This window comes from Petromyzon marinus, chromosome 39 (assembly GCF_048934315.1).
Source record: "Petromyzon marinus isolate PM22_M1 ecotype Great Lakes invasive population chromosome 39, UKy_Petmar_22M1.pri1.0, whole genome shotgun sequence".
NCBI lineage: Eukaryota > Metazoa > Chordata > Hyperoartia > Petromyzontiformes > Petromyzontidae > Petromyzon > Petromyzon marinus.
Window position 1 is genome coordinate 8,294,620 of NC_133705.1, and position 266,746 is coordinate 8,561,365.

At 51.7% G+C, this 266,746-nt stretch overlaps 2 protein-coding genes and 1 long non-coding RNA gene across 10 annotated transcripts; 1 reads left to right on the forward strand and 2 right to left on the reverse strand.

The window, feature by feature from the left end:
* The first annotated feature begins 13,354 nt into the window (after positions 1 to 13,354).
* On the forward strand, positions 13,355 to 42,995 carry DHRS3 (dehydrogenase/reductase 3). The gene is made up of 6 exons (XM_032968319.2): positions 13,355 to 13,856; positions 32,441 to 32,584; positions 33,406 to 33,525; positions 34,555 to 34,793; positions 35,721 to 35,846; positions 38,129 to 42,995. Exons 1-6 carry the CDS (start codon positions 13,644 to 13,646, stop codon positions 38,211 to 38,213), a joined length of 927 nt encoding a protein of 308 aa, XP_032824210.1. The 5' UTR covers positions 13,355 to 13,643; the 3' UTR covers positions 38,214 to 42,995.
* A 17,121-nt stretch (positions 42,996 to 60,116) lies between these two features.
* LOC116950522 (uncharacterized) lies at positions 60,117 to 62,071 on the reverse strand. The gene is made up of 2 exons (XR_004404037.2): positions 61,023 to 62,071; positions 60,117 to 60,986 (listed from the first exon to the last, which is right to left on the reverse strand). It is a non-coding gene; the product is annotated as an uncharacterized LOC116950522 (long non-coding RNA).
* A 46,753-nt stretch (positions 62,072 to 108,824) lies between these two features.
* Positions 108,825 to 241,898, reverse strand: KCNAB2 (potassium voltage-gated channel subfamily A regulatory beta subunit 2). Of its 8 annotated transcripts, XM_076072904.1 has the most exons (17): positions 241,708 to 241,898; positions 223,475 to 223,758; positions 220,460 to 220,495; positions 159,106 to 159,149; positions 152,308 to 152,345; positions 151,622 to 151,701; positions 142,687 to 142,731; positions 140,379 to 140,423; positions 139,636 to 139,679; positions 137,830 to 137,916; positions 136,186 to 136,221; positions 124,976 to 125,061; positions 124,037 to 124,157; positions 122,285 to 122,379; positions 120,143 to 120,263; positions 119,352 to 119,440; positions 108,825 to 119,126 (listed from the first exon to the last, which is right to left on the reverse strand). In XM_076072904.1, exons 2-17 carry the CDS (start codon positions 223,549 to 223,551, stop codon positions 119,037 to 119,039), a joined length of 1,134 nt encoding a protein of 377 aa, XP_075929019.1. In that variant the 5' UTR covers positions 223,552 to 223,758; positions 241,708 to 241,898; the 3' UTR covers positions 108,825 to 119,036. The 8 variants fall into 8 exon arrangements, with proteins under 8 accessions (XP_075929019.1, XP_075929021.1, XP_075929020.1 ...); XM_076072906.1 differs by lacking the exon at positions 220,460 to 220,495 and having other exon boundaries at positions 241,708 to 241,892; XM_076072905.1 differs by lacking the exon at positions 136,186 to 136,221 and having other exon boundaries at positions 241,708 to 241,889.
* Positions 241,899 to 266,746: the final 24,848 nt, after the last annotated feature.

The following is a 266,746-nucleotide window of genomic DNA, read 5'->3' on the forward strand; positions in this document are numbered from 1 at the left end:
TCACTCACCACGCACTCACCACTCACTCACCTCGCACTCACCACTCACTCCCTGCACACTCATCACACACTCACCACTCACCCACCACTCACTCCCCACTCACTCACCACTCACTCACCACTCACACTCCACGCACTCTCCACTCACTCACCACTCACTCTCCACTCACTCACCACTCACTCACCACTCACTCACCACTCACTCATCACTCACTCCCCACGCACTCACCACTCACTCACCTCGCACTCACCACTCACTCCCTGCACACTCATCACACACTCCCCACTCACTCACTACTCACTCACCACTCACACTCCACGCACTCTCCACTCACCACTCACTCTCCACTCACTGACCACTCACTCTCCACTCACTCACCACGCACTCTCCACTCACTCACCACGCACTCACCACTCACTCTCCACTCACTCACCACTCACTCTCCACTCACTCACCACTCACTCACCACGCACTCTCCACTCACTCACCACGCACTCTCCACGCACTCACCACTCACTCACCACTCACTCTCCACTCACTCACCACTCACTCTCCACTCACTCACCACATACCACTCACTCCCCACTCACTCACCACGCACTCACCACTCACTCTCAACTCACTCATCACTCACTCTCCACGCACTCACCACTCACTCCCTGCACAGTCCCCACTCACTCACCACGCACTCACCACTCACTCACCCCACACTCTCCACTCACTCACCCCACACTCTCCACTCACTCACCACTCACTCCCCACGCACTCACCACTCACTCACCACTCACTCTCCACTCACTCAGAACTCACTCCCCACTCACTCACCACGCACTCACCACTCACTCTCCACTCACTCACCACGCACTCATCACTCACTCATCACTCACTCTCGACGCACTCACCACTCACTCCCTGCACACTCACCACTCACTCACCACGCACTCACTCACCCCACACTCTCCACTCACTCACCCCACACTCTCCACTCACTCACCACTCACTCACCACGCACTCACCACTCACTCACCCCACACTCTCCACTCACTCACCACTCACTCCCTGCACACTCATCACTCACTCACCCCACACTCCCCACACGATTCGAGCTCACAGTGGGGAGGCTCAATACAGCTTAACGCGTACGGAACATTTACAGAGTAATATGGCGCTGGCGGTAGCCCTAGGTAGCCCTTAATCCGAGTGTTAGCCCGACCTCTAGCCCTGACTCCTACCCACAGCCCTCATCCCTTAACCTGATGCTACGCATTACGTTTCGACCTAGCCCCCTAATGCTGTACCTAATCCAAACCCTAGACTTAGCCCCTGGCCTGAGTGCTAACTCTAGCCGATAGCCCCGACTGTAGCTGCTAGTTCCTACATTAATTTTATCCCTACTGCAAGGTGGAGTGCTAGTTCTCGTCCTAGCTCTAGGCCTTGCCCAAACGCTGGCTCGAACGCCAGCCCGAGTTCTAATTGTATCCTTAACTCTAACCCGAACCCTAAAGACATAGCCTTAACCATGGCCCTCCCGATCTACAAACTTAGCCCTAACCGTAGTCATATAATTAACCCTAACCCTATAGACATAGCCTTAACGCCAACCCTACCTAGCTCTAAAGCTAGCCCTGACCCTAGCCATAACCCTAACCCTATAGACATAGCCTTAACCATGGCCCTCCCGAGCTACAAACCTAGCCCTAACCGTAGTCATATAATTAATCCTAACCCTGTAGACATAGCCTTAGCCCGCAACCCTACCTCTAACCCGCGCCCAAACTGTAGTGATAGCCTTAACTCGAACCCAAGCTATAGCCATAGCCTAAACCCCAAGTCCTAGTAGTGATCTGTTTAGTTTAGTCAATCCCATTGGCCTGAATGGAACCTTCTCATAGCATGTGCATGGAGCGCAATTTGTGTAAACCGTCAATCATGAGTCCTCACCTGGTGTCGTGTTTGTATTTGTAGGGTTAACAAAACAAGAGGGAAAATAATCGGTTCTTGACTCAAATTATTGAATGACGTTTCATCGGACGGCTGGAGGGGCAGTGAATCGATACAGGCCTGATATCATGACAAAGATCCCCCGTATAGCCTTAAAAGGCTGTTGGGGCAAGTGCTGTTTGCCGGCACGGCACACAAGTGGGTGGGTGGCCGGCACCACGCCCGACCGCCTCTGTCTCAGCAGTGGCGATGTTTACACACCGCAACCGGGTATTATTTTGAGGCTGAGTCGACCTAGGGGAGGCCCAGCATCCCGGTTTAAATATTACTCGCCACTGATGTTGGCCGTGGCGGGGAATCGAACCCATGCGACCAGGTGCATAGAGCGCAACACGTGACCTTTATACATTGCCCTTATCGAAGTATAATAATAATAGGGTTGACCCTTTCTGGCAGTAGAACAGGGTGGTGGACATGCAAACGAAAACATACTCTGGTGGTATGTGATGCATTGTCTTTGGGGCCGTCCATAAATGACGTCACGCGATTTTGGACGATTTTTGACACGCCCCCCCCCCCCCCCCACTAGTCACACGGCGTCACAAAAAGTCAGACCCCCCCCCTCAAATATGACGTCACAAAGCTCTGACCCCCCCCCCCAAATAAAACAAGCTTCAAATCGCTTTAAACTATTGCCATTGTAGTGCGTATTTAATGTGGCGCTGCACTCTGATGTTGTAGGAGAAAACATTTATTAAAACGTCTATTTAATTAAGTAGAACGTGTTGTCTATATTTATTTAAAGTTGCGCATTTTGATGTGACGTCACATTTCTCAAACCCCCCCCCCTCGTCACACATCGTCACAAATGTCTGACCCCTCCCCCCTCTAGGTGCGTGACGTCATTTATGGACAGCCCCTTTGGCCTCTCACCTGGTTTTAAGTAACGGCGATTTGTGCCCTAAAACAGCAAACACCTCTCTACATATGGGCCAATACCGCTGTGTGGGCTTAAGAAGAAAACAAAAAATGGACAAAAAGCGACGTTTCGGGCAATGGCCCTGCTCCATAGCGTGTGAATAGAGAGGTCAGAGACAGAGCGGCTGTAGCATGCAGTCTCCATGTCTTATTGTCCACTCCGCCTCTCATTTGTGCTATGAAGGAGGGGTCATTGCCCGAAACGTCGCCTATTTATATATTTATATATTAGTCCCCTTTTTTCGGACCAGACAAGTGTTGTCGATTAATACGTTAGTTGTGTGTGTTTGTGTGTGTGGGGGGGGGGTTAGCAAGTAACAGGGAGTGCTTGTTCCATAAGCGGGCTTAACCCACGAAGCTGTGGAGGATGTTGGGCGCATTTCAAGGGGGAGAGGGAGCGAGGGAGACGTCGCTGGGACAGATGAACGACTCGGGGCCCTAAAGACGCCAGAGAGAGAAAGAGAGAGAAAAAAAGAAGCCCTCTTACACGAGACTTAGCGATGCCCTTTAACATCGTCGGCTTTCGCGACCGAATGTCATTAATTATAAATGTTTCTATATATTTTGTTGGCTGCTTAGATTTAGGCGATCTAACCCCCACCGCACCACCGCACCGCCCCCGAAAAAGAAAAACCGAAACCTTTATTAGCGAGGCTTTACCGGGCCAACGCATAATTATTTAATTAAACACATCATTATTTTGCGTGAATTCAATCAAAGGGCTTCTTTCACTGGGTGAGTACGTGGGAGGTGCGGGCGGAGGTGGGTGGTGGGGGGGGCTGTGTGTGTGTGTGTGCCGACGACACAATTAGCAACTAGGTCCGGTGGTAGAAGAATTGAGAGATTAAGGGAAGAACGCTCCAATCCCGGCCTCCTTGACCATACCTCGCCAGCCTGGGCCGTGCCTCCCTCCCCTCCCCCCCCCGCACTACGCTCGCTGTCAAAAGCGCGGAGCTCCCCCCCCCCCACCTCCAGCGCCTGAACCGCCCTTTGAACCGCAAGTGACAAGTTCGAGTCCAGCCCCACGAAACCACGGCGCATGCACGGGCGGGGGTTTGTCTCGTTTGTTTCGTTTTTGACTTGGGGGGTGGGGGGTGGGGGTTATTGTTGCTGTTGTTATTGTTGTCGTCAACACGGCGGTGATGCTTTTGATGTATAGATATGTACAAGCTTGACTTTGCCGACAGAGACGCTGCGTGTTTTGCTTGGACTGAATCAGTAGCTGCTCAATATGCGCACTCCCGTGGCGCCTATCAATATAAAACTACATTTTGCTGTGGTTTTCACACCTGATGATGATTGCTTGTGTTGCAGCCAAAACGTCGTGAGAATTGTATTGTTTTATACGTTTTTGTTATTGTTTTATTGTTTCCCTTCTACGTGACATTACCGAAAGAACCAAGAATGTAAAGCTTTCGTGACTGCAAGGATTCATCTTCTTGGGTTCTTTCGGTAAAGTCACGTAGAATGAGTATAAAAAAATAAATTAATAAAATAACACAATAAAATTCTCACGACGTTTCGGCCACAACACAAGTGGCCTACTTCAGGTGAAAGGAACAGACCTGTCGGGACGACAGAGCTTCAATGAACGCTGTTAAGATTCGTAGCGTCTTTTAAGCTGGTTTAGAGAAGTGAGGCACCTTGACAAAGGGGTTTACATATCAAACAGGAGAATTTAGCATTGAAATAGCTGAGCGATTAGCTTGTGACTGGGCATAGAAATAGCTATGTTAAATTCGTGAGAATTGTATTGTGTTATTTTATTAATTTATTATTTTATTCTCATTCTACGTGACTTTACCGAAAGAACCAAAGAAGGTAGTTTACGAATCTCTAATAAGACGTCGTAGGCCTTCGCGACCGATGTCATCAATAATACAGTTGTTTTGGGGTTAGATCGCGTAAATATATAGTTGACGGAAGTACAAGATCCAAGGGCTCGCATAATGCGCATGCATAATGTACGTTGATTCATTAACCCCCCCCCCCCCACACTTTAAGCAAGAAGAACACACAAGCGTGGTCACCACATCTACGCCTCTATTTAAGGAACTAAACAGGTGGACTTCTCCACAAGTCTTTGCTGTCGCCTGATGAAGCTAGTTGTAGTTACTGGCGAAACGTCGTACTCAGATTGCGAATGTCGTGGCTTGGCTTTCCCACACACTGTACTAGTAAAGAATTGGCACGTTCTGTTTACGTGACAAACCTTACTAATTGGCTGTGTCGGGTGGTGGCGGGTTTAACGACACATTTAGATGTGCGCGATCTAACAAACAAAAAAAGACCTGTATTATGTATCTCTAGTAAGTCCGTGCGGGTCTCTGAGTATGTATGGGTCTCCATGGACCTCTGTGTATCTCTATGAGTATCTGTGGGTTTTTATATGAAAAAAAAAGTTTATTTATACAGAGACTGATATGTGGAGACATATTTTTACTCTTAGTTTAGTGTTGTATAAATCGATCGCGGCGTCTCTCTCACAATCGCGGAGGAATCCACGGGTAAAACGGACGGCGGCAGCAGCCGGATTCTGTCGGGCATCAACATGTGTCCCAGCTCTGCAGTCCTTTACATATTAAGATAGGTTCAGCCAGTTAGACACGGAGACCCGTGTATAAGTGTTCATACACAGGTCTCCCAGTGCCGGATTCTCCTAGCAGCACAAGTAGCTACACATGCTACGGGCCCCGCACTTTCAAGGGCCCCGCGCTATATGCTTTCAAGCTATCAATTCCGGTTCAGTGATTCTGCACTTGCTCTATTACTATAGTACTATACTGCCTTCAACTTTTATGAACGACTGGGTGTTTAAGGTTAGCGATTTGTCGTATTATCTGGCTGTATAGCAAATGAAAAAAATACAATTACTTTACTGTGTAAGTGAAACATTTCGTGTTTTGATATAAATATTATTTATTAATTTCGGACCTCTTTATAACAACATCATGCTTCAGGCCCCGCACTAGCTTCGTCCGGCACTGAGGTCTCCGTGGGTATCTGCGTCTCATTGGGTGTCTATGAGTCTCCGGGTCTCTGAGTCTCAAATGAGTCTGCGTGGGTCTCCATGGATCTCTGTGGAAAGATGATCGTTACGTCATCCATAATTATGAGGATCCCAGGGGCGGAGCCAGGATTTCAGGCCGCGGTGACATTCAACAAATGTTAATTTCAAGAATGATTAGAGAGTCAGGTTGTTGAACTAGACGCCATCGGTTGGCGACACACTCTGACAATGCAGTTGTACGGAGTCCGCCAGATCGAGTGTCGTACACTTATACTCAGAATGTCACCCCCTGTCACCCCCCTGGCTCCGCCCCTGGAGGATCCTATAACCTTTGACCTAGGTCAGATAAAAAAAACTGTTCAACATTTTGAACGCGCTGATCGTACTGCGTTTTACATTTTTTCGAGACTCTCTTCCCGTTCCTAAATTGTATTCAACAATTCCAAACTGCAGCATTTCAGAGTTCTGGAATTACTTATGTAAAATCTAGATCAACGTGTCTAACATGTGACGATTGGACACAATGGAGTCTTTGTGGGGGGGGGGGGGGGGGCTTTAAACCGCTTACATTTTAGAGGCTTTTTTTTCACGAGCAAACGTGAAATATCTGAAATATTTCGAGAATTATAAAAGCACTGTCTGCGGCATGAGGCTAGCACATTGCATGGCAGTGTCGGTTGCGGCTGGCGGTAGCAGAGGCTTGTTGGGTGGGGTAAGGGGGGGGGGCGTGTTGTGCATTCGTTTCAGATGTGGGGCGAGAGTCACGGTGTCGTACATTGATAGGCGTGAGTGGCAACAGATGTAGATGTCAAAGACAAAGATCCCCCCGTGTAGCCTCGACAGACTGTTGGGGAAAGTGCCATCAGCGAGCAGCACCTGTGACGGCACACGATGGGGTTGGGTGGCCAGCACCACGCTCGACCAACCGCCTTTGTCTCCTTAGTGGCGATATTTATCAACCGCACCAGGTATTCTTTTGAGGCTGAGTCGACCTAGGGGAGGCCCAGCAGCAGTTCAAATATTCGCCACTGTTATTGAATGTAGAAGTAGATATCACACACACGCGCGCGCGTGAGTTCAGACGATATTTGACGGACACACTGACTGGGCAATAATAGTCATACCGATTTATTTTTAGGCACTAGTTAAAGTTTGTTTGAATGAATGTGATTCTCGGATCGTTTCCTTTTGCCGGAGGGAATTTAGTTTGCCAGTAGGGCATGGTGGGTCGCCCCGCGTGTATTCCCCACGGAAGTAATTCTCGAATTTGGCCAGATTTAGAACATGACGGCGGCACATGTGACCTCACTTAATATATAAGTGAGATAGTTTAAAAGCGGTAACCAAAACAGAGTGATTTAGATGACAAGGGCAGTGCAAGGGCCGTTGAATGAGTGACCTAACAGAGGGCACGTGGGGGAAGGGGGGGTGGTCTCACGAAAGGGCTATAGGGGAGGGACGGGATGGAGTGGAGGGGCGAAAGGAGAGAAGAGGAAGGGAATGGGCGATGGAGAAGAGGTGGTGAGATTTTTAGAGAGGAACGGAAGGAGCTTAAGGAGGTGGGGGGGCCCTCGTGGCTTACTCTTGCGAATTACGTCATGGGGGTTCTTTAGAAGTCCACTGTGACGCAGACGGTGCGTATCATTATTTGCGTTGATTACGGCCGAAGTATTAACCAGGGCGGCCGCTGGAAGAAAACTCGAACCGCGAACCTTTGCGACACGCGGCTCAACGCCCCACTCGCTGGGCCGCGTCGCCGCATACCGAGGAGCACGCACGATACAGATATTCAACTCGCGCTTAGGTAACTCACACTGAGAGGCAAAACACAGCGGCAGACAACACCACACGTTTACACTCAGACACACACACACAAGTACTGTACACACACGTATAAAGTATACACGGGATATATCAGACACTCATTGGCAAAGTACGAACACACACGCGGACACACTGACAGAAGACACGTGGTTACTCACACGCGCGAATAAAACAAACTCGAGTCGAGACTAAGTCGATATACAACACTGACACGCTTGTCACACACAGAAGGCGCGTGTTTGCACACAAAGTGATATACGCACGCACGCACACGGAGACAACCCCCTTATCTACTGACAAAGACCCCCCATTTAGCGTGTAACAGACTGTTTGGGGAGAGGTGGCGAGAAACGACGAGTGCCTGGCACGGCATCCACGTGGCTGGTGTTGGAGGCCACTCTGCAGCCATCTACCCACGCACGATCCTGCGATGATGCAACGATCCACCCAACACCCAGCACGCGAGCGAAATGATCGCTCCATCTCCTCGGTGGACTGACCCCCCAACCTCTCTCTCTGATGAATTCCATCCCTTGGCAGCCAATGCCATGATCCTTGACCATTTCGTGATCGACCTCCAACTAGACGTGACGTGTCCTGCCCAAATCCAGCTTATTGTTTTTTTTTACGACTGTACCGTATGAGGGTTCAATCTTGATTTGAAGCTTTCGTGACTGCAGGAATCCATACTCTTTGGTTCTTTCGGTAAAGTCCACGTAGGTATAAAATAAAATAAATCACGACGTTTCGGGCACAACACAAGCGTCCGTCATCAGATGAGGGTTATTTCATTAATCGGGCGTTATATTCTAAAAAAGCCATTGCCGCGTGGAGAGGGCCTGGTGCGTATGGGCGCTGACGGCTGTCTGATGCCGTCCCGCTGAGCCACGTGACCAATGGAGAGAGTGGGGTGGGGGGTAGGGTACGGGTTGGATCGGCCACTGAACGGCACGGACGAGAGGGAAGGGTTCATTTGTAGCTTGCAAACGATTGTGGCTCCTTTCTCTTATAATTCCTCCATCCCCCCCCACAAAACACCCAACACTGCAGCGCTACACCTGGGGGTTGGGTGGGGGGGGGTAGACCTTGCTACGGCACTAAACGGAATGTTCGAAAACACGGCGAGTGGCCTCACTCGTAACAAATGATAAATTACGAGCATTGTTCAAGGCGGAGCGAATTAAATAAAGTGTAACGCGAGAACAGTAAGAGGTAAGGGGACAAAGTTTGACTCAGACAATGGAGCGCGCGCGCACACAGCACACAAAGGCGGAGATAAGCCCGACAGAATCCGATAAGATACAGAGATTAGCATTGTGCGATAACATCACAGACAAGGGTCTCTCTTGTCACGTACACGCGCCTGTGTTAACGCGCGTGTGTGTGTGTGTCCGTGTCGGGAGCGGTAGTGTAGTGGTTAGCGCGCTGCGCTGTGAACCCGGCGAACCCGAGTTCAGATTCCCGCTCACGGCTAACACCGGTGACGATTATTTTAACCGGTTCAGGCCCTCCCCTAGGTCGACTCAGCCTCAAATGAGTACTTAGTGTGTAAACATCGTCACTAGGGAGACAAAGGCGGTCGGGCATGGTGCTGGCCACCCACCCCCTCGTGTGCCGTGCCGGCCTTCATAGGTGCTCGCTAACAGCACTTGCCCCAACAGTCTGTTCAGGCTATATGGAGGATTTTTGTTTGGTATTTGGGTATGTGTATCTGTGTGTATATGAGTATGTGTATCTGTATGTGTATCATCTGTGTGTATATGGGCGTGGTGTTGGCCGTTCCAGCCTTCAACGGTGGCCGCGAACAGCACTTGCTCCAAAAGACTGTTTAAGGCTGTAATATATGGCTACCTGTGTATATGACTATGCGAGTGAATATCGGTATGTGTGTGTGTGGTGTGTGTGTGTTCAACCGTGCAGAGGAGAGGAGGAGTGGGGCGAGGTTTATTTATTCATTTTTTTATTACGCTTCTGGTTTCCAGGATTTACAACGTTACCAGACACTCACACGTGTGCGTGTTTGGCGACACACCACGTGTCACCCCCATCGCAGCATCGCGGGCAGGAAAACAGCGAAAATCATCATCGCCAGCAGCAACAGCAGCAACAACAGTCAGCAAAGAGTCGAGTGGAAGAGCATCAGCTACCCACATCATCATCAACAACAACAAAAATCAGCGGTGCCAACGTAGCTGACAAGTACACAGCAAGACGAGAAAAAAATCTCCATCAACAGCAGTGGCAGGAGAGGCAGAAACAGGAACAAGCAAAGGAATCAGCACCATTTGGGGGGGGGGGGGGTCCCGGGGAGGTGTTAGGCGAGGTGGTGGGGGGGGGCCTCGGGTTATTAGGGGGAGGGGGGCATTTGGGATAGAAACTCACAAAACAAAGACACATACACACAGACACAGCTGGTAGAGAGAGAGACACACACACACGCAGAGACGTACATACACGCGCGCGCGCACAGCTGGAATAGAAAGTCGTACGCGGACGCAGCTGGAAAAGTCACACACAGATACACACACACAGATACACGCACACAGATACACACACATACATACACACACAGATACACACACACATACACACACAGATACACACACACGCATACATACACACAGATACACACACACATAGATACACACACAGATACACACACAGATACACACACATACATACACACACAGATACACACACACACATACACACACAGATACACACACACGCATACATACACACACAGATACACACACACATAGATACACACACACAGATACACACACACGCATACATACACACACAGATACACACACACGCATACACACACAGATACACACACACGCATACACACACAGATACACACACACGCATATATACACACACACAGATACACACACACGCATACATACACATAGATACACACACACGCATATATACACACAGATACACACACACGCATACATACACACAGATACACACACACACGCATATATACACACACAGATACACACACACATAGATACACACACAGATACACACACACACGCATACATACACACACAGATACACACACACGCATACACACACAGATACACACACACGCATATATACACACACACAGATACACACACACGCATACATACACACAGATACACACACACGCATATATACACACACAGATACACACACACGCATATATACACACACAGATACACACACACGCACACGCATACATACACAGATACACACACACGCGCACACAGCTGGGATATAATCTCTCTAACACACGCACATCTGGGATAAAAGCCGATATACACACACAGATACACACACAGATACACACACACAGATACACACACAGATACACACACACACAGATATACACACACACACAGATACACACAGATACACACCCACACAGATACACACAGCGATACACACACACAGATACACACACGGAAGGCTGGGATAGAAATTGACAAACAGCATAGATACACCCGGATACGCATTCGTATATATTAGAAAAAACACGGACGCATGAGACACTGAGACAACAAAGACCGAGACAGTGACACAACACACACAACACACACAGAGGAGAGAAGGAGACGCAGCTAGCAGCTCTGCTTTAGACAGAATTTTAGACAGCGGGAGACGAAAGACAGAGGCACGGGAGCCACCCATGCTGAGATAACGGACAGAAACAAGTGAAGCGTTACGGGAAAGAGTGCAGTTAGACAAGACAGCGATACAGGACACACAGGGACACGCAGGGAGACACAGGGACAGGGTGGGTAGGTGGGGATAAGGTGGGAGACAAGGCCTCCGATTAGCACGGTCGGCTACGTACGGCGCGAAAGAAAGTTAACGAGACGGGCAGTCGTAAACGCAGGAGACTTGCACAAGGGCCGGGCAAGGTAGCGACAGACGCAGCGAGGAGACGCACAGAGCGACACACGGAGAGACGCGGACAAGGGAGACACGCAGGGGACAACGTGGAAGGTGGCATCACGCAGGGGGAGGGTGTGAGCGTGGCACAGGGCAGGCAAAGACGAGGCGGACACACGGGGGGGTGGGGGAATCAGACGGACACAGAGAGACGGCGGGAGACACTGATGAGACAGCGGAGGTGGGTAGGTAGGTGGGTGGGTAGGTAGGTGGGTGGGTAGGTAGGTGGGTGGGTAGGTGGCGGAGGAGGTGGGTTACTTAGACACGCAGACAGACAAACACGGTGGGTTACTTAGACACATAGAGAGACAAACACGGTGGGTTACTTAGACACCCACAGAGACAAACACGGTGGGTTACTTAGACACCCGCAGAGACAAACACGGTGGGTTACTTAGACACCCGCAGAGACAAACACGGTGGGTTACTTAGACACGCAGACAAACACGGTGGGTTACTTAGACACATAGAGAGACAAACACGGTGGGTTACTTAGACACCCACAGAGACAAACACGGTGGGTTACTTAGACACCCAAAGAGACTAACACGGTGGGTTACTTAGACACCCGCAGAGACAAACACGGTGGGTTACTTAGACACGCAGAGAGACAAACACGGTGGGTTACTTAGACACGGGCAGAGACAAACACGGTGGGTTACTTAGACACCCACAGAGACAAACACGGTGGGTTACTTAGACACACAGAGAGACAAACACGGTGGGTTACATAGACACGGGCAGAGACAAACACGGTGAGTTACTTAGACACGCGGAGAGACAAACACGGCGGGTTACTTAGACACGCAGAGAGACAAACACGGTGGGTTACTTAGACACGCAGAGAGACAAACACGGTGGGTTACTTAGACACCCACAGAGACAAACACGGTGGGTTACTTAGACACGCAGAGAGACAAACACGGTGGGTTACTTAGACACGGGCAGAGACAAACACGGTGGGTTACTTAGACACCCACAGAGACAAACACGGTGGGTTACTTAGACACGGGCAGAGACAAACACGGTGGGTTACTTAGACACGCACAGAGACAAACACGGTGGGTTACTTAGACACCCACAGAGACAAACACGGTGGGTTACTTAGACACGCAGAGAGACAAACACGGTGGGTTACTTAGACACGCACAGAGGAGACAAACACGGTGGGTTACTTAGACACGCACAGAGGAGACAACGCTTAAGCCTCGGGGAGACAGAGAAGGGCGGTGGCACGGAGGTGAGCTGCTGCTGCTGGGGGTGGTGCTGGGAGTGTTGCTGGGGGTGGTGCTGCTGGGTGGGGTGGTCCTGGGAGTGGTGCTGCTGGGTGGTGCTGCTGCTGCTGCTGGGGGTGGTGCTGGGAGTGGTGCTGCTGGGTGGGGTGGTGCTGGGGGTGCTGCTGCTGCTGGGGGTGCTGCTGCTGGGGGTGCCGCTGCTGCTGGGGGTGGTGCTGGGGGTGCTGCTGCTGGGTGCTGCTGCTGCTGGGGGTGGTGCTGGGGGTGCTGCTGCTGGGTGCTGCTGCTGCTGGGGGTGGTGCTGGGGGTGCTGCTGCTGGGGGTGCTGCTGCTGGGGGTGCTGCTGCTGGGTGGGGTGGTGCTGCTGGGGGTGCTGCTGGGGGTGGTGCTGCTGGGGGTGGTGCTGCTGGGTGGTGCTGGGGGTGGTGCTGCTGGGTGGTGCTGGGGGTGGTGGTAGCGGCAGTCCAGAAGGGAGCCGCGTGGGAGGAAGGGCGCGGTTGAGGCTGCTGAGACAGACAGGGCGAGACACACACACACAGGGAGAGAGAGAGAGACACACACACGGACGAGGGGGGGAGGGGGGAGGTCAACTTAGACAACAATCCGACAGAGGAGAGAGAAGAGACGAGAGAAGAGAGAGGAGGAGGAGGGAGGGAGGAGAAGAGAGAGAGGGAGAGATACAAAGCAGGGCGGGCAGCGAGAGGATGGCGACGTGGCGGGGCAGCTTAGCCCTGCTTGCCCTGCTAGTGCTGCTCGCCCTGCAGACGTTCCGCTGGCTCCTCCGCGCTCTTCTCTCGCCGCTGTGGACCCCGACTCCGGCCCGGGACCTCTCCGGGGACGTGGTGCTCATCACGGGCGGAGGCAGGGGCATTGGTCGGCAGCTGGCGTTGGAGTTCGCGCGTCAAGGAGTCAGCAAGGTGCGTTCCATCATCGCCATCATCATCGTCAACAACAACAGCAACAGCAGCGGCATTATTATCAGCATGTTCCAGTAGGACGTCTCCCTTCCACTCCCCTCCTCCTTCCCTCCCTCCCTCCTTTCCTTCCTTCCTCATCATCATCATCATCCCCTTCCCTCTCCGTCTCGTCGTCTCTCTTGTAATTGGTAGCATGCATAAGGTGGTGTGCCCGGGCCAGCGTTGCCAGCTTGTTTTGGAGAAGTGTTGGTGGGTGATAGTGGTGGGTGGTAGTGGTGGGTGGTGATGATGATGGTGGTGGTGGTGGGGGGGTGGGGGAAGAGACAACTTAGTTGGGGAAATTCTTTGATCGGTGGAACCGGTCTGCTGTGAAGTGGGAACAAGGCAGAGGGATTCATTGACGAGTGTTCGACGCGGGGGCTCTTGCAAGACGTCTGGCGAACACGGATGAGGAAGAGTAGACCAAAATACGTTGGGCATTAGGGGAGGCTCTCTCCAGAGCTGCCTCTTGGTAGCGTGGAGCCCCCTTCCGACAGCAGGGCGTGAGCAAGGGAATTGCAGGACTGCGCCTGTCGATGAGAGTGTGTGTAATGCGAGTGATATCCCTCGTTATCAACCCGCACTCACCAGGGGGGTAAAGTATGGTCAACTCCCCCCAACCCCCCAATATCACCCATGACTGACAAGGCGTGGAGAAGCCCTAAACAATTGGTGGATGTGATAATGGGCTGGAATTTATCTTTTTTTTTAATCTTAAAACTCCAACTACATGTTGCAAGACGTCAGGTCAACGTTGAGGAAGAGGAGGCCAAATATTTTTCTTTCTGTCGTAGACTCTCTCTAGAGCTTCCTCTAAAGCAGCAGTGGCTTCTTCTGGAAGCAGCGGCGTGAGCAGGAAATTGCAGGGTTGCGCCTTTATCCTTCTTCTACAGGATCCTTAACACCTCAAACAGCGCCTCGATCTACGTATTGTCACCATGCGCGTTGTAGCACGCGTCTCCAGAGATGTTAACTACCTCGCCTGGTATACAATAGGTCATGGGTTCGATCCCGACCCTGACGTCTGCTGTATATTTGGAGTTTGCGGTCTCTCTCTCTCCCTCCCTCTCTCTGCTCCCCGTGGTCGTGTGGAATTTCTCCGGGGTCCTCCGGTTTTCCCCTCCACATTTAGAATCAACATCACGCGTTTCGAGTATTTGGCTGCTATGAATTTCCATATGACGATCAGCCACTTTGTTGGGCATCATTTATGGGCAGGTCGCTACAAAAAAAAGTTTAGTTTTAGTTTAGACGAGTATGGTCAACAGCTGCGTTATCATCACCCATGTTCAGTGCACTGCTGGATTAATGCCTGTCCAAGAAAGTCTAGTTTCCTCTCCACGTGTATGATACTAATTATTCAACTGACATTTTGTTTCATTTTACAAGGTAAGACCCAATGAGCTATGTAGCTCTTTTTATTGTCAGAAGCAACCTGGCCACAAACACAAGCTCGACGAAGTGGCTTATCGTGACGTGGGAACGTTTCGCAGCCAAACACTCTAATCGCGTGATGTTGTTGATTCTAAATGTGGAGGGAAAATTCGGAGTTAACCGGAGAAAAATCCACGCTAACACGGGGAGATAGAGACACGCAAACTTCAAATATTCAGCATGTGTCAGGGGTCGGGGTCGAACCCGTGACATCCTGCATACCAGGCGAGGTTGTTAACATCTCCTAGCCACCCTGTCGGCCCTTAATAAACACGACACTCATCATCATCATCATGAGGCCTCCTTTGAGTTGTGCGCCTTTTGGCGTCATCTGGTCCAACACCATGTGAGACTAGGCTCTAATAAAAGCTGTCTCTGGTGTGGACCAATCAATTTCAAGGACAGTGCCACATACATTGTCCTTGTTTGCATTCTGACCGCAGGTATTGCGGTTAATGCAAACATGATTCCTTGTGAAAAGGTGTCAGTTTTGTTGCCAGAAAAAAGGGTAAACACCCTATTTCAGTGTTGTGGCCGAAACGTCGTGAGAATATGATTGTGTTATTTTATTTTATCAATTTATTATTTTATTCTCATTCTACGTGACTTTACCGAAAGAACCAAAGAAGATGAATCCTTGCAGTCACGAAAGCTTTAAATCGAAATAAAACCCCTATTATTACGACACTCATCATTCATTGGCTGAAAACATCTCAGAATAAGAAGGCAACGTAAGCAGGACCCTCCTGAAAACGACTAAGTGTGGCTTTCCTTGATAAAGAAGTAAATTATTCAAGTATACCACTTTGTCTCTTGGAGGAAGACAAAGACCCACGAAGTAAAATAAAACAAAACAAATCTGGTGACAAAAACCTCCGAGTTGGCAACTGTGCTGTGCCCCCCTTCTCGCGCGCCCCCGCCCCCACATCCGTCGATTGTAATTCCTGTTACGGATCGGCGAGCGCCGCCGCCGCCGCTTTGGGAGAGGAGCCTCGCGATTGGCTGAGGGGCGCGCGCGCGAGGATTCGCTCGAGCCAATGGCGAGCGGGCGCCGCGCGCGCGTGTCCGTTGTACGGATTTAGAGAGCCCAGAGAGGGAGGGGTGGGTTGTCAGCTATCCCATGCTGGATTTCACTGTGATGATGATGATGGTGATGGCAGTAGTAGTTAGTAGTTCAGTACTGTAGCAGTAGCCAGGAGTCGGTCGTTAAATAATCCAGCCTCGCGCCCGCGCGCCGAGCTGCTTTCATCGCTTCGTCAAACCGGGGCTGCGTTCAATCCTTTGCCGGATGCCGCTCTGTTGTGGTCAGTCACAATCGTCGACCCACACCATCATCACATCATCATCTTCTTCCTTGCAGCAGCGACAAGTCTCTCGTCTAAAGCGCATTCGAGTCCAAGTGTTGCGAAGCCACCACGCGAGGGAGTAATAAATCAGCGCGCACGCGCGCGCGCGCGACCTTTTGTGATGAACATCGGGTGCGGCCTAGCGCATTTGTTGTGGAGCCGCGGTGTTTCCTAGCGGCCTGACCGGCCAAAGGGTCCGTTGAGCCCCGGTAGAGCCGACACGCCCGGCACCCCCCCCCCCCTCCCCCATCCAGCCCGTTACCTTCCGATATGAATACACAAACAGAAAAGGGACAATGTGAGCGGTTGTCGTGCGTTTGTCACATCATGGTGTGCGTGTGCGTATACATTTCTCGAGCGTGTGAAAGAAAAGCCGTTCCAGAGTACGGTTACGTTAATGCTATCGTACGGCCCTGTACGGCTAATGTCGGTCACCGTGGGACATGGAGCGAGCAATTCGGCTCGTTAAGCCCGGGGAGGCATTCATCCAGCAGTGGATTGACCGTGGGTGATGGATAACGCAGTGGCACCTGTTACATCATGACTACAGTACACGGCGATCCATTTATAGATACCCCCTACCTATATCTGATAACCCTCAACATATGACTCCATAATATTGGTTTTGATATCATTAAAAGGGAAACACAAAATGTATAATCGTCGACACGTCTGGCAATCGGAGAGTTGCGAGTTCACATCGCTGGTGGTTCGGAGTTTGACTCGGCCCATCGGCGCTTAATCAGGTACCACGTTGTGTGGGAAATCAGCAGTCGGTGCACCCTGTGGGGGAGGAACTCGCACACAGTCACAGGAATTTACAACCACTGGCTCAGTCGGGCCTCAACACGGGGGGGGGGGGAGATAAGCTCATTTGACCACGAATTTACTACTGGACGTCTGTGAAAAAGAGCTTTGTAGCTCATCGGATTCCTCCAGCACGAATACGACGTCTGACTTGTGACTTTCCATAAACGCATGAACCCCGTATTGCTTCGTTTAATGGGTACTACTGAAGCAGGCTATGTGCGACCAAAAAAAAGCTGGTAATGTTCACAATTATATAACGCTTTCAATAGTCGTGGCCGCTAAAACTTGAGTTAAATCGCTGATAACTTTTCGGCTGAGATGCTGCTGATGTTATTGCGTTCTTGAGTTTAGCAGTCCTCGCCACTGATGATTGCCACGCGATTTTAATGCGCCTTTAACGCAGAGGGGGTTTAAATAGCTTTTAACGTTACGTATATATAATCCCTTATTATTATAATTGGTCTGCAGTTTTGTTTTTGCTTACGGGCGCAGTACTGAAGGAATATTGATCCTTGGGGCTAATCAAGCAACACACACAGGATTGTGGTGATTAGTGACTTAATTGGTGGTAAATGTTTGTCTCGAAAGTTTCGCAAATAGAGCTTAGTTAAGTTGTGTAATGGATTTTAATTAAACGTTTCGTTAAGTTAGGCGAAAGCGGTTGCAAGAGCCTGTGTTTGAATGATTTATTATTATTACAAGTGTTATTTATGAAGTGTTTGGGAAGTTAAGCGAGAAAGGGTTGTGTTAAGGCGTGGTTTTGATTAATTAAGTTGTGTAATTGTAAATATTTCTGAAGTTTATATGACCTTGCTGTAACGGCTCTCGCTGGTTCAGCAGTTCTACTGCTGGATTATTATTTCTTTTCTGCCTGACGACGGCCGCTTGTGTTTTATTTTATTTTCTACCCCACGTGACTTTACCGAAAGAACCAAAGAACGGATTCCTACAGTCACGAAAGCTTCAAATCAAGATTTCTGAAGTGTTTTGGAACTGGTTCAGACATCTACCTATTGTTAACCGTGGCCGGGAATTGAACTTAAGTTTGCCGGGTTCACCAGGAGGTCTTAAGGCTATTCTGCCTGAATATGGTGTTGGTGATTTGTCAGGTAGTGCTTGGAGCAGGTTGTAAGAAGAAGGTGACCATTTGAGTTTGACTTTACAACTCGCTCTTTACCAATTACACCGTTCCACATTTTGATGGTCTCTCCGAACTCTTGCATTGATGTCGCCGAGGAGAATCAGCTTGTCAGTTGTTGGTGTGCTCTGAAGGATTTGGTTGAGTTGGCTGTAGCAGTAGGTCTCCTCGGTGTCTTCTTCAGAGTCCAGTGTTGGTGCATAGGTGTCGATGATGGTTGCATGTTGGTCTTTTGTGAGTTTCAGGCGTAGGGTCATAAAACGCCCATTGATACCAATTGGGAGCGCACTTAAGCTGTTGATGGGCATGTTGTCTATTGCAAACCCTACGCCATGCAGGCGTCGTTCATGCTCCGGTTTACCCTTCCACTTAGCTCGATCAGTTGGCCTTCATCCGCAAGACGGGTTTCGCTGAGGGAGGCAATATGGATATTAAATTATCTCAGCTCGCGCGCCACAATTGCTGATCGGCGCTCTGGACGTTGCGAGTTTGGGTTGTCTGTTAGGGTCCTGACATTCCACGAACCAATGTTTAGGTTATATTTCTTTTTGTTTCGACAGCAATTATTGATGCTTCCTCTGGTCGCGGTAAGCCAGACAGGATGTTGCTAGGCAGGCTATGTTTAGGGCACCTTTTCTAGCCCCCTCCCCATATGTGGGTTGAGCAGAGTGGATCCTTGTGGGCTGCTCAGTCACAGCTACAGCTGCCGGGATGCACTCCTGCCTAATCCGAGTGCATGACGACCTTCTAATAGCTGCCGCCTCGGTGCTAGGTTGTGACTAGGAGCTTCTCGCTGCATAGGCCTGGCCCGCTCTCCACTTGCCAATCGCCCAAGGGCTTTGGATATGTAGTGAGGTGGTGCGATGGCACAGTTTCCCTGGAGGGTGCCAGTGCGTGAATTAATGTGTCTGTTGCACACCATCTACCGCACGGGGCTTAACCAGGGACCAAGCCTCGGGCCAACGGCGTGGCAGAAAACCAAGACGATTGGAAGGCTTGTCCTGAAGCACCAGACATCCCGTGGCTCCTCCGCCATATGCCGTTGGCCATCTGGACCGTAGCTCATCCGCCCCACCGAGGTGGGCCGTTGGCCACTTGGTATCCACCTGGGATTTTATCAGGGTTTACTCCCTTATCCTAAGTGGCCAACAAGAGCCCCGCTAGCCATCGCGTTTCCAGGTGAGTCCAGACAGGCCTTCATGGTTACCGAACCACCCACCATACTTGACCCTTTCTGGCAATCCTGTACTTTACCGGTTACCACCTCCCATGACGTAGACGAGGGTTGGTTTTTTGGGAGGCTAACATGCAGTATTTGTACATGAAACATGATTTGGTGATGATGCTGCTGCTGTGTTGGCAGTGGTGCACACGCACAATAAAAAAATCTATAAATTAATCGATAACACTGGTATCTAAACCTGCACTAGACCACTACTAACTAGGTCGACTCAGCCGAAAATATTGTTACCTAATACCTATATTTTTTATTTTAGCAAGTAAGGCCCACTGAGGTGTGTATAGATCTTTTTCAGACGTGACCTGGCTGCAACTGATAGCTCAACGAAGTGGCTTATCAGGTGGAAATGTATAGCAGCCAAAATACTCTTAAACACATGATTCTGAATGTGGAAGGAAAAACCGGTGGACACGGAGAAAAGTCCACGCGACCACGGGGATCCCTCCGTTGTTGCGTGGATATCATATTCGTGGGGAGGAAACCAGAGAGAAAACACGCGCCTTCCTTGGGGGAGGTATTCATCCAGAAGTGCACTGATCATGGGTGATGATAATGCAGCTGTCGACCATACTATTCTTAACTAAAATGTAACTTTTGTATATTTTAGCAGGTAATACCCACGAGCTATAAAGCTCTTTTTTCAGAAGCGACCTGTCCACAAATGATAGCTCAACGAAGTGGCGTATCATCATATGGAAATGTATAGCAGCCAAATACTCGGAACGCATGATGTTGATTTTAAATGTAGAGGGAAAAAAACAGAGGATCTGGAGAAAAATCCACGCGACCACGGGGAGAGATAGAGGCACGCACACTCCAAATATACAGCAGGTGCCAGTGTTGGGATCGAACCCACGACCTCCAGTATACCAGGCGAGGTAGTTAACATCTCCTAGCCACCCTGATGATGATGAGAGACACGCACACTCCAAATATACAGGAGCAGGCGTCAGGGTCGGGATCGAACCCACGACCTCCTGTACACCAGGCGAGGTAGTTAACATGTCGTGGGTAGTAGCAGGCAGTAGTGATTGCGTGCATGGAATCACCGCGGCACTCGTGAGACGACAGACGACGTGCGCTTAATCGAAGCTCGCAAACAACAAACAGCACTCGCCATGATGGGGCCCTTTGTCTCTCGAGCCGCGCACTTTATTCAGTTTCCATTTCAGTTTCATCCATTAGGTACAGCCCTGTGGGCCATGCGGCTCTTGGCTCGGGTGCAACTGGCAACAAACAAAAAAACACATGAACAAAGAAACATCTTCGAGTGACGACCTGGCTACAACAATGATGAACACCGCGGATGAAATGCAATTGCGGGGAGCGCCGTGGGTACACAATAACAATAACAACACGGAAGAAGAATAAAGCCAACCCCCGCGCGGTTGTGGTGGTGGTGGTGGTTGTAGTTGGTGGGGTGGGGTGGCGTGGGTGCTTGGCCTTGTTTTTAATCTGCCTTTTGGTAGGGATTATGTTGAGCCCTAATCCCGAGGCGCGACTTGTCACTCGCGCCCGAGGTCTTCGCGGGGTTAACACAACAGCGGTGATGTGGGTGAGGGCGGTAGCAAGCAGCAGCAGCGGCGGCGGCGGGGTGGGGTGGTGCCGGTCCTGGGCTACCCCTAGGTCGACTCAGCCTCAACCGAGTAGCTTGGTTGGCGGCGCGGTGCGTAAACATCGCCGCTTTGGAGACAAAGGTGGCCAGAGTGTGGTGCTGGGCACCTCGTCCCGTCGTGTGCCCTCATAGGTGCTCGTTCAGAGCATTTGCCCCAACGGTGTTAAGGGTATACGGGGGGGGGGGGTCTTTGTGCGTGGGTTGATGGGTGGATGGATGGTGGAGGTGAATGAGGAGTGGTAGCGGCGAGGGATGGTGAGGGTGCGTGCGTGGAGTAGTATGGGGCTGGTGGAGGTGAGGATTGTGGTTGGGGGTGTGGTGGGTGCTGTGGAGGTGAGCTTGTAAGGGGCCATCCATTTAGTAGGTACGCAAAAATCTGTCAAAACTTGACCCCTCCCTGTACGCACGCGGACTTTTTACCCCCCCCCCCCCCACCATCCTATTGAACGTCCGATATTTAATCCACGCAGAAACGATCAAGGATCAATGATATTAACGTGTTTAAGCAAACAGATAGTCCACCAACGGACTATCTAATTTGAAGGTCAATGTAGACAAATTATTATCGAGGCTTCATCCCCCCCCCCGTTCCCTATGCGTACATTGTCAGTAGACCCCCCCCCCCCTCCATACGCAAGCGAACGCATTTGTGTTAACCCCTCTCACTCCCTCCTCCATGCGTACTAAATGGATGTCCCCTAAGTGGAGTAGTGTGGAGTTGGGTGCTGCGGGTGTGGTTACTCTGTGGTTCGTGCGATGCAGGTTTTGTGGATGGCGTGCGTGGTGGGGTGATATCGTGCGGTTGGGCTTGGGGTGGTGAAGGCAGTGGGCGAGGATGGAATGTCTGTACGTGTCAGGTGTTGTGTGGGCGAGTTGTAAGTTCGGTCAGGTGGGGGAGTGTGCGTAGGTCCTGTTGCAAAGGTGTGTGTGTGTGTGTGGGGAGCGGTAGTGTAGCGGTTAGCGCGCTGTGAAACTAAACCTGTGACCCGAGCTCAATTCAGACTCACGCCCAACACCAGTGACGCTCCTGGGCCTCCCCTAGGTCGACTCAGCCTCAGAATGAGAACCTGGTGCGGTGTGTAAACATCTCCACTAGGGAAACAAAGGCGGTCGGTCGAGCGTGGGGTTGTCCACCCACTGCCTCGTGTGACGTGCCGGCCTTCATAGGTGCTCGCTTAACAGCACTTGCCCTAACAGTCTGTACAGGCTATACGGGGGGATCTTTGTATTGTAGTTAGTAGGAGAGGTATGGGTGTGAGTGATGTGAGGTAAAGGTGTGTACTGGACATGAATATGTTGGTGTAGTCGTGCGAACGAGTGGTGTGGGTAGTAGACAAGAAGGAGGTACGCATGAGCGTGAGTGATTTTATAGAGCGAAGGTGTAGGTGGGTCATGTTGCAAAGCTGTGGGCAGTTTGTAGGTAGTAGGGATGTGTGAGTGGTGTATGGGTGAAGGTGTGGGTTCGTTGTGGGCTACGCATGTGCTCAGATCGCTTGCGGGGTAGGGAGCTTGTTGGGGGAGTGGGGAGTGGCTCTGTTGTGTGGTGGGTAGGGTTCTGGGGTCATCCACAGGACGTGCTGTCACGTGAAAGATGTTTAATTTTTTATTTTATTTCACATTTGCTTTTCCCACTACGTTCTATCGTCACCTCGCCCGTCATCTTTTGAGCGCTGCAATCAACGAGAAGCTCTTGTACAACAACATGCAGACCTCTTCAACTACCTAGAGACTGCTCTCTCTCTCTCTCTTCAGCCCATTCGGATAAACTACGGCCCAAGTTGTGTGCCTGTTTGCTGAATAAACACCCAGTGCTGGAAATGGCAAACTCCCGTACAAAGTTAAGTGTATATTTTTGTGTGCAAGTGGTGGCGACCAGGCTTGAATGAATGGATTGCCTTGTGGTGAGTTTAACTCACGCAGTTGATGATTAGATCCTGGTTTATTACTGCCTGATAAGTTCATTGTGAGAAAAAAAAGTCCCTACGGTGGCCTCAAGTAACATCTGAAATTCGGCACCGTGTCGGAGTTCCGCGGTTTTGCTGCATTAGCTCCCCTTTGCGTTTTCGGGGTTGTTGCCGTACTTTGTTCGGCTTGATATTCGACTTTTCGCCTCCACAAACTGGAGCTTCCAAACGTATTGTGGAGGAAGCTCCCAGCACGTGGAGCAAAACTTTTATTTTATTTTACCAGGTAAGGCCCACTGAGCTATGTGGCTCTTTAAAAAAAAAAAAGACCTGGCTATCACCAACGATCGCTGAACGAAGTGGCTTATCACGTGTACATTTTATTTTGAATACTCTGAACGCATGTTGGTTCGAAATGTAGAGGAGGAAACCAGGGGACCTGGAGAACAGTCCACGCGACCACAGGGAGAAAACGCAAACTCCAAATATACAGGTGGTGGCATCAGGGTTGGTATCGAACCCATGACCTGTATACCGGGCGAGGTAGTTAACGTCTCGCTACCGTGGCGCCCCAAAAAAACGTCAGGAAAGTTTGCCAAACAACACGTGGTGCAACTCAAAATACACATTGGAGAGGTTGGCAATGCATCTGTGGACACAAAGGAGTCTCACCTGAAGATTTTGAGTTAAAGCTTTCGTGACTGCAGGGATTCACATTCTTGGTTCTTTCGGTAAAGTCACGTAGAAGGGAAACAAAATAATAAAAATATAAAATCTTAAGATTTTTCTTGCTGTGGTTTGCACACCTGATGATGATTGCTTGTGTTGCAGTCGAAACGTCGGGAGCATTTTATTGTTTTATATTTTTATTATTTTATTGTTTCCCTTCTACGTGACTTTACCGAAAGAACCAAGAATATGAGCCTCACCTGGTTAAACAAAGGACATCTGTAAATCGGTGAACCCAAAACAAGTTTTTGCGTACGTCTTATTAAGTCAATGGGATAATCTCACCAGAATTAAATATTACAAATGTTAAACAAGTTCTCCTGCATAATTAATTTCTCCTGCTACTCTTGGTTAACTGGGTGTTTTTTTTTTTGTCTCAGTGCGACTCCGCGAGAATTGGACTTTTCCATTCAATATCTTAAGATTCCTAAGTGCGTATGTTACCGTAAAACCCCGTACAGCGGGGAATTCGCATTTTGCCGAACCAGGTCATCTCAATAATTAAATAAATCCGCGCAGCCTCCACCGCGGTCTTAGCGCATCCCCAAGAGAGCGTGAAACCCCCTCCACCCTTGCCTTCCACGTGTTGCGAGCTGCCTTACAGCCCCGTGATAGTAATATGGTTAGCATTTAAATATCGTGGGGTTTTTTTTCTTTCACCCTATAACTCCTCTGTAGCATTTCTTTGTACCGAGTGTTTATTGCTGTATTTAGCGCATTGTTAGAATGTCTGGCCAGCGTAGAAGAGAAGGCCAAAATACCCGATTGGTGCTCCTCTTAGAGCTCTGTCTGCAACGCGAGGGCCCTTAGAGCGAGCGAGCGAGCGGATAAAAGAAAAAGCAGCCGCGTCATTAACACGGAAGGGTGCAGGATAATAAAGACTGGGTCACTCGTTGCTTAGTTAAACACCATTCGGGGGGGGGGTCGATCTGCTTGCTTGTTCTTCATCGTTGTTGAGGAGCTCACACACGTGCACACGCGTGCGCATGCGCGCGCCTCCCGCTCCCACCGTGCTGTCCCTTCTTCTGCGTTCTTACCGGGTGAAAGCTGAGTGCCGTAGACTGCAACGTGTCCTATGCAGTGTTAACCCCGCGAGCCCGTTTAGTCATCTCCCCCGGTGTTATCCCGAACGTGCTCTCGGTGTCGCGTTTAAGAAGACGGCAGGATCCACCCGGAACTCTCACAGAGGAGAGGGCATCCATTCGTGTTAGACAACGAGCCGCGGAAGCGGATATCACGGAGCTACCTTTGAGATCCCTTCTTCGAGTGGGGAACACTTTCCTACTCGCGCAGTAACGTTCGTCGCGTGACCATGAAACCAATATTTTCATTCTAAGAGCTGGAATTTAGCCAATTTGCTCCCAAAATCAAATTCATTAATGAGATTTTTTTTGTGAAGTCGTTCGTGATCAGACACAATAAACTTGTGGCACTCACTGATTTAATCACAGGTGGCGGCCTGGAATCGAACCCAATATTCTTAGCAGTGCCAGTTTACCTTCCTGATCTCTTATCCACTTCAGCGATGATAATGTTAAGGAATTCATAAATGAAGCAATTTGTTTAATCTGTGGCTACACACGACTGGAAAGGGGAGTAGAGGGGAAGGGAACGGGAAAGGTGCGAGAGAAAGAGAGATAAAAAAAATGACGAATAAGAGGAAAACGACGACAAAGAAATAGAAAAACAGGCGAAAAGGGTCAATAAAAGTTGTAAGTAGGAAGGATGAGGCTACAATAAGGGGCTCGACGCTTCTGCTACTGCTGCACGTACCAGAGTCTGTTTTCACAGGGGGCGGCGGCTGGGAGAGGGGAGTAGCTCAGAGCGTGGTTGGCCAGACAGAAGTCACATGACTTATGGAGGCTTGAGCTCATTAAGATTGAAAGATGACTTGCTTATCTTTTCTCTATTTTGTACTCCTGTCGCTGTTGTTGTAATGTTTCCTGTTGTAACTTGCTGACCCGCTCCATACTTGAGATCTGTGAAAAAGAGCTTCATAGCTCATCGGATTTCTCCAGTATGAATAAAGATTCTGAGATTGTGAGGTTGGCCAAGTGGGTGAAAGGGGGGGGGGGGAACCAGTGTGAGTGGGGGGACAGCGCATACAGGCTTGCCCCGGGCATGTTGGGACATGTTTGGCAGGTCAAATGTAGCCGCTGTAATTCTGCACTTATCTGCAATATATTAAACTTAATTTGTCCGTCTGTGAGCCAGTTTGGCACGGCGCTTGAATAATGTTCTTCGTGCAGAGTCAAGTGACGGTCATTCTGACCTGAAGCAAACAGGAACCCATGGTGTTGATGATAAGCAAATGTATGAACTAAAGTCTTTGACCTCGATGACAAAAAACATTTCATAGTTAAAATTCTCTACCTATTCCACTGATTAAAAAAAAAGTTGTAATACGCCAGTTTACGTCGGAGATGCATTCCTGAACGGTGCGACGACGAATTATCGAAATGACGTCAATCTGAGCGGTGTACAATCGGTCGGCGGTGGAGGCGAAGGCTGAGAAGCGACGGATAACGAGGAAGGACGGACGACGCCGTCAGTGGCGTTAAGTGTGTGGGGATTGAGGCGACGCAAATCGCGCAGCGGTATTCATGATAATAAAGCGACGACGTATTTGCGAAACGACGTGAAAGGGGGAGACGTAAGTCGGGGTATTCCTCGGTTTAGTTAGGAGGGAATAGAATTGTAAAACATTTTTTTTTATCAATCGTACGTATGGTAGATTTTCAGTCGTTGGGTAAACTTGACAAGGCCGAAAGTGACCGGGTGGTGGAGGCCAAAGCCCAACAGGGGTTTCAGGTTGCTCGTGCAGGGCATTGTTTCATTTATAGGATTGCGGTATAGGAGAAGCTTCACTCTGTGTATAGGACGGGCAGCCACCGGCTATTATGAAAACATTCCTGTTCACGAATGGACTAGCTCAACGACATCAGGCAAGATGCAGTAGTTGTATCATGAATGCACACGCACGCCAGAATCACTGTTCAGCCAAAAGTCTGTTCTCCTATAACGCGTGTTTTCATAACGCAAATTGGATATAGTGCGCTTGAGTGAACAGGACTACGTCGCGCGGGTAGGAATAAGCGGTTGTACGGCTGCCTTCCGGCGTAGCATCACATGAGACGGGATGCTGCTGGATGCTTCTCGATGCTACCCACGTGCCTCAGTCTTTGTTCAGCCTGCGTACGCATCTCACGTGTGCTTCACGCTGTATTTTATCATTCATTGTCATGCGGTGTCCTTCAGGAGCGCAACCATCACCGCCGTTATAGGAGAAGCGACTGTGATGCCCTTCCTTCATTTGCCCGCGTAAGCCAAGGGTCTCAAGATTATTTGTTGCCAGGAGGGTCCTGCAATATTGTGATGATGCTTTTTCTTTACTTCACGTGGGAGGAAACGGGCTGGTGGTGGGGGGGGGGTTACCCTGGGAGCGGAGGTTCAGACATTAACGCGCCATTGATGTTTAGCCATGGCCGGGAACGGAACTCAGGGCTGCAGAGTTGGTGGCTCACTGCGCCAATCGTCTGACCATTGCAACTCAGGCTGTCACTGGATTCACGCCCATGCCGAATTAGTTTAGGGCTTCCCAATTGTCTCATCACGAGCCCTCCCTGAAACAACATCATCAATATCAGTCGCCTTTTATTAATCCACTGCTGGATGAAGGTCTACCCTGACGGTTGTGCGATGCAACGCTCCAGCCACAGGCCCCGTGCACGCGGACCAAATTCATCGCTCCGTCTCCCCCTCGGTGGACGCCCTCGCGGATATGCTCCCTCCCTCCCTCGGCTGACGCTCCGTCACAAGTCTTGACCATCGGCCATCATCCCTTGTAGCGATGACACGTCCTTCCCAAGCCCAACTCCATTTGCAGTACTTACTGATGTTATTATAATAAACATGTTTAATGAAATATACTTTACCATCTGTATTATTATGAGCGCTATGACCGATACCCCCAATTAAGCCCTCGTATATTTCTCATATGAAAGAAATAACACCATTGGGAACGCATCCCCATATATATACGATGGTATAACGACCTCTTTTAATGCTGATTCGATTAGCGCTCACTTCTCCAGGAACGCATCTTGAGCGTTAAGCGGGGTCAACCTCTGCTTGTCTTAGCACCGTTTGAATTACCGTGTTCTCCAGGTTACAATATGCTCCAGGAAGTAAGGTCAAGCGTTACAATAAAATGTGTCTGGTCTAACACACATATACTGGATTACAAGAAGCACTCCAAACTTTTGCTTTAAAATTCAACGGGGGGGGGGGATCGGGGGGTTTTAAGCACATAATTCGGAAAATACGGTTTGCTCATGTGTGATCTTCCCTGTTGGGCTGCTGCTTGTTGAGTATTCGGTCTCTCAAGCTAGCTTTCGCCACACACTACTGTGGGCATCTTTAGGAGTTTAATCGAGCCCTCTGAAGAAACATCTGAAACATTTAGGCTGGCCTGCCTATGATCCATCCTGGTTTTAGCCAGACTGCATTGTGTGAGGAGCTCATCAGTAAGGAGCTCATCATTGAGCTCCTACGGCAGGCGAGGCTGTGCTGGCTGGGTCATGTAACCCACATGCCCAGCCACCGCATGCCCCATCAGCTTCTGTTTGGCCAGGTAGAGCGGGCTCAACGGGCGCGGCACGTGCTTCAGAAGAGATGGACCGATGTGGTACAGAAGGACGTGGAGCTGATTGGAGTTGCTGATGACTGGTACCAGCGGTGTCAAGATCGGCCTCTGTGGAGGAGGTTTGTGAAGGATGCTGCCGGGGCGTTGGAGGCATTTGCTCTTCACCAACAATGGAGGGAAGAGGAGCGACCCTCACAACAACGAGCAGAATGCAGGGCGGCTAAAATCCATAATGTTGCCACAGCGGGGTGCACAGTTGGTGCATATGCCAGTCATCTGAGCCAGTCAACTCATCGCACCCGAGTCTGTTCCGTGACCTCCTGCCAGCGACGGAGCCTTTGACACTTCACGTGGCTTCAAAATGCACCTGGCCTGGCACAAGCGCCATGGTGACGTCGTCGTCGTCGTCGTCGTCGGTGGTGGCGGTCGTGGTGGTGGTGGTGCTGAAAGGTTGAGAGAAGAAGACGCCCAACACGCAGCTACGGCAGCAGCCCAACCCAGAACACCAAACCGCACTCGCACCGCAAGCGGCTGCGCAGGCGTGCGCGTTGTGCTCCGCGGTATTTGTTTAACCCGAAAGGCACAATGGGAATATTTGTAGCACGTCGCCCAGGCAGACAGACAGATAGACAGCCAGGCAGGCAGCCAGGCAGGAAGGACTGACAGTTCACAACTTTCGACCGAACCTTGGTAGCTTGTAAACCAGATCGCCCGGGACGGTAAACTTTTGAACCTTGAACTAATGCGAGGGTGCGCCTTGTCCTCCCGTTGCACCCAGCCCGTGGGAGGGAGTGGGGGCGGCATTGGGGGGGGGGGGGGTAGAGAGGGGGGTGGTGGTGGTGGAGTAAAAAAAGACATCACAAATGCTGGTGTTTATTTGCAAGGGATGATTTAAAGCCTCAGCGGCTCACAGCCATAGCCGAATCCAACCCCCCCAACCACCCCTCCACTCTCACCGTGGGCCAAGCTACACAAATAAACGAGCCGCACAGAGTTTATGGAAACGCGTGGGGTTGCCGGAGGGTCACGGGGGGGGGGGGGGGGGAGGGAGGCCGGGTTGGGGCGGCGCGGGGTGCTTGCAGCGGCGAGTTCAGCGAGGGAGAAAGTTGTCGCGGAAGGTGAAAGACGAGCGGGGGGAGTGAGCCACCGTGTGCTGTCCGTTACACTGCGGTGGTTCCGCCGCCGGAAAGTTCGAGCCCGTCGCTGACGCGTCGGCGCGCGGTAACCCTGTTGTTCGCAGTCCGCGCTACCGAGTTGCGTCATTGAAGAAGGTGTCGTGGGGAGGGAGCGAGGGCGGGGGGGGGAGTCGCCGATTTTTAAATGGTTGAGAGTAATCGAGAGCAAAGAGGTAGCGGGGCCGAATGGATTCGATCGACGGATTCGTCTCGGCTCGGGGACAGCCCCGCCGTGAGCTGAAAATAGACGTGCTCGGGACGTGTCCAACAGCGGGCAGTTCTCCGGCTGCGTTGTGGATTTCCGAAATGCCATGTTTTTATGGGATCATACAGTCATGTGCATCCGCCGCCATCGTCGTCATGAGTCATGATCGTCACGATCTATCCCAAACTACAGTGAAACAACACCCACGATCTCCAATCCTCTTATTATCCACGATCCCTCTTTAACTGTGTGGTCGCACCAATCTGGTCACCCCCCCCCCACCACCACCAGAGTCTTAAAAGAACAAAACGTTTGTTAACCTGTGGCCACCCAATTTAAAAAACGCCACAACCGTGTTTGTTAATTGATAGGTTAGTGATGGGGCTGGGAGGAGGCTGGTTGTGTCTCTTAATCATTTACGTCCATTCCACACGGCGAATTAAAGTGTCTCGAGAATTCAAACAATAATAATTATCTGAAAGTGTTGTTTAACCCAGGCTTCTAATTATAACCAGGCGAGAGCGCACATGGGAACAAGCGAAGCGTCAGCGGCTCGGCGATTGTTGGTCTCACGAGAGGCACGCAGCGGTCGGAAATTTTTGATGATCACGGTGGTTGTCGGGTCACTGGGCTGGTAGGCTGGCAGGCTAGCGCACTAGCGGGTTGATATGCTGGTGGGCTGCTCAATTGGCGCAATAGTGGGTGACTGAACTGATCAGCTGGCAGGCTTGTGGGTTGGTGAACGGGTGGGTTAGCGGACCGCTGTGTTCGTGTTTTGGCAGGGCTGCTAGGCTGACAGGCTAGTGCACTAGCGGGTTGATATGCTGGTGGGCTGCTGGGTTGTTGGAATGGTGGTGTTGGCGAACCACTGGGTTGGCGGGCCGGTCGGTCGGTGGGCTGGTGGCGTTGATGGGCTGGCGGGGCTGGTGGGCCAGCGAGCGGCTAATGTTCTCCGTTGCGTCGGTCACGCTGAGGGTAATGGCATGCTAATGGCGCCCTTAGTTGGCGGGGCCCAATTACCCGTGAACAAGGCGCCCCACCGCGCGCCGCAGGCGCGCATTGTGCGCCGCGATTGCGTGCGCCCATTGTGCGCGTACGAGACACTGTGCGCGCGTGTGTGTGTGTGCGTGTGTGCGTAATGGGGAGCGGTGCAGCGGTTAGCGCCGCTGCTCTGCGAACTCGGCGACCCGCGTTCGATTCCCGCTAACGGCCAACACCGGCGCCGCACGCACTGATTCAAGGATCCATTTCTGTACTGCCATCTCCCGAGCGTTTCGCAAGCCCTCGACCTGACAACGCTTCGACTCCCAGGCAGTCTCCCAGCCAAGTACTGGCCAGGCTCCAGCCTACTTCGCCTCTGAGCTCGGCCGATATCGGCACATGTCGTGTGTCGGCATCTCAGTGGAGAGATGTTAACTACCTCAATTGATATACAAGAGGTCGTGGGTTCGATCCCGACCCAGACGCCTGTTGTATATTTTGAGTTTGCGTGTCTCTTTCTCTCCCTCTGGTCGCGTGGATTTTTCTCCGGGTCCTCCAGTTTTTCCCTCCACATTGGGAATTAACATCACGCGATCAGAGTATTTGGCTGCTGTAAATTTCCACGTGACAAGCCACTTAGTTGAGCTATCATTTGTGGCCAGGTCACTTCTGAAATAGTCGCGATTAAGCTCACTGGACCTTACCTGGTTAAATAAAAAATAGTTAAAAAAAATAGTTAATGCGGTCATGGGCAGCCTGTCGACTACGTCCGTTCTTTCTATCTCCCAACAACGCTCTCATCTCCCATCATCCCTCCTGTGTCTTCTCTCCATAACTTCGATTGCCCACTGCCTCTCTCTTTTCATCTCTCGTCATTTACTTTTGTCTTCCATCATCCCTTCGTTTCTTCTCTCGTCCCATCTCTCTGTGTCCCTCGTGTCCATTCAGTCTCTGTCCCCGACTCTCTCCTGTCCCATCCCCTAATCCCATCTCCCCGCACCCCCCAAGCCACCCCCTTGTCTTTCTGCATAGCGGTGGAGCAGCGGTTCACGCTCTGCTCTACAAACCCGGTGACCTCGGTTTGATTGCCCCAACATAATTTACAATACATATACACTGCCACCAACATCGGGGGCAACGCTCTATCCCCGTACAGATGTAACAAATAATAAAGATTTACATGTATTTGAAAAAAGGCGCCTTCCACTACACCGCCTTCTCCTGGCGAGCCAGGGTATGGCAGCCCCCTCCCCCCCTTCACCAACTCTCATCCCCGCGCCCACCCCCCACCCTCCCTGTCTCCCCCCCCCTCGCCCTGTACAGGTGGTGCTGTGGGGCCGCACAGAGAGCTGCCTGCGGGACGCGTGCCACGCGGTGCGCTCGCTGGGCACCGAGTGTCACTACACAGTGTGTGACGTCGCCAACCGCGAGCAGGTCTACCGCGAGGCCCGCGCCGTGCGCGACAAGGTCGGGGACCGCGCGGGGAGGGAGGGAGGTCGCGGGGAGGGAGGGAGGTCGCGGGGAGGGAGGGAGGTCGCGGGGAGGAGGGAGGTCGCGGGGAGGAGGGAGGTCGCGGGGAGGAGGGAGGTCGCGGGGAGGAGGGAGGTCGCGGGGAGGAGGGAGGTCGCGGGGAGGGAGGTCGCAGGGAGGGAGGTCGCGGGGAGGAGGGAGGTCGCAGGGAGGGAGGTCACAGGGAGGGAGGTCGTGGGGAGGAGGGAGGTCGCGGGGAGGAGGGAGGTCGCAGGGAGGGAGGTCGTGGGGAGGAGGGAGGTCGCGGGGAGGAGGGAGGTCGCGGGGAGGAGGGAGGTCACAGGGAGGAGGGAGGTCGCGGGGAGGAGGGAGGTCACAGGGAGGGAGGTCACGGGGAGGAGGGAGGTCGCGGGGAGGGAGGTCACAGGGATGGAGGTCGTGGGGAGGAGGGAGGTCGCGGGGAGGAGGGAGGTCGCGGGGAGGAGGGAGGTCGCGGGGAGGAGGGAGGTCGCGGGGAGGAGGGAGGGGGTTCGAAAATTTGGAGTTCGCGGGGAGGGAAGTGTCTGATTGTGCTTGTGCTGTTGATGGTGCCGCTGGTGTTACTGCTGGGGCTGCGGGTATTGATGGTGCTATTGCTGCTGTCACTTGTGATGCTACTGGTGCTTGTGGTGCCGCTTCTGGGGCTGCGGGTACTGCTGGTGGCGCTGCTGCTGGTGCTACTGCTGCTATTGCTCGTGCTGCTGGTGCTGCTGCTGTTGTTACCGTACGGCTTGCGCTGATATTGCTGCTGCTGCTGCTGGTGCCGGCCTTGCGTGCAGGTGGGAGACGTCTCGATCCTGGTGAACAACGCCGGGGTGGTGCACGGCAAGCCGCTGCTGGAGAGCGATGATGACGCCCTCCTCAAGACGCAGCACATCAACGTACTCGCGCAGTTCTGGGTGAGAATGCTCATCATCATCGTCCTCCTCATCACCATCCTCATCATCCTCATCGTAATAACGTACACACCAATAATCCCACATCTCAGTACGGGCATTTGAATGATACGCAGCGTGAAACGCAGGGCTTACTAACACAACCAACACCACTACCCACCATTCGCCACGAAGTGACGGTGACGTCACCACGGCGTCTGTGCCAAGCCAGGTGCCCTTTAAGGCCACGTGAAGTGTCGAAGGCTCGCTGACAGAAGGTCACGGGACAGACCCAGCAGGTGCCATGGGTTGGCTGATGCACCGGCTGTACCCCTTACTGCGCCAACTTGCTGCATTTTGGCCGCCCGGCGCTCCGCTCGTTGTTTGGAGCGTCGCTCCTCTGCCCTCCATTGCCGTTGGAGGGCAACTGCCTCCAACTGCCCGGGAGGGTCCTTCACGGCCCTCCACCGTAACACACACACTGATACGCAGCGTGAAACGCATTTTACAGGGGAGCGACGGGAAGCAAGTGGAGGGGCAAGGGGAGGGAAGGGGAAGACGATTGCCGATGCGCTGTCTATCCTGGTCTCTTGGAGCCCTCACCTGCTTTAGAAAAACTACTAAACTAACTATTTTTTATTTTATTTTACTAGGTAAGGCCCACTGAGCTGTATAGCTCGTTTTCAGAGGGGACCTGGCCATCACGAATGATAGCCCAACGAAGTGGGCCTGTCATCACGTGGAAATTTATTGCGGCCAAATGTGCTCTAAACGCGTGGTGATGTTGAGTCCAAATGTGGAGGGGAAATAAAGCGGAGGGGGCCCCCGGGAAAAGTCCACGCCACCACGGAGAGAGACGCACAGAATAAATAGCAGCAGCAGCAGCAGCAGCAGGAGGCGTCGCGGTCGGATTTGAAGCCATGACCTCCTGCATACCAGGCGAAGTAGTTAACATTTCGCCGCCATGACACCCGCCACCCGCCACCCGCCACCCCCCCCCTCCCCCGTCACGTGACCCGCTGCGTCGTTGCCTGCGCGCGCGTTCCCCCCAAGACGCTGAAGGCGTTCGTGCGAGGGATGCTCGAGCGAGGGAGCGGGCACGTCGTGAGCGTGAGCTCCGTGCTGGCGCTCGCCGCCATCCCCGGCGCCACCGACTACTGCGCCTCCAAGGCGGCGGGCTACGCGCTGGCCGAGAGCCTGGCGCTGGGGCTGAGCGGCACGCCCGGCGTGCGTGCCACCACCGTGCTGCCCTACCACACGAGCACCGACATGTTCCGCGGCATGCAGCCCAGGTGCGTGCGTGCGTGCGTGTGTGCGTGTGTCTCCGTGTTAGCCTGAAGGTGCACCCGGCCTGGCACAGGCGCCTTTGGGGCGCGTCACCGTCGCTTAGTGGCGAATGGCGGGCAGTGGCGTTGGTATCTGTGCGTGGGGGTTCTGGCCTTCGTAGGTGTCCGTTAACAGCACTTGCCCCAACAGTCTGTTAAGACTATACGGGGGATTTTGCCTTTGTCTTTTTGCGTGTGTCTGGATGTGGGGAGCAGCGGCGCAGGAGTTAGCTCACTGACCTACGAAACCGGTGACCCGGGTTCGATTCCTGCTCACGGCCAACACCAGTGACGAATATCTGAACTGGTCCTGGGCCTCCTCCCCGACTCAGCCTAAAATGAGTACCTGGTGCGGTGTGTAAACATTGCCATCGGGGAGACAAAGGCGGCCGGGTGTGGTGCTGGCCACCCACCCCCCTGGTGTGTCTTGCTGGCCTTCATAGGTGCTCACTTAACAGTGCTTGCTCTAACAGTCTGTTGAGGCTATACGGGGGATCTTTGTCTTTGTGCATGGGGAGGTGGGGAGCGGTGGCACAGTGGTTAAGCGCGCTGCGCTACAAACCACCACCATCAGAACCACCTACGGCTCCACCACCTCCACCAGTACCACTGCCACCACCGCCACCATGACCATCAGCATCATCACCGTCCACCAGCACTACCACCAATACCGCCACCATCTTCGCGTGTCTCCGCCTATGTCCGTGTGTCTCTGCGTGTCTCCGCATTTTTTTGCGAGTATCCGTGTGACTCCGTGTGTCTCTGCAAGTCTCCGCGAGTATCCATGTGTCTCCGCCTGTCTCTGCAAGTCTCCACGTATCTCCGCGAGTATCCGTGTGCCTCTCTGCGAGTCTCCATGAGTACCGTGTGTCTAACCGTGAGATCTCTGCGCAGGTTCCCGTGGCTCTTCCCGCCGCTGGAGCCGGAGACGGTGGCCCGGCGCACGGTGCAGGCGGTGAGGGAGGGCCGCGCCTTCCTGCTGCTGCCCTGGACCATGAACTTCCTCATCATCATGAAGAGGTGCAGATGGAACTCTCTCACTCGCTCGCTCAATCGCTCACTCACTTGGTCGCTTGGTCACTCGCTCACTCGCGCAATCACTCACTCGCTTACTCACTCTCTCAATCACTCACTCGCAAATTAAATCGCTTGCTCGCTCACTCAATCGCTCACTCAATCGCTCGCTCAATTACTCGCTCGCTCGCTCCTTTACTCACTCAATCACTCGCTCACTCACTCTCTCACGCGCTCTCTCACTCACCCTCTGTAGTCCATTGAGGACTATAAGAATATTAATAACATGAGGTTGGCCCTGGGTGGTTCAGGGAGCAGAGCACTCAGCCTACACCCCTGAGAATCGAGGGGTTCACATCCCGTATTCGGCCGCCTGTGATTAAACCATTTTCTCCAGTGTAGTGAGTTGATGGTCACCAATGCCTACATAGGGAAAAAGAATAACCTAGCATGTTTTTTTTGTCACTTAATTCGGCAAATATTTCACTTTCCACCGACCACGCCGCGCAGTTGACCAAGCGTGGTGAAGTATGGTCAAACAACCGCCGTGACCGACGCCTGCATGATGAAAGCCTTCATCCAGCAGTGGATCACCGCGGGGCCGTACGTGAACACGGGCCCACCGCGGCAGCGCGCGATGAGTTCGGTCCCCACGCGACAGGTCTTGGTTTTACCCCCGTATGCAGTCATCGGTGAACCTGGCTGTGACGATGAACCTCACGCCGCGTGGCAATTTGGGTTTAATGACCACGAGAATTAATCCTTGCCCGTTCCGATGACGAAACCGGAAGAAAAACGAAAGCAAAATAACTTTTGTCGGAATCGAGGCTCCCGCTGCGGGAGGTGCCTGCGGCACAGGTTCAGTGCCGGCGGCCGTGTCGCTACGGTTCTGTGCGGGCGCCGCTACGCCTCTCCGAACAAAATGACCGCCGGGGGTCACTCGCGCATCCCGAGATTCAGCGGTGAACGGGAACCCCCCAGAACCCTGCAACTCGGAGTCGCCTCGGAACGGGCAAAGGGTTAACGGGACTGAGCAATCGCTGCATCGCAGTGTCCCGCCGTGGTCGCCGTTGACGCCGCCTTGCGAAGAGCAGCTAAAGGCGCAGCCCCCGCAGTTAACTGGCTCGCGCCTCTGCTGACGGAAGGGTCTCCACTGCTAAAGAGGGCCTCAGAGGGCACCCTCTCGGGAGTTGTTTGGCCTTTCTCTTCCATGTCTGCCCGACGTCTTGGGAGAGGTGGGAGCACCCACACTTTACCCCAGGGCAGGGCAACCTGCTTTAGTGTACGCGATTATGCTGCCGGGTGGATAGAGAGTGGTGGGGGGGGGGGTATGGGGGCAGGGGAGGTTTTGAAGAAACTTTGCAATTTATTCGACTGCTGTCGCGCCAGGAGACGGCAAAGAGCCCCGGCGACCTCTGGGTTGCAGGTCGAGCGTGCTAGTTCATGAGACCGGGCGGGCAGCACCAGAGGCCCCTTCATTTGCAAAGTCCATGGTCCAGAAATTGTTAAACAGACGCATCAAATTTTTTGACGATTTGTATTTTACCACGTAAGGCCCACTGAGCTACGTAGCTCTATTTCAGAAGCGACGTGGCCGCGAATGATAGCCCAACGAAGCGGCTTATCATCACGTGGACATTTATAGCAGCCAAATTCTCAAAATGCATGTTTCTAAATGCGGTGGGAAATACCGGAGGACTCGAGAAAAATTAACACGACCATGGGGAGAGAGAGAGACATGCAAACTCCAAAAATACAGCAGCAGGTGTCAAGGTCGGGATCGAACCCACGACCTCTTGCACACCCGGCGAAGGAGATAACATTTCGCCACTGTGGCGCGGTGAGAGCGTTGTCATTGACCATTTGGTTTACTGTTCACGTACGGAGTGTAATTAGTTTGGGCGCCACGGTGGCGAGATGTTATTTCCCTCGGCCGGTATGCAGGAGGTCGACGGTTAGACCCCGACCCTGACGCCTGCTGTATATTTGGAGTGTGCATATCTCTCTTCCCGTGGTTATGTGGATTTTTCTCCGGGTCCTCCAGTTTTTTCACTCCACATTTAGAACCAACATACATTTCGAGTATTTGGCTGCTATATACATTTCCACGTGATGATAAGCCACTTAGCTGAGCTATCATTTGTGGCCAGGTCCCTTCCGAAAAAGACCTTCATAGCTCAGTGGGCCTTACGCTGGTAAAATAAAAAAAAGGTTTGAATAGTTTATAATATTAATCTCTGTGCCATGTGCCTCTCTGTCTCTCTGCCTCTCTCTCTCCACACCCGCAGCATCCTCCCGCAGCCGGCGCTCGACGAAATCTACAAGTTCACGGGCAGCTACACCTGCATGCAGACCTTCAAGGGCCGGGGCTAAAGTTCAACATCGCACTACCCCCCCTGTTCGTCCCAGGATCGGGCGGATCGAAAGGGTTCTGCAGCGACCTCCCCCCCCCATCCCCCCTGAGGGAGTCGTTAGAGGGCTCTTCTTCGGGGTGGGGTGGGGGGGGGGCCTGGGGGATGAAGTGGGAGGGGGGGCAGAGAGGGGGGGGGGGTGCTGGGCTGGCGGGGGTTGGAGAGTCGACGCTGGGGTGGCTGGGCGGCGTGGTGCAATGTGGTGGGGACGTACGTGCGTTGAACTTTCTTTCGCACCGCACGCGGCCAACCGTGCCGGTCGGAGGTGCGTTGCCGTCGTGACTGTTGCTGGCGCGGTTTGCGCGGGGTGTGGCGAGCCGGCTGCGGTGTGCTTGTGTGTCGTTGTGACTGGGGCTGGTGGGGCGGTTGTGGTTATTGGGGGTGGTGGCAGGGTGGGGTGTGATTGAATGTTGTTGTGATTTGCCGGTTTGGTGGTGGTGTGGTTGCAGTTGTTGGTTTTGTGATGGGCGCGAGTGGTGCGGTTGCTGTGTTGTTAGGGGCTGGGATTGTGTGGCTGTGGTTGTTGAGTGTGGTGGTGGTGGTGATGGTGTGGTTCAAGGCAGTGTGAGTGGTCAGCCACGGTGGCATGGGTTGTGGTTACTGATGTGTTTTGTTGATGGTTTGTGATTGTGTGTGTGTGGGTTGGTGTGTGTGTTGGTGTGCGCGTTAGTGGGGTGTGTGTATGTTGGTGGTAGTGTGTGTGTGTTAGTGTGTGTGTTGGTGTGTGTTGGTGTGTGTGTTAGTGTGTGTGTTAGCGTGTGTGTTAGTGTGGGACTTTGGGCTCGCCTTCCCATCATCGGAGGCAAGGAGTGGTGGTTGTGGTTACTTATGCCCCCACCGAAGACGAACATCCATGGAGGGATGCAGGCAAAGCCGATGAGTCAGATGCCTCCTGTCACAGGTGCTGGCTAAAGTGGCCCCTCGGGATAGAGTCATCTTGTTGGGTGACTTCAATGCCCGAGTTGGTCATGATGCTGGCACCTGGTTTGGAGTGATTGGAGGGCATGGGCCAAATCAGCTCAATAACAACGGTAGGAGGCTGGTAGATGTTTGTGCAGCCCATGGGCTTGTAATTACCAACACGCTATTCCGGCATCGGCGCATCCACACAACATCATGGATGCATGCCGTGTCCAAGCAAGAACATCTGCTGGACTACATAGTGACGGACCAGCGGATGCGACACCAGGACCTACCGATCTGCCCACTGACCATCGACTTGTCATCTGTAAGATGCGCCTGCTATTCTTCCACTCCGGTGGTGGGTGTACACCCAGGACCCCATTCCAACCTAAAGTGGCCTGGTCTCAGCTGATGAAAGTTGCAAGCGAGAATTTCCTCATCGCTTGCAGCTGGGGTTGGCATTATTCCCCACTCCTCCTGATGTCGAGGGTAAATGGACGAGGTTTAGTACTGTGACTCATGCAGCTGCAATGGCTGCTTTGGGTACGCAGTCCAGACCTCCCCAGAGACCCTTGCTGACAGAGGAGGTGTTCAGGATAGTTGAGAAAAGCAACAGGCCCACTCTTATCGGCTACAGCATCCCACGTCAGAGAATGAGGAGGCTTACCGCAGCCTTCGCTCCGAGGTTCGGAGAGCCGTGAGGCACTGCAAGGATGGGTGGTGATCGCGGGTTGCTGAGGAGATGGAGTCTGCCTTAGTGGCCCGCAATCACAAATCCCTATTTAACTCCATCAAAAAAGTAACCTGCAGCGCCACACCTATTATCATGAGGGGAAAAACGGTGATCCAATCTCTGACCCCCAGGAACAGGTTTGCAGATTTGCCGAGCATTTCTGAGGTCCTGAGGGAGGGGAAATCCCTCAGCCAGGAAAACATCGTGGCACAAAGTGGGGATGACCCTGCTGAGGCTGCGGTGCCTCAAATATTGGAAGAAATCACCCCTTGTGAGTGGCTGGCTGAGGTGCCATCTGTTGAGGAAGTACTGAAGGCGATCCGGAGTCTGAGACCAGGAAAGGCACCGGGCAGAGATGATCTCCCAAGTGAAATGCTGAGGGAGAGTGGCATTTGTGCACAGACTGCCCTATATGACATCATAACAACAGTCTGGACCACTGGATGGGTTCTGCAGGATTGGAAGGATGCCCTGGTGGTCCCCCTCTTGAAGAAGGGGGACTGCACAGACTGTAACAACTACAGGGGCATCTCACTCCTCAGTGTGCCGGGAAAGGTCCTGGCAAGGATTATTTAACATCGCCTTGCCAGGCACGCTGAGGAGAGGCTTGCGGAGCCCCAGTGTGGTTTCAGGAAAGGGCGGTCCTGCACAGATGCCATATTTTCTGTCCGTCTGCTACAGCAGAGGTGTAGGCAATTCCAACAAGACCTACATCTCTGCTTTATTGACCTGGTCAAGGCCTATGATACCATCAGTAGGCCTGGGCTCTGGGTTTTTCTTCGGGCTTTCGGAGTCCCTGACCCTCTGCTCACGATCATTAAAGACCTACATGATGGTGAGCGGGCGCGGGTAAAACTACGTGGCCGGGAGTCAGAGCCATTCCCTGTACACCTTGGGGTGCGACAGGGATGTCCTCTGGCTCCCACATTATTTAACATCTATTTTGACCACGTAGTTCGTGAAGCCTTCAATAGCTGTACTGGGGGAATTTCCATTTGGTACAGATATAATGGGAGGCTGATCGATGCCCGGGTGCGGTCAATGGATGGCTCCCTATTGCTCAACCACGTTATGTATGCCGATGATTTGGTAATAGCTGCTCATTCAGAGGAGGAGTTGGAGACACTGCTGCTGAGACTGGAGCGTGCCACTAAGAGGTGGGGCCTTACTATCAGCCCCACCAAAACTAAGCACCTGCCTGGGTATTTTGTACCATCGGACACTCCACCTCCACAACTCCCAATCGGTGATGGGGCAGTTGTGGAGAGTTTTCCATACCTGGGCAGTGTGCTTATGACCGGCTCCATTTTAACAGCAGAGGTCTCCGAATAAGTCGAGCGGCAATATATTTTAATCGGTTGCGTAATGCTGTGTGGAAGCTACCTGGTCTGTCGCTCCGCACTAAGCTCCAGGTCTTCTCGGCCACATTCCCTCCTTTCTCTACGCTTGCGAAACGTGGACCCCCCTAATGGATCATCTTCGCCGGTTAGAAACATTTAGGCTAGCCTGCCTACGATCCATCCTGGTTTTAACCAGGCTGGATTGTGTGAGGAGCTCACAAATCCTTGAAAGATCTGTACAAGGTCCCATCAGTGAGCTCCTCCGGCAGGCAAGGCTGCGTTGGCTGGGTCATGTAGCCCGCATGCCCAACCACCACATGCCTAAACAGCTTTTGTTCGGCCGGATCGAGGGGGCTAAACGGGCGCGGTAGGGGCTAGAGAGGAGATGGAGTGATGTGGTACAGGAGGACGTGGAGCTGAATGGACTTGCCGATGACTGGTACCAGCGGTGTCAAGATTGGCCTCTGTGGAGGAGGCTCATGAAGGACGCTACTGGGCAGTTGGAGGCAGTCGCCCTCCAACAACAACGGAGGGCGGAGGAGCGACGCTCACAACAACGAGCGGAGCACCGGGTGGCTAAAGCACAGCAGGTTGCCACAGTAGGGGGCACAGGTGGTGCATTAGCCAGTCATCTCAGTCAGTCGACCCGTGGCACTTTGGTCTGCCCCGTGACCTGCCAGCGGGCGTTCGACACTTCACGTGGCCTCAAGGTGCACATGGCCTGGCACAAGCGTCGTGGTGACGTCACCGTCACTTAGTGGCGAATGGCGGTTGTGTTAGTGTGTGTTAGTGTGTTAATCTGTGTTCGTAGGGTGTTTGACTATTCGTGCGAGGTACCCCTTCCCTACGGGATTGTGCGATGTTTAATTTTAAAGCAAAATGTAAATTTTATACGTCGACGAATGTCACCATTTCCCATCATTTTAGACCCGCCGTCGTCAGACTTTTATGTAAAAAGAGACACCATGGTACGTGTGCCGTGTGAACGCGATACGTGTACCGTGTGAACGTGATACTTGTACCGTGTAAACGCGATACGTGTGCCGTGTAAACGTGATACTTGTACCGTGTAAACGCGATACGCGTGCCGTGTGAACGCGATACTTGTACCGTGTGAACGCGATACGTGTGCCGTGTAAACGCGATACTTGTACCGTGTAAACTCGATACGCGTGCCGTGTAAACGTGATACGTGTGCCGTGTAAACGTGATACGCGCGCCGTGTAAACGCGATAGTGCGCCGTTTAAACGCGATACGTGTGCCGTGTAAACGTGATACTTGTGCCGTGTGAACGTGATACTTGTACCGTGTAAACTCGATACTTGTACCGTGTAAACGTGATACTTGTACCGTGTAAACGCGATACGCGTGCCGTGTAAACTCGATACGTGTGACGTGTAAACGCAATACTTGTACCGTGTGAACGCGATACGTGTGCCGTGTGAACGTGATACTTGTACCGTGTAAACTCGATACTTGTACCGTGTAAACGCAATACCTGTACCGTGTAAACGCGATACGCGCGCCGTGTAAACAAAACAAATAAATGGGAGTACACGGCGCCGTACATTTTTGCCCGTAACGTGCGGTGGATTTCAGACGCTAAATCCACCCCATGGGACTCCTGCTAATCCCTGCGTAAAGGTCACCCCCCCCCCCCCTTTCTCTTCGCTCGCGCGCCGATTTGAAGGGGGGCTACGCACTAAGCGGATTCATTATCCGAGATTCCGATTTAGTTGTTTCTGTTGTTAAATCCATTCCCGTGCACCTTTGTGTCAGCGTTTGTGGGACTTTGTGCGTTGCGCATGCGTATGCGTGTGTGTGTAGCAGTAGCGTGTGTGTGTGTGTGTAGCGGTAGTGTGTGTGTGTGGAGCGGTACTGTGTGTGTGTAGCAGTAGCGTGTGTGTGTGGCAGTAGTGTGTGTGTGTGGAGCGGTAGTGTGTGTGTAGCAGTAGCGTGTGTGGAGCGGTAGTGTGTGTGTGTGTAGCAGTAGCGTGTGTGTGTGTGTGGCGGTAGTGTGTGTGTGTGGAGCGGTAGTGTGTGTGTGTGGAGCGGTAGTGTGTGTGTAGCGGTAGTGTGTGTGTGTAGCAGTAGCGTGTGTGTGTAGCAGTAGCGTGTGTGTAGCGGTAGTGTGTGTGTGTGGAGCAGTAGTGTGTGTGTGTAGCAGTAGCGTGTGTGTGTGTGGAGCGGTAGTGTGTGTGTGTAGCAGTAGCGTGTGTGTGTGGCAGTAGTGTGTGTGTGTGGCAGTAGTGTGTGTGTGTGGAGCGGTAGTGTGTGTGTGGAGCGGTAGTGTGTGTGTGTAGCAGTAGCGTGTGTGTGTGGAGCGGTAGTGTGTGTGTGTAGCAGTAGCGTGTGTGTGTGTGGAGCGGTAGTGTGTGTGTAGCAGTAGCGTGTGTGTGTGGAGCGGTAGTGTGTGTGAGTGTAGCAGTAACGTGTGTGTGTGTGGAGCGGTAGTGTGTGTGAGTGTAGCAGTAACGTGTGTGTAGCAGTAGTGTGTGTGTGTGGAGCGGTAGTTCAGCGGTGAGATCGCTGGGCTCCGACACGCCCCGGGCGATCCGGGTTCGATTCCCGCTCACGGCCACCAACGTCGGTGACAATGATCTGAACCGGTCCTGGGCCTCCGCTAGGTCGACTCAGCCTCAAATAAGTACCTGGTGCGGTGTGTAAGCATCGCTACTGGGGCGACAAAGGCGGCCGTGCGTGGTGCTGACCACCCACCCCCTCGTGTGCCGTGCCGGCCTTCATAGGTGGTGCTGCTGCTCGCTAACAGTCCCTCCCCCTTAAGATACTGGACTCAAATATTAGCACGGTTGGTTGGCTCCGTACAGTGTAAAAAAAGAGGTTCAACAATACATCGTCGTCGTGGTGTGTCACCTGGCACTCACGGGGCCCCACGCGAGTGTTAAACGAGGCCCGAACGCGCCGGCGGTATTCCGAAGCCCAGACGAATGGAGCGCCCCTGCGCTGGGGAGTAGCGGTCACGGCAGCACGCGGGACGCTCGGTTCACTCTCCGAGCTCTCGGCGAGGGGTTCGACTCCGAGACGGGGACACGCGAACTCGCCGGTCGGTACCGCCTGGGGTGGTGGCATCTTCGCCGCCATCGCTTCAGTGATTCCACTCTCTCGGTGTGACCAATACCGTGAATTACGGTGGGATTTTACTCTGACCCTTGGGCTATCTGGGACTCCGAGCCTGTGGGTCGTTTCTGAATCTGTGGGTTTCTGAATCTGTGGGTTTCTAAGTCTGTGTGTCTCTGAATCTGTGGGTTTCTGAGTCTGTGGGTTTCTGAGTCTGTGGGTCTCGGAATATGTGGGTTTCTGAGTCTGTGGGTCTCTGAGTTTGTGGGTTTCTTAGTCTGCGGGTTTCTGAGTCTGTGGATTTCTGATTGTGGGTTTCTGAGTCTTGGCATCTCCGAGTCTGTGGGTCTCTGAATCTGTGGGTTTCTGAGTCTGTGGGTCTCTGAACCTGTGAGTTTCTGAGTCTTTGGCACACGTGAACTTAGATGCACGAGTTTATATACAATATCTATACGACGTAATGAAAAAAAACAATTATGAATGGGTGTATGCGAATTTGTGTGCATTCCGTCACGCGGTCTATTCGTCAATGCTGCAGCGCCACCTCGTGTCGCAAACGAGACTGCGGTGGTCGTAAAATAACAACAAAAATGGCCCAGGTGGACGTGTCGTTGAAGCACGGAGCTGTGATCAATCGCACGGTGAAGGACTCTCCCACATGGGAATCCAATGCCAGGAAGTGGTAGTGAGCCCCAAACAACAAACGCATTGGGGAAGTGAATTCTTTGGAGACATCGTATTTAATTCAGAAAGTCGGATTTAACATAAAATGTTTTTTTTACTTACTCAAAGGGTGGTCATTGCTTGCCCTCCAGCCTAGCCGATCGCTCGCAGCAGTAGCAGCAGCTGCAGCAGCAGCAGGCCTGAATCCGGGGGTTACGCTCGGCAAGGAGCGCCCCCCCCCCCTTTCCGCTTCTTTTACAACCACAGGACCATCTGGACCAGTATTCACTCGTGTTCAGAGGGGGGCCACTTTTGCTGATAAGAGATCTTCAGCGTGAGTGAGCTGCCACAACATTTGAAACCATTGGGGGGTTTGACAGCAGCACGACGACGACGATGATGACGATAGGGGTTGTTGGCCCTCGTCGTGTATTGTTGGAGGGCGATGGAGAACACTGCTCTGCGATATCGGCAGGGCCGTCCATAGCGGGGGGTCGCGGGGCCCCGAGGCAAAATTACACCGTGTCGGGGTGTGGCCACACCTTCAATCACCTCCGATTAGCACGGTTAGCTGCGCACGGTGCAAAATAAGTTCTACATCCACGTGTACATCCGCACCAAACCGGAAGTATTACATCTGACACAGCGATGCCTAAGCGCGCCCCGCCCCCAAAACACGGGGCCCGGGGCGCCCGCCTGCCTCCCCCCCGTCGTCACCACCCCGAGCAGGGCAACCAGGCCCAGCGCCAGGCGCCCGAGTCGGAGCGGCTGGCGAGCACGCGGCCCTGGGGCAGGCGCAGCGTGCGCACCGTGCCGTGGTGCCGCACCCACGTGCGGAACACCACCGGCTCGCCGCACGCACGGAGCGGCTCCGGGAGGTCGCGGTCACCGCCACCGCCGCCGCCACCGCCGCCGCCGCGGGCGCAAAGACCCGGAGCCGGGAACGTGGAGTCGCCCGGAGCGGGAGTCGGCGTGGGGCGTGGGCTCGCGGCGTCGTAGGCGCGCGGGGAGCGCCGCGGGTCCCGGTGTGGTGACGGCGGCGGCGTGGTGGTGGTTGTGGTGGTGGATGTTGGCACAGCCGAGCCCCAGATCCTGAACGTGGTGACGAGACCTGCGGGGGAAGTATGGCCATCCCTCGAGAATCGATATTCACCAACTCGCACTCTGGTCGCGCGCGCCACTTACCGCCATATTAGCACGTAGACCGTACAACATCCACGCACATTTACACTGTAACAACAATCGCACGCGCGTTTATCATAAACTCCACTGAATTTCACACCTACTTTATTATCATGTGAACGCAAGTGTGTGTGGGAGAGGGGGGGGGCACGTGTGTGGTGGAGGGGCACGTGTGTAGGGAGGGGTGGCACGTGTGTGGGGAGGGGTGGTACGTGTGTGGGGAGGGGTGGCACGTGTGTGGGGAGGGGTGGCACGTGTGTGGGGAGGGGTGGCACGTGTGTGGTGGAGGGGTGGCACGTGTGTGGTGGAGGGCCACGTGTGTAGGGAGGGGTGGCACGTGTGTGGGGAGTGGCACGTGTGTGGGGAGTAGCACGTGTGTGGGGAGTGGCACGTGTGTGGTGGAGAGGCACATGTGTGGGGAAGGGTGGCACGTGTGTGGGGAGTGGCACGGGTGTAGAGAGGGGTGGCACGTGTGTGGTGGAGGGGCACGTGTGTGGGGAGGGGTGGCACGTGTGTGGGGAGTGGCACGTGTGTGGGGAGTGGTGGCACGTGTGGTGGAGGGGCACGTGTGTGGGGAGGGGTGGCACGTGTGTGTGGAGGGGTGGCACGTGTGTGGGGAGTGGCACGTGTGTGGGGAGTGGTGGCACGTGTGGTGGAGGGGCACGTGTGTGGGGAGGGGTGGCACGTGTGTGTGGAGGGGTGGCACGTGTGTGGGGAGTGGCACGTGTGTGGGGAGTGGTGGCACGTGTGGTGGAGGGGCACGTGTGTGGGGAGGGGTGGCACGTGTGTGTGGAGGGGTGGCACGTGTGTTGGGAGTGGCACGTGTGTAGAGAAGGGTGGCACGTGTGTGGTGGAGGGGCACGTGTGTGGGGAGGGGTGGCACGTGTGTTGGGAGTGGCACGTGTGTAGAGAAGGGTGGCACGTGTGTGGTGGAGGGGCACGTGTGTGGGGAGGGGTGGCACGTGTGTGGGGAGTGGCACGTGTGGGGAGTGGTGGCACGTGTGGTGGAGGGGCACGTGTGTGGGGAGGGGTGGCACGTGTGTGTGGAGGGGTGGCACGTGTGTGGGGAGTGGCACGTGTGTGGGGAGTGGTGGCACGTGTGTGGTGGAGGGGTGGCACGTGTGTGGGGAGGGGTGGCACGTGTGTGTGGAGGGGTGGCACGTGTGTGTGGGGGGGGGGGGCTCTACTCTCTCACCTGGCGGGGGGAGGCTCTGTGCTGGCTCGCGCCTGACCAGGTAGACGCGGTGCGCGGTGCTCCGCTGGGCGACCTCGTGCTCAGACGACGGCTCCATGACGTCACAAAGGCGCTAAGATGGCGGCGCCTGTCAACCGTCGATCGACCGAGGCGCTCTCTCGCGTTGCGCCCTTCCTCTCTCTCTCCTCACACTGCGCAGGTGATCTCTGAACGTCACACCAGGCGTACATTAGCGCCGTACGTGAGAGTTCAACACCAGTAGTCATGATTCGTCGTTTATTTATGTAATTTGTCGTTCTTAGAGCGTCGTGTTGTGCATCAAATGTCGGGTTTTGTCTAAAGCGCACAATTATATTTGATTGGCTCTTGTCGCTGCGTGCCTGGAGCGGTTGGAGGTAAGAGTTGACTTACATTATCCACTACACGGCGATCCAACCCTAAATAAACTGCTTATGAATGAGTCGTACATTGTTTTGACAGCATTTACATGTCATCAATCGGGTGACTGGCTATACACGCAAGGGGGGACAGCAGGTTGGCCGATTTGCACAAAGTTCGCAGTTCGATTCCCTTTTAGCGCGTCGGCCTTCGCGACCAGCTCTTCTCCACGATTCTGGCTCTCGCCTGATGATGATGATGCTGGTGGTTGTTGTAAACACCGGCGAAACGTCACAGTACGCGAATTGTAAATGCTGTGGGTTTAGTCTCAAACGCACAAACCCGGTGTGCTGAACTCGTAACTAATGGTCATGTTTTATTTACGCGACAAAGCTTACTTCATTGGGCTGTGTCGGGTGGTGGCGAATTTGACGACGCATTTTATATTCACTACAAGGCCGTATATTGGGGGGGACACATCCCCCCCCCCCCCCATATTAAAATATGCTCAAAATGTCCCCCCCAATATATTGCTATAAAATAGATTCATGTTCATATGATTGTGGTTATTTTATTAATCCCTAATCTCTGCCATTACACACAATGAAACAAGATAAGGTAAAAAAAAACAAAGCAATGTAATACAATAATACACTATTAGACATTATTGTAAAAAAATACGTTAAAAGTCCATCCCATGTGTTAGTGAATTTTTTAAAATATTTTAGGCAGGAAATTCGTTTTCAAATTTAGACCCCCAGACCCCCTGCAAGATTTGGTCCCCCCCAATGTTGACTCCATGGCTTCGGCCTTGTTCTACTCCATCTAACCCAATGTCGGAGGGTCATTTCTGCCTGGGAGCCGGTGGCGCAGTGGGTAGTGCACTGCGCAACAAACCCACGGCAGCTGAGTTCGATTCCCGACCCACGGCGGCCGTCAGTGGCGAGTGATATCTCGCCAAACGATACCGGGGACTTCCACTCTCCAACCCACAAGCACCCCCCCCCCCCCCCTGCGCAGGCCAAGTACGGTCAAACAACTCCCATGGTTGACACGGTGTGGGGAGACCTTCATCCAGCAGTGGAGTGACAAGAGCACGGTTGGCTACGTATGGTGCGAAAGAAGTTCAACAGACTTGTGTGTACAAAGCCCTTACATTCATTGTGCGAGCACGCCACCTGCTGTGAGCGGTGTGAGTGACTACCAGTGTGTGTGTGTGTGACTACCAGTGTGTGTGTGTGACTACGAGTGTGTGTGTGACTACCCGTGTGTGTGACTACCAGTGTGTGTGTGACTACCAGTGTGTGTGTGTGTGACTACCAGTGTGTGTGACTACCAGTGTGTGTGTGTGTGACTACCAATGTGTGTGTGTGACTACCCGTGTGTGTGTGTGTGACTACCAGTGTGTGTGACTACCAGTGTGTGTGACTACCCGTGTGTGTGTGTGTGAGTGACTACCAATGTGTGTGTGTGACTACCCGTGTGTGTGTGTGTGACTACCAGTGTGTGTGACTACCAGTGTGTGTGTGTGTGACTACCCATGTGTGTGTGTGAGTGACTACCAGTGTGTGTGTGTGACTACCAGTGTGTGTGTGTGTGTGTGACTACCCGTGTGTGTGTGTGACTACCAGTGTGTGTGTGTGACTACCAGTGTGTGTGTGTGTGACTACCAGTGTGTGTGTGTGACTACCAGTGTGTATGTGTGACTACCAGTGTGTGTGTGTGACTACCAGTGTGTGTGTGTGTGACTACCAGTGTGTGTGTGTGTGACTACCCGTGTGTGTGTGTGACTACCAGTGTGTGTGTGTGTGACTACCAGTGTGTGTGTGTGACTACCAGTGTGTGTGTGTGACTACCAGTGTGTGTGTGTGTGACTACCAGTGTGTGTGTCACTACCAGTGTGTGTGTGTGACTACCCGTGCGTGAGTGACTACCAGTGTGTGTGTGTGACTACCAGTGTGTGTGTGTGACTACCCGTGTGTGTGTGACTACCAGTGTGTGTGTGTAAGTGACTACCAGTGTGTGTGTGTGTCTACCAGTGTGTGTGTGACTACCAGTGTGTGTGTCACTACCAGTGTGTGTGTGTGTGACTACCAGTGTGTGTGTGTGTGTGACTACCCGTGTGTGTGACTACCAGTGTGTGTGACTACCAGTGTGTGTGTGTAAGTGACTACCAGTGTGTGTCTACCAGTGTGTGTGTCACTACCAGTGTGTGTGTGTGTGACTACCAGTGTGTGTGTGTGTGACTACCCGTGTGTGTGTGACTAGCAGTGTGTGTGTGGCTACCAGTGTGTGTGTGTAAGTGACTACCAGTGTGTGTGTGTGTCTACCAGTGTGTGTGTGACTACCAGTGTGTGTGTAAGTGACTACCAGTGTGTGTGTGTGTGTGACTACCAGTGTGTGTGTGTGACTACCAGTGTGTGTGTGTGTGTGACTACCAGTGTGTGTGTGTGTGACTACCAGTGTGTGTGTGTGTGACTACTCGTGTGTGTGTGTGTGTGACTACCAGTGTGTGTGTGTGTGACTACCAGTGTGTGTGTGACTACCAGTGTGTGTGTGTGACTACCAGTGTGTGTGTGTGACTACCAGTGTGTGTGTGTGACTACCAGTGTGTGTGACTACCCGTGTGTGTGTGTGACTACCAGTGTGTGCGTGACTACCAGTGCGTGTGTGTGTGACTACCAGTGTGTGTGTGTGACTACCAGTGTGTGTGTGTGACTGCCCGTGTGTGTGTGACTACCAGTGTGTGTGACTACCAGTGTGTGTGTGACTACCAGTGTGTGTGTGTGTGACTACCAGTGTGTGTGTGACTACCAGTGTGTGTGTGTGACTACCAGTGTGTGTGTGTGACTACCAGTGTGTGTGACTACCAGTGTGTGCGTGACTACCAGTGTGTGTGTGTGTGACTACCAGTGTGTGTTTGACTACCAGTGTGTGTGTGTGACTACCAGTGTGTGTGTGTGACTACCAGTGTGTGTGTGTGTGTGACTACCCGTGTGTGTGTCACTACCAGTGTGTGTGTGTGACTACCCGTGCGTGACTACCAGTGTGTGTGTGTGACTACCAGTGTGTGTCTGTGTGTGTGACTACCCGTGTGTGTGTGACTACCAGTTTGTGTGTGTCTACCAGTGTGTGTGTGACTACCAGTGTGTGTGTGTAAGTGACTACCAGTGTGTGTGTGTGTCTACCAGTGTGTGTGTGACTACCAGTGTGTGTGTAAGTGACTACCAGTGTGTGTGTGACTACCAGTGTGTGTGTGTGACTACCAGTGTGTGTGTGTGTGACTACCAGTGTGTGTGCGTGACTACCAGTGTGTGTGTGTGTGACTACCCGTGTGTGTGTGACTACCAGTGTGTGTGTGTGTGACTACCAGTGTGTGTGTGTGACTACCCGTGTGTGTGTGACTACCAGTGTGTGTGTGTGTGTGACTACCCGTGTGTGTGTGTGACTACCCGTGTGTGTGTGACTACCAGTGTGTGTGTGTGTGTGACTACCCGTGTGTGTGTGTGACTACCAGTGTGTGTGTGACTACCAGTGTGTGCGTGACTACCAGTGTGTGTGTGTGTGACTACCAGTGTGTGTTTGACTACCAGTGTGTGTGTGTGACTACCAGTGTGTGTGTGTGACTACCAGTGTGTGTGTGTGTGTGACTACCCGTGTGTGTGTGTGACTACCCGTGTGTGTGTGACTACCAGTGTGTGTGTGTGTGACTACCAGTGTGTGTGTGACTAGCAGTGTGTGTGTGTGTGACTACCAGTGTGTGTGTGTGACTACCCGTGTGTGTGTGTGACTACCCGTGTGTGTGTGTGACTACCAGTGTGTGCGTGACTACCAGTGTGTGTGTGTGTGACTACCAGTGTGTGTTTGACTACCAGTGTGTGTGTGTGACTACCAGTGTGTGTGTGTGACTACCAGTGTGTGTGTGTGTGTGACTACCCGTGTGTGTGTGTGACTACCCGTGTGTGTGTGACTACCAGTGTGTGTGTGACTACCAGTGTGTGTGTGTGTGACTACCAGTGTGTGTGTGTGACTACCAGTGTGTGTGTGTGACTACCAGTGTGTGTGACTACCAGTGTGTGTGTGTGTCACTACCAGTGTGTGTGTGTGATTACCAGTGTGTGTGTGTGACTACCAGTGTGTGAGTGTGACTACCCGTGTGTGTGTGTGTGACTACCAGTGTGTGTGTGTGACTACCAGTGTGTGTGTCACTACCAGTGTGTGTGTGTGTGTGACTACCAGTGTGTGTGTGTGACTACCAGTGTGTGTGTCACTACCAGTGTGTGTGTGTGACTACCCGTGCGTGAGTGACTACCAGTGTGTGTGTGTGACTATCAGTGTGTGTGTGTGTGTGACTACCGTGTGTGTGTGTGTGACTACCGTGTGTGTGTGAGTGACTACCAGTGTGTGTGTGTGACTACCAGTGTGTGTGTGTGACTACCAGTGTGTGTGTGTGACTACCAGTGTGTGTGTGTGTGACTACCAGTGTGTGTGTGACTACCCGTGTGTGTGTGACTACCAGTGTGTGTGTGTGACTACCAGTGTGTGTGTGTGTGACTACCCGTGTGTGTGTGACTACCAGTGTGTGTGTGTGTGACTACCAGTGTGTGTGTGTGACTACCCGTGTGTGTGTGTGACTACCAGTGTGTGTGTGACTACCAGTGTGTGTGTAAGTGACTACCAGTGTATGTGTGTGTGTGACTACCAGTGTGTGTGTGACTACTCGTGTGTGTGTGTGTGACTACCAGTGTGTGTGTGTCACTACCAGTGTGTGTGTGACTACCAGTGTGTGAGTGACTACCGTGTGTGTGACTACCCGTGTGTGTGTAAGTGACTACCAGTGTGTGTGTGTGACTACCCGTGTGTGTGTGTGACTACCCATGTGTGTGTGTAAGTGACTACCAGTGTGTGTGTGTGACTACCAGTGTGTGTGTGTGACTATCAGTGTGTGTGTGTGTGAGTACCCGTGTGTAAGTGACTACCAGTGTGTGTGACTACCAGTGTGTGTGTGTGTGACTACCAGTGTGTGTGTGTGACTACCCGTGCGTGAGTGACTACCAGTGTGTGTGTGTGTGACTACCCGTGTGTGTGTGACTACCAGTGTGTGTGTGTGACTACCAGTGTGTGTGTGTGACTACCCGTGCGTGAGTGACTACCCGTGTGTATGAGTGACTACCGTGTGTGTGTGAGTGACTACCGTGTGTGTGTGTGACTACCAGTGTGTGTGTGTGACTATCAGTGTGTGTGTGTGAGTACCCGTGTGTAAGTGACTACCAGTGTGTGTGACTACCAGTGTGTGTGTGTGTGACTACCAGTGTGTGTGTGTGACTACCCGTGCGTGAGTGACTACCAGTGTGTGTGTGTGTGACTACCCGTGTGTGTGTGACTACCAGTGTGTGTGTGTGACTACCAGTGTGTGTGTGTGACTACCCGTGCGTGAGTGACTACCAGTGTGTGTGTGACTACCAGTGTGTGTGTGTGTGTCTACCAGTGTGTAAGTGACTACCAGTGTGTGTGTGTGTCTACCAGTGTGTATGTGTGACTACCAGTGTGTGTGTGTGTGTGACTACCAGTGTGTGTGTGTGTGACTACCAGTGTGTGTGTGTGACTACCAGTGTGTGTGTGTGACTACCAGTGTGTGTGTGTGTGACTACCAGTGTGTGTGTAAGTGACTACCAGTGTGTGTGTGTGACTACCCGTGTGTGTGACTACCAGTGTGTGTGTGACTACCAGTGTGTGTGTGTGACTACCAGTGTGTGTGTGTGTGACTACCAGTGTGTGTGTGAGTACCCGTGTGTAAGTGACTACCAGTGTGTGTGTGTGACTACCCGTGTGTGTGTGTGACTACCAGTGTGTGTGTGACTACCCGTGTGTGTGAGTGACTACCGTGTGTGTGTGACTACCGTGTGTGTGTGTGAGTGACTACCCGTGTGTGTGTGTGACTACCCGTGTGTGTGTGTGTGACTAGCCGTGTGTATGAGTGACTACCGTGTGTGTGTGTGTGACTAGCCGTGTGTATGAGTGACTACCGTGTGTGTGTGAGTGACTACCAGTGTGTGTGTGTGACTACCAGTGTGTGTGTGTGACTACCGTGTGTGTGTGTGACTACCAGTGTGTGTGTGACTACCAGTGTGTGTGTGTGTGACTACCCGTGACTCACCACGCGGAGTGGAGTCTTCTCTACGCGGGCGTGCAGGAGGTGCAGGAGGCTTGATGGGTGACAGGGTCGAGTCTTCTCCGGCTGTATGAACCTCGCCAATCCGTGGCTTTTTCTCTCCCCGTGACGACCCCGGCACACCGAGACGTTTGATCGGTCACAGACTCGAGGGCGGGGATGGGGAAAACGGGCGTGGAAGAGTCCGGGGGCGGGGGGGGGGGTCACGGAGAGACACGGGAGGGTTACGGGAGGGAAGGAACGCACACGGAGAGAGACACGGAGAGAGACGGACAGAGCCTCAACAGACTGTGCTGTTCACGAGTATCACCTGTGAAGGCCGGCACGGCGCACGAGGAGGATGAGTGGGGAGCACCACGCCCGGCCGCCTTCGTCTCCCCAGTGGCCACGTTTTGCACACCGCGCCAGGTACACATTTGAGGCTCGACCTAGAGGAGGCACGGGACTGATGTTGGCAGTCAGCGGGAATCGAACTCGGGTGCCCGGCTCGTAGTGAAGCTCGCACAGACAGCGGGACACACCGAGACAGACGCTGTTTCAGTGACTACCCACGTGTGTGTCTCAGTGACTACCCACGTGTGTGTCTCAGTGACTACCCACGTGTGTGTCTCAGTGACTACCCACGTGTGTGCCTCAGTGACTACCCACGTGTGTGTCTCAGTGACTACCCACGTGTGTGCCTCAGTGACTACCCACGTGTGTGTCTCAGTGACTACCCACGTGTGTGTCTCAGTGACTACCCACGTGTGTGTCTCAGTGACTACCCACGTGTGTGTCTCAGTGACTACCCACGTGTGTGTCTCAGTGACTACCCACGTGTGTGTCTCAGTGACTACCCACGTGTGTGTCTCAGTGACTACCCACGTGTGTGTCTCAGTGACTACCCACGTGTGTGCCTCAGTGACTACCCACGTGTGTGTCTCAGTGACTACCCACGTGTGTCTCAGTGACTATCCACGTGTGTGTCTCAGTGACTACCCACGTGTGTGCCTCAGTGACTACCCACGTGTGTGTCTCAGTGACTACCCACGTGTGTGTCTCAGTGACTACCCACGTGTGTGTCTCAGTGACTACCCACGTGTGTGCCTCAGTGACTACCCACGTGTGTGTCTCAGTGACTACCCACGTGTGTGTCTCAGTGACTACCCACGTGTGTGCCTCAGTGACTACCCACGTGTGTGTCTCAGTGACTACCCACGTGTGTGTCTCAGTGACTACCCACGTGTGTGTCTCAGTGACTACCCACGTGTGTGTCTCAGTGACTACCCACGTGTGTGCCTCAGTGACTACCCACGTGTGTGTCTCAGTGACTACCCACGTGTGTGTCTCAGTGACTACCCACGTGTGTGTCTCAGTGACTACCCACGTGTGTGTCTCAGTGACTACCCACGTGTGTGTCTCAGTGACTACCCACGTGTGTGTCTCAGTGACTGCCCACGTGTGTGTCTCAGTGACTACCCACGTGTGTGTCTCAGTGACTACCCACGTGTGTTTCTCAGTGACTACCCACGTGTGTGCCTCAGTGACTACCCACGTGTGTGTCTCACTGACTACCCACGTGTGTGTCTCAGTGACTACCCACGTGTGTGTCTCAGTGACTACCCACGTGTGTGTTTCAGTGACTACCCACGTGTGTGTCTCAGTGACTACCCACGTGTGTGTCTCAGTGACTACGCACGTGTGTGCCTCAGTGACTACCCACGTGTGTGTCTCAGTGACTACCCACGTGTGTGTTTCAGTGACTACCCACGTGTGTGTCTCAGTGACTACCCACGTGTGTGTCTCAGTGACTACCCACGTGTGTGTCTCAGTGACTACCCACGTGTGTGTCTCAGTGACTACCCACGTGTGTGTCTCAGTGACTACCCACGTGTGTGTCTCAGTGACTACCCACGTGTGTGTCTCAGTGACTACCCACGTGTGTGTCTCAGTGACTACGCACGTGTGTGCCTCAGTGACTACCCACGTGTGTGTCTCAGTGACTACCCACGTGTGTGTTTCAGTGACTACCCACGTGTGTGTCTCAGTGACTACCCACGTGTGTGCCTCAGTGACTACCCACGTGTGTGCCTCAGTGACTACCCACGGCCTTCATAGGTGCTCGCTAATAGCACTTGCCCATACAGTCTGTTAAGGCTAAACGGGGGATCTTCGTCTTTGTGCCACGATTATCTGAACCGGTCCTGGGCCTCCCCTAGGTCGACTCAGCCTCAAATAAGCACCTGGTGCGGCGTGGTGTTGGCCACCCACTCCCTCGTGCGCCGTGCCGGCCTTCACAGGTGCCGCTCGCGAACAGCACTTGCCCCAACAGTCTGCCAAGGCTACACGGGGGATCTTTGTCTTTGTGCGCGCGCGCGTGTGTGACGACCCACGTGACTGCCCGTGACTGCGCGCGTCACCTGGCCCAGCGCCGCCGTTCCTGAACCACGCACCCTCACCTGCCCGTTGCCATGGAGACATCAACCACTCGAGGATGAAGAGGCAACCGCTTTAGCAACGGCGGAGTGGGCGGAGCAACTCTCCCTTCCCCCCACCCACTCCCCCCCCACACTCATCACCTCGCATCCTCATGAATAACAAGTAGCCCCACCTGTCAATCAAGTCTTTTGCCAATCCACTGTTGGATGAAGGCCTCCTCCCCACGTGTTGTGTCTGCGCGGGGCCGGCCCGATGAGACGGCACAGCCCCACTGATGTTGTGAGCCGTGGACGGGGAACATGTGGCGCAGTGCGCTAACCACTGCGCCACCGCTCCCACCTGCGGGAGAGGAGCGTGGGGAGGGAGGGGAGCGTGGGGAGGGAGGGGAGCGTGGGGAGGGAGGGGAGCGTGGGGAGGGAGAGGAGCGTGGGGAGGGAGGGGAGCGTGGGGAGGGAGAGGAGCGTGGGGAGCGTGGGGAGGGAGAGGAGCGTGGGGAGGGAGAGGAGCGTGGGGAGGGAGGGGAGCGTGGGGAGCGTGGGGAGGGAGAGGGGTGTGGGGAGAGAGAGGAGCGTGGGGAGAGGAGCGTGGGGAGGGAGGGGAGCGTGGGGAGGGAGGGGAGGGAGGGGAGCGTGGGGAGAGAGAGGAGCGTGGGGAGAGGAGCGTGGGGAGGGAGGGGAGCGTGGGGAGGGAGGGGAGCGTGGGGAGGGAGGGGGAGGGAGGGGAGCGTGGGGAGGGAGAGGAGCGTGGGGAGGGAGGGGAGCGTGGGGAGGGAGGGGAGGGAGGGGAGCGTGGGGAGGGAGAGGAGCGTGGGGAGGGAGAGGAGCGTGGGGAGGGAGAGGAGCGTGGGGAGGGAGGGGAGCGTGGGGAGGGAGAGGGGAGGTAGCTCGGGAGGGAGAGAGAGGAGTCTTGGGGGGGGGGGTCGCAGGCCGAGCTGACGCCGCTCATTCCCTCCCCCCCACCGCGCTGCTAATGTCGGTCGAGGGGTTCAATTAACCCGCGCGGTGCCGCTCATTTACCACGCGTCCCCCTTGAGTCATGAACCCCCATTAACATCATTGTCCTCAACCTTCATCATAGCCATCTTCGTCAACATCATCGTCATAGCCACCATTATAGCCAGCATCATCTCTATCAGCCATAATCATAACCATTATCATCAGTCATTATTATAATACTCATCATAACAACCATCTTTATACAGTCATCCGTCATAAATAACGTCAACCATAACCACAACCACCATCATCACCGCCATCATGATAGTCATTGCCACCGCAAATGATCCGATCGAGATCCGATCGGAATCCCTAATTTCGATCGGATCATTGGAGTGTATTAGTAATAAATCGGCATTTTGCGACGCCCACTGCCACCGTGTACCATATGATTACGTGCCAGGGACTCTATGAGATGCTAGGACAATGGTCTGAGTCCATAACTGGCAATAAGTAAAGGCAAAGCGGTTATAAGCGACTCACAGAATTGTGCGCAGTTGCGTATACAGAGTACACAACTTCCCTAATTGCATTCACCTTCAGCGAGCGCGATGCCAATCACACAACGCGGTTGGAATTCGACCCTCGATCGATGGCTGCGCCATCGCCGCACACGTGTCGAATAAAAAGCAAGGGGCAAGTCCATACTTACTAACAGCTCCTTACTTACTAACAACTCCTCTATCATATTCTTGGTTCTTTCGGTAAAGTCACGTTGAAGGGAAACAATAAAATAATAAAATATATATAAAACAATACAATTCTCACGACGTTTCGACTGCAACACAAGCAGTCATCATCAGGTGTGAAAACCAACGCCAAGAACATTTGAAAGAAGTGGCGGTTGAAATTTTTATTTAAAGCTTTCGTGACTGCAGTGATTCATATTCTTGGTTCTTTCGGTAAAATCACGCTGAAGGGAAACAATAAAATAATAAAATATATATGATAATTTTATTTTTTCCCTTCAACATGACTTTACCGAAAGAACCAAGAATATGAATCACTGCAGTCACGAAAGCTTTAAATCAAGAGTCCATCTATGTTCGGAAAAGAGGAGGGGGGAGACGAAAAATTAATGTATGTTGTCTGAAAGCCACCGTAAGCGTGAACAATCAATTAAGACCCGAAATGGTTTATCAAATCCTTCCAATGATTGCTAAGCCAGAATCCATCTTCTCGGTTGAAATTGTCTCTGTGTTTGTATATGTGGATAGCCTCATGAACGAATCTCTCATGGTAGCCAGATGGCTTGCAAAAAACCTCTGTCTTGGAGAAGTCAATGCCATGTGAGTCTACTGAATAATAACAGTGATCTGCCACGGCCGAGGTGTTGGTCCTACCGTGTTTAAGGTCTGCTTTGTGTTCACGAATGCGGTCCGAGACATGTCGTTTGGTTTCTCCAATGTAACTACTACCACAGAGGCAGCTTAGTTTGTAGACAACAGGGTATTGTATGTCCGGAATCACAGCCTTTTACAGACGGAAGCAGATCACGGATTTTATGTAATGTGTTGAAACGGACCTAGATCTTGTGTTTATTCAAGATTTTGGAGATCTTTCTTGTGATCCCCGCAATGTAGAGTAAAGTAATGGTTTTGAAAGGCTCCTCAAGAGGGTCCTTCTTCATGGTTTGAGTGATAGCTTTGCGGATTGTATAGTCGGAGTAACCATTAGCCTTAAGAGCTTGGTGTACGTGCTTGAGTTCACTGCCTATGTGTTCCTGGTCGGATATGCATTGGGCTCTATGGTGCAGAGTCTTGATGAGAGAATTCTTCTGTGATAGATGGTGGTGGGAATCCGGTTTAAGATAAGCATCCGTATGGGTAGCTTTCCTGTAGACAGAGTGGCTCATTGAACCATCAGGTCTCTTTTTAATTAGGACATCCAAAAAAGGTGGCTTGCCATCTTTTTCGACTTCCATGGTAAATCTGTTGCAGTCGAAACGTCGTGAGAATTTTAATTGTTTTATATATATTTTATAATTTTATTGTTTCCCTTCAACGTGACTTTACCGAAAGAACCAAGAATATGAATCACTGCTGTCACGAAAGCTTTAAATCAAAATTTTACTCCTCTATCATTTCTCATTGCTGGAGGAGTTGCCCCCCCCCCCCACTCTACCTGAAAATCCTGGCTCCGCCATTGCCATCACTGCAACCATCATCATTAGCATCATCGCCTCTATGGCCAATCTCTCACGACAGGCGTGCGGCCAGAGAACGACGCCAAAAGGCGAACAGCAACAAAGGCAAACGCACATATAAAAGCATCAACAGCTCGGGTTGAGCAGTTATATCTTCGTCAATGCAGACTTTCTGTCTTGCAATAGGTATCCATTTGGATGTCTGAACATCTTAACACAACTGTATTATTGGCAGAAAGGGTGAAACCTATTCTTAGGTTTTCACCAGTTTCATTACTGGCAAAAGCTATCCAGCAGATGTATAACTGCTCTCAACCACTTTCATAGTTGCATTGTCCTTGGACTGCTCACCTTTTGGCGTTCTCTGGTCTATCACTGGTGGTGAGACAAGGCCATAGAGAAGGCCGTCTCAGGTGCAGGCCAATCAGTTTCAAAGGCAATGCAAGTATATTATAATCAGAGCATGTTTGTTTGCATGTTTTGCCACAAGTAATGTGTGGTTAATGCAGACTCGATGCTTTGCAATAGGTATCTGTTTGGTGTTTGAACATCTTAAAACCTATTCTTGCTTTTTATGATTTTGATACTAGCACAAAGGGTCCTATAGATCATTAATATTTATTTTCATATAAATAAAGACACTCTTTTCGAAAGCCATGTGTTCGGTTGCACCGGTACCTTTATTAACACGATCCCACGTAACCGGGAGAAACATCGATTCACCGTAAACAAGCGCCCCACTGCCCGGCCAATCACGGGGCGCCGATTTGCCACCGCGTGCCGGCACTGCCGACCAATCAGGCTTCGAACAAACGACACCGCCCCCTCCCTTCCCGCACACCACGTGTCGCAAAACAACGACAGTACCAACCATTGGCCACAGAACAACCACGTGCTTGAGCACGCTAGCATGCGATTGGCTGTCTCGTACCCGTGGGGGGAAGGGCGGGGGTGACCAATCAGGGCGTAGTTCGTCGTTCAAGTTAAAATATAACGCGACCTGAATAACGCGATAGCTTAGTGCGACACGACAACATCAACATAGTAACATCGACATAAATAACACAGACTTACAGCTCTCGTAGCTCAATATTACACATACATCACGTTATATAAATACAGTGGTAACATGTGACCTTGCATCGATATTCAGTGTGAGAGGATGCGGTACTGAATTCGGCTGGCCGATTGTTTATTGTGAGGGGCTGATTGTTCATCGGTTGGCTGATTGTTAATCGTGACTGGCTGATTGTTCATCGTGGCTGGCTGATTGATCATGGTGGCTGGCTTAGTGTTAAGTGGCTGATTGTTCATCAGTTGGCTGATTGATAATCGTGGCTGGCTGCAATTGCTTAGGATTTGACCAAAATCATTGAGTCTCCTCTTCGGCTGACCTAACCGGTCCACATCACGATCAGTCGACGCCAGCTACATTGAGGAGGCCAATTAATAACTCCCCCCCCACCCACCCCGTGAACACAACCATTATCCACTCGGCAAGTGACGATTCCACGGACGGTGAGTGGAAACGCTTTTTTGTGTTCAGTTTTGTTGTACTCCCCAGAACGTACGGCGCAAAAGAAGTTCAACGAACGTTCGTGCTTGACCCAAGCCGACTTCCCACGGATTCCGTGGGCCGTCGCTTCGTGTTGGTGTCGCGGTTAGATTCAAAGTGGACCACATTCTGTATCTCTCTCGTTTCCACCGCGCTAATTTTGTATTGTTTAAATATAATTGGTCGAAACTCGTTTCACGTCTATGCGCTTCCGATTTTGATTCACGAATCGATTTAGTTCCGTTTTATTAAGCGACTATTCGCAATTATCGTGTATACAAGGTAAGGCCCACCTGAGGTATGTAGCTCTTTTTCAGAAGCGACCTGGCCACAAATGATTGCTCAACGAAGTGGCTTATCGCAGGTGAAAATTTATAGCAGCAGCCAAATATTCTAAACGCGTGAGGTTGATTCTAAAATGTGGAGAGAAAACCCGGAGGACCCCGGAGAAAAATCCACGCGACCACGGGGAGAGAGAGAGACACCGCAAACTCCAAATATACCGCAGGCGTCAAGGTTTGGGATCGAACCCACGGACTCCTGCATACCAGGCGAGGTAGTGAACATCCCGCCACCGAGACATTTAAATGCACCGCTTCGTCTTAACTCTTTCGTTTGTATTGTTCTGTGGGGTATAGTTTCGTTGTATTGTTGTCTCTCGTTCCTTTGTACACGTGTGTGTGTGTTTCTTTCCTCCAGTCACGTTTTGTACATCATCACCTTCACGCTCAATTCCCTTTCAGTAAAAACAAAAACAAATCCACGGTCCAAATTCGAGCCATTACATTCATTGATTAATTCGACGAATTACCAATTTTTTTGATCGATCCTTACGCTCACCCGCGAACATCGTACGTCGATTAAAGTGTTAGTGAGTTTGTGTGCGAGTTGGGCACCATCCCCCTCTCCCCCCCCACCACCACGCGCGTGTTGCCGGAGCGAAGTTGGGATTCGGGAGTTAATTCAAGCGCGGCTGATTGCAGGAAGCCGCGAATCCCGCGACCACCTTGACCTGTTCCACCCCCGGGGGGCCGGCCCCCCCCCCCGCGACCACCTTGACCTGTCCCACCCCCGGGGCCCCCCCCCCCGCGACCACCTTGACCTGTCCCACCCCCGGGGGGGCCGGCCCCCCCCCCCCCCCCCCCACAACGCCACAGACGCGAAGTATCCCAACACGCGAACCCCCACAGTGAGCCGTCCGATTGCCTTTGTGCTGTGCGCGCGTGAGGCCGTGCACGCACGAGTCGTGTACTGCGCGTGTACTGTGAGCGTGTACTGTGAGTGTGTGTGCGTGTACTGTGAGAGTGTGTGTGTACACTGTGTGTGTGTACGTACACACTGTGTGTGTGTGTACGTACACACTCACAGTGTGTGTGTACACACTGTGAGTGTGTACACTTTGTGTACAAACCCACAATGGTGTGTACAGTTGTGAGTGTGTACAGTTGTGAGTGTGTACACTGTGAGTGTGTACACTGTGAGTGTGTACAGTTGTGATTGTGTACACTGTGAGTGTGTACACTGTGAGTGTGTACACACTGTGAGTGTGTACACACACACTGTGTGTGTACGTGTACACTGTGTGTACACTGTGTGTACACTGTGAGTGTGAGTACACTGTGAGTGTGTGTGTACACACACTCACAGTGTACACTGAGTGTGAGTGTACTGAGGACGAGTCGCACGTGGTTCGTTTAGCTGCAGCACGGTGCCGTTGCCGCGTGAAGGCGCCATCGACCAACTCCGTCATCCTTCAGTCGCCACGCGGGGCCGGGGAGAGAACACAGCGGACACCACACCATCATCATCAACACCACCACCACACCATCATCATCAACACCACCACCCCATCATCAACACCACCACCCCATAATCAACACCACCACACCATCATCATCATCACCACCACCCCATCATCAACACCACCACACCATCATCATCAACACCACCACCCCATCATCATCACCACCACCACACCATCATCATCAACACCACCACCCCATCATCAACACCACCACCCCATCATCAACACCACCACCACACCATCATCATCAACACCACCACCCCATCATCAACACCACCACACCATCATCAACACCACCACCACACCATCATCAACACCACCACCACCACCCCATCATCAACACCACCACACCATCATCATCACCACCACACCATCATCATCACCACCCCATCATCAACACCACCACACCATCAACACCACCACCACCCCATCATCAACACCACCACCACACCATCATCAACACCACCACCCCATCATCATAAACACCACCACCCCATCATCAACACCACCACCCCATCATCATCACCACCACACCATCATCAACACCACCACCCCATCATCAACACCACCACCCCATCATCAACACCACCACCACCACCACCCCATCATCAACACCACCACCACCCCATCATCAACACCACCACCACCCCATCATCAACACCACCACCACCCCATCATCAACACCACCACCACACCATCATCATCAACACCACCACCCCATCATCAACACCACCACCCCATCATCATCCCCACCACCCCATCATCAACACCACCACACCGTCATCAACACCACCACACCGTCATCAACACCACCACCACCCCATCATCAACACCACCACCACCCCATCATCAACACCACCACCACCCCATCATCAACACCACCACCCCATCATCATCATCGTCGTCGTCTTGCTGCTCACAAACCCACAATGGTTTCAAATGGTGTGGCTGTTCTCGCACACACTGCTCAGGATGTCTTATCGGCGAAAGTGGCTCCCCATCTGAACATTTGTGAAGAACACTGCCCTAGGGTGTCCTTCTCCGTCTTTCCGAAACTTAATAATTTTAATAATTTATAAGAATATAGGTTTGCCCCTTTCTGGCAATGAAAACAGGGAGGTGTTAAGATGTTGAAACACCAAACGGAAAGCTTTTGCAAGGAATCGTGTCTACATGAACCACAATTCTTGTGATGAACATGCAAACAAAAACACTCCGGTAGTATACGATGATGCATTGTATTTGAAACGGATTGGTCCACACCAGAGAGACCTTTCTTTAGAATCTTGTCTCAAACGGTGTTAGACCAGAAGGACTCCAAAAGGCGAAGAGCATATGCTATCAGATCATGTGGTTATTTTTTAGTTTGCGGTTAATGCGGACATGATTCCTTGCTAAGGTTTCTGTTTGGTGTTTAAACATCTTAACACCTCCTGTTTTAACATCTTAACACCTCCTGTTTTAACATCTTAACACCTCCTGTTTTAACATCTTAACATCTCCTGTTTTAACATCTTAACACCTCCTGTTTTAACATCTTAACACCTCCTGTTTTAACACCTCCCGTTTTGATTGCCAGAAAGGGTATTGTTATGTTTTGATGCTGACAAGGGAGGTCCCAATAATGATAATTTATCTAATTATTCTATTTATTATATCGATGTCAAATCTGTAACGCAAGGGCGTTGTAGGGCATCGGATTCCTCCGGCATAAATACCGATTCTGATTTTAGGATGTTTGCAGGCAATACACTTTGAGTTGTTTGATACACAATGGGAGGAGGGAGGTGGTGGGGTGGGTCACGTAAATATGACCCAATACTAACGAAGCTTTGGGTTTATCAAAGTTGCGTTGCTTCGTGCGACGTTGCCCACAGAGTTAAGAAAAAAAAAAGGAAAACCCCCTGGGGCGCAACAAATTGACACAACGCGAACCACTTGGCGACAGAAGGAAAATTCGGCGATAGAAAATGGATTGAGTGTTAAAAAAATAATATATATGACATCCTTTGGTCGGCCAATGCGGTTGACGTCACAAACGCGCCATGCCATCGTGAAACAAAAAAAAAACGGTTTCTGATGGTCGCCGCAAATATTAACAACAAAACTAAAACACTTTCGAGTAACGCACGCGTTGTTTCAGCACGTGGCAGTGAGTAGCAGTGCTTTCGCGACCGATATTATCCGCGAGAGGGTTTTTGTTGTTGTTGTTAGTTTTTGAGGTTCGATCGCGTAAATCCAAAATGTGTCGCTAATAAACCCCACCACCGCCCGACCCGTGGCCAGTGAGGAAGGCTGTGTCACGTCGACACAAACGTGCCAATTCGTGACTGGGTCAGCGCTAACCGCTGTGTCGGAGAGTAAACCCACGACAACATTTACAAATGAGAGTGCCGTGATTTTCGCCGGTAATTAGAACAACCAGCATCATCAGGCGGGAGCTACAGCGCTGTGTAGAAATCCTCATTTTTGCTTCGGTCGAATTGTAAATGCTGTGAGGGTTTACGCTCCGACACATCGCTGCACTGAACTAGTAACGAATTGCCACGTTTTGTTTACGTGACAAACCTTACCAATTGGCTGTGTCGGGTGGTGGAGGGTTTAACGACACATTGACCCGATCTAACCACCCCCCCCCCCCCAAAAAAAAAGAACCCTTGATTATTGTATGCGTGCATGTATGTATGTTGTTGTTGTTGACGATGTTGTTGTTGCGAAAGCGATAGGGAGCCAGGGAACGTCCCCGCGTGTGTGCGCGATTGTTCTTCCATTTTATATTTTAATATTTTATACTCTTTGGTTCTTTCGGTAAAGTCACGTAGCTATAAAATCAAATAGTGATTTATTAAATAGTGATTTATTTGATTTTATACCTACGTGACTTTACCGAAAGAATCAAAGAGTATGGATTCCTGCAGGTCACGAAAGCTTCAAATCAATATATATTTTTTTATATTTTACTTGCGTGAGCGTGCCGGCGCTGTAATAACACACACGCAGGAATGATGTTTAAAGTGGCTTTTTCTCAAAGGCTATCAGCATAACGCTTATTGCCCGGCAATTTGAATCTTTATTTTCTCCTTTTGCCGAGCGCCTGCTCCTCCTCCTCCACCACCGCACGCTGTCATTACCAAGGTCTGCCCGCGTGGCGATACGTGTTGCCATAGCCCGCGGCACTCGACTTTACAGGATTCCAATCTGGTGCGAGCTGACGCATTATGCATTGTGAGTGTTGTGTGTGTGTCGTGTGTGTGTCGTGTGTGTGTGTGTGTTTAAACTGTTATTGCCGTGACCGTGAGCACAGAGACAGTGGTTTGTCGCACGCTTGCACGCACGGATGCATACAGGCAAGGATTTAGCGCTTAGAGCGACCAACCCAGCGACCCCTCGTTGTTGCGTTTCTCCCTAGACCGACTCAGCCCTTACAAGAGCAACTGGCGCGGTGGTTTGTAAAATATCAGCACTGGGGAGACAAAGGCTGCCGGGCGTGGTACTGACCACGCCACTCGCTCGTGTGCCGTGCGTGCCTTAATAGATGCTCGCCAGCACCGTTTACCCCCAACCTACACGGGAGATATGTCTTGTCGTTTATATGCAGTACTGTAACTGTATATACGAGCAATCCACACGGCCTGTTGGGGTGTGATTGTCTGTCTGTCGCAGTCAACCAGACAGCCAGCAAACCTTTTTTTCTTAAATGACATCCAGTGCAGCGGTATGATGAGATGGAGCGAGGGGTTTGTGGAGGTATATCCCAGACACTTTTAAATCCAGATTTCAAAACTACTTTCTTTCGAACTGGATTGTGTGTGTTTTTAGTTTATTGTCCTTCCCTCCAAAACCTCCGATTAGCACGATTGGCTACGCACAAACAAGGCGCATTCCCTATCCATGTTGAACTTCTTTCGCACCGTACGTAGCCAACCGTGCTAATCGGAGGTGCGGGGGAAGGACAACGAACTATAACGCACACGGCAGTTCTAAGGAAATTAGCAGCAGCCCGTGCTTTCCCACCTGATGACGGACGCTTGTGTTGCGCCAGAAACGTCGTGATTCATTTTATTTTATACCTACGTGACTTTACCGAAAGAACCAAAGAGTATGGATTCCTGCAGTCACTAAAGCTTCAAATCAAGATTGAAATTAGTTTTTTTTTTAAATACAGATGTACAAAGGGCCTAGCTCCAGTGGCTTCCAAATATCGGGAGGAATATGCGTTCCAGACGGCCGCGGAAGCGCGTTTGAAAGCGCCGCGCTATGCGGTAGCCACCGTCTTTGCTCGGTGGCCGAGCCAAAAGCTGCCGCAGCCGCTGCCGCTGCTACGGGGACCACCGCAATTCGCGTGACGACTGCTTAAATGCCCCCCTCGACGAGACGCCAAAATTTGCCTGGCGCGTCGGGCGAGGGATGCGTCGGAGTGTCTCACCGTGGCTCTTGCCTCGCTTGCAACCCAGTCCGGACATGGCCCCGATGCGGTCAATCTTGAGGCCGAAGCACCCGTCCTTGAGGTGTCCCCTGCTCCTCGTCAGAGGCGCCGAGCCGTGACGGTGCTGCTGCTGCTGCTGCCTGTAGAAGCCGCGATCGGAGCGGTTTCTGAAGCTCGATGGAGATTTCCCAGCGGGGCCCCCGGCGGCGGCGGCCGCGGCGGCGGCGGCGGGGGCCGCTGAAACGCCTCCGGCTCTCGCCCACCCGGCCGGAACCCCACGGGCAGCCCGGCCCCGGGTTCCAACCCACACGTCGGAGGTGGCGGGCAGCAGCGACGTCCCGGTGAGCGGGGAGCGGAGGCGGGGCGCGTGGAGCCTGCGTCCGTGTGGAGCGCGCATCTGTGGGGGCAGGCGAAAGGGGGGGGGGGGGGGAGACACGTGGCGTGTCACCTCTTGCTGTCGATGATGGTTGATGGATCGTGCGAGATGTTAATTCCCTCGCCTGGTATGCAGGAGGTCGTGAGTTCGATCCCTACCCTGACGCTTTCTGTATATTTGGAGGTTGCGTGTCTCTCTCTCTCTCTCCGTGGTCGCGTGGATTTTTCTCCAGGGTTTTTCACCTCCGCGTTTAGAATGAACATCACGCGCCGAGAGTATTTGTCTGCTCTTGTACATTTCCACGTGATGATAAGTCACTGTAGTCGTCGGGCTATCATTTGTGGCCAGCTCGCTTCTGAAAGAGCGCTATAGAGCTCGGTTGGCTTTACCCGCTGAAATGCAAATAGCTTAGTTTATAGTTTGAGTTTAGTTTCACTTTGAAGAGGAACTCCGAAGCAGTTCGTTGACGACACGCGGTCTGCTTCCGCGGGTCGTTTTTTTAGCACTCTCGCCTTAATAGGCGCTCGCTAACACGAATGTGGACTTTTTGGCGCAAGTGCTGTTTGCGAGCACTTCAAGGCCGGGACGGTACACGAGGGGGGTGGGTGGCCAGCACAACGCCCGACCGCCTTTGTCTCCCCAGTGGCGATGTTTACGCACCGCACCAGGTGCTCATTTGAGGCTGAATCGACCTAGGAGAGGCCCAGGACCGGTTCAGATAATCGTCACTGATGTTGGCCTTGAGCGATAATCGAACTCGGGACGCCAGGTTTGTAGCGCAGCAGCGCGCTAACCGCTACACGACCGCTCCCCACGCACACACCGACACGCAGACACCGACACGCAGACACCGACACGCAGACACCGACACGCACACACCGACACACGCACACACCGACACACGCGCGCGCGCTCCGAGTGTAACAACAAGGCGCCCTTAAAGGCAAAGGTTGGTGGACCACACAGACGTTTACGAGAGCAGTGCTTCAAAGCGCGTGCGTAAGGAGCCGCCGGTACGTAAATATCGGTTGTTTATTCTCCTGGTGCTCTCCGCGTTTTATGCAAAACTACAACTCCGTTAGGTGAATTGGCACATTTGACCACCAAACCTTCCTGAATATTTGAATATTTGGGGGAGAAGGGGTGGTGGTGGTGGTGGTGATCATGAGACTAATTGTGATGATAAGACAAACTGGGAATTTTCGTGGCGTGGAATTTTTTTCACCCACCCTCCCCTGCACATCTTGAGTCGCGCAATCGAAGATCATTTGGATGATTTTGCCGCAATGAAATCAGCACGCACGTGACGAAAAGTCACTTTGGTCGAGCTATCGTTTGTGGCCAGGTCGCTTCTGCAAAAAATAAATTAATACCTCGACGGGGGCTTCACCTGGTAAGATAACGAAACCATTTTGAGTTTAATTTGTATTTATGTTTTTAAGTAATTTGTTTACCTTTCCTATACTTGTCCCACTGTCGGAGTTTGTTTTGTGTTTTTGTTCTGGCCCCCGTGCCCCTGTTGGACATCTGTGGGAGGGGAAGAGCTTTATAGCTCATCGGATTCCTCCTGCATTTATAAATGCTTCTGATATTTAGCGTCGGGAAACGAAATGACCGTGAAGCCAGGCAGGAACTAGAATCCGGAGTCCCTCTCCGTGTAACCTTGAGCAGTTACCTCGGTAAAACCACGACCATCACCACCAGCACCATCACCACCATCACCACCACCAGCAATTAATAAACAAACTCGGGGCTAAGAGTTTAGGGTCGTTGACCTCCCCCCACTCATTGAAGCGTCATTATCGCCGCATCGTTACAGCGAGCGCTTTGATTTCACAAGTGACGCAACGCTCATTCATTTCATCGGAATTTATAGGCAGCGGTAAAAGTCGCGTGTAGATGTATATACTACATGCGGTATAGATCTTGGTTTTTTACAAATATCACACGTGTTTTATGTAACTTGGCGCTTGCGTATACTTTATAACTAACTAGAATTGGGACTAGAAAACACATTTTTCTACAAAATTCAACTAAAGTTATGTGAAACGGCGACGTTACATTGAAGTGTTTCGTCTCGTGGATTTAAAAAAAAACCGTGGGTGGTGACCAAATGCAATTGAACGAAATAAAAAAAAACAAATAGAATCGGTGACATTTCAGGCAATGGTCCTGCTTCGTAGCACATAAGGGCCGTGCTTTTGAAGAAGGGCAATAGCCTGAAACGTCGCCAATTATGTTTTTTTTGTTTAAGGCCACGCACAGAGGGCTATTGACTAGAGTGTTGCGTGATTTGTTGTTGTTATTTGTGCACCAATGCCATGTACGTGCGTATGTTGAACTTCTTTTGCGCCGTACGTAGCCAACCGTGTTAATCGGAGGTCAGCCCAGAAGACTCCCCCTTACAAAAACTCCCAAGCGATCAGCAACCAACAGCACTATCAGAGATCGTAGAGTTACCACAAGGGATGAGTTCAACAAGAGACAATTACGAGTGGGGGGGGGGATGGGGGGGGTGTTGTGGCACTCTGCATCGCTATTGGATCCTGCTGCGATGAGTGTTGGCCGAGGATGTGCCAGGTCACCACTAGGTCGACTCAGCCTTTTGAAACTATTAAACTAAAAAAATATATATTTTTATTTTTGCCAGATAAGGTGGCTCTTGTTTCAGAAGCTACCTGGCTTTCACAAACGATTATCTCAACGAAGTGAAGTATCATGGTGTGGTAATTAATGGCAGGCAAGTCAATCTAAACGCGTGATTCTAAATGTGGAAGGAAAAAGCAGGAGGAGCCGGATAAAAATCCACGCGACCACGGTAAGAGAGAGAAAGACGAAAACTCCAAATATACAGCAGCAGGCGTCAGGCTCGGGATCGAACCTACGACCTCCTGTATATCAGGCGAGGTAGTTAACATCTCCTAGCCACCGTGATGATGATGGATGATGAGAGAGACACGCAAACTCCAAATATACAGCAGGCGTCAGGGTCGGGATCTAATCCACGACCTCCTGTATACCAGGCGAGGTAGTTAACATCTCCTAGCCACCGTGACGCCCTTTAAATAACGATCTGCGAGTGCGTTGCGTTAAAACAATCAGCGGGCGGGGGAGGGGCGGGCGCGGAAATTGAAAGGCTCCCCTCTTGGTGCTGACATTGCCTTAATAGGTGCTCGCTAACCAGCACTTGCCCCGAGTCACACCAATCTGTGTAGTTGTTATATGGGGTGGGGGGGGGGGGTGATTCTTTGTGTTGTGCGTGTGACCTGCGGTACTTGTGCGAGGGGTGAAAAAGGAAGTGATATGGTTTGACGGGTGATGTCACCTGCATCTCGAGTCAGCGGTTTGTTCACACGGCAATGAATTCTTATCACGGGTAAACCCCCCCCCTCCCCACCACCTAGCCCACCCATACGGTTCAACATTACATCATTAACAAGTGCACGTCCCTGTGTGTGTGTGTGACAGCACACGTACGCAAGGTAAAGATCCCCCATGTAGCCTTCACAGCCCGTTCGGGGTGAGTGGGGTGAGGGGCAAGTGCTGTTATAGCGAGCACCCATTAAAGTTACACGCGCACAAGGCGTCCACACAGACACGCATGGTGGTGCAGGCACACGGAACGACGTTCCTCGCGTTGCCTTCAACAGACGGCACCCACAAAGGGCCGGCACGGCTCACTAGGGGGATGGTGGAACGCATCACGCCCGCCCGCCTTTGTCTTTCGAGTGGCGATGTCTACTACGCACCGCGCCAGATGCTCTTTTGAGGCCGAGTCTACCTAGGGGGAGGTCCGGGACCAGGTTCGGAGAATCGTCACTCGGGTGTCGGTGGCCGTGAGCGGGGATCGAACTCGGGGCCGCCGGGTTCGTAGCGCATGCGTAGCGCTAACCGCTGCACCACCGCTCCCCGCTACACGCGTACGCCTACACTCACCCGCGTGTATATATGTCCATGATGGCGATGGCACGATAAGTGGAAGGTGAGCTGTGGAGAGGTCGCATTACCTGGACCAAACTAGATGCGTCTGTGCGCGCGCGTGTGTGTGTGTGTATTCCTGTGTGTGTTTGTGTGTGTGTGTATTCCTGTGTGTGTTTGTGTGTGTGTGTATTCCTGAGTGTGTGTGTATTCCTGAGTGTGTTTGTGTGTGTGTGTATTCCTGAGTGTTTGTGTGTGTGTGTATTCCTGAGTGTGTTTGTGTGTGTGTGTATTCCTGTGTGTGTTTGTGTGTGTGTATTCCTGTGTGTGTTTGTGTATTCCTGTGTGTTTGTGTATTCCTGTGTGTGTTTGTGTATTTCTGTGTGTTTGTGTGTGTGTATTCCTGTGTATGTTTGTGTATTTCTGTGTGTGTATTCCTGTGTATGTTTGTGCGTGCGTGTATATTCCTGTGTATGTGTGTGTGTCAGTGTGTCAACAGAGCGGAAGTGTAGCGATGCGCTACGAACCCGGGCGACCCGAGTTTGATTCCCGCTCACGGCCACCAACACCGATCACGGGCCTCCCCCTAGGTCGACTCGGCCTAAAGCGAGTACCTAACGCGGCGGCGTAAAAAAAACCCATCAGCACTGGGAAGACAAAGGCGGCCGGGCGTGGTGTTGGCCACGCACCCCCTCGCGCGGCGTGCCGGCATTCATAGGCGCTGCTCGCGAAGAGCAAAAAAAAAAAGTCCGTCAAGGCTACTCGGGTGGGAATCGCTTTGTGTCTTTGCAGTGGCGGGTGCGCGCTCACGTGAGAGTCTTCTCACCTGCACAGCGATGGGATTGGCCCAACCTCGACCCACTGCGGACACGACCGTGAAGACTGCAACCATCAGCAGCACGCGCATCCTCTCCAAACCCACCGCGCTCGCCTCTCTCTCTCTCTCTTGCTCTGTCGCCCTGCGCTTGATTCCCGGCCGCGACGCCGTTCCTCGGGGCTCCTCTCTCCCGTCTCTCCCCGCCTCCGCGGGTCTCTCTCACCACCACCAGCAGCACCCCCTCTCTCTCACTACCACCAGCACCCCCCCTCTCTCTCTCACTACCACCAGCACCCCCCCTCTCTAACACCACCACCAGCACCCCCCCCTCTCTCACCACCAGCACCCCCCCTCTCTCTCTCTCTCGGTTCCGCTCACCTCTCCGCTACAGAGTCGCTACTGCGTCGTGCCTCTCCTCTCTTCACCGTCTAGGTCTCCACTATTCCGCTCCTCCTCCTTCTTCCTTCTCTTTCTTTCTCGTCTCTCTCCCCGCCTCTCGATCTCGCTGTCCCCTCTGTCTGTGCCTCTCACCTAACTCCGTATCTCTCCGTCTCCGCTACGGTTCTTTGAACCTCTTCCCCGTCTCGCTTCTCAATCTGTATCTCGATTTCCCTTCTCTCCGTGCGTCCGCCTCTCGCTCTCTCTCTCTATTAATGTTTTTTTGCGAGTTACCACCCAGTTCCGTTGTAACAACGCTACGGCAATAATCAATCAACAATCAGTCGATGAGTCTAAAATCATTATCCCCAAACACGGACTAATGATCACGCTGCATCTCGAAATCGTCGCTCCGGCGTTCCCACTCGCCCCGCCGTATTTATAGAGACGGTGGCCGATGTAATGGGGAGTGCATTGTTTATTTATTTACCCACAGACTTGCCTTTTTTATTATTATTTTTAAATTACTCGCTACACCAATGCGTGCACTAACGCCTTCCATAACGATAACGCAAAAAAAATATATAAAATTATATTATTATTAAAATACCCGACGCACGCGCACAGGTTGACGTCACTGCAGGAGGACTGACGGCGAAGTCCTCCTGAGTCACCAACACCCTCGTGTGTGTGTGTGTGACGAGGAGGGGGGGGGGGGCTAGAGTTTGTATGAAGTAATTAAACTATTTTTTTGTATATGTATGAAAAAGTAATGAACGCCTGGAACGTTTCCGCGAGTTGAGTGATTGAACGCACACGCCTCCACCGCCATACGGATGAGTCAACGCCACCTGGAATTGAGGAAACCAAATTACAAATATATCATTTCGAGAGAACAATCGAGGAAGAATAATCGTGCGTACGCGTGGATTTGCGTGACGATTCCGTCCAACGTGCGGTCCCACCTGAGCTCTCTCGGGAAGTCCGTGATTACACGGTGTAACACGATTACACGGTGTAACACGGTTTTTGTTCCTGGGTTACAAGTGTTATTTTCTAATTGCTTATGCCTCAGAAGTATGGAAAGTGGCGATTATTCCCCGCAAACTTTGCTTTTGTGACCAGGACTTTACGTGAATGAATGACACAAATGTACACCACGTTTTCTCATTGACAATCGGTAAATTTCAAAATATCAATGTTCTGGTCACAAAAGCAAAGTTTGTGCGAAATAATAGACACTTTCTATACTTTTGAGGCATACTCAATTATAAAATAACCCTTACTACCCAGGAACAAAATAAATAAATGTTTGTTACACAGTGGTTATCAGCTTAATGCGTGTGTAGCGATTGCTGTGCGTATTTGATTTTGCCGGGCGGTGGCGGTGGTGGTGGCTACGCTGCTGCCGCTGCACGTGGCCTGCCGCTGCACGGTGGGTCTGGGTGGGTGGGTGGCTGAGTGGGTGAGCGGGTGGGTGAGCGGGTGGGTGAGCGGGTGGGTGAGCGGGTGGGTGAGCGGGTGGGTGAGCGGGTGGGTGAGCGGGTGGGTGAGCGGGTGGGTGAGCGGGTGGGTGAGCGGGTGCGTGAGCGGGTGGTGCGTGGATAGGTGGGTGAGCGAGCGAGTGGGTGAGTGAGTGGTGCGTGGGTGGGTGAGTGAGTGGTGCGTGGGTAGGTGAGTGAGTGGTGTGTGGGTGAGTGGGCGAGCGGGTGGGTGAGTGAGTGGTGTGTGGGTGGGTGGGCGAGCGGGTAGGTGAGTGAGTGGTGCGTGGGTGGGTGGGCGAGCGGGTGGGTTAGTGGTGCGTGAGGGGGTGAGTGAGTGGTGTGTGGGTGGGTGGGCGAGCGGGTGGGTGAGTGAGTGGTGTGTGGGTGGGTGGGCGAGCGGGTAGGTAAGTGAGTGGTGTGTGGGTGGGTGGGCGAGCGGGTGGGTGAGTGAGTGGTGAGTGGGTGGTTGAGTGAGTGGTGTGTTGGTGGGTGGGCGAGCGGGTGAGTGAGTGAGTGGTGTGTGGGTGGGCGAGCGGGTGGGTGGGTGAGTGAATGGTGTGTGGGTGGGTGAGTGAGTGGTGCGTGGGTGGGTGAGTGAGTGGTGTGTGGGTGGGTGGGCGAGCGGGTGGGTGAGTGGTGTGTGGGGGTGGGTGAGTGAATGGTGTGTGGGTGGGCGAGCGGGCGAGCGAGTGGGTGAGTGAGTGGTGTGTGGGTGGGTGAGCGGGTGGGTGAGTGAGTGGTGCGTGGGTGGGCGAGCGGGTGGGGGAGTGAGTGGTGTGTAGGTGGGTGTGTGAGTGGTGTTGTTTGGGTGGGTGGGTGGGCGAGCGGGTGGGTGAGTAAGTGGTGTGTGGGTGGGCGAGCGAGTGGGTGGGCGAGCAAGTGGGTGAGCGAGTGGTGTCAGCCAGTCATCTCAGTCATCTTAGTCAGTCGACCCGTGGCACCTGGGTCTGCCCCGTGACCTCCTGCCAGCGGGCGTTCGACACTTCACGTGGCCTCAAGGTGCACATGGCCTGGCACAAGCGTCGTGGTGACGTCACCGCCACTTAGTGGCGAATGGCGGTTGTTGTTGTTTATGTTGTGGGTGGGTGGGCGAGCGGGCTGATGGCTCCACCGGTGTCTTCGTGGAGGAACGTCGACGCCGGGAGGTGCAGCGATGTTTTGGGTTTCGAATGAGGAGGTACTGATTCATCCAAGTACTGAAGCAGGCTCGAATCCAACACCCGACGAGATGGAGACGCAATTACTACCGTTGTGTCAACAATTAACACCTTGTTGGGTGCTTAATGCTGCGTTGGCGCTATGAACAGGACCGACCGAGGTCGAGTCCCGCTCACGGCTAACGTCAGTGGCAAAACCCAGTCTTGGGTCCTCGCCCACCCACCCACCCAACCACCCCCTGCCTTCAACCCCCTCCACCGACCCGCGTTGACCAGCGTGGTGAAGTATGGTCAAACAACCCTTACGACACGACACGGCGTTCATTTAGCAGTGGATTGACACAGCCTTGCATGTTATAATTATGCTCAAAAACGCATCGATTTGAATCGATTCTTACACTGTAGCCGATGCAATGGGTTTTCTTTCACAATCACCGTGTACTGTTCTCGTCTGCATCCTCATCGAACTTGATTTGTAAAGGTTGTTTAACTCTCATTTTTGTCGTAGCATCGCACCCATGCGCCCAAACAAGAACGTTTCAATGAGCGCACAAAAACTTGCCAGGAACACATCTATCGTGGTGATTTTATTGATTGTTTGTCGTAACGTCGTGATCCCGTGCCCCTACTGGACATCTGCGAGCAAAGAGAACTTCATAGCTCATCGGATTCCTCCAGTATAGATCAATATTATTTTTTTATAAACCAGCTCAAGCCTCCCGTAAATCACGTGACTTGTGTGGCACGCCCCTCCCAGGCGCCCCCACTCTGAATCCCACCCCTCTCCCCCGCCCCCTGTGAAAACACACGCTGCTCCGTGCACTAGCTCGCTCCTCCTCTCTCCACCCTCTCTTCCCTCCCCTCTCATCATCACGGCCCGCTCTCATCCCCCCCGAAATCTTGGCCTCCGTACAGCCTCGATGTGCTGTGGTCACTGCGATGTGCTGGGGCCACTGCGATGTGCTGGGGTCACTGCGATGTGCTGTGGTCACTGCGATGTGCTGGGGTCACTGCGATGTGCTTGGGTCACTGCGATGTGCTGGGGTCACTGCGATGTGCTGTGGTCACTGCGATGTGGTCGGGTCAGTTCCATGAAATAAGAGTTTGGATTCACGCGAAGAGATCAATTTCAGAAGGCGAAATAAAACTCGCAAACGCATACGAGGGTTGCTACTCGCTCACGACATCCGCACGGATGGATACAACAATCCGTTGCGTGTGCTCTGCCGTCTAATTGGCCAGCTCGCAGGTCAACCCCACAAACGCCTCCTGAATTAACGCGCGGGTTTTCGCACGACCACGACATCCAGCCGCGTGAGTAAAATTGTGCGTCGTCAACCCTCCTCCACCCGACAGCCGACTAAACAAAGCTGCCGGCATGACAACGCGACCCCGACGACACTCGAAAACAATCAGTTTACCTATCCGCTGGTGCATGCTCATTCAGGAATATTGTGAAATTTCTACTTACACACTTTATTTATAGCAATGTATTTTAGCTGATTTATTTGAGCGTATTTATTTTAACGGATTAATACAAGAATTACGCATATTTTATTTAAATACGCGTCTTTAAATATTTTATTTCAATACGCGTATTTATTTTAACGATTTGCTGACCTCTTCTCGATCTTGCTCCGATGTCGTTGTTCGCATTGGTTGTTTGTGAAAAAGAGCTTCATAGCTCATCAGATTTCACCACGATAAATACTCAAAATTCCGATTTGCCAGACTAGTGGCTCCCATTCAGAAGCACGAAATTGTGCCTTGACGCTCCACTCGCTGCCACAAAACTGGCATGGGTTTACCCGTTCCTTGTTGCCTCTTCAGCAGAACGTGGTGCCCCGCATGGCAGGATGCCGCTCTGGGTTTTCCCCGGATTGCGTTGTGGTTTTTTTTTATTTGTTTGCTTATTTTATTACGGCTGACCGACAACCGAGGAGGCGGCAATCGCAGCGCTCGCGTGTTGGTGAAGCCTCGCGCGTAACATCTCAGGGCAATTACCGGGGATATTGCGCAAGATGGATTTGTCAAGGCACATCCACACTACACCCTCTTTGTTTGGCTTGGCCCAGGGGTCGGCGAAACCTGCGTCTCTTTAAAGAAACTACCGATTTTCTGACGGTCAACTATTCAGGACCACCGTGTCGTAAATCTCCACGTTGCATTGAGATTTTTTTCATATTGAGATTTTTTTTTATTTTTACCGAACCGAATTCGAAAAAAATGGCCCTCCTCGCGTTTTTTGGTTACGGACGGAGTGCTCTTGCCAATAATTTAATCCGGTAAAAAGTTGCTTAAAATCGATAATTCGGCACTGTGATGACCCTGAAGAGTCTAAAACGAAAACCCGGTCCTCAGGTCCGTCGTCGCATCGTTCCCCCGAAAGTAACTTTCCATTTTGTACTTACGTCAAGTAAGTAAGAGGCTCGGTTCTAGTGGAGTCAAGGATGCAGAGTTGCGCGTCAATGACTTGTCCACAACGCACGCGGCTGTGTTTCTGTGACATTTAAAGTCCACATCGCGGAGCGGTGCCCTCGAGTGGGCGGAAGCTGTCATCGCAGCTCATTTAATTTACGCATTTGTGTTTGCACGATTAATTATTATTCATGCGTGACATTCTTAATTGTACTATGCTAATACGGTAAGTGATGCCAATGACACCGTTTTAAAAGCGACATGCTACCGATAAATGCGAATAATTAATTGCAGGGGGAATGACAGCACACTAAACGCAAAAAAAAACAAGTTCTCAAAGAAATGAGTTTTCTATCTGGATGATTTCAAAGTGCATAACTCCCGGTGGATTCCTCCTATCGAAAAGGAAGGTGCGTTCCAGACGGCCGCAGAAGCGCGATTGAGTGCAGCGGCGTGACCGCCGTCCTTGTTCGACGGCCGAGCCAAAAGCCGCCGTCGCGAGGATGACCGGAGTGTCGCGCGATGATGGCTCTGACCGCTCGTCGACAAGATCAGCGAGATAATTGTGGTTCATTTGCGGCGAGCACGTTTGTATGTGTTGTGTGTGTTGTGTTGTGTGGGGTGTGGGGAGCGGTGGTGTAGCGGTTAGCGCGCTGCGCTACGAACCCGGCGAACCCGGGTTCGATTCCCGCTCACGGCCAACACCACAATGACGATTATCCTGAACCGGTCCTGGGCCTCCCCTCTAGGTTGACTCAGTGCCGTGTGTAAACATCGCCACTGGGGAGACAAAGGCGGTCGGGCGTGGTGCTGGCCACCCACCCCCTGGTGTACCGTTCCGCCTTTCATAGGTGCTCGCTAACAGCACTTGCACCCAGTCTGTTACCTGTGATGAACGTCTAGAAAGCCGCCGCGAATTCGCAGCGCCAGCGGCATTCAAATCCACGTCGTCTCTTGGAGAGACGACGCTCGAAGGCCCACGCCGTCTCTTATTCCTCCTGCTCCTCTCTCGCCCGCCTTCCGAGCGATTCTGAGCCTCGCTCTGCGCAACGCAGAGTGGCGCTCGTTGACGATGTCCGTGGAATATTGCGCCCGCGTTGCAAACAGCATTTTCACGCGAGATTCGAAGCTTTCGTGACTGCAGGAATGACTCTTTGGTTCTCTCGATGAAGTCACGCAGAGAATAAATTCAACTAAGTAATAATATTAATATTGCATTATATTTCCAAGTTTACTATGTTTGTCTTCTCATTCATTTGTACCTGATGATGGTTGCTTGTGTTGCAATAGAAACGTCGTATTATATTATTATTTAATTTCTTTCTACGTTACTTTACCGAAAGAACCAAAGAGCATTTTCATGATTTATTTATATCATGAACATGATCATTATCGTCGATGTGTGGGTGTCTGCCCAAGGTCTCTTGCCTGTCCAAGGTATGCGGACAAGCATTGGCGTTAGTCCACAATAAGGCACAGGACTAACGGGCTGACTCCCAACGCTGTCACAGCTTTGAGTAAGAAGAGTAATGTCCCAAATTGTTTGGGTGCCGGATTCAAAATACCACGGTGGGTTGCGGCGGCAGAGGGGGGTAATAAAGATACCTTTTAGAGCAGTGCTCTTCACTGCATTTCAGAGGGGGGACACTTTCGCCGACAAGCGCGCTGACGATGACGATGATGATGACGATGATGATGATGACGATGATGACGATGATGACGATGACGATGATGACGATGATGATGGGGTGGTGTTGTCACTCGTGTGCGTTGTCGGGGAGCGGCACCTCGTCAGGTGCCGCTCTAAAGGCCACCAGTGGGGCCCTCCAGTGGCCCGCTGGTGGCCTTGCGATGCCGTGGGGGGGGGGAGGTCAGAATGCAGCGTCACGTGGGGGGGGGTCAGAATGCAGCGTCACGTGGGGGGGGGTCAGAATGCAGCGTCACGTGGGGGGGGGGTCAGAATGCAGCGTCACGTGGGGGGGGGTCAGAATGCAGCGTCACGTGGGGGGGGGGGTCAGAATGCAGCGTCACGTGGGGGGGGGTCAGAATGCAGCGTCACGTGGGGGGGGGTCAGAATGCAGCGTCACGTGGGGGGGGTCAATGCAGCGTCACGTGGGGGGGGGTCAGAATGCAGCGTCACGTGGGGGGGGGGTCAGAATGCAGCGTCACGTGGGGGGGGGGTCAGAATGCAGCGTCACGTGGGGGGGGGGGTCAGAATGCAGCGTCACGCGCTCGACTCTGGTGACAGTGGGGGGGGGGGCGAGCGGTGGCTACGGCGGTGGCGATCGAAAAGTCGTCCACCGGGTCTGGCACGGCGCGTGTGGCCCCCACCTCCTTCCCCCCCCACTCCCACCACTCCCCACCCCCCCCGGCTCAGGGTAGAGGTGCCCGCGGGGCAGGGTTGGCCCCCCCAGAGCCGCTAATCCCCACGAGACAGCGACGGCCTTTCATCGCAGAGGCAGCGGGTCCCGAGAATTACTCATCCCACAGCACCGACACACGATCCACACACACACAATACCCACCGTACACATGCATACGATAGACGACTACATCATCACCACACACACACACCGGTGTAACTAACCATCGACCGCATCAGATCATCGCCGACAGGCCGATGCTCGCATCCCCTTCATAAATGGCAAATGAAAGACAAGCCACAGTGGTGCGATTGTAGCCGTGCAAGCCACAATATGGACCACATGGCAAACCCACAGGGACACATAACGACTCTTCGAGACACGCAGAGACACATAGAGATGCATAGAGACCCACAGAGATACATGAACGGCAAGCCACAGTGGTGCGATTGTGGCCATGCAAAACGAACCATGGACCTACTTAGCAAAACCATAGAGACCCATGCTACTCACAGCAAGCCCACAGAAAAAACAAAACTGCACGAACTCTCTCGCTCTGCTGAAGCCCTCCTCTCGGCGTGGCCAGCAACAGAGACCTCGACATTGGCATTCAGCTCCTGAACGTGCTGCTGCAGCTGCTGCTGCTGCTACTGCCTTTATGCATCATTGTATAGCCTTAACAGACTGTAGGGGCAAGTGCTGTTAGCGAGCACCTATGAAGGCCGGAACGGTACACGAGGGGGTGAGTGGCCAGCACCACGCCCGACCGCCTTTGTCTCCCCAGTAGCAATGTTTACTACACACCGCACCAGGTACTCATTTGAGGCTGAGTCGACCTAGGGGAGGCCCGGGACCGGTTCAGATAATCGTCACTGGTGTTGTCCGTGAGCGGGAATCGAACCCGGGTCGCCAGGTTCATAGCGCAGCGCGCTAACCGCTACGCTATCGCTCCCCAAACTACACACACACACACACAGACACTAATACGTGACGTGACATGCACGATACGTGCGTTCGACGTCTCTGCTGTTCATTGCCGTTTAACGTGCTGGGTTTCGGATTGACACGATTGGCGTCGTCTTTGACAACCGTGTCAACCTCTCGCGTCTCATCGTCGTGGACCTTCAAAGGCGAAACCCGTCGGTGACCTGTGGCAGGACGCCGTCATCGGCCTCGAACCGACGGACTTGGCCGCCTGGTCGAGACTAACGAAGGAGCGGCGGTCAAAGGAGAGAAACACCCCCCTAACCCCCCCCCCCCCTCCGCCACTCCGGGAGGGCCTCTGCAGTGGCCGAGATGGAGCGACGGGAATCGGTTCGCGTGTGCACTGGGGTCGCGAGGCCATGCGAGGAGGCGGAGGCTTTGGGAGGCCCTCGTGCAGCAGTGGATAGAGCGCGGCTGATGACGAAGGCTGGCACAGCACAAAGGTTCTCGGAGGCCCCATCACCCCCACCACCCGCCCCACTTTGTCGACCCGCATTGACCGGCGTAGTGAAGTATGGCCAAACAACCCCCCCCACGTGACCGACAACGGTGTGGGAATGCCTTCATGCAGCAGTGGAATGAGAAAATAGGCGGACAAACCCTCGATTGAAAGCTTTCGTGACTGCAGGGATTCATATTCTTGGTTCTTTCGGTAAAGTCCTTAGGACATTGTATTTCCGACAGCTCTGTTCTTCACCTGAGGACGGCTGCTTGCGTTGTGGCCGAAACGTCGTGAGAATTTTATTGTTTTATTTTATGTTTATTAATTTATTATTTCCCTTCTACGTGTCTTTACCGAAAGAACCAAGAATAGGCTGCCAAACGTTTTTGCTGTTGTTGTGTGTGCGTGTGTGTGTGTTGTTGTGTGTGCGTGCGTGTATGTTGTTTTGTGTGCGTGCGTGTGTGTTGTTGTGTGTGTGTGCGTGCGTGTGTGTTGTTGTGTGTGTGCGTTTGTTGTTGTGTGTGCGTGCGTGTGTGTTGTTTTGTGTGCGTGCGTGTGTGTTGTTGTGTGTGCGTGCGTGTGTGTTGTTTTGTGTGCGTGCGTGTGTTGTTGTGTGTGCGTGCGTGTATGTTGTGTGTGTGTGTGTGCGTGTTGTGTGTGTGCGTGCGTGTGTTGTGTGTGTGTTGTTGTGTGTGTGCGTGTATGTTGTTGTGTGTGTGTGCGTGTTGTGTGTGTGCGTGTGTGTGTTGTTATTGTTGCTGCTGGCTGTCGCATCTGCACGCGGGGGCTGCTGCCGCCGCGCCGCCCTCTGCGTTGTCCCTGCCGCTGCTTGGCAAGCCCTGGCGGTGGCCCTAATGAGTTCTGGCAGTCATCGCTTCATTAGCATCTTCGCCAATTACAGCCGGGGCTGTCCCGCTCGATCTCCTGTCAGCCGAGCCGTCACAACTCCACATCCACCCCCCAGCGTGTCAATCCAGCCCGGCGCTGATGTCATCTCCATTCTGTTCTGGTGGCAGCTGTCGGAGTGACGCGGCGCTACAGCACGTGGGGGTCTCGCAGGCGAGAAAGAATTGGGGGGGGGGGGGGGGGAAATCGGTTCGAGTCCGTCCCGATCTCCGACGTCTTTCTGCGAGCGGAGTCTGAATGGTTTCTCTCTCTCCTCCCTCTCTTCCTCTCTCTGTCACCCGCCGCTCTGCGTGGTCACTCTCGTCCGAGCTAAAAGCCGATATCATTGGCGCCGTGGTTGCGTGGTGCGATCTTCCTCGCCTGGCATGCAGGTAGTCTGGGGTTCGATCCCAATCCTGACACCTGCTGCTATATATTTGGAGTTTGCGTGTCTCTCTCTCTGCGTGGAGATGTTAACTACCTCGCCTGGCATGCAGGTAGTCTGGGGTTCGATCCCAATCCTGACACCTGCTGCTGTCTATTTGGAGTTTGCGTGTCTCTCTCTCTGCGTGGAGATGTTAACTACCTCGCCTGGCATGCAGGTAGTCTGGGGTTCGATCCCGACCTTGACACCTGCTGCTGTATATTTGGAGTTTGCGTGTCTCTCTCTCTCTTTGCCTCCGTGGAGATGTTAACTGCCTCGCCTGGTGTGCAAGCGGTCGTGGGTTTGATCCCGACCTTGACGCCTGCTGCTGTATATTTGGAGTTTGCGTGTCTCTCTCTCTCTCTCTGTCTCCCCGTGGTCGCGTGGATTTTTCTCCGGGTCCTCCGGGTTTTCCCCTCCACACTTAGAAACACGCGTTTAGAGTATCATGGCTGCCCCTATAAATTGACACACGACAGGCCACTTCGTTGTGAACAGGTCGATATACAGCTCAGTGGGCCTTACCTGGTAAAATAAAAAAAAATAGTTTATAGTTTGTTGTGAGCCAAACATCTCAATGCAAGACCCTCCTGAAATCGAGTCTTTGGAGTCGGTGAGGGTTTAACTGGGTAAACAAGTAATAATGATAATGTGCGGTTGTGGAGGGTCCTTCATCAAGCAGTGGAATGACAACGGACTGTGAATTACTCAGAAATGTATTCAGATAACGTCACGTGATACCCTATGACGTCACAGCACGCGTGACATCGCGGCTGGTACACACAGCGAGGTGTCCTGAGATCTCGAATGTTGTTATCGGTTTTTGTTCACATCTATATGCTGTATACAAAAAAGACGAAGATTCATCGCACTGCCTTACCAGACTGTTGGGGGCAAGTGCTGTTAGCGAGCTACCTATGAAGGCCGGTACGGCACACGTGGGCGTAGGTGGCCAGTACCACGCCAGGCCATCTCTCTGTAATGACAGCAGAGCCTACATGCGTTGTGAGTGGACTAGTGGCCACGGGAGGTAATAACAGGGGAGTCAGCCTGTAGTGCGAAGGGACTAGTGGCCACGGGAGCTAATGACAGGGGAGTCAGCCTGCAGTGCGAATGGACTAGTGGCCACGGGAGGTAATGACAGGAGAGTCAGCCTGCAGTGCGAATGGACTAGTGGCCACGGGAGGTAATGACAGGGGAGTCAGCCTGCAGTGCGAATGGACTAGTGGCCACGGGAGGTAATGACAGGAGAGTCAGCCTGCAGTGCGAATGGACTAGTGGCCACGGGAGGTAATGACAGGGGGAGTCAGCCTGCAGTGCGAAAGGACTAGTGGCCACGGGAGGTAATGACAGGGGAGTCAGCCTGCAGTGCGAATGGACTAGTGGCCACGGGAGGTAATGACAGGAGAGTCAGCCTGCAGTGCGAATGGACTAGTGGCCACGGGAGGTATGACAGGAGAGTCAGCCTGCAGTGCGAATGGACTTGTGGCCACGGGAGGTAATGACAGAGGTATCAGTTGTGAGTGCGAAGGGACTGATGGTTATGGGAATGATCGAGAAGGGAGCGTGGTCAGGTGACGGAAGAAGACGGTAGAAGCTGCCGGTGGAGCGAGCGTCCAGAGTCGGTGAGAAGGTTCGAGAAGGGGGGCGTGGCCTCGGTTGGTATATAAGGGGGAGATACGCGGGAGACTCGGGGCTGTTGCAGTGGGGTGTCTCCGCCTGACGTCAAGTGAACGTGCCTTCAATGAAGTGCCATCTTAAGAGAAGTGTGTCAAGTCGTCATTACATATGTCTCCCCAGCGGCAATGTTTACACACTGCATCAGGTACTCATTTGAGGCTGAATCGACTTAGGGGAGGCCCAGGATCGTTTCAAATAGTTGTCACTGGTGTGGGTGGTCGTGAGCGGGATTCAAACTCGGGTCGCTGGGTTCATAGCGCAGCACACTAACAAATGCACCACCACTCATCTCATACATACACAAAGACATTTATACACACACACAGACTGATACAATTGAGCACGCAAATTTGCAATCAGGCACAACGATATTCTTGTGGGTTCAACATGCACGCCCAAAGTCTCAGTGACCTAGGTTCCAGACGTCGGCACGTCGATGATACTGAGGGTTCATTGTTCATGGCCAAGGCTTACCAGAGGCATCACTCGGTTTGTCAGGGTGCACGGTGAATAAACAAAGGCTCAGAGATCCAAACTTTTTATATTCTTCGGGTGCATCGTTAATGGCCAAGGCGCACAGGGCTAGACTAGAGCAAGATTATTGGAGTTCATTGTTCATACCCGAGGCTTACAGAACCAAACTAACGCGGATTTAAACAAATTATTTGGAGACACTGCGTTGGCAGATTTAAAGATTCTTAGTTCAGTGTTCGTTGTTAATGCCGGAGACTTGCGCAGACAGGTTAAGCACCTTTTATAATTCTTCGAGTGCACGGTTAACGCTTGAGGCTCGGAAACATTGGGATGTTGGCCAGTTCCATTGATGAAGAGCTTGGCTTAGTTTGTGGGGAGGAAATCGGGGCACCCGGAGAAAACCAACAATGGATTATGCGCCACGGCTTCAACACAAGTAGACTGACGTTTCAGGCAATGGCCCTTCATCAGAGCAGAGAGAGATTGACTGACTTGTAGCTGGACTAGAACTTTGCAGTGGGACCGTGCTGCCTGTGACTCGACCGTGGCTGGTCATTGTTTTAATGCGGTTGGCTCACACGAAATTGATTTCTCTAAGCTACTTTGTAAGCCCACTGGCGATCAACAAAGATTCGTTCATGAAGCCATCCATATATACAGACACAGACACAATTTCAACCGAGAGGATTGGGTACAAACTCAGCAATCATTGGAAAAACGTAATCAACCAGTTTAAGTCATAACTGGCTGTGATGTTCTCATCCTGCCACCTTCCGATGTTAGTTTTTTATTCTTTCCCCGTGTCTTTGGCTCTCCGATTTCACATTTAACAGGTTTAATTTCTCGCGCCAAACGTGGCCACCTCCGCGCGCCGACCTCGCCGTGGAGGCCACTCTGCGATCTTACATTAACATGCTAATGTCTCACATTAACATAACTAACCCCGCCCACTTCGATCATACATTAACATGCTAATGTCTCACATTATCATCACTAGCCCCGCCCACTTCGATCTTACATTAACATGCTAATGTATCACATTAACATCACTAGCCCCGCCCACTTCGATCTTACATTAACATGCTAATGTGTCACATTATCATCACTAGCCCCGCCCACTTCGATCTTACATTAACATGCTAATGTGTCACATTATAATCACTAGCCCCGCCCACTTCGATCCTACTTTAACATGCTAATGTATCACATTATCATCACTAGCCCCGCCCACTTCGATCTTACATTAACATGCTAATGTCTCACATTAACATAACTAGCCCCGCCCACTTCGATTTACATTAACATGCTAATGTATCACGTTAACATCACTAGCCCCACCCACTTCGATTATGACCCTTGGACTACACCCATTTTAAACCTTTAAACAGTCTGCAGTCAGCAGCTTTCCCCTCCTTTTTTTCCTCCTGATAACGATCGCTTGTGTTGTGATCGAAACGTCGTAGTTTATTTATTTTATGTTCTTTTTTTTATCAATTTTAACCTATCTAAGTGACTTTACCGAAAGACCCAAAGAATCTGAATTCCCAGGACTACATTTAGAGGGCCGTGCACATTTATCGCGAATTGAACGGTCCACAGCTCGATGAAATTAAAAGTTACTCAAATCACATCACAGAATTGAAATTATACTTAAATAAATGAAGTTCTCTCTCGCTCTCTCCTACTTCTCGCAGCAAAAAAAAAATCCAGCCATTTGAAGAGATTCATTAAAATTGACCCAAATAAATAATAATAATAATATACAGCGGGATTGCCCCGTTCGCGGTCTAAAAACGTGGTCGATTTAATCGCTCAAAGCGCACCACGTGCGCATTCTTGTCTCTCTTTATACACAAACACTCGCACGCGATTTCCCATTTCACTTTCGCGAATGAGCAGCGGTGTCGTTTTTTTTTCTTTCTGGAAAAGTGTTTTTTTTGGGTTGTTCATATTTTTTGTTCGTCATCCTCCTCCTCCGCCTCCTTCCCCCCTTTCCCGAAAGGCGCTAATTTTCTTGATGTCGGGCCGCAGGCTTAGAGTTGTTGTTGTTGTTGTGGTGTTGATGGGGCCAGTTGCCAAGGCGACGCAGCAGGCTCGTGACAGCGGTGGATTTGGGCGCGAGACCGCGTGGGGCGTGAAGGGCTTCGGTGGGCCAGCCAAAACCACCAACATCACCGTCAACATCACCGTCATCGCCAAACACCATCAACATCCATACCAACATCAACAACATCACCGCCAGCATCTCCATCACCATACTCTTTGGTTCTATTGGGTAAAATCACGTTGGTGAAAATAAAATAACAAAAAAAAACAAAAAATCAAGACGTTTCGGCCACAACACAAGCGGCCCTCATCAGCTGAAGGGACGAGACTGTCTGGAGGACAGCGCTGGAGTGAGAGAAGCCACGCCCAGATCACGACCTTTAAGCTTGTGATCGCGGCCTGGCTTCTCTCACTCCAGCGCTGTCCTCCAGACAGTCTCGTCCCTTCACCTGATGAGGGCCGCTTGTGTTGTGGCCGAAACGTCGTGATTTTTTGTTATTTTATTTTCACCTACGTGACTTTACCCAATAGAACCAAAGAGTATGGATCCTAGCAGTCACGAAAGCTTTAAATCTTGAATCTCCATCACCGCCAAACATCATTATCATCACCATCAATAATTGCTTGCGTTGCAATCGAAACGTTGTATGCTATTATGTAATTTTATTTTATTATTATTTCTTATTTCTACGTGACTTTACCAAAAAAAACAAAGAGTAATTCCTGCAGTCACGAAAGCACCAAATCAACATCATCAATATCAACATCAATACCAACATCAACAACATCACCATCAATACCAACAACAACATCAACCACATCATCACCCAGGCTAACAACATCAACATCACCAACAACATCATTGTCAACATCACCATCAACAAAATCATGACCATCTTCAACAACATCACCACCAACAATATCAAAAATATCATCAATAGCACCACTAAAAACATCACCATTAACATCGCCATCAACATCACATCCACAAAATCATCATAACTATCACTAACAGCATCAATATCCCCAGCAACATCACCATCAACATTATCATCATCTTAAACAACATCACCATCAATACCATCACCACCAACAATACATCTTTATTACCACCACCAATAACATCACCATCAAATACTTTCGCCAGTTACAACAACATCAACACCAGCACCATGACCAACCACCACTCCACCATAAATACCACCACTACACCACCCCACCATCAGCATCAGGGATGAAAAAAATCGTGGATTAAAGTGGATCACTATGATTCTCGCGATACAATCATCCGGTTCGTGTGTGTCAGACTAAATTATTGACGATGCACGTAGGGTCATGTACATTGGATCCATGTGCATCTTGTACCGCTCTCAAAACCATCTCTCTGAGCCTCGGGCATAGAACACTTAAGAACGGCTCTATGAGCCCCAGGCAATAATGCTGAACCGTAATACTGTAATCCTAAGGGTGCTTTAGTTTGACTCTATGAGCCTCAAGCATTAACATTGAATCCTAATAATGCTGAGGGTGCCTTAATCTGACTCTAAGAGCCTCAGGCATCAACAATGAACCGTAGCAATGGTAAATAAAATGCCTTAGTCTGGCTCTACGAGCCTCAGGCATTAATGCTGAACCCTAACAGTCTGGCTCTCAACCACATACATTAACATTAATCCAGAGGAATCCTAAAGGTGCCTTAGTCTGGCTCTACGAGCCTCGGGCATTATCACCGAACGCCGAAGCATCCTAAAATAGCTACGTTTGACGGTATATTAATGAATTAATTACTCCTCGAAAAGGAAATTTGGCAAAACAATCGCAATGCAGACCCTTGCCTGAGAATGAGCATTGGTACTGAATGAGGTTTTCCTGGAAACACACACACACACAGAGAGAGAGAGGGCATTTTTTTACCGCTGCTATGTCTGCCTCTTTGTGTACAACTCTGTGACTTGGTGTGTGTGTGTCTATAATATGTGACTGCTGAGAGGTGCATGCAGATGGAGCAGTAAAATGAGTTGCTGTGTTTATATGTATGTGTATGACGTGTGCTTGTGACTTTGTATATGTGTGTATATATGTGTATGTATAGTGGGGAGCGGTAGTGTAGCGGTTAGCGCGCTGCGCTATGAACCTGGCGACCCCGGGTTCGATTCCCGCTCACGGCCAACACCAGTGACGATTATCTGCACTGGTCATGGGCCTCCCCAAGGTCGACTCAGCCTCTAATGAGTACCTGATGTGGATGCAAACATCGCCACTAGGGCGGCCGGGCGTAGTGCTGGCCACCCATCCCTTCGTGTGTCGTTCCATCCTTCATTGGTGCTTACTAATACGTGTGAGTGTGAGTATATGTACGCCTATCGCTCTAGCAAACCGGCTGTTCTAGCGGCAAAAATCGGCAAAACAATCGCGTGCACGTGGCCGGGTGAAAGTTGCTGCTACTGGGCAGTTGGAGGCAGTCGCCCTCCAGGAACAACAGTGACGCTCACACAACAACGAGCGGAGGCGCCGGGCGGCTAAAACACAGGAAGTTGGCACATCGACCAGTTATCTCAGTCAATCAGCCCGTGGCACCTGGGTCTGCAGGATGTCAAAACTAACTCCACTGTGATTGAGTGAGTCCGGTATTGATTACCGTAATAATAATGGTTCTTTACATGCGGTTGGCCCTCTGCATCAAACAAAGACCTAATGGGGTCACGGCACTGCCACGCGTTGGACGTGACCCGAGGGAAGGGCCCAGTACCGGTTCAGATATTCGTCATCGACGTTGGCCGGCGGGGAGAATCAAACCTGTGAGCGCCGTGTTCCGAGTGCAGTGCAGTGCGCTAACCACCTGCACAACGACACACCCGCTCGATCACGAACACACACGCGCACATGTCATCATCATCACATGCTCGTTTTCACTATCATTCTTGTTTTTTATCATTGTTAGCGTGATCATCATCACCGTCATCATCATCGTTCGCACCATCACTTCCAGATCTGAGACCGTGCCGCCTGCGACTCCCCTCGACCCTGTGAGTCCCAGGTCACGTGCAGGGATCTCAGACGTAGCTCTGTGGTATCCGCATCCGAATGGATGCTTCATCTCCTGACACGACACCTATCGCACAATCGAGATGGCACTTAAAACAAAAATACGCGCGTCGCTTAATAATATGTCACTATAGAAACTAATCTAAACCTTATTTTTATTTTAACAGATAAGGCCCGCTGAGCTATATAGCTCTTTTTCAGAAGCGACCTGGCCACACATGACAGCTCAACAAAGTCGCTTATCGGGTGGAAATGTATCGCAGCCAAATACTCTAAAGCCACGTTTCTAAATGTGGAGGGAAAAACGGGGGGAGAGAGAGAGAGAGAGACACGCACACTCCAAATATACAGCAGCAGGCATCGTTAGCGTCGGGATCGCGACCTCCTGTACACCAGGCGAGGTAGTTAACATCTCCTAGCCACCGTGTCGCTCTATATATAGTGGCCCGTTACTATAGTGGCCCGTTACTATAGTGGCCCGTTGCTATCGTGGCCCGTTACTGTAGTCGCCCGTTACTATAGTCGCCCGTTACTATAGTGGCCCGTTACTATAGTGGCCCGTTACTATAGTGGCCCGTTGCTATCGTGGCCCGTTACTGTAGTCGCCCGTTACTATAGTGGCCCGTTACTATAGTGGCCCGTTACTATAGTCGCCCGTTACTATAGTGGCCCGTTACTATAGTCGCCCGTTACTGTAGTCGCCCGTTACTATAGTCGCCTGTTACTATAGTGACCCGTTACTATAGTGGCCCGTTACTATAGTCGCCAATTACCATAGTCGCCCGTGACTATAGTGGCCCGTTACTATAGTCGCCCGGTAGTATAGTGACCCGTTACTATAGTGACCCGTTACCATAGTGACCCGTTACTATAGTGACCCGTGACTATAGTGGCTCGTTACTATAGTGGCCCGTTACTATAGTGGCCCATTACGATAGTGACCCGTTACTATAGTGACCCGTTACTATAGTGACCCGTTACTATAGTCGCCCGTTACTATAGTGACCCGTTACTATAGTCGCCCGTTACCATAGTGACCCGTTACTGTAGTGGCCCGTTACTATAGTCGCCCGTTACTATAGTGACCCGTTACTATAGTGGCTCGTTATTATAGTCGCCCGTTACTATAGTGACCCGTTACTATAGTGACCCGTTACTATAGTGACCCGTTACTATAGTGACCCGTTACTATAGTCGCCAGAGTCAGATCTAGAGACGTCCCAAGGGTGGGCGGGCGGTCCCGAAATGTCAGTCATTTAAAATGTGGGCTCCTCATTCATTAATAATAACCAGAATGTATTTACCCGGGTAAATGTCAATAAATATACCACTTCTTTGACGGGGGGGGGGGGGGGGGTAGAATGAGTCACATCTCCCCACCTCCTCCTCCCCCCCCTGGATCTGCCACTGATCAATTCAACCCATGAACTGCGTCGCCCCGTGACTGCATTCGCTCGGCGGTGCGTCCGTGGTGGGCTTGCGGTGGGGTGGCCGTGAAGCGCTGAGCTGAGCGATCGGCGCCTCGGGACTACGGAAGAGGGAGTGGACGACATCCTGGGGACTGGGGCACAATGGGACGGGGTGGGTGGGTGAGTGTGAGCATGAGTGGGTGTGTGTGTGGGTGAGTCTGCGAGGAAGTGAGTGTGTGGGTGAGTCTGCGAGGATGTGAGTGTGTGCGTGGGTATTTATGCGTGGGTGAGTGCGCGAGGGCATCGGTAAAACGCGTGGACATGTGCGCGTGTGTGTTCGTGAACGAGCGGGTGTGTCGTTGTGTGTGCAAATGGGGAGTGGTCGTGCAGGTGGTTAGCGCACTGCACTGCACTCGGAACACGGCGATCACAGGTTTGATTCTCCCCGCCGGCCAACGTCGATGACGAATATCTAAACCGGTACTGGGCCCTTCCCTCGGGTCACGTCCAACGCGTGGCAGTGCCGTGACCCCATTAGGTCTTTGTTTGATGCCCGGAGGGGGTCACTACCCCCTCTACTCCCGCTGCAGAGGGCCAACCGCATGTAAAGAGCCATTATTCTTATTACGGTAGTCAATACCGGACTCACTCAATCACTGACAGACTCACTCACTGACAGACTCACTAAGAGACTCACTCACTGACAGACTCACTCACTGACAGACTCACTAAGAGACTCACTCACTGACAGACTCACTCACTGACAGACTCACTAAGAGACTCACTCACTGACAGACTCACTCACTGACAGACTCACGCAATGGGGACCCGACTAACTGATGCACTCACCGATTAACTCACCCACTGACGGACTCCTTCACTCACGAATGAACGAGCCCCCCGACTAAGAGACTCACTCACCGTTTGAACTTACTCAATTTCCGTTTAACTCACTCACTGATTCACTTGCGGTAAACTCACTGGCTGACAGACTCACCTGCTGATGGATTCACTCAATGACTGACAGACTCACTCGCCGATAGAATAATTGACTAACAGACTCCCTCACTGAGACAGAATCACTCACTGATAAACTCACTCGACTCCCTGACACTCACTCGCTGACAGACTCACTCACTGACAGACGCACTAATAGACTCACTCAATCACTGACAGACTCACTCACTGACAGACTCACTCACTGACAGACTCCCTCATAAACTCACTCACTCACTGACAGACTCACTCACTGACAGACTCACTCACTGACAGACTCACTAATAGACTCACTCACTGACAGACTGACTCACTAATAGACTCACTAATAGACTCACTCACTCACTGACAGACTCACTAATAGACTCACTCACTAATAGACTCACTCACTGACAGACTCACGAATAGACTCACTCACTGACAGACTCACTCACTGACAGACTCACTCACTAATAGACTCACTCATAGACTCACTCACTCACCGACAGACTCACTAATAGACTCACTCACCGACAAAATCACTCACTGACAGACTCACTCGCTAATAGACTCACTCACTGACAGACTCACGAATAGACTCACTCACTAAAAGACTCACTCACTGATAGACTCACTCACTGACAGACTCACTCACTAACAGACTCACTCATAGACTCACTCACTCACCGACAGACTCACTAATAGACTCACTCACCGACAAAATCACTCACTGACAGACTCACTCACTAATAGACTCACTCACTGACAGACTCACTCACTAATAGACTCACTCACCGACAAAATCACTCACTGACAGACTCACTCACTAATAGACTCACTCACTCACTGACAGACTCACTGACGGACCAGATCACAGAACCGTTCCTTCTCGACCTCGAGCATTGTTGACTTTTGCGTTCGGCCGAGACTTCTAGCCCCGCTTGATCACACGTCCTTTTGTTGTTTCTTTCCTGGTTCCACCTTGCAGGTTTTGTTCACGGCCTCTGGGTCATGTGCGACTCATTACTACGTTCACAATAGGCGAGGCGCCACTAGAAACGAATACCCTTGCGACGTGCACGGACTTGCCCCGTACAACGCTTCGCTCGCTCCGCGCATTGCTTCTCGTTTTTGCGCCTTCCCCTCGCTGCGATCGGTGTCCTGACACGAGATGAGGAATCCCACTGGCGACACTTTGCAGAGGCAGAGTGGACCGGTGCGAGAGATTCCGCGGGACTTGTCCCCCCCCCCCCCTCCACGTGCTAATACGTCACAACAGAGCCCGTAGACCTCTCACGTGGTTAAGTAAAGGGCAAGCAGACGACGCAAAATCCATTATCATGCACAGCCTCCCTGCGGATTAGGGCCTCCCCATGCTGCGCGGGGTTTATTGGGGCTACCTGAACGTACTTGGCCGCGCTGTTCAGTCCGCTGCAACGTTGGTAGAGGAGAAGGAGAGCATAGAAGTATGGCCCAATAATAGATGTTGGCTGCACTGAGGTCTGATGCCCACCACCCAGCCCCGCATATCAAGACACAAATCCCCCGTGTAGCCTATAGCAGACTGTTGGGGCAAGTGCTGTTAGCGAGCAGCACCTGTGAAGGCCGGCACTGCACACGAGGGAGTAGGGGGAGCAGCACCACCCCCGGCCGCCTTTGTCTCCCCCAGTGTCAATGTTTTCTACACCGAGCCAAGTACTCATTTAAGGCTGAGTCGATCTAAGGGAGGTACGGGACCGTAGTCAGTGGGAATCCAAGTCGGGTCACGGGGTTCGTAGCACAGTGCCATTGGCAAGTGCGCAACCGCTCCCCACTCACACACACCACACACCACACGGACAAGACCCACTCGAATTACAAATGACTTCAGCGAATGTCACGGCGATATTAATGAGTAATTACTTTGAGGTGTGTAATTTAGATATAACTTACAAAGGTAATACAAATCGAGCAATTAAATTGCGTGTATTTGAGATACAGTACACACCCAAGCACACACAGTAAACATTCACGAGACGATTTGGATTTTAAACAAATATATTTTCGAATGCTACAGAATTTCTCTCAAGACGTTGTATAAATGCAGTAAACACACACACACATCTGAGGTTTGTAAGAGATACATTTATTTTATATGATAGGGGCCGTCCATAAATGACGTCACGCGATTTTGGACGATTTTTGACCCCCCCCCCTCGTCACACGGCGTCACAAAAAGTCAGACCCCCTCCTCAAATATGACGTCACAAAGCTCTGCCCCCCCCCCAAACCATATTTCCATTTTGAAAAAATAAACACGTTTCAAATCTCTTTAAAATATTGTCATTGTAGTGCGTATTTAATGTGGCGCTGCACTCTGATGTTGTAGGAGAAAACATTTATTAAAAAGTCTATTTAATTAAGTAGAACGTGTAGTCTATATTTATTTAAAGTTGCGCATTTTGAAGTGACGTCACATTTCTCAAACCCACCCCCCTCCTCCTCGTCACACATCGTCACAAATGTCTGACCCCCCCCCCCCCACCCCTAGGTGCGTGACGTCATTTATGGACGGTCCCTTGCTACTTCTATCTCGGCCGTGCTGTCGTCGGCGCCTCGAGACGAATAATCCGTTCGGAAATCGCGCGACAGAGCATTCGAGAACGGGCCACAGAAGTGGATACCATAGAGCTACCGCTTCAAGTTACTTCTGGTTTACACAGTAGTGGGGTGGGTGGAGGGGAGGGGAGCATATCCCCCACCTCTGCATATCACACCAATGTTCGCCGCATGTAATTTGAGCCAAATTAAGTGTGAAACCAAATTTAATGTACAATTCGTTTGTTCGCTTTGCAAGTCATCGGTGACCGGGCTGAGACGGGCAACTCACGACGCTACTAAGAGGTCCCGGCCGAAGCAATGGCAGGCTGACACTTGCGTTCAAATCCACGATCTCAGCGGTGGCCGGTTTCAGTGCGGATACCTGATGCACAAATGTAAAATGTAAAAAAAAAAAACCTCTCCAGCGGTGAAGCGGCTCTGATCATCCAGGACAGACCGGAACGACGCATAACAGCGACGCAATGCCCCCCGGATCCACAAATACGAAAAGCGATACTCGACGCCGATCGGCTTGACAGCCTCAACGTGAAATTGTAGTCGTTGGCGTGCCCCTACATCAGCTTCGACTTTTAAAATAAAACATTCAGCAGACCCCGGGCGGCAGAGCTCTCCCGGCCGCAGAGCCAATTTACTAAATCGTGATGGTGGAAACGCGCGCGTACGAGACGTCCCAGCGATGCCTTATTCCTTGCGGGGGACGATGGGGTGGAGGTTATTTCAATACGCAACAAACAAACACACACGCACGACAACAACCCGGTCTCGCCGCTCTTGCCGGTCATGTCACAGGATCCTTAACAACAATAATAATGATGCTGCTGATGATGATGATTATAACCACGTCCGCGGTAAACGCCCTTTAGATTTGACCGCCCCAACCCCCTCTCCCCCTCTCCCCCCTGGGGTGGTGGTGGTGGGGGGAGGTTATCGCCCGGTTTTTAACAGTGGAGTCGTTTTCATAAATTCAACGGTGACGAAAACGCGCTGGGGAAAGGTGGTGGGGGCAAGGTGGGGGGCAAGGTGGTGGGGGGAAAGGTGGGGTGGGGGGGAAGGTGGGGGGAAGATGGTGGTGGGGGCAAGGTGGGGGGGGGCAAGGTGAGTTTTACGTTTCACAATTTTATCTCGCGAACAAGCCAGTGGTCTGTCGCGTTGTGTGTTTTGTGTGTTTTGTGTGGTGTGTCTGTGTGGTGTAGGTGTTGAGTCACCCACCTCGGGGCGATAAAACCCCCGCCGTGTGCGGCGTTCTTTTCAGCGGGGCCTTTGTGCAGAACGGCGGTGATGGGGAGTGCTGGGAAGGTGGTGGTGGTGGGGGGGCGACTCGGATTTCACTCTGGGATGGACGCGATCCAAAGTCACACGCGAGTTGTACGACCGCCCGCGTTCACCGTGGACTTCCACTCACCCCGGGTTCACACCCTCACCGCCCGAGCGAGTTGTGGGAACCCGAAGCCGATGGCTCTCTCAGTCCACGGATTAATTTCTCAATGATTGTTATTATTATTATTCCTCTAGGTCAAGATGCTACCGCGGAGTAAAAGGGTTGTACACTCAGCAGCCCCCCCCCCCCTCCTTAACCTCCTTCCGTTCCTCTCTTAAAACCTCAGCACCTCTTAGAAATGTGGCCATTCTCTTCCCCTTCCCTCCCCTCGCCCCTCCACTCCTCCACGTCCCTCCCCTGTAGACCTTTCGTGATCCCCAAAGTACACGTACCCTCGATCGCGTTCACTCCATTCCTCAATCACTCTACACCACTGCCATCTAAGTCATTCCATTCTGCGTCACCGTTTTCCGTAAGCTCTGTCAAGCACCTTTAGCGAAGGCGCTCCGAATATAAATACGTATTAGACTATCACACATTCACAGAAGTCTCCTGGCACGACACATTGCAACAATAGTATTGTTTCTAAAAAAAAAGTAAAAAAATTCTGCGCACGTTTGTAAAGTTTTTTTTGCTTAATTTGCCTAAAAAGAACTAAATAAAATCTTCTTTGTTTTTTTCGGTAAAGTCACGTAGAATGAGACGTTTCGGCCACGTCGTGAGAATATTATTGTGTTATTTTATTTTATCAATTTATTATTTTATTCTCATTCTACGTGACTTTACCGAAAAAACCAAAGAAGATGAATCATTGCAGTCACGAAAGCTTTAAATCGAAAAACAAAATAAAATGTTCATGAATCATTCATAATCGGGGTAATGCCGCCGCCGCCGCAGCTTTTGCTGCTGCTGCTGCTATTACCGTGGTACGATGGTGACCACGCTGGACTTGCAATGAAAGAGGTCGCCGCTTGAAACAAACGATGCAAGAGCTTCCTCACTGCCATCCCCCCCCCACCTGTCTCTGTCCACCCGGCAGTTGCATGAATAAATAATTGGGTGCACCAGGGCGAAGTCGTTGAGCAATGTCGAGCGTGGTGGGGTCAAATGTGTGGGTACTGCCCGCCTCTTACAAGCTCTCTGGCCATTGTGTAAAAGCAGGCCAAATAATACTCGACTAGAATTGGGCTCTCTCGAGCTTCCTCGAGCGGAGATTGTGTTGTAAACTCTCCCACCCAAAATGCATTCCAGTCGTGCTATCGGCGTCGTCGGCACGACGAGAACACGTGTTCATTGGGATTCTGCAGCTAGCAGTGAACCACCCTGTGTCACCGCGTAACAGCCCCCCCCCCGGAAGATGCCATCACAGAGCTGCTTTTGAAGTTGTTTTTTTGGACCCCCTTTATATCCAGACGAGAGGCACACCCTTTATATGTCCTCTAAAGAGTGCGTATTGGGTGTCAATCACAACCGAAATGTTGTAGTCTCAGAGCTGGAATTAAGCCAAATTAATTGTTTCGCGCAGTCATTTGGCGATGGGAGCTGAGATCACCAACTCGCTGCTGCATTTGAGAACCCTACTTTAATGACGGGAGCAAACAGCCACATTCAGACTCTGAATCTCAGCAGCGCTTGGCTCGGACGATCCGACCTCGTCGGCCACCCGGCCAACACCTGCTTTGTTTTCTCTCTAAGCAATCGAGGACAAAAAAAATAATAAAAAAAGAGTGGATGTGTGTAAAGAGCGTATTAAAATACGGCCGTAATGTTCAAGATACCCAGAATCTGCCCTGAGGGGGCCTCGTGAATGGGGTCGGAGGTCGCGACCTCAATTAGTCCTCAACGATTTATCGCCTGCCTCTGGAGTCGCTGTGGACCTGGCTGCCCTATCACGGCGCCGTGACCATCAAAAGCTGACAAGAGAACACAGAGAGAGTGAAAATGGGCTCCAAAAAAAAGCGCCTCAGGTGTGTGTGGGGCGGGGGAAGGTGTTAGGGATACGGGTAGGACGAGTGGCCCAGTTGGTTAGCGAGCGAGTGTTAGTGTGAGTCCGAGGGATAGCCAGCTACCAAGTAAACATGCAACATTGGGCCAACGTTTGGCACGTGGTTCTCACTGTTCGGCCAACTTCGTCCCAACGTTCCATATTTACTGGGTATTGGCTTGTTCGATAGTGGGTTATGGTTACAATTTTGCTGGGTAGTGAGGTTAAGGGTAGGACGAGTGCTACTGGTTTGTAGGGAAGTTATTTTGAGTCAGTGGCCGATAGAGCACTCGTGTTTGGCTGGCAAGTGGGACGGAGCAAGGGATAATCATACAACAACAACAATAATAATCAAGAGCCATTATTGTGTAGACCGTGCGTGGCTGTGTGCGTGGGAACCTTACGAACCCGGAGCAACCTGAGTTCGATTCCCGCTCACGGCCAACACCGGCGACGATTATCCGTAACCGGTCCTGGGCCTCTCCTGTGTCGACTCACCCCACAGCTGAGTACCAGGTGCGATGTGTGAACATCGCCAACTGGGGAGACAAAGACGGCCGGGCGTGGTTGTTGTTCGCCACCCACTCGCTCGTGTGCCACGGTGCCGGCCTTCATGAGGTGCTCGCTAACACCGCTTGCCCCCAACAGTCTGTTAGAGGCTACACGGGGAGGGAGCAGGGCCGGATTTAAATATGTTGTAGGCCACTGGGCTACAGGTACTGCGAGGCCCCCGGTAATATGTTCAAAAGGAAAACAAAGTTAAAGAAAAAATACAATTGTATTTTTTTTACAAGGCTAACAACAAATAAAATTCAGCATTCACAAATGCAATAACTTTTTGACTTAATCTGTTGAGGGGGGGGCTGCAGCCCCTAAAGCCCCGTGCCTGAATCCGGCCCTGGGAGAGGGTCACTGTCATTGTCCTCGCTGTCCCAAACTCACGTGCGAAATGTTAAGGTGCTGGGAGGGTGGTGGGTGGTCACGACCGTCACGTCGAGTTAAATCGTTCAGGTGCAGGGGGCCGCACCGATCGCGCCCTCTGGCGGTCTCCCACGGGACACGGCACCACGTGCCACGGTCCCTCAAGACGCCTGGAATGAGGGAACGGTCTCTGAAGACGCCTGGGATGAGGGAACGGTCTCTCAAGACGCCTGGGATGAGGGAACGATATCTCAAGACGCCTGGGATGAGGGAACGATCTCTCAAGACGCCTGGGATGAGGGAACGGTCCCTCAAGACGCCTGGGATGAGGGAACGGTCTTTCAAGACGCCTGGGATGAGGAAACGATCTCTCAAGACGCCTGGGATGAGGGAACGGTCTTTCAAGACGCCTGGGATGAGGAAACGATCTCTCAAGACGCCTGGGATGAGGGAACGATCTCTCAAGACGCCTGGGATGAGGGAACGGTCCCTCAAGACGCCTGGGATGAGGGAACGGTCTCTGAAGACGCCTGGGATGAGGGAACGGTCTTTCAAGACGCCTGGGATGAGGGAACGGTCTCTCAAGACGCCTGGAATGAGGAAACGGTCTCTGAAGACACCTGGGATGAGGGAACGGTCTCTCCAGACGCCTGGGACGAGGGAACGATCTCTCAAGACGCCTGGGACGAGGGAATCTCCTGCGGAGCCGCCCCGGCCTCCTTCACAGGCGGACTCGCTTGAGCTGCGGTGTTTTTTTGTGTTCTGGAAGACTTTGCTGGGTTTTTTTCCAGGATTTTTTTTTCAGTTGCGCGTAGTCACTTTGGGACGTTTTCCTGTTCGTGTTTTTGTTTTTGTTGCGGTTGCACCCGAGTCAAGAGCCGCGTGGCTCACAGGGTTACACCGAATAAATGAAACTGAAAACTGAAATACAACTGAGCTGCGACTGTCTACAGGCGCACGGAGGCGGGAAGCCGCGAATCCGCGTACACAGAGTACTGACGCAGTCTCGACACGGAGCCCAGAGATCCCACAGCTTCGAAACGAACTCAAAGCCTCGGAGCCCACGGTCTCATCACTAACCAACGGAACGGACAGTCCTCCATGTGAGCCCACAGCCTCGACACGAAGCCAGAGCCGCGCTGGTGGAGACCGCTGGTGGTGCTGGTGGCGGCTGTCCCATTGTTGTGGCCACAAATCGGCATCGGAGGTAAAAAAAGAAAACTAAAAACATTTGGCGGGTTTATTGTAATTTTTAAAAGTGTTTTATTTTCATTTTTTTTATTTTCTACCTACGTGACTTTACCGAAAAAAAAAACAAAGAGTATGGATTCCTGCAGTCACGAAAGCTTCAAATCAAGATATTGCTTTGACGTTTGCGCTGCTTTCTCCTTTTTACAGGGTGCTTGAAGCTAACGTGAACACTTCTGAGACTTTGCAAACGACGCCACGTGACACGCGCCGCTGCCTCCCAGCTCTGGAGGTCACCTGGAGAAGATTCCAGGCCACGCGTTGACAGCGGTGGCGAACAAGTGGAGAGGCTCTTTGACTTATTGAAGCTGTCAACATTACATTTGTCAGCATGTTACGGTGCATTATTATCCGTTCTTTCTTCGTACAAAAACGCTAGTCCCATATAAGCGTTAACATGTTTTGGAGCACCCTGTATGTACAGTAAATAAAAAAAATATATACGATCGCGCAGATGGATGAATTCCCTCAGCACTCAGCAGCAGATAAGAGTTTCCCCTCGGCGAATCCAAACCGGGCAACAAAAACGTACGGCAAATGTAAAAGTCTGCGATTTATACCTCAGTTCGAGGCGCACCGAGAGAGGATGCGTAGCACGAAGAATGGACAAATTAAAAACAATAAAATTTCGCTATCTACAGGAGAGCAAATAGTGAAACGCTTTGATGTCATCTGCCGGCCGAGTGGCCATTTAACAGAGAGATTCCACGCTCCGAGTGGAATTCAAAATAACTCACAAACACCAACGTCGTTTGTGAAAGACCCAACGCAGAAGAAGATCCCCATCGGGATTGATCTTCCCTCGAAAGCTCGCGTGGTCCACCCTGAACCAACAACAACAACCGCCATTCGCCACTAAGTTGCGGTGACGTCACCACGACGCTTGTGCCAGGCTATGTGCACCTTGAGGCCACGTGAAGTGTCGAACGCCCGCTGGCAGGAGGTCACGGGGCAGACCCAGGTGCCACGGGTCGACTGACTGAGATGACTGAGATGACTGGCTGGTGCACCACCTGTGCCAACTTGCTGTGCTTTAGCCACCCGGCGCTCCGCTCGTTGTTGTGAGCGTCGCTCCTCCGTCCTCCGTTGTTGTTGGAGGGCGACTGCCTCCGACTGCCCAGTAGCGTCCTTCACGAGCCTCCTCCACAGAGGCCGATCTTGACACCGCTGGTACCAGTCATCGGCAAGTCCACTCAGCTCCACGTCCTCCTGTACCACATCACTCCATCTCTTCTCTAGCCCGTGCCGCGCCCGTTTAGCCCCCTCGATCCGGCCGAACAAAAGCTGTTTTCGGCATGCGGTGGCTGGGCATGCGGGCTACATGACCCAGCCAACGCAGCCTTGCCTGCCCCGAGCAGCTTACCGATGGGACTTTGCCCAGATCTATCAAGGATTTGTGAGCTCCTCACACAACCAGCCTGGTTAAACCCAGGATCGATCGTAGGCAGGCCAGCCTAACTGTTTCTAACCGGCGAAGATGCATCCACCGCACAAACAATGACAGCGGTAGATGCCGGGATATCCCCCATGACGGTGCACAAACGGAAACCTTCAAAACAAAAACTCTCCGGTAGCAGTGGTGGCGGTGCGACCGTGGCCATCCAGAGCAGAGACCGTAACAAGGTAAGAGCGAGGCAATGGCCCGATCCACAAAGACGAACGAAGACATCGCAGCGACCATACCACTCCGCTTGCTTTCTCACGCGCTTGTCCGCGCTCGACCACCTCAATGTGGAATTGTAAGCCGTTGCTCTTTCATCCACATCGGGAAAAAAACTTGTGATTCTTGGGCGGTCTGACACTGGAGTTTAGCTTCATCGCCTGAGCCAACCACCAGCCTCTATTGAATCCGAATCTTTATCTAGACCGGAGGAGAAATCCGATGAGCTATGAAGCTCTTTTCCACAAATGTCCGGTCGGGGCACAGGGTCAGAACGTTACAACAACATTGTATGGTCCGTTGGGTTTTATGGCCAATATCGCGCTGAAGCTTGTCTTTAATGTATCTCCATGGATATCTGCATGGAGGTAAGAGGGGCCCTGCTGTTCATCACACCTGTGCTGGTGAGAGGGGCCTGCTGTTCAGCACACCTGTGCTGGTGAGAGGGGCCTGCTGCTCATCACACCAGTGCTGGTGAGAGAGGCCTGCTGTTCAGCACACCCGTGCTGGTGAGAGGGCCCTGCTGTTCATCACACCTGTGCTGGTGAGAGAGGCCTGCTATTCAGCACACCTGTGCTGGTGAGAGAGGCCTGCTGTTCATCACACCTGTGCTAGTGAGAGGGGCCTGCTGTTCATCACACCTGTGCTGGTGAGAGGGGCCTGCTGTTCATCACACCAGTGTTGGTGAGAGGGGACTGTTCTAGATTTGAATTCTAGATTTGAAGCTTTCGTGACTTCAAGGATCCATACTCTTTGGTTCTATTCGGTAAAGTCAGGTAGGTAAAAAATAAAACAACAAAAAACAAATAAAACAAAAACAACAAAAATCACGACGTTTCGGCCACAACACAAGTGGCCTTCATCAGGTGAAGGGACCAGACTGTCTCGAGGACAGCGCTGGAGTGAACATAGCCAAGCTCAGACCGCGACCTTTAAGCTGTGTGCGAGGAAACAAGGTGCCTTGACAAAGGAATTAGCATAAAAATTAGCATTTGATTGGCCGACTTAGCATGATGAACTGTGTAGAGGGGGTGAACATGTGCAGGTCGGCGAGGGGGGGAGGGGGAGTTTACATATTGATGGTGTGAAAAGGGAATTTTAAGAGCTGCGAAAGTTTGGGGTACCACTGCTTGAAAAAATATACTGTACCATTGAAAATTAGTTTAATGTTTGGTTCGATTTAGAACATCTTTCCAATGGTTGCTTAATTTGAAACCATCTTCTCGGTTGAAATTGTGTCTGTGTTTGTAAATCTGAATTGCCTCGTGAACAAATCTCTGATAAAACCCGTGGGTTTGCAAAGAACCTTGGTATCGGAGAAAATTATATCGTGATCACCCAAAGCGTTGTAACAGTGATCAGCTATGGCAGAAGAATTCGTTCTGCTGTGTTTCAAATCTGATTTGTGCTCGCGAATTCGGTCAGAGACATGTCGCTTCGTCTCCCTGATATAGCAATCACCGCAGGTACAACTCAATTTGTAAACCCCGGGGTACTGTAAGTCAGGAATGACATCCTTCACGGATGGGATCAGATCACGAATTTTGTGTACTGTATTGAACCGGACCTGGATCTTGTGTTTGTTTAGAATTTTGGAAATCTTTTTAGTAACGCCTGCTATATATGGTAGTGTGATGGTTTTGACCGGAGTATCAAGTGGTTGTTTCTGTATGGAGGGAGAAACAGCTTGGCGGATGGTACGGTCAGAGTATCCATTCCTTTTGAGGGCCAGGTGTACATGTTTTTATTCACTGGTCAGGTGGTGTTGGTCCGAAATGCAATGAGCCCTATGGTATAAAGTTTGGACTGCTGTTCATCACACCAGTGTTGGTGAGAGAGGCCCTGCTGTTCATCACACCAGTGTTGGTGAGAGAGGCCTGCTGTTCAGCACATCAGTGCTGGTGAGAGGGGCCTGCTGTTCAGCATACCAGTGCTGGTGAGAGGGGCCTGCTGTTCATCACACCAATGCTGGTGAGAGGGGCCTGCTGTTCAGCACACCCGTGTTGGTGAGAGAGGCCTGCTGTTCAGCACACCTGTGCTGGTGAGAGGGGCCCTGCTGTTCAGCACACCAGTGTTGGTGAGAGGGGCCTGCTGTTCATCACACTTGTGCTGGTGAGAGGGGCCTGCTGTTCAGCACACCTGTGCTGGTGAGAGGGGCCTGCTGTTCATCACACCTGTGCTGGTGAGAAGATGGCGCCGATGATGGTAGCCTCAGCCGGTTGGTGCGCCCTGTTCTGTCTTGTTTGTTAATTCAGTGTTTTGCCAATATTTTCGGAGTTCCCTAACAAGAGACGAACTTTTAAACATCAGGGAAACAACTCCTGTGGATTTATTTCCCACTTTTCTGCTTCCAGCGGCAGAATTAGTGGGCATTCTAGTCAAAGCCGCGCTAGGCTTTGCTCAAGCAGCGAAACGCCGCCCAAGGGGTAAACGGTCGGGGGCTCTAGTACGGCTACGCAGACGCGGGATCCAAACAGTGCTTCCGAGCTTTTTCCTCTCCAACGTACGTTCACTGTGCAACAAAATGGACGAACTTCAGCTACTGATGGTGAAAAACAGAGACTTTCTTTCATCTTCTGTTTTGTGCTTCACGGAGACATGGCTGTGTGATTTGATTCCGGACACTGCGCTACAACTGGCAGGATTCCATCTTGTAAGATCGGATCGTGACATAGCACTCTCCGGCAAGACAAAAGGCGGTGGTATTTGTTTTTAAATTAACAGTGGCTGGTGTGTAGATGTCACAGACATTCTGCAACATTGTTCTCCGCTCCTTGAATCATTTTTTTTATAAACTGTAAACCTTTTTACTCGCCTTGCGAGTTTGCGTCGCTCATTTTGGTCGGAGTTTACTTGCCGCCGGGTCCTCAGGTTAAAGAGGCCCAACGCATGCTCGCCGACCAGATTCTGAGTGTGGAGCGAGCAAATCCAGATTCGCTGGTTATCGTACTTGGCGACTTTAACAAAGGTAATCTCAGCCACGAACTTCCCAAATACATACAATTCAGTAAATGCCCTACCAGAGAAGGGAACACTCTGGATTACTGCTACACTACAGTCAGTAGAGCCTACCATGCCATCCCCCGAGCAGCACTGGGACACTCTGACCATGCCATGGTCCACCTGATTCCTGCATAAAGGCAGAAACTAAAGCTCTGTAAACCTGCTGTGAGGACATCTAAACAGTGGACCAGTGAGGCTGTGGAGGATTTGTGGGCGTGCTTGGACTGTACTGACTGGGATATGTTCACGACTGCTACCAATAGTCTGGATGAACTCACAGAGGCTGTGACGTCGTACATCAGCTTCTGTGAGGACTGCTGTATTCCAACACGTACCAGGGTGAACTTCAACAACAACAAGCCCTGGTTCTCAGCAAAGCTCAGAAAGTTGAGGTTGGAGAAGGAGGAAGCGTTTAGGAGTGGGGATAGAGACAGATTCAAGGAGTTGAACAGGTTTAGCAAGGCGGTGAGAGAGGCTAAACGACTGTACTCGGAGAGACTAAAACACCAGTTCTCTGCTAACGACTTTGCTTCTGTCTGGAGAGGGCTCAGGCAGATCACCAACTACAAGCCCAGAGCCCCCCACCCAACTAACGACTCCCGCCTGGCCAATGACCTGAAGGAGTTCTACTGCAGATTTGAAAGACAATTGGACTGCTCTGAACTACCCCTTCCCACCCAAGAGGCCCCATCCCCCACCCCTGCTACAGAGACAACTTTCTCCTTTCAGGAGGGAGAAGTTAATAGACTTTTCAAGAGGCAGAACCCACACAAAGCAGCTGGGCCGGACTCTGTCTCTCCAGCCACCCTCAGGCACTGCGCTGACCAGCTGTCTCCGGTGTTCACCAACATCTTTAACACCTCCCTGGAGACATGCCATGTACCAGCCTGTCTCAAGTCCTCCACCATCATCCCTGTGCCCAAAAAGCTAAGGCCAACAGGACTAAATGATTATAGACCGGTCCCCCTTACCTCTGTGGTAATGAAGTATTTTGAGCGCCTGGTCCTGGCACATCCCAAAGCCATCGCAGACCCTCTCCTGGACCCCCTTCAGTTTGCCTACAGAGCCAACAGGTCTGTGGACGACGCAGTTAACATGGCCCTCCACTTCACCCTACAGCATCTGGACTCCCCTACGCCAGGATCCTGTTTGTGGACTTCAGCTCTGCCTTCAGCACCATCATCCCTTCCCTGCTTCAGGACAAGCTATTCCAGCTGAACGTGCCTGACTCCACCTGCAGGTGGATCACAAACTTCCTGTCTGACAGGAAGCAGTGCGTTAAGCTGGGAACACAAGTCTCTGACTCCAGGTCCATCAGCACCAGAACTCCTCAGGGCTGCGTCCTTTCCCCACTGCTCTTCTCCCTGTACACCAACAGCTGCACCTCCAATCATCTGTCCGTCAAACTCTTGAAGTTTGCGGACGACACCACCCTCATTGGGCTGATCTCTGGTGGGGATGAGTCTGACTATGGGTGGGAAGCTGACAACCTGGTGTAGCCAGAGCAACTTAGAGCTAAATGCTCTAAAGACAGTTGAGATTGTTGTGGACTTCAGGAAGAATACAGCCCCACTTACCCCCATCACCCTGTGCGACTCTCCAGTCAAAACTGTGGAGTCCTTCCGCTTCCTAAACACTATTCTCTCCCGGGACCTCAAGTGGGAACTGAACATCAGCTCCCTCACCAAGAGAGCTCAACAGAGGATGTACTTCCTACGGCAGCTGAAGAAATTCAAGCTGCCAAAGACAATGATGGTGCACTTCTGTACAACAATCATTGAATCCATCCTCACCTCCTCCATAACCGTCTGGTACGCTGCTGCCACTGCCAAGGACAAGAGCAGACTGCAGCGTATCATCCACACTGCTGAGAACGTGCCTGCAATCTACCAACCCTCGAGGGCCTGCACACCTCGAGGACCATGAGGCGAGCGAGGAAGATTGTGGCCGATTCCTCCCACCCTGGACACTCTCTGTTCCAGCTACTCCCCTCCGGCAGAAGGCTGCGGTCCATCAGGACCAAAACCTCACGCCACAAAAACAGTTTCTTCCCATCCACTGCTGGCCTCTTCAACAAGGCCAAGGGCTTACACTGACTTTAGCATTTTATCTATAAAATGACACCTTGCCATATTTACACTGTTACCCTATTTGTATTTTTAGATTGTATCTTATAGCTACTTTATATTCAATATGTATTCAAAATTTTACATACTTTAGCCCCTTAGTGTTAGTTAGACTTTGTACCTTTTAGTATAGTTAGACTTGTATACCACTTATTTAAGAATCATATATGTTGAATGTATGCACCTTCCTGCCAAAGTAAATTCCTTGTCTGTGCGAACTTTCATGGCGAATAAAACCCTTTCTGATTCTGATTAAGTAATTTGCTTTGCTATCAAAATAGATGATAAGTGCCCGTCCATACGGATGCACATTTAAGTTGGATAATAAATAATGCGCTACAGTCTGTCAGAGCCATTGCCCGAAAGCGAGGTTCATGTCCAAATTACTTGGCGATGGCTGCTGCTGCTTCTGCTACCCTGAAAAGGCAAAGCGGTATATAACACGTGACGTTTTGGGCAATGACCCTTCTCCACAGCACTCGACCTCTGGTCTCTCCATGCGGCGTGAAGAAAGGGCCGTTGCCCGAAACGTCGCCTGTTATATACGTACCTGTTTATCTGTTGAGGGCCACGGTGTTATTGACGAATGTGTTGAGTTACCAAAAACAAGTGCATTGTGTTGGTAAACATCGTTTGCCAAACTGAACTCCTTGCAAACTCGCTACTAAAGTTATCTACGTTGCAATGCAAATTCAGGCATTTATACGCTAAACGCACCCGATTGTTGGTAACAAAATAGATGAGCAGATAATGCGTCTCCTTCATGTACCCTGCGTCTGTTGGGCCGATTCAAGTAGAGAACAATCTTGTCCGCTATGAGCCCGGTACCCGAGTGCGCCTCCCGTTCATGGCCAACACCAGTGACGTTTATCTGAACCAGTAGCTGGGCTTCCCCTAGGTAGACTCCGCCTCAAATGAGTACCTGGAGCTGTGTATAAACATCGCTACTAAGGAAGCCAAAGGAAGCCAAGGGCCGTGGTGCTGGCCATCCACCCCATCGTGTGCTGTGCTGGCATACGAAGATCTTCGCGAACAACTTGCCCAAAAAGTCTACAGGCTATGGAGGAATGTCATTTGTGTGTGTGTACGTGTGTGTACCATGTGATATTGACAGGGCTGGTTCAGTTGAACGTATACATCTTATGTGTACGTGCATTTCCGACGTGGGGCTACAGAGGCTTATCGATGTGAATTGGTTCATGAAAGGTATAAAGTAATTACGCATAAGCCTAAAAAAGTTAAGTTGCATTTCCTTCACACAAAGGTGTGGACCGTGAGAGATGACGATGGCGTGGGGAGATCTTCATCCAGCAGTGGACTGACAAAAGGCCGTGTTGCATTGCCAATGTCGAATTGTTCCTTCGCACAACATTAACGAGTCTTTCATCTCTCAAAAAACATCACATTACCAAGGAAAACACTCGCACCCAAAGACCAAGAAAGCGTCATTATTTTGTTAAAAGTATATTTCAGTTGATGAAGCGGACATGATCATAAGGGCAGCCCTGCACATTGTGCGCATGCCAAAACAGTACAGACTTGGTCGACGTCCCATGTCGTGATGTACAATACGGTACAGTATTATATATAAGACATACATCATATATAAGACATACATCATATACACATATATAAGACATACATCATATACACATATATAAGATATACATCATATACACATATATAAGATATACATCATATACACATATATAAGATATACATCATATATACATATCATTGCCAGCGTGGCTCCATGCTCGAATGGGCACTGGGAGGAGGTCCTGAGCCGGTGGTGGAAATTCCACATTACTATGACGGGGGCCATCCTTTTAGAGGGATCGTTGTCCAATGTTGATCTAACCTGGACCACGTGGTGGATAAGGTTATCAAATTTGGACCACGAAGCCCCGCCATAAATGGGCTATGCCTACCGATCATTGGTCCCGACGGACTCCCCATTGGCAACCACCGACTCTGCTAACCTCGCCCACGAATTATTTGGTGATGCTGCTGCTGCGTTGGCAGCGATGCACAATAACAAAACAAAAAAATCGCTTTCGTCAATAACACTATGGCCTTACAAATATATGAATAGGTGACGTCTCAGGCAATGGCCCTCTCTATGAAGAGGAGCCATTGCCCAAAACGTCGCCTGTATTTTTTTATTTCTTTTAAGGCAGATTGTTAGTTTTATCTCCCACTAATGTAGCCCTCACGCGTTCACAGGCGATCAACGTTGACAGAACCTGCAGCACGTGCAGCAAGTGGTCAGTGCCGAGTTTACAGATTGGATGGATGGTGGTGATTGGAGGTGTAACGAAGCATATTAATTTATATTGATGTATAATCTCACGATGATACATGCATTAAACCGGGTGTGTATGAATTCACGTTTTTCTATTCGGGTGTGCCGTATGCACACGGAAATTCAGCTGACCCCTGCAGCCACACTATCTTTACCAGTGTTAAAAACAATTTATTATTGAATCAACGCGACCCAGGACCGCCAACAGCGTGTGAAGCGGTACAGGTGACCATCTCAAATACCACGTGCTGTTTCTGCTCCACGCCAATACCACCCCGGTTCATATACACTATATACGCATGTATATCTTATATATATAGATTTATGTAACATGCATAGTCAGTTGAGTTGAGCATTAAAACCGCATCAGTTGATATCGAGCCTCTGTACAAGTATGAACATCAGCAGTCACGTGGCCCAGGAATTTCGAGTCGTCGTCCACTGCGGACAGATTCGAGTCACGTGGGTGCGGGGCTGCACGTGGGGGTTTGGGATCTCGGCATAGGGCCTTTTGCGCGTCAAGATGACGTTTACAATAGTGCACAATCTGCACAACGGCCCCTGTGATTGATACCAGCTCAAATGAGGGAAAGATTGTGGAAGTGTTGTTGTAAAGTCAGCAGAACAAGAAAAAAGGCAATGCGTACATTTTCTCCGGCTGTTAAGATTTGCCTCTTCAGCGAAAAAAAAATGCCTGGATTTGTGTTTTGTAAGTTTGCCCACTCTATTTTCTTAACGAGCTGTGTGTGCAATTAGAATCCAGCCGTTCCCGGCTTGTGTGTGCAGTCAACAGTCAGTCTCTATCTGCTGTAGGCGTGTGGTCAAGTACGTGGGGAGCCCTTCATCCAACGGTGAAATGATAAATGGCCGTACATTATTTTTTGTTTATCATCATATCTACCCAGAGCCAGGACCCTCCCTGGCTGTGCGGCGTTTCTCCTTCGGTGCACCAGCAGCCATTTGAAATTATTTCACTGCACACGCAGCAGCAGCAGCATGCAAGCAGCGTCCGCCTTCACCCAGCAGCTCAAAGCTCTCACCCCCCCCCCCCCCCCTTCTTCATGGTTCACCTACTCATGTCCCAACCATTCAGGCCCTCATCTGTTCAGCCTGGCCTATGAAGGACTTTAAAGCTCTGCCTCCGTTTTACCAAAGTTCTCGATCAAACATCGCATCCGATTCGTGAAATGTGTGCCTGCTATGAATTGTTCATTATAATCATAATTATCTTCATCGTAAGTTCTTGATTAAGTCCGATGGCTGTGAAGCTGGGGAAAAAATTGCTGCAAAAATAATGTCCATGTGTACCGACCGGAAAACTTAGTTCACTAGTAGGACAGCGCTGGAGTGAGAGAGCCACGTTCAGATCACGGCTTTTAAGCTGTGTGAGAGGAACAAAGAGCCTTGACGAAGGAATTAGCATAAAATTTAGCATTGAAAAGGCTAAATGATTAACTTGTGACTGGTCACAGAAATAGCTATGTTAAAAGTTAAAGCATACACATCCGCAGAGGCACCCATTGTTAAAAGGAATTAGCATAGAATTTAGCATTGAAATAGCTAAATTAAGGCATTCGCTTGTAGCTATCCGTGGTACGGAAATTTGAGGGTAAGAATCCACCCATTTTTTCACCATATAGCATTGTGATATATAACGACTTATGGTTGGTAGCTTAGCTGATTGGAGAATATAGAGTTTATTGATAACATGAAGGTAATTTATATTTTAGTTTTTATTGGTTCACTATATAGTACTGTGAATAGCTCAGATTTGTAGTCATTTCTGTGACCAGTCACTAGCAAATCACCCAGTTATTTCAATGCTAAATTCGCCTAGTTATTTCAATGCTAAATTCTCCTGTTTTGATTTGTACTAAGTGCCTCGGTGAATGTGTATGCTCTGACTTCAACGTAACTATTTCTGTAGCAGTTACAAGCGAATGCCTTAATTTAGCTATTTCAATGCTAAATTCTATGCTAATTCCTTTTAACAATGGGTGCCTCTGCGGATGTGTATGCTTTAACTTTTAACATAGCTATTTCTGTGACCAGTCACAAGTTAATCATTTAGCCTTTTCAATGCTAAATTTTATGCTAATTCCTTCGTCAAGGCTCTTTGTTCCTCTCACACAGCTTAAAAGCCGTGATCTGAACGTGGCTCTCTCACTCCAGCGCTGTCCTACCAGACAGTCTCGCTCCCTTCACCTGATGAAGGCCGCTTGTGTTGTGGCCGAAACGTCGTGAGAACATTATTGTGTTATTTTATTTTATCAATTTATTATTTTATTCTCATTCTACGTGACTTTACCGAAAGAACCAAAGAAGATGAATCATTGCAGTCACGAAAGCTTTAAATCGAAATTTAGTTCACTAGCTTTGCTAAACCATTTAACAATCGTCGAATATAAAAAGGTGTGAAAAAAATGAACACGACAGTAAAATAAAACTCTTGCAAAAGATGTTGTTGTTAAACAATTTAAACAAAAGAGATGTCTTCAAGCTTGTTGTGGTAAGAACTGAATCACAAGAGCTGCCGAGAAAAAAAAACGAAGACCATTTCGCAACCGCAGGGTCCAGTTCAAGAGTTCAAAGCACCAAGAGTTTAAAGAATTACCCGATTAAGCAAACGGTCACTACAATATTTGTTCATCCAGAAACATCTCAAGCCTCTATCTCGGGAGGGCTCCTGCATCATTGGGACGTTTGATCAATGTTATGAACGAGTGTTTGGGTGCGATATCGTCACAAGCTTACCCTGCTCATTGTTTTTTTCGGTAAAGTCACGTATGTAGAAATACAACAAAATTATATATTTTTTTGTTTTTTTTTAATATCATTTTATTGTATTTCTACATACGTGACTTTACCGAAAAAACCAATGAGTAATTTTATGCAGTCACGAAAGCTTTAATACTTTAAGCTTACCCTGGTTTATTTATTTTGCAGCACGCAGATGATAAACTCGCGTCTGGCTTGACAGTACGAACGAAGCCATGCTCTGTTACGCATATAAACACGTGTATTCACCTGAGTAATCGATTCCTAGATTGGCCTTCTAATGACCGATCCAAGAACCGATTTAAAGGTAAAAAAAAATCCATCAGTTTCCGTCTTCTATTATCACACCAATCGTCGCCATTGAAACCACCCTCCACGCACCCACACACGCCCGTAAAACCTCGGACCCACGTGGCATTTGTATTGCTCTTGCATGTACGCAGATGCAATTGTTTGATTAAGCTGCGGTTACTTAGCAGGGAGGGAAGATGTAGGCGCATTGGTTAAGAGGGAGAGATGGGGTGGGGGAGGCGAGTCTGTAAAGTTAGTTTGCAAGGTGAAAATACCTTTGGCTAGATATAATTGCAGAGCGCACACTCGCATGTATTAACGGATGATCCATACACTCTGCACCACGTGGTACAAAAACAAGGGCCTCGCCGACATCCGTTGCCATCACTGGTTTGCAAAAAAATATATAGCAGGTGGACGTTTCGGGCAATGGATCTTCTGCAGATCAGAGTGAGATAGGGCAGAGAGGTTGACCGATTTTAACATCGGGAGATGACATTTGACAACGAGAAACCTGAGAAAAATGGGATGTGTTGACAACGTTGGTGAATGAACGGTTTTTGAATTGACACGGTTAACAGTTTTCCACCGGTGGACATTACGCATCATGTGACCCGTGTAAGAGTCGGTGTTTTATCAAGGCCTGTGAAATCAAACCGATTTTTATTTACATTTGACGATTCATATACCGGCGACTGTGGATGTATTAAACTACGTGGACTTTATGCGTTGTGTTTTTTTTTGTTTGGAAAAGTTTAACCTTTTAAATCAATGACGGCAACACTCTTGGGGCTGCACTGGCAATAACGCAGAATCAAACATCGAAAACTAACACCACATAGATGAAAGCCTTCTTATTAAATACATAAAAATAAGTACTACACTCCTCCAACATAGAGCCACTGGCCCCGATTCAGAGCAATGAAAACTTTAAAATAGCGACTCCTGTAGGGCGTGAATCACGTGTTGATTGAAACTGTTTCCCCCTCCCCACCCGACTTGATAAGAAAAGTCCATTTGGAATCAAATGGTTTGTGCCGGATGGAAAGTAATTTTCTTTTCAAATCTTGACCGCTTTCCGATGTGGGAGAAATCACAATAGTGAGTGGGGTGGGGAACAGGGTGGAGCCGAGTCAGGATGAGGGCGAAAACGTTTTCTCCGAGGTTCATCAAAGGCGGTTCTCACCGCGGTGGTTTCTGCATCAAACCCCCGTTTGCCAGCAGTCGACCTGGGTTTGATGCCAATTTTGCCAAACTTTGTGGATGCCCTGCGCCCCTGTTGTGCGTCTACATCAAGCCAAGCTCGGGAAAAAAAATATGTTTAGTCAACGAATGTGACTTGGCAGGAATATTATCAAACATACTCCGTGTTTCCGGCGAGGAAACAAAAGCCTCGCCGGGTCTCAACGATTTTTTTTAAGCAGGGGACTTGTGTATTTGGTGTGTTAAGGCGGAATCCTTCAAAGTGTTTGGCATCTGTGGGAGGAAACGGGAGCAACCGTGAAAAAAAAACCCCACGCATATACGAAGGAAGATAAAACTAAAGTATCCCACGCAGTGAGGTTCGGCGATGTTCAATCCACTGTGGTGCAGTGCTGCCACCTTCTGTCAACAAAATTCCTTGAGCCACTCTTAAGTGGGAGTATGATAAATTGTGGAGCGTGTAAAAAATTTTTTAGATATTTAAAAGAAAAACCTTTGTACAATGTCAGGAATTAAAATTATTTGAAAGTCGTTTGCTGTAACGGGTCGTTAGATTTGCACAATGCCACGAACAACAGCGCCCCTTCTGGAGGCGTATACAGCGAAGACTCCACAAGTCCGTGCTACTCTAAGCCGCGCATCTTTAAATATGGAGTTCCCGCCCACAGGTCCACGGAAACTCCTAGACTCGTGAGGAGGAAAAAAGAATGCAAGAAAAAAATCGCGATTTTGCGCGAAAATTTCTCGTCGCTTTCAGTAGGTTTTTTTCTCCCATCGCAATGTATCGCCGATGAGAGCATCTCTCCCACATCGCAGCGCGGAATGGAGGAGTTTCACTGCAATCGCAGACCACAGCCATCATTATCCGATGTCAGATTCCGTTGATCCTTAAACACAGGCAGCTATGCTTCACCAGTGGTCGTAAACAAACTCACGTAAAAAAAAAGACGTACACACACACAAGATGCAGACGGGCAACCGGGGAAGGTTAAGTTATCCGCGCATGAGTTTGTCAAGGAAACATAAGCGGGTTAGAACAGACGATGAATTGACTGGTCAGAAGAGTAAAGTGGGCCTTGGGCAGGACACGCTGAAGGAAATGATGGCCGGTGGTGCGAGACCAAACGATGGAAGTGGTAGCCAAAAAAAAACCCACCACACCCCGGAGGATGTCCACAATAAAGCGGACAACCGAGGGCAAATGTTTATTTTTGGTGTAACTTATGAGCGTTCCTCCGGCCAAGTCGCAGCCGTCTCCGTTGGGCGTCTGCCGATAATTCTGCCCGGTCGTGCGAACTGCAACACCACTGCAAGTAGTACAAAATAAATAAACCACGCGTTGTTAATTAAAATGCAACCAAAATGTACACACGAACCTTGGCAACTAACTCGACATTCACTGTCGACGACAGATTAAGTCGATTTACTCCGTAAGTGGTTAGTTGCAACTCTTGTATATGTAAAAAAAAACCGTAAAGCTGTCAACAATTCACGATATTTGTACAAAAACATTTACATGAACCCAAGGTACAGGTACGTAATTGAGCAGTGGGGGCCCTGGGTGTCAAATTGTACAATATAATACTCTTTGGTTCTTTCGGTAACGTCACGTAGGTATAAAATAAAACAAAATAAATGGCGACGTTTCTGGCGCGGCACGCGTTCAGTCATCCCACCTGACGATGGACGGACGCTTGTGTTGCGCCCCAAAACGTCGCTATTTATTTTCTGCCTACGTGACTTTACCGCAAGAACCAGAGAGTATGGATTCCTGCAGTCACGAAAGCTTCAAATCTAGATTGTACAATATAATATTGGTGGTGGGAGCAAAGTAAAAGCCAGGGTTGCAATTTTAGAGGTTGTACCGACGAACCTAGAGGCTGCATTGATAGGTCACCAGTGACCTTCGGCAGCGGTGTGATGATGCAGCCTCACCAATTCAAATATGTTCTTATGCCGACGATACAATGTTTTACAATCTAGGCAAATTGTACGAACTTCTTTTGCTAGGGTTACATTTGGGCAAACAGAGAAAACCAAACTGTACAAACGAAAACAGAAAAAGGAAAGCAGAAATCGATACGCGCGAGATTATACAAATGAGACAAACGGGACTGAAGTTTGGATGGAATCGCTGGGCTGGTGGTGATTGGTTGCAGGCTGATTCGTTCAGTCACGGAAGGCTTCCTCCTCTCTCTCTCTGTCGAGGTTTCTGTATTCGGCTGCATTTTAAAAAAAGACGTGCAAGCGTTTCGTACACTGGCGCAGAATTTAGTTTCTTCCCACACCGAAAACCTGGCGAGGCTGGTGAAAAACCAGAATTCCTATTCAAAAAGAGGACCACTGTTAAATTAATATCGTCAATAAATACGGCAAAAATAAGGCCGTGATACACTCGGGCCGGGTTCTTATTCAACTGGTGGCCCACGCACCAAACGTGGCCCACGAAAGATTCTAGGAGTGGCGTCGCAGAGCTCTCAGTCCATAAGCCAGAGCAGAAATCGGTAACCACCCAACTTTAGTAGTCCCCATTTATTTATACGGCCAACACGAGTGAATTACTTGATGACCCCGTTATCGCATAATTCACTGTTATTGGCCACAAAGCCATTGGAACCACTAAAGTTCCACCACCTGAGGTTGGTACCGACAGGTGAATTATATGGCCCGGTTTCATGGACCATTTCGCCAGCCAAGAGATAAAAAGGGATGAGGTGAGAGATAAACAGGAGAGATCTCGCGACAAATGGTGCACAGCGCTCGCGCGTACAAATGTTATGACGTCCAATGTACAGGTGGTGTTATGACGTCACGCGTCCTGCTAAAGCAAGCCGCGTTTATTGTGGCCTCCTGCACTTGGGCTAATATAGAGCAAGTGTCACGGTTACCATACACCGCCCAACAGTCACCGAAGCATTTGCTATCGTACCAGACAGATCACCGTCATGCTAAGCCATTGCTATATAAGTTGCCGTTGAAGAATCCACGATATCATTGAATTGCCAGCCGGAGACAAACTGCCTTTAAATTGTCCTCCTCCAAGAGTTTATCGTGGCCTTATATTGCGTACCGATACAAACCGTGGTGTCAGGACGTGGATTTCAGGAGGCGTCTCTTTGTCACGGTGGAGAGCTGTGTACGTTCCCAACCGCTGCTGGGCAATAAGCGACATGGCCGACGAATGGTCATCGCGCCCCGCGTGGCCGCCTTGCCTTAGCAGCAGCAGCAGCAGAAGCTCGTTATCGTAGGTCGTCAAGCGCATGCACAGAACAGCTGTCGACCGCTTGCCATTTCACTCGTCCGTCAATAATTTACGTTTCTCCTTCGATCGGAAGTCCTTTTTATTTTTTTTGTCCAGGCCAAAGTTCTCTCTTCTCAAATCCCAGTTGCGTAGCGATCCTCCGGACTTGGCCGACGCGCCGTCGTCAGCTGCATTACGACCGTGCGGACCGAACTTCTTATCCGCGAGTCGACGGCCGGCAAAGAAACTGTCCTGGAGCGAGGCGTTTGCGGGAAATTTGCTTCCCCGGCGTTCCATTTAAAGAGGCGCCTCCCCCCTCTACAGTCAGTCATCCATCTCGCCAACAACACGTGCTCTTGCAACCACTTTTTGGACGGAACACGTACACAGCCCTTGATGACGGGTGCACGTGGTTCAGTTAAGTGCAATAACGTTTTTTTTTCATTTGGCGCGATCATCGCTGATCGGAGCCCGTGGTGATGCACCCCCCCCCCCGCCTCTCCTCCCTCCCAACTTCGCCACCCTCACCCCGTGTGGAGACTGGGCGTCTCGAAGAGGCGCTGGCTCGGCGCTGCAACGTAGCGGCTTACGCCCTCCGCCGCCTCGCCCGATTGGCTCCATTGACGCCGAGTATGGAAAGCGTCCGTAACAAATGTTTTATTTTAAAGCCAGCTTGCCCGGGCCGCCGGCGCGCACAGCAGCACCGACAGCGGCTCCGGCCAGACGCCAGAACGCGGAGGGAATTTAACAAAACGGCAACAACAACCCAACGCGGAAAAAGGATGAGCGATCAGCAACTCCCGTTGTCATGCTTTCCCGGGGCGACGGCATGGGAGTACCGTGCAGCAGCAGCAGCAGCACATGCAGCGACGGTGGGGGGGTGGGGGGGAAACTGGGTGGACGCCCACTGGCTCGCTATCTCACTGGCTCGTACGCGTGCCAAGCCTGGCCGGGAAGGCCCGAGGCGGTCATCTAGCGGGCTACATCGTGAGCGAGTGGCGTCTTTTGGTCATAGGTGAGGTCGTGGGCCACGGGAGGCGAGGGCGAAGGGAGGTGTGGGGGAGGGGGGGCAGGCAGAACGGTGGGACGAGCCCCTGGGTGGCGAGGGTGGTGCGGTTTCATCCCAGATGCCGTGAGTATGCGAGAACGAGTGTGTGTGTGTGTGTGTGGTTGCTGCTGCCTCGTGTGTTTTAGAGTGGGTCTGTTAAGTGTTATGCTCTCAGGACACTTGCCATTGAGACTATTCTGCTCTCCGAGTCGCCACCTGGTTAAAAACCCCCAAAACAAACTAATATAAGTACACGCAGGTATGCACAAAAGGTACGTGTGTATGTGTACCTTTGCACATACACACGGGTGTTTGACTGTAAGCGTTTGAGAAGGGCAACGAGCAGGAATTGAGTCCAACGAAGTACGCTTCAAAGCAGGTCGACCCGTAAGTGCTTGCACGAGTGTGTGATCGCGTGCATACGTGCGCGCGCACGTGTCCGGATAGCGCGTCCGGGATTTGTACTTGTGTCCAGGCGTACGTGGCCCGTGAGTTAACGGCACTTCGCCCCAACGTTACGTATGGCTATAGAGGGGAAGCCGCTCTGCCTCTTCGTGCGTGTATAGGCGACTTCACGAGCGCATTCACGAGCGCATGCACGAGCCCTCTCGCGTCTGCGCGCCCGCCCGCCCGCCCGCCGGGGCCCAGGGGCGCGCGCGTGAGCGGCAATCGGGCCGCCCACGGCCAGCCTACACGCGCGTGGGGATGACCAGGGTTGGTGGTAGTGGTGGTGTGGCTGGTGGCTGGTCGGGGGCAGGATGGGTTCCGGGTTGGGGACCGCCAGCTCCTCGACCCTAACAGCGATAGTCCTTCTTGTTGTACGGCTTGTTTCCCAGGATGCTGTCCAGCTCCGTCACCACCTGAGCGGTCAGCTTCGGAAGCACCTGCCGCGCACCGAACAACGGGCGCGGGGTCAAACCCGAGCGCGGCACGGCGGCACGGCGGCACGGCGGCACGGCGGCACGGCGGCACGGCGGCACGGCGGCACGGCGGCACGGCGGCACGCGGCGCTCCCCCGAGAGCGTGGAGCTCTGGAAGCGAGGGTTGTCGGATGGTGCCGAGATGACGTGCGCAGGGGGTGGGGTGGGGGGGGGGGGGGGGCGCCTCACCTGGATGGCGCCCAGATTCTCAATGAGCTGCTCCGTGTTGGATGCTCCGAGCAGCACCGAGCTCACGCCCTCGTTACGCAGGCACCAGGCTGCTCGCGCACGCACGGGCACAATCGCGGGCATGCAAACCACATGCAAATCATCCGATACGAGGAAGCCACTGGAGCTACGCACTTTCAAACGTGGATTTAAAACTCATTTCTTTAGAACTGCTTTTTGTGTTTAGTTTGTTGGCCTTCCCCCGCACCTCCAATTGGCATGGTTGGCTGCGCAAACACGCACACGACACACGACACGAACGCACGAATACACAAGCGCACTCGCACAGGCACCAGTGCGCACGCACAAACAAAATTGGGTGAACACCATTCCCTGCTGCCTTTTGCCTCTGCCACCAATGTGCACACAGGGCAACGGATACTCGACACAAGGGAAGCCCTCTGTGCCCTGTGGGTACGACCTGCCCTGTGTCTTGTGGGTTACACCTTTGCCCTCTGTGCCCTGTGGGTTACAACCTGCCCTGTGCCTTGTGGGTTACACCTTTGCCCTCTGTGCCCTGTGGGTACAACCTGCCCTGTGCCCTGTGGGTTACACCTTTGCCCTCTGTGCCCTGTGGGTACAACCTGCCCTGTGCCCTGTGGGTTACACCTTTGCCCTCTGTGCCCTGTGGGTACAACCTGCCCTGTGCCCTGTGGGTTACACCTTTGCCCTCTGCGCCCTGTGGGTTACACCCTGCCCGGTGTCCTGCACACACCGTGTGCCCCACACTGCGTCCCCCGCGTCCCCCTCACCGATGGAGAGCTGAGGCAGCGTGCAGCCGAGCCTCTCCGCCACCATGAGGATCTCCTTGAGCTTGGCCTGCTGTCGGCGCCCCTCCTCGCTCGTGATGCGCTCCTTCAGCCACTGGTAGCCCTGCCGCACGTGAAGGCAACGGGGCTGCGGATTAGTCACGTGACGCAGGTAACGTCGTCGCGTGAGACTCTGGTGACGTCACAGCACGCGTGACATCGCGGCTGTTGCTATCGTATTTTTCACATCTTCACACTGCATACAAACAAGAGAAAGATCCCCCCCCCCCCGTATAAGCTTTAACAGACTGTTAGGGCAAATGCTATTGAGTAGCAGCACCTACGAAGGCCGGCACAGCACAGGAGGGGGTGGGTGGCCAGCAACTCGTCCGGATGCCTTTGTCTCCCCAGCTGATGTTTATACATCACACCAATTTAACACCACGTAGGCTTTCGCGACCAATATTATTCATAATAAACTGATTACTAACGTAGCATATAATTGCAATAACACACATTACAAGTAATTACTAATCTACAACTCAATTCTAGATTTGAAACTTTCGTGACTGCAAGGATCCATACTCTTTGGTTCTATTCGGTAAAGTTACGTAGGTAAAAAAATAAAACAACAAAAATCACGACGTTTCGGCCACAACACAAGTGGCCTTCTTCAGGTGAAGGAACAGAACTGTCGGGACGACAGCACTTCAATGACCGCTGCTAAGATTCGCAGCGTCTTTTAAGCTCGGTGGGAGGAGCAGGGCGCCTTGACCAAGGAGTTTACATATCAAAAATAGCTGTGTTAAAGTGTTGAAACAGCAGGGTGTTAAAGTCAGAAAATTAGCTGCGGGATTAGCATGTTTTTGTGTAGAGGGTGTGGAGGATGGGTCACTGTGTGTGTGCAATAGAAACGGAAAAAAAAATAAAGATCGGCAAGAATGTGCTGTCAGGGGAGAGTAGAAAAAACGGTTTAAAAGAAAGTTCGGAAGGAATATGCTTGGTATACCATCACTTGAAATTGCTGTTAGAAATTAGTTGACGTTTGGTATGATTTAAAACGTCTTTCCAATGGTTGCTTAATTTGAAACCATCCTCTCGGTTGAAGTTATGTCTGTGTTTGTATATCTGAATGGCTTCGTGGACAAATCTCTGGTGATAACCTGTAGGTTTACAGAGAACCTTGGTATCGGAGAAGACAATCTCATGATCACCCACAGCGTTGTAACAATGATCAGCCACAGCAGATGAATTCGTTCTGCCGTGTTTCAGATCTGATTTGTGCTCGCGAATTCGGTCAGAGATATGTCGTTTCGTCTCCCCGATTAAGCAATCACCGCAGGTACAACTCAATTTGTAAACTCCGGGGTACTGTAAGTCAGGGATGACATCTTTTACGGATGGGATCAGGTCACGGATTTTGTGTACTGTATTGAACCGGACCAGGATCTTGTGTTTGTTTAGAATTTTGGAGATCTTTTTAGTAACGCCTGCTATATATGGTAGTGTGATGGTTTTGACCGGAGTATCAAGTGGTTGTTTCTGTATGAATCTACAACTCATTACTAATCATAACAATTGACTGATTACCCATCTATTATATAATTACAATACCCCTCCGCCTCAAATCACTGCACCTGACTGAGTTCAATGATGACGTCACTCTGCTGCTGCTCTATTTAAGACCGGGAGCAAGTAAGGGCTTCACTATTCTGGCAAATTGCCCAATGATGCTGGATGTAATTACCAGCAAAACGTCGTACTCAGAAATTGTAAATGTTGTGGATTCATTTTTCAACACACCGGTGGGCTAAAGCAGTGAACCATTTGTCTTTTGTCAACGTGACACTTTTTGTGCCGATTGGCCGTGTCGGGTGGTGGAGGGTTACGACACATTTATAAATAACGCGATCTAACCCAAAAACGTTTATTATTGACATCACACCAAGTACTCATTCGAGGTTGAGTCGACCTCGGAGGGGCCCAGGACCGGTTTAAATATTCATCACTGTTATTTGGTTGCGAGCGGGAATCGAACTCGGGTCGCCGGGTTCGTAGTGCGGCGTGCTGACCGCTGCGCCACCACTCCCCAACTGCGCGCGAATGAACACACGCAGGCACCACGCCACACGGCCGCGCCCTCACCTTGAGCGAGGCACGCGAGTACATGGGGATCCCGTCCTCGTACTTGCCCGTAATGATCCCGCACGCGAGCGGGGACCAGGTCATGGCTCCGACGCCTACAAAGAAAAGAAAGATCCCCCCCCCCCCACCGTATAGCCTGAATAGACTGTCGGGGCAAGTGCCGCACCTATGAAGGCCGGCACGGCACACGACGCCTAAGCAAGCACGCACCGAGGGGGTGGGGGCAGGAGGGAGCAGAGGAGACGGTTGAATCGAGTGACTGTGGGGGGGGGGGGTTAAATTCGGCTCAACTTTTATTTGACTTTTTAAATTGTATTTTTACCAGGTAAAGCCCATTGAGCTATTATCTCTTTTCCAGAGGCGACCTGTTGTCAGACCTGTTGTCAGGTCGCCTCTGGGAATTTATAGTAGCCAAATCATAAGAATAGGTTTCCCCCTTTTTTCTGGCAACAAAACAGGTGTTAAGATTTCGATTTAAAGCTTTCGTGACTGCAGGGATTCATATTCTTGGTTCTTTCGGTAAAGTCACGTAGAAGGGAAACAATAAAATAATAAAAATATAAAGCAATAAAATTCTCACGACGTTTCGACTGCAACACAAGCAGTCATCATCAGGTGTGAAAACCACAGCAAGAAAGTTTGTGTTTGCTGTGGTTTTCACACCTGATGATGATGATGATGATTGCTTGTGTTGCAGTCGAAACGTCGTGAGAATTTTGTTTTATATTTTTATTATTTTATTGTTTCCCTTCTACGTGACTTTACCAAAAGAACCAAGAATATTTATAATCGTGTTAAGATGTTAAAACACCAAACTGAAACCTTTTGCAAGGAATCGTGTCTGCATTAACCACATATACTTGTGGTGAAAATACAAACAAAAAAACATGCTCTGACAGTATATGCATTGTCTTTAAAACTGATTGGTCCACACCAGAGACAGCTTTCTTTCGAGCCTAGTCTCGAACAGTGTAAGACCAGAGGACGCCAAAAGGTTTCAGTTTGATGTTTTAACATCTTAATACCTGCTTTGTTGCCAGAAAAACGGGGAAAACCCTAGTCTTGTATTTTGACACTGGCAAAGGAGCCAAATAATCTTTGACACACGTTGGTTCGGAATGCAGAGGGGAAAACCGGAGGTTCAAGAGGAAAATCCACGCGAGCACCACGGGGGAAAGAGAACACGGGGAACTCCAAATACACAACAGGCATCGTCGGGGTCTGGGATCGAACCCTCGACCTCCTGCGTAGCAGGCGAAGGAGACGACATCTCCTCTCCGCCTGTGCGCTGGCCACTTGGTGAGCACATGGAGACTGCGAAAGCGAGATTCCCAAAAAAAAAAAAGACCAACCGATTCTTGAATTGAATCGGAAACCCTCAATCGTGACAATTCATCGAATCGCCGGAGGGTTGAATATATTGACACGCTTGGCGAGAGCCGCACGCCAGTTACATGCGTGGCACAGGTGCGTGTCGTGCGTCGTGTGTGTGTGCGTGCTTGCGATGAGAATTTGCCTTCTCAGTGGTCTTTGTACCTCCTCCACCCACGATCTCTGACAGCACCACAGCACGATGCTATAACTCGGCTAATGGAGATCTGGCGGGACCTGACGGGTTACTGACGGGTTACTCAAGGGACCTGGCAGGACCCAGCAAGGCGCGGACCGCACAGCTATGGAGAGTAAGCGAGGTGCACGAGTGAGCGAGCGAGCGAGCGAGCCACTCCCCGGACACGCGAGAGCGGTGCTCACCGATCTTGTGGTAGAGCTCAGGCAGCTGCACCTCCACCTTCTCGCGCTGGAACAGGTGGTACTCGGCCTGCTCGCACACCGGCGGGATGAGGTTGAACTGCCGTGCCACCGAGTACGCCTCCTGCACACGTACACAAAGACCCGCCCATATAGCCTTTAACGGACTGTTACGGCAAGTGCTGGAAAGCGAGCACATATGAAGGACGATATGGCACACGAGAGGGTCGCCAACACTACATCACCACTGTCTCTCCAGTGGTGATGTTTTACACACTCCAAAAGGTACTCATTTAAGGCCGAGTCGACCGAGGGGAAACCCGGGACTGGTTCAGATAATCGTCCGTGAGCAGAAATTGAACTCGGGTCGCCGGGTTCATAGCGCAGCGTGCTAACTGCTGCACCACCGCTCCCCACGTACACACATGCACGCACACAAACGTACATAGGGGTGAGCAAGCATCACTGAGAATCGAGATTCTTCCATCTGTCCACTTCCCATGACCAGGTGAAGGTTCATTGGGGCATCAGCCTCAAAGATCAGCCCATCACAGTTTGCGATGTTATGAATTAAAGCCTTCCGTGGGAGTCACGGTTTTCCAGTCCCTTTCAAGAAACTTAAGAATTCTGCCAAGCGTAGTTAACGATCTAATTTAATATCGATGTTTGTGCGGTGTGCAGTCATTGGATGACAGTCGACTCGGTACACTTGAGGGCACGGTTTAATCGCAGGCAGTTGAAACCAGGATTCAATGCGCGTGCGTACAGCACTTGCTCCAAACGTCTATTAAAGACTATACACTGGAACTCGTCTCTTTTATTCTTATCTATGTGTACATGCATGCACACGCATGCGTCTAGGCATGCGTGTTGGCAAGTGTATAGCCACGTGTGCATATTTATATGGGCACGTGCGTAAGTAGACAGGTGTCGAGCGCGTACCATAATCTCCATGGCACTCCATCGAGACGTGCCCCAGTACATGGACATACCCTGGTTGATGACGTACGTCATCGCCCGGACAATCTCTGTGCCACGCAAACGACACAAACACACACGCGCGCACACACACACACACACAGATGGTACATACGCGCACATGCACACGGGCGTGCGTACACACAAGCGTCGTGACGAGCGGTTGTGTCGTTATTAAGAAGCGCAACGTCAAATTCACAGCAAAAACACGCGCGCGCGTGCGTTCATGCATATGCTTTTGCATGCTGATGCACGCACCCACGTACGCACGCACGCAACAGACGCACGTGCGCAAAAAGCCATCGCGAGCGAGCTGCTGCTGCTGCTGGAAATCCAAAGCCGAGGGTTCACAAGTTTCCCAACTTCCACCGCCGCGCTCCCCCCATTTGTTTACAGCGGGAACGCTCGGCCCTGTGCGCGAGAGCGGCTTGCGCTCGCTCGTGGAGGGGGTAGGCGCGGGGGGGGTGGTCGTCACATCGGCAACGGACGGCAAAGGAGACTCGGAGACGCGCTGTGCTCCAGCGGGGTGAGGGGGGGGGAGCGGGGGGAGAGGTTTCGCCGCGTTGGTGGCCACTACAACAACAACAACACGGCCACACCAGGGACACGTCGTACTCGAATTGTAAATGTTGTGGGTTTACCCTCCAACACACCGGCGCGCGGAAGTAGTAACGCACTGGCACGTTTTGTTTCAGTGACAAACCTTACTGACGTACTCTTTGGTTCTATAAATGTTCACCTACGTGACTTTACCCAATAGAACCAAAGAGTATGGATCCTAGCAGTCACGAAAGCTTTAAATCTAAAACCTTACTGAATTGGCTGCGACGGGTGGCGGCGGACATAACGACAATTATATTCACGCGATCTACACCCAATTTTTTTTTTCATTACGGAGCTCACCACCGATGTAAGCCGCTGTGGGGGCAAACGAACCCAGTTTCGCTGGATTCGTCGAGCAACTGCGCCAATTTTGCCCAAAGCTTGTTCGTCACTCGCTTTTACGGCTCGGGAACTAAAAGCCGTGAGCAAGCTCCCTTATACGAGCGACGCACCCCCACAACGTGTTGAAATAAAACGAACACAAAAAAATTCCACTCTCTAAAATGCGTAGAAACGGGTGGCAACCGAACTTGCTCAACCCGACACAGTGGGGGGTCTCTGGGGGGGGCATGGGCATCATCCAGCAGTGGAACAAAGCAGGAAACACTCCCCACACACACAGCAATCGGGGGACCTACTTGCAGTGCTGTTATTGCACCTCTCAAACACAGTTGCTCTATTTCCACGTACTAAATGCACGCCGACTCGAGAGTGAGCCATGGGCTATTGTTATTTTATTGGCAAACAGGGGAAATTCGGGAGGTTGAGGAAACTGTTCTGGTGAATATTACCTACATCCTCTCACACCGGTAAGCTGGATGGATTTTTCTCCGGGACCTCCGGTTTTTCCCCAATCCACATTTAGAATCAACGTCATGCTGTTTAGGATATTTGGCTGCTATAGATTTCCACGTGATAAGCCCCTTCGCTGACACTATCATTTGTGATGGTCAGGTCGTTTTTGAAAAAGACCTATATTGCTCTGTGGGCCCTTACCTGGTAAAAAAAAAATTGTTACATGCACATTTAATTTGTTGCTCCCGAAACCTTTTCCCCGATGAATTATTTGAAATGAATCCAAAGGCCGGCGGTGTTTTCATTGGGAGTGGACGTGGATGGTGGTGGTGCGCCTGATGAATATTTCACGATGTTTGCTGCATTTGTGTGGCGTTATAAAAATAATTTGAAGAGGTTTGCACTTAACATTCCTTTCTCTAGATTTAAAGCTTTCGTGACTGCAAGGATTCATACTCTTTGTTTTTTTCGGCAAAGTCACGTAGGTAAAATAAAATAAATGAAAACTAAATTAAATCACGACGTTTCGGAGGCAACAACACGCTTCCTTCTTCAGGTGGAAACAGTCAGAGCAAAATTGCTGTATCAGGTGAAGAGAGCTCTAAGATACCCGAGATTATATACAGTTAAGGGAAGGGGGGGGCACAGAGATTGTCCGGGCGATGACGTACGTCATCAACCAGGGTATGTCCATGTACTGGGGCATGTCTCGATGGAGTGCCATGGAGATTATGGTACGTGGTCGACACCTGATGACGATTGCTTGTGTTGCAATCGAAACGTCGTGATTTATTTTACCTACGTGAGAGTATTCTCTTCTCTTCTTGTCCTCGCAAAGTCGGAGCAATGAGCCAGTGCAGTCCAGAACTGGGCTTTGAATACATGCAGCCGTTCTCAATCACAGAGAGATTTTTCGACTCTCTCTCGAGTGTGATCCTCACCAGTGATTATATGGGGGGGGGGGGGGGGGGGAATCGTGTGATTATTTAAAATACTCCGTGAAAAAATACATCCTAGCCTCACCTCTCTGATCAACTTACATGAGGGTCAGGTGGCTGGGATTTAACCAGTGAAAATTTTAAACCAAACTTTGTATTTTACCAGGTAAGGCCCACTGAGCTATATAACTCTCGTTTTAGAAGCGACCTGGCCACAAATTATAGCTCAACGAAGTGGCTTATCACGTGGAAATTTATAGCAGCCAAATAGCCTAAACGCATGATGTTGATTCTAACTGTGGAGGGAAAAACCGGAAGACCCGGAGAAAAATCCACGCGACCACGGGGAGAACATGCAAACTTCACATATACAGACGTGAGGGTCGGGATCGAAACCACGCCCCCTCCTGTATACCAGACGAGGTATTTAACATTCTGCCACCGTGGCAAATTACAAACTGTTTTGTAATTGGTTAACGTTTTATCGTTGGTAAGCAGCATTATCCGCAAAACATTTGGCAGGCGAGCCGCGTGCATGTCCGTCACGGGAAGGGCACACGGCTCGCTGCGGGGGATGTGGAGTTCTCGGAGGGAGCGCGCGCCCGTGACGTTGCGATGACGTGCCCGTTGGGTTTTGCCTGTCGTTACCATTGTGATGACGCAGTGGCTTGGCTGGGAGGGGGCGGGGGGGGGAGCCCGCTAGGGCGAGTGGGGTCAGAAAGAGTTGGGACTAAGCCTTTGAATTTTGAATATCGGGGCACCCTTTTTGTATAAACTGTACCGTATAGAATATGCAAACATTTAATGAAGAAGCACCTCATACGTTTACTCTGAGCGCATCCTCCGATGAGCACGGTTGGCTACGTGCTCAGCGGAAAGAAGTTCAACGTACATCCTATGGCAGCCACCACCAACGGCTGCAGTCCAGTCGACAGTTAAAATACACGGCTCTGCGACAATCCACTGTCTAATAGCGGGCTCCCACCCCCGTGGCAGTGTCAGCCTCATGGAGGTTGTTTGAACGACACATCACCATGGCCTTGTCAGTGCGGCATGGTGAAGCAGGGGCCCCAAGGCCGCTTCAGATATCGCTCGCCACTAACGTTAGCCACGGCCGGCAATCGGTGAGTCAGGTCACCTGTATTATGTACGTTATCGAAATTCTTTCGCACCGTACGTAGTCAACCGTGGCTAATCGGAGGTGCACGAGGACGACAAACTAAACAAACAAAAAAAGCACTTCTAAAGAAATGAATGTTCAATCTAAATTCAGAAATGCATGGCTTGTTTAACAGCACGGTGGCTTGTTGAACCACTCCCCCCCTCCGCCGACACCGCCCCGATCCACAAGTGAATTTCATGCAAACGCGTTCCCTCCGTTGCTCCTCCGAAATAATGAAAGAGAGGCACCGAGTGAACTGGCGCGAGCGTTTGTTTACACGTTTCATTGTGCAGTTTTTTGTTTTCCGTGGGTGTGCGCTGGGTGTGAGAGCGGCGCGGAGCTCCGGCTCCCACAAGCCCCGGTGGGGCTCCATGCGCCATCATTCCCGCCCCTCTCCCTGACGCAGCATCAATCGCGAGCACTCGCTGTCGTGGAGCGACACTTGATTTTTCTAAAGGCATTTATTTTTAAATCAACGTGACGTACTTGTTTGCATCAACATCCTAAAACATTCACAAAATTTTACAGGAAAACTACCGTCGTGTTTTTCTTTTCCTTAAAATATAACGCCGCAAATGACATTTTCCGAGGAAAAGCTTCACCGCGGGGCTAAATTTGTTCTCAGGAGGGTCTTGCCCAGGGATGTTTAGCTCATCCCAAGCTCCGAGTCATCGCTTTGCACTGTCGCAGAGGAAACCGCAGCGTCCGGGGAAAACCTGCACGTATCGCATGAACCTGAACACTCCACTCAGCCTTCAGCAACCTGTGTTGCTGTACTACTTGCTGTAGAAATTGTCCTAATTCTTGCTGCAGGCGGATGTCTCGTGTACTCTGTGGTGGAACGATTCACTAGAGCGCGTTAATGGACACAATTGACCAGAATTTAAAAATATTTTTTTCTGACAGACTAAGCTTTAAACTCATGTCGGACAGCCCGTCTACTAGGCATGTAGCATTGCTTCGATTAAATACATTTAAATTGATTATACTCAACGTACAACGCTTGCAATTGTGCTTACAATAGTAGATTATATATGCCAACAATGTGCTCGGGTTACATCTCGGCTAATGGAGCAAGCATAAACGGACCAAACTATGGAGAGAATGAGGCGAAGCAGTGAAGATTCTTCATTGAATCTTGTTCCCAAAATCGAGGCAATTTGCGAAATTGCTGCAGGGCCGATGACTCGCCGCTTCTGTGACTTGTTACGATTCAAGGACAGGTCGCAATTCGATTCACGAATTAATATTGTTGTTTATTGCTACGGTTAACATTTCAGCCTTGAGTGGCTGCGGAGGGCACGAGAGCCCGTGGCATAAAGCATACACGAATCGCTAAAACATCAATTCTTAACACGTGCAAGTAATCGCGCGAATCATGGACGTAGGAATGTTAATAGGGTGCCACGGAGGCGAGATGTGAACTACCTCGCCTGGTATACAGCAGGTCGTGGGTTCGAGCTCAACCCTGACACCAGTATATTTGGAGCTTGCATGGTCTCTCTCGCCGTGGTTGCGTGGATTTTTCCTCCGGGTCCTCAGGTTTTTCCCTCCACAGTTAGAGACATGCGTTTGGAGTATTTGGCTGCGAGAAATTTCCAAATGATGAGCCACTTCGTTCAGATATCATTTGTGGCCAGGTCGCGTCTGAAAGAGCCGTGTAAGCTTAGTGGGCCTCACCTGGCAAAATGAAAATAGTTCGAAAATATATTCACACGTGCATCTCCACCTACTGCGTGTTATAAGACAACAGTCACGTGCCGACGGCAGGGGCGGAGCTACAGGGGGGGCAGGGGGGGCTTAGCCCCCCCTGAAATTTTGGGAAAGTCGGAAATAGGGATATCCGGCTGCTGCAAAATGCTGGCTGCCACCTTGTGCTGCCCTACAGGCTGCTCGAGTGGCAGCCTTTCGAACTTATTAGCCACATCAGCGGCTCCGACCTATCAATAAAATTTGTTTTATACATTTGTGGCGCCCATTGGAAAACATTACATTGGATATCTCAGAATATTGAAGTCAGCCCCCCAAAAGTCAAAAATCCTGGCTCCGCCCCTGGCCGACGGTCACGTGTCAACGTTACTCGACGATGGCATGAGACGGAGCGCCATCTGCTGTCTCGGTAAAGGAGGTTCACTACGGAGACGAAGCAGAAGAGATCTGCTCCACATATTAGTCCCCTCCACGTAAAAAAAAAAGTTTAATGAAGTATTTTTTTAAGCACATCCCATCAGCCGCATAACCGTCTGGAAACTCAGAATGTCAGCTGCATTCGTTCACACTCTTCGCCGGTTTCCACATTCAGTGTCTCATCATCGATCAGGCTTGCTTTGACCAATGCAGTGTGAACTGCAAACTGGTTTCCACATTCAGTGTCTCATCATCGATCAGGCTTGCTTTGACCAATGCAGTGTGAACTGCAAACTGGTTTACACATTCAGTGTCTCATCATAGATCAGGCTTGCTTTGACCAATGCAGTGTGAACTGCAAACTGGTTTCCACATTCAGTGTCTCATCATCGATCAGGCTTGCTTTGACCAATGCAGTGTGAACTGCAAACTGGTTTACACATTCAGTGTCTCATCATCGAGCAGGCTTGCTTTGACCAATGCAGTGTGAACTGCAAACTGGTTTACACATTCAGTGTCTCATCATCGATCAGGCTTGCTTTGACCAATGCAGTGTGAACTGCAAACTGGTTTCCACATTCAGTGTCTCATCATCGATCAGGCTTGCTTTGACCAATGCAGTGTGAACTGCAAACTGGTTTACACATTCAGTGCCCGATCAGCAGTCAGGCTTGCTTGATCTGCTGACGGGTCGTTCTCATCCACTGGGGCATCACCATTATGCACCTTGATCAATCCACTGCCATGGTGGCGAGATGTTAACTACCTTGCCTGGTGTACGAGAAATCGGGAGTTCGATCCAGACCATAACGCCTGTATATTTGGAATTTGCATGTTCTCCCCGCAGTCGCGTGGATTATTCGACGGGTCTTCCGGTTTTTCCCTCCACATTTAGAATCAACGCGCGTTTTAGAGTATTTGGCTGATATAAATTTCCACGTGATAAGCCACTTTGTTGAGCTATCATTTGTGGCCAGATCGTGCCTGAAAAAGAGCTATATAGCTCAGTGGGCCTTACCTGGCAATAAACTTAAAATAGGATGAAGGCCTCCCCACCCAAGCCGTAGCCTACTCTCACAATCCTGTGATGTAACGCTCCGTCTGGCTCCCGCACACGAGCTCATTTCATCGCTCCATTTCAGCAGTGGCCGCCCTCATGGGTGTTCACCGTCCATTGGCTGCCACTCAACTATTAGTCTTGACCCACTGGTCATCATCCTGTCTAGCGGACGTGTACTGCCCAACCCTGTTTTTTCATTCAATCTCAAATGTAAAGCGAACCACTATGACACAGCCAGAATGCTAAATCAATTAAAGAAATATAATCATTAAGAATGAAGTAGAAAGGAGTAAACTAAACCCATCCGTTAGACGAACGCAATGCAAACGGGGTTAGTAGTGGAGCAGATAACATGAAACAAGCACCAAATTTGGCAAGTATTCACTCCGCGGGGTCACTTAAAAGGGAAAAAAAATGTTACCCACCTAAAAAATAAAAGATGTCCGCCAAAACGGCGGCCATCTTGGAAAAAAATGGTGGACAATTTAGATTTTTTTTCGGTGGCAAACTTTTCTTATTTTAAAAAATACACCGTTGTGAATATCTCTGGCGAGTTTCGTGCTTGGATCGCAATTCAAAAAATTATACAATTTAATTAGGTTAAACCAGTCCTGTGGAAAAAAATTCAGTCATACGCTTCACTCTTAGGAGCAGGAAGCGGTTACGTGTTTGAGAGAGTCCTCTCATGCCACAGTCACGACGAGGAAAGAGGGCGCGCGCATTCGTGCGCCTTCAACCTTCAAAACTATGAGCATTTTTTTTTATTTTACCAGGTAAGGCCTACCGAGCTATACAGCCTCTTTTTCAGAAGCGACCTGGCTATCACAATTGATAGCTCAATTAAGTGGCTTATCATGGGGAAATTTACGGCAGCCAAATATTCTCAATGCATGTTGATTATAATTGTGGAGGGAAAACAGGAGGACCGGGAGAAAAATCAACGCGACCACGGGGAGAGAGAGACGCGCAAACTCCAAATATACAAGAGCAGGCGTCTGGGTCAGGATCGTCCTACCTTTCTCCTACTTTCCACCCTCACCTGAAACTTCTCAACTTTGACCTCAAATTTACTTCTCACCCCTAAGTTATCACTACTCTCCAACCTCTAACCTCTTACTTTTAAAATTAGGTGGTGGCGGGTTTAACGACACATTTATAACCTCAAAAAACCCTTTATTATGGCTAAAAATTTTAACTTTTGACCTCCAACCTTTGACCCCCCAATGTTCTCAATTACAACTCTACATGCCCAACCTCTCAACGCCAACCTCTAACCTCCAACCTTTGACATTCAATCTCCTATCTCTGCAGACGGTCAAGCTTCTAGCTTCGAACCTTGAACCGTTCACATTCACGACCGATTCTGACTTGCAACTCATCTCGCACGCAAAACCTTTGACATCGCAACCCACTGACTCAACGACTCGTAACCTTCGACCTGTAATTTGTCCTCTTGTATTTCAACTTCAACCCGTAACCTTTAACCGACTTCGAACATTCAACGACCCATTTCGCGGTCGATAAAACGACCATTTCTCAACCCCTGTCTGGGCTCTTGTACAGGCGACCGCAGGTAAGCCAAGCAGGGTCGCGCCATGCAGATCGAGTGGCTCACATGCGGAGCGACGCAGCCATGATGGGGTGTAGCGACGCACGTCCCTTGCACTGCAAGGGGGGCGGGAGGGTGGTGACGCATTGGGAAGGAGGGTGGTGGCGCATCGGGGAGCAGGGTGACGCATTGGGAAGGAGGGTGGTGCATTGGGAAGGGGGGGGGGGTGGTGGTGGCGCGTTGGGAAGGAGCGTGGCGCATTTTGAAGGAGCGTGGAAGTGCATTGGGGAGGTGGTGGTCGTGAGGTCATGGCATACAGGGACTGCGGTGTAGAGATGTTGGAAGCAGGCAGGAGGTGATAATTGGAGAGCGGAGCACGGCAGACCAAGAGAAGAGGCGCGAATGACAGCAATCATGATGGTGGGAAACGCTGTCCAACGACTACTTTGAACGACCGCCCGGCGTTCGACTTTCACCCTCGACACGTCACGGTACACGCGGCCTCTCTCTCCCCGTTCACCGTCCCTCCGAGCTGCCCACCACAAGTTGGTCATTGCGGGTGGGTGCTGGACCAGGCGTTAACGCCCCAGCCCTCACGATGCGTTTCATCAGGTCGCACATCGCGCGTTGCTCTGCGCGACGCCGTTTCACTTCGCTCGCTGGGGGAACACGCCGTCCTTCAGGAAACCGAATTGAGTTCCCGTACTGTGGCGGTGCACAAACGTACGCACTGGTCGATAACTCCCGTCGCGCCTGTGCTCCCCACTGCCGGAGTGTGCCCGGTTTTTATGAAACACTGAAAAAAAAAAGTTGATTGTGCAGCAGGTCGTGGTAAAACTGAAATTAATTAATTTGCCGTTTGTCTTCTGAACTACAAAAAGAATCAAATATTTCCGCTCGCATCAGTGAATTCGATTTGAAGTTTAAAATATACGTATATGCTCAATATATCCAACTCGAGTTATGGTTCTGTTTTCCGTTTATTCATGATTATATTGTCCGTAACTTGCCGTGTGCGTTTACACGCTTGCAGCGGTTGGCGCGCTGCGCTACGAACCCGACGACCCCGGGGGCTTGATTCGCGCTCACGGCCAACGCCGGCGACGAGTATCCGAACCGGCGCTGGCACCTCCTCCCCCTTAGGTCGACCTCGGCCTCAGCACAAGTAGCTGGCGCAGCGGTGTAGACACTTCTCGCCAGCATTGGGGAACATTAACGGGATGATACTTTCCAGCCGCGCAGCTTAGAACGCGAATCTACCCCCCACGCAACGCTTGCCTACGACCTCTCCAGAATCATTCGGTGTTGCAGTGGAAACATATACAGGGCGGTCTCCGGTTTACGACGATCCACATTTATCACGTTCACATAGCGCCACCGCGCGCCGATGAACGACGCAAAAAATGTATTTACGACGCATCTCGCTGAACATATTTGAAACAGAGTCGGTCCCGGTTTCCGATGCGACTCGGCGAGGAGCTTTTGTTTTTCTCGAGTTTTTTTGTTTGTGGATTTGTTTTGTTACCTATTAAAAACCGTGTTAAATTTGGCCGATAAAAGGGGGGGGGGAAAAAAAAACATCGGCGTTTCTCCTGCTCCGACTGTCTATGGGAAAATAGGATCCGATTTAGGACGGGGTTTTTCCAGGAGCGCGTTGTGACGTCGTAAAAGCGCGGAACCGCCTGCAGGTACTTTTTTAAATCGCGGTTGCCGGGTGCAGGCCCAAAGACCCAATACGCAAAGTGGGCGGAAGCAATCAGCACTCTTAAAAAGGTGTCATAGATAAGAGTATACACGTCTCTTGAAGTGAGATAGGTTACATGGACATGGGAAAAGACAAGATGGGAGCGAGTTTAAAAGTGTTTCGCTAAGATACGGCAGCAGCTTTGTTAGCTAGGGCCCCAATGCTTTCCGCGGTTCTCTGCTCTTGCCCATAAGACCTGGGGGGTCGGATTCGCCTTTTTGAGGACGCACCCTGCTGAGAAGGCTCTACGAAGTCAAAACCAATCCGAGGCATCTGCCCAAAACAATAGGGCACCCAAGTGGAGCGAGCTCTATGGGCCACGCCTTGCTGACAGCGAGCAAACTTCGCGAAGATGAAGCCGGCCAAAGCCTGTCTCTTCTTTTATTTAAACAGAGGCCAATGCTTGGAGAAACATTGAGGTTCCATAACGGGAACCTACTTGATGTACTGTTACCTACAGGCTCCACATAGCTACACTGTAAGTAATTAATTTGCATGTACTCTGACGATATTGCACCATTGTTCCTCGTCGGGGCTACGATTCAAATTCAAGAATCAGATTTGTTTGCACGTTCACCGTCTCATTGCCACCGTTGCTGAGTTTCCTTCTGTCTCCTGTGCACACAGTTTAGTTAAACCAATAAGTGTCCAAGTGTACCATTAGAATATAATTCGCACAATAATGTGCATTAATGTTATTAGACCGATTGTGCAGGTACGCGATTCAATGTACGGATGGATCGCAAGCGGAAGAATCAATTTTAAATCGACGGATCGACGCGTCGTTAACATGACCAGGCAGTCGCCCGCACACGACGCCTCCATCTTTATGCGATCCACCAACTCCTCCCCACTCTAAGGTGTGCATTACTAACACCGGAAAACAAAATCAATAAAACTCCCACACCACCTCCATCCTCATCTCGCTCACTACCCACCCCCCCCCCCACACACAACGTCCCCACCACCCCCCTACCTCTGTCGGCCAAACCAGGGGGGTGGGGGGGCCATGCGGACCCTGGGAGTGAGGATTCGGGGTAGGGACGGAATGACCTGTATGCCGCAGAGAGACGAGGGCACGGTGAAGGAAGCGATGGCCATAGGGCAGAAGCTGGAGCGAACGAGCGGGAGGGGCAGTCGGGCGAGCAAGCAGGACACAAGCGAGTGGAGCAGCAATGGAAAATGCCTTTTTCTACCTTCGATGATGAAAGCCCTGCATGAGAATGGGGCTCCTGGCAACACATACAGGACACAACGGGGTGGGGGGGAGGAGTCAAGGAGCCGGAAAGCGACAGGCGTGAGCTCGTCCCGTGGCGAGGAGAGGCAGGCAAACAAGGCTTCGCTGCCCGACGTGTCAACGCTTCGCGTGATGACGTCATGTTCAAAGACTTGGCGGCTTTGGTGTTTATTTTTTTAATTTTTTTTACACAAGTTCTCTCGTACGGTAGACTCATCGATTAAATCTCTCCTCGGTCAACCGCAAAGCGACCGCGAGCTCACCGGTGGTGGTAGTTCGTGGGTGTACGGGAGGAACAAGCGGAATTTGGAGACCGATGTCTCAACCTGTCACTTAACCCATGCACCGCACCCATCATCCCCGCCCGTCTCCAACACCACCACCCTCCTCAGCTCATTCGAACCCAGGCATCCTCCTCACTCAGATCTGCCCCCACTTTATTTGCCTCTGCCCACGCCTTCCCACCCCTAACTCTAATCTGAACCAATTATTTGGTGATTACGCAGCTGCTGTGTTGGCAGCGGTGCACAAGCACAATTAACAAATAACTCGACGCATTGCTCAATAACACTAGATGGCCTTAAAAGGGAAAATATATATAATAGGCGACATTTCCGGCAATGGTGCTTCTTTACCGCATTCGATATTTATGTCGCCTATAGTTAAAAACTTTTTTTTCCCTTTTATGGACACTGTTGTTGACGGAATGTGTCGAGTTCCTTGTTCCAACTCCATGCTCTCCTCCACCCACAAGGCCCCCCAAGGGCCTCCCCCGCTCGCTGGCGTTTGCGGAGTGGGGGGGGGGCTACCTCCCTCCCTCCCCCCACCCCACCCCCGCGTCGGTCGGCTTGTGTCCATCTCCACGCACTCCCTGCAACCGGCTTGGTCTGTTCGCGCGGGACGCGTGGAACGGCCGCGCATCAACTACGTGTCCGTACGTTGAACTTCTTTCACACCGGACGTAACGGACCGTACACTAATCGGAGGTCGGCACGGTAGATTCACGTGCTCGCAACGCGCGCCGTGACTTCGTGCGTGAGAGGCCATCGAATCCCCACTCGTGCGCGCCGTACGTAGCAGCTGACGCTTGAAGCGGAACCGTCGTGACCCACTCCCCCGTGAAGTGGAACGATGCGCCGAGTAGATGATGGGGATGAACCGTGACAAGACTGCCCTGCTACCCTCTCCCTCCACCGGCTCGGGCACCTTCCCGGCCACCCCTTCCCATCGCCACCCACGTACCGCTCTCCCTCCTCTTTCCCATCCGCCACAACCGATCATATACGCACGTACGTGTGTGGGTGTGTGTGCGCATATTAGTCTTTGCTTAGTCGCAGAAACTTCTCACTTACCACCCCCGCCCTCTCCTCCCCCACAATCCCCGCCCCCCCCCCCCTACCGAGAGTCTGCTGCTGTTATCGTGCCATCGACATCGTCGGGGTTCTTGGCACCTCTTTTTTCCTTAAATTCGCACTGCCTCCCCACCCTCTCTCTCTCTCCCTCCATCCCTCCCTCCCTCTCTATCGCCAACGCCGCCTGCTGCGAGCGTGGGAGTTGGGGGTACCGTGAGCGAGGAGCTGCGTGCGTGCGTCGCCGCCCGTACCTTCCATGGGCGTGTTGGTGTCGGGGCGGTTTGCGAACACCACGTCCACGTAGTCCAGCTGCAGCCTCTGCAGCGACGTTTTCAGCCCTGGGCGCAGGAAGGTGGAGTGGGGAGAGGAGGGGGGGGGGGGGGTGGTGGCGGAGCTTTTTAAGAAGTAACCAATCGGGCGGTGGGCAGCGCGTTCGCCGCTCGTTGCCGAGGTTCGCGGTTGGAAGCGACCAGGCCACCCTGGTTACTACTGCCGCGTGTATTTACCACGCAACACGTCCCCGTCCGCTGCGCGGTGGACGTTACGGACCCCCTGACGTCGTTTAGAACGAGTAGGTTATCGCGCTTGCCCGCGTCATGGCGTAAGTATGTTGAATGTCTTTCACACCGTACGTATCCAACCCCGCGAATCGATTTGAAATATCACAACCGCAGGTCACTCGATTTGGATTACACGCCGCGACATCTCCCCCTTACCGCGAGGGTTACTGCAGACTGTCCGCAAAAGGTTGCACATTCGCGATAGCCCTTGCGCTATGAGTATGGTGTGCATACCAAATGTACTAAACGATAAGACTATTAACGTAAAGTGCCCTCCACAGAGTGCGTGAACATAGCGGGCGGTTAGTCAGGTCTCGCGTTGCTTGCATGCCCGGTGCTGTGTGCACACCGGCACAAGTGCATGAACAATAGGAACGAGCAACACGATAGCACTTTTGGTAATTAATTTAAAAAGTATCAGCACCGTTACAGCCAATATGCCTGCAAGTGCCGCGTAGCCACAATTGGCTTAGGATTGTATTGGAAATGCCAAATTGTCAGAGCCAAACCAAGCAGTTAAAAAACATATTTGCAATGTGCCAAAAACATTATTGAGTTGTTCTATTCGTAATACTTTGATCATTTAAGGACTCTGTTACCCAATAGCTACTGCCTATTTATAATTGGTCATCAGAACACAAGTGCAGCCTCCACTTATTAACATCCACGCTGTCTCGACTGGCCTCACTATTGATTTGCGGTGAAGAAATGGCTTTTTAATGTCACTGTTATTGACGAATGTGTTGAGATTTCTGTGAAATTCCTTTAATTATTGGGAACAACTAAGACTAAATTAAAACTTTTTTTATTCTACCAGGTGAATCCTACAAAGCTATTAGCTCTTTTCAGAGGTGACTGACCACAAATAATAGCTCAACGAAGTGGCTTATCAGGTGGACATTTATAGCAACCAAATAATCTAAGGGCATGTTTTGAAATGTGGGGAGAAAAACCTGGAGGACCCGGAGAGAAATGCACGCGACCAAGGGGAGAGAGAGACACCGCAACTCCAAAAATATAGCAGTAGGCGTCAGGGATGGGATCAAACCCACGACCTCCTGTATACAAGGCGAGGTAGTTAACATCTCCTCGCCACCGTAATGATGATGATGAGAGAGACACACAAACTCCACAGAAACAGGAGGCATCGTCAGGGTCGGGATCGAACCCACGACCTCCTGTATACCAACCAAGGTAGTTAACATCTCCTCGCCACCGTGATGATGATGATGATGAGAGAGACACACAAACTCCACAGAAACAGCAGGCATCGTCAGGGTCTGGATCGAACCCACGACCTCTTGTATACCAGGCGAGGTAGTTAACATCTCCTCGCCACCGTGATGATGATGAGAGAGACACACAAACTCCACAGAAACAGCTGGCATCGTTAGGGTCGGGATCGAACCCACGACCTCCTGTATACCAGCCGAGGTAGTTAACATCTCGCCAACGCGGTGCCCCTTATCCAGCTGCCACGGCTGCCTTGTTGGCTACCTTCGATGATGTGCTTCCTCGACAGCCCTCGTTCCGTCTCGGCTCTGTGTTGTACAAAAGAGAGACAGTGTCAGCGTTTACTATTTCACTCGGGCACAACCCGAAATGGATGCATATATTACACAGACAAAAATCCCCCGTATAACCTTCGCAGACTGTTGTGGCAAATGCTGTTAGCGCGCACCTACGAAGGATCGAACGGCACACGAGGGGGACGGTGGCCAGCACAATAGAGGGTGCGTGGAAGGGTGAAGTAGGGGAGGGACGATAGCGATGATAGTCAGTGGGTTCATAGTGCAGTACACAACCCAATGCACCGCTGTTCCGCACGCACGCGCGCGCGCATATTTGAACAAGTAGTCTTGCGCGCACACTCAAGCACAGGAACCCACGCATGAAACACCTTCTGTCGTTCCGTGCGAACGCACACACAATACACATGTCCTGTACATGTGTGCGTGAACAGCCAGCCCTTTGTCAATCCACTGCTGGATGAGCGTTTCTGTGCCGTACGAGTTTTTGGGGATATTTTGCGATACTTATCCACGCCGGTCAGTGTGGGCTTGGTGAAGGCGGAGGGGGGAGCAATAGATGTGGGAGCAAAGAAGTATAGTACGACAATTGATGTTTCTTTGCTGCCACTGCCCTCCGCAGCATGCCATCGCCCCCCTTCATTGCAACATCAACGTTTACAACGGAGACTGAACGCCGGGGTGTGCGAGAAACTGGTATGGCTCACTCACTTTCCTCCCCAGTAGATTTTCGTTGTGATGACGAGGCTGGACCTCCTGAGGAGAGAACAAAGCGACGGGGCGACAGTTTTAGTGACGTGGGAGGAGAATGGTGGGGGTGGAGACAGCAGAGAGACGGGTTTTAACTGGGAAGTTTATTTTGTTTAACCTGGTCGAGAACTCGAGAGACCAATTGCCGTTGCACGCCAAGTTGCCGTGGTCGCTCGCGGTTAACGCGTTTGCCGGCGACAGTTGCCGGCAACGATTGCCCTAAAATGTCCCGAGCGGATCGTGGCCTTTTAGGAGGCCCCCCTGTCCCTGGTGCTCAAACCCCCGACTGGAAGGGCCAGACGCGGGCCCGTCTGAACTCCCCGAGTCACCCGCGCAGCAACTGAATCAACGTTTTGAGTGACAAACTGCGGCTTTACGCTCCTCTGTCGTGCCACGATTTTGGCAAAAAGTTTCGGAACTTAGGGGTTTTACGCTCCTTTTGACAAATCAGATTTGCAACGCACTCTGCCTGAAGAGCTGCAGTGCCTGACCGCTGATATTCTGCCAAGTAGAAAGAAACCAAAAATCCTACTTAGTTCCTATGATATGTTTTCGCTCCTCCCATTATCACGGTTGGCTACGTACGGAGCGAAAGAAGTTCAACATACAGTCGTATACCTTGGTATACCTTGGTATACGACCGCTTTTGAATACGTCGCATTTGGTATACGTCGTGTTTTGACGAGAAAAAAATGTCTTGGGATACGACGTCTTGCTTGGGATAGGACACCTTGCTTGCTAGAACTTGTATGGGTCAGGATGAGTCACCGCGTACCCGACTGAAACAAAGCGCCGCTCCTCATTCTGCCTGTAGATCTCGTTCAGTGCACAACCCTTGCTATTCTTCTTCTTAGAAGGCAAAAACAAACTTCAATGGACAAGGTTTTTAGTAAAACTCAAACCTGGTGAGCCTCAAACAGGTCCAAGTCAAGAAAAAAGACAGATAAGAGAAAGAACCCCAGAATTTCAGCTTCCTCAAGTTTTAATGGAAGGGGACTCTCCTTACAAAAAATAACATCTCCTCCTCCTCCCCTTCCTCACCACCATCCTCGTAGGCTATCAACTCCTCTCAACAAGGCAAAGTGATGCTACATTTTATTTTTATTTCAATTTAATCTATTTTAGCATTCATGTTAATGTATGTATGCATTTTAGTAATAAGTAGTGTTTACATTATGTTATACAACCACATTAACGTATAATATGCCATATAAAATATAATTTCTTATACTCTGGAACGGATTATTTCCTTTCCCTTCATTTCTCATGGAAAAAATTCGTTTGGTAGACGTCACTTTCGGTATAAGTCCTCCTACCTTCTGGAACGAATTCACGATGTATACCGAGGTACCACTGTATATGCCTCCAACTCGAGATACATATATTTTTTCTTTCTCTCTCTGTACGGCGGCTCTGAAGCTCTTCGCCGAGTCTGTTGCGCCGAATACAAACGCAGAGAATAATAACAAGTGCCAGAGACGTGCGGGCACGCTGACACGATGCAGCGCTACCACGCCGCGTGGGACACCACCAGGGGTCAGCGGCGCGCCACTGCGTCACGTGGCAGCGAGCGTGGCGAAGTGACGGCTAGCCGGCTTCACGTGCCGATTTTACCGACGGACGTCGATTCTTCCGTATGCATGCACGCCGAACTTCTTTCGCACCGTACGTAGCCAGCCGCGCTAATCCGAGGAGCTCGATGGGGTTTTGAATTTTTTTAGTGCGGTTATTTGGCGACTGGGAAAAACGTTACATTTTGGACATTTAATTGGCGAACATTTAATTGACGAACATTTAATTGGCGAACGGACTCTAACGTGCTGGGGTTATTTTGTTTGCATGTGCAGTTATTGGTGACCGAACCGGTACCATCGACTCGCCACACAGAACCCGGTTTAATCACAGGCGACTGAGACGCGGAATTCAAACCCAGGATCTCAGCGGTGCTGCCTGGGCGCTCAACGACTTGTAAATGGATTGCTGTCAGCCCTGACTAAACAATTTATAATTTTGCCAGGTAAGGCCCATTGGAGCTATCGGCTCTTTTTCAAAAAGCCACCTGACTACAAATGACAAAAGTGGCTTATCATCACGTGGAATTCTACAGCAGCCAAATACTCTCAACACGTGACATCGATTCTAAACGTGGAGGGTAAAAACCGGAGGACCGGGAGAAAAATCCACGTGACCACTGGGAGACAGACGGAACATGCAAATACACAGGCCAGCAGCGAGCAGTGATGGACGGACGAGACGATCCGACGATTACCTCCAGCCTTTCTTCTTAATGATGTTGCCCAAGATAACCTCGGCCCTATTGCGGGCGGGAGAGGAGAGATCACAACGGAACAAAGGACAATCGTGTCAGCAGTAGCGACAGCAGACAGGCAGATCGGCAAGGCGGGCAAAACACACAAAGTCGTCCTAAAGAGTAAAGGAGCAGCCCACCAATTACTTGCCACGACGTCGCCGCTGGCGGAAGAGCCTCGACTACTTAGCCCCTCGAGACGGTGCTCGGCCTACTCTTCCACGCTGCCTCAGGGAGGCATCCTTGACGAGATGAGAGTACCCACACTTTACCCAAGTGCACGCGACCTGCCGACTGGACTGCAGCTGCGCCCTATTTATGCCGCTGGGGTATTTAGGAAATTTTTCACCGTTGCTTTACGCGCCGCGCCGGCAGAGGACGCTGCCGCGGTGCAACGGTGAGGGCCACTGGATTCCTGGATGTCGCCGGCTTCGATCTCCACTTCACCCGGCGCCTGGCGCACAAGCGTATTTCATCGCTCCATCTCCTCGGTGGACGTTCACTCCGTCGCTATTCTCGACCATCGGCCATCGTCCCCCTTCCTTCTGGCCGTGATACATTGCTGCCCAAGCCCCACTTCATTGCTTTCATCAACAGTTTTAATTGTCCTGCACCTGCGCAACATTCTCCTAAGCCAGCCACCACGTGATACTTCCCTTTTGTGTTCTGCCTAACTCGAGATGAGCTCCTTCTCATCACGAGCCTGCGGTGAGAACACACCTCAACGTCACGCAGTGCGCGAGACCATGGCTGAAGACAGCCGCGTGAAGGCACGTTAAACATTTTTCTTTCATTTCAATAGATCTTTCGAAACCCGAGAGGGCCTACTCTACGTGGAAATACTGCCGAGCACTGCAATACTGAGCTACGGGGCGACCAACGCCGGCGATGTCGTCATCGCAGCATTTGGCGCCTGCGATGCCCCGATAGGGGAGAGAAGGCGGCCCCCCGTTTGTCGCCGCTAAATGGGACTGCCACGACGACCCGTCGCGACGACAAAAAACATTTAGCCAAGCTCGGATAACGCGCGCTCCCGGACAAGCGGCCGTCCAAGCGCCGGCCGTGTGGAACACCGCTCACGGCGGTTTCCGAAGCGCTTGTTTCAAAGCGTGGTACACGTACGTATGTTGAACTTCTTTCACAGCGTTGCGTAGCCAACCGTGCTAAATCGGAGGTGCGGTTACCATTAAGACTGCCTCCAAAACCATCAAAGCAGCGCGACTCTACCTGCCGAGAGAAAGAGCAGCCAAACGCAAGCCTCGAGTAAAAAAGCCAAACAATCGCTGCCAAAACACACGGCAATCAATTGCAGTTTTGATTTGCGTTCACAAACCGACCGCGTCTGGGAGACGCCATACAAACAGGGCCCCCCCCCACCCCCCCGGTGGTTCCAGATCCCCTGGGATTTGAGGGGCGTCAGTCGAGCAGTTGTGTTTGGGCGGGGGGAGGGGGGGCACCGTGACAGTGACTGGCCGTTACGGAGAGTGAACTTTGGTGGTGGGGGGCGCGAAGGGAAAATTTGGGGATGCATGGCACAACTCCAACAGCCCTCTAGCGTTGGAGCCCTGTGTACCATCGGGCAGTGGGGGGCAATCCGCACATCTGGAGAGTTTGGAGGATGCCCTTTGGGGCAGGGAACGAGAGGTAGAATTGGCACAGGGGCAGGGAAGGGAGTCGAGATGACTGCGAGATAGATGAGTGACCCCGCGAGGTAGAGGAGTGACCCCACGAGGTAGATGAGTGACCCCACGAGGTAGAGGGGTGACCCCACGAGGTAGAGGAGTGACCCCGCGAGGTAGAGGGGTGACCCCACGAGGTAGAGGGGTGACCCCACGAGGTTGAGGAGTGACCCCACGAGGTAGAGGGGTGACCCCACGAGGTAGAGGAGTGACCCCGCGAGGTAGAGGAGTGACCCCACGAGGTAGAGGAGTGACCCCGCGAGGTAGAGGAGTGACCCCACGTGGTAGAGGAGTGACCCCACGAGATAGAGGAGTGACCCCACAAGGTTGAGGAGTGACCCCACGAGGTAGAGGAGTGACCCCACGAGGTAGAGGAGTGACCCCACGAGGTAGAGGGGTGACCCCACGAGGTAGAGGGGTGACCCCACGAGGTTGAGGAGTGACCCCACGAGGTAGAGGGGTGACCCCACGAGGTTGAGGAGTGACCCCACGAGGTTGAGGAGTGACCCCACGAGGTAGAGGGGTGACCCCACGAGGTAGAGGAGTGACCCCACGAGGTTGAGGAGTGACCCCACGAGGTTGAGGGGTGACCCCACGAGGTTGAGGGGTGACCCCACGAGGTTGAGGAGTGACCCCACGAGGTTGAGGAGTGACCCCACGAGGTTGAGGAGTGACCCCACGAGGTTGAGGAGTGACCCCACGAGGTAGAGGAGTGACCCCACGAGGGACAGAATCCGTCGTGGGCAGCAGAGAGAGGGAGCCAGAAATCAATCGCTGATGACAGATTTAGCGGCAGGGATTTTTTATTTTCTCTCCAACCGCTGACCTGGCATGTGCGGCTGCCCTACTTTTAATTTACGTGCCATCTCAGAACGTGCTTCAGATTTGAAATTGCAAGGGTCGGTGTGTTGTTGTGGCTTAAGGGGGTTTGGTTTTTTTTTTCGTGGACCGTGAAGCTCACGGGAAATAAACGAGCTAAGCCCAACAGCACACCTATTAATCCACTGCTGGATGGAGGCCTACGACCCCCAGCCGCGTCGTTCACGGGAATCGTTTGACCATATTTTATTGCGCTGTTCCAAACTAAAACTCAACTTTTTTTATTTTACGAGGTAAGGCCCAATCTTTTTCACAAGCGACCCGGCCACAAATAATAGCTCAATGAAGTGGCCAAGTACTTGAAACGCGTGATGTTGATTCTAAATGTGGAGGGAAAAACCGGAGGACCCGGAGAAAAATCCACACGACCACGGAGAGCGAGAGAGACACCGCGAACCCCAAATATAAAGGCATCGTCATGGTTGAGATCGAACCCACGAATCCCTGTATACCAGGCAAGGTCGTTAACATCTCGCCACCGTGGCCAATAAGGGTGGGGGAGAAAGGGGGAGGAGAGGGGTGGGACAGGCCCAGGTACGGTTCAGATGTCACTCGCCACTGGTGTTAGCTGTGTCCAGCAATCAGACTCGGGTAAAGCGGGATTCATGTCGCAACCACTCTGGCCACCGTTGCCCATCAACACTATTCACAGGCCAGAAAACAAAGGTTGCGGGATTTTAAAGTCTGCTTACGGGACATCCCTAGAATGAACGAACCCCCTCTCCCTTTATAACATACCCGAAGCGAACATTTATATGCTGCGGAATGTTTTCAGTCTTATTTAAAACTCAAAAACCGTTTCCACCGTGCCAAATGTTTGCGCTCTATTTGCTCTCCCGTGCTCCCTTGAGGCCAATTCCATGCTCTCGTGTATCGCTTGACATTTCCATATGGCCTCTACGCCCACATTGCTCTCTCTCTCGCTTTGTGTTGATGTAAATTCTGGAGGGGATGTGGGGGGGCTCATTACCAACTCAACTCCGATTTACACCAAGCGGCGCTGTTGCTTCCCCCATTGCCGGTATGCCCCACCACTCCTAATTTTTGTTCGTGGCAAATTTAAACGCACGGCTGACCTATTGAGTATGCAAAACTTATTTCGCACCGCACGTAGCCAAGCGCGCTAATTAAACACTTGGGCGCCGTTGCCGTTACAACCCATGATCTATCCACTGCTGGCCAGTAGGCTTCCTTCGCCCTGAGCCGCGGCCGCCGTCGCCGTCGTCTGTCGGCCGGTCCCCCCCGCCCCCCCGCGTTGCAGCGCCCTGGCTCACGAGCCCATCTCGAGGCTCCATCTCCGCGGCTGACGGTCCTCTCCTCCAGCCAAAGCGAGGATTTAAAAACACTTCCGTCGTCTCCGTCCCTTCCGTCAGGCGGTCGGGAACGATGCGGGGCCAAATTAATTCCCCCCCGCCACGGTTCTCGTTCTCTCTCCGGTCAGTTTCACCGCTTCGCTCGGCCTTGATCCTTTCTCCTCTACATTATTCACGGCTGCACCCATCCTGCTCCTGTTTCCGTCCAACTTTCGTGTCGCATCTCGACGTATGAAATCCCATCCGGGTCCTTTCGCGTCGACGCTTAAAGGACTTTGTACGAATCGAATGTCGTTCCGAAATTAAAAGACTCCCCCCCTCTCTCCCCATCCACCCCCCCCAGCAAAAAATAATAAACACCGATAAGTAAATAAACCACCTTCCATCTCCATTACGTCCGGGGTGAAGGGGGGTTAAGCGTAAGCAGCGGCGTTGACTTCTCCGCACGCTTCTCGCTTACCGCGACGCCTGCCCTTTCCCTGCCACGATCCCATAAATATTGTCCCGCCCTGCGCTCCCATTGGCGACGAGCCAGGGAGGGTGAGGAGGGAGGCAGAGAGAGAGAGGGAGAGAGACAGAGAGCGGGGGGGGGGGGTGACGAGGTGGTCATTACCGCCCGAGATTAATCCCGACGCGAAAAACAAGCGAGTCATTCGGCCGCCAAAATATCACGGCGCGCGCGCGCGCAACAAAAGCGAGAGCGGCGCTCGACTTATTTTCCGCGGGCGTCATTAAAAATTGATATGGCTCCGTGTTTAAATGTAATTACTTAATTCCGTTTCGCGGCCGGTACCCCCTCCCGCCGCCCTCCTCCGCCCCCCCCCCCCCCCACACATTGTTACGCCAAATGTCAAATTCAATCAGCGATTTAAAAGGTGCGGAATGCTGAGAGAGATCGCCGCTGCAGACGAGTTATTTTAAGCGCTCGGAGAAACGCGGGTTGGTTTGTAAGCAATTTCGTTTTAGTAACAAAGCGAGGATTTTATTTCTTGTGACCCGACAGCCGACCCTGCTAATGTTAATTTGCCGAGCTGAAATTTAGTCACGTAAAGTGCAGAACCAACCCTAATGTCACGGTGACCGGGCGTAGACCTTCGACTCGTTGAACCCCGTTTGAAATCACGGGTGACCGAAACCCAGCTTTGAACCCAAACAACTCGGTGGTGCTGCTGGCTCAGCGCTCTGAACTCCGAGCCACCTCGGCCACATCTGTCGTCGTTTAAACTTGGCCACCAGAGGGAAGCTGGTGAAAGAGAGAGCGAGCTTCTCTGGCGTGGCATTTGGCCTACTCTTCCCCGCTGGCCAAAACGGGAACGCGCGAGAATTTAGAATTTCGCGAAACGACGTGCTGTTAAACGTCACGTAGTTTGACCGCCGCCGCGCTGATGAGGTTACTGACCTGCCGGGACGAAGGGAAATCTCTCCTTGGTTTGTTTACGCACGTACGGCGTAGCCGGGTTCTGCACAGTGTTCAGGGACAAACGATCAATCCGTGGCCCAAAGTTACCCGCGAGAGAGAGAGAGACAGGGCCAACGGTGGGCCCAACCCGTTGATGCCTCCACCCACTCCCCCCCACGTCGCCATCACCATTTCCCTTCCTCAACCCCTATTCCAGTGTTCGTGCTCATCGGCTTCACGTTACGAGCCCAAGCGAATACGTGTCTATGTACGTTGAATGTATACCCTCTTCGGAAATGAAAACGGTTGTCGCAACTTTATTGGGCAATAGACCAGGTTATATCTTTTTTTTTCTAGACCTTCAAGGAGCAGGTTGTTTTTTTTTTATGGGGATGCCGTGAAGTAACAAAAACTTCATCGAATATACAACCGAGTTGGACGTGTGTATGTTGAACTTCTTTCACACCGTATCTAGCCAGCTACGCTAATTGGAGGCGCTCGATGGGGGTTTTTTTTTCGCGCGGTTAATTGGTAACTGGCCAAACGAGTGTTCGTTGCTCTTAAGTTAAGCTTCAAACGTCAAAATTAGCACATTCAATTGACGAACGAACTAATACGAGGTGCGGGAGTATCCATTCGGAATTTTTTTTTTAACAGAGCAATGGAAAACCCTTCGTGTTTAAAGAATGGCCTCTGTGAAAGCGGATACCAGGGAGTTACCACTGAGATGTCCCCCACCGCCCCTCCCTGTCAAGGGACCTCTGTTCTATACAGTAGGAGGGCCCCAACAGTCAGTTAAGGCTATACGGGCGATCTTTGTACGCGTGTGCGCGGACTTACGGGCGCGACCCAAGTGGCCCCGCGCACGGGTAAATCAGCGAGGATTTAAACCGCAAACAAATTTCACCCGGGGGACGCGGATTTTAAGCGACGAACGGAGCGTAGCCGAGATGTCAGGAGGCATGAGTGTGACTTGACTCGTGCGGCATTAGCCAGGGAAATTCAAACGCAGCAGCGGAAGCAGCAACAATAACAAAAAAACGCAACAGCAATACCAACAAAAACCTATGTCAGCAGCAAAGCTGTTTTCCCCATCTCTGAAGATACGTTTGGCAAGGATCCGATGCGGCAGCCCATTTTAACCCAGCCCCCTTGGCTTAACCGTCACATCTATATATATATAAAAAAGTCAAAAATTGTCTGCTTGTGCGTTTGTGCGTGTTCGCGTGCTTGCGAACGATTTGCCTCTGCAACGCCGTAAGCCCCGCAAATGAGCAAGCGCTATTCCATTTTCACATCCGTCAACTTTAAATTAGTTTAATGAGTGATTTTGTGCGAGTTTTGTGCGCTTCCCTATTCTTTACTTATTTATTTATGACGCGTGCACGACCATACCAACTCGCGCGCCTTTGGTGGGGGGGGGGGGGGACGGCCCTTGCCAAGTCGCACGCCTTCGGTGGGAGTGAGGGGGACATTTTCTTTCGTGTAAAACATGTTATAAAAATACACTAAACGCTGAGCTTAAATATTCATTGTTGTGATGTCCCCCCCCCCCCCACCCCGATGCGTGCAGTTACAACTATACAGTCGATAGATGCTACCACTATAGGCCGTAGATATTACCGCAGAGCGGCCGGGGAGGTCGTGGCTGGGGGGGGGGGGGAATCAGGGGTAGCAGCCCAGCCCCAGCCTGCCAAGGTGCCACCTCGGCCGGCTGGACAATCTAGGCGAGGCCGGAGGCTCTGCACGGGACTAGACCTCACCACGCCACTCTGTCAGGCGAGTACTTTGTGCTATACAGTCGATAAATACTGCTATAGAGTCAGCATGTACTACTATAGTGATAGCAGGTACCACAACAGTCGGTATGCACTGCTGTAATCATAGTAGGTACCACCACAGTCGGTATGCACTGCTGTAATCATAGCAGGTACCACCACAGTCGGTATGCACTGCTGCAGTGAAAGCAAGTACCACCACAGCATGCACTGCTGTAATCATAGCAGGTACCACCACAGTATGCACTGCTGTAATCATAGCAGGTACCACCACAGTATGCACTGCTGTAATCATAGCAGGTACCACCAATGTCAGTACGCACTGTTAGATTTTTAAGAGTAGTTTTGAAATATTTTTAAGACCCGGGCAACGCCGGGTACTTCCCGCTAGTCCCCTATAAGCGAGCACCTGAAGGTGCCTTTCCCCCTATATAGCCTTTAACAGACAGTTTGGGGCAAGTGCTGTTAGCGAGCACCGATGAAGGCCGGCACAGGCACACGAGGAGATGGGTGGCCAACACCACGCCCGACCGCCTTTGTCTCCCCAACGGCGATGTTTTTTACACACCGCATCATTTTACACACCGACCTAGGTGAGGCCCAGAACTGGTTCAGACAATCATCACTGGTGTTTGCCGCGAGCGGAAATCGAACCCGAGTCGCCGGGTTGGTAGCGCAGTGCACCAACGGCTTACACTGCCAAGACTCCACAACACGCACACAGCTTATACATATAATATGCAAATTAGTTACATACATATGTAGTGACATCAGGGAAGTCACTGCATGGTGCCGGCTTGAGAGGGCCAGGGAACGCGATGCACCGTCATCGCATACACCCTGTGGGCGGATGTAGTACCAGCCCCTAAGCGGGGCTTGGTGAGCGCAGGCACCACGCATAGCGTGTGGTGGGGGCTCCCACGAGGGGGAGCGGGAGAGTTTCAGCCCCAGGTGCAGGGTTGCCCCGGGCCATGGCACTCTGGTTGACCCTGCAGACACGCGATCCGGAGTGTCCATAGAGAGGCCCCCAGGTGGGGGGGACTCGGGGGGTAATCACGTGTCCAGGGAGAGCTCTCGAGAGGGAGCTAGAAGGCTCCAGAAGGTGGGCGGGGCTAGGGGCGGAGCCTCCCCGACCATAGTGGGATATAAGGCGGGTCCCTGAGAGGGACCGGGGTTTGCTGCATTCTACAAGCTGTAGCTCCACGTCCACCAACTGAAGCCCTACATCTCAAGCTGGAAGCTCTATGTCTTCGAGGCAAATACGTGGTCGCGGACCCAAGTAGGGACCCTACCCTTCGTAGCAGTAACTCTGTATAGTGTAGTTAGCTGGGTGGTCACCACAGTAGGCTGGTGAAGGGGCGGTGAAGGGGCAGTTACCCCTTTGTGTTACGGTGTTACAAATAAATGTGTTGCCTCTAAAAGGAACAACGTCTGCGACTCAGTTGGACTCACCACACATAGGTTTTCACGACCAATGTACGTGAAGTGTAATTGATGTATATACAGGTTCGGTCGTCGTACATTGTGTAATATAAATGTTGAGCGAAAACCATATATGTATGTTGAACTTCTCTCACACCGTACATAGCCAACCGTGCTAATTGGAGGTGCGGGGGGTAGGACAACAAACTAAAGATAAAAAGCAGTTCCAAAGAAACACGTTATCAATCTAGATGATATAAAAGTGCAAAGCTCCAGTGGCTTCCTCATATAGGAAGGAAGAGTCCTTCAGATGGCCGCAGAAGCGTATGGTGACGATGTGGATGACGATGCGGGCGACGATGTGGACAACGAGAAAGAGGAGGAGGCGAAGTGGGGTGGGGGGGGGGGGCGGTGACGGTCACTCACTTGCCTGCGGCGTACACCTCCGCCGTGTCGAACAGGTTGATGCCGTTCTCGTAGGCGATGGTCATCAGCTGCTCCGCCATCTGTGGGGCGAGCAAGCGTGCGCACGGCAGGCGCGGGGAGATGAGCGCGCGGCGCCGAGACGCGAGCCCACGCGGCGACCGTGACACTCGTCGCCTCGCGACGGCGAGGGCCCGAGTTCGATTCCAGAACCCGGGCAACCTCTCTGCGTGGCGTCTGTGTGTTCTCTCCCTCTTCTGCAGAGTGCGAGTGTGTGCGAGCCTGTGCGAGTGTTTGTGTGTGTGAGCGAGTGGAGTTTGTAAGATCTCCCCCTGTTCTGCAGTGAGTATAGTTTGCATGTTCTCCTCCTGTTCTACAGTGCGAGTGAGTAGATCATCTAGTATTCCTCCCGCTATGGCTGTGGCTAATAAATCACGTGCCCACTTATTCAGTCCTAACTGAGAGAAATAAGGGCGCTGGTCGTATCGACGCATCAATTAAAAGAAAAATTAGAAATCTGTTCCCACGCGTGCAACACACAAACATGCTCAAGTTCGACGACACACGCACATGTGTGTGTGTGCTCCCGTCACCCACCTCCCTCTTGTCCCTGTCACACCCCTGGCCCCCCCTGCACCCCCCACTCCTGCACCCCCCCCACGTGTATTTAATTTTTCAGGTGTCCCTACCTCGTCTGTGATTTGCCCTCCAAACGTCACCCACGTGCCTGTGGGGGGAGGCAACGTGACAACGACAACAACCAGAGTGAGATCATTGTTAGCGATGCGGCGTGGCCGTAACCGCAAGCGCGCGCCGTCAAGGCACCACCTTCAGCATCCTGACGTCCTGGGTTCTAGCCCGACGTCGTGTAGCTCACTCCCGTTAAATTTGGTTGTGGGAATTGCTCTTCCAACTTTTTTTTACTAAACTATTTTTTTTTCTTTTACCAGGTAAAGCCCGCCGAGCTGCATCGCTCTTTTTCAGAAGCGACCTGGCCGCAAATGATAGCGCAACGAGGTGGCTTATCATGAGGAAATTGATTGCAGCCACATACTCTGAATAGGTGATGTTGATTCTAAATGTGGAGGGAAAAACCAGAGGACCCGGAGAAAAATACACATGACCACGGGGAGAGAGAGAGATGCAAACTTCAAATATACAGGCGTCAGGGTCGGGATTGACCGGATGGCCTCCGGCATACCAAGCGTGGTAGTTAACAGCTCGCCACCGTGGCGAGTGAATTAAGAGTGTCGAGTTGATTCGATTTGTTACACGGGTGATGGACCAGTTTAGTAGCCAGTTGCCCCGCTATGTTACACGGGAGATCCTTGGGTGCAGCAACAAAACCAAAAGACAACAAAGTCAACATTGCAAAGAACGAGCACCGATAACTGTAACAACAGTAACTGGTGCATCCGTTAGACAGAACGCTCCCACAGGTGACATTGTCGTCCGTTTGGCCCTTGTCGGGTGGTGGAGGTTCTGGTGACAAAAAATCCAACCAGATCGTCACGACGTGGCCCTCACCAAAACGTCAATTTACGAACCCTTCGAGACTTTATGTACGTTCCGGTAACGTATTTTTTCTTTAATTCAACTGTGCTGCGTCGAGCTCTGACGTGGTCTCATCACCGCAGCTTGGGGGGGGGGGGGAAGGTGCTCGGCGTGCTCCCAGGTGTCTTTTATACAGGTAACGAGTTGAAATTAAGAGCACACTCTTGAAGGGAGTGCTCCTAATCTCAGCTTGTTACCTGTATAAAAGACACCTGTCCAAAGAAGCAATCAATCAATCAGATTTCAAACTCTCCACCATGGCCAAGACCAAAGAGCTCTCCAAGGATGCCAGGGACAAGATTGTAGACCTACACAAGGCTGGAATGGGCTACAAGACCATTGCCAAGCAGCTTGGTGAGAAGGTGACAACAGTTGGTGCGATTATTCGCAAATGAAAGAAACACAAAAGAACTGTCAATCTCCCTCGGCCTGGGGCTCCATGCAAGATCTCACCTCGTGGAGTTGCAATGATCATGAGAACGGTGAGGATTCAGCCCAGAACTACACGGGAGGATCTTGTCAATGATCTCAAGGCAGCTGGGACCATAGTCACCAAGAAAACAATTGGTAACACACTACGCCGTGAAGGACTGAAATCCTGCAGTGCCCGCAAGGTCCCCCTGCTCAAGAAAGCACATATACATGCCCGTCTGAAGTTTGCCAATGAGAACATCTGAATGATTCGGAAGACAACTGGGTGAAAGTGTTGTGGTCAGATGAGACCAAAATGGAGCTCTTTGGCATCAACTCAACTCGCCGTGTTTGGAGGAGGAGGAATGCTGCCTATGACCCCAAGAACACCATCCCCACCGTCAAACATGGAGGTGGAAACATCATGCTTTGGGGGTGTTTTTCTGCTAAGGGGACAGGACAACTTCACGGCATCAAAGGGACGATGGACGGGGGCATGTACCGTCAAATCTTGGGTGAGAACCTCCTTCCCTGAGCCAGGGCATTGAAAATGGGTCGTGGATGGGTATTCCAGCATGACAATGACCCAAAACACACGGCCAAGGCAACAAAGGAGTGGCTCAAGAAGAAGCACATTAGGGTCCTGGAGTAACCTAGCCAGTCTCCAGACCTTAATCCCATAGAAAATCTGTGGAGGGAGCTGAAGGTTCGAGTTGCCAAACGTCAGCCTGGAAACCTTAATGACTTGGAGAAGAACTGCAAAGAGGAGTGGGACAAAATCCCTGCTGAGATGTGTGCAAACCTGGTGGCCAACTACAAGAAACGTCTGACCTCTGTGATTGCCAACAAGGGTTTTGCCACCAAGTACTAAGTCATGTTTTGCAGAGGGGTCAAATACTTATTTCCCTCATTAAAATGCAAATCAATTAATACAATTTTTGACATGCGTTTTTCTGGATGTTTTTGTTGTTATTCTGTCTCTCACTGTTCAAATAAACCTCCCATTAAAATTATAGACTGATAATTTCTTTGTCAGTGGGCAAACGTACAAAATCAGCAGGGGATCGAATACTTTTTTCCCCTCACTGTACATCAACAGCGGTAAAATAATGACGGCTATCATCATCACCGTAATGAAAACAAACATCTTTCATGAAGGCAAAAGTTGTATGGCTATGACGGTGATTTAAAAGTATATCAAGCTTGAGGAACGTGAATCACGGGGCAGGTAGAACCACCGGGATCGAGCCCAGGCCCTTCCCGGCGGTGCCACCGCGGCTCTCGACCGCGGCTCTCGACCGCCACACTCCGAAACAAAAGGCCATCGGGGAAACACGGGCACAGAGACCCACGAAAAGGCCGACCGGAGGACCCAAGCGTTCCATCCGTTGCGAAAGCAAACGTCGTCCGTTTAGTTATTTATCGCTCGCTCTCCACGGTGTCGGCACGTTATGAAATTTTGTACATCCCGAAGCTCTCCGCCCTTCACCCCGCTCCCCCCCCCCCCCCCCCACGTGACCCGGGTGGCTGCGGGGGCCGAGCGCGATCACTTCACAACAACTTCCACCTCGCCGTCCTACACCTGCGCGACCTCCCCCCCCCCCCCCCCCATACGCTGATATTCATTTAATTAGAAACCTTTGCGCTGCGGAGTGTCAACGCGTCTTCCAAGACTCGGTCACAGGGTTATTATAATGATGAGAACAAACAATGGCTACGACCTGCCATCAAAGCTCTGGACGTTGCAGTAAAGAAGGTCGCCTCTGTCCATCCAGTAGTCAAAATTTACACGGCTGAAGACTAAAACTATAAACCATTTCTATTTTACCTGGTAGGGCCCCACTGAGTGTTATATAGCTCTTTTTGTCGAAGCGACTTGGCCACAAATGATAGCTGATCACGCGGAAATTTCCAGCAGCCAAATACTCTAAACGCATTGTTGATTGTAAATGTGGGGGGGGGGGGGGGGGGCGGGGGAACTGGAGGACCTGGAGAAAAATTCACCCAGCCACGGCGAGAGAGACGCGCAAACTCCAAATATACAGCAGGGGTCAGGGTCGGGATCGAAGCCACGACCTCCTGCATACCAGGTGAGGTCGCTAACATTTCTGCACCGTGGCGCCCCTAGGTCACAGGTCACGTGAGGTGGGGTGAGGTGGGGTAAAGTGTAGGTACTCCCACCTCTTCTAATATGTCTGGCCAGCATGGAAGAGTAGCCCAATTACTCTCTCGAGAGATCCCTCTAGTGGAGGCCCTTTGGCCAGTAGTGGTGCGAAGAAAGCAATTACAGCCCTGCACCTTACCTTTCCCTAAACAATATGATGAAGACATCATCAATGCTGTTACCAATGACAGCATCGATGAAATTGACGATGTCCGTAAATTTACAAGGGATAACCTCCCGATTTTTTTCTCCCACTAACCTTTTTTTAAAACTGTCAGCTTCACATTTCATTCGTGGGAACGACATGAACGTTCGTCAGATACCCTACTACTCCTCCTCCTCCTCCAACATGGCAATGCCAGACCGCAAAGACAAAGATGCCCCGTGTAGCCTTAACAGACTTGGGGCAAGTGCTGTTAGCGAGCACCTATGAAGGCCAGCACAGCACACGAGGGGGTGGGTGGCCAGTACCACGCCCGGTCAGTGGCGATGTTTACACACCGCACCAGGTACTCATTTGAATCTGAGTCGATCTAGGAGAGGCCCAGGACCGGTTAATAGCGCAGTGCGCTAACTGCTGCAATACCGCTCCCCACACAGACAAAAAGACAAAGAGCCCCCATATAGCCTGAACAGATTGTTGAGGCAAGTGCTGTTTGCGAGCACAAACACATGTACACAACAACCGCGATTCGCCACCAAGTGGCGGTGATGTCATCACGACGCTTGTGCCAGGCCATGTGCACCTTGAGGCCACGTGAAGTGTCGAACGCCCGCTGGCAGGAGGTCACGGGGCAGACCCAAGTGCCACGGGTCGACTGACTAAGATGACTGAGATGGCTGGCTGATGCACCACCTGTGCTCCCTACTGTGCCAACCTGCTGTGCTTTAGCCACCCGGCGCGCCGCTCGTTGTTGTGAGCGTCGCTCCTCCGCCCTCCGTTGTTGTTGGAGGGCGACTGCCTCCAACTGCCCAGTAGCATCCTTCACGAGCCTCCTCCACAGAGGCCGATCTTGACACCGCTGGTACCAGTCATCGGCAAGTCCACTCAGCTCCACGTCCTCTTGTACCACATCACTCCATCTCTTCTCTAGCCCGTGCTGCACCCGTTTAGCCCCCTCGATCCGGCCGAACAAAAGCTGTTTTCGGCATGCGGTGGCTGGGCATGCAGGCTACATGACCCAGCCAACACAGCCTTGCCTGCCGGAGCTCACCGATGGGATCTTGTTGTGAGCTCCTCACACAATACAGCCGGGTTAAACCCAGGATGGATCGTAGGCAGGCTAGCCTAAATGTTTCGAACCAGCGAAGATGTTCCATTAGGGGGATCCACGTTTCGCGAGTGTAGAGTAGGGAGAGAATGACCGTGGCCGAGAAGACCTGAAGCTTAGTGCGGAGCGACAGACCAGGTAGCTTCCACACAGCGTTATGCAACCGATGAAAAGATATTGCCGCTCGACTGATTCGGAGTGAGACCTCTGCTGTTAAACTAGAGCCGGTCATAAGCACACTGCCCAGGTATGGGAAACTCTCCCCTCTCTCCACAACTGCCCCATCACCGATTGGGAGTTATGGGGGTGGAGTGTCCGATGGTACAAAATACCAAGGCAGGTGCTTAGTTTTGGTGGGGCTGATGGTAAGGCCCCATCTCTTAGTGGCACACTCCAGTCTCAGCAGCAGTGTCTCCAACTCCTCCTCTGAATGAGCTGCTATTACCAATCATCGGCATACATAACGTGGTTGGGCAATATGGAGCCATTCCTTGACCGCACCCGGGCATCGATCAGCCTCCCATTATATCTGTACCAAATGGACATTTCCCCGGTACACCTATTTAAGGCTTCACAAACTACGTGGTCAAAATAGATGTTAAATAATGTGGGAGCCAGAGGACATCCCTGTCGCACCCCAAGGTGTACAGGGAATGGCTCTGACTCCCGGCCACGTAGTTTTACCCGGGCCCGCTCACCATCATGAAGGTCCTTAATAATCGTGAGCAGAGGGTCAGGGACTCCAAAAGCACGAAGAACAACCCAGAGCCCAGGCCTACTGATGGTATCATAGGCCTTGACCAGGTCAATAAAGCAGAGATGTAGGTCTTTCTGGAATTCCCTACACCTCTGCTGCAGCAGACGGACAGAAAATATGGCATCCGTGCAGGACCGCCCTTTCCTGAAACCGCATTGGGGCTCCGCAAGCCTCTCCTCAGCGTGCCTGGCAAGGCGATGTTGAATAATCCTTGCCAGGACCTTTCCCGGCACACTGAGGAGTGAGATGCCCGTGTAGTTGTTACAGTCTGTGCGGTCCCCCTTCTTAAAGAGGGGGACACAACCAGGGCATCCTTCCAATCCTGCGGAACCCGTCCAGTGGTCCAGACTGTTGTTATGATGTCATGTAGGGCAGTCTGTGCACAAAGCCACACACGAAGAGCCCGAGACCATCAGAGGCCACCGCGCAGTTTGGCACAGGTTGGACTCTGCCGCCACAACGTCCACCGCGCCAGCCCAGGCCTGGCACTGCCCCCACTCTCACCCGCTCGGCCCCCCACGAAGGACGGACGATCGGCGCAGGAGGCATTGCGGAGATGCCGCCGCCGTACAGAATGCTGTTTGCCGATGGCTACGAATTTTTTATTTTTTTTCCCCTCCCGCGGGGAGAATTCCGGCTCTGGTTCCACGGCTGGCTTAAGTGCCAGCCGTGGACCCCGGCGATTTTGACGAGTGGCCAAACCGCTCGTGAAGTCTCGACGACGTGCGGGTGGGGTAACGGTCTAAATAAAATAAAAGGTTGTCGAGAAAGGTGATATAAAACGTCAGACAGACGCGTTTCTCATCTGCTGCTGTATGCCAGCCGCCTAAGCCCCACCGTCTCTCGCGCGCGGTGTGGCACGGCACGAGCCGATCTCGTCCGCTCCGTCTCCGCGACGGTTGTCCTTACGATGGTTGACACTCCATCGCCAGTCTTGTCCATGGGCCATCGTTCCACCCCCCCCTTCCCAGTAATTGTCGCCTGCCCAAGACCACTTACTATTTTTTGTTTGTTTAGTTTGTTGTTCTTCACCCCGCACCTCCGATGAGCACAGTTGGCTACGTACGATGCCGAAAAAGTTCAACATACATACCGATCCTTTTGGCTCTCAAATGTAATTTATAAATGGGTCTCTCCATGATAAATGTAAAAATAGGAGGCATTATATGTGGCGACAAACCTTGCAATTATGCTGTCAAGAAAAAATAATTCCGCGCGTTCGCATGCTCGTACGTCAGCGTAACGTGGTATTCTTCGTGATGCTCTAAAAACTTAAAAATAGATAACCGTTGGGGTCAAAGGGGAGTCAGAGGGCAAGGGTTCTACTCACCAAGGCCCAGGCATGACACGCGGAGGCCCGACTTTCCTAAATTCCTGCGAAGACAACGACAAGACGGGTGTTCAAGGCGCGCACAACACGAACGCTCAACGCAAAACTCATGACCCACAACCATTTTCTGTCCGCTGCTATGCTGCGGCGCACGCCAAGACGGCCTCGTGGACGACGTTACTCCTACACCGGCTGGTTCAGCATGTTACGAGCCGCCGCCGCCGTCACTTAATCGATCTCACCGTATAATCGTTCGTGATCATTTACAGCCCTTTTTCAATACACTGCTGTTAGTAGTGCAATCGCTGGGGAATGAGGATTTGGAAGGCCCGGGACCGGTTTAGATATCTCTCGCCACTGATGTAAGCCGTGGCCGAGAATAGAACTCGGCTCGCCGGGTTCATAGCGCAGTGCGTCGCACCACTCCGCCATGGGTACCCCCCCCGCCCCCCCCGCCTCAACTGATTGTAAACATTCACGGATTCGTTTGGGGAAAGATATATTGCAACAATCAAAAGTATAGAAATGCCCCTTCGGCCACGAAATCGTCTGGGAGACCTTTGCAGAAGGGTTCTTTCATGAAATGTTTAGTCGGTGCCACAAGTGAAGCGTTTACACCAATGGGGGCGAGGAAACCGGGGTGTACGCGGAGAGAAAGCTCACCATGCATACGAGGACACAGGTTAAAAAGATCGACAAGCTTTGTTGTAAAGCTTGGGCTGCAAGGTGGCGGGGCCCACGCGTACAACATCCAAGTCACTCCCTCTCCGGTAGTCTGTCACCTCCCCTGTCGCTATGACGACGGTTTCTGTTCCCGTGAAGATCAACCTGACCTATTTCATCGCATCCACACTATGTTCAACACACCACCCTACTTGCACGTCTTAACGCTACGCTCACTCGCTCATCCAAAAAGACAAAAGATCCCCGTATCGCCTTAATAGGCTGTTGGGGCAAGTGCTGTTAGCGAGCACCTATGAAGGCCGGCACGGCACACGAGGGGGTGGGTGGGCAGCACCACGCCCGGCCGCCTTTGTCTCCCCAGTGGTGATGTTTACACATCGCACCAGGTACTCATTTGAGCCCGAGTTGCCCTGGTGGAGGCCCAGGACTGATTCAGATATTCGTCACTGGTGTTGGCCGTGAGCGGGAATCGAACTCGGGTCGCCAGATTTGTAGCGCAGCGCATTAACCGTTGCACGACCGCTCCCCACCCACCCATTCATTTACTTATCCACCCACCCACCCATTCACTCACCCACCCTCCCGCTCACTCATCCACTCACTCACCACACTGCAGCAGATCACAATACTTCTCGTTCTGCATCGTCCCCCGCACTGCTCCACTTTTGAATTCCCTTCCCCCATCGTCTCTTTCCCCACCCCCTCCCCAAGTTCTTAAAATAATCTGGCTCAAGTTCAAGACACGTGTTGACTATCATCATCCATTACAACTTTGAGAGTGCCATTTGTCACCGACGGCTTGGCATTTTGGGCCTTTTGCGCTCAGCAACAGTGATTAATAAAACGTGGCAGACGCACGGCCTGTGAGAACAGGTTTCTGACCACTCTACCAACCATTAGAGGGCCGTTAACCCGCAACCCTGTAACCTGTTTTGAGAACCGGTTCGCGGGTTCCGATAGGCAGGAACTCGTAACCGATTCCAGTCAAACTTTAGTCGGGAAAGGCGGGCGTACCCACACTTTACCCACCCACCATCAGCAACCTGCTGGTCGACAGCGATGTACCCACAATAAACTTGCGCCATTGTTTCAGACTCGCGCGCGAGTGCTCCCTGTCATTGCCACGTTCACCTTTTACAATCTGGACTGCGGCGAGCGGTACCCCCCCCCCCACTTCACGTGACCTGCACGTCGACCAACTGTGTCGTACCCAATTCGTCCCAGAAGATCCCTGGATTTGATCCTCCACGAAACTCATGGTCCACTCCTAAACCGCATCCGCACAAAGCACGGCAGATGCGGGATACCTGATGCACAAATGAAAAATGCAACTCTCCAGAGCGACTGTGGTAATCCAGAACAGACCGTAGCAGCGTATGCCGACGCAATGGCCGGTCCACAAACACGAAGGAGAGACATCGGCAACGGTACGCTCCGCTGCTCCTGACGCGGCTGTCTGGGCTTGGCCACCTCTGTGTGAAATTGCAGCTGTTGCTCTGCAATCTAACATCAGCGGCCGTACGACGGGACGAAGAAGAACAAGAAGATCCCGAAACCCACCGCCGTCGTTTTGACTGCCACGCCCGTGCGGCGAACCTCCGGGATCGCAATTCCAGCGCGGGAAAAAAAAAACATGTCGGGCCCCGGCAAGTTCCCTGTCGTTTGTCACCGGAATGCGAGAAACCATTGCCGCGTTTTATTTTTCTGCTGTAGATATTTTGCGCGTGCATGTGGGAAAGCCGTTTTTACATCATTATTTTTCCCATGAGGTTACCGGTTATGCAAACATAAAAAAAAATACAACACCTATACCATTTGTCCCTCAGTGGAAAAGTTAGTTTTTTTCTCCAGACCAATGTCCAGCAGCGTTTCTTTAACCAAGCAAAGTATTTATGAGACAGGTTTGACCTTCAGGGTGTCATCAGCAAGTCAGGCCCCATTAAACAAAACGTGGCTGGGTTTGCCAGACGCTATTGGCGAGAGCACTCTGGTTGCCCAGCTGGGGTCACGAAGTCAAAGCACATTTTTTATTTAGAAATATTAATAGTGCTGTCGCTGGGATTATTTCACAATCGTCGCTGGATAATTCCTACGCCGCCTCTTTTGGAGCGGACGTTTTGCCAACCCGTTGTCCCCGGTCGAATCAGTAAGTGCCAGGCGCCCCCCCCCCTCAAATGAGTAGCGTGCAACATCACACACGACCACCTTCACACCAAAGCCCCAACCGCAATGACCGGCTTGGTGAAGTATGGTCAACCAATGCCCCGTGCAACCTGCTTGGCTCAGCTCGGGAAGGCCATCCAGCAGTGGATTGATACATTATTATTCCACCCACCCATTATTAATTATTATTATCAATCATCATCATCATAATAATAATCATGAATAATGGGTGGTTGGGTGGCTGGGGGCCGACGATAACTCTCTGCTGCCGTACTGCTCATGGGTAACCACTGGAGAGGAGAGGAGGGCAGGAGGTGGTGGGGGGGGAGGTGGCTGGATGGGATACTGAACATCACGGAGGAGGAGAGTTCGTCCGTCGCAGCTTGCGAATACAGCGAGACGTATTTCCCATCATTCAAAAATAACGCGGCGCTACGCCTGGGCCTCTACCACGGCGGCACACCGGTTGAGACCACCAATTGGAAGCGCTGAGAAAACGTGTCCGTCCCGCGTAATTCAAGAGCTTCGGTACCGTGTGTTGCTCCGTTGCACATCTCGGCGTGTGCCGTGAAAAAAATCTTTCCCCGTTTCCCAGCCGGCACCGCCCACCCCTCTACCCCCGTTGCGAAGCGCCTCCTCCTCGCGAGTTAAGATGCACGAAGCGTCCGGCGGCTTACCGGGGCCCCCAAGGTGCCCAACGACGCCTTGCGAGCGCTTGCCCAGCCGCCGCGGAAGCCGCGATTAGACGACCCGGGGGTCGAGAGGAACGCCACGGAACTCCCCGCAGCAGCGCGGCGCCCCCCCGGGGGGCCCCGGGGAAACCAGCCGCGCGAAGTTTGCGCGAGCGTCGTGAATGTAGGCGGGGAAGTTGCCGCGGTCGTCGGAAGGCTGCCTCCAGGAGGCGGGCGCAACGCGGAGGGGCGCATGGGGTCTGCGCGAGCGCGAGTCCGTTAGTTGGTGTGAGCACACGCGCGTGCGCGTGCGCGTGCGCAGGGTAGTGTAGGGGAGCGGTAGCGCGGCGGTTAGAGCACCGCGCTAACAGCTCGGCGACCCGAGTTCGATTCCCGCTCATGGCCAACACCAGTGACGATTATTTGAGTCGGTCCTGGGCCACCCCTAGGTCGATTCGGCCTTACACGAGTACCCTGTGTGGTGTGTAAGCATCGGCACTAGGAAGACAAAGGCGGCCGGGCGTGATGCTGGCCACCCCCCCCCCCCCCCCCACCCCACCCCCTCGTGTGCCGTGCCGGCCTTCATAGGTGCTCGCTAACCACACTCGCCCCAACGGGGTGTCTTTGTTTTGTGGGGTAGTGTTGGCGCGCACGAGTTGGTTGATGCGCATGTGCGTTGCGAGTGTAGTTGCACGTTGCGCGTGCGCTTGTGGTTCAGCACGCACGCGTCTATTTCGTTGCTGCCCTGCGCACTCGATTTCATGCTCGCTCGCTCGCTCGCGCCGCGTGATCGTGCGAGCGCAGGATCAGATTCATGCGAGCAATGTTCACAGCCTCCCCGCCGCCGCCGCCGCCGCCGCCGGGCGTCGGTTAAAACAAAAGACCTCGACAACAACCTCGGAGAGATCGCCGGGCTGCGTGCACGCCCCATTAATAAGTGGGGGGGGGGGGGGGGGGGCTCAGGTTCTCCAGCCACCCCCCCCCCCCTTGCCCTCCCCTGGCCTCGAGCGATGTCCGCAGCGCAAACAGCACGCCGTTAATCCGCCTCCCGCTCAAGCGCGAAACGAACTCTCCAGGGAAAAATACAGAGCCGCATGTAATATTGGGGGATAAATCATCGGGAGACTTTCCGCCCGCCCGCCCGCCTGCCCACCCGCCCACACACGGCATATCCTTTTGGGTGCCGCTCGCTAGTGCTCCGCTTCTGGCCGACCAAGTGAGGGAGCGACCACCACCCCCCCCTCCCCGCCCCAATCGAGTGCTCTCTTCACCACCATCGTTACCCCGGCGTGGACGAGGCGCTCTTCGGCTGCTGCGTTTTTTTCCCGGGCCGCTGGAAAACAGACCAGTGGCGTCCTGGGCTGCTCCGGTGACAGCTTCGCTGAAGCCTCGTGAAAGCGAACGGTGGTGGTGGGGGGTTTGGCGACTGTGCAGATTTTTCACCGTAGGGTACCGCGTGGTTGAAAAGTGGTCGTCAGGAGGATGTATGGTGGAGCAGAAGGAACCGCTTAGAGAGGGCACCCCGTGGAAAATAATTCACGGTTGCGCGTGCGTGTGGGGTGCCACAGTGGCGAGATGTTTATAACGACACCTCGCCTGGTATACAAGAGGTCGTTGATATTCTTAGCTCTTTCGGTAAAGTCACGTTGAAGGGAAACAATAAAATAATAAAGTATATATAAATAAAAATTCTCACGACGTTTCGACCATAACACAAACGGTCGTCATCAGGTGTGAAAAACCAATGGCAAAATGTAAGAGGTCGTTGGTTCGATCCCGAGCCTGACACCTGTATATATGGAGTTTGCGTGTCTCTCCCCGTGGTCGCGTGGATTTTTATCCGGATCTTCCGGTTTCTCTCTACACATTTAGAATCAACATCACGCGTTTTAGAGTATCTGGCTGCTATAAATTTGCACGTGCTGAGCCACTTTGTTGAGCTATCATTTGTGGCCAGGTTGCTTTTTAAAAAGTACTATTTATCTCAGTGGGCCTCATCTTTAAAAAATATATATTTTAGTGTGCGCATACGTTTACTGGATGGTGTGACTTGAGACTCATCGTCAATGAAATGATATACTGCCTTAGCATCAGCAAGCTGAGAAAAAAAGGAAAATTCAATTATCGCGTTAACAGCCGACGCTAACGACACAGATAATGAGATAGCCGCCCCAGCTGTCGCAAGCCTCCTCATCATCAATACGATGATCATCATCGTCATCATTACCCAGAATAATGACGACAATATAAACTATCTTCCTTCGCTGTGATACGCGTGCCGTGCTATTATGAGCGACGCATTGAGACGCAGCTGCGATGGAAAGGCGTTACACGAATCCCATTGTGGCGATGCGACAGAGTCAGAAAATGTATTTATACTGGAGGAATCCGATGAGCTACAAAGCTCTTTTTGTCCCACAGATGTCCAGTAGGGGCACGGGGTCAAAACGTTACAACAACAAACAATACAAAAACACAATAGGAGTACAAAGTAAAGGATAAACAAATCGCCTAAAAAAAATAACAACAACAAATAAAACGATTTTTTTTTTTTACCTTACCAGCTAAAGCTCAGAAGAGACCTGGCCCACAAACGACGGCTTGACACAAAGCGGCCCCGTCACGTGGAAACTTTATCGCGGCCAAATAAATCGGAGCAATCTGAACGCGGGGTTCGTCGCGCCGCGCTCGGCACATCCGCGGGTCGGCGCATCCGTGGAGGGCGTGAAGCATTAAGGAGGTTAGCGGCACGAATGCCGCACGGTGTTGTCGTGCTCACCGAGTGGAGAGGGAGTCGACTGATGGAGAGTCGCGAGGGATGGGGGGGGGGGCGTCAAATGGGGCGCGTCATTAAAAAAAAACCGCGGAGGCGGTGTACGAACCGGACGCGCGCAGACGACGGGGCAAGAGATCGCGAGCGTTCGGAATGAGCGTAGGCGCGGTGGACGCGGCCCCAAACGCCACCCGTTTCAGAGGTTGGCGGTCCCGACCCCGGCGGCCGCCCCGGTTAACGCCGTGGGTTGCCGGTAACCGTCATGAACGCCGCGCGCCAACCGGTTCCGTGGCGGCACGTAAACGATGCCGTTTGGACGTCGTTCGGGGGAAAAAAAAAAGAGCAACTCAAATCAATTGGGAATAAGCGCAACAACATCGCCCACCCCGCCCCCCGCACCCCGCCCACTGCGAAAACGACTGCAGAGTGTGCGTGTCAAACGTAGTGCCTTCCTTCGCAGAAACAGTACCTGGCCTGTAATAATGCAGCAAGTTATATTAGTATTTAAACTATTGTAACAGTTTTGATTTAAAGCTTTCGTGACTGCAGTAATTCATATTCTTAGTTTTTTCGGTAAAGTCACGTTGAAGAGAAACAACAAAATATATATAAAACAATAAAAAATTATCACGACGTTTCGACCATAACTCAAACGGTCATCATCAGGTGTGTCGGTTTGCATAAATTTATTTTTGAAACGGCACATTTATTTATTTATAAAAAAAAACCGTTGGCGTCACGCGCAGCGATTGGCAGTTTGCCCAGGACTAGTCCATCTATTTTTTTGAAAAGAGGAGGGGGGAGACGAATTTTTTATAATGTATGCTGTCTGAAAGCCACTGTAAGCGTGAACAATAAATCAAGAACTGAAATGATTTATCAAATCTTTCCAATGATTGCTAAGATAGAATCCATCTTCTCGGTTGAAATTGTCTCTGTGCTTGTATATGTGGATAGCCTCATGAACGAATCTCTCATGGAAGCCAGATGGCTTACAAAGAACCTCCGTCTTGGAAAAGTCAATGGCATGTGAGCCTACTGAATTAGAACAATGATCTGCTACGGCCGAGGTGTTGGTCCTACCGTGTTTAAGGTCTGCTTTATGTTCACGAATACGGTCCGAGACATGGCGTTTGGTTTCTCCAATGTAACTACTACCACAGAGGCAACTTAGTTTGTAGACACCAGGGTATTGTATGTCCGGAATCACATCTTTTACAGACGGAACCAGATCACGGATTTTATGTAATGTGTTGAAATGGACCTGGATCTTGTGTTTATTCAAGATTTTGGAGATCTTTTTTGTGATCCCAGCAATGTAGGGTAAAGTGATGGTTTTGAAAGGCTCCTCAAGAGGGTTTTTCTTCATGGTTTGAGTGATAGCTTTGCGGATTGTATAGTCGGAGTAACCATTAGCCCTAAGAGCTTGGTGTACGTGCTTGAGTTCACTGCTTATGTGTTCCTGGTCGGATATGCATTGGGCTCTATGATACAGAGTCTTGATGAGAGAATTCTTCTGTGATGGATGGTGGTGGGAATCCGGTTTCAGATAAGCATCCGTATGGGTAGCTTTCCTGTAGACAGAGTGGCTCATTGAACCATCAGGTCTCTTTTTAATTAGGACATCTAAAAAAGGTATCTTGCCATCTATTTCGACTTAAATGGTAAATCTGATGGCTGGGTGTATGGAATTGATGTGGTCGAAGAATTGGTCTAGAGCAGGCCGGCCATGTGGCCAGATGACAAAAGTGTCATCCACGTACCTCTTCCATAAGGTTGGGCGCAGAGTGGCAGTCTGGATGGCGTCAGTCTCAAATTTCTCCATGAAAATGTTAGCTATAACTGGAGAAAGGGGGGAGCCCATTGGGGTGCCCTCAGTTTGTTTGTAGAAAGTTCCATTCCAAGTGAAGTATGTATTGGTTAAACAGTGTCTCACCAGGGGGGGTACCTCAGTGTTTAGTCCTTGATGAACCAAGTCTTCAATGATTGCAATGGTGTCAGGTACAGGAACCTTGGTGAATAAGGAAACTACATCAAAACTGACAAGCAGGTCGTCTGGGGACAGGGAAATACCCTTGATTGTTGATACCAGGTGAGTAGAATTTTGTACCGCAGAGGTGGTCTTTCCAGTGAAAGGACGCAGGATTTCAGACAAAAAACGAGCTAGTTTGTAGGTGGGGGAGCTGATAGTAGAGACTATGGGACGAAGAGGTGTATCAACTTTATGTATTTTTGGTAAGCCGTATAATCTTGGTGGCCTGGCAGCAGAAGGTTTCAACGAAAACTGTTTAGATTGATCAATTAATGCGGTTGAATCAGAAATTATTTTGTTGGTTTGTGTGACGAGGCTGTTGGTGGGATCTCTTTTTATTTTTGTATAACTACCATCGTCGAGTAATTCTTTAATTTTGTTGTTGTATTCTATTTTATCCATGATGACAGTAGCATTGCCTTTGTCAGCTGAGAGAACTACAATATCATTCCTCTTTTTTAATTTATATAATTCAAAACGCTCATCTTTGCTGAGGTTGCTAGCTGGCATCTTAGCGTTTTTGAGGGTTGCAGCGATTTCAGATCTTGCTACGTCTGCAGCGATGTGACCCAGGCCCCTGAGAGCAACGTCTACTTGGGCAATTATATCATTAACTGGTATGTGTTTAGGTGTGACTGCAAAGTTTAGACCTTTAGCTAAAACGGATTTCAGACCATCGGAAATAGAACTGTTACTGCGATTAATTACGACTTTATTAATGTCTAACTTTTTGGTGTGTGGGTCCGGTCTTTTGTTGAAGAGGAGGTTAAATTTGGAAATCAGGTTTTCCTTACATGTGGTCGACATAGTAGCAGCTGAAGAGGCAGTCATATTGTCTACATGTTCCCAATCCGATGTGGACATTATTGCCGTCAATGATAAGTGTGATTTGTAGAGTGTCTTGTTTTATATATATATTTTGTTATTTTGTTGTTTCTCTTCAACGTGACTTTACCGAAAAAACTAAGAATATATATTGTAACAGTTGTTTTTTTTTACTACTAGGTAAGGCCCACTGAGCTGTCTGCTGTTGTTGTTGTCGTTGTTGTATCCTCAAATCTTGTAACTCAATTTTAACCCACTTCCCAATGTGCTATCGACAGCAAACTTGGTATACTTATGTCATACTGATGACAATACTAGATTCTATCATAAAAAATAAAAAACACATATTTTAAAACATTATTTTTTTACATGTTATGTTTCGGCTTGGGTCTAATTGTCCACGCTCAACTGACGTTGGCTGTATTTGACCACGGTCCCTTACGTTATGTCAAGCTTAGGGGGCCACTTCCTGGAGTCGTGGAGTTCTTACATTACTAGTACGGTACATTTCATTAAAGCGTGTTAAAAAAAATGTTTAATATTACTTATTCAGAAGCGACCCAGCCACAAATGATAGTGGCTCATAACATTGAGATTTAAATATAAAGCAGGCGTCAAGGGTCGGGATCGAAACCCACAACCTCCTGCATACCAGGCGAGGGAAATAACATCTCGCCAGCGTGGCGCCCCATGATTCTTAAGAACGGGGGATGGGGGGGGGGCATGAAACGGGCAGAGATGGAGATGGGCGAGTTCGCCTTTCCAGTGACTCGGCGAGAAAGAATATAAATGGGAGGCACCATTGAGAGGATCGGCGCTCACCAGCGACGGTGAGGAACGTTGGAACGCGTCCGCGCGAGTCAGGGGGACAGCGGCGCGTTCACGGGACGCGGAGCGGGGGCGCTAACGAGAGATCACGGTGGCACCAGGAGCTAGCGAGGGAGCGCTCGTCTCCGAGTCGGAGGTGGTCAAGCGGACGGAGCAGTCACATCGACAAATCAACGGGGGGGACGGGGACGTATTAAACACGCTCTGGGTGACACATAAAGACAAAGATTCCCACCCCCCCCCCCCCCGTAGCTTGCACAAGCTGTTTGGGGCTAGTGCTGACCGTACTTGACCAAGCTGTTGAGTCCAGTGCAAGGTTGGTGGTTCAATAACAGATGTAGCTGCACTGCCATCTGCTGCCCACCAGCAGCCCCACATATGAAGACAGAGATCCCCAGTACAGCCACAACAGACTGTTGGGGCAAGTGCTGCTAGCGAGCACCCATAAAGACCGACGCGGCGCACAAGCGGGTGGGGTGTGGCCAGAACCGCGGGCGGCCCGCCGCCTTTGTCTCCCCATTGACGATGTTTGCACACCGCACCAGGTACTCGTTTACAGCCGAGTCGACTTAGGGGAGGGCCCAAGACCGGTATCCGTCACCGATGTCGGCCGCGAGCGGGAATCGAACCTCGGATCGCCGGGTTTGCAGCGTGGGTGTGCCACGCTGCCCGCTAGCCACGACGCGCACACACGCAGGCACTCGCACGCAACACAAGAAATCAAATGTAAGCATAGACGAATGAGAGACACAATCTGGGGAGGGAAGAGGTGCGAGCCGTGGGTGGGAGGGGGGGAGTGGAGGGAAGTGGGGGGAGGCTGGTGAGGAGGGGGGTATTATTGGGGAGTGTTACAAGGGACACGGGGTAGCAGGAGGGGCAGCTCCGGAAACTGGCAGTGAACGCCGTGGGGGGGGGGGGGGGGGGGGAGCGCTCTCGCATGTTGCCCACATCAATAGATAATGCCCCCGAGGGAGTGGGGGGAGGGCTGGTGGACGCTACTCTCGACGTAAACTCGTAACAGTTTCCAACGAGAGTCCTAATCGGAGTTGTGCAACACGCGCAATCACCCGTGGCGACTTGGCCGGGTGCAAACCGAATCGCTCGTAAACGTACGCGGTGGGACGTCTCCGCTTCGCGGTCGCTTCACGGCGGCCTCACGGCCCGAGCGACCGCGAAGCGGCGGAGCCGCTCGGCACACTTTTGTGGCCCGAGCGGACACGTTAAGCCGAACCGCGATGTTGCCGCTGTGCGATGCCCCAAACGGTACGCCGTTAACATTTCGCTCGTTGCGCAAACCGCTGGCTCGGACGTGGGGACGAAGCGGTCGCGGACGACGGCCGAGTTGCGGGCGATTTCCGAGGGCGGTTCGGTTTGCAAGAGCTGGTAAGGTAGCCGGCGGTGGGAGAGGGCTCCGAGTGCAACTCTGTCGGCGCCGGCTGAGATCCCGGTTCGAATCCGGGCCCCGTCCGCCCGTGGATACGCCAGGGTTCTCAAGCGTAAAATAACTCGAGTCGGTGGTCTTGGCCCGGCCACAAATGAATACGCAAAAAAAAACACAATCTTGTTAAATTTAGTTGTTTTTACTCAATTCCAGCTCTCAGGAGGATGACAAACATAGCCATTGCAGCAGCAGCAGCAGCAGCAGGGTGAGTGGGAGAGTGCAGCACCACCGAGTGCGGATGACAAATCACTTGAAAGGGATCTCGGGAGTAGCTCCGCGATATGCGCTTCCGCGAACCGTTTCTGTTACGACGACGTCACGCGCGACCCCGCCATCAAACGCCAACTTCAGTCTGCGGCCAGGGAAATACAGCAGAGGAGGAAGACGACTTGTGTGCGACGGGTGTCCCCCCCCTTTCACCCGCGCAGCCATCGGAGGCGCTACAAACTCAGGGCAACGTAAACATTACACGAGCCGGGAATACAATTGGCGAGGCTGGATCGCGACCAAGTCACCGAATCGCGTCGGGTGGAAAATTATTTCCCCCCCACCCCAACCCCACCCCACCCACTCACCCTCTCCAGGTGTCCCCCGCCCTCACCTGTACTTCATGCCCGTGTTGGCTGCCGTTGTCTCGCGCAGGGAAATCATCATCTGCTGCTGCTGCTGTTGCTGCTGCTGCAGCTGCAGTAGCTGCTGCTGCTGCTGCTGCTTGCGCAGGGCCATCTGGCCCACGCTCCTCGCCACCATGGCCACGGCGCGGAACCGCGAGCGTACGCGGTTGGCTCCGCCGGGCCCCCCGCCGCCGCCTGGGCCCCCGCCGCCCCCTCCCAGAGTCGGGCTGCCCCCCCCGCGCCCCCCGCGGTCATCGCTGCCGCCGCGGGACTTGAGGCCGCTCTCCGAGCACGCGAAGGAGACCTGCATGGCGAGCGTGACGACAACTCCGCGCAGTGTCGCGCCGCCGTGGTTTCTGGCGGCCGCGCCGCTTCTTCCCTTCCTCTCGACCCGTAGCGCTCTGTCTTGTCGTCGCCCAGCGTACGGGGAACGTTATTTTTGAAATGTACGCACGTGCGTGTATCGCGGAAGGAGTTATCCACCGGGAGATGAAATCGGAAATCGCGCTGCTCGGTAGCCTGTCTCGGTGGAAAAAAAAAACTACTTCTAAAAACAGTGCCGAGCGGCACAGCTAGGTGTCCATCCCATTGCGTCTCTCCGCTGCCTGAACGTCTTCTGAGCGTCTCTTTTGAGGAACCCCGGCCCCAACCGACACGCCGATGCGTTATTTATCTTTCATCAACCAAATATACGACTACAATTGCCTAAATATATTTTTCACGGTCATTCACGTCGATATAACGTTAACAATTTTTAATGCTATTAAAGCTACTCATCTAGCAAAGGTTGAAATCTGAGCCTGTAAGATCTCACTGTAGTTGCGGTGGCGACGTTAAACCCTCGCCAACGCTGCTGGAACAGCAGCGACAAGTTACCGTCGCAACGTCCTCCGTCGATCTCCGCGTCGGCTCGATCACGAGACGACCGCTTGAAAATGGACGATGATCCTACGCTCAAACTCCCGTGGCAGCTACAAAAACCCTCAAAATCAGACGCGCAACTTTACAAACGCGCTCGGAAAAAAACTAAAGAGAACAGCTGCACTCTTCCCATCCTCCACCCGCCACGTGACCTCCGGGTGGGCGACGTTCCTCCTCCTGTTGAAGACGACGTCCAATTGGGCTCGCACCGAACTCGGGGCGAGATATCTCCCGGGCGGCTCTCCCCGTCGCGCGCCGGCTCGTCCCGTCGCCGCCAGCGGCGGTGCAAATCCCCCGGCCAAAGACCCCCTGCAGCGGGGTTTGGGGGGGGGGGGAGGTCAACCGTAACCGCCGCTCGCGTCGTGGCGTTCGGCCTGAAACGGTCGGCGCCTTTGCCTGCGTCCAACCTCTCGCCCGCTCCCAGCAGGGCACGACAAAAAGTGGGAGTCGAATCCTCGAACGGCTGGGACGTCCTCCTGAACTCCGCGACTTTGATCCGAGCGCCGGTCGGAAAAGGTTGGGGGAGAGGGGGGGGGCGGCGGGCGGGTCGGGGGGGGGGGCGGGGGGGGGCGGGCGTTCGGTGCTGCAAGTCTCGGTTGTTAAATCGCCGCTCGGGTCCACTTCGCGTTCATCTCCGTGGACGTGCGATTTCTCGCTGGCTGCGCTCGCGATGTCCCCCGGGGAGGCGAGCCGCGCGCTCCGCCGCGATGCGCACGGTCGATGATGCGGAGTGCGTGTTGGGCCGTGGTGAGAGCGGGACGCTCCTGGCCGGCAACTCCGTAGCGATACCCGGAACGCACGTTGGGTGGGTGGGTGGGTGGTTTGGCGGCGGGGAAATAAAATCCTTCGCGCGCGCACGCGCTCCTCGATTCCGTTCGAATCCTCGGGACCCTCCGAGTTAACGGACGCCCGTCAACGCGGACACGGAAGCAAAACAATAATAAAGGATGGGGGCGAGGCGGAAAGAAGTAATCTGAGGAAGGGCCTCTGTGCGATGTTTTCAGCCGAAGCGTTTCTTGCAGGTGCCGCTCGCTTTCCGCGCAGAGCGTGACGCCATCAAGTTGCTCCGTCTCGTCGGTAAACAAAAGCCTCCCCCTTTCTCTGCCTCTTCTCGTCAACGTTCTGCCTCGCTATCCTTTGACGGCCGTCATTATCCGCGAACAGTTTAACCCCAGAACGGCCGTCTAAGTGAGATCGTTTTCCTCGAAGCTTCCCCCGCTTCTTGTGTCGTCTTCAAAATATTCACCCCCTCGATTCTTTCGACGGGAGAGGCAATCTCCTTAAGAGACGCCGTCAGGCTGCTCAGCGGGGGGGGGGGGTGCAGAGTGGCTTCCCAGAGAATCCAATTACTGTCACCTTCGGTTCATCTTTAATTCAAATTATTTCCAGATTCCCGACAACTTAAACCGCGCGCGGGGGTACGCGGGCAAAATTACGCGCGAGTGGAGCGTCTCACGGAAAAAGAAAAAAAAAACGCGTCAAGAACAAACTTAAACCCCTGCAGGCGGCGACGACGACGATGATGAGAACGGCCACGTGGAATAGTCAAAGCGGTCGCAGCTGCTGCTTAAGGGGAGGGTGAAGTGGGGGTGAAGGGGGGAGAAGGCAGCTCACGGTAGAAAGCGGAGTCATTCGCTAATCGGGGGGGATATCCACAATCGGCGACTAATGAACGCATCGTTCCTGCAGTTCCACAGGCTTGGCAGCGGAGCACGCACGCGAAAAGAATAAATACGTTAATGAATTAAACAAAACAAAAAAACCACTAATCGGAGGTAGTTTAAAAATAAATCAAATAAACGAAATTAAAAAAGTGCGCATGTCGAGTTACCGGCTTGTTTGTTTTTTTTAGGTCGCCGCGCTGTAACAGCGTCGGGTGCGAAATGAGCTCGGCAAAATCGACGACGACGACGAGAACGAAGCGCGTGAAGAAAAATAAAATGAGAAAATAAAAGGCGGCGGCGGGGCGCCGGCGCGCGGCCACCGAGAGGAACGCGACGCGAGTGAGCGAGCGGGAGAATCGCTCGAGCAGGAGGGAGCGGGGAAGTGGGGGAGGGTTGGAGGGGCAATGATGGACGCCGAGCCGCACCATCGCTCGCCCTTACCGCCCCCGCCCAACTGACCGCTCGCCCGAACCCCCCCCCCCGCCCACACCACCACCACCACCACCGCCGCCCGCCAACCGTGACCCCATCGTCCGCCACAGCCGACTAAATTTAAAAGAGAATTCTCACTCGGAGGGCCTTCCTTAATCAGTCACCGCCACCCGTCACCTGACCCCACTGACAGCTGCACGCACACGCACGCGCACCCTCACACGCAGGCAGTGCATGCATATCGGGGGCAACACAAACACCGCGCAACGCCGCGCCATCCTCGCCCGCCGCTCGGCCAGCCGCGCCGTGACATTTCAAGCGCACGCGGCCGCGCGCTGGGGCGAGGGCCTCGCTGCACCACGATGGCACGTGGGGCCACGGGCGCGGGTAACGCGAGCCGGTTTAACCGAGCGGCCCCGGCGTGCCGCACCGCGGAGCCAAGCCGCGACACTGCACGCCACGGCATCTTGCCGCAACACAACACGCACCATGTCGCACCACGACACACGGCACGCCGCAACACACACAATGTCACACCGTGACATGAGCAAGCCACACCACGGCACACCACAACATCAGGGGGCCGCACCGTGATAAAATACACAACGCCCGTGGGCACAAACACCCCTCTCGCATGTCCATGTCCTCTACAGCAAACCACTCCTTCAACAGAGGAGTCTGCCTCAGCAGGAGACCTTGCATTCCCACCTGATGACGGACGCTTGTGTTACGCCCGAAACGTCGTTATTCATTGTATTTTATACCTACGTGACTTTACCCAAAGAACCAAAGAGTATAGAGGAGGAGGAACAGCGGACACGACACGAACTCTCTCTCTCTCTGCCGAAGCCCCCTCGTCGTGGCCAGCAGCAGCAGCAGCACGACCTCGACATCGGCATTCGGCTCCCGAACGCATTGCTGCTTCCGTCACGCAGGAGTGGAACTACGCCATGCGGCATTAACACGCCGCAACCGCGACGCGGCAAGGTGCCGGTGAAGCCCACGTCGCGGCGAACAGAACAAACGCACAAACGTGCCGAGCTGCGCCGCAAAACACCGCGGTGGCCTGGTGCGACGCCACACCGCGACGCTCTTGGCTTGGCACCGCGGCGGAAGGCGGCTCGGGACCAGAGACAAAGATCCCCCGTAAAGCCTTAACGGACTGTTGGGGCGAGTGCTGTCAGCGAGCACCTATGAAGGCCGGCACGGCACACGAGGGGGTGGGTGACCAGCACCACGCCCGGCCGCCTTTGTCTCCCCAGTGGCAACGCCTTTATACACCGCACCAGGTACTCATCCGGTGGCCGAGTCCATCTAAGGGAGGCCCAGGACCGGTTCAGATAATTGTCACCGTGCGTGGGAATTTAACTCGGGTCGTCAGGCCCGTAGCGCGGCACGCAAACCGCTACTACACTACCGCTCGGGACCGCACGTGATGCCACCTGCAGCCGCACCAAAGAGCCAGTAGTGCGTGAGCGGGCGGACGAGGAGGCCCGAGTCGCCGGAGCCGCGCAGCAAAACATTGTCGAGGGCAATCGGTTTATTTACCCTGCCGCCCCCCCCCACCACCCCACCCCCCTCACCACCACCACCACTCCCTCTCACCCCAAATGTGAAAAGACGAGAAATAACACTGGCAAAACGAGATTTCTTTCGGCGAGAATAAAAGGATCACCTTCAATTTTGTCCACGACTGTGGAAGGCAGAACCCGGCACTGCAAGCTTGCGGGTTCCACAAGCGCCCGTCCAACCGCCCCAAATCAGCTCAATTTCTACACATTTAGAAAACGCGGCTCATTTAGCGAGGGCAACGCTGGTGGGGTTTTGGCATGTGTGGACACACCATCGCCACCACCACCCGTCCCAGCGCGGGATACGTAACGGACTAAACAATTATTATTTTATTTCACCAGATAAGGCCCACTGAGCTGTACAGCTCTTCTTCAGAAGCGACCTGACTAATCACAAATGATAGCTCCACGAAGTAGCTTATCATCACGTGGAATTGCATAGCAGCCAAATACTCCAAAATGCGTGATGTTGATTCTAAATGTGGAGGGAAAAACCGGAGGTACCGGAGAAAAATCCACACGGCCACGGGGAGAGACATGGAAACTCCAAATAGTCAGGCGTCGGGGTTGGAATCGCCATTGCAGTCGCTTATTCCGGGTCCACAAGAGAAGCGCTGGAACGAGCAGGCCCACGAGACAAACCGGGGGCTGCTGGTGCCGCGCTCAAGCATTGGAGGTGTCAAAGCAGCTGGAGATCCATCGTGTGTTGTTTGAATACAATTTTTTACTACTATTATATATAAGTACATGAAAGCTTCGGTGCATCTAAAGATATGCCATTAGGGATCTTGCTGTGGGATTTTGGGACAGTTCTTTGTTTTTGGAGTCTCTTTTTTGTCTTTCGTACAAGAGCAGAGCACTCGCACAACGGGCTTGCCCAGAAAGCCATGTGTCCTCTTAAAATTAGAGTTTGGAATATTGTTCACCTGCTCCAACTCACAAGGGTGCCTTGACGTGCATGGGTCTGACACGCGCGTGGGCGCCAATTCACATGAGTGCGCACCAATTTACAGAACCACCTGGGCCAGACATTTATAGACACCTGGTCCGGTGGTTACATAAAATAGTAGCGGCGCTCGGTCAGAAGCGATGCGTTGACAACCGTGCCCTTTATTTTGCCCCGCGAAGCCTCGACAAGTCCCAGCACTCATACTGAAGAGGTTCCTGCATTGGGAAGTGTGGCCAATTCCATGAGCAGAGGGCGACACTCAGCACTGCCATCTGCTGGGCACACCGCTCAGCCCCCACGCCTACGGCACCAGGCAAGCGTCGGTGGTGGTCGTCACCCATCCAAGTACCGACCAGGCTCATCCATGCATAACTCTTCTGCCCGTTCCCAGACGACTGCAAGTTGCAGGGTGGGGGTGTCCTGTTCACCGCTTAATCTCGGAACGCGCGAACGGCTCGACATTAATTTATTTAAAGAGGCGTCTCGCCGCTGTTTTTAAAGACATTGCACTCACCGCAGAGAATCGTAGTGACATGACCGCCACACTATGATTGCTGGCGCCAAAACTGTGCCACATGACCTCCCACATTGCCTTGTGCGAGCCTTCGGTACTGATAGAGTTATTTTATTTTAGGTTTTCTTCCGGTTTGATTTTGACGATGTACACTTACGTCATCGGAACGAGAAAGGGTTAGGTTTCTTACAAGTAATTTTTGGGTGCACTGTGTATAACGCACTTGTGGATTTCTTCGGTGCGCCAGAGACGCAAGCGGCGAGAGACGTTCAATTGACTATTTCTTTCACAAAACTCGCAGAAGGCTATGGAACTCCCGAGCGGCATTGGCAATCAAGGCCACGGACGGGGCTTTGTCAGAAATAATTTAGTTCCTTTCTCACTGCCAATTGTCGCTGTGGTTTTGATTAGCGGCGAGTCGATCATTTTGTCTTTGTCGCCAATGTCGTCCTAATTGCGCGTCACGTCATAAGACTGAGAAATCCTCGCACGCGCAGATTCTTGTCGTTTCTTTCAAAGTTTTTGTCGTTTCCCCGGTTTCACTCGGATTGCGCCATCCGTGTCGTTATGTCACAGGACAGACAATCCGTTCGGATCTCTTGCAGAGCAGTGCCGCCCTTCTCGCATGACAGAACGGTTTGTGGAAGCAGACATCACAGAGCTACTTCTGAGATGCCCCTCTTCAAGTGACACTCCGATTCACACTTCAGCAGAGGGCAGCACTTTCACATGCGCCCCACGTTGAGAGGAAGGTTCGTGGCACGGACAGCCAAACAGTTATTTGTTTAATTTTCAGAGCTGCAATCCAGCCTGATTAAGAACCACGTTTATTGCGGTGTTTTTGTGTGTGTGTCTGCAGTCATCGGTGACATGGGCTGAGATCGTCAACGCACTGCACTTTAGAACCCAAATTATTCACAACTCAGTAAATGTACATCTATGGATCTCTGTGCGAGCCATTGGTGACTGGGCCCGAGACCATCCACTCAATACACCTCGAGAACCTCGGTTGAATATACGTATGATTGTATGTCAAACGTCTTTCGAGCCGTACGTAGCCAACCGTGCAAGTGGGTGATGCGGGTATCACTGGATACGAGCCCAGGATCTCAGCGGCGCCAGCTCACTGCTATGACCTCTGGGTGACCCCTGCAATTTCTCACTCTAAGTCCCTGCCGGTGTATCCTATGTATTTTACTATTTTAATTATTTTGAAAATTTTGACAGGTAAGGCCCACTGAGCTATATAGTTATTTTTCAGAAGCGACCTGGCCATCAATGATAGCTCAACAAAGTGGTTTATCGTCATATGGAAATGTATAGCAGCCAAATACTCAGAACGCACGAGGTTGATTCTAAATGTGTAGGGAAAAACCGGAGGACCCAGAGAGAAAAAAAAAAAAAAACAACACGGACCACGGGAAGAGACACATGCAAACTCCAAATAATCAGGCGTCGGGGGGGTCGGAATCGAACCCACGTATACCAGGTGAGGAAGTTAAGATCTCGCCACCGCTCTGGATAGGGCATTTGTTTTACTCTTCTACGCTGGCCAGAGGGGCCTTGGAAGAGGTGGGAACTGCCCGGCACTTTACCCCGCCACACGCGACCTGCTTGCTCCGTCGTGGAAACGTCTCTCGTGCGCCAAATCAAAAGGCTGCTGTGGCCCAGCTGGTTGTGACAGCGTTTTAAACGTGACATTTTTTTGTTGTTGTGGAAATTATTAAACGAAAAGACAGCAACAAATACGAGGTTATTTAGGATGCTTCAGAACAGTAGAGCTTTGCCGATGACTGATGTCTAATGCTGGATTAACCCACTCCTTATGATTTTTACCGGCAATGAAATAGTACATAATAATTCAGCGGGGGGAGGAGGGGGAGTGGTGGCACAGTGGTTAGTGAACCGTGCGACAAACCTGCCAAACATCAGTTCGACTCCCGGCCATGGCTGACATCAGTGGCGAGAGATATCTGAACCGGATCTCGTCCGCCCACTAACTTCATCAACTCGCATCGACCGGCGTGGTGAAGAATGGTCAAATAACCTGCTGTGCCGACAGCGGAGGGCCTCCCTCCTCCAGCAGTGGATTCGCAAGAGGGCTGTAAATATACGTGTGCATATTTTTTACTTGCGTGCGTGTATATAAAATATAAATGCACGCAGAGTTGATGTGAAAGGATGGGAAATGGAAAAACAACACAAACTGCAACTTGTGAAGCGAGAGCGCCAGCACGGCTCACCAGTTCCTGTTCGCTCCGAGCTCCGTGCCGTTTGAGATCTGTGAAACGACTGGACATCTGTGAAAAAGAGCTTTACAGCTCATCAGATTCCTCCAGTATAAATAAACATTCTGTGCCCTTAACCCACCGGCGCTCGCTGAAAACCCCCGTTTATGACTACGAGCCACTCACGGACCGACGGACGGACGGACGGTCTGTGGGACGCATAAGGGTGGGGAATGTTGTGATGAGCTCTGGGTGCTACGGGATCACCGAGTGTCTTTGCGGAGAGGAAATCATCTCGCGCAGATGCGATTTGCGGATCGGGGGCAGTGGGGGGGGGCTTTAGGGCTGTGGGGGCGTGGAGGTGTGGGCCCAGGAAAGTGGCCAAAAGGGAGGCAAAAGTTGCCTTTCCCCCGAAAAAATGTTCAGACGGCCGTTGGAGGTAATGATGGACCGGCTTGATATTTTTATTTTTCGAAATGAATAAAACGGAGCGAGGCTGTCGTCCCCGAGGAAGGTGCCCCGGTCCACGGCTCGGGGACGCGGACCGCGGGCGGTAGTACGGCAGCGTGGGCCGTTGATGGACTACCGCGAGCTCAGCGCGACGGCACTGGCACCGCGGCTCGCTGCGCGAGTGGGCCCCGGCCACGATCGAGGGAGGTCGCCCGCCCGTATTCCGAGCCCAGGTTCTCTCGGCGGTGCCAGCCCAGCCCTCCTAGCTAACGTGAACTTTACGTAGGGCGGCGCAGGGTGGGGGTTGCCGTTACCCCTGGCGGCTTCACAACGTTAGTCTGCCCCGGCTCCAGTTAATAGCCTGCGCGTGTGTTAAATGTCACGGTCTGAATTCTCACTCTCGGTTGCCAGCATGTCACACCCCACTCCCAACCCCCCAAACTCTCCCCACTACCGCCCCCCCTCCCCACTGCATCATCAGCAAACAAGCCCCGAGTCCTGGCGTTGACTGGGGACTGCAGTATTATAATGCCTACGATTTAAAAAAATATACAAGTAATAACTTCTTTAGGCCCGACGGGATTTCCGTATTTTGGCAGCGAAAATGCAGAGGTTGTTGAAAGAGAAATGGGCTCGCAGCACATTGTCACGTGTAGTCGCATACACAGCGCTTTTGCCGATCGACTGCTGGATGAGGACCTCTCCCTATGCTGTGCAGCCCACACAGTCCCATTGCCATCACCACCACGTAGTCCCATCTAGTATTGGGAGGCAGGGTGGCAACACTCATGCTTCATAGCGAGAAGTCCCTGAGTTCGATTCCCAGCTCTCTCCGCCCCCCCCCCAAACCACCGTGTTCTGCATGGGTTTCCCCGAGTTCGATTCCCAGCTCTCTCCGCACCCCCCCCCCCAAACCACCGTGTTCTGCATGGGTTTCCCTGAGTTCGATTCCCAGCTCTCTCCGCACCCCCAAACCACCGAGTTCGATTCCCAGCTCTCTCCGCACCCCCAAACCACCGTGTTCTGCATGGGTTTCCCTCCGGCTTCTCCGGTTTCCTCCCAAAGCTAAAACATCCAAATACTGAAAAATTACTCTATTGGAATCAAGAGGACAATGCCTTAACAAATTGTTGGGGCAAGTGCTGTCAGCGAGCGCCTAAGAAGGCCGGCACGGCATACGAGGGGGTAGGTGGCCAGCACCACTCCTGACCGCACTAGGTACTTATTTCAGGCCGAGTCGACTTAGGGGAAGCCCAGGACCAGTTCAGATAATCGTCACTGCTGTTCGTGGCCGTGAGCGGGAATCGAACTCGGGTGGTGGGGTTCGGAGCGCAGCGCGCTAACCACTACACTACCGCTCCCTCACTCAATTAGGATCACACATTGCAGTGGCAGCAACATCGCCTGCCTACTGCGAAAACTTGGTAGGACGCACCTGAAAAAAGTCTTGAGACTCAGCGAGGCTTCACTGGGTAAACAAGCAGAATAATCTTATTGATAATATTACGCTTGTCACAAATAATATTACACAAGTTTAACATATAGGCTTTTGCGACCAATATCATCCATAAGAGGTTTTTTGGGTTAGATCGTGCAAATAAAAATGTGTTTGTCACGTAAACAGAACGTGCCAATTCGATACAAGTACAGCACACCGGTGTGTTGGAGAGCACTCGGTACTCAGATTGTAAATGTGAATGTGATCTCCAACACACCGGTGTGCTGTACTAATTACGAATTGGCATGTTACGTTTACGTGACAAACCTGACTAATTGGCTGTGTCGGGTGGTGACAGGTTTAACGACACATTTATATTTACGCGATCTAACCCAAAAATGAATATGACGCAAAAAAAATGCTCCGCATGTTACAGACGTGTCCTCTCAGATGGTTTTCCGCACGGCTTAGCGGACTTATCACGACCAAAAACATCATCAGAGGAGCGCGGAGAAGGGTGTTTAATTAAGCGAGGCTTCTCCAACCCACACGCTCCGTGCAGTGCGCACCAAGGTGATAAAAAACACAACACCATTATTCTACAGAGGGAGAGCCTCGCTCTTGTTTTTCAAGAGTCGTATTTTTTCTCAGCAGAGGGAACCGTGCTAACGACTCCTCGCGCGTCTCGTGTGTCTGCCACGTGCGGCACGAGACAGGAGCCTCCGCCGAGCGCACGCGCATTTTATACGAGCGATCCTCGTCACCGTTGCCACCGTCGTCGTCAGGAAATTATCTATCCACTGCCGGATGAAGGCTCCCCCCCACACCCCCCGCCAAGCCGTCAGCATCCGACACGGCAAAGGTGCATCTGGATGCTGCGCGCGGAGCCGATTTCATCGCTCCCATCATCACATCCCAATTATTCTAAATACAAATTCGAGTGCGCGCTCATTCGCTGTTAGGGAAATAACGTACCCGTTACGGATAAAAGGGGGGGAGCGGTGGCGCAGCGGCGAGCGCACTGTGCTATGCGTCAGGTGACCCGAGTGTAATTCTCGGCCAAAACCGAACATAAGTGAGCAAGCGATTATAATCTGTACCAGTCCTGGGAACACCCTCGCCCTGTGTGGTGAAGTATGGTCAGGCAACCAACAATGACTGGGGATGTCATGGGGAGGCCCTCATCCAGCAGTGACAGAGGGATGCAATTAATAAAACACGATTTGCAAAGCGCACATGTTTCTGGAATCGGATGCAACGTTCGATTGATAACTCCGCACCTTAGATCAGCGCAGTTGGCTACGTACGGTGCAAAAAACATTCGACAGACATACAAAACATATTACATCCTTTGGCTGCCCCTCAAATAACAAATCTCACCCATCGGCATCGTCCCCTTCCCATAACGCATTCTGTCCAAGCCCACATACTCTCCTTTATAGAGGAATATCGGTCTGGAAAGCCAATAGGATGACGACCTGAAGCGCCACGGCGGCGAGATGTTATCTACCGCACCCTTTATACAGGAAGTCGCGGGCTCGATCGACCCTTGACGCCTGCTCTATACTTGGAGTTTGCATGTTCTCCCCATGGTCACGTGTATTTTTCTCCGGGTCCTCCCCGATTTTACCTCCACATTTAGAATCAACGTGCGTCTTAGAGCATTTGGCTGCTCCAAATTCGCACGTGGTTAAGCCGCTTCATCGAGCTATTGTTCGCGATAAGCAGGTCGCTTCTGAAAAATAGCTTCTAGCTCAGTGGGCCTGAGCTATAAATAAAATTCATTATGAATACTTATTACAGCGGATGGGGGGGGGGGCTGTATTTATTTTATCGACAGAGGATGCCATAGGCAGAGACAAAACATAGGATGTGTTTTTGACCCTGGGCTTGAACCTCACGAGGCAGGGAGCTGACAGCCCCGACGGCTGGGGGAGGGACGAGGGGGGGAGAGTTCCAAGGCTACGTTGGCAGCAGAGGAGATCGAGCGACCACCCCGTCGAGCGAGCGAAGGTTGACTGGAGGTCGAGCGCAGCCATCCATCAGCCGTGCACCGCCACAGTTCATCGCTTTGCGCGGAGTTTGTGTTTCATTCGCCACGGCCCATTAACTCCTTGAGAGCAATGGCCGCTGCGACTTAGCCGCTGGTTACTCACCACCCGCCCCCCACGCATCCGAGCCGAATGCACAACTCGCCAAGATTCGCATCCACCACGTCGGCCTTTGGACGAAAAAATAACGCGTGGCACACGTTGAATTTCCTGGGAGTTTATTCCAGTCTTAATGTTTCTGCCGTCTCTCTCTCCGTTGTGAAAATGAGCTCGCGCCTGAAACGTCAGCCTGTTGCGATGCACTGCTCTGTTGCGAGGCAGCCCAATGGAGGGAAAGAAAGTCCACCGCGAAGATGGAGCGGACGAAATCAAGCCGTGTGCATGAGCTTAGGTGGACCTGTCGTACCGCGGGGCACACTCTGAGAGATGGCAGCGGCTTGGGAAGAGGCCTGCAACCATCAGTGGCAAGCGACTTCTAAGCGGTGCGCGCACACCACCGCCAAGACCCGCGGTTCCGCTAATTTGGCGTCGGTTTCAAATCGTGCGGTCGGTCGTTTGGGCGTCGCCGCCCGGGGCCGTGGAAGGATTGAATCCAAACATGCCAAACGATTCGGAGGCAGATTTAAAAAAAACCCGCGCGGACCTGCGCTTGTGTTGACAAGCGGGCGCCGAGCATTCGTGACGCTGCCCGACTGCAATAACCCTGACATGGGCCCACCCGTTAGCCGTCTCAGACAAGGTCAAATTGAGAATTCTCGAGATGTAAGTGGCGACACACATGCAAACACTCAAGCGAGCCAGAGGAAGGCGACTGATCTGCAACATGAAACAATACGGCCAGAGCTCAAATTTCCAGCCGAAAAACTTTTGCGGAGGTTCGCGGCCAGACCGTTGCATGTGTGTACGTTAAACTTCTTTCGCACCGTACGTAGCCGACCGTGCTCATCGTAGGTGCGACTGGAGTAAGAACGCGACCAGTAGCCACAGCCGCAGTGAGTTAGACACCAGATGTGGCGTGTCGGCTGTGTGGGAAACGTCAACATTAAGGCCTGGGTTTCCGCGATAACATTTACAACGAGGCCTCCCCCCACCACCTGCCGGGACTTGACAAAGGAGCCGTGTGCACCGGAGAAGCTTCTACGGGAAAACCTTCCCCAACCAGCCAGTGTGTCTGCATTGTTGTTTGTTGTGGATTGTGTCAGCGCCTCTCATTTACTTGAACTGACAGCTTTAATTTGGAGCGACTGCAGTTAAGATAAAGACCCCTCCTCCCGCCCCCCACACAGCTGCCCCCCGCCCCCCGCTAACAATAAGAGAGACAAATGATGGCCGAGCTAATTCATTATCGGGCCTTGGACGTAAAAATAACAGCCTCGGAACAAGCACCACGATGGCATTTTCACTTCCATCATCGCCATGAGCAGGAAGCCACCATCGGGGAAACAAACAAACACAGCGCGCCGTGAAAAATTATGTTCAGCGTCGGGCGAGCAGATTCTTGGATGCATCATAATTTTGATGGATGTTTTGTTTTTACTGCAAGTACAGCAAGTCGCAGCATGTTTATTTGTAGATTATAACTTAACATTTTAAGCACCAAAAACAATAGCCTCCCAAAAGGCGTGCGATTCGTTCAGTTTGGGTTCCACCGAACGATCAGTTCGGGTCTTCTCCACGTAACGGAAAACGTTGAGTGAAGACGCGACCTCAAATAAATGCCACTCAGGTATAATAACAACAATGGCCATTGTTTACCCAGAAATGTCCAACGGGATTGTCAAGACTCCTTTGCGGGAGGGCCCTGCGTCGTCGGGAGTGTTTGGGCCAGTTCCATTCGTGAGAGTTTGGCTTTCGTGCGCCAGGAAACCGGAGCACCCGGAGAAAAGAAGCAACAACGAGCGCCGTTGGCCACTAAGCGGTGGCGACGTCACCACGGCGCCTGTGCCAGGCCAGGTGCACTTTGAGGCCACGTGGTGTGTCGAAGGCTCGCTGGCAGGAGGTCGCAGGAAAGACTCAAGTGCCATGGGGTTGACTGACTGAGATGACTGGCAGATCCACGAGCAGTGCCCCCCACTATGCCAACTTGCTGCATTTTACCAACACACACACACACACACACGAGGACGTAAAACTAATATATCCGTACGGATGGATTTAATAATCCATTGCTGTACCGCCATTCTCCTTGCCACCTGCACGAGCGGACATCTGCTCCGAGTGTCGGATAAATCGGAGCACTCGGTGGTGGACGGGGGTCCCGGGAGCGGCGTTTCCCCGCAGATGGGGGTTAGGCAACGGCAGCAACAGTGGCGCAGCGGAAGGATTCCCCAGACTCATCGCGGAGTTTCCCCTCGAGCGCAATAACTCAGTAGCCCACGAGCGAGTGCCCTTTGCTGACCCCCACGTCACCCACCCCAATCCCGTACACGTGGTCGTGGGGGGGGGCAGACGACGTTCAAAATCAAGACTTTTTTTTGTTTTTGGCGTGTGCGCCGCATTGTCCTGCACTGCGGATGTCTGGCCGGTTTCATTCGCGAGCACTCGGCTTAAGTGCGGGAGGAGAGAAAAAAAAAACCCAGGAGCAGAATAACGAGCGACACCGCGTACGGCAGGGGCGATAATCGGCACCGCCGTGTCCTCTTGTGGTCACCCGTCAACCCGACCCCACGCTTATGACCACTTGGCACAAAGCCCCGACGTCTCCCGTTGTCGTCTTGTCTGGGCTTTTGTCGAGTCAGGCTGGCGGCCAGCATTGAGCGAGGACGTAGCGCAGCCTTTCACCCGGGCAACCGGACCGGCACGGGCTACAGATTTATCTATCTTCGACCGCTAATTATCAGAATCATCGGAATATTTATTTATAACTGGAGTGAAACCTGATGAGCTATAAAGCATCGTTCTCACAGATGCCCGGCAAATTAAACGGCGGCGCGACTCCCGCGAGACCGCGGGGGACATGCACGGCCTGTCTCCGCGAGCGCTCCGAATGCGAGCACGGGGGGGGGGGGGGGTAGGAGAGACTGGACTCCCCGTTAGCCACGGGGCGTCCTCGTTCGCAACCTCGCGTCACCAACCCCAGTTATATACGTGGGGCGCCCCACCGCGGGCACCCCACCGAGCGCACCCCACCATGCACGTCCCACCGTACACGACATTTGCTGCCAAGGCCACGGCAGGTACCGTGATCGTGGACAGGAAGATTCCGCGGCGTGGTGAGCGTCATTTAAAAAAAAAGATGTAGGGGTGAGGGGGTTCGGGGGAGGGGGTTCTCGCTAGACTTGAAAGCCCAAACGAAATAAACATTTGGCAATCTCTTCCTCAGGCCATCACACATCGCCTCTGAAAAATCCTGAAGACAACTTCACTAAGAGATTGCTTTGTGGCAGGGCAGTTAAAACCAACAGTCTTTAAGAATGTCACAGCCAGAAAATCCAAATTACGAAAAACCCAAATTTAATGCGATGGGTATTTTGTGAGCGCGTGTGCGGTAGTTTTGTGGTCAGCGCGCTGCTGCGCTTCGAACCTGGCGACCAGGGATCGATTCCCGCTCATGGCCACCAACGTCAGTTACGAGTCTCTGAACCAATCCTCGAGCTCTCCGAGGTCGACGCTGCCTATATTGAGTACCTGGTGGTGTGCAGCGTGTAAACATCACCACTGGCGAGACAAAGGCATCCCTGGATGGTGTGGTATTGGCCACCCACCTACTCGTGTGCTGTACCGGCCCGGCCTTCATAGGCGCTACTCGTTAACAGCACTTGCCCCCCAACAGTCTGTTAAAGGCTTCGTTTCACAGACTGTCATTGGTGACAGGGGCTGCGATCATCATGTAAAAAAACGAAACTTAAACCATGAACAAAAGCTATTTTATTTATTTAACCAGGTAAGGCCCACTGAGCGAAACAACTCTTTATGAGAAGCAACCTAAGCACAAGTGATAGCTGAACGACGTGGCTTATCGCGTGGAAATGTATTGCAGCCAAGTACTCTAAACGCGCGTTTCTACGTGTGGAGGGAAAAACCAGAGGAGCCTGAGAAAAATCCGCGCGACCAACGGGGAGAGACAGAGACACACGCAAACTCCAAACAAACAGCAGGCGTATCGTCAGGGTCGGCATCGAACACGCGACCTCCTGTATACCGGGCGAGATAATTGCCGACTCGGCAGCGTGACGCGAGCGCTTTAATGACGGGCAGCTCAAACCGGGATTGGAACCCTGCAGCATCCCGGCGGCGTCGCCGGCTTCCTGCCCACGACCCACAGAGCCACCCCCGGCTGCCAACTCTTTGATGTTGCTGCCTTGGGTGACCTCGAGATGCCACTGCGGTGTGCCAACGGAGGGGGGGGGCCTGGCAACTGTTCTGCGGTCGTGGGGGACCTGAGCCAGCGACTTTCAGGAGATTTCAGGGGGGGGAGGGGAGGGGTGGTCAGGCAAGGGCGGCTGAAACGCAATACGACGGAAATAAATTCTGCGCAGACACGAAGGGGGGGCCTTGTATACGTGTTTTGAAGGTCGCGGTCCAATCAATTTTGACTTTTTTGGTCGCATATTGTTCGTATATTTCAGTTATATAGGAATAAATGAACAAACACCGAAATTGCCCGCCCATCCCCCTGCTCCCAAACTTGTGCCATGCGTCAATAAATAAATACAAACATGGTCACAAAGACAAAGATCCCCCGTATAGCCCTCAATAACAGCAAGTGCTGTTAGCGAGCACCCATTAAGGCCGGCACGGTACACGAGGGGGTAAGGTGGCAAACACCACGGCCGGCCGCCTTTATCTCCCCAGTGGCGATGTTTACACACCACACAAGGTACCCATATAATGAGGCCGAGTCGACCTAGGGGAGGCCAATGACCGGTTCAGATAATTGTCACCGGTGTTGGCCATGAGCAGGAATCGAACTCCGGTCGCCGAGTTCGTAACGCAGCGTAGCGCTAACCGCTACACGACCGCACCACACGCACACACGCGCGCACACACACACACACACAGACCGAACGGATAATAAGACGCACCCCCGGACTTAAAATACGGGAGAGTGGGCGGGGGAGGGGTGTGTAAACGCTTCCTAATCTGGCGACTACGGTTGTGTGCGCTCTCCGCATCGTCGGACACCGCGCGACGGTGATGGACGAGGAGCCGCGCGACGTTGTCATCGCCGTGGTCATATTGTCTTCCGCGTTGCCACTGGCAGCGGTGGCGCGTTCGCCGGCGACGAGGGATTTTGGTTGACCTCGGTATCGACACGAGCAAGGAAAGCCTCGCCAGGAGAGTGTCAAATCCGCGTTGGCCCTCCCCCTTTTTTTTTTACCGTTCGCCCAGGCGAGCCGAGAATGGCTGGGCTCTCAGGAGCAACAGGGCCCCCCCCCCCCCGCCTGCCACTGCTGTGACTCCGCCGCCAAAACCAGAGGTTGGGCCGTGCCTTCTGAGACGGCGTATCGGCTCGTCGGTGCTAAACGCCTCTCGACGCGATTCCAAGGGCGCATCATCCTCGCCTTTGCCGCTTTCGGTTCGTTCTTTGGTGCACACGGCAGTGCGACCGGTAAAGGCCCACGGCAGCGTACGTATGTAGGAATAACTTTTTTCGCACCGTATGCAGCCGACCGTGAAAATCGGAGGTGCGGGGGGGGGGAAGGACAACAAACTAAAGCACAAAAAGCAGCTCGAGAGGAATTCGTTTTCAACCGAGACGATTTAAAAGTGCACAGCTCCAGTGGCGTTCCAATCATCGGAAGATCGTTCCAGACGGCCGCAGAAGCGCGCCTGAAAGCGCGCGATGCGGTGCGACCGTCTTCGCGTGACCGGCAACAGCCGGCGCTCGCCAAGCGGTGAGGGCGGCAATGGGCGAGAGCGGCGTCTACCGAGACGACGACGGAACGCGGCGAATTTCCACCCCGGGAGGGGAGCGATGCGAGGCTGACCCCCTCGTGGCTTCTCCGGACTCGGCATCTGGCACCGGCGGCCCGGGCGGCTTCGATGGGACGCCGAGCGCGGGACCGCTCCCCACCTTCCACGCGAGCGTTCCGCGGAAACTTCCTCGGAAATTCACTTCGTGTATCCCATCCCAAAGCCGTCTTTCCTCCAAATGGCACGGGCGCCATTCTACGTAGCCTTCTCCGTGTATCTCCCCCCCCCACCCCAACCCCCCATTCTGCATTGGTTTTCATCCGGGTTCTCCAGTTCCCATTGTAATGGTTGCTGGCAAAAAAAAAAAATCCCAACGGGGTAGCCTCCTAAAAAGAGTTTCCTAGGTAAACAGGTGATCATTGCTATCATCATCATCATCATGACCGTCATCATGATCAGGATCATCGTGATCATCATGCAGTATCGATTTAGTACAAAATGGAGGTGGCCGAGTGGCTCCGAGGTCAGAGAAGCTGAACCAACACTCCAGAGATCCCGGATTCAAAGCCTGGTTACATCCGCCTGTGATTAAAATTGGGTTCTCGAGCGTCAGGGTGATTTACGATCCTCAGCCCAGTCATCAAAGTTCACGCGCAAGCGCGAAAAAAGAAATAAACTACCCATCACATTAAATTGGGCGCCGTGCTTAATGGGGGATAAATTCAAATTCTGAGCGTTTAAAACATCGGTTTGACCGGTCACGCTTAACCGGGCGTTACTCTCGGCGGCAGGGCGGGCGGGAAAGTGCTGCCGCTCCTCCTGCGTGTGGACCAGAGTTCACTTGCGCAGGCATTTCAGACGTGGCTCTGTGATATCCGCTTCCACCCGAGCCATCCTTTAAACACAAGATATGAGTGGGCACGCTGTTCTTTCAGAAAGATCCGAACGCATTCTTCGTGACGTGGCACCCAATGGTGCAGTCGAGGGGGGAGGTTTGGGGTAAATTGCGCAAAAGACAAAAACTAAGTGATCGTGGCGATCAATAATGCGTAGATTATAATGGCGATGGTGGGAGTCCTGTCCCATTAGACAAAGAGCACCTCTTTGGAAATGAACCTGTAATGCCAAGCTGGAATGAATGCAGCTGAGAGCCCACAGTGCTTTTGTTTGAAATGTGAAATTTTGGTTTTGGGGTGGGGGGTAGTTGGGGCAAAGGTCTCGGCTTGTCTGGTGGAGATGCAGTCGCATATATGCCAAAAATATGGCTTGAGGGAGCATTGGTCAAGATCAAAATCTGCCTCTGAGCCGGGTGACGATACAGCACACTTACGAGCAGAGTTATTCTTCAAAAATGTCAATTCGCGAATCGTTTCGATTGTTATCGATCGTCTTATTCCTTCCGTCTGGTTCCATTCATCTCATTTGCTCCGTCTCGTTCCTTCCGTCTCGTTAGTCCCGACGATGACGATCGTTCCGGCGGTACCGTTTGTGCGAATTGTAATCAATCGATTCCAGCCCGCACGATTCGACGCACGCGTTGGGACAAAAACAATTGATTTTTGCACCGTTACGCTCCTAAAACGGACAAGCGGACTTTGTCGGTCGATCTCAAGGAAGCTCGTGGCGGAAGGCGGACACAAAACCATGACTCAAGCGTGCACCGTCGTCGCGAGCCAAAACAAACTTCCCACCGGTGTGAAACGCGGCCAAACCGACGAACGTTCACAGGAGGCGGCGACGTGAATTATTTATACGCGAAGCAGACACAGACGCCAGAGCCACCCGCCCGCCCCTATTAAACATTTACCGCGTCCGCGCGTCGTCGATTCGGCATTCATTTTTTTTGTTATTGCGTTTTGGAACGACTTCCAGCCAAGGTCAAAAGTGGCGTTAACGCAATAGCTCCGTCTTTCCGTCAGGCAGCCAGTCCCGTCCGTCTTGTATGTCACATGGGGGTCACGATAACACTCGTGTGTAGAGTGGATCTGCTTAATAAGATTTTAGGGTAAAGTTGTGTTAAGTGGGACTTACGCGAGAATAAAACCGGGCAAACAGATTCAAGGGTTACGGTAAACTCTGTGATGATTAAATGAAAAAACCCAGTTTTCATGAGTGAGCCTGTTATCGGCCAAGGTGATGGGAAGTAAACTTGGGTCGCCAGGTTCAGAGTGAAGGTCGCTAACCGCCGTGTCCCTGCCGAGTCACCACAAAAAATAAATCTGCCGAGATGCGTTGTGTTTTATTTTATCTCCATGGAACAGCGAACGGAAATAAAGTATATTTTTGATTTAAAGCTTTCGTGACTGCAGGGATTCATATTCTTGGTTCTTATCGTTTCCCTTCTACGTGACTTTACCGAAAGAACTAAAATATTTGATTCGCTACTCATTCCCAAACTCTACCCAGCCCCTAGCCCCACCGCCCCCCGCTGCTTGACGAATGTCAGAGCGAAGGGTTACGATTAAATTGTAGAATAGAATGGAGTTATTATTTTTTACAACGCAGACATTGTAGCAGGCACTCGTGGCTCCAGGGATGTAGTCCAGCTCCTGAAGATGCTCCCCTAGTGCTTGGACAGAAACGGACATCGTGCATCGGAGAGCTGTACGGCAGTGCAACCGTGAAACCTACACTGCAGCGCATCCGTGAATCCGTACGCTCTAGTTTTCTCCCACGTGAATAAACACTCGTCAATTGGCCAATACATCTTAATGTATCGAGGACTGCAGAGCTTGGGCAATTTGTTGGTTAGCGCCGGGCTTGCCGCCTTTGGCTGCTTCTGCTGGTGCCTTCCAGCCTTGTCTGTGGTTCCTCGGCGATCGTGAGAGATGCCATTTGCATCAACGACGACGGGATATATAAAAACGAAACATTTTAATTTGTGTCGCGATAATAACAATAGACCGTGACGCTCAGTCGTAAACAGCGGTGGCAAAGCACCTGTGGGATTAGTGAAGCGGGATTGTGGTTTACAACGGGAGGGGTGTTCCTTGTTTCACAGATTAAAGCAGCATATTTCTAGTGCGTGCATTAGCAACAGCACTGCCGCTCAAAAATGCACAAAAACTAAATCATGGGATAACATCCCAGCACGCTTTATGGCTCTCACTATTATAAATGTGAAGTCGCATTCCAGCGAAGGTCAACTTGGCCCCATCACCACCACATCTGCCACCACCATTACCACGTTTACCACCACACCATGTCTACCACCCTCTCACTGGGGAGAGAAAGCCGAGCGTGACCTTGTGATGATGATGTTGCTGCATCAGCAGCTTCAAATACAAACCCACATCACTGTGACCACGTCACCACAAACCCTCGGATCCCTCCACTGGCTCTCAATCAATTCCCAAGCCTACCCCAAGACTGCACTCAAGATCCTCCATGGACTCGCCCCCGCCTACCTCTTATCTCACTCTACTCCCCTCCACACTCTCCAACCCCTCCCCTCACTCTACTCCCCTCCACGCACTCTCCTACCCCAACCCTCTCATCTCACTCTACTCCCCTCCACGCACTCTCCTACCCCAACCCTCTCATCTCACTCTACTCCCCTCCACACTCTCCTACCTCTCCCCTCTCATCTCACTCCACTCCCCTCCACACTCTCCTACCTCTCCCCTCTCATCTCACTCTACTCCCCTCCACACTCCCCTACCCCTCCCCTCTCACTCTACTCCCCTCCAAGCACTCTCCTACCCCTCCCCGCTCACCTCACTCTACTCCCCTCAACACTCTCCCCTCTCATCAGTTTACAATTGATGTATCCACGTTAGGATTTCAATTGCAAACTCTTAACATGAGTTCACCGACCAGTGGGCGATGGCATGGGCGCAAGGAGAAATCAGGGTATGACCGTTCTCGTCATCTGCCTGTGGAAAGTCACCGACGTGTCAACGGAGACCCGTCACGAGGCACCACGCTGTGAAGAGAGATCTCCAACCATGTGCTCGTCAATCTCCCTGCACTCCCCCCCCCCCACAACACTGGAAAGATACAACAGCCAGAGCGCTAGCCCACAGGAGATTTTTGTTTTCTGCTGCAAATCGGTATTCATTTTTAATCGTAGGGAGTCGAGTTCGTTTTTTTTTCTCATCAATGATAGTTGTGTTTATTGTGGACATATAGAAAGACCAGGCCCTATTGTCATCAGCCATGATCTATCCACTGCTGTACAAAGGCCTTTCCATAAGCCATTGCCATTGTGGAAATATAGAAAGGGCAGCTCCTACCATCACTATGATAGGGGTTGTCCGAATAGCACGGTTGGCTAGGTACGGTGCTTAAGAAGTTCAACGCACATACATGATTGTCATCAGCCATGATCTATCCACTGCTGTATAAAAGGCCTCCACGAGCCATCACCATCCCGTGATGCCACGCGACCTGCGAGGGGAAGGCGGATCGCCGAGGACGCCGCTCGGCTCGAGTGGAATCGGCCAAACGCACGCACACATCAAGACCCAACGCGTTCGTCGATTGACACTCAAATCATATACAATAAGCGACGTTTCGGGCTATGGCCCTTCTTCATAGCACGTAAATTGAGAGGGATGGATATTATAAGCACAATATTTATTGACAGTGAAGGAGGAATCCGAGAAGCTAAAAAGCTCTTTTTGACCGATGCCCAGTTCGGGGCGGGTCAGGACGTTACAACAACAAACAATACAAAAACACAACAGGAGTGCAAAAGTATAGGAAATGTTTAACAACAAAAGAAATCACACTTGCACCATTGAGCCTGGTGAGGATTGCATTTAAAAAAAAATGTATTCTGATCAGTTATTTTTTTTCATTAACAGCAAGCAAACTAAGGCAAGCTGCCAGTGACCGGATAAATGGCCTACAACCGACAGGGCGGGAGGCCTTTGTTTTTTTAAATCCCATCTCGTTGAGCCATCAACGCCCCTCCCCAACCCATCACCACCACCACTGGTGAAACGATCCCCTCTCTCCTGGGGGGGGGGGGGGGAGGTGGTGGGGGGGGGGGGAAGAGGCCTCTCCCCTCCCCACTTTCCAAAGGCGCTGGAAAGGCAACTGCAATGGAGAGAGAGAAGCAGGGCATCCGATCCGTCTGGCCGGACTCGGAATCAATCGGCGGTGCACTCCGCGAGCGTCCCGGGGGGGGGGGGGGGGGGCAGGGGGCTCCGCTTCCTGCCCTCTACTGCATTAGAGCGAGCATACCCCCCCCCCCCACCACCGACCGAAAGAATCAAATGCTCGTTGTTTGCCGCGTCTGGTGGGGGGGGCGGGGGTGAGACACGGCAAACAAGTGAAGCCTCGTCGACTCTCCACAATCGATTCGGATGGTGATGATGAAGATGTTAATGCTGTTGCTGACGATACAAAAGGTGATGCTGCTGCTGCTGCTGCGTTGGCAGTGGCACGCGGGCGCAATGAACAAAACGCAAACCGCGTCCTTCAACAGCGCGCCCCTCTAGAAGAAAACCAACAACGTGCGTGTATAAAACACGGGCAATGCCTCTTTGTTAGTGTAGGCATAACAATAAAGTTCACCAACGACGACGACTGTTATGATGAACAAGCGTGAACATTTCACATTTCTTACGGCGCACTCTTACGAGTGCAGTCGATTGCGCCGCGGTGATCACACAGAGTAAGCTGTTTCGGAACAACAACAACGCGTGTATGTTAAACTTCTTTCACACCGTACATCGCCAACCGTGCTGCACCTCCGATTTAGCACGGTTGGCTTCGCACGCTCACATTTCCTCACCGCAAAACCTTTTCGACTACAAGGATTCACCGCAAAAAAAGCGTAACTGGGTGGCACACGTCTCTCTCTCGTGCTAATGCCCTTTTAAGCGTTCACGATTATTGTCATTCTTACGCTTGTTTATCAAGGAAATCCTCAACGAGCCTCTCAAGACTCCCGAGTCAGAAGGGTCCTGCCAAGTTCTCGCAGTAGGGGGCGATGTTGCTGCTGCTGTGCGTGATCCCAATTGAGCGATGTGCGGATAGTTTTTCAGCATTGGGATGTTTTGGCCAATGCCAGTTACATCGTAAATGGGGTTTTTTTTTTTCAGCTACGGAAGAAAACGCAGGAGGAAAACCAACGCAGAACAAGGCAGAGAGCACACAAACTCCCAAATCGAATCCAGGCCCTTCTTGCCGTGAGGCACGTGTCACCACTGCGCGCTTACTCTGCCGCCCAAATTTTTGAAAGTGAATACGAGGTGGTGGGGGGCAGTGGTCCCCATGCACGGCACCGCGAACCTGGTGACCAGAATTTTTTTTTATTTAAAGCTTTAAAGATTTAAAAAGCTGGTGACGAGAAGTTAATTTTATGGGTCCCGACTAACATCAGTGGCGAGCGAAATCTTAAAGCGGGTCCCGGTCCCTTGGCCCTCCCTTCGCCAGCTTGCTTCTCGACCACCGTCGTGAAGCATGGTTAAACGACTGCAGCAACCAACATGGCGAATGGAATTCCTTCATCGACTGGTGGATATAACGATAACATTGATTATTCTGCAACACATCGTGAACGACTGCCAAATCAGATCATTCAATGGCGATCCGAAACATCCACGCAGCTACTCCTGAAGCGGTAGAATGGATATCAAATCCCGGACATCAATTTGTAATCCGTTGCAATCCCCAAAAATGCCATACAAAAAAAGAAGATTGATTTACTCTCATTATTCACAATAATTATAGGAGTAATGCATTATAAAAACCAAGACAAACGTGTGCGCCGATACGCCAGAATTCGAATGGCACGAGCGACGATCGTTTTAATAGGTCGCAAGCCACCAAGTTATTTTTATGCTCACGGAGACCGTGGTCATGAGCCACGCACACACACACAGGGAGAAACGTCCCATTTCCAAACGCAGGCAACTCACGACGCCCGGCTGCTATTCCTGAACTCTCACGCTGCCCCGGCCGCGACTTGGGGGCTCCCACGGCGGTGAGATGTTAACGACCTCGCCCAGTATGCAGGAGGTCGTGGGTTCGATCATGAACCATGACGCATGCTGCATATTTGGAGTCCGCGTTTATCTCTCGTGGCCCGTGGCTGTGTGGATTATGAGATCCGGGCCCTCTGTTTTTTCCCCCCTCCACATTTAGAATCAACGTGCATAAATTGCCATTGGCGACAAGACACTCGGTTGAGCTATCACTTGTGGCCGGGTCACTTCTGAAAAATAGCTAAATATCTCAGAGGGCGTCATCTCCTAAACTAAAAATAGTTTTAAAAAATGTTTTTAGTGTAGTTCACTTCCTCATCACCACGCAAGTGAAGCCAACGGCGCCGTGTGGCTCGCCGCCTCCATGCCGGAACAACCCTGTCCCCCCTCTCTCCGCCTGCCGGAGCAAAAAAAACTACGGAAAGCGACGCACAACTGTCGCTTCGTGGTTTATTAGGCAAAGGCGTAGCCCTGGAATTGTTCGCTCGCGCCACTGCTGGCGCAGGGGGGCCTCCAACGACTAAGAGGGAGCTCTACAGAGCCCCTCCACCAGATTAGAGTCGATTTTGGCCTACTCTTCCACGCTGGCCAGACGTCTACGGAAGAGCGTGGAGTACCCGCGTTTCACCGCACCACACGCGCGACCTGCCGACTGGCCGAAATGGCGTATACCAGTCCACACCGCTGGTTAATGATGAAAATAACACGTCGGAATTTGTTTTAGCTTTCTGCGAGAATTTTAACGATCCACGGATAACAACTATAAATAGATTGGGTATTCGACGACTGAGAGTAGGGAATAACAGCGAACACCTGCGATCAAGCAGTGCCGCGGAGGCGATGGTTGGCGGATCAGAGAGATTTAAAAAAAAATCTCAAATCTCCCCCCCCTCCCCCACGGTGGCCAGGAGATTGCAGCGCAGCAAGCGGACAGAATATATCCGTGGAGCGTTGCACGTTATCCTTGCGGAGCGTTGCACGTTATCCGTGCGGAGCGTTGCACGTTATCCGTGCGGAGCGTTGCACGTTATCCGTGCGGAGCGTTGCACGTTATCCGTGCGGAGCGTTGCACGTTATCCGTGCGGAGCGTTGCACGTTGTCTCCTCGTACACGCGTGTGGGCTTTCTCCGAGGGTTCCTCCCGTTTCCCTCCCCACAATAAGCCAAAAAGAATCACGAATTAAATCGGCCAAAACGTCCCAAACGTGGCAGGATCCTCCCGACAGGAGGCGTCCCCCCCGAGACTCGGCGAGGTCTCTTTCCTCGGATAAACCAAGAACACCGTTCTTAATATTGTCACGATAATAATAACGAACCAAGCGTTTAATTCGAGGAACAACGTGTCATTTTTGCATCGCTTTAACTCGAAAGGGCCCGTCGACAACGGTGAACGATGACATTTCAACCCGAAATCGATCACGTCGTAGGTCGGCAGAGCGATGCGGTGCGTTTTAATCAACAGCGTGACTGTTGGTGGCGGCCCTAATAAGCGGTCTCAATTGATGGTCGTGTCGATGGCGCCGGCGGTGCCGACGAGGTCGATAAGGATAAGAGACGAAACGCAATGCTGACGAGGACAATCATGACCGCCGACGTTGACGGCAAAAGCCGATGGACAGTGGTGGTTTTAATGGCGACGGTGATAATGGATATTGGTCATGAATGACGGCGATGGTAGTGGCGATAATGATTAGAGACGGGAGTGTTGATGATTGTGACGACGATGATGATGATATTGGTGATGGTGGTACCAATATCCGATACTGCCAGTGATGACCAACATTATCATCATCGTCATAATCATCATCATCATTATTTCGTTTTTTCCCGGGTACTCTCGTTTCCTCCCACGTGAAACCAAAACCTCACAAAATGGAATTGTTCAAAATTTTAATGTGGCCAGGACTATCCTTGAAGGCAGTCTTGAGACTCGGTGAGGCTTTTCCGGAGCAACTAATTTGGGTGGAGCTGTGACGCAGGGGTTAGCAGACTGCACGATGCGCACCCAGCAACTCAACAGCTTGATATTCTTAGTCACAGTGGCGAGCGATATTCGAACGGGTGCTGGGCTTCCCACCCGCCCGCCCGCCCCACTCCCACAGGCCGCACCGTCCAGCGTGGAGCAGTATGGTCAAATAGTCCCCCGCTGACTGGCACGGCGTGGGGTGGCATTCATCCATCAGGTGACTGGTAGAACGGCCTTGAATCAACCACGATTAACGCTTTCCAACTACGGTTAGTCGCCCGCTTGCATTAGCTCTGTCCATCCATCTAGGGCGGCGGTAGGCCACTAACTCTCGTGAAGATGACCCAATAGGAACCAAACTTTAGCAGCACGCTGTATTGTTATTAGGGGCCTACCCTGTTGGAAACTGCCTCAATTAATTAAAGCGTTTTTGTCAAAAACTTTAGACTCGACATAGTGCTAAAAGGACGATTTGCAAACGCGCACGTGTACACTGCCCTGACAGCTGCCCGTCAGCTTCCCATGCCTGCCGATTGAACGATTACATTAATCCGAAGACAAAACACGTGCTGGAAAGTGTCCCCGTAGCCTGTAATCTTTCATAACTTGGAATTGTCATCCCGGCGTTATTACTAGCATTGTTATGGGTTTGACAATGCGGATTAAACAAACCCGGGTGCCGAAAAAGAAGCGAGTGGTTTTGATCGGCGTGCGCCGCCTACTATGGACACGCGATTCAGAAACACGGTCATCGCCGCATTTTATTCTTTTGGACAAAAAACTGAAAAGGCACGCAGAGAAGGTAGGAGAGACGTGCACGGGGAACGACACGGAGACGGAACGAGCAACACGTGGCTCGCGAGAGGTGGCGGCAAAAGCTTGGTGGGGGAGCCTTCAACGAGCAAGCCTGACGATGTCAATGTCAGGTGCGCGACAACCCCGCCACCCGCATGCACGCCGCACCTACCGGTAGCTCATGCCCGTGCGCTGGCGCGCCACCAGCCCGTGCACCTTCACAAACTCCTCGAGCGTGCGGCCGCGCAGGGACGAGGCGGACGGCGCCGCCACCGTCGCAGGCGGCGCTGCCGCCGCCGCCATCGACCGCGGCGGCAGCGGCGGCGTGGGGGAGACGGAGTTGGCGGCGCCGGCGACGGCCTGCAGGGAGCCCTGCGCCGTGCCGCACCGCCGCAGGCTGAACGACGGGTCGCGGCTTGGCGGGCCCGAGGAGGCGCCGGCGGGCCCAGCACGGCGCGCCAGCCCATAGTGGTCCGACGGTGGGCGGTGCAGGCGCCCCCGCGCGCTGCTGTACAGGTCGCCCGACGTGCTGCGGCACGTGTACATCGCGCCGAGCTTCCCACCAACGACGAGTCCGTCTTGTGGCTCGCTAGCGGCGGCCTCCTGTGGCTCGCTAACGACAGGGTCCGTGTGCGAGTCTGTCTTGCGGTTTTGCTAATCCTGCGAGTCCATCCTGTGGCTTGCTAACGAGTGAACTGTGGGCTCACTAATGACAGCATCCAATTAGTCCGTCTCGTGGCTCACTAACCAGAGCCTCCAGTGGGGCTCGCTAGCGACAGGGTCCTTGTGAGTCTGTCTTGCGGTTCGTCAATCCAGCGAGTCCGCCTTCTGGCTTTGCTCACGACAGCCTCCTGTGGCTCGCTAACGACTGCGTCCTGCGAGTCCGTCTTGCGGTTGGCCTTGAGACAAACTTATGGTTTGTGAACAACACCGTTCGTTAAAGCTACAACAATTTCAAGAGCGTTCCCGAGTCCGCTGTGTAACTCACTCCCAAACACTGCTCCTTAAATGTGTCTTGTCGTTCTCTCTCAAGTCCGCCTGGTGGTTTGTTAACGACAACTCTAAACATGTCTGCAATTCAATAATGAATTCCCGTGTGTGCACGTGCTTCTCCGATTCATCTTCCATGTGATGTATCTTCCATTGGTTTGTTTTAAAAAAATTGTGTCAAGTGAGGTTCTCCTTGAGTTTATTTTATATTCCAGAGCGAAATCGAGATGCAAGTGTTTTTTTCCGTTCCATGAAGGTCCGATTGATATGTTTCACACTTAATGCCTTAAATCAAAACATTCAATTCACGTACAAATGTGATGTTCCGTCAAGTAAATATGACTTGTTAATAGTTGTAATGCAATATCGAATCACCCGACTTTGATTTGAATTTTTGATGTATCCTGATTAAATTCGAATTTTATTAATGTTAAGGAATTTATCTATATTTTATTTTCATGCTCTTCATGTTCAACTAACTTATACGCACTTCAATTATATCACAGGCAATTCATCTCAAAAACATGCTGCATAAATCGTCATTTTAAGTTCCCGTTGTTCTCGCTCTACAAATTGTATTCAAACGCTATATAATCATCTATTCAATCATTCTTCCGTCAAAAACGTCCTTTCCCACAAGCCGCTTGTCCATTACCAAATCGCAGGAGCTTCCGTCAGGCAGCTTTCACAAACTGCCGCGTCTTGCTCGCCTTCCCTTCGCCGTTGCGCCTTCACTCCCTCCCGTCGCGCGCAAGACGCCGAAACGCCAACGCCGGTCACGGTTTCACTCGGCGGAGCCGCCCCGGCGTTCCTCTCTTCCACCTTCTCGCGACCGCCGCCGCTTTTTCAAAAGTTGACGTCGTCCTCACCCGTGCCGTGGCGCCCCGTCTTGCGCGACGACTTCAGAGCAGTCAAAACTTCCGCGCGATCGGAGTACTCCGGCGAGAACTAGAAACGGCGCAAGCCGACGAGCCGCCGCACCATCGGGCGAGCCGTCACGGCGAGGCTGCCGCGCGGCGACGCCGGACGCCGCCGTGCCGCTCCCGACGGGGGGGGGGGGGGGGGGGGGGGGTCGCTCCCGGCGGGCTCCACACGCCGGCGGAGGCCGAGCCCATCAAATGAAGGCCAGGTCGGGGGGGGGATGAGGGGGCAAAGACTAGCTCCCACCCCCCCCTCCGCCCCTTTCACCGGTCCGCACGGGGACCCAACCGAGCCAGGCAAAGTCACGGCGGCCGCGATTGGCGTCAAACGGCGGTACCGCGGACAGACGCGACGGCACGGGACCTCGACGACAAAATTCGAGCGCCTCCCGGCACCCTCCCTCACCACCGCGCTACCACCCCTGACCACCCACCCACCCCACCTACCTCGCCTTCAGCGTTTCAATCGTTGTCCACCACCACCACGATGAGGGCGGCAGCCGAGCAAAAAACTCAGGAGATGCGCCTCAAAGGCGGGGGTGGGGGGGGAGAGAGACAGAGAGATCAGATTTTGTGCAGAAAGTGCCGCACCTGCGTCATCCCAAACCACGGTGCCGGGCGGGCCCACAATGCAAACAAAAGGTTTTTAAAAAAGAAACTAACGAACGAAAATCGAACAGATGGCACAGCGGACTGAAACCAAAGAAAATATTCTGAAAAGGAATAAAAAAAAACTAAAACAAAAACCGCTTCTCTTAACCGCTGCCAACGTCCACGGGGGCTGGACACCCGGCAGAGTCTCCCACGGCGGCGCTTCCTGGACTTGACGACGAACGCGGAACGGAATCCGGACCGGTTGTTTGTTTTTTTTTGTAAAGAGGGGAGAGGGGGGGGGACGGCCCGAAGGATCGTGCGATTACGTAATCCTCCGGAATAACGCTCACTCCATCACACGCGACAGGAATGCCGGCCCGAGCCCCTACGACTCCCACACCACTCAGCCAGATCTCTCAACCACAGCAACGCAACGCCGCCGTTCACTTTCCACTCGCAACTTTGCTTCTCAACTTCGTGTTGTTGTCGCTGCCGCCGCCGCCGCCGCCGCCACCACCACCACAGCTATTCCGCTCGCAGGCTTGAAACCCGGGCGTCAAAATAAAAGAAATACCGAAACGGCACCGCCCGTAGCGCCGCGGTCACTCTTGCCGAATCGATTTCCCCGACGCCGGAGAGTGAGTGGCAGCAGCGTTGGGCTGCCACGCAGGCCGACCCCAGGCACCCCCACCACACACCCCCTCCCCACTAACTACCCCCTTACCCCCCCATCACAGCACTCACCGTGGCCTCTTTCACCCTCACAGCCCAGACACCACCCGCACGCAGGGAACGCCCTGCTGCACCCACTCCAGGCTGACCAACATCGCCCCACCACCACTGCTCCATTGCTACCACCACATACAAGTGAGGGGAAAAAAGTCTTTGATCCCCTGCTGATTTTGTACGTTTGCCCACTGACAAAGAAATTATCAGTCTATAATTTTAATGGTAGGTTTATTTGAACAGTGAGACAGAATAACAACAAAAAAATCCAGTACCACAACCACCGCTGCCCCATCGCCGCCGCCACCACCCCATCACCCCACCACCACCACCAACGCCCCAGCACCCCACCGCAGCCACTCCCTCATACGAGACACAGTGCTAGAGGCACTGCTGTTGCTGGTGCCACCACGACAAAAAAACACACACACACAAAACATCCCGGCGCCCACAAATCATTTGCCACTTTATTTCTGAGCGTCGTAAGGATTAGGCTGATTATTTTGCGTGGAAATCTAACTGCATCGAAAAGCTGTGCATGAAACATGACAAAAATAATAACATCGACGAGACATCGATATACTGCAGTGTTTATGTCTGGATTGTTAATGTTAAATATAGGGATCTAACAAAATAAGAAATAATCGTTAGGGTTATTAGGGAAGACGCACACACACGGACTGAAATAACAATGTGGGAGAAACGTCATGCAATTACAACCAAACGCATGGGCCCGTGGGCACGAACCACTGAGACAAACGACAGTGAAACTAATTTTTTTGTTGTTATTTTTGCAGGTAAGGCTCACTGAGCTATGTAGCTCTTTTTCAAAAGCGATCTGACCACAAATGACAGCTCAACGAAGTGGCTTGTCACGTGGACGTTAACAGCAGCCAAATACTCTGAACGCAGGGGATAGACACACGCAAACTCCAACTATACGGACATTAGGGTCGAACCCACGCACCCTGTATACCGGGCGAGGTAGTTAACATCTCGGCACCGTGGCACCGACGATGATTCCCAGAGGGGGATCAAAGTGGGTCCCCCCCAGTTTACACCATCCACAGCTACAAAGTCCCACTGCGACCACACAGCCGCCAAGTTCACCACTCGCCAAGTCCCAAAAATCCCAAGTAGGGCCCGGTAAGTCATTAGTAAAAGCACATTTGGTGCTCGCGCCATTCCCACAGCACAGAGGCAAATGGTCAAGGTGCTATGCCATGGTCCTCACGACCGCGTGTGCGTGTCGTCAAGAGGAATCATCAATAGGGGCCATCCATTTAGTACGTACACATGGAGGGGGGGGGGGGTTAACTCAAATGCGTACACTTGCGCATGGGGGGTCTACTGACAATGTACGTACGCATAGGAAACGGGGGGGGGGGGGGGGGGTGAAGCCTCGATAATAATTTTTCTACATCGGCCTTCAAATTAGTTAGATAGTCCGGCGGTGGACTGTTTGCTTAAACACGTTAATATGATTAATCCTTGATCGTTTCTGCGTGGATTAAATATCGGCCGTTCTATAGGATTTGGGGGGGGTGGGGGGGGGTGCGTCAGGCTGTACGTACCCAGGTGGGGGGGGGGGGGTGTAAAAAGTACGCGTGCGTACAGGGAGGGGGGGGAGGGGTCAAGTTGACAGATTTTTCCAAACGTACTAAATGGATGGCCCCATATTTCCTCAATTAACCGATGCGTCGTTACAGTTCCTCAAGTTCTCCCACGGATAGAATAGGCCTCGGTCATAGGAATGTGGACTTTCCACTACGAGCTTGCATGTATATGAATCGATGAGGTTTTTTGAGTTAGATTGCATTAATGTTGTGGCTTTACCTCTCCAAAACACCGGTGTGCTATACTAATGAACAAGTTTTGTTTACGTGACAAACCTTATTAATTGGCTGTGATGGGTGGTGGCGGTTTTAACGACGCATTTGTATTTAAGCGTTCTAACGCAAAAAAGCCTCGACGGTGGGTGCATATGAATACAGACCCATTAGAGTAGGGAGATAGTGTCTCTGCGCCACCTAAGTACCAAAGACATCAGATGTGAACGTGCAACATGCAAACAGATTTGCGCTATACGTGAAGCTACAACGACAAGGATAATCTCGAAAAGGTCAAGTCAAGGTCAAGAGTTCGTCACGGACGAACGACAAAGACGCTGCCATTAGAGAGAAGAGAATTGGTGCGGGGGCAAGAGGGAGGCAGGAAACTAGAGAGGGCGTGAGAGTGGAGAGGAGGCTTGAGAGTGAGAGGGGGTGTGTGAGGGATTGGAGACAGAGAGAGAGACGGAGCGTGGAGAGTGAGAGAGTGAGGAGGAGGGCGAGCGATCCCCCCCCCCCCCCATTGGCTCCCTAATTCACGCAGGCAGTGCATCTCTGCGTTAATCGAGTCGGCCGGCACACGGGTGATTTACCGCGCGTTACCGAACGCTTCACGCGACGTCGCGGATAGTGTGGCAACCCCCCCCCCCCCCGTTCAAGGGTTCCACACCCTTTATTCTACGACTACGAGTCCGGGGGTGGGGGGCGGCCTACCCATGATACACCCCTCTGGTGTGTTGCCCGTCTCCGGTTGCCGAGTGGATTCGTCGCCGCAGTGCCTCCCTTGCGAGAGAGAGCACCTTCCGAGTCGGGGTGCAAAGCGACGCAAAAAACACGTCGACCCTCGGTACGCTCGCCCACTCAACGCCAACAAGCGACGCAAGTGCGCGGATCGCCGTCGCCCGGCGACCCGCCGCATCGTTCCCCCCCCCCCCCCCAACGGCGTACTGGAAGAGCGTTCCCGAAAGCGGCCGCGAGCTAAAGGTTTCCCCGGCGACCAAGCAGAGGCGTCTCACCGAGCGTGTCCCGAGCGCGGCGGCTGTTTTTAGTACCCCCCCCCCCTCCAACCGTGGCCTCTTGACCCCCGCCGCTGACCCAAGCCACCATGACACCAACCCCGCATGGCACAGCGGCTCCCCGCTGCCACGCTAAGCCCCCACTCACCAGAGGCCGCTCCCTGCGCGTTTAACGAGGCTAAGAGGGGTCATTACTGTAATACGAAGGTTTGGTGGTCAGAACACACCACCGCATCCCTAACCTTAGCTCTAACCCAACGGCTGCCGTCAGCCGATTCATGATTCACGATCCCCCCCCCCCCACCCCCAGCACCCCCCTGCAATGCCCACTGCCATGATACCCGTTAACGTCCAAGCGTCGCCAGTTGCCCTTGGGGTTGCCTTTCCCAAAGCCATGCCAAATCTGCTGCCGGCATCGTCGTGAGATGAAGACCCCGCCCCCCCCCCGCTTGCCCTTCGGCGACCTCTTCCCCCCCACCACCTCCCCTCCCCCGCCGCGAGACGCTTCGCAAGGCCTCTCAAAATCCATTCATATGCGGCATCTTTATCCCGCACACACAGCAGCGGGGAGGGCAGCGGTTTCCTCACGACAGCCCCAGCCTTGTGAAACGACTTGTTCGCACGGCACATCGCAATGATTCATTAAATTGTCGGAGCCAGGCTTTTGGCACAGCCTTCGGCGACCTTTGCCGAGACCCAGAAGGCGCCGCTCTCCGTTACACCTCGAGACAGTTCAGTTCATTTATTTGGTATAGCCCTGTGAGCCATGCGGCTCTTGAATCGGGTGCAACCGCAACAAACAAAAACATGAAGAAGAAAACATCTTAAAGTGACTACGCCAATAGAAAAATCCTGGAAAAAACCCAGCATAGTCTTCCAGAAAAAGCACCGTATACCAACGCCGTGTGCAACAATCCCAGTGGGATGCAAGTCAAACAACAATAACCATAAGACAATTTAGATTAAAGTTATCAGTCTAATTCTGTACTGCAAACAAATATGGCTAAACCAAAACGTTTTCGAAATCACCATAATAAAGCTATAAAAACAATGTAACAAACTTTGCAGCCAGTTTAATCGCGGGGGGGCCGGCTGTAACCGAGATTCCAAATCCGGGCTTCTCAGCAGTTCCGGCTCAGTGCGCCGACCTCTCTAAAGCCACCTGGGGCCACGTCAAACTGGGAAAAAAAAAGTCGTCCGTTTAATTACATCGACAAGCAGCTTTTCATAAAGCCCATTTCGAGAAATGTCTTGCCGGGGAGAGGCCGCACAAGGAAGCCTGTATTGAAGGCATCCACTCCAGCAACGGTCGGTCAGCCCCTGCTGACCAGCTTCAACCGTTCCGACCACCCGGCCAAATACATTAAGTCAACTTAGCCGCTCCCAACCATACCCCCACCCGAACGCCACACCGCAACCACTTTGGCGCGGGCCGCGGTTGTAAATCGCCGCGCGTTAATATTTGATGCGAGCGAGGAGCCTCGCCATCACTCCGAGAGACGTAGCTCCCTCACCCCCCCTCACCCCTGTCCCCCCCCCCCCAACTCTGGATGACGGGAGGCCATTAGGCTCATTATCAGCGCAGGCCCACGGGGGCCCGGGGCCCTATGGCAGCTCCCAGGCGGCGCCGCAACGCCAAAACCCTCCAGCTGCTACTTTCCCAAAACCTGCAATGGCACGGTCTCGCCGGTTTTTTTTTTCTGGAGGGTCGCGCTCCCATGGGGGAACGTTTTTTTGTTGTTGTCGTGGTTTGCTTTTGGTCGGGCGACGAGGGGAAAATCAGAGAGCCGCCACTCTCTCGGGCCCGTGCACGTCAACCAACGGGAGGCGCAACTTCGGACCTGCGACCGATTTGTCCGCGACTCGCGGCGAGTGAGAAATAGCTCGTGGTACGCCGCGGTGTCGGGCGTACTCGGAGCACGAGGGAGTTGGGCGCTTCGTCAGCCTGTCGAACCGCTGACTTATGACAAGGATAAGCCACACTTTCTCAATGGACAGTTAACTGCGGTACCTCCAAACTTGACACCCGCTACGTGCAGTACTCGCGTCTGCCGAGCCCACGAAATAATATCGTGACGCTGCTACTGCCGCTGCTGCCGTAGGCAGTGGCGCACAGGCACAATCAACAAACAACGAACGCAACACATTCGCCAATAACGCCGAGCGTGTGGCCTTGAAAGGAAAAATATTTAACAGGTGACGTTTCGGGCAATGCTCCTTCTTCATAGCACATGCGATCAAGGGTATTTTGACTCTGAAGAAAACATTTTGACTCTTTGAGGGGCTGCCCGATTTTTTAGAACTGCCCCAGAGAAACGTTACGTGCAACGTAACGCACTTGCACCAGCTTTCCTGCGATCTTGTCACGCGCGCGATGGCGGCAGCAGCAACACGTTCAGCATCCCGGTGCCAATATCGAGGTCATGCTGCTGATGCTGCTGGCCACGAGGCGAGGGCTTAAGCAGAGAGAGAGAGTTCATGTCGTGTCGCTGTTCCTCCTCCGGTGAAGGAGCGCAGACTGCAGTGGTTTACTGTGTGGGTCCATAGTTTGGGGCGCCATGGTGGTGAGATGTTAACTATCTCGCCTTGACAGTCCATCTCGCCCGGCTGCCATCAGCCAATTCAGGATTCACGATCTTCCCCCCCCCCGGCACCCACCTGCAATGCCCACTGACATGATACCCATTAACGACCAAGCGTCGCCGGTTCACCTTGGTTGCCTTTCCCAACGCCGTGCCAAATCTGCTGCTGGCATCGTCGCGAGACGAAGACCCCCCCCCCCCCTCCCCTTCGGCGATCTCTTCCGCCGACCGATTCTCTCCCCCACCGCCACCACCTCCCCCCCCACCCACGCCGCAAAACGCTTCGCAAGACCTCTCAAAATCCATTCGTATGCAGCGGGTTCCATCCCGACACCGACGCCAGTATATTTGGAGTTTGCATGTTCGCCCCGTGGTCACATGGATGATTTTTCCCCATGTCCTCCGTTTTTAACCTCCACATTTAGAAACATGCGTTTAGATTAGTTGGCTGCGATATATTTCCACAAATGCCACTTCGTTGAGCTATTATTTGTGGTCATGTTGCTTTTGGAAAAAAGCTTTATAACTCAGAGGGCCTTACATGGTAAAATAGAAGTAGTTTAGTTTTGTTTTCATGGCTTTGCTGAATGGTTACATAGTTTGGGTTGCTGGTCCACAATTGCACGACTGTGGCTTGTCTTTCATTTTCCGTTCATGAAGGAGATATGGGATGTGGCGGAGGGTAGAGCGCGTCGGCAAGGTGCGGTGTGGCACCATCAACGGCGTTGGCCGTGATGACCTCTTGACATTAGGTCTGTAACAATTCAGCACCCCCCCCAACCCACACCCGTATTGATGAGATCAGGCGCATTCAGGGTGCTGTTGGGGCCGCTCCTGCTGCTGCTGCTGCTAACGGCGATGCTGCCGATGACAGCAGCCCTGCAGGTCGTTTTGATGGGGCTCATGCTGGTGTCGCTGCTGCTGCTGCCGACAAAGATGCCGCCACTGGCCGAAAACGAGAACGCCCCCCCCCCCCCCCGCTCACGATGTTGCCGATGCTGCTCCTGCTGCTGCTGCTGCTGTTAATGACGACGCTGACGATTGCTAATGCTGGCAATGACACCGTTGCCCAAGGTAAAATGACAATTGTGTGAATGCAGAACGTGTTGATAACGATTGTGATGACGACGATGACGACGATGTTGATGACGAGTCTTTTGATGACGACCATACGAGGACAACAACATCGCTGTGATTTACGAAAGTCCCAGATATCGGTAGCCACGGCGCCCTCTGACCCTATGCTGAAATCTTCTCTCAGCGCCACGACTCCCCTCTCTGTTATAATCCCGCTGTCAGCTGCTTGGGAGTTATTCCGACGACTCTCCACCGCGATCGCGCACACACGCGCCGACGGAGGCTTCCCCACCCCACTAACCAACCCCCCAATCCCATCCCCGCCCCCCCACACCCTGAACGCCCACAACAAAGTGGACACGCGGAAGGAGGGCAATCTCAGTTATTATCGTGTCACGCGGCGCCATCCGTCAGCGATGCGCGCCAGGCGTCACACGTGCGTTCGAGGATCACGGAAAAACGCCGCGCGATGTGTCGACGAGGTGGGAAGGAGGAGTGGGGGGGGAGGGGGGTGAGGCGGCCGAGTGGGGGGGGGGCGGGGTCAGGACGCCGAGCTGGTAGCCCCCCCCGACACCCTGGGTTCACATCTGGGTTGTACCCGCGCCCGTGACCACGACGGCGCTTCTCTCTCTCTCTCGAGAGAGAGAGAGAAGCGCCGTCGTGGCGACGTCTCAGCCTCGTCTCTAATGACTGCACAAAACAAACCGCGTAAATATCCGCTGGCGCGAATTAGCTTTGGCTTCAAATGCCGCGCGACGGACTATTATAGGTGCCCCAAGTGTGGATAAAAGGTCACTCTGAGGGGCTGTGGAATCTCTTGCAGCGGGCCACTCTCCAACAGAATGATGCACTGCTCTGGGCGAGTGTTCCGAATAGATAGCTGGGGGGGGGGGGGGGGGGTGCGGAGGGGGGGGCGGGTGTTGTTTATGCCGTGTCTTGAAAATGTAATGAAAATAATACAAATTTAATGAAATTTGGAAAAAAATGTGTAATTGTCCTCAATGTCAATTGATGTAATTTTGTGCAAACATTACGCTAATTATAATAATTTGTATGAATGTATTCGATTAGGCTAATGCTAACCGTTATGATAACTAAGCGCTGCCTCGTTGTCAAGGGTAGTATAATCAATCGGGATAAGACAATTAATTTGTATGAAGTTATGCAGGTGTGCTGTAAGTTTGCTAGATTAAGCTCGGCTTCCGCGTCTAGGTTCGTATTACCAATCGGTAAAATACAATTATTCTCGCTTTAACATTTACTGATTATGTCTTAGTGTTTTATATCAGGTCCCCAAATTCAAATCTCACCGCAGGATACAGTTCTTAAAACGAAGATCATTATGCATGAACTCTTGAAGGCACCACTCGGGCACTTCTGGGTTAAGCAATTATAATTTCTAAACAAAAACATAACATTTCGATTTGAAGCTTTCGTGACTGCAAGGATTCATCTTCTTTGGTTCTTTCGGTAAAGTCAAGTAGAATGAGAATAAAATAATAAAATAACACAATAAAATTCTCACGACGTTTAGGCCAGAACGCAAGCGGCCGTCTTCAGGTGAAAGGTACAGAACTGTCGGGACGACAGAGCTTCAATGTCGTCCCGACAGTTCTGTACCTTTCACCTGAAGACGGCCGCTTGCGTTGTGGCCGAAACGTCGTGAGAATTTTATTGTGTTATTTTATTATTTTATTCTCATTCTACGTGACTTTACCGACAGAACCAAAGAAGAAAAAACATAACACTAATATGCGAACTCTTATACTCCTGGAGATGTTCTCATCGATCCATACATTTAACCCTCAATTATCACGTTGTTAAAGTGGATAACAGAATAATTGATCAATTCCTTAGAGTAACGCGAGCATATACGGTGATACAATTCATGCAACGATATTCATACGAAGGCAATAAAGAAACATGTCCCGAAGGCAAGAGTAGTTATCAATTAATTCATTGGTAAGATTATGCAATTAAAAAGAAAAAAACGAACCACTAACATACTTCTAAATGACCGTATCCACGTAACTCAATGGGCAGCAATGTTCTTCACGATCAGTTGATATTTAATGCACCACCTTGGAATGGAAACCCATCTTGAAACAAAGGTAACTTTTTGGAACAATCTTATTTGTCCCGATATGCGTGTTGTGCGTCTTCTTTGCCACTTGTTCAATTCTTTGCGTAAGGCAGACGCCGGGCGATGCGTCGCGAGGGTGTGAGAGTGTGGGGGAGGGTCGTACAAACGGCTTCGTTCTCTCCCTTGCTCGGGGGCGGCCACAGTTTCTGTCCACAGCTGGCTGGAAGAGTCGGCACGACGCTCGCCGTCGGTGCGCGATGATCCCGTCGTCAGATAGCGCCCCGCAGCTTGCCCGCTGGCAGCTGACACCCTTGCTTGGGTGGCGCTGGTGGCGCTGCTGTGCGCACTCTCCGGCTCCGTGCTCTTTGGCGACGCTCGATTGCGCGTGCAGCTCGTTCGCTGGTGGCAGACACCCTTGCTCGGTGGAGCTGGTCCTCTGTGATGCTGGCTTGGTCGATGCTTGACGCTCTCCGTCCTCTCTCCAGGTTGATTGCTTGTCGTCGCTCGGCACTCTTTCTCTCTCATTTCTCTTGCTCTCTCCCTTGATCGTGCAGCTGCCAGCTTCACACGGGACACCCGCCCTTACTTCAGGGCTGCGCTTTGTCGTCGCTCAACTTTCGTGCTCTTCACCCTTCTTCCAGGAGGGCTTTTGCTGCAAGCTGCTCGTCGCTGGCTGGATCACTCACTCTCAAAACTTGAAAATTGTATTTGCACACCTCTTACACATCTCTGATAGCTTAGTACAATACAGCTTATCACAATCCTCGATTCTGCAAGCGACTCAAAACATACTCTGTCGGTCCATGCTGAAGTCAGCACCTAACATCACCTTGCCCCTCTTCTCTGCGAGACACAGCACCCATTGCCAATGTCGAGGCCATCCCCGGAGCCTGCCCCTTTGCACGACTCTGTCACTCGCAGCACTCTTTCTTGCAGAGCTGTTCCTAGCCGAGCTGTCCCTTGCTGAGCTTAAATGTGAAATTATCTCTCCGCGTCTCTTGCGAGAGAGAAAACAACAGATGCCCTCTATCACCGTCCTCCGCCCGTGGCAGCAGTGGCCTGGCTGCCCCCCCCCCCCCCTTTTTGACCTTTGACTGTTTTACCATCACATTTTGTTTGTTTGCATTCTTAACCCCTCTCTTCGTGGTCTCTCCTATTAGGGAGGGGAGGCACTCTCCCTTCATACCTATTTTATGGCTACCATGTGTTTGTGTCAAATTGTTGGAAGATAAAGGCGGCCGGGGAGGCTCCGATTTCATGGAATACGTATTAACTGGTCTTGTGTGTTTGACCTATTTTCTTGTATCTCTTTTGAGTTACCCTAGGTCTAATCTCTTGTGATTATTATTTGGTTTAGGTTTAACCAAGATTTGTAATGTCATTAGATGTTACCTCCGGTATTTCAAGGGTTTTATTACTTTTTGCTCCCTGTCTGCATCCAGGGATCCGTGCTTTTTATTCTCGAGGTCAGAGATATAGCTTAGTTTGGACTTAAGTTTTCGTGATTGCAGGAACTCATGTACTTTGCTTCTCTTGGTAAAGTCACATAGATAGAAAGATACAATAAGGAATAATAAGGAATATACTGCAGTCTATAATGTCGACTTATTCTTATAGCCAAGCTTCAACTTTTTCCGTACAAAAAATATATATCAGTTATATTGTCCGTTTGCCCTGTGCTCTGTGTCGGTGCCTGTGAGTCTGGATATTTGTTTGTGAACTGTCCAAAGCGCCAAGCAGGTCATGGCATGCGGTCCTCTGGCAATCTGGAGATTTTGCAGATCGTCGTTAACCTCCCTTTGCCCCGGAGTTTATTATTTAATGGCCTTTTACGACCTCCAAATGCTTGGTGCTTGTGGGAGGTAGCGGGTTTGAGGGTGTTTTATTTATTTATTTATTTTATCGATTATTATTATTATTATACAAATGGCAGAATTAGTTAATATAAATTTTTGGAAAAAGGCCTATATATACAACAGGGGGTATGGAGAGGGAACTTGAACCATGAACGTGCCCTCGGGTGGAGAATGCTGGCAAAACAATTTATAACTTGGAATTAAAACGCCGCCGCCACCGCCCCTGCCATCGGTAATTCCGCTCGCTCTTGGAGAGAGAGCGAGGGCCAGAATGGCTTAAAGGTGCGAGAAGGAACCACAGCCGAGCAGCCAAGGCAGCGAGGCGGTGAGCGGGTGCTACGTGGAGGGGTGTGCCCGGCCGTGCCGACGTTGCCGCCCGTATTTATAGCGGCGCGACGGTGGCACGTGGCAACCGCCGCAACGGCACACTCCGTATTCGTGAACGTAACCCAACGCCGCCGCCGCCGCCGCCGCAGCACGCACGCTGTTGTTTGGACAGGCGGCCATCAACAACACCGCTATTGTGTGTTATTACCACCGTAGTTTTGTGCTGTTGCCGACTGTGATCGTCGCGCTGCTGCTGCCGCCCCCCCCCCCGTCCAATGCGAGAGTTTAAATTTTTGTATTTTTTGAGAGAACGGCGATCCGACCTCGGCGAGCAGACACGCAGCACATTCAAGGTCTCATGTTGTAGCTGCTCACCCCGAGCGATAAATGCCCTGATAGTGGCATCGTCTTTGTGCTGTTCACCTTTTGGCGTCCTCTGGTCTAAACACTGTTTGAGACTAGGCTCTAAAGAAAGCTGTCTCTGGTGTGGACCAATCCATTTCAAAGACAATGCATCGCATCCTACCAGAGCATGTCTTTTGTTTGCATGTTCACCACAAGTATGTGTAGTTAATGAAGACATGATTCCTTGCAAAAGGTTTCTGTTTGTTGTTTTAACATCTTAACGCAAACAGAAAGGGTAAAACCTATTGTTATACGTAGCACATTTAACTCAAGTGCAAGCCCCTGTCGCTTGCTCGAGACAGCCGGGGTTGCACGGATGAATAACGGTGTTTTTCAAACCAATGAACGGGGTGACGTGACGCTCGCATGACACTCACCCGACCCTCGCCACTCAAGGCAAAGTCGTGGGAATCCCCGTTGAGTTCCAGTGGCTCCCCCCTGGCCATCCGCGTCCTATCCGTTGTATCATTTTGAAACCGGGCAGCTGGAGATAATTTCGTTATTCGAAATGATAGAGCGGATACGCAGCACCGGCGCCCATAAGCCCAATTCATTATCCGGTCAACGAGGTGCGGTTATAGCGAGCACCTATTAAGGCTGGCGCGCTACACGATGGGGTGATGTGCTCAGCACCAGGGGCTGGCCGGATTCACTCTTAGTGCTCATTTACGTTTGAGTCGACCTAAGGAACGGCTCAGGCAATCGTCACCGATGCGGGTGTGAATCTCAGCTCCGGTCGACCGGGGGTCTTCGTGCAGTGCGCTAAACATTACACGACCGCTCCCCTACGACAAGGGACAACTGTCCCCCCCATATAGCCTTCAACATGCTGGTCGGGGAAAGTGTTGCGAGGACTGGAGGGGATGGGCGGCCAACACCACACCCCGGCCACCTTTTGTTTTACCGCCAGTGCTGACATTTGCACGCCACACCAGGCACTCATTTTAGGCCGAGCCAACCTACACCTAGAATAGGACCAGGACCCGTTACACAGATTTGTTGGTCGTGAGGGGGGGGGAGAATCAAACTCGGGGAGATCCGGTTCGTTGCAGCAGCGTGCGAAGCACTACACCGCCGTTCCCGACATACAAACTGCACGTGCGGACACGCAACCATACAAAGACATGACTGTACACAGCTGTACACACACTGCACACAGACATTGGAGGCACTGGGGGCGGCAGGGGAGGGGGGGGGAGTGCACATGGGGGCAGGTTGGGAAATGAAACCAACCACACGCCACGCGGGGCCCCCTGGAGGATTGCAGCGCCGCGGTGTTTACAGTAACGGAGAGAGGGCCCCCCTGCTCCCCCCGACGCTCCGCCAGGCCTAACACCGACAGATTTAGGTGGTGTGAGCCCTTCCTGCGGCAGTCAGCCACCGCTGTGCAGATGGGGGGGGGGGGGGGGCGCTCTGTGCTATGCCACGTTTCCGTGGATATTCTACTCGGCACGTTCTTGTGAAAGGTGGTCTAATGTTGGGGCGCTACGATGACCCTACAAGGCAGCCTTCGATCCCAGCTCGCTCGCTCACCCCTTATCGCGTGTCGGCCTCGATGACGCGCAATGGCGAGGACAGGGAGACCACGGGCCACTTGCACACCCAATTCCCCTAATCGCACACACACATGGGAAGAGGCCCATAGTGCTACACCTGGGTACACTTTGGGAATGTGTTCATGGGTGTGGCCCGTTATACCACCTGGGTACACTTTGCATATGGGCTCAAAGGAGTGGCTGCACCAGTACAGCTTGGGTACACTTTATAACGGCGTTCAATGGGAGTGGCAGTTATATATCACACGGGTGTACACTGCAAACGTGTTCATGGATATGACCCTTACACCACGTGGGTACACTTTGGAAATGTACTCGCGGGCGTGGCGGCAACAACGTGGCGCAAGTTGGTGCTCAATTCACTGCCCCGAGAGGAGCGACGCCGATGGCAATGACGGAGGGCCAGGCCAACACCAACCGGCTTTCAACCTTGTGACCCGGTTGGTCGTGACGCTTTGCTCAAAACTGTCAGCGCTATCTTGGGCAGGCTGAGCAGAGCGCCCGAGCGTGTAAACGCCCACCGTGTACATTTCAGGACGCGCACGCACGCACGCGGGGGGGGGGGGGGGGCACTTATTTTTTGCGCGAGGACACCCACTGTGGTGTTCTTAGCGACGCCGTTCGAGGTTCGGCAACGCCGCGGACGTGGTCTGGTGCTTCCACAATGGCCGTATCGGAGCACGCGTGGTTTTTCAAATTGGAGGGATAGCCACTGGTGATTAAATTGAACTCGGGGGGGCCACGTGGTTCGCAGCGTAGTGAGCTAACAGCTGCGTCACAAATCTATCAACTTTACCGTATATATATACACACACACACACAAATAGATGCTTCAATCAGTTGGCAAACACACAATTTGATATGCGTATCGCGAGCTTAACAATCAAGTTGAACTAATCAATTGATCGTTCTGCGAATCAATGGGTAACAGAAGTCTGCAGCAGTGACCCCAAAAGCATTGTTTAGATCGCATTCCCCGATACTCTACAACTTAATGACAAGTTCAACTTGTAATGATCACCAGACAAGCAGGGAAGGCAGTAGCCAAATTACCCCCCCCCCCCACCCCCTATCCCACCACAACCACCCAAGCTCTGCACTTCTCTATATATTAGAGGTGTTATCGCCCAAATAACGATTGCTGATGCGAGTGGGAGGAAAATGGAGCACTTGGAGAAAACCGACACGCAAGAGGGAGCAACGCTCTATCCCATACGTAGGGAACAGGTGGAGTCCACATTTGTTGTACCGGCTTCCCCTGGCAACCCTCCTCCTTGACGCCCACGGGAATGGAGTTTAACAACAGAATGCGGTACAGCAAGTAGACTAATCGCCATCTGTTTCCATCTGCACGGGAACGGAGAGTTGCCCCATTGTGCACGCGGATTTTCTCCGGGTGCTCCGGTTTCCTTCCACGTGTAAAATACATGCTCGTCGTTAATTTGGCTTAAAACATCTTAGACTAAAAACCAAATATGGCAGGGGCCCTCGTGAAACAGAGTAAAAAAACTCAGCATGGACTCCTCTGGATAAATAGACATGGAAAACAAGTTATTTTTCTCTATCTATGCCCTGTACACTAGAAAGTAGTTTTCAATTCGGTTGAGCAGCCAGTAAATATCAAGGGATTGTTGATGAACTCAAAATTGTCTTCAGGTTAACGGCAACCAAATACAACCAAGGAGGGGGTGACCTTTAAAATAACAAAGTTGAATTTTGAGTGGCACGGTAATGATTGCTGCAATTACGAACCCTTAAAAACCAGTAAGAACTATAAACACTTGTATTGCTTGTTGTAGTAAGGGTCTGACGTGCTCCAACTGGACATCTGTGAATGAGCTTTAAAGCTCATCGGATTCCTCCAGTATAAACAAATATTCTCATTCTACCATGGTTACCACCACTCTCAAATAAGTCTTCATGGTCATGCCATGAAGTATTCAGTTTAAAATAACTGCCAGCGTCCTTGCACACGCAGGCTTGTTATAAATAATAGAAACTAATTGGAAAAATGTGGAAAAAATGTATAAGAGGAAAACAAAAAATAGTGAGCACAAAGTGATAAAAGTTGAGGATTATTTAAACAACAGGCCACGACAAAACAGGTGGAGAGGACCCATCTGTCACGGTCCTTACGAGTCTGTGGAAAGAATAGATATCGGCTGTAAGAATAGAACTCACGCCAAGCATCTTCGCAATCTCGATGAGATATGTGTGCTCTGTGGTGTGTGGTGTGTGCGTGCGGTGCATGCGGTGCATGCGGTGCGCGCGTGTGCTCTGCGTGTAGTGCGTGTGTGCGTGTGGTGCTCTGCGTGTGTGGTGCGATCTGCGGTGTGTGTGGTGTGTGTAGTGTGGCAACACACTGCATTACACAAACTGGAGTGGGGCACAACGCTTCAGCAATGTGGAGTGGCATCACGGAGGCAGCGGCGGTTAGAGCCAAGGGGTCTCAACGCCAGGCACTGCAAGAACCCTCCACCCCACCCGGGTAAAGCACCGCGGTGGCTAGGAGATGTTAACTACCTCGCCTGGTATGCAGGAGGTCGTGGGTTCGATCCCGACCCTTACGCCTGCATATTTGAAGTTTGTGTGTTCTCCCCGTGGTCGTGTGAATTTTTTCCGGGTCCTCTGGTTTTTCCTTCCACATTTAGAATCAACATCACGCGTTTAGAGTATTTGGCTGCAATAAATTTCCACGTGATAAACCACTTCGTTCAGCTATCATTTGTGGCATGGTAACTTCTGAAAAAGAGCTACATAGCTCAATGGGCCGTAACTGGTAAAATAAATAGTCTAGTTTTAGCGTTCGTTCTGCGATGTACGACCAGAAGGTGCGCGGAGTGTGCAGTGGCTTCCTAATGCGTACGGACAGAAAGAACCGGTACAATCCCGAATAGGTGGACTCATCGTGGGCGGGTCGAGTCGCCGATTGGCGACTCGGAAAATATTTTCCGTCACCCGGCACACCGCATCCGGTATTACCTCTCGCGACGGATGCAGCCACCACCACGCGGAATCCACGCGTCTGCCCGGTGAACATTCGGCGGCGAGGAATTAAGCCGTGTGTGGCCACAACCGCCCACCGCCCTTCCCCACCATGAACATTGGATTCAACGGCGGCTCCGGACTCAACGATGGCGGTGGCCCCTAAAAACGGCAGCCCCTAAAAACGATGGGGCGTGCATCCGTCCCCTCCAGAACTCACCGCACGCACTCACCACAGCAGCCGGCCGCGTGCGGCGCGGCGTCGACCAGCCGACGACGGCCATGGTCAGGGGGTCGGGCACCCAAAGGAAACAAGAGGCCATTTTTTGTTCGAATTAGGTAAAAAAAAAATTTCAAGAGCCGCAAATGCACGCAAGTAATGTTTCTTTAGCAGTCCTTCAAGCGCCACACGCGGTCATGACCATACCATCAAAGGCGTCGGCAATGACCGTGATGTCATCGAAGTCATACGATATCCTTGTGTTCAGTCAGAATCTTTTATTATTTCTGCAAATGATATTGGTGATGCTGCTGCTGCTGCTGTGTTGGCAATCGTGCACAAGCACAATTAACAACATTAACCCTGTGTCTTAACATATAAATATATTTTCTCTTCTGCATAGCACAAAAAGAATGAGGCCAGTAGAGAGACAAGAGTGGATGATTAGAGGTGGAAACTTGTTTACACCGTGGGGCCTGATGAGGATTAAATTTCAAAAAGGCTTTCTGATGAAAAATTACCACGATTGGAGATGTACGGTGCGAAAAAAATTCAACATACATACAAAGCAGTATATGAATAGTTACCCGATAGTAGCTACTGGCTAACAGACAAACCCTTAAATAATAAATAAGTATGACTAAATCAGTAATGATTTATTTATGCAACCGAGATTAAAACGCACGCCTTCAGGATAACGAGGCGGTGCCTGTAGGAGAGGCAGTGCAGGAAGTAGGTTTCGAGCAGGCAAGCTCTCATCCGCTAACAGGAGTCGCTCTTCAGCCGTGAATCAACGAATCGATGACACGTCGATATGCGTCTCGATTAAAGCCCCCCCCACCCCCGCTCGATGGCTTCTGCGAGAGGTGTTGGTCATGGAGCAGGGGGTCGGCAAACCTGCAGTTACGGAGCTGCACGCGGCCCTTTAGAGGCCGCTTCGTGAGAGTTCGTTTTTCTTAAGGCCCATCGTCTCGTATTCACGTGCATTGCCGGCTCTTAGAATTCGATTTTTGTTTGGTACTTGAGTTGTCTACCCCGCTGGTCACAGGAGCACGGATAAATGGAGCCACACCGCCTCCCTGTGGCAGTTCCAGAGAATTACAGCCTCCCCATCACGAACCCCTGAACCTTGCAGGCCAGACACTCCCCACATATAATCTTAGCTCTTTCGGTAAAGTCACGTTGAAGGGAAACAATAAAATAATAAAACATACATAAAACGATAAAAAATTCTCACGACGTTCCGACCATAACGCAAACGGGCATCATCAGGTGCGAAAAACCAACGGCAAGAAACATTTGAAAGAAGTGGCGGTTTGCATTTATTTAAAAACGGTGCATGCTTTATTTATATATTTATTTATTTTGACGCTGGCACCACGGGCAGCGATGTGGCAGTTTATTTAGAAGGACGGTTCCGCGAGCCACACAACTCCAGTACGAACTTTAGTTCTACGTAGCCCCCCTGACCACGCCCCCTTTACCAAGCCCCCCTCCCCTGCTGCCACCCCCCCCTGCTACCGTTCACCCCCACCCGGACCCCACCCCCTCCCCGCAACATTCCACATTTCCGTGTTTTGAGACAACTCAAATCGGGCTGGCAGTTTCGCGACAGGAGTCCCAAATCTCGGGGATTATTTCGCTCTCCCCGCGCAGGCCTGGATTCTACTCAGAATTCGGGCCGAGCAAGAAATGTACATTTCCGGACCGCCTGCCCAGCCGACGATAGCGCGAGTCACTCGGAACATCATGTCAAAGCCACTTTGCTAACGCCTTGCCCTTGCAGCAGAGCATCTCAAGGTCCTTTGACCCTCCTGACTTCCAGGCAACTTCCAGGAACCACCAAGGGGTCCAGCATTCGCTCATCTGAAGGCGCGACTAGGAGCATAAGGCGTCGGTAGTTCCCGAGTTCCTGTAAATATAAAGACCCAAGACGATAAAGGACTACCCCCTCTAAGTCAGTGTTCTTCATTTCGAGGCCCACGGGGCCACTGGTGACCCCTGGTGGCCTTCAGTGTGGCCCCTGACGTGTGGCGCCCCGACAAGAAACAAAGAGCACAAACACCCTCCATCATCATCATCGTGCTGTCAAACCCCCAATGGTTTCAAATGTTGTGGCGGCGCTCACGCACTGATGATGTCTTAGCGGCGAAAATGCCCCCCCCCCCCACCCCTCTGAGAATGAGTGAAGAACCACTGCTCTAATTCGTCAGCAAAATTTCAAAATCAATGCCGAATTTAACCGGACGCAAAGAGGGCATCGCAAACGAGGATTTACCAAAGCGCCGTCCCAAGTAAGGAAGGAACAACAACAACAACAACCACACAGACACAGCCGCCCGAGAATTTGGCGAGCGATCCCCGCGCCGACTCCGCGGGTCGTACCTGTAGAATCGCTTTTGGCTCTTGGGGCTCCCATATCTCGCGAGAGGCATGCGTCAGGAGGAGACAAAGCCACACAACAATGCATCACCGACATTCAAATCAGCCATGAACTCACCCGGCACGCCACCACGCGCGTGGCCACCGCAGGCCGTGTTCCACCGAGACGGCGGCATCATTTCGGCGAGTTACGATTCGCCCCTTCCAGCCGATTCGGGGGGTGTTGCGATGCGGTCCGGAGAACGCGTTAAGGGTTTCACGAGCAATATCATGATTCGTTCGTAGTTTATATCGTGTTAGATCGTTGCGTAGGCGTAATATCAACGTAAGTATTTTTTTGTTTTTTTTAACGAGAGCTGAGGTTTTGTTGATGATGCTGGTTGTGGTCTCCAGCAAAGCGCCGAGAATAAAACCGTCAACATTTTGCTCGCTTGCAAAATTCCTCCTCCGATTTTGCCAACGAACCAAAATGAACAGGCAGTGAACCACGTGACAACTCGATTGGCACTGTGGCTGGGTGGTGGAGGGCTATAGTTAGAAAATGGCATTATGCTCACCTACACGACGATCTTGCCCTAAAGAAAATACTTAGGCATGCATATAATTTGCATACATCAGAGAGATCCGATTCTCGCAGGCATGACGCAACGCACGTATTGTGACCCCTACAGCCACCACAGGCACCGTCATTCCCGCAAACCTCCGATCATCACGGTTGGCTACGTACGGCGCGAAAGAAACTCAACACACATACGTGCACACATGATAAAGCATCTATTGTTAAATCCCAATCACAGCTGCGAGTCACGAAAATTCATAGAATCGCCATTAAGGATTAATCGTTCCACCCCTTACTGTGCGCGTGTAATTCACTTGTGTGTGCGTGCTTGTGTGTGTGCGCACGCGTGTCAACGGTGGACGTGCCCCAGCTAAGGGGAAAGCGGAGGTTCGACCTCCTGTCAGTGTTCACGAGAACACGGCGAGCAAGGCAAGACGCCACGAGCTCGAGCGGCGCAAAAGCGGCGGTGCGATGACGCATCGACACAACCGTCGGGTATATGCCCTTCGAACTCACGACATGACATGCGTTCATTCGTGTACGCTGCCACAAGGCGATGGATGGGGGTTTGCACGATTCCCTTGAAGCCACTGGAGGTGCGGCCATTCACCAAACTAAGGAGGTCATGCGTTGCGCGGTGCATGGCGTGCGCACGTAGCTAGGTGCGTGCGTGCATGCATATTAAGTGCATGCAAAATTATCACGGGAATGCACGTGTGTGTGTGTGTGTGTGCGCGTGTGTAGAAGCGCGCGTGTTCGTCAACACAAAGCTTCGTAGCTTTGTGTATTTGTAAAGTACACAAAGCTTAGTAGCTTTGTGTATTTGTAAAGTACACAAAGCTTAGTAGCTTTGTGTATTTGTAAAGTACGCATGCGCGCGTGCCTTTAGTGCGTGTACAGCAGGCGTGTAACGATTCGCAAATGTCCTCGGTTACTCTCCATATCTAAATCACAATTTAACGTGGCACTGCCGCTTTTCTACGATAGCCTCACTTGCAATTGCATTTGAATCGCGTATTTATCCGAATCTGCCCATTGACTTACACTGCCCATAGGCTAACATTGCCCGTAGATTTACACTGCGCATTGACTATAACATCACCCACAGGCTTACATTGCCCATTTGACTTGTCCGTTTACAAATTTGTACAATAGTCCACCCTCTTATCTGCGCCACGTTTATGTAACTTAATTTAGTAATCATGCACCGATTTAGAAATTGTGCACCGAGCCGACTTTCGGCCACAGCAAAACGTATTATTTAACACCGAATTACATTTGCGTGATATTTGCGATGTCTCACTTGACCCCAGTTCTTTTTGACCCCGATGTCTTATTCCCCCCTCAATCTCCGCACTTCCTTCTGTTTTGCTACCGTCAGCGTGGTGGCTTGGCCCAAGTCGCTCTTGCAAAACGGAACTCTAATCCTGCTCGCCCTTGACTCTTTTCACGCGGGTCACACGAATTAAAAAAAAAACACTCGCAACTCGGGATTCACCCCCACCTGCCCGGGCAGCAACGCGGTGAATGGTGACGCAATGCCGCCACTAGAGGGAGCTCTGAGCACCGGAAACGAGGAGGATGAGGTGCCGCCAACAGCTGACAGAGGGCACTCCTCTGCCACAGGGAGAATGGGCAAGCATCCGAAAAGCCAGGTCGCTTCTGAAAAAAGCTAATAGCATAACCTGTCAACCCATACGGTTTAACCTGTACTATTGTACAGGGAAATTGAGTTTTCAGGTCCATACGGTGAACATCCGTTTCAATACGGGTAAGCATTTTTTTTTGGTGTCTATCTGTTTGTTTTTCTCCCTTGTAATGGGACTTTGTAGGATGAACGTTGAGATTTATAAGGGCACGGGGTGACCAATAAGGTCTGAATTGGTCTATAATAAGGTAGGGCACTGATGAGGGGTTGACAGGTAAGTTAATAGCTCAGTGGGCCTTCCTTGGTAAAATAAATAAATAAAGTTTGCTGAGTTTTGTTTGTATTTTTTAAGTTATTTGTTTACCTTTCCTATACTTTACACTCCTGCCGTGTTTGTGTTATTATTTGTTGATGTAACGTTACGGACTCCGTACACCTACTGGACATCTGTGTTTTATAGCTCATCGAATTCCTCCTCCAGTTTAAACCAAAAGATTCTGATTCTGCGCAGACGAAACGAGAAAAGCAGACGCGAGTCCTGTCCATGACCAGCTAGCCCACCAAACACGAGTAATAGATAACTCACCGACCCTAACCAACTACCGAACAAAGACACAAGTACTAGCCCTATCACTAACCTGACACCTGTACAAGGCCCGTCACAAACCCTGACCAACCGGCGAACCTGACGACACTATAAACTAGTCCTCTCTCACCAATCCAAACTGTAACCGGCTAGACAGCGGAGCCCTGCGCACGAGTGCCAAGCTCGCGTTGCGTGTGCGTGCGTGCGCGTGCGCCGTGACCTCACCGGTAGTGCATGCTGGGGGAGCCCGTCTGCCGCACGGACAGCCGCGCCGGGGAGTCCGTCGCCGACTCGGGATACATGGCGGCGGCAAGAGGTCAAGGGGTCCTCACTCTGGGGTCCACCAAAGGTCGAGGGGGTCAAGCCGTCCCGTGGCACGGGGGGGGGGGGGAGGGGGCGGCGGAACGGAGAGGCGGGGGTCGTGCGGGCCCTGTCGCAGAGGAAGACGTTGGCCCGCGACGCGCCTCCACACGACGGCGAAGGCGGAAGACGGATTTCGAAGTTCAAACCTGTGAACGGGAAAAAAAAAAAGGAAAAGCTAAAATTGATATTTGGGAGACGTATTCACACAACATGTACGCGCGGTCGCCCGCACGCTAGTGGACGGGGAAAACTAGCATCGCGTAGCCCGGGACACACGGCGTCGCCACTGCCGCTCAGTGTGCGCACGCCCTCGAAGACCAGCAACGGCTCGGAGGCGCGCGGAGAAAGCACAGAGAAGAAGCGGGATGGCAGCAGCCCCCAGACGGTGAGCCGGCAACTACTAACGTTTACTCAAGATCTGCCATCCCCTATATATGATGGGAGTGGCGAGATGTTAAATACCTCGCCATGTATGGAGGAGGTCGTGGGTTCGATCCCGACCCCTGCATATATTTGGAATTTGCGTGTCTCTCTCTCTCCGTGGTCGGTTGGATTTTTCTCTCCGGGTTCTCCAATTTTTTCCTCCACATTTGGAATAAACACGTGTTTAAGAGTAGTTGGCTGCTATAAATTTCAACATAAGCCGTTTTGTTGAGCTATCATTTGTGACCAGGTCGCTTCTGAAAAAACAGCTATATAGCTCAGTGGGGCCTCACCTAATACAATTTAAAAGTTTAGTTAGTGTTTAGTTTATGATGTTTTCCGCCAGTGAATGTGTGTGGGAAGAAACTGGAGCACCCGGAGAAAATGCACACCTTGCACGAGGGGGCAACGCTCTATCCCATACAGACGAAACGGAACAGGTGGAGTCTCCTTTGGTAAACTGCCTCCTCCTGGTGGGCCACGGTATGGGCACCTCGACGCCCACGGGAAGGAAAAGTTTCACAACTGTGCGGTAATCCACCAACCCTCGCCGTGGCCTCCACAGCGCTGGATTACAGGCGGCCACGTACAGCGGCGTAGCAGCCACCAACGCGCGGATAAATCAGTTTGTGTGCAAGCGCTAGAGGTGATGACGACGCCTTGGGGGGCAGGGTCTTCATCCAGCAGTGGAGAAATAAATAATATGTAACGAAGGGCTGTAAACCACCGTAATGTTTATTATTATATATAACAAATATTCTTCCTTCTTCTGTACGTGATCTACCAACCCCAAGCTGGGATGTTGAATCAAAAGTCGAAGTCCCTTTCGCCAGAATCGGATACCGATTCGTTTGGAAACAGCTAAGCACTTTGTTCAACTAACGATGCAAAAAAGAGATGTGCTTTTTGAAAAATGTCATCTGTTGTGTGTGGGCGCACATAAAGGATGTAAAATTACGCGAACACACACACGCAGACACATAAATCTCTCAAGCATGCTCACACACATACATCATACGTAGATCACGCAAAGACACGCCTTCAATGCACACGTACATCACTCTCGCTCACTCGCAAGCATCGCATAGGCAATATCACGAAGACAACGATCGACCCCCCCCACCCCCCGTATAGCCTACAGTCTTTTGGGGCAAGTGCTGTCATAGCAGGCACCTAGTAAAGCTGACGAGGTGGATCAGCCACCACCACCACGTTCGGCCACCTTTGTCTCCCCAGTGCTCATCTTTTACGCACCACACCAGGAAGTCATTTAAGAGGGAGGTCCAGGCTTGGTTTAGACATCACTCGCCACTGATGTTAGCCGTGGCCAGGAATCAAAGTCAGGTGGCCGGGTTCGTAGCTCACTGCGCTAACCACTGTGCCACAACTCTCCACATAGATGCAAAGACAAAGATCAACCCTCCCCTCCCCATATAGCCTAGGCAGAATGTTGGGTTGTTGTTGTTAGGTGCCGTCAAGTAAAATAAACTAATTTACACCGAGAAACTCGCCACACGGGTTCACAACGCACCCACGCTCTCACGCACACGAGCACACCCACGCCGCGCCGCATACAACCACGCAGCAGCGGCGGCAGCAGCTACGATGAGCACGGTTGGCTGTGTACAGTGCGAAAGAAGTTCAACATAAATTCATACAGCAGCGGCAGTGGTGGTGGCAGCGGCAACAACAACAGCGGCGTCTATTTTTCAAGCGCTATCGTTCCAAAAACAGCGCCGTCAATAAATAATGGCCGCAACAATACGATGGAGACAAGACAGCGAGCATTAGTCACAGCACAGTGACATACTGGCTCCCGGCCTGGGAAGGCCTCATAACTCAGGCCACGTGGCTGTGCGCACGCTCGCACGCACGCACCAACGCACGCACGCACGCACGCACCAACGCACGCACGCAACAACAACCCACGCACGCACACAACAACAACCCACGCACGCACACAACAACAACCCACGCACGCACACAACAACAACCCACGCACGCACACAACAACAACCCACGCACGCACACAACAACAACCCACGCACGCACACAACAACAACCCACGCACGCACACAACAACAACCCACGCACGCACACAACAACAACCCACGCACGCACACAACAACAACCCACGCACGCACACAACCCACGCACGCACACAACCCACGCACGCAACAACCCACGCACGCACACAACAACCCACGCACGCACACAACAACCCACGCACGCACACAACAACCCACGCACGCACACAACAACCCACGCACACAACAACAACCCACGCACGCACACAACAACAACCCACGCACGCACACAACAACAACCCACGCACGCACACAACAACAACCCACGCACGCACGCACACAACAACAACCCACGCACGCACACAACAACGCAAGGTAGCCCCCCGAATGCTCTCGGGACCGTTAGGAGCGTAAGACACTCCGAGCCGGCACCGTCGAGATCCTGGGTTCCAACCTGGGCTTCTGCCAACCTGTGTGCGATGCAAGCCTTGAAGAGAAGCCTTGCTTCTCTTCAAGGCTTGCGAAATGTCCCCGGAACGTCTCCCCTTATCGAGAAAGGTTCATAAATTGTGTCCATTTGAAAATCGGGGAAAAGCTGATGACTGACCACCAACATCACGGAACCAGACGCTTCTTTTTAGGCCGAGTCAACCTTGAGGTTTCAGAAGTAAATTGTGGCTGTTGTTGCTGATTTTGTTTGTGCATCAAGGTCGTTTTGCCACGATCGCAGGGACACGGGGCCACCAGGCGTGGAACCCAGACGACCGGGGCCCGATGAGAATCCCTGCCGCTACCCGAACCGACATTTCCCACATCCCAGTGTCCACCGGCCTTAACGCCGTCCCCCTATCGCTACCCACATCACATCGCTCCGCTCATTGCCCCAAATAACCCCCCCCCCCCCCCCCATAAAACCACCACCCATCACACTCGACAACTCCACGCACCCCCCCCCAGACCCACCCTCCACCGACCTCCGCTCTTTCCAGCCCCCCTCCCCACCTCCCTCCCGCCAGCGCCCGTGACTCGGCGTGCCGATGGACGCTCGCGACCCGCACGTGAGCGCGTATTTCCAGAGCGAGCCGCCGCTAAAAATATTCCCCAGGCCTCGGGCAGCGCGGAGCCGCCGCCGCACTTTGTTTATCTGAGTGGTCGTCCGCCGCAGTGGCATTCCTCCTCCTCCTCCTGCTGCTCTCCGCTACTCTTGCAGGGAGCTGCTGCTGCTGCTTCTACTGCTGCTATTGCTTTTACTGCTGCTGCTATTGCTTTTACTGCTGCTGCTATTGCTTTTACTGCTGCTGCTATTGCTTTTACTGCTGCTATTGCTTCTATTGCTTCTACTGCTGCTGCTTCTACTGCTGCTGATGTTGCTCCTGCTGCTTCTACTGTTGCTCCTGCTACTACCAAGGCTATTACTCTTGCAGGGAGCTGCTGCTGCTTCTACTGCTGCTATTGCTTTTACTGCTGCTGCTATTGCTTTTACTGCTGCTGCTATTGCTTTTACTGCTGCTATTGCTTCTATTGCTGCTGCTTCTACTGCTGCTGATGTTGCTCCTGCTGCTTCTACTGTTGCTCCTGCTACTACCAAGGCTATTACTCTTGCAGGGAGCTGCTGTTGCTTCTACTGCTGCTATTGCTTTTACTGCTGCTGCTATTGCTTTTACTGCTGCTATTGCTTCTATTGCTTCTACTGCTGCTGCTTCTACTGCTGCTGATGTTGTTGCTCCTGCTGCTTCTACTGTTGCTCCTGCTACTGCTACTACCAAGGCTATTACTCTTGCAGGGAGCTGCTGTTGCTTCTACTGCTGCTATTGCTTTTACTGCTGCTGCTATTGCTTTTACTGCTGCTGCTATTGCTTCTATTGCTTCTACTGCTGCTGCTTCTACTGCTGCTGATGTTGTTGCTCCTGCTGCTTCTACTGTTGCTCCTGCTACTACCAAGGCTATTACTGTTGCTGCTACGACTGCCAGTGCTGCTGCTCCACCTGCTGCTGCTGCTGCTACTGTGAATGATGTTGCTGCTGCTTCTTTCACTAATACTGCTACTGCCAATGCCACGACTGCTGCTAGAGCTGGCGCTGCTGTTACTTGTGGCTTCTGCTGCTTTTACTGCTGCTACGACTGGCAGTGCTGTTGCTACTACTAGTGCTGCCACTGCTAATGATGTTGCTGCTGCTTCTGCTAATACTGCTAGTGCCAATGCTACTACTGCTGCTAGAGCTGGCGATGCTGCTCCTCGTGCTCCTGCTGCTGCTGTTGCGTTTTAACACCTTATTGCATTGGCTCTGTCCGACTGTCTGTAACACGGGCTCACGATAACCTTCGCCGACAACAAACGCCCAATGTAAATTCAAACTTTGGCGTAGAGTCGAGTCGCTTTGAGGGCCTTTCAGCATGGAAAAGTGGCCAAATCGATGAAAGTTGGTTATTGCCTACCCTAAACTCGCCGTAAAAAAAAAGAAACCAGAGAAAATGGTTCGGTCTTTTCGGCGAACGCGGTTAATTGTGTCATAAGCCACGCCACACGTGACCCTCTCCCCCCCCGATGTGACAGCATGAAGCGCCGTGCCATCTCGCCAACTTCGCTCGTCGAGTGACGCCGTCTCGCGACCGGCCCTCGGGCAGGAGCTTAGGAGGAGGTGGGGGGGGGTGTTGCACGGGGAGGCGATGACAAATGACGGCGGCTTTGGGGGAAGTGCTCCATCCAGCAGTGGATAGATCTCGGACGATGAAGAACTGTGTCAGTCTCGACTGGCGCCTTGTGAACTCCTGCGGCCCCCTGCTGAGACAAGTGCGGTGACGAATGTCAGCGGACGGTGTGTGTAGATCTGTGGCTCTTGGAAACGAGGGATATGCCAGCAGTAATGGGTTCTGAGAAATATCCATTTACAATTGTCTATTTAAAAGGCACTTTTGAAATAAAGGGGAAAAAACGAGATGGTTAATAATGGATGGCTCTGTGCCGCCACTCATGATTACGTAACACCTGAGCGGTGGAGGTGTCACGATCCCCCCCCCCCATCCGCTCCTGCCTCACCCCCCCATCCCCTCCCTCCCTCACCCCCCCATCCCCTCCTCCCTCAAGCCCCCCCCCCATCACCTCCTCCCTCCCCCATCACCTCCTCCCTCCCCCATCACCTCCTCCCTCCCCCATCACCTCCTCCCCCCCCCATCACCTCCTCCCTCCCCCATCACCTCCTCCCCTCCCCCATCACCTCCTCCCTCCCCCATCACCTCCTCCCTCCCCCATCCCCTCCCACTCCGTCGTGAGCCTGGCCCACCGGCCTTCAACCCTCCGAGCAAAGTGCCATGCCAAAGAGCGCATCTTCCACTGGCGGCCATGAAAATGGTGGAAATTCTACATTCAGATGGCCGGCTCAGTCCTTCCGTACGACATCGACGACGCTGCTGCCGACTCGCTAAAAGAACACAGCGGCACTCATTGGGAACGGCCTCGGGAGGGATGATCGGTTCGGGAGCGACTATAACGGTGATTCCACGTACAGTACTCAAGCGACTGTAGGGACTGTGCAGGGTGCGCGTGTGACACTGGATGGATACACTAAACTATTTTTTTTATTTTACCAGGTAAGGCCCCCCCCCGCTGAGCTGTATAGCTCATTTTCAGAAGCAAACCTGGCCACAAATGACAGCTCAACGAAGTGGCTTATCACGTGGACATTTTTTCTTCTTTGGTTCTTTCGGTAAAGTCACGTAGAATGAGAATAAAATAATAAATTGATATAATAAAATAACACAATAAAATTCTCACGACGTTTCGGCCACAACACAAGCGGCCTTCATCAGGTGAAGGGACGAGACTGTCTGGAGGACAGCGCTGGAGCGAACACAGCCAAGCTCAGACCGCGACCTTTAAGCTGTGAGAAGAATCAGAGCGCCTTGACAAAGGAATTAGCATAGAATTTAACATTGAAATAACTGAGTGATTAGCTTGTGACTGGTCACAGAAAAGGCTATGTTCAAGTCAAAGCATACACATCCACAGAGGCACCCCTTGACAAAGGAATTAGCATAGAATTCAGCATTGAAATAGCCGAGTGATTAGCTTGTGACTGGTCACAGAAATGGCTATGTTAAAGTCAAAGCATACACATCCACAGAGGCACCTAGTACAAATCAAACAGGAGAATTTAGCATTGAAATAACTGAGGGATTAGCTTGTGACTGGTCATAGAAATAATTGTGTTAAAGTCAAAGCCTACACATCTATAGAGGCACCTAGTACAAATCAAACAGGAGAATTTAGCATTGAAATAGCTGAGTGATTAGCTTGTGACTGGTCACAGAAATGGCTATGTTAAAGTCAAAGCCTACACATCTGAGCTATTAACAGTAACTGGGTATACACTACACTATATAATGAATACTACATAGTAAACCAATAAAAAAACTAAAATATAAATTACCTCAATGTTATCAGTAAACTCTATATATTCTCCAATCAGCTAAGCTACCAACAACAAGTCGTTATATATCCCAATGCTATATGGCGAAAAAATGGGTGGATTCTTACCCTCAACTTTAGCACCACGGATAGCTACGAGCCCCGTTCAGACGGACGAGTTCATCCATGGTCGCAACGGAGGAGGGGGAGAGAGACAGCTGCGAGGCGCTGTTATACTCCATGTTGTAAACCATACCATTAACCGTGGTGTGAAAGGTATTAAGAGTCAATGCTAGCGAAAGAGCTGCAGTCTGAAGGTCATCGTAAAATACAATTAATTAAGAACGGAAATGGTTTAAAACATCTTTCCAATGGTTACTAAGCCAGAATCCATCTTCTCGGTTGAAATTGTCTCTGTGCTTGTATATGTGAATGGCCTCATGAACAAATCTCTCATGGTAGCCGGTTGGTTTGCAAAGAACCTCAATGTCATGTGAGCCCACTGAATTATAACAGTGATCTGCCACGGCAGAGGAGTTCGTTCTACCGTGTTTCAAGTCTGCTTTATGTTTGCGGATGCGGTCCGAGATATGTCGTTTGGCTTCTCCAATGTAGCTACTACCACAGAGGCACTTTAGTTTGTAAACGCCCGGGTACTGTATGTCTGGAACAGCATCTTTTACAGATGGAACTAGATCACGGATTTTATGTACTGTGTTGAATTGGACCTGAATCTTGTGTTTATTCAGGATTTTGGAGATCTTTTTAGTGACCCCTGCAATGTAGGGTAAGGTGATGGTTTTGAGTGGCTCCACAAGAGGATCCTTCTTCATGACTGGAGTGATGGCTTTGCGGATTGTGTAGTCGGAGTAACCATTAGCCCTGAGAGCCTGGTGTACGTGCTTGAGTTCACTGGTAATGTGTTCCTGGTCGGAAATGCATTGGGCTCTATGGTATAGAGTCTTGACGAGGGACATTTATTGCAGCCAAACACTTAAACGCGTGACGTTGATTCTAAATGTGGAGGGAAAGACCGGAGGACGGAGGACCTGGAAAAAAACCACGCGAACACGGGGAGAGAGACACGCAAACCTCAAATATACAGGCGTCAGGGTTGGAATCGAACCGACGACCTTCTGTATACCAGGCGAGGTAGTTAACATCTCGCCACCGCACACAAAGGGATCACATTAAAAACACAACTACGCGATGCCCCACAGCGGTATAGTGTGGTTGGCGTGGTTCCCGGCGCAAGGAATGAACGGACCTCCATCCTCCCTCCCCACCCCACCACTCAGTCCAATTGGGCTCTGGTGCACTCGCACTGCCTGCAGCCAACCACTACCAAAAAGACAAAGATCCCCCGTATAGCCTTAACAGACCGATGGGGCAAGTGCCGTTAGCGAGCACCAGCAGCACCTAATAAGGGCGGCACGGCACACGAGGGGGTGGGCTGGGCGACACCACGCCCGGCCGCCTTTGTCTCCCCAGTGGCGATGTTTACACATTGCGCCATGTACTCATTTGGGGAAGCACAGGACCAGCAACAGCACAGACACCTAATTTTACTTTCCCCATTCAAGCAGAACACATGCCAAGTTGACGTGTTGAGCTGCAGGCGGTAGTGGCGGCGGCGATTGTGACAGGAGCACACCAATCCGGCGTTACCGCTCCCATTCACAGCCACGCGTGTGGCTCCAGCCCGGCGTCCTCGACGCACGCAAGGCGAGGGGTGGGCACGACAAGGACTCGCGCAGCCATCTACGGGTCGCTCCGGGGGTTCGTTTCTCACGCGATTTTTTTTTTGCCAGGTCACCGCTAGATGACCGGAGCGGCGATGGCGAGAAAATAGCCGTAGCCACCGCGAGATACGTCCACTGGACGCGGTGTGCCGGGCGCGGAAAATATGTTCTGGGTCGCCGGCCTGGTCAGACCTGGCTTAAATAAATATCTGGCCCGCCACAATGGCGAGATGTTAACTACCTCGCCTGGTGTACAGGAGGTCATGGGTTCGAGCTCAACCCTGACACCTGCTGTATATTTGGAGTTTGCATGTCTCTCTCTCATCATCATGACGGTGGCTAGGAGATGTTAACTACCTCGCTTGGTGTACAGGAGGTCGTGGGTTTCGATCCCAACCCTGACGTCGTCTATATATTTGGAATTACTCAACTGGGATTACAACGTACCAAAATAGCTCCCCCGCTGGTTGACAATGTGAAACAGCGACATTCGTACTAGCCCTGCGCAATAGGAACGGTGGGAATATCAAATGTACGAAACTATCATGATTACTACTATTATTATCAAATCATCAACTCCTGAACTCTGCGGTCAGACAGCCGTTAGTAGAGCCCATTAAGCCCCCCTCAATAAACCGTACACCACTATCTTAACTGCCCGGGGGGCACAGCTGTTTAATCCCAATACGGTCATTATCATAAAGCACGCATACACACGTGCCACATATAGAACGGCACATATAGCCAATCCCATTATAGCCTTTTAAGGTCTGCTCTCAAAGCACTTAATAGCAGGAATTATGTGCGTGACGCAAGTGGTATTAAGCGGTGGCGCAGCAAGTTGGATTCCCACTCACGGCCAGCAAGTGACGATCATCTGAACCGGTACCGGGCATCCACGAGGTCGACTCAGCCTCAAATGAGTACCCGGCACTGTGTGTAAACGTCGTCACTGGGGAGACGAAGGCGATCATGCGTGGTGCTGGACATCCAACCCCTCGTGTACCGTGCTGGCCTTCATAGGTGCTATTTGCTAACAGCACTCGCCACAAACGTGTGGAGGCTATACGGGGAATCTTTGTCTCAAGCCAATACTGGGGAATGGTGGCACAGTGGTTTGCACTGCACTCCGCTACAAACCCGGCGACCCGAGTTCCATACCCGTTCAGGGCCAAGACCACTGCCGATTATCTGGACCAGTTCTGGACCTCCCCTGTGGAGACAAAGGCGGCCGGGCGTGGTGTTAGCCACCCCCCCCCCACCCCTTGTGTGCTCTACCGGCCCTCATAGGTGCTTGCTAATAGGACTTGCTCTAACAGCTAGTTCAAGGCTACACGGGGTATCTTTCATCTCTGTTTATTAACAATTGAATGTTAAGCAAAATAGAGGGGGCCTGGGTAGGGCGCGTCGTGAGAGGGTGACGATCGTGGCCAGTGGTCGAGGCTAACGATGGGGGGGCAGCTAAAGGAGGGAACACGTCTGAGAGGAGATATTATCTCCCTCGCCTGGTATGCAGGAGGTCGTGGTTTCGATCGGGACCCTGACACCTGCTGTATATATTTATGGAGTTTGCACGTTCTCCCTGTGGTCGCATGCATTTTTCTCCGGGTCCTCCGGTTTTAACCCTCCACATGTAGAATCAACGTGCAGAGTATTTGGCCCCTACACATTTCCTCGTGATAATCCACTTTGTTGAGCTATCAATCGTCGCCAGGTCGCTTTTGAAAAAGAGCAAATAGTTCAGTGGGCCCAACCTGGAAAAATAAAAATAGCTTAGTTTTTGTTTTTATACGGAGTGACGAACTCAACACATGCACACAGGAGTCAGATGGATTGCTCCATCGCAAGGCACCAGTATCGGGGTGGGGTGGGGGAGATCTCCGTCCAGCAGCGGACGGACCATGGCAGAGACCGATAATAATGATCAAGTGTGTAAGATTGACGTCACCCCTGCAGCCACGAGAGAGGCACTACCATTCCACCCCTCGTGTATGGCGACCCTGTGCGAACATGTGTACGGAACTGGAAGCTGTTACTGGAGACCTGGCCTGGGACTCCCTTACGTCAACATGGCCTAAAACGAGCGGCGCCTGGCGTAGGCGGCGGTGGTGAGCAACACATCCGCACAGGGGAGAGACAAAGGCGGTCGGGCAAGCACGCGTGGAAGCCGGACCCCCGACTGGCAAGCCGCCTCGCGTGTCGTTGCCGACTTGCGCTGGGGCGCTCGCCAACAACACTTTGCCTCGAGACAACGAGGCACTGGAAGAGAACGCGGCGACCACGTCTTGATGCATATGTATAGCGGCCTCTCTCGCTCTCTCGTCCCACTGCCGGATGAAGACTTCCTCCGGCGCCGTTCGTCACGGGCGCCGACTGACCACACCTCACCACACTGGTGCGAGCTGAAAAAAGGTGGGCGGGGGGGGGGGAAGGGGGCGGCGGGAAGGGCCATCACCGGTTCAGACGTCACTCGCCACCTCGCCCCGTGCTGCAGTGGCCCAGTGGCTATCGCACGCCGCCACGAACCTCCGGCAACCTGCATTCAATCTCTGAGCACGGCTTACGTCGGCGCCGAGCGATATACCCCAACTGGGTATGGTTGCGGGTCCCCTACGATGCCGTGCCGCATCGACCGTCGTGGTGAAGTATGATCATGCAGGCCCCCTCCCTACCCCCTCCCTACCCCCCACCGTGGCTGTGCTTAGCGCTTGCCAGCTAAAGAAGCTCGACTCCATTAGAGGCGTCTTTATTTTCTTATTATCATCATTATCGTCCCAGAGTGGCAATCGGAATAGTACAAAAAAACTAAAACGCGCTCCATTGCCGGTCGGTCCGTCATCAAACGCCCCGCCGCCAAATCATTTCGCGTTCGACGCAAATTGCTCTCCGGACGCGCGTTCCGCTTCCCCACACCTCCCTCACCACGATGCGGGCGCCCCGGCCAGGCGGCGCGACAGCGGCCGACACCTCGGAATCTAAACGATTCTTATTTAACGGGCAATTACGTGACCCCCGCCCCCTTCCCTCCCCACCCCTGCCCACACACCCCCCCCCGCCACCAAACACACGGCGCAAGACACGGAAAGCCATCTTGGTTGTACTGCACTATCGGTGGCGCCGGCTCGTCTGCCATTCTCCATCCCGTATTTACGATCATCTGGCGCCCTCCATCTCATGTGCGCTATTTGTGCTGCCTCATCTGCAGTCCCGTTTGCTCGGACTCATTACAACAGCCAACCTGAACATTGTAATATACTTGACGTATTACCGCATACTTTTTGTAATTTTGTCAATTGTAATTGTACTATACGATCAGTCGAAAAACAATCTGTCCGTGCAGAGTTTATGACTTAATATTGATTTGTATTTTTTTTGTGCGATATTTTCAGCTTCTCACGTGACAATTTTTTTTTGGCACGGGTTTTTCCCATTTGCTTCCTTGTCCTTTTGTTTGGTTTTGCTTGTGCCAATGTGGCGACCCAGGCCACACTCGCGAATGAGACTCCTATCCTGGTCTTCCGAGTTCTCACCACCCGGCTGAACAAAGTAAACATGAAACTGGAAAAAGTAACTCATTCCCAAAGGTACGATTCTGCACGTGAAACCCTGAACGATTTATTTATTCCCCAGCGATTCGATACTTGCCACTAGCTCGCACATGTTGCAGTGATGGTGTGGTCGACACCACTTACAGATGCACTTGTCCGTCTCCGAAGTGCAGATCTGAAACATCACACCACTCGCTAAATTTAGGCCGAGTTGACCTAGAAGAAGCCCAGGGCAAGATCAGATACCATCAATTGACCCAATGATGTCAGAGGGTAGGGACGACAAATAACACACCGATTGCTGGAATTATACCCATCACTCCTTTCGAAAAACTGGACCTCCCAAAAATGGTTTTGGTAAACAATTATTCTCCTGATTATCGGTTCGTTTCACGCGACCGATCGGATAACACGAACACAGCTGGGAAAACAAAGTCTCACCACCGCCTGTTCCCACGTGTACTACTGGACGGGAGGCGATGGGCAGAGGCGGCTTGGTAACATCATCGGCATCATCAACCGCGTCACGCTGGGTGTGGCTCGCAGGGGGTTTCCCGCCTTCAGGAGGAAATGCAATGGGGGGTGGTCACTGTTTGTATCGGGTCCCGGGTAATCGACTTCCAAGAAAAATTGTAGATTACACATTTTTCATCACTTGATCGACTCAACGAATTGTCCCTGCACTACTCCTTACAAAGACAAATCTCTCCTGTGTAGCCTTAACAGACCGTTGGGACAAGGACTGTTAGCGAGCACCTATGAAGGCCACAACGGCACACGAGGGAGTGAGTGGCCAGCACCATGCCCAGCCGTCTTTATCTCCGGAGTGGAAAGGTTTTTTTTTTTACACATCGCACTCGGTATTAATTTGAGGCGGAATCGACCTAAGGGAGGCCCACGACCAGTTCGGATATTCGTCACAGACGTTGGCCGTGAGCAGGAATCGAATCCGTTCCCCATACCCGACTCCTTATGCACTCACACACACAATGCTGAAAAGCCCTCTAAGTAGCCTTACACATTGCCAGCGAGCAACTATTAAGTTGAGCACGACAAATTGAAATTCTATCTTGTTTTCTTGCGCATGGTCATGACAATACGTTCAGGAGCCAAATGCCAATGTCGAGGTCCTGCTGCTGACCACAACGAGAGGGCTTCAGCAGAGAGAGAGAGTTCGTGTCGTGTCGCTGTTCCTCCTCCTCCTCCATTGAAGGAGCGCAGGCTCCAGTTGTTTAACACATGGCACATAGCCACGATCTATGCACTATTCATTCTACCAAGAAACAATACATTTAGCTCCTCCGCACAATCCAATTTCATCGCTACATATCCGTAGTGGATGTCCACTCTTGCACGTTCCCTCGTGTGGTTGCCGCTCCGTCGATAGATCATCCCCTCCTGGCGGCGCGTCCCGCCAAAGCCCCGCTTGCTTTTCTTAATACATTAAAAATTTTTACTCTTTTTATTTTACCAGGTAAGGCCCATCGAGCATCCCACAACCACCACAACCAACCACACTCGTCCACCACTCCCCGCTGACCACAACCACGTCTCGCACATTACTAAATAAGAAAATTATTTTTATTTTGCCAGGTAAGGCCCACTGAGCTATTATAGGTATTTATTTCAGAAGCGACCGAGCCACAAACGATAGCTCAACGAAGTGGCTAACCACGTGGAAATGTACGAGTGTGGCCTGGGAAAAACCGGAGGACCCGGGGAAAAATCAGCGCGATTACTGGGCGAGAGCGAGACACACAACCTCCAAAAATACAGGTGTCAGGGTTGGGATCGAACCCACGACCTCCTGCATACCAAGCGAAGGAGGTAACATCTCGCCACCGCGGGTGCCCCTACCAATGTGTAGGACCCCCTCATACCGGTTAAGCGATCGACGCCGTCGACGCGTCCGTTGCGTCTGAAACGGTGCGGGTCGTTTCGCCTCAAACGACGCCACCTCCGTTCCCATGGCAGAGTTGCGGCCATAAAAGTTTTCCCACAACCATAAAACGAGCGGGGTCAATTGATGGTATCTGCCGGTTGGCGCGGGGGGGGGGGGGGGGAGTTTACCTATTGATGTGAAAAGGGAATTTAAGAGCTGCGAAAGTTTGGGGTACCACTACTTGAAAAAAATATACTGTACCATTGAAAATTAGTTTAATGTTTGGTTCGATTTAGAACATCTTTCCAATGGTTGCTTAATTTGAAACCATCTTCTCGGTTGAAATTGTGTCTGTGCTTGTAGATCTGAATTGCCTCGTGAACAAATCTCTGATAAAAAACCCGTGGGTTTGCAAAGAACCTTGGTATCGGAGAAAATTATATCGTGACTTTACCGAATAGAACCAAAGAGTATGGATCCTTGCAGTCACGAAAGCTTTAAATCTACAAGTAGCTATCATCCTGCTACGATGGGTTTTTCCCTCGCCGATTACCGATCGTCGGATTTCACTTCCGCTAAATAACGACGCGACCAGAGCGGGCGGCTACGCGTCGCCAGGCGTCCGCGTCGCCCGGCTGACAACGGCCTCCCCCGAGCGTCCACGTCTTGGGGGCCGGGCTACCTGTCGAGCGTAAACCATCAGCGGCGGGAGCCGGGATGGGCAGATTTGCAGGGGTGAGGGGGGGGGGTCCCCCTCCTATGACGACGCCACAAGGGGCTGTCCCGGTCCAGTGCGCAAGCGCTCGTCCATAAACCGACGTAATTAGTGCTGCGCTTGAGCGACGGTTGTTTAAGATAAAAACGAATCCTTTGACGCGGACTACAACGGGGTCAACGGTCTGGTTTGATTGGCGAGATGTTAATTGCCTCGCCTGGCATACAGGAGGTCGTGGATTCGATCCCAACCCTGACACCTGCTGTATATTTGGAGTATGCGTGTCTCTCTCTCCCCATGATCACTTCGATTTTTCCTCCGGGTCCTCTGGTTTTCCCCTCCACATTTAGAATCAACATCATGTGTTTAAAAGTATTTGGCTGCGGTAAATTTCCACGTGATAAGCCACTTCGTTGAGCTATTATTTGTGGCCAGGTCACTTCTGAAAAAGAGCAACATGGCTCAGTGGGCCTTACCTGGTAAAATAAAAAAAATGTTGAAAGGTCTATTTGAAATGCAATTAATGCAGTGGTTCTCAACACCAATCGAGATCACAGGTCTGCCCACTGCTCTCCTCCTCCTAGGATTTGACGGGTTTATTAATTTGGTTCGGCTCCTCCAAGTACGGGCCACTTTAAATGTACTGCCAATGAATGCTTACGAATACAGAGGCGTGTTTGGAGGGCGTTACAAGCCGGGGCGCGGTGGTGGCTATGCACGTGGCCTGTAATCCAGCACTGTGGAGGTGAGGAGGGAGGGTTGGTGGATCGCTCGACTGTTGTGGAATTCCCTTCCCGATGGGCGTCGAGTTGCCATACCCTGGCTCGCCAGGTGAAGGCGCTTGTTCCCTTTTGTGTGGGGATAGAGCGTTTCCCCCTTGCACGTGTGGGTTTTCTCCGGGTGCTCCGGTTTCCTGCCACACGTATGAACACACTCATTGATTGGCTTAATATACAGAGAGCATTGGGCAATTGCTGGGAGCACGGGCTCGCTGCGTGGCTGTCTTCCAGCTCGTGTGCACTTTGCCGAGCTATGTGCGAGAGACGCAATTTGCATGAACGACGACACTCTACGGGAACACGTTCAACGGTCGAGCAAACGAGTCGTTCAGGACCGGCGAGGTAACAAGGCGCCCTTCGAGAATTCCCACAGTCCGCAGGGGCACGCTGCCGCCGCCGCCGCCGCCGCCGCCGCCGCCGCTGCAACACCAGCGAAGGGCCCTGGCCGGCGAGCGACATCGCAGGATCGCGTCAAAGCCGGCTTGGGGATCAATGGGGTCCCCTCTCCTCGGCCGGCGCCGCCTAAAACGGCGAGAGAACTCTAAACGGCGCGAGCTGGCGAGACGGTTTACGGCGGCGTTAACGCGAGGTTGCCGCGCGGCGACGCCGAGAGAGCGGACGCCGCCGTGCCGGCCCGGCGGCGTTCGCTCCCAGCGAGCTCCGCACGCCAGCGGAGGCCGAGCTCGTCAAATGAACGGCCGGAGGCGTTGGGGGTTTGCGGGGGGGGGACAGGGGAATCCTACACAGTCTGTAGGGAGGGCTCACTGCACGTCAACCATTGCACACATGCAGATACCACAGCTCTCAAAGGCTGACGTGGGCCCAATTCGGTCAAACACTAAACATCTGTATGTTACATGTGTACATACGTTGAGCTTCTTACGCACCGTATGCAGCCAACCGTGCTAATCGCAGGCGCGGGGGAAGGACAAAAGGCTGGTGCTGTGTGTTACTAGGCAGTTGCGAGAGACTGGGTTGAGATCCGTCACTTAGCTATACTCGAGTAAAAAAAATAAAGTCCATTTCAATTTCAGCCCTTTGTTCATTCACCGCTGGGAGGCTTTCCCTCCCCACGACGCGTCGGACACGGGGGTTGTTTGACCATACTTTACCCCACGCTGGTTATGTGACGGGAAAAGGGGGCAGGGAGGCGTGCCGAGTACCGTCTCACATAGCACGTAACTCGCTCGCCGATGTTAGCCGTGGCCGGGCATCGAACTTGGGCCAACGGGCAAACTCGCGGCGTAGTGCGCAAGCCACTGCCGCCTCGACCCATTATTTAATTTTTTCCCCAACTGCGTATCAAACCCCCCTGGGCAAACCCTGGCACCAGCCGCCCAAGGAATGAGCTTTATAGAACAAAGGCACTCACTGCCGCATATCGCATATTTGTGTCTTTGAAGTGGAATGTGTCACGATGGCAAAGATGATGTTTGCAAAATCTGGAAATGAGGTTAATGAGCAGGAAAAAGGCTCAAAATGGCCATGTCACATCTCTCATACGAACAATAATAATAAGCCAGCAGAGCTGGACAGCCTGGGTTGAAACCCCATTCATTTAGATGGCAGGTCGCCGTTGAATTGAATGGGATTCTCTCGTGGATGTAATTGGCGTCCCGGACACAGCGGCACACCGGTGCTGACGGATGCACGAACAACGCTCAAGGCATCGTTTATTTTAAGGCAGAGTCAAACTTGGCGGAAGCCCAGAGCCAAGTTGAGATGTCGATTGAAATGAAAAAAACACGAGTCATGGGGGACGTAGACCAATTCACGAAGCGCGGCACGGCCGCTATGCGCGCCCCGTCACACACGTACACACACGGACACTCGCGCACACACACGGACACTCGCACACGCACAGACACGGAGCCACACACACACAGGCCGTCACACGTGCGCTCGCTCACTCACTCGCTCGCGCACCAGCGCTCTCACACCGCATCACATTTCGCTGTTACACTACCACTCCCCGAGCTGCCCCATAGACGCTCACAGGCTCTCACACATGTGGCTCGTTTGCTCGCTTATTCGCTTACGTTGCTCACATGCTGCACCTCTCGTCAGAGTTCCCTACCAGCCATACGAGCTCTCCCCCATGCCCCATCACAGACGCGCGCGCGCGCACAGACACGTTCACACACTCGCACCTCCAATTAGCACGGTTGGCTACGTACGGTGTGAAAGAAGTTGAACACGCGTATGTAGGCTCTCCTAGCTCTCAGACAAAGCAAGTGGATGGCCTAGTTACAACCGATTCTCTAAGAGAATCCTCAGCACAAGGCATAAAGAAGAAAGAAGACGCCGCTCGTCACGCACGTGCGCGCCCGCTAGCTCGCTCGCCCGCCCACTTGCTCACTCACCCGCCGTCCAACCGCAAGCCCACCCCATTCATCCAAACCCTCGCCCGCTCGCTCGCTCGCTTGCCCACCCACTCACTCGTTCGCCCGCCCACCTGCTCACTCGCTCACGCCCTCAACCCCGTCGCCGAATTGTTCAACGACGTCGCGCGAACGTAAAACTGCTCGCTGGCGCTGGCACGCAGGGGCACGGGCCGCGGGCGATGCACTTCACCTGATCGGGCTGCGGCGAGCGCGGAGGGGCGGCCGCGGTGTGCGTCTCGGCCGCTACACACTGGCGGCGGCGGAGGGAGACTGCGTGCGTTGGATCATCGGTCGCGGCTCCCAAGGAATTGAAAAACATTTCTAAGGAGGGGTAACGGCGGTGACGGGAGGGGAGTGAGGCAGCGAAGGGAGGAGGGAGGCAGCATTGGCGTCGTCGCAACGAACTGTGGGAGGAGCAGACAAAGACGCTCTGTTGAACTCTCCTCCCTCTCCCCCACCCATCACCACCCCGCGGAGAGATTGGCGCTCACGGCTGTCAATAGCGGGAGGAGAAGGAGTGTGTGGAGGAGGTGGAATGGAAAGGATGATGATGAGGAGGAGGAGAAGAGGATGGAGTGAAAGGAGGACGGTGAGAAGGAGGAATGAGCAGGGAAGGGTGAGGACAAGGAGCATGATAAGGTTGAAGAGGAGGAATTAAAGTCTAAGAGAGACGAAAATGAATGGGGAGTCCTGCTCCACGCGTGGCAGAGCAGCGGGGTAGAGAGATTAACAGAGATGGGGGCGGCGAGGAGGGAGAGGAGGAAGGGGCACGTCAAAGGGAAGAATTGGAGGTTAAGGGAGGAAGAGCGTGAATAGGTTTAGTTTTAGGATGATGATGAGGGGAGTATGAGGAGGCTGAGATGGATTAGGATACGGCCGCTGATGACAATGCATCGGACGATGAGGAGGACGATGATGGGTCATGATATTCTTAGCTCTTTCGGTAAAGTCACGTTTGTGTTATGGTCGAAACGTCGTGATAATTTTTATTGTTTTATATATATTTTATTATTTTATTGTTTCCCTTCAACGTGACTTTACCGAAAGAGCTAAGAATATGAATTACTGCAGTCACGAAAGCTTTAAGTCAGATGGGTCACGAGTCGGGCCTGTCAAAGCGGCCAGCGGGCGAGACAGGCGAGGCACAAGGACGCGCGCGGTTGGTGGCCACACACGCTCCCCGCGCCGAGATGGCTGCTCAGCGGGACGGCGATCGCAGTAAGGGGAGGAGGGGGGGGGTTCCGTCTGCGGTCCCTCGCTTACGGCTCCTCAAAACGAGGAAGAAATAGAAACCACGCCAACGTATGGGTTCTGTGCGACGCGCTCTCCGACGCGCGTTTTAACCCCGGGAATGATACATTTGCGATAATTGCCGGACTTTCCGCGTCGCGAGAGCCCATCGCTGCAAATGCCACGGCGAATGCTTCTGGCGCTCGTTTTTTTTCTCTTCCCCCCCCCCCCCTTCCACCCCCAATTCTTGGGCAAGACTTTTCTGGTCTTATTATGGATACGTCCCAAATATCAGGAAAACTTTATACTATAATTGCAGCCACATTGGACCATCTTTACCAGAGTTATCAAGACCCGACGGACAGAGCTAACGCGCGAACGCTTTCAATATTCGTTGGAACGCGTTGGTAAACATTTCGCATGCTCTCGCAGACGAGGACTTGGAAAGCGTCCCGACAAACTGGCAAGCAGGCACACCAAGGAAGCCTGGAGTTGGAGGGATTTGATCGTTCGAAGGAAAGGTGCGCGTGGACATGCACACGTGGCTGGAACCTGCGCACGTGGCTGGAACCTGCGCATTTAGGCAGCGCTGCCAGCTGCACGCTCGTAATTCTAACTTATGTGTGTTGAACTTCCTTCACACCATACGTAGCCAACCGTGCTAATCGGAGGTGTGGGGGGAGGGGGAAGGGCAATAAACTAAACACAAAAAAAGCAGTTCTAAAGAAATGAGTTTTCAATCCAGTGGCTTCCTTATATCGGAAAGGAAGAGCGTTCCAAACGACCGCATCTGAACGCACGCGATGCGGTGACCATCTTTGGTCAATGGTTAGCCAAAAGCCACTGCTGCTGCTGCGAGGTTGACCAGAGTTTGCGTGGTGAATTGGTGAAGATGTGTGGTAAACCTGCACACCGATTGTATTTGGGGGAGGTGGTGGGGGGGGGTTATAGTTTATTGGTGAAGACGTCAGACAAGTGCTCTCAGTTAAACACTCGGATTGTTGATGGATAAAGGAGGGCTTCGTAACTGACGTTAAAGCCCAGCTTTCGCAGGCGGTCGCCGGCACGCTCCGGCTCCGTGAACTCCGTCTCGCGCCGGGCACGTGGCGCGAAGAACCGGTAAAAACCCATTTTCAGAACCGATCACCGCTTCCGAGAGAGTCAAGACACCGCTAACCGACTTCCGGGGAGAAATTTGGTCACCGTCGCACAGATTTAAGGGACCTAAACGAACCGTTGTTTCAACTGCCACGCCGGGAGGTTGAATGGAACCAGCAACCTTTGGATCGTGAGTTCCAGTCCTGCCACCGACCTTTGCACCACTGTGATGGCAGCGATCCTGCGTTGCTCACTTTTTAGAAATAATCGTAAACGCGTTACGTTCGCCGCTGTACACACATTTATAGACGGGTGTGTGCGGGATACCAGGAACTGGTATTTTTCATTTAGGTTGGCGCTAATCCAGAAGACAAAGAATTTTAACAACCGAGGAGAATATTAGCTCCCATATATAATGCAACAATAATAACGCGAGGCGCATCTACAAATAGAAATCTAATATAAACTTCTGCCACAGCTTTGTCTTAAGCCCACTGACAAATCTAATTAAAATATTGTAAGTGTGTTAAATCATTTCGCGTGGCTAACCCGTTCAGATCGAAACATCTCATTTGCAAGCGAGTGGAGGGTGTCAACTGACAAAAAAAGACAAATATCCCCTGTATAGCCTGGAACAGACTGTTGGGGCAAGTGCTGTTTAGCGAGCACTTATGAAGGCCGATACAGCAAACGAAGGGGGTGGGTGGCCAACACCACGCCCGGCCGCCTTTGTCTTCCAAGTGGCGATGTTCACACACCACACCGGGTACTCATTTGAGGCTGAGTCGACCTAGGGGAGGCCCAGGACCGGTTCAGATAATCGTCACCGGTGTTGGCCATGAGCGGGAATTGAAATCGGGTAGCTGGGTTCGTATCGTAGTGTGCCAACTGCTACACACACACACAAAGCAAACGTATACCTACGCACATTACACAAACGTTATGAAGCTACAAAGCGACGTCAATCTTGGACAGACAACTGATCGCAGAGCAATCTTTTCACGGAGTCATCCCATGTGTTCTTCAGAAGCGACCTGGCCATCCCAAATGATAACTCAACGAAGTGGCTTATGGGGAAATTTATAGCAGCCAAATACTCTTCACGCGTGATGTTGATTCTAAATGTGGAGGGAGAACATGCAAACTCCAAATATACATGCGGCAGGGTTGGGATCGAACCCACAACCTCCTGTATACTCGGTGAGGGAGTAAACATCTCGCTACCGTGGCGCCCACTTTGACACGAAGATTGTTACAGGATGCGATGAATCCGCTACCCGCTGGAAATTCGCCAAATTGGGACACGATCATCGTGGGCAACAAGGAGCCATACTTACGCGGCCTATTCATATACACGGGCGGGTCCGGCTTTGGGAGGCTTTTTATCCAGCAGTGGATTGACCATTTTGATGACTTTAAAAGGGACGGGACAGTCGGTCGCAGGCAAAGAGAGAAGAGGAAGTCTTTCAGATTTGAAGGGGGCGTCGGAAGTCAACAGCACGCATTTGGGGGGGGGGGGGGGGGGGCGGTTGGCAGATGCAGAGGATTGCATCCCAACAAGCAAAGACTGAATCGGGGTCGGGGAAGGGGCTCGGACATCACACACATGGGGCGGTGAAAATACGGAGAAAATGGTGATGATTCTTTACTCGAAGCGCGGGAAGAAGAAATAAACGGGCTAACTACAACAGATCCACCGTGCCACAATCTTTAGCCCGGGGAGGGCCACAGGGGAAGCCGGGCCCCCGCGAGCATCTCTCATCCCCGGCAGCCCTCGGTACGTCTTCTCGGAAGCGAACAAATTAAAAAAAACCTTCAACAAAAATCGTTCCCCGTCAGCGAGCGAAGGCTGCTGCACACATCGCTCCGACGCGAGCGAGCTCGTTAATGAATAAACAAGCAAGCAGGAGAGCGAGAGAGCGAGCGGGCGGGCGGGCGGGCGAGAGCGAAAAGTAAAAAAAAATGTACTCTGCCGATTTTTTGTGTTTTGATGGAACGCTCGTCCGGGGGGGGTTTGAGACGCTCTCGTGCTGAGCGGAATTGACAGCGCGGGCCTTGTCGGATGTAGAGGCATTCTCTCTTTCACTCTCTCGCTCTAACTTGGCCTCGAACTCAGGCCGGGCGGCAGTGCATTAATGGCACCTTGCCACTTTCGAGCTCCTTAAATCAATAGCACTCCACTAGACAATACTCACGACGTACTGGGAAAATGTATTAAACAAGAAAACAGGCAGCAATTCCAGCAGGCGCGTGGCGTTTCTCCCACCACTATGGGAATTCTCCATTGAGTTTCTGGGTGTTACCGCCTATCAGTAAAACAAAAACACAGCAGAGTAACACAGCGCCACGTGGTCACGTAACATTGCGCATGATTGACAGGGTGGCACAGATCATCCCCTAAAGTACTGTGAGTTACCACTGGATTCAACACATCCGTAAAGCATGCCTTTAGTTTGGCTGAGAATCTTGGAAGCTACTGTTAAACCCCAAGAGGTGGCACAGCGGCAGGGAGATGTTAACTACCTCGTTGGGTATGCAGGAGATCGTGGGTTCGATCCTGACCCTGACGCATGCTGTATATTTACAGTTTGCGGTTTCTCTTTCCCCGTGGTTGCGTGGATTTTTGTCCGGGTCATCTGGTTTTTCCCCTCCATATTAGAATCAACATCACGCGTTTGGAGTATTTGGCTGCTATAATTGTCCAAGTGATGAGCCACTTCGGTGAGCTTTGTGGCCAGGTTGCTTCTGAAGAAGACATGGGTCGACTTTGTAAAATTATTGCTCTGCGAAAGGTCACGCTTCCGAGATTGCCCAGTCTGGGCCTTACCTGCTAAAATAAAAATAATTTCATAGTTTTAGTTTAAGCTCCCTCGGGGAGGAAACGACGGTGAGTAAGGCGGCACTATGTGGTCTTCATCCAGCAGTTGATAGTTCAAAGCTCGTGATGATGATCAGGAACGATGATAGCCATCGAACAAAGACGGTCACCGCATCGCGCACTTTCAGATGCACTTCTGCGGCCGCCTGGAACACTCTTCCCTCTGATATTAGGAAGCCACTGCAGCTATGCACTCCAAAATCTCAATTGAAAACTCATTTCTTTTGAAATGATTTTCGTGTTTAGTTTATTGTCCTTCCCCAGCACCTCCAATTAGCACGGATGGCTACGTTACGGTGCGAAAGAGGTTCAACATATAGTACACACACGTGCCCCAACCCCAAAAACCCTCTCTGCATCACGTTCCGTGGCACTAATGGGAATCGTTAATCGTTTAGATTAATTAAGTGACCAGCGGCAGATGGCACGGATGCACAGAAATGTCCACTGGGCAGCTCCACAAATTAGGCGATCTCGCAAAACTCGCGATCAATGCTTGAACCTCATCCCACTCATCCTCACAGGTTGTCGTTTTGAAGGTAATCAATCGCGCGGCTTCTTTAAAGAAGAAGTCATTGGCTGGACCACGCACACACAAGACGGAACGCCACCCAAGCACCCACCATCGCGGCATGGGTGACAATGCCCAGATCGTACGAGAGTTCGTCCGACACCGCGGTTTCTTTTCCGAGCATTTCTCATTCATTAGGAAACGGTGGATAATTTCAGTCAAAATTTGGTCAACGTTCTTCGCCCAAGCAAAAAAAAAACGCGACAACGCAATTCTACTAAAAGATTACCCACGACTTTAACGTGTCCGAAACGTACGCCCGGAATAGTGCAACTGCCCCCATGTGACGTAGCGGGAAAAAAAGGTACAAAAACAAAGCTTTTTAATGCACACACCTTTATTTACACTCAAAAGTAGAAAATACATTATTTTGACCCCGGAATTAATCAAATTTGATGCGCTCGATAAAAGTGGGTGGCTTGCATAAATAAAATTAAAACACATCGAAAGGAAGCCACCCACTTGTATCAAATTTGATTAATTCCGGGGTCAAAATAATGTAATTTCTACTTTTGAGTGAAAATAAGTGTGTGCATTGAAAAGCTTGTTTACTACCGAATTGTTTTTGTGTACTTGTTGCTCTCGCGCTAAGGAAGAGGGGAGCACAGCGGCCGCTCCGGCGCCATGACAAGCGGCGACAGAAGCGCTCCTTTTCATTGGTCATAGGCTGACGAACAACAGCCGTTGTCATTGGATGAGACGTTTGCCGTCGCTGGTGTAGGTCTGGCCATTCGTGATTTGAGAACAAAGTGGGGGGCGGATAAAATGTACGATTATTAATTAGTAGATATTATATACTTGGTTCTTTCGGTAAAGTCACGTAGAAGGTAAACGACGTTTCGATTGCAACACAAGCAACCATCATCAGGTGTGAAAACCACAGCAAGAAAATTTGAAAAAAGTGGCGTTTTTTTACGTTTTTTTAACTCCGTGGTGCTAACGTGGTGCTAAAATTTTCTTGCTGTGGTTTTCACACCTGATGATGCTTGCGTTGCAGTCGAAACGTCGTGAGAATTTTATTGTTTGACAATTTTATTATTTTATTGTTTCCCTTCTACGTGACTTACCGAAAGAACCAAGAATATGAATCCCTGCAGTCACGAAAGCTTTAAATCAAAATTTAGTAAATATTAGTTAAAAACACGAATAGGACCACAATGGGCGGGACCTGGACCGTTTTATTTTAATGAAATCTTGAATTTGCACGCGAGGCGGCAAGTCTGTGGAGAAAATTTCAGCTCCTTAGGCTTCGTACATCCGAAGATATTAAGCCTCAAAGATTGCAAAGAATGTAAAGACGACACGACAAGTTGAATAAAAGTGTGTAATAAAAAACAAACCTAACACTTCGCTTAATTTGCACTCCAATGGTAGCCAGGCTGTGACCATCAATCAACTCGCTACTATGGATCTCGTTCATTCGTTTAAATAAATTCTTACGGGGGCTCACAATGCACGGGTTGAATCCATGTACGTAACAATCGATGTTGTTTTTCCTTCACACGTGCTGCGGTGTAGAGAGAAGCCCTGCGCGAGCCACTGCACAGACCACAAACACAATTTAACACGCAGGCTTTCGCGACCAATATAATTCATAAAGGTTTTTGGGTTAGATCGCGTAAGTTGTTGACAAAAGTAGAATCAACTTTTTCATTCAATCGCAAACACAAATGCGGGGAGGGGGGGGCGCAGATCATCACTTGCACCGGAGACGGCAAACAGCAGGGAGAGACAGACCGTGGCATAGCGAAACGTTGAGCCATGGCGACAGCTTGGGGTGGTCTTCATCCAGCAGTGGATAGTTCAATGCTGATGATGATCATGAAAACACTCGTGAACACGATTTAACCACGGCCGGCTGCTCGGATTCAAAGCCATGTTTCTCGGGCTCTCTGGCTCAGCGCTATGACCCAGTAACAGCAATTGGTTCCTTAAGACAACCATCTCCCACAATAACACAGGTGGTGAAAGCCTACGCATGGATATCCATCTACCGCAGTGTTCATCCCTTCCAGCCTCTCGAGTCGGCAAACGATCCTCCGAGCTCTTCCTCCCGGGCCGCCGGGCGATGCCACCCGGGCGATGCCCCCCATGGGCCGGGATCGTTATTGACCCCGCCGAGTCAGGAACACAGTGGGAGGAGGGGTGGGGGGGGATGTGTTTGATCTCAGCTGCACGCTCGACAGGCAGCCGGTCGGTCAGTCCCTCCACCCACCAGCAAGGTCAAGCCCAGCACTCAATTCCTTCCGACTGCTGATACAGCCTCAGATCCCTCCCAGATCCCCAATTGCATCTCTCCAAGTCACTCACTGCAGCCTCCCTCCCTCCCAGTCTCTCTCTCTTCACCTCCTGCTCTTCTCTCCCCACCTCCTGCTCTTCTCTCCCCACCTCCTGCTCTTCTCTCTCCACCTCTTCCCCTTCTCTGCTACATGGATCGTGCCTTGTGCTCACAATAGCACATCTTCCCACAATGCAATGCGCCTGCAACATTTAATAATTCTACTTTTAAATTAATGCGTTTATTTAGGAATACTTTTTGATGTACACGAGGGGTTTTCTGTTACTCATTATTACATATGCCATTTAAAAAACTGGTTATCAGAAAACATGTTTTAAACATGTAATTATCATGAGGCCCTCTTAGCATCCACTCCATCTCTACCGGCCTCACTCTATGTGTTATGAAGGGTCACTGCATTAAATGTCCCCTCCAGTGATGCATATTCATTTTTTTCCTTTTAAGACCACACTCAGATTTATTGACGAATGGTGTCGAGTGCTCTTTTTACTAAATAATGGGAAGCTTCTATCACAATAATCGCCGCATCGTGAAAATGAAAGCCGTACAGTGAAACATAACAAAGGTGAAACAATTACAAAGTCATGGGGGACTGATATCGTGATAATGTCCCATATTGTATAATGTAATATCGTATCAAAACGTATTGTGAAATCGATATTGTGACAGCCCTATGTTTGTATTACCGACTCACTCGCCAGCTCACTCGCCAGCCCCCTCGCCTGCCCACCCGCTCGTTCGGAAGCCCCCTCCACCTGCCCACCCTCTCGCCAACCCCCTCGCCTGCCCACCCACTCCCTCGCCTGTCTACCCTCTCGCTAGCCCCCGTGCCTGCCCACCCGCTCGCTCGCCAGCCTCCTCTCCTGCCCACCAACCCGCTCGCTCGCCCTCGCCAGCCCATTCTCGCCAGCCCATTCTCCAACTCCCTTTGCCAGCCCAAGTGCCCACTCGCTTGGCCACTCACTCACTCACCAGCCCGGAAGCCTGCCGCCCACCGTCTGCCCACTCACCAACCTCGCCCTCACAACGGTTGGCTGTTAGCGAGTCCAAGCTCCGTGTTATTTGATCATTTGGTAAAGACCTTTCAATAAAAGGGAGATCAATCAAAAAAACGTAAGGAGCAGAAAAAATATATTCCAGGCCAGTGCCAACTATAAAGGGCGATGTGGGTTGGGTTTCTTTATATTTTTTTTAAAGAATCAAAGGACTTCAAAGAGGTGTTTGAATCTGGCAGGCAGACTCGGGCCAAAGCTTTTGAATTCATTTTTGCCATTGGAAACCTCATTTGCCAGTAACAGAATATGATAGTTGTTTTTTTTACCCTTTTATCTGACAACAAAACTGACACCTTTTTTACAAGGAGTCATGTTTACATTTACCTGCGGTCGGAACGCAAACAAAAAACAACAACTCTGATAATGAATGCACTGTCCTTGAAATTGATTGGTCCACACCCAAGACAGCTTTCTTTAGAGCCTCGTCTCACATGGTGTTGGACCAGAAGACGCTAAAAGGCGTACAACTCAAAGACAATGCACCATCAGAGTATGAGAGCTCGGGGTAAGAATTTACACCATTGGAAACCTCATTTGTCAGTAACAAAATATGATAATTGTTTTTTTTACCCTTTTATCTGGCAACAAAACTGACACCTTTTTTTACAAGGAGTCATGTTTACATTGACCACAATACCTGCGGTCGGAACGCAAACTAAAAACAACAACTCTGATAATGGTGTCAGTTTTGTTGCCAGATAAAAGGGTAAATTTTTTTTTTATCATATTTTGTTACTGGCAAATGAGGTTTCCAATGGTGTAAATGCTTACCCCAAGCTCTCATACTCTGATGGTGCATTGTCTTTGAGTTGTGCGCCTTTTGGCATCTTCTGGTCCAACACCATGTGAGACGAGGCTCTAAAGAAAGCTGTCTTGGGTGTGGACCAATCAATTTCAAGGACAGTGCATTCATTATCAGAGTTGTTGTTTTTTGATTGCGTTCCGACCGCAGGTATTGTGGTCAATGTAAACATGACTCCTTGTAAAAAAATGTGTCAATTTTGTTGCCAGATAAAAGGGTAAAAAAACAATTAACAATTCATTTTTGGTTATAAATGTCAGACGCTAATTACGTTGATAAATTAAAAACGCAGCTTCGGTGGGATTCTAAAGAGGCAGCATGGAACACGTTGTCCCTCCGGCCCGCTGGTCAATCACACCGATCGGTCACGAATCCAGGTTCTGATCATTTATATTATTTCGGCTGCTATAAATTTCCACGTGACAAGTCGCTTCGTTGAGCTATCATTGCTGGCCAGGTCGCTTCTGAAAGGGAAGCTAATCGCTCATTGTGCTTTACCTGGTAAAATAAAAAAGTTTACTTTTATTTGTATAGGTTTTTTTTAGTGATTTTCTTACCTTTCCTATACTTTGCACTCCTATTGTGTTTATGTATTGTTTAGTTGTGGAACGTTCTGACCTGGCCCAACTGGAAATCCCTTGAAAAACAGCTTCATAGCTTATCGGATTCCTCCAGTATAAATAAATATTCCGACTCCGATTCAACATTTTTTTTATTTTTTTACAATGGAGCTGCGTGAAGAATCTGTAGTTACCGTCAGGTTTATGTGATGAAATATGTTATCGTCATCAGCCGTGATCTAGCCACTGCTGAATGAAGGCCTCTCCCAAGCTGTCGCCGTCCCTCGAGATTAGGTGAACTCTCGCTATTCCGGGTGGCGATTCGAATCAGGAGTATGTTATTTTTAACCATGGATGGTGCGTGAAGAATCTATGGCGAGATCGCAGCGCCAACGTGACCCAGTCACGCATAAACACGCATCATCAGCGGGAGACATGAGCTATCCACTGCTGGATAAAGCTGGCCACCGTTGTATCCCCAGGTACTCATTTGAGACTGAGTCGACCTAAGGGAGGCCCAGGAGCAGTTCAGATAATCATCACTGGTGTTGGTAGTCGTGAGCAGGAATTGAACTTGGGTTGCTAGATTTGTAGTGCAGCGCGCTAACCACCGCGCTACCACTCCCCAGACATATACAAGTCTCAATATACATACATAAAACACAACCAAAAAGATCTCGGAGCAGCGGCTGATGAAAACGGCGAATGAAAGGCAACCCACAAAAGGTCATCTCTGCATGAGTGGCTCTCGCCACAGCAGGCGTGACCTCCGTCCATTGAAGGACTCCCCGACGCCTCATTTTCCACGGACAGTGAGTGGGGGACAACCGGCTCGGCGCATGCGCACATTGCAGCCCCCCCTGTACATCCCCGCGTACCCATGGAAATATGTCCAAGCCAGATCAATGCCATGTACGCCCTTTCCCACCTGAACATTCGAGGCGGGCCAGCCACCGATCCCCAAAACCCGCACTGCATGGGAGAGAGGCCTTCATCCAGCAGTGGAGTGAGATTTTTTGTTTGTTACCAAAGCCATTGAGCACAGGCCCAAAGTGCCAAACGGCCAGCAATAAACTGCACCAATGTAAGGTAAAATAGATAATAATGAATACTATATTTCAACTGAGCAAACTAATTTAATTATTTTTATTTTACCAGGTAAGGGCCACTCAGCTATTATAGCTGTTTTTCAGAAGCGACCGAGCCACAATAATAGCTCAACGAAGTGGCTCATCGCGCGGAAATATATAGCAGCCAAATAATCGAAACGCGCGACGATTCTAAATGTCGAACCCACAACCTGCAGTATACCAGGCGAGGCAGTCAACAACTCGCCACCGTGGCAAGGTTATTAAGAGCTTGTGAAGAAGAGACAACGAGGGGGAAATTCCAAGGTGGAACAGTGCGATGGAATCCACGGAAAGAGAAGCGTTGTGACCTGCGGCACGGTGATTGAACAGAGTGCGGACAGAGGAGATGGAACGGTCAGACTCAGTAGCCCAAGTACTCGGCATGAGTGGAGGAATTGAATGGGCGAAGTTCACGGGAACTGTAGCCCTGGTGGTGACGACAGAAGAGTGGCTCGGAGCCGACGTGACCGCCAGTGAGCGAGTGACTGGGAAGAATCAATTGGGTCTGGATCATCAATCATGTGCATTACGACGACGGTAAAGAAGACGATGACGCTGATGTAAGCGAGCACCTTTGACGGTGTTGGACAAAAGTGAAGAAAGTTTTGGGGAGGGAGGGAGAGAGGGATAAATGGGTAGGGGCCGCGCGTGCATTGCGGTAATATGCACGTGTATTTTCCGTACGTACGCGGCAGCTTGCCCACATAATTATTTTAAGAATGCGCTCATTAAAAATTAAGCGCGATCCACGCGCATGCATTAGTAATGTAATCTCGCATTGTGCAGCAGTGGTGGCGGCTACATCTACAGAGGGGGGCGGGAGGGGGGGGGTTGCGTAGGGCTGGGAGGGGGGGGGAGACACAAACGGCAAGGAGCAATTAAAGAATAAGATCGAGGCTGCGCCAGGACAGGAAAAAAAAGGGGGAAGAAAAAAACCAAAACAAACACACCCGGCACGTGACGCCAATTTGCGGGTTTGCCTTTGGGGAGAGCCATTGTGTTGGGAAACGCTTCGCATGAGCGGAGGGACGTGAAGTGGCGTGCAGTGGCGTGTGCCGACACAAAAGAGGGACACAGACGCGGGGCGGTGGTGGGGGGGGAAAGAGACGGACGGAGACAGGCAGAGAAAGGCGCAAGAGGTCACGCCAATTAAATACACTTTAATTACCGTGACCTCAAATGACGGCTCGTGGGAGTGGTGGCTCAAGCCGGTCATCACGACGTGCTTACGACCGTGGACTCTGGCGGGTTGGAGCGCGATTCCTAGCCACGGCGAGCTTGAGCGGCAGCTAATGCGACCACTGGTTCTGCCCACCTCACGCAACCCCCTTCACCGACCTGCACGGAGCAGTGTGGTGAAGTATGGTCAATCAAACAAACCCCCCCCATTACAGACATGGCATTGGGATGCCTTCATCCAGCAGTAGATTGACAAAGGGCTGGACATTATTGCACGAAAGCAAATCATTGGGAGTACACAAGAAAGAGCTGTGCTGGGGTGGAATCAGCGGTGTCAGGGCCTAGGGGTCGGAAGGGGCCCAGCTACTAAACTTTAAATAGGGGGGGGGGGGGGTAGTGTGAAGAGTGGAAATTGGACAAGGGCACCCATTTAATGCTTTACACCAGAGCCCAAGCCAACCATGGCTACGACACCGAGACCCTCCGACTCGCAGAGATCAACGGATGGCTACGTACGGTGCGAAATAAGTTCAACATAATACGTACATAGACTGACTTAGAGAGCCACAGACTTAACAACAGAAACGCATTCACGCACACACAGACTCACATACTCGCGCAGAGGCCCGTACGGTGGCGTACCTATCGAGCACGCAGGCGATGGAATTGCACCGAAGCACCGGGGGATGGAGGGGGCCCAGCCGCTGGGTGTGAACAACAGAACCCGTACCAACCACACACGTTGCCAGTGGTTCTCAACCTTTTTCGGCTCGTGAACCCCCGCCCTCCCCCGCCTTGTTGAATTTTGTTTAAACCGAGTGTACCCCCCCGCTCTACCTTGACCCAACATGATTCTGAGAAATAAATGTACAAATAACGAACATCAATATTTTTACCCATTTGTCTATTTCGAGAGGAATCCTAACGAGCTAGTAACTGCAAGCACGGCGTAATTTGTTCGTGCTCGCTGGTATGACTTTTGGAAACCCACATTGTTTACAATCAGCGAGTTTATAGAAGGTATTTTATATAATTCTAAGTTACGCTAAGGATTAAACATTTATCGTAGTTATCTTATACCGACAGATTCATACGTGATTATTCACCAATGACTCTCATGTCCGATATTATTTTACACATTTCAATAAAACCACCTCGCATACCGCCCCGGGACGTTGCCACGTACCACCCGGTCGAGAACCACTGTGCTGGAACCGCTGGGCGCGATGTCCGATGTCCTTGGAGGAGGGCGAGTGCAGGCACGCACGACTGGACGGAACGCGGTCCGCTTACCTCGACAGATACCGCATCTCAATGGGCTCTCGCCCGCTCTGAAGGAAGTCTTCAACAATTCATGAATGGCCGAATCAAATCGATGAATGGACTTCTCTTTTAAGAGCGCGAGGCTTCTCGTGTAGGCAGTTGCGCGGAATATTTGTAAATAAGCATTGCCACCTGCGCACCATCTCCGTTATGGTGGTAATTCGATTGGCAACAAAATCTACGATGTGCCCTTGAGACAAAAGATGGAGTTGGCTAAACTTCAGCTTCCCTGGTAGTTCAGTTGGAGATATTTTTTTTTTACTTTTCAATACAACTTCAATTGAAACAGGAAAAATCTGCGCAAGCGGCAATAGCACCACACAGTGAGACACGAGTACTCCCGGAGTGCTCCCGCTGATTTCTAAATTCAAAAACTCCACAGCCAACCAGCGTGAGCGTGCCGGCCGCATGACCACCCCATGTGACCCCCCAACGTGACCACCCCAGGTCACCCGCTCAGTGCCCGTCGTGTCGAGAGAAGACGTTGGAATGCAACTCGCACGTAGGGTGATGACGTTTGGCCACCCCTGCCATAGACTGATTTGGGTTCTATGTATGTTAGAAGTTTTATCTCACCATATAGAGCCAACCGTGCTCATTGGAGGGGTCTCTGAAGACAATGGGGACGCAGGCTGCTCCGTGAATTTGGTCTTCAGTCAACGTGAGAGTGGTTTACGATCGGGTCGTTACACAAATGAGAGGCCAGTCAATCAAACTGTCTTCGGGAAGTATACTGACAAATCCGTCTCTGATGGGGGCCTTTTAGCACTATGCTGCCAACTGGTCTCTCATGGGGGTTCAAGGCTATAGACTGACAGACTGTAAGACCTATCTCTAAATGGGGGTTTTAAAAAACAGTACAAAGAGAGACCAAGCATTAGATAAGCAAATTGTACAATCAACGTAATGAACAGAAAGTAGGCCCACAGCGATCCTCTTTCGTAGGAATTAAAAACAGGAGATTAATTATGTAATTTCAGATTTGTTATCCACTGAATTGTCTGCTCAGACGCAGAGTAGTTCTCGTCCATTTCTCCTTTAAAGGAGTGAAGACAGGAGCAGCGAAGTGTTTAGAATCTGTGTCGATGGTTTGGGATTCGTGGCCCCACTCGCAGGCCGCCGAATCTTTCATGTGCCATTTGTGAATTAGGTGGCCGCATCGGCCATGTCCGGTCCTGATTCGGTTGATGGTCGACCTTTGGCGGAGTGGAAGGTTCAAACCGGGAGGTTCGATGGTAGGATCCTGTATGAGATGTTTACTTTTGACGTCGGCCACAGCCCAGACTTGCTTCAATCTCTCGCCTTCATTTGTATTTGTGGCGTGGAGTGAGGCTGCTGTGATCCAGAAGGGGTGGCGTGATTTTAGGCGAACAGGCGGCACCGAGTTTACGTCCCGACGTATCGGAAGTTGCGGGTTGACGAGTCTTTTTTTTGTTTACTCCCGGACAGCTGCTGTTTCACGACGGATTTAAAGTGGACCCCATGTGGGTGAGCGCTGGGAACCACTGGGTCGGCGTCAGCTTATCCGAGATGGCATGCATTGCGATGATCAGTTGTGTCGATAATGTGAGCGTGAACGCTGCGTTCACACACAGGTGAGCAGTGCTCTACCGTCGAAAACACAAGGTCGAGCGTGGCAGTCCGTAGCATTCGCAAATCACAGCCCCAACTGGTTCCCGCCAGTTTATGGAAAATGTTCGTGCGGGTTTTTATCTTGTTGCTCAGCTGCTTAATGCGTTGCCTGAAAGTGAGACTTCGATCGAACACCACTCCAAGATAATTCGGGAGTGGCCAATGGGTGATGTTTAACCACAAAACTCGATCTCCGCGCTGTTGAGATGGAACGCCGAGGACACCGTCTTTGGTTGGGTTTTGGCTTAAGTTGCCCAGGAGTAGAAGTAATCTTCCAATTTCTTTCGGTCGGTGTTCAAGATGTCCTGAGCTGTGCCGAGTGTCGTCGCTTGGCTGGCCAGTGCTAGATCGTCTACGTAAATTAACTTGCGGCTTAATGTGGCCGGCATGTCGCTGGTGTAAGGATTAAACGGGGCTGGTGCTAATACCAACCCCTGCGGTAGGCCATTTTGTAGCGTTCGTGGGCGGCTGACCTGGTTTCTGAGATGGACGCGAAATTGTCGGTCGATGACATCACCTTACTCAATTTAAAAGCGAAAGAGGGCGACTTCTTCACAATTCTGGCTATCGCCCGATGAAGCTAGTTGTAAATCACTAGAAAAGCATCATGATCGAATTGTAAATGTTGTGGGTTTACTCTCCAACACACCGGTGTGCTGAAGTAGCGTCTAATTATCACGTTTTGTTAACGTGACAAACCTTACTAATTGGCTGTGTCTGGTGGTGGCGGGTTTAACGACACATTTATATATGTGCGCTCTAGCCCAATTTTATTTTTTATGAATCATATTGGTTGTGAAAGTCTACGACTACTACTACGTGTTACCCTGACAAAGTAGGGAGCTCATAGAGATTGTGGCATCACATTTGAGGGCTCGCCATGGGTATCTCGTCACTAAGGCCCCCTCACCCTGCCCCCACCCCACCGCCACATGCCCCGGCAGCACGTCCACCAAGGAGATGGAGCGAAGGGGTTCAGCTCGCCCGACCGCGACAATGGATTGCTGCATCTGCGAGACGTTGAGAGATAGTGGCGGCTTGGGGAGGGCCCTTCATCCAGCAGTGGATAGATAATGGCTTATTGATGATGGTGATGTAACTTCCCCCAATCGTTCTGGCCTCCCTTTCAGATATGACAACGACTATCAAGAGGCTCCCCCCCCCCGTACCAGTTAAATATCAGACAATCGGTCGGGACTATCAGGCCACTTGAAACGTTTTGAATTATTTTCGATGAACCAAGGAACGAATGTAAAACATGAATGACCTTTGCACGAGAGTTCATCTCGTTCGCCCATTTAAGCGGCGGGATGCGATGGTTCGCGTGCCGCACTTTGAACTTGGAAAGCTGCGTTCAATTCCCGGCCACGACTCACAGTTGCGATGATGATGGCTCGCAGACCTGGTTGCAATTGAAAATCGCAAACAGGTCTGCGAGCCATCATCATCGTTAACCCACACTGGCGAGCACGGTGAAGTATGGTCAAACAATCCCCCCCCCCCCCACTGACCGACCCCAGCATGCAGAGACTTTCATCCAGCAGTGGAATGACAAAAGGGTTGTGAATTATTATGAACTGATTAACACGCAGACTTTCGTGACCAATATTATTCATAATAAACGTTTTTGGGTTCAGTTATTAAATAATACACATTACAACTAATTACTAATCTACAACTCATTACTAATCATAACAATTGACTCATTACTAACCTATTATATAATTACAATACCCCCCCCCCTCTGCCTTAAATCACTGCACCTGAATGAGTTAAACGATGACGTCACCTGCTGCTCTATTTAAGACCGTGGAGGGCTTCACCATTCTGGCGATGTAATTACCAGCGAAACATCGTACTCAAACTGTAAATGTTGTGGATTCACTCTTCAACACACCGGTGGGCTAAAGTAGTGAACTATTTGTCTTTTGTCAACGTGACACTTTTTTTTCACTGTTTGGCCGTGTCGGGTGGTGGAGGGTTACGACACATTTATAAATAATGCGATCTAACCCAAAAACCTTTATTACGAACGAACCGATTAAGCTACCCTACAAGAATACCACTGCGGGTTTTTCTATGGATGGCCTTGGTCTCACCATGGTAATGTGGAACGTTCATAGAGGTGACGTGCAGCTTGTTTAGGATTGGAAAGCCATGTAAACGTTTATTTATTTTCCCGTGTGCAGGTGCTGGCGCAGATCGAGCGTGGGATATCAGCATGGGGAGGGCCTTCATCCAGCAGTGGATGGACCATAGCTGACGATTTACAAACGGGACATTGGGGCGATAATAAAAGGTTGGCACAATGGTAGGTTGCTTGTAAAAATGATGCAAACGTTTAAAGTGACAAGAGTGCACGATAAATTATGAAGGAACCGGCAATAAAAATACACTCGTAAATTGAAATTAAAGCACTTCATCACACGTGAAATAAGACCTGCGCAGCGATAGATAAAGCATTCGGAAAGTGGCTCAGGGTGGTGAGGAGGTGTTCACGACGGCCGTGTCGCCACACTGAGCTGGCTCAGCTAAGATCCTGCGAACAAACTCCACGTTTCAGTCACCCGCGATTGCACCAAGACCGCCCAAATTGTGGCGAGTTTGATGCCGGCATCCTCATCGCAGCGACTGAGTTAAAAAAAAAACTGTAATATAAATAATTTTCAGAATGTTAATATTCATTGATACTGGAGGAATCCGATGAGCTATAAAGCACTTTTTTCACAGATGTCCAGTACACATATTTGCAGAGCCTAGCTCTGAAAACTATGATTCACCGAAACATATCAGCTGGCTGGCTGAACAAAATTATCAGATGTCAGAAGCGAAGCAGATTTTCGCCTGGAGAATGCTTGGATTGGAAGATCACAACTGTGCATTAAAACGAAGGCAACTAGCCGCTGCAAAGCTAAGTTGTCGACAGAGGGCAGTGCAGCTAAGTCTAGTGTTGTACTCTACCATGCTCCAACATCTATGCTCTTCCACCCTTCACCAACCCACAGTGATAAGCGTGGTACAGTACGATAAAAGAATCCCCATGATCTAACACGGTGTGGGGGAGAGGCCTTCATCATCCAGCAGTGAATCATACAAAAGGGCTGTGCATCTTACATGTTCTAGAAGTGTTTTTTCTGTTGTGTTCTCATCTGAATGACTCTCCAAATCCATTCATCTCCTCTGCCTCCCCGCGCCCTTTCCTCATCCCTCACAACCCCCACAGGCAAATCCTGTTTTATGCAGTTACATGTAGATGACTTTATAATCCCAAACTGCGGTATACCAACTGCTCTGGTTAGAGTTGCCAAAGGATCGAAGGTTAAAATATAGGCAATGTTCACAACATCAGACCTTGCAGATCAGTTCCAATCATGCCAAAACAGGTCACATTCCCCATAACATCAGTATGACGCACCAATGGTTTGAGCAATATCTCTCAGGCGGATAAATGTCTTGTGATATTGCGATACACACTTAATAGCGCAGCATTAATCTGTGCAGCTTTAACAAATTATTCTAAATATAAATTCGAGTGCGCGTTAAATCTCTGTTAAGGAAATAACGTACCCGTTACGGATAAAAGGGGGGAGCGGTGGCGCAGCGGCGACCGCACTGTCCTATGCGTCAGGTAACCCGAGTGTAATTCTCGGCCAAAACCGAACATCAGTGGCAAGCGATTATAATCTGTACCAGTCCTGGGAACACCCTCGCTTCCACCAACTTGCATTGCCCTGTGTGGTGAAGTATGGTCAGGCAACCAACCATGACTGGGGATGTCATGGGGGGGCCCTCATCCAGCACTGGACAGAGGGATGCAATTAATAATAAAACACGATTTGCAAAGCGCACATGTTTCTGTAATCAGATGCAATGTTCGATCGATAACTCTGCACCTTCGATTAGCGCGGTTGACTACGTACGGTGCACAAGAAGTTCAACATGCGTACATACAAAGGGGCGGAAAATGATCATTTTGGTGCACAGCATGAATCAAACGTGTACTTCAAAAATATATTGAAAAAATCAGATACATTTCCGGAATAAAGTCACACTGAACTGTAATTTTAACAGCAGATACCGCAAAGCAATAAACATACTGAATATCAAATGCTTAAATCATGAAAACGAGAACTGTAAACGTATAAATTTCATCAATAAAACACAACACACCAAATAAAACACCGCTTATGAACAATTGCACACAAATGCAATGCAATTCATGAAAAAAAACACAATCGTAAAAAAAGGCATCCAACAGATAAATACTCGAATGCATTTTACACCGGTCTAAAATGTTGTCGTGGTACCGCATTAACATACATAGCCCCCCGCAACGTCTGGCGCCAGTATAGAGGATCATGTCGGCCTTGCCAGATGAGAGGTTTTTTGTTCTTTACCTGTGCACTAAGAGGAAGAGAATCCTTAGAGCAAAATCACCCGGGATGCACCCAGACCTCGTCAGATGTTGGAAGCTTAACGGGATTTTGGGCCTGGATCGTCCTTAGCTGGGCGATTAACGTACATAAGAGGTGATATATAGGGCTGCAGGGCTACGTCATGGGCGGGTGCAGAAAATTACATCTTGTACTATACTTCTACGCTCCCACGTCCCAGCCCTTAATAAACCCGTAACCGACTAGCGTGGTGAAGTATGTTCGAATAACCCTCAAGACCCGCATGGCGTGGTGAGGCCTTCATCCAGCAGTGGATGCAGATGTACATCTCATGGAAGTTCGACATTGCAGCGAGTTTCGTGTGTCTATACGTTCTGTATATCGGTCTATAGGTGTTTTTGTTTTGTCTTCTGGTCTAGAGGTTTTGTGTCATGGTATTTGGGTGTTTTGTCTATTATTGTCTATTGGTCTATCGGTGTATTGTCTGCTGGTCTATTTGTTTCGTCTACCGGTCTATAGGTTTTTTTGTTTATCGGTCTATTGGTGTGTTGTATGCTGGTCTATACGTGTTTTGTCTATTAACGTTTTGCCTACTGGTCTACAGTTTGTTCGTTCGTTTCTCAATCAGCTTGCCCTGGCGAGGGTCGCGGCGGCAGCAAGTTGAGCAGTGGCGGTCCAGACTTCCCTTTCCCTGGCGACAGACTCGAGCTCTTCCTGGGGAATTCCCAGGTGTTCCCAGGCCAGCCGAGCGACATAGTCCCACTAGCGTGGCCTGGGCCGGCCCTGGAGTCTTCACCCAGTGGCACATGCTGCCCGGTAAGAGTTCCAGGGGGAGCCTTTAGGGGGGCATCCTTACCAGGTGCTCGAACCACCTCAACTGGCTTCATCTCGATCCGAAGGAGCAGCGGCTCGACTCTGAGGCTCACCCGGATTACCGAGCTCCTCACCCGATCACGGAGTGTGAGCAGGCAACCCTAAGTAGAAACCTCATTTCGGCCCCTTGTACCTGCTATCTCATCCTTTCGGTCATTACTCAAAGCTCATGACCATAGGTGAGGGTGGGAACGTGGATCGACCTGTAAACGGAAAGCTTTGTTCGAGAACCCAGCTCCCGCTTCACTACCACGTAACGGTACAGCGCCCGCAACACCGTGGACGCCGCACCGATCTGCCGGAAAATCTCCCGCTCCCACTTACCCATCACTCGCGAAAGATACCCTGAGGTACTTAAACTCCTCCACTAAAGGCAGCTTTTCCCCCCTCACCTGGAGAGAACAATCCATCTCCCAGGAGTGAACCATGACCTCAGATGTCAAAGCGCTGATCATCATCCCAGCTGCTTCACACTTGGCATCAAACCGTTCAAGTGCAAGCTGGAGATCACAGACTGACAAGGCATAGAGGACAATGTCATCTGCGAAAAGCAGCGACGCCACCTCCATGCCCCGTACTGGATACTCTCCATACCTCGGCTGGGCCTTGATATCCTGTCCATGGAGACAAGACGCACCCTTGGCGGAGTCCAACACCCACAGTGAACGACTTTGATTCAACACCAAGAATACGGACACAGCTCTAACTCCGGGAACAGAGGGACCGGATAGCACACAAAAGCGGATCGTACTCCCGCAGCACCTCCCACAAGACATTGCGGGGAACACGGCCACATTCCTTCTCCACATCTACAAAGCAGAGGTAGACTGGATAAACACACTCCCATGACCCCTCAAATATATGTGAGAGGGAAAGAGCTGGACCATTGTTCCACGACTGACGGAATCTCCATTGTTCTTCCTGAATCCGAGGCTCGACCACCAGGCGTAGCATCCTCTCCAGCACCCTGGCATAGGCATTACCCGAGACGCTGAGGAGTGTAATCCCTCTGTAGTTGGAGCACATCCTCTGGTCGCCTTTCTTATAAAAATGGGGACTACGACCCCAGTTTGCCAATCAAGAGGTACTGTAGCCGCCTTCCATGCAACACTGAAGAGGCGTGTTAACCACGACACTCCTACACTATCCAGCACTTTCAACAACTCTGGGAAGCTTTGCCGCCATGCTGACCCTCGATCGCCGCAGCGACTTCAGTAGTCGTAAAGGACCCGACTCCCCCCAGATGTTTCCAGGGCTGCCTCCTGAGAGGAGGGCATATCAACGGGATTTATTGGTTTCGCATGCGTTTTGTCTATTGCTTAAAGAGGTTGTGTCTGTTGTTCGACGTGTGGTTGTTTAATCCATTCTTCTAGACTTTGGAGGCCGTGTCTGTGATGTAAGCGTTTTTTTTAAATAATCTGATGCTCCCAGAGGTTTGCTCTCATTGATTAATAAGGGTTTGGTCCTTCGCCCTAGAGGTGCATGTCTATCGATGTTAGGGGTCGGTTTTTTTTGTCATCATCGATTGCTCAAGAATGACTCTTAAGATGTGCGTCTTCGTGAATGGGGGTTTATAATCCGTCGGTCTAGACCAGCGGTCGGCAACCTGCGGCTTTCGGGAGCCGCATGCAGCTCTTTGATGGCTACCGACGCTATAATTGGAAAAGTAATTTAAAAAAAAACCTTATTATTTTCGATAAACGGTAAAACGTCTAAAAGCCCAACATTTTTTTGTAACGTGGCATTACAAATTAATTGTGTGCGCGTGCAGTTTACTTTTCATTTTTTTTTACCTAATTCGAAGAATTTGGCTCTTCTTGTTATTTGTTTTTGGTTGCTGGACACCAGATGGCGAGGGTTTTTTTTTCTCTCCCTCTGATCTGGCAACAAGGGCTCAGCGCCAGTCTCGCGTTTTCAAGTTTTTTTTTGCTGCAGTGCCGAAACCCAGGGCCGCTTTGGGGAATGCGCATTGCCTCAAGAATGAATAAATAAATTCCACACAAAATACGTGCACGCTTATAATGGTAACGTCACGACGGCAATCCCCTCGTGTTGTTCACACTCGCATTGCACAACGCTGCAGCCAACCCTCACTCGTCGCGCTCCCCAACGAGCATCACCAACAGGACTGTTGGGGGGGACAAGTGCTTCTCTGCTAGCCAGTCGCAACCTATGAAGGCCGGCACGGCACACGAGGCGGTGGGTGGCCAGCACCACGCTTGGACCTCCGTTATGTACCACACCCCCCCGTGCTGATGTTTACACACCGCGCCGGGTACTCAGTTTTAAGGCCAAGTCGACCTAAGAGAGGTTACCTGAAACGGTTAGAAAAAAAATGCGTTGCTGGTGATTATTGGTCGTTGGCGGGGGAATCGAACTCGGGGTCGCTGGGCTCGCAGCGGCGGTGCGCCAACCATCGCCCCACCGCTCCCAATTGGCGCGAGCACACGTGCACGTGCAGTTTGCCAAACCAATCCACCCATTGCAATGAACGCATTGTGCGCAAGGCGATAGGAGGAGGGCGCTGGAGGGAGCGGTGGTGGTGTAGTGGCTGGCGGACTGCGCGGCGCGGCGAAACGGACCCGGTGGTTTTTCCACGGTTCGATTCCCGACCACGGATAACATCGGTGGCGAGTGAAATCTTAACCAGTGCCTTGCCCTTACGCCATCCGCGGCCGTAAATCATTCCACAGCTCCCCCCCCGCCACACCCCCGCACCCTTCAGCCCCCACAAGCAGAATCCACTAAAGAAGAAGCATGGTGAAGTATGGCCGAAGAAGCATGGTGAAGTATGGCCGAAGAAGCATGGTGAAGTATGGCCAAACAATCAAGCGCCATGGTCGAACAATGCGTGGGGTGGTTGCGTTCATCCAGCAGTGGAAAAGGGGGGGGGGGGAGTGGTTGGTGTGGGGGGAGTGGTTGGTGTGGGGGGGGAGTGATTGGTGTGGGGGGTGGGAGTGGTTGGTGTGGGGGGTGGGAGTGGTTGTGGGGGTGGGTGTGGGGGGGGGGAGTGGTTGGTGTGGGGGGGGAGTGGTTGGTGTGGGGGGTGGGAGTGGTTGGTGTGGGGGGGGGGGAGTGGTTGGTGTGGGGGTGGGAGTGGTTGGTGTGGGGGGAGTGGTTGGTGTGGGGGGGGAGTGGTTGGTGTGGGGGGAGTGGTTGGTGTGGGGGGTGGGAGTGGTTGGTGTGGGGGGGGGGGTGGTTGGTGTGGGGGGGGGAGTGGGTTGGTGTGGGGGGGAGTGGTTGGTGTGGGGGTGAGTGGTTGGTGTGGGGGGAGTGGTTGGTGTGGGGGGAGTGGTTGGTGTGGGGGGAGAGTGGTTGGTGTGGGGGGGGGGAGTGGTTGGTGTGGGGGGGAGTGGTTGGTGTGGGGGGGAGTGGTTGGGTGGGGGTGGGAGTGGTTGGTGTGGGGGGGAGTGGTTGGTGTGGGGTGGGGAGTGGTTGGTGTGGGGGGGGAGTGGTTGGTGTGGGGGGTGGGAGTGGTTGGTGTGGGGGGGGGAGTGGTTGGTGTGGGGGGGAGTGGTTGGTGTGGGGGGAGTGGTTGGTGTGGGGGGAGTGGTTGGTGTGGGGGGGAGTGGTTGGTGTGGGGGGGGGGAGTGGTTGGTGTGGGGGGGAGTGGTTGGTGTGGGGGGGGGAGTGGTTGGTGTGGGGGGGGAGTGGTTGGTGTGGGGGGAGTGTTGGTGTGGGGGGGAGTGGTTGGTGTGGGGGGGGGGAGTGGTTGGTGTGGGGGGGGAGTGGTTGGTGTGGGGGGGGGAGTGGTTGGTGTGGGGGGGGGAGTGGTTGGTGTGGGGGGATGGTTGGTGTGGGGGAGTGGTTGGTGTGGGGGGAGTGGTTGGTGTGGGGGGGTGGTTGGTGTGGGGTGGGGAGTGGTTGGTGTGGGGGGGGAGTGGTGGTGTGGGGGGGGAAGTGGTTGGTGTGGGGGGGAGTGGTTGGTGTGGGGGGGAGTGGTTGGTGTGGGGGTGAGTGGTTGGTGTGGGGGGGGAGGGGTGGGGTGGGGTGTGGGTGGGGGGTGGGGTGGGGGTGTGGGGGGGTGGGGAGTGGTGGTGTGGGGGGTGGGGAGTGGTGGTGTGGGGGGGGGGTTGGAGTGGGGGGGAGTGGTTGGGTGTGGGGGGGGGTGGTGGTGTGGGGGGTGGTTGGTGTGGGGGGGGGAGTGGTTGATGTGGGGGGGGGGTGGGGGAAGGTGGTTGATGTGGGGGGGGTGGGGTGAGTGG

Coding starts and splice junctions, on each gene's coding strand:
- DHRS3 (XM_032968319.2), top strand. CDS start 13,644: ATGGCGACGTGGCGGGGCAGCTTAGCCCTGCTTGCCCTGCTAGTGCTG. Junction 33,526..34,554: donor ACGTACTCGCGCAGTTCTGG/GTGAGAATGCTC, acceptor GTTCCCCCCAAG/ACGCTGAAGGCGTTCGTGCG. Junction 35,847..38,128: donor TTCCTCATCATCATGAAGAG/GTGCAGATGGAA, acceptor CCACACCCGCAG/CATCCTCCCGCAGCCGGCGC.
- KCNAB2 (XM_032968310.2), bottom strand. CDS start 171,446: ATGCAGGTCTCCTTCGCGTGCTCGGAGAGCGGCCTCAAGTCCCGCGGC. Junction 151,702..152,307: donor GAGGGCAAATCACAGACGAG/GTAGGGACACCT, acceptor CTCGCCCCACAG/ATGGCGGAGCAGCTGATGAC. Junction 119,441..120,142: donor GCTGCCTCAGCTCTCCATCG/GTGAGGGGGACG, acceptor GTGCGCGAGCAG/CCTGGTGCCTGCGTAACGAG.